At 48.8% G+C, this 232,355-nt stretch overlaps 4 protein-coding genes and 1 non-coding gene across 17 annotated transcripts; 1 reads left to right on the forward strand and 4 right to left on the reverse strand.

Annotated features, from left to right (window-relative positions):
• Positions 1–16,876: 16,876 nt before the first annotated feature.
• On the reverse strand, positions 16,877–24,238 carry LOC136395740 (E3 ubiquitin-protein ligase RNF34-like). Its single transcript, XM_066371013.1, has 3 exons — positions 24,224–24,238; positions 19,636–20,242; positions 16,877–17,943 (listed from the first exon to the last, which is right to left on the reverse strand). The coding sequence occupies exons 2-3, from the start codon at positions 19,763–19,765 to the stop codon at positions 17,753–17,755; spliced, it is 321 nt and encodes a 106-aa protein (XP_066227110.1). The 5' UTR covers positions 19,766–20,242; positions 24,224–24,238; the 3' UTR covers positions 16,877–17,752.
• Positions 24,239–26,174: 1,936 nt separating this feature from the next.
• On the reverse strand, positions 26,175–143,479 carry KDM2B (lysine demethylase 2B). Of its 12 annotated transcripts, none has more exons than XM_066371005.1 (24): positions 143,386–143,479; positions 142,011–142,155; positions 139,017–139,095; positions 137,722–137,768; positions 120,972–121,150; positions 120,683–120,789; positions 107,706–107,799; positions 106,479–106,632; positions 98,684–98,799; positions 92,431–92,557; positions 88,423–88,910; positions 75,336–75,422; positions 44,911–45,135; positions 37,042–37,185; positions 36,661–36,774; positions 35,991–36,078; positions 35,550–35,821; positions 35,230–35,340; positions 34,634–34,672; positions 33,827–34,512; positions 33,066–33,229; positions 32,818–32,979; positions 31,950–32,168; positions 26,175–28,579 (listed from the first exon to the last, which is right to left on the reverse strand). In XM_066371005.1, the coding sequence occupies exons 2-24, from the start codon at positions 142,021–142,023 to the stop codon at positions 28,398–28,400; spliced, it is 3,897 nt and encodes a 1,298-aa protein (XP_066227102.1). In that variant the 5' UTR covers positions 142,024–142,155; positions 143,386–143,479; the 3' UTR covers positions 26,175–28,397. The 12 variants fall into 12 exon arrangements, with proteins under 12 accessions (XP_066227102.1, XP_066227095.1, XP_066227096.1 ...); XM_066370998.1 differs by having other exon boundaries at positions 143,207–143,468; XM_066370999.1 differs by having other exon boundaries at positions 35,550–35,813; positions 35,992–36,078; positions 143,207–143,467.
• A 16,291-nt stretch (positions 143,480–159,770) lies between these two features.
• LOC136396524 (U6 spliceosomal RNA) lies at positions 159,771–159,877 on the reverse strand. Its single transcript, XR_010749805.1, has one exon. It is a non-coding gene; the product is annotated as a U6 spliceosomal RNA (small nuclear RNA).
• A 17,441-nt stretch (positions 159,878–177,318) lies between these two features.
• Positions 177,319–197,126, forward strand: LOC136395743 (calcium release-activated calcium channel protein 1). Its single transcript, XM_066371015.1, has 2 exons — positions 177,319–177,913; positions 192,326–197,126. Exons 1-2 carry the CDS (start codon positions 177,617–177,619, stop codon positions 192,926–192,928), a joined length of 900 nt encoding a protein of 299 aa, XP_066227112.1. The 5' UTR covers positions 177,319–177,616; the 3' UTR covers positions 192,929–197,126.
• Positions 197,127–197,398: 272 nt separating this feature from the next.
• Positions 197,399–215,369, reverse strand: MORN3 (MORN repeat containing 3). 2 transcript variants are annotated; one of them, XM_066371017.1, is made up of 7 exons: positions 215,286–215,369; positions 207,504–207,677; positions 203,179–203,336; positions 200,448–200,607; positions 199,077–199,261; positions 198,739–198,819; positions 197,399–198,321 (listed from the first exon to the last, which is right to left on the reverse strand). In XM_066371017.1, exons 2-6 carry the CDS (start codon positions 207,646–207,648, stop codon positions 198,745–198,747), a joined length of 723 nt encoding a protein of 240 aa, XP_066227114.1. In that variant the 5' UTR covers positions 207,649–207,677; positions 215,286–215,369; the 3' UTR covers positions 197,399–198,321; positions 198,739–198,744. The 2 variants fall into 2 exon arrangements, with proteins under 2 accessions (XP_066227114.1, XP_066227113.1); XM_066371016.1 differs by lacking the exon at positions 215,286–215,369 and adding an exon at positions 211,396–211,582.
• Between the last annotated feature and the right edge of the window lie 16,986 nt (positions 215,370–232,355).

The raw sequence follows: 232,355 nt of genomic DNA on the forward strand, positions 1-232,355 counted from the left end.
ACTATGGGCTATAAGAAATGAAAATAAGATCAATTAAAAACTAATATTGAAATATGTGTTAAAATATATTCAATGTGACAGAGTAAACATATACTAAAAATTAATATTTATTTAAATGTATATAACACATTTACTACACTACCACCGCAAGTCAAAAGGTATCTATATTTTTTCCACTTGACAAAATTTTCTGGAAAGTTATGCTTCTAAAATTAAAATTGTCGTGCATGCACTATTATAACCCCAATAATATTTATAAAATATTAGTGCTTTCTAGCCCCGATGCAAGAAGTACTTAATAAAGAGTTTAATATTGATAAAAATAAAATCAAATTATATCTGTACAATATATATATGTATATTTATTAAATCAACGAGCTTTTACAACAGTTTTGACTGACACTTATTTCAAATTAACACCAACTGAATGATGTGAAACACTACAGAAGTTGCGATGGGCCAATTAGGTGAGAATAACTGCGTTCGTTGTTTAGCGAGTTTTTAAAACGTCCGGGGTTCCCCGCGGCAGACGGCACGCTCTGCGGTGAACCCAGGACGAAGTTTACTTGATGACGCCAATCACCCAGTTGATATTTTGGTCTCGTCAAACGAAATTATACCTAATAATTATTTACCGCAATTATTTAAGAATTGCATTTTTTTTGCCCTGGCCGGTTGGCTCAGTGGTAGAGCATCGGCCTGGCGTGTAGAAGTCCCGGGTTCGATTCCTGGCCAGGGCACACAGGAGAAGCGCCCATTTGCTTCTCCACCCCTCCCCCTCTCCTTCCTCTCTGTCTCTCTCTTCCCCTCCCGCAGCCGAGGCTCCATTGGAGCAAAGATGGCCCGGGCTCTGGGGATGGCTCCTTGGCCTCTGCCGCAGGCGCTAGAGTGGCTCTGGTCGCAACAGAGCGACGCCCCAGAGGGGCAGAGCATCGCCCCCTGGTGGGCATGCCAGGTGGACCCCGGTCGGGCGCATGCGGGGGAGTCTGTCTGACTGTCTCTTCCCATTTCCAGCTTCAGAAAAATACAAAAAAAAAAAAAAAAAAAAGAATTGCATTTTTTGTTAAATTTGGCACCGATATCTAGCATTGCATTTAAATGGCCTGGGGCGAAAGAGTTAAAGTCCTATCGAGTCCATTTTCAAATTGCCCTCCTTAACTATCGAATTGCCCCCCTGTGGGGCGTGGGCCCCACGTTGGGAAACACCAGGCTAGAGAAATTCAGCAAATACCTGTAGTTTGTTGAACATTTCCTGTGTCGGCTTAGAGGGAGATACTCTTGAGTAGAAGTAATTCAAAAATACAATCGCCGCCTTTACAAGTTTGCCAGTCGAAGGAGAAGAGACGTTCTCAAGTAACCACTTGATGAGAATGAAAAAATGTGAAACCCCTTAGGAGCGGGGAAGGTTAGTTCTGGCTGCAGGAAGCAAGGAGGAATTTTGCAGTAGGTAACTTTCGAACTGTGCGTTCAAGTGTGAGGCTGTCTTAGGAGCTTGTTTTTAACTTCCCGGTTTAGTTATAAAAGATTTCAGCTTAGAATACCAATTAAAATTTCTAAAAACTTGCTATCTTTCCTGAAAACAACCCTCTTCCAAAAACAACGCTGGGATCTTTATATACAATGCACCAAAGAACGCCAGTATTAGTGTTTAAATTGGTGGCCCATCAAGGAACTAGAAGTAGAAGAGAATTAGGGACAGGTCCAGGGTTGAGTTTGGAATCGAGTTCTTTAAAAACATTAGTGTTTTTGACTCTAGGTCAGGGGTCCCCAAACTTTTTACACAGGGGGCCAGTTCACCGTCCCTCAGACCGTTGGAGGGCCGGACTATAAAAAAAAACAACAAATCCCTATGCACACTGCACATATCTTATTTTAAAGTAAAAAAACAAAACAGGAAGAAATACAATATTTAAAATAACAAGTAAATTTAAATCAACAAACTGACCAGTATTTCAATGGGAACTATGCTCCTCCACTGACCACCTATGAAAGAGGTGCCCCTTCCAGAAGTGTGGCGGGGGCCAGATAAATGGCCTCAGGGGGCCGCATGTGGCCCGTGGGCCATAGTTTGGGGACCCCTGATCTAGGTGGAAAATAGTGCTTTCTGAGTTGAAATTTTAGAAACCAAGTTTGGTGGCAGTTGAAAATGTAGAAAAGATATATTTTATGAAGTATAATGCAGACCCAAATAGACTTCAATCAGAGTGAGATGACAGTTACGAAGATACGGCTTTTCATTTATGTTTTTGTATGCTTATCTGTAGATTTCTGGGCTGGGTCAGTGATTCCTGATGTCATGGAATTCTAATATTTGAATGTTCATTTAAGCAAATACTTTCAGTGAAATTAAAATTACTTTAAAAGCTAAGCAATCAGATAAAGTATATCTTCACTCAAACCCAGGAGCAACTGATTTTAGTATATATTTATTATAGAATGAGTATTTCTTCCATTAATTTGTTTAGAAACATGTTTTGAAGTAGATTTTACCTCTCAAGACTTAAGTAACTGTTTAAACTTAAAGTAGCATCTAATTAACTCCCCATAAGGGATTTTTAAAATAAACCAAAATTATTATGTTAATTGGACTTAATCCTCCCTGTTTTCCTATCTTTGTATCGATATCACCCTTTCTTAAATGTACTAATCATGTTAGTTCTTCTAAGCTCAAATGAAATATCAAAGACAAAGTAATCTGTTGACTATAATTTTCTTTTTTTTTCCTCTGAAAGGTTGGGGAGTGGTCCTAAGGATCAAGTACACTGTTTTAGAAAAAGAAAACAAAACTCAAACATGAGGAAGGTATGATTTCTAGCACAGGTTATTGTAAAATTCTATCAATCAATTTGACCAAATGTCTTGCCCCAAAATATTATATATTAAAAATCAGCATCTGTTTTTGCAGCGTGCCTAATGTCCAAATGGTAAGAAGAAAGAATTTAGGGCGTAGGTAGAATTTCCTCCTTTGTGGTATATGGTATGGTACTTGGTTATTAATATAGCAGAGTCTCTTGCATATTGTGTTGCAGTTGAAGTAGCAGTTTCAATAAGAAATCCTTTCACATTTTTTTTTTTTCATTCCCACTCTTTTTTTTTTTTTTTTTTTTTTTTTTTGTATTTTTCTGAAGCTGGAAACGGGGAGAGACAGTCAGACCGACTCCCGCATGCACCTGACCGGGATCCACCCGGCATGCCCACCAGGGGCAGACGCTCTGCCCACCAGGGGGCGATGCTCTGCCCCTCCTGGGCGTCGCTCTGCCCCGACCAGAGCCACCCTAGCGCCTGGGGCAGAGGCCAAGGAGCCATCCCCAGCGCCCAGGCCATCTTTGCTCCAATGGAGCCTTGGCTGCGGGAGGGGAAGAGAGAGACAGAGAGGAAGGGGGGGGGGTGGAGAAGCAAATGGGCGCCTCTCCTATGTGCTCTGGCCGGGAATCGAACCCGGGTCCCCTGCACGCCAGGCCAACGCTCTACCGCTGAGCCAACTGGCCAGGGCCCCTTTCACATTTTAAGGTGCATATTTTTCTCCATTGGTTCTAAATAGGGTAAAGATTTTTGCCTATTACTTGAACTGTTTCTTTTGTTCTGCTTTAAATTTCTGTAGGAAAATTTAACTTAATTGAAATTCAGACTGCAAAACTTAATGTTTTATATTACTGGTTTTAACATTTGAAACATCTTTTCATATTTAACACAAGGACATTACATTTTAGCAAATTGAAGGCTGTTTGGAGTCTAAAACAAAGCCTACAGTGGTTGAATTTTTAGAGGAAGCTTTCATTGACAGAATTGAATCCCTGCCTGGTCTTCATAGCTTCTTGCAACATCCAAGAAAATTAATGTTTTTGAATTTGAAACTTCTAGGTTTATCTTTAAAATAACTAAAATATTACCACATTTAATTCAGACTGGGGCAAGCAGCTCTTAGGGGAGAGAGGCGAGGAAAAGGCACCTGGGTTTGGGGGTGGGGATAGGCTCAGGCATGTTCTATAGAGAGAGCCAGTGGTCTTCTGCCCTGAGGGTTTTTATCCCCTCTCTAAAGGCAGGGATCTCTTGCCTGACCTGTGGTGGCGCAGTGGATAAAGCGTTGACCTGGAAATGCTGAGGTCGCCGGTTCGAAACCCTGGGCTTGCCTGGTCAAGGCACATATCGGAGTTGATGCTTCCAACTCCTTCCCCCTTCTCTCTCTCTGTCTCTCTCTCTCCTCTCTAAAAATGAATAAAAAAAAAAATTAAAGGCAGGGATCTCAGGAGAAGTTCTCAATAGAATATTCATCAGCTTTCCAGGTGTGTCCTTTCAGGGTCCATGGTCTCCTCCAATTGGCCAGCTCCGTGGACGTGAGTCAGTGCACCTGGTCCTGTGGCATCAGTTGTCTGGTTTTGCTGTTTTTCTGGTCTTGGAGCTGAAACACAACCTGAGGCCTAGATTTTATCCCTAGGGGTTAATGCTTAAGGGAGTGGTTGTACAAGAGCCTGTGTGGGAGTCGCATGAGGCCACTTTTTGCCCCCTTGTTCCTTTTCTATGGGGGCCTTCTACATGCCTAGTGACATGCCAGGAGAGGGATGGTCAGGGCAGGGTACAAGCCACATGACCAGAGATATGAAAAGTCAAGGGGTCTAAAACATTAACCAATGAGCAATATGCTAGGGCAGTGGTCGGCAAACTCATTAGTCCACAGAGCCAAATATCTACAACGATTGAAATTTCTTTTGAGAGCCAAATTTTTTAAACTTAAAATATATAGGTAGGTACATTCCTTATCCAGGTAGCGCCCAAACGTGATATTTTGTGGAAGAGCCACACTCAAGGGGCCAAAGAGCCACATGTGGCTTGCGAGCCATGGTTTGCCGACCACTGTGCTAGCGAGGAAAGGTCACCCTGGGGGGGAAGGGTCCTTGTTTTCTCAGTTTTGACCATTGCTAGGAACCCTGGGCTTTCCACCCTTGTGACCTTCAGTACCTGTTCCTTCATCATTGCTCTGCTCATGTCTGTCTATCTACCACATAATTATTTAGTTTTCTGCTGTTTTTAAGCCTATTAGCTTTCTCTCTTTGTCCATAGAAACCACCATAGCTTTTCTTACTTGTCATTCTAGTTTGCCTGGTTACTATTACATTTGGCTGACTCATTAAAAGGGACCACATCAGAATGCAGTTTAGAATAGGATTCAAAATTTTGTAGTAAACTTTTTGTTAATTCTTTAAATTTTGGAAGCAGTTTCCCTCCATAGGGATTCTAAAGGCATGTTAGATCACATTCACACAATCAATGACAACTGAACCTTGAGGCCATTTGAAAACTGGCACACTCTGCCAGGAAGAAGAATGGGCTGCTGCTTTTGGGAAAAAACGGCACATTTCCTCTCACTTTGTTGACTGAAATGATGATTCAGAATGGGCTCATCTTGTGGGAATCTGCCAGGAACCTGAGAGTGCTTACGAAATCAATAGGTAGTCTGTTATTGTTGTGGAAGTAGGTGTCACTGCCCTGGGAACTGTCAGTCAAATTGCCCTTTCATGCAAATTGTTGAGGTTTGTGGGTAACACTCTCCACCCTTCCCCTCTTTTATACTCCTACCCGTGGGAGGAAATTTCTAATTCATTCTCTAAGAAGGAACAATATAGGAGGAATACTTTCAGCCTTTCTGCTACCAGAGAAAAAAAAAAGCAGCTTTTATGTTGGTGAGTTTTAGCAAATGAGCTAAACATGCTTTGGCTCGGTCCTTTCTGGGACCTGTCAGATCTGTCTTCCTATAAGGGAATGGTGGTCCAGAGTCAACTGGTAACCTGCTGTTGGTCAACTGGGCTGTCATAGTATTAAGACCAATTGGCTGCAGAGCTTGTTCTGTTCTTCAATTGGTGTTATTAGTAAACAAGCAAACATTTAAATTTCTATTTGTCTTATTTCTTATTAAGTTCCATATTAGGAGTGAAAAAAAAAACCTATTATTGTACCTCAAAGATCTTGGTGCAATGGTTTTGAAAAGAAAACCCCCAAAACTGGCATTGGATGCCAGAATAACATGAGGAGAAGTAGGTATCAGTGGCAGTCCAGACAGGAGGCTTTGGAATTTATCTTATTATGTATGGCCCATGTAAGTTTTTAATATGATACCTGGTTCTTAACTGATACAAGCTAGGCCATGGCCCCAAAGCTAATCTATTCAACAATTTTGACCTAAAGGAGTGTGGAGGAAAGGGATTATCAAGGAAAAGCCATTTATTTTCAGTAGTCATTGATGGCTAGAAAATAAACTGCAAACAGAGCTAAATTTCTTAAGTTAGAAGTTTTATGCCTATGGGTAGATAGTTGCCTTTAGTTTTTCTCTATGTTGTTTTGAACTACATTCATGGTCAAGGGAAGAAATGCTGCCATCTTTCCAGATTATTATTCTTTCTAACCTCTTGGATTTATGTAGTGCAGCCTATAGTCATGCTCTCAACCATGGTCCCAAATAGAATTTAGAATTATTAGTGACATAAGCCTACATTATAGCTTTAGTTTTCAGAGATCCCGACTTTGGCTTTATTCGTGAAAGGGTTGTAGTTTTTTGTTTGCTTTTTTTTTTTTTTTTTGTATTTTTCTGAAGCTGGAAATGGGGAGAGACAGTCAGACAGACTCCCGCATGCGCCCCACCGGGATCCACCCGGCACGCCCACCAGGGGCGATGCTCTGCCCACCAGGGGGCGATGCTCTGCCCCTCCGGGGCGTCGCTCTGCCTCGACCAGAGCCACTCTAGTGCCTGGGGCAGAGGCCAAGGAGCCATCCCCAGCGACCGGGCCATCTTTGCTCCAATGGAGCCTTGGCTGAGGGAGGGGAAGAGAGAGACAGGAAGGAAGGAGGGGAGGGTGATGGAGAAGCAAATGGGCGCTTCTCCTATGTGCCCTGGCCGGGAATCGAACCCGAGTCCCCTGCACGCCAGGCCGACGCTCTACTGCTGAGCCAACCGGCCAGGGCCTTTTTGTTTGCTTTTTATTTATTTATTTTTTCTTTTACACAGAGGGATAGACGGGGACAGACAGGAACGGAGAGATGAGAAGCATCAATCATTAGTTTTTCATTGATTGCTTTCTCATATGTGCCTTAACTGCAGCCCTTCAGCAGACCGAGTAACCCCTTGCTTGAGCTAGCGACCTTGGGCTCAAGCTGGTGAGTTTTTGTTTTGTTTTTTTGTTTTTTTTTTTTTTTTTCATTTTTCTGAAGCTGGAAACGGGGAGAGACAGTCAGACAGACTCCCGCATGCGCCCGACCGGGATCCACCCGGCACGCCCACCATGGGGCGAAGCTCTGCCCACCAGGGGGCGATGCTCTGCCCATCCTGGGCGTCGCCATATTGCGACCAGAGCCACTCTAGCGCCTGGGGCAGAGGCCACAGAGCCATCCCCAGCGCCCGGGCCATTCTTTGCTCCAATGGAGCCTTGGCTGTGGGAGGGGAAGAGAGAGACAGAGAGGAAAGTGCAGCGGAGGGGTGGAGAAGCAAATGGGCGCTTCTCCTGTGTGCCCTGGCCAGGAATCGAACCCGGGTCCTCCGCACGCTAGGCCGACGCTCTACCGCTGAGCCAACCGGCCAGGGCCAAGCTGGTGAGCTTTTGCTCAAACCAGATGAGCCCGCACTCAAACTGGCTACCTCGGGGTCTCGAACCTGGGTCTTCCGCATCCGAGTCCGACACTTTACCCACTGTGCCACCGCCTGGTCAGGCTTGTTTGCTTTTTTAATAAGCAAGTAAAAGATGGATGGTGACCGTTATGTAAGGAATACACCTCTCTGGAATTCAGGCAGCACAACAACTCAGTGAATGTACTGCAGATTCAAAAAGCTAAAGGTCTGTGTCATGTGTACTGTCTGGGAATTGGGTTTGCTCAGATAATCTAGGAGGAAATGGAGTAGTTTGGGAAAAGCTTCAAACTTACTAACAGAAGATGAGCAGAGAGTGAATAAAACACAGACAAACTAGGGAATGCAGGTGGGAGATCTTAGATAATAGGGAAAACAGAAATGGAACTTGGGTGTCTAAAAAATGAAGGGTGCAAAAGGGGAAGATTTTTGGTCATTACCCTACCATACAGTAACTGGGCTCCAAGGAAATATAATGGGCAGGGAGTCAAGAGCTCAAAGAATAAATTGGCATGCTTCTCCATCCCTCAAGAGCCCACATATAATAACTGTTGGGGAAATGCTCTCATTTTAAATAGTTCCCTAATTTCATTTATTGATTCTGTCAGTTGAAAGTAGTAACACAATTTGAACAGATTTGTAAAAGGGAAAGATCAGTAGAGGACGCTTCAAGCATTATTAGGTGAATGTCAAGGTAACTTGTTAGGTAGGATGCTTGTGCCCTGAGGGGACATGCAGAAGATATTTAGGAAATTGGAACCTAAAGGGAAAGTGCAGGAAGATGAAACATAATAAAGGGGAGGCAAGGAGATAGAACCCAGGCCTGGGAGAATTCACCCTCTGGGTGGATTCTTTAACTTGGAGGTGTTGGAAGACAAAAATAGTTTGAACACTGGCTGTTTTTGACAGACCCAGAAATCCCTGTCTTTCTCCCAATGTTGGAGATTGGGAGATTCCACACAAAATGTAGAAGAATAAGTAAGGTTTGGCCCCAAAAACAAAGAGCAAATAAAGTGAAGGCAGGCACCAAGAAGAATCAGATTGAGTTATTAACACTTGGCTGAGCCTTTCTGATAAGATTAGGGGAAACTTGAGAGCAGGGGTAGTCAACCTTTTTATGCCTACCGCCCACTTTTGTATCTGTGTTAGTAGTAAAATTTTCTAACCGCCACCGGTTCCACAGTAATAATGGTGATTTATAAAGTAGGGAAGTAACTTTACTTTATAAAATTTATAAAGCAGAGTTACAGCAAGTTAAAGCATATAATAATTACTTACCGAGTACTTTATGTAGGATTTTCGCTAAGTTTGGCAGAATAAATTTTTTTTTTGTATTTTTATGAAGTTGGAAACGGGGAGGTAGACAGACTCCTGCATGCGCCTGACTGGGATCTACCCGGCATGCCCACCAGGGGGCGATGCTATGCCCATCTGAGGCATCACTCTGTTGCAACCAGAGGCATTCTAGTGCCTGAGGCAGAGGCCATAGAGCCATCCTCATCGCCTGGGCCAACTTTGCTCCAATGGAGCCTTGGCTGCGGGAGGGGAAGAGAGAGATAGAGAGGAAGGAGAGGGGGAAGGGTGGAGAAGCAGATGGGTGCTTCTCCTGTGTGCCCTGGCCGGGAATCGAACCCGGGACTCCTGCACACCAGGCCTACGCTCTACCACTGAGCCATCTGGCCAGGGCTGGCAGAATAAATCTTTATAAAACAACTTACTGTAATTAAATCTATCTTTTTATTTCTACTTTGGTTGCTCTGCTACCGCCCACCATGAAAGATGGAACGCCCACTAGTTGGCCATAGGGACCAGGTTGACTACCACTGCTTTAGAGGGAAAGGAAACATTAGAGGTGTGTCCCACTACTTCAGGGGGAAAACAGTAGGTAGGTCATATAAGGAGCACATGGCTGAAGTGTTGGTCTCAGAACCCCAGAGGCACAGGCTTTAGAAGTAACCACCGCTCCTTTCATTCAGGAATCTGCTAAGAGATTCTTCAGCTGAAACCATGCAGGCAGGAAGGAGAAATCAGCAGTTAACCTTTTAACCTCAGCAGTACATTCAGATTATATGTGGAATATTTGAAAATATTTTAATACCCTGACTGTACCCCCAGACCAGTTAAGTCAGAATCTCTGGGGCTGGGACCCAGGCATCGGTATTTTTTAAGGCTCCCTTGGTGAGTCCAGCCACTGCCTTAGGGTGGTTTCACAGGTCTAGACATTTCCTTAACAAGAGACAGTGACAGCAGCCACTGCAGTGTAGGATTAAAAATACCTGCTCCGAAGAAGTTGGGGAGGTAGAATCACCTCATTTCAGCACTGGGGTGCCAGAAAACACAGGGCTGTCAGGGGGCTGGAAATTAAGTTTTTAAAATACGCTGGATGGGAAAGAAAAGTACTTAAAACTAATGACTGGGGCTTCCACTGTTTCAAATTTCTGACCTTTCAAGAAGGCTGGAGTGTTACAAATGGTACTGTCAGAGGATAACAGTTTACATAGGTAGAGTTACCTATAAGAGTGAGCTAAGGAGTATTATTGAGAGATGATTCTCTTATTTGGATGTCCAAATTTAAATTCACAGATTTAATGAGGCCAAAACCTAGATTTTTCAGTGTTTCCTTTTTCCCTCTGCTATGGATTTTGGTTGAGCCGTACCGAATAATATGTTATAGCAACACAGTTTTGCCTGGGACAACACTTTGGGGGTTGGCTTGGGCTCTATTTTTTTCTTTTTTTCTTCTTGATTTATTGATTTTAGCTAGAGAGAAAGGGGGAAAAAGAGAGAGAGAGAGAAACATCAATTTGTTAGTGTATGTGCCATCACTGGGAATCGAACTGGCAACCTCTGTGTTTCGGGAGGAATCTAACCAACTGAGCTATCTGGCCAGGGCTGTTTTTTAATTTTTACTTGATGATGAGTTGACTGAAAGAAAATTGGAATGTTCTTTTTATTATTTTCCCTTCTGAGGAATAAAGAAGAAATTCCCTCTCCTTTATAGAAAGATGAGGAATGGAATGAAATTGTTACCCTCCAATATTGATGTCTACACAGAGATTCCACCTATTTCCCCAAAATAAATCTTTCTATTCTCTTCACCAGTGCTGTGAATATTGTCAGCCTAGAATTTTGATGATCATACTCATTAGCATGGTTTGAAAATCCGTAACTCATTCTAAAACTGGTTTCTCAAAGAACCAAGTGTGTGGCAGTACTGCTTTTAAAAAGGAGGATCATTTGAGACTCTAGCCTGCTAGGTAAGAACCATTTTTTACCTTTATGACTCCTCAGTAAGATAATTTGAACTCTCCAGGTAGCATGAAATTTAATGTTACATTGCTTTTTAAGAGGTAATGTAAAGAAACCTTTACAGTTATTTACTTATCAGTCAGTTTGGTGGAACTTGATGTAGTGCAAACAAGTTCTGTGCACAAGGAACTTTCACTGGAGTTGGAGAGAAGGAGAAGACATCTCCCAGGAATCAGAAGGGGGATAAGAGCTAACACAGCTGATTAATTGTTTAGTTACTAGGACATCGGGAAGCTGAAACTTCTCAAAGACTTTACTTTTTTAAATTCTTGAAATGAAGAAAAGTTTGTCCCAGTGGTACGTTCTGCAGTTGAGGTATAACTCCAAAAATGTTAATGTGCAAAGTAAGTTATTTTTTTATGTTTAAACAAACCATGACTCTAGAGGCTGAAGTATATATTTAAAGGTATGAACTATTAACTATAATTTAACCTGACCTTTAAAGGCATCACTATTTCTTGAGAATTATAGGGTGTGAAGCTATATAATACTTAAGTCAGTGACCCTGATACTGAAGACTGTTTAAACTGTGTATTGTGGTTTCTGACTGCTTTACCTTTTCCTTTGCCTATATTTAATATACTATAGCATATTATTTCTGGGTAGTAGCAAGAGTAGCACTATCCTTCTGTAGCATCCCAAATAGCCAATTAAAATTGTTTTCTAAAATTTTTCTTTTTAATTTTTTTTTTTTTTAATTTTTCCAAAGCTGAAATGGGGAGGCAGTCAGACAGACTCCCGCATGCGCCCAACCGGGATCCACCCTGCATGCTCACCAGGGGGTGATGCTTTGCCCCTCTGGGGCGTTGCTCTGCTGCGTCCAGAGCCATTCTAGCGCCTGAGGCAGAGGCCACAGAGCCATCCCCAGCGCCCGGGCCATCTTTGCTCCAATGGAGCCTCGGCTGCGGGAGGGGAAGAGAGAGACAGAGAGGAAGGAGAGGTGGAGGGGTGAAGAAGCAAATGGGCGCCTCTTCTGTGTGCCCTGGCTGGGAATCGAACCCGGGACTCCCGCAAGCCAGGCCGATGCTCTACCACTGAGCCAACTGGCCAGGGCCAATGTGGTTTTTTAAAAAATTTTTATTTATTTATTCATTTTAGAGAGGAGAGGGAGAGACAGAGAGAGATAGAGAGAGGAGAGACAGAGAGAAGGGGGGAGGAGCTGGAAGCATCAACTCCCATATGTGCCTTGATCAGGCAAGCCCAGGGTTTCGAACCGGTGACCTCAGCATTTCCAGGTCGACGCTTTATCCATAAAAATGTTTTTTGTCCCCCCCCCCTTTTTTTTTTTAATTTTTCTTTTTTTATTAATTTTTAGAGAGGAGAAGAGAGAGAGAAGGGGGAGGGAGGAGCAGGAAGCATCAACTCCCATATGTGCCTTGACCAGGCAAGCCCAGGGTTTTGAACCGGCGACCTCAGCATTCCAGGTCGACGCTTTATCCACTGCGCCACCACAGGTCAGGCCATAAAAATGTTTTTAAAGAACTTGTTGGACAAACTGTAAATATTTGACAGTTAGATAATTAAATGAACTATACCGTTGTCATGTGCTACCATTTTAACTCATAAGACCTCACTGAACTGGACTTCCCTTACCTATCACATTATCTAGAGTCTACAATATACTTAAAAATTAGGACAAGGGGCAAACATTAGTTTCCAAACATAGCTTTTCTACTTTCAGCATAGGAAAATACTTTGAGCCCTCACTGAAAAAATATTTATATGTATATATACCTATAACAAGTGTGGTTATTAGGTTTCTGAATCTGCAGTATAAAAGGCTACCAGGCAGGTATAGTGACAGCGTTGGAGGTTCACAGAAAGAGAAGAGATGAAAGAAAAAGACACAAAAGGCAGTGTAATAGTTTCAGGCCGGTTAGTGGAGAGGCAGATAACCCACACACCCTGGGAGGTCATTATGATTACTGAGTCATCAAAAATTGTGTTGTTGTCTGACCTGTGGTGGCGCAGTGGATAAAGCGTCGGCCTGGAAATGCTGAGGTCGCTGGTTCGAAACCCTGGGCTTGCCTGGTCAAGGCACATATGGGAGTTGATGCTTCCAGCTCCTCCCCCCCTTCTCTCTCTCTGTCTCTCCTCTCTCTGTCTCTCCCTCTCCTTTTTAAAATAAATAAATAAATAAATAAATAAATAAAAATTGTGTTGTTTTCAGTTTGAAAAGGTAGGATAACTGCTTTGAAAAAAATATTTTCCTTAACGTCAAGTTAATATATTATTTTTTAAGGAATTTGGAAAGTGGAGAAAAACTCATTATATGAGATACATTAAAACCTTAAGAGAGCTTCAGTTGGCATTTTGGTGTTTTCCCAGTCATTTTTTCAAAAATAAAAAGTTATTTATATATGCCATAGTTTATTATGCCCAGGTACAAAGGAGAACAGAAATTTAATGAAATTAAGTAATTTGAATTTCTATTCTTTTTGCTCAGTGAAAGCTGGGACAATCTGCCTTAGCCTACAGAACTGCTTTCTAGTATGGTACTCACCAGTCTAAGGTTGTCAAGTAGAATATAGGATGCTCAAATTTGATTCTCAGATAAACAATGAACAATTTTTTTTTAGTGTAAGTACATACCAAATACTGCTTAGCATGTACTTCTATCCAGTCATCTTTTTGTTTGTGTGTGTGCACACAGAAAAAAATATTGTTTTTAACAATTTATGAGTAGCCCTTATTGGCCTAATATTCTTTGCAAATACCAGAAAGTTATCTCTGTCCAGATAGCTTAAAATTTAGATGCTTAAAAGAATCGGTTATTGCCTGACCTGTGGTGGCGCAGTGGATAAAGCGTTGACCTGGAAATGCTGAGGTCGCCGGTTCAAAACTCTGGGCTTGCCTGGTCAAGGCACATGTGGGAGTTGATGCTTCCAGCTCCTACCCCCTTCTCTCTGTCTCTCTCTCCTCTCTCTCCCTCTCTGTCTCTCTCTCCTCTCTAAAAATGAATAAATAAAATAAAATAAAATAAATTAAAAGAATCGGTTATTTAGGGCAAACATACCTCCAGAATGGCATTCCCTGAGGATCCCAGAGAGAGAGCCCAGGTTCCACTTAGCTTTAAATCGGTCCCTTGTGTTCCTTTGCAGGCAGGTGCCACTTCTATGTGGGCTTCATGCTGTGGGCTGCTGAATGAAGTCATGGGAACCGGAGCTGTTAGGGGCCAGCAGGCAGGATTTCCCGGAGGCACCGGTCCATTCAGATTTACACCAAACTCGGGTTTTTCCACTTACCCACCAGCACCTCCAGAAGGGCCTAATATAGTTTGCAAAGCCTGTGGACTTTCATTTTCAGTCTTTAAAAAGGTTAGTTAGATAAAATGTTGCATATAAAAGACATGCCAAAATTCTTGTTTGTGTATAATTTTGAATACTAAGCCGAATCTTCCTTTCTTTTTATAAAAATACCAAAAAGTTAGTCCTATTAACCATTTCCCATTTAGAAAAGTAATTAAAGGGACTGAGTTGCTGTTCAGGTTTTCTGACTAGACATTGCTTCTTGTCATGTTGCTTAGACATCCTTTCTCCTGAACTCTGACCCGTTTATATACTTTGATTCTTCCTGATGATGCTTATGTTCTGAAGCAAGAGATTAGTCTGCAGTTTTGTTTAGAGCTGATTCACTGTAAACTCTGATCTCAAGTTTCAAAAAATGTATCCCTGCCCATATTCTTAACTCAAGTGAAGAAATGAATGTAAGTATTAAGGTAACTACTGTTTAGAGCAGGGGTCGGGAACTTATGGCTTGCGAGCCAGATGTGGCTCTTTTGATGGCTGTATCTGGCTCGCAGACAAATCTTTTTTTTTTTTTTTTTTTGTACTTTTTCTGAAGCTGGAAACGGGGAGAGACAGACAGACTCCCGCATGCGCGCGACCAGGATCCACCCGGCACGCCCACCAGGGGCGATGCTCTGCCCACCAGGGGGCGATGCTCTGCCCCTCCGGGGCGTCGCTCTGCCGCAACCAGAGCCACTCTAGCGCCTGGGGCAGAGGCCAAGGAGCCATCCCCAGCGCCCAGGCCATCTTTGCTCCAATGGAGCCTTGGCTGTGGGAGGGGAAGAGAGAGACAGAGAGGAAGGAGGGGGGGGTGGAGAAGCAAATGGGCGCTTCTCCTATGTGCCCTGGCTGGGAATCGAACCCGGGTCCTCCGCACGCCAGGCCGACGCTCTACCGCTGAGCCAACCGGCCAGGGCTCGCAGACAAATCTTTAATAAAATAATGTTAAAAATATAAAACATTGCCTGACCAGGCGGTGGCGCAGTGGATAGAGCATTGGACTGGGATGCAGAGGACCCAGGTTCAAGACCCTGAGGTCACTAGCTTGAATGCAGGCTCATCTGGTTTGAGGAAAAGCCCACCAGCTTGAATCCAAGGTCGCTGGCTCCAGCAAGGGGTTACTCGGTCTGCTGAAGGCCCGCGGTCAAGGCACATATGAAAAGCAATCAATGAACAACTAAGGTGTTGTAACACGCAATGAAAAACTAATGATTGATGCTTCTCATCTCTCTCCGTTCCTGTCTGTTTGTCCCTGTCTATCCCTCTCTCTGAAAAAATAAATAAATAAATAAAGTGAATAAATTAAAAAAAAAAAACAAAAAACATTCTAGCCTGACCAGGCGGTGGCGCGGTGGATGGCGCGTTGGACTTGGATGCAGAGGACCCAGGTTCGAGACCCCAAGGTCGCCAGCTTGAGCGTGGGCTCATCTGGTTTGAGCAAGAGCCTACCAGCTTGAACCCAAGGTCGCTGGGTCCAACAAGGGGTTGCTCGGTCTGCTGAAGGCCTGTGGTCAAGGCATGTATGAGAGAGCAATCAATGAACAACTAGGGTGTTGCAACGCACAATGAAAAACTAATGATTGATGCTTCTCATCTCTCTCCGTTCCTGTCTGTCTGTCCCTGTCTATCCCTCTCTCTGACTCACTCTCTGTCTCTGTAAAAAAAAAAAAAAAATACATACATACATAAATAAATAAAAAAAATATAAAACATTCTCATGTATTACAATCCATTCATTTCCTACTGCTCATGTTCATGGTTGCGGGTGGCTGGAGCTAATCACAGCTGTCCTCTGGGACAACACTAAAGTTTTATTGGATAATGCCTAACGTATATGGGTCGTTGTATGGCTCTCATGGAATTACATTTTAAAATATGTGGCATTCATGGCTCTCTCAGCCAAAAAGGTTCCCGACCCCTGGTTTAGAGGTTCAACATAAAATATTGGGATAAAGTTGTTCTTTCTGAGAACCATCATGTTGTTAGGCCATCTTGCAGTCTTTGATCGTCAATTCAGTACTTTGAAATATGTAAGTAACAAGATGTTAGCTTGTGGGAACAATGCACTACATTTTAGTGTGTTCTTGAAGCTTTGCTAGTGGAATGACTTTGTGATTAAGAATCTAGAGTGCTGTACAGATTCCTACAGTAGTGGGGCTATTTGTTTGGATTGACCTTGAGAGATCAGTGCTTTTCTCTTTCCTTGTGTTACGCTTTTTCACCCTTTTCCTTAAATATGGGGAATTGTTCACATGGGAAAAGCGCAAGAATAGTTTGTGGTTGTGCTTTCTGCTCCATGTGGTTCAGCTCAGCCCTGTTCCGCTAATTACGTGTTTGCCCAAAGAGGTGGAAAAATTTTAATTCATTAACACAAAAGAGTGTTTGTTTTTCTTAAAGAGCTGTATTTGAATTTCTCTGACTCCAAACTGCCTTGGTGGTAACTGTTTTGATTTTCATAGCTTTTGGAACACAGTGACACCTGTGACAATAGTAGTCTGGTGCCACAGAGGAAGGTCTTCATAAGAACTAGAATTGAATTTTAATAGAAGGCGAAAAGAAGGAAAACTAGGGTTTTCACAACGGCTCTTATCTGGATATCACTAAATACTTATTTTCTGTTTCTTCAGCACATATGTTGTGACTGCAAGAAGGATTTTTGCTCCGTCTGTTCAGTCTCACAAGAAAATCTTCCTCGATGTTCCTTCCACCTGCTGCTTACTCCAAGAGACGGCCTTTCAGCGCCCCCAGCTGATGCGACTGAAAGTGAAGGACCTGCGGCAGTATCTCATTCTCAGAAACATATCCATTGACACCTGTCGAGAGAAAGAAGACCTGGTAGATCATATGGGAGTTGATGCTTCCTGCTCCTCCCCCCTTCTCTCTCTCTCTCTCCCTCTCTGTCTCCTTTCAAAAATGAATAAAAAAATAAAAAACCAAAAAAAATGTATCCCCCCCAAAACAAAAACAAAAAAAGCTGTACCTGAACAGAAAGGGACATGTTTAGTCTAAGGCCCTGGCAGCTGACTAGAATATGTCAGTTGTTCCCAATTAAGTTTAAATGCAGAAATAGCAAGAATATTTTAAATAGTAGCATTTAAAATATACATGACTAATAAAGTGAACATTCAGAGGTGCCACTGCTCAGTGTGTACCATGTTGGTCACTGTGGGCAGTGATCTCATCCAAACAGAATTTTAAACATCTGAGTAGTTTAGGTTAAAAATAAGAGAAAGGAGAAATAAGAGGATAAATGTCCTCCAGGGGAGAGTAGCTGAGGCCATAAGTGGTCTGACCTCAGCAATTAATGGTCACAGACGTTTAATGCAACTGAGCTGAACCTGGGAAACAGTATGTCCGCAAGCTGACAGGCGTATGGCATGGACCAACGTTGCTGTAACTTAGGATGAATCTTTGTTCCCAGTTAGTAGTGAAAATAATTTCTAAAAAGAACTCCAACCTTTGACCAGTAGGTTTCCAGTCCCTTCTGTGCACTGAAATGTCTGGGGTCAAGCCAGGGTCAGGTCCCGTCAGGAGAGCGTCTGCTTCAGGATTTGAACACGTGCACAGCGCGCACCACATACTGCCAGCAGATGGGACACTCACTCATGCGCTTGCCACACTTGGTGCAGGTGACCATGTGCCCGCACTCGAGCAGGACGCAGTCGATGACAGCATCCATGCAGATGCGGCACAGACTGTCATCCTCCTCATCCTGCACCTGCAGCCGCTCACCATCTGAAAGGCAACAGAGGTGAGAGAGCTGGAGCTGTCACCTGCTGGGTGACCACGATGGACACAGCACAACTCCACTGTAAGAGAAATAGTCCCAACTTCTCTGTACTTCCCCCCACTACAAATGGCAATAATATTCATGCCTATACTTAGCAGTTTTGTGGAATATAAATATAAAGGCCAGGAGTGAAGTGCCCAATAAATGTTAGCTATTTAATTCTATTTTAATCTATGTAATTCAAGGCTTTTGTGAAAAGGACAGATTGCTTCTGTAAATAAAAATGAAGAAATCCTAGGCCCTCCAAAATATGGGACATTGAGGCTTCTTTTTCTATAGGTCACCTAAAGACTCAATGAGGATCATGAATAAGGTTAGTAAGAAAACAAGAATTCAAGCTTGAAAAGCCAGGAATCCCTGGATTTAAGAGAAATAAACACTGTCATGTCAAGAGATTCTTGTAACTTGGTCCACGGCCCATGTCACTACTAGGAAATGAGGAGAAAAGATCCACAGGTAAGATGCTCTGATGGAGGAGACACTAGAAGGCTCCTGAGAGTAAGTCCATCTGGCTTTTGGTCTCCTCTAACATGGAAGGTTCCTCCAATTCATACAACTTGAGCAGAAAGCAGAGAAGCCAGTGTCTGTCAAGGCTACTGAGGTGAATCCTGGTGTAAGGGGCTGAAGCCAGTCAAGATAGGAAATGTTCCAGCTGTGCTCAAAACAAAATGTGTGTTCCATGAACTTGGAGATTGGACCAGTGATATAGGCTGAGCAGTGATTTAACGGAGCAAGGCACTTAGGCAATCATACGTGTCACAATGTTCTCTACCATAAACTCCAGCATGCACTGTACACACTTAGCATTTACAATACATTTACTAAGTAAACTGACTTCTCCTCTCACGACCAGAGTGCCATTTCCCAGCCACAGCCCAGTACCTCTGAAGGGTCTGAGGATTAAGATGCCTTATCTACCACTTGTAGCATCATCTTAGAAATAAGTGCACCAGAAATACTTTCTGCATATTCTAGGCATAACCTTATTTATCAACAACTGCTGTATTATAACCAGCTTTTCAACAAAAAAACTTAGTTAATGACAGGAGGACTGTTGAGGTCTAGATAAGAACATAGTATTTGCCAGTCTGAACCACACTGAATTATTTTTTGTCTGTAAATGCTCTGTGGCTTGGCTCTGTTAGCAGCTGAGGATTTCTGTTCCATGCTTCATCATTAAATAGTTCACTGGTTCTTAACTTCAGCTTTTTGTGACTTACACAGAAACCTAGCGCTACTTGATACTAAGAACTTAATACTTAACATCTTGGATCTACGGAATTCTGTTCCATTGTTAGGATTTAAAAGGTGCAATTGAGATAACCAAAGTACTGACCTACCCAAGGCGTTAGTGAGAAAACAAGCATTTTATAGATACAAGGAATTTCATTGGAATTCTAACAAATTACGGCAAGAAAACCCAAACTGCGCAAGCAATTACCTAACTCACTTGGCAATGGTGATCTTAGAGCCATTATCACATAATGAACTTACTTCTTCCCAGATCTATAAACAGGTTCACATAAGTAATTCACACTCAATAAAAGGATACAGAAATACATTTGACTTGTAACAGAAACAGCCCAGTTTCTAAAGCCCAAGGAAGGATGCTACAGGGAAAAAGAAAAAGAACCTACATGACTTTTGGTTTTCTTCATTCTCTTTGTATAACCGGTTCACTTTCTCTACCAGCTCCCATTTTTCACAGCAGCCAGAGTAGTTGACAAAGTTCCGAGCCAGGATCTCCTTCAGCTGGCGCACGCTCATCTCCTCCACATCCTCAAGGCTGGACAGGTCGGATAGCGAGGCTCTCAGTCTCCTCTTAGAGGCCAGGCGTCTGAAATCAGAGCGCTTCGATTACCCATTCCTGCAAACCCAGCCCTCCCACAGCGAGGAAGACCACCTGCTCTCCTCACCCTCATCGCTGGCTCTGGGTATTCTTCCCAGATTTCTTGTCAGTCCTTAACGAGTTTTCTATACTGTGCTACATTCAAACCAGAAGACACATCCTGTGCTAATCTAGCAGAAGTGCACAGAGGCACGTTGCCGCCTGCCAGGCTGACATGTCAGGGCTAAATTTTGTACATCTCACCCGTTCCTTCAAGTTCTCTTCATCATCGTCATCGTCGTCGTCATCGTCATCATCAACTCTGCATTTCCAGGTCGACGCTTTATCCACTGCGTCACCACAGGTCAGGCCCAGGTACAGCTTTTTATAGCAAGGGCTGCATCCAGCTTCTTTCACTAGAGAAATGTGTGTTAAATTCTTTATTAATGTGTAGTTGGTTTACACTGTTTTGTATAGTGAAAGTATTTTCAGTGCTACTGCTAGCTAATTTGAAGTTTAGAAATAAAGTTAGATTTTCAAAAATGCTTTGATTTATATTGTCCTAGTCAGTTCCTAATTCACTTGGGTACAGCATGAATGAGTGTCCATGCCTGGCCTAGCTCCAGTCTTCACCAGAGAGGGGAGCACCTTCAGACATGTTGCAGCAGCTCCCTTTGCAGCTGACTTACTAGTAAGGTTAACCACGGATTTGCTGTTCACCGTGACCAGCTATTGTGCTAGGAGTTTTAAGGTTACCATCAGCATTTTGCAATGGATATTGCCTCCTACTGCAGATAAGGAACCTGACCTCTGAGAAGTTAAATAACTTGTTCAAAATTTTAGTTAAAAAGTGACTGTGTCAGAATTTGAACTTAGCTCTGATGCCAATGTTTTTTCTTTTCTTTTCTTTTTTTTTTTTTGTATTTTTCTGAAGCTGGAAACGGGGAGAGACAGTCAGACAGACTCCCGCATGCGCCTGACCAGGATCCACCTGGCACGCCCAGCAGGGGCAAGGCTATGCCCACCAGGGGGCGATGCTCTGCCCATCCTGGGCGTCGCTCTGTTGCGACCAGAGCCACTCTAGCGCCTGCGGCAGAGGCCAAGGAGCCATCCCCAGCGCCCGGGCCATCTTCGCTCCAATGGAGCCTCGGCTGCGGGAGGGGAAGAGAGAGGCAGAGAGGAAGGAGAGGGGGAGGGGTGGAGAAGCAGATGGGCGCTTCTCCTGTGTGCCCTGGCCAGGAATCGAACCCGGGACTTCTGCATGCCAGGCCAACGCTCTACCACTGAGCCAACCAGCCAGGGCCACCAATGTTTTTTCTTAATTCTCCCTACATTATATCATCCAGGAAACCTGAGATGTTAACTCATGAAAAACTTCTTAGGACATTAATAATTTGAAATTGTTTCTCTTTTAGAGTCTAACTCTACTAGGGTGGGGATTTTTTTGGTTTAGATGACACCAACTGTAGATTCATTCCCACAGTAGTAGGCAAGTACATTTTTAAGATATTCTTCTTTTGTGTGTGTGTGTGTGGGGGGTAGATAAAACTGCATTGTAAACACTGATTTTCTTTTATTTATTTATTTTTTAAATTTTCTTTTAAATTGTGAAATAAGGCCCTGGCCGGTTGGCTCAGCAGTAGAGCATCGGCCCGTGTGGAAATCCCAGGTTCAATTCACGGTCAGGACACACAGGAGAAGCGCCCATCTGCTTCTCCCCCCCTCCTTCCTCTCTGTCTCTCTCTTCCCCTCCTGCAGCCAAGGCTCCATTGGAGCAAAGTTGGCCCGGGCGCTGAGGATGGCTCTATGTCCTCCGCCTCAGGCACTAGAATGGTTCAGATTGCAGATGGACAGAGTACCGCCCCTTGGTGGGCATGCTGGGTGGATCCTGGTCGAGCATGTACGAGAGAGTCTGTTTGACTGCCTCTCCACTTTTAACTTCGGAAAAATACAAAAAATAATAATAAAAAAAATTGTGGAATAGTATTCAGTTGTTACACAGATATTCTTTTTATTTTCATTCCCATCCTCTCACTCCACTCCCCTGGCAACCATCAGCTAGTTCTCTGTATTTATATGTCTGTTTCTATTGTGTTGTTAGTTTTTTACATTCCACAGAAGTGAAATACAATATTTGGCTTTCTCTGACTTACCTCACTTAGCATAATATGCTCTGGGCCCATCCATACTGGACTCTATTCCATTGAGCTATATATGTTTTTATGCCAGTATCACACTGCTTTGATTATAGCAGCTTTATAGAGTAGTTTGATATCAGAGAGCATGATACCTCAAGATTTCATTGGCTATTTTGGGGTCTTTTGTGGTTCCATATAAATTTTAGGATTAGTTCTAGTTCTGAGAAGAATGACATTGTTATTTTAATAGGGATTACATTGAATTGTTGCTTTAGGCCCTGGCCGGTTGGCTGAGTGGTAGAGCGTTGGCTTGGCGTGCGGGGGACCCGGGTTCGATTACCGGCCAGGGCACATAGGAGAAGCACCCATTTGCTTCTCCACCCCCCGCCCCCCTCCTTCCTCTCTGTCTCTCTCTTCCCCTCCCGCAGCCAAGGCTCCATTGGAGCAAAGATGGCCCGGGCGCTGGGGATGGCTCTTTGGCCTCTGCCCCAGGCGCTCGAGTGGCTCTGGTCGCGGCAGAGCATCGCCCCCTGGTGGGCAGAGCATCGCCCCTTGGTGGGCGTGCCGGGTGGATCCCGGTCGGGCGCATGTGGGAGTCTGTCTCTCCCCGTTTCCAGCTTCAGAAAAATACAAAAAAAAAAAAAGAAAAAAGAAAAAAAGAATTGTTGCTTTAGGTACTGAGGACACTTTTGTAATATTAATCTTTCCACTTATTTGTATCTTCTTCAATGTCTTACAGTTTTCAGAGTACAGATCTTTCACCTTTGGTTAAATTTTATTCCTAGATATTTTATGCTTTCTGATGCCATTGTAAATGGAATTTTCTTTATTTCTCCTTTGGATTGTTCATTATTGGTGTACAGCAACCAATTACTGTATATTTGATTCTGTAACCTGCAACCTTCCTGATTTATTAGTTTTGGTATATTTTTTAGAGTTTTTAGTGTTCTCTCTATATATACTATAATATCATGTCATCTGCAAACAATGAGTTTTCTCCCTTTCTGATCTAGACGCCTTTTATTTCTTTGTTCTCTCTGATCACCACCATGGTGTGGACTTCCAGTACTGTGCTGAGTGTAAGTGTTGATAGTGTGCCTCCTTGTCTTGTTCTGCTTCCAGCTCTTCATTGTTGAGTATGACGCGAGTTGTGGGTCTGTGACATCATGTTGATACGTTCCTTCTATACTCACTTTGTTGAGAGTTTTTATCATAAAAGGATGTCACTTGTCAAATGCTTTTTCTGCACCTATTGGTGTCTCTTTGTCAGTGTGATGCATTGCATTGGTTGACTTACTGATGTTGTACCACTCTTACATCCCTGGTATAAATCCCACTTGGTCATGGTATATATAAGCTTTTTAATGTGTTGCTGAATCTTGTTTGCTAATATTTTCTTGAAAGTTTTTGCATCTATGTTCATCAAGGATACTGGCCTAGCCTGACCAGGTGGTGGCGCAGTGGATAGAGCGTCGGACTGGGATGCGGAAGGACCCAGGTTCGAGACCCCGAGCTCACCAGCTTGAGCGCGGGCTCATCTGGCTTCAGCAAAGAGCTCACCAGCTTGGACCCAAGGTCGCTGGCTCCAGCAGGGGGTTACTCAGTCTGCTGAAGGCCCACGGTCAAGGCACATGTGAGAAAGCAATCAATGAACAACTAAGAAGTCGCAACGCGCAATGAGAAACTGATGATTGATGCTTCTCATCTCTCTCCGTTCCTGTCTGTCTGTCCCTGTCTATCTCTGCCTCTGTAAAAAAAAAAAAAAAAAAAAAAAAAAGGAAACTGGCCTATAATGTTCTCTCTTTTTTTTTTTTGGTAATATATTTGTCTGGTTTTAGTATCAGGTTAATAATACTGGCTTTGTAGAACAAGTTTGGAAAGAATGCCTAACATCTCAGCTGAGTGCTGGTGGGTTTTTATCTCTTATCTGCAGTGTATAACACACATGCCTTTGTTGCTTATCATCCAGGAGTCGATCCATACACCTGAATATTACAGCAAGGAGGCAGGTAGTTTGCTCCTGTGCTTAGAGAAGAAAGTTTAACTCGTGAAGAAAAACACACCTTTCTACCGTTTTTAGTTTTGAAGGTCAAAGCATTTTAATTCAAGGCCTGGTGGATCTTTTCAAATACCTTCTCATGTTTACCTTCAGATCCCATGGTAGTTGTTGGCCAGAGTTACCAACCAGCGTGAGCTGATCATTACTGCCCTATAGGAGCAGTAAGACTCAGCCCCTGCTGAAGCTTAAAGAGCACTTACCTTGTCTATACTTCTTGTGAGACCGTGAACTTCAGAAACTCAGCCCTCCCACACACTGGGACGTGTTCAAGTCTGGACCAGCAGCACATTTAGAAGCTGAGGAGCAGGTGCTGGTTTGTCTAAAGTTAAATTAGAAAATTGAGCTTAATTTGCACATACTCTCATCTTAAAATAGCTCATTTAATATTTTTCCTCTTGGATTTATATAAGTTTCAAGTGCTTGTTTTTAACAAAAGAATAAAAATTCTTAATGTATTTTTTTTTATCTATTCATTTTAGAGAGGAGAGGGAGAGACAGAGGGGGGGGAGAGAGAGAGGAGAGAGAGAGAAGGAGGGAGGAGCTGGAAGCATCAACTCCCATATGTGCCTTGCCAGGCAAGCCCAGGGTTTCGAAACGGCGACCTCAGCATTTCCAGGTCAACGCTTTATCCACTGCGCCACCACAGGTCAGGCCTTAATGTATTTTTTAAGTTTTTTTTTTTACAGAGACAGCAAGAGTCAGAGAGAGGGACAGATAGGGACAGACAGGAATGCAGAGAGATGAGAAGCATCAATCATCAGTTTTTCATTGTGGCTATTAGTTGTTCATTGATTGCTTTCTCATATGTGCCTTGACGTGGGGCTACAGCAGACCGAGTAACCTCTTGTACAGGCCAGCAACCTTGAGTCCAAGCTGGTGAGCTTTGCTCAAACCAGATGAGCCCTCACTCAAGCTGGCGACCTCGGGGTCTTGAACCTGGGTCCTCCGCATCCCAGTCTGATGCTCTATCCACTGTGCCACCACCTAGTCAGGCTTTAAAGTTTTATTTTTAAGATTTATTCATTTCAGAGAGAAAGGTGATGGTGGTGGGAGCAGGAAGTATCAAGTTATAGTAGTTGCTACTTGTATGTGCCCTGACCGGGCAAGCCAAGGGTTCTGGACCAAGAACTTTGGCATTCCAGGTTGATGCTTTATCCACTGTGCCACCACAGGTCAGGCTAGGTGTGTTCTGAAGTAACCTCGGTTTAAATAAGAAGCTAATACATTTTTAGTCTTAACAAAGCTTGACCCTTAAGATTATAAGGTACCAACTTGTTTGGCAGAGGGCAACCATTTCTCTCTGGAATCTGCATTTTGTATCTGGCATGCCTTGTCTCTAATTTCCCGAATACACGATATATCATGATTAAATTCTGAAGGTCCAAAATGGAACACAATTGACATCCCCTTGTCCTTGGCCTCATGATATAGAAAGAAGGATGTCATTGGATGCTTTAGAGGTGCCATCGTGTCTTCCTTTGGAAACATCAGGTTCCACAGAGGAAGGAGGGACAGAGCCTGCACTCTCTCCCGGGTTAAAAAGCTGTGATCTAGCACTGGAAGCACTACCTCTGGTTTATGGTACCCTCTACATCGGGGTCTCAAACTCAACTCAGCATGTGGGCCGCAGAGCAAGATCACAGCCATTCGGCGGGCCGCACTAGGTCTACAAAAGGCAACTGTTATGCAACACTTTTCTCACTGCAGTTGAAAAAAAAAAAAAAAATCAGTACAACAAGCACAATCGTACATGCAGTTTACTCAGTGTCAAAAAATGACCAGAAACTGTAGTTCACATCACAACTGCTGTTAACTAAGCTAATATCTAGCTAGGATGCTAGAGAAATGAAAAATACAAGTAGGCCCCTAGGCTTAATTTTATCCAAAATATTTTGAACTTCGTGGATTAGTCTGTGGGCCGCACAAAATTGTTCGGCAGGCCGCATGCGGCCCATGGGCCGCGAGTTTGAGACCCTTGCTCTACATCATCCGATACGGCGTGTGGGCTCAGAGCCGCCGTTTCCAAGCATTTAGCTTAGCCTGGCATTAACTAAAGCCCATTTTTAAATAACAGGTCTGTAGTGAGGCTGTATGCTAGGGTAAAATCTTAACTGGATTTTTCAGTATACTTGTGGGGATCCCACCTGGCACCATGGCAACCATGGCACTATGGCAGCCAGCCTCAAGCCTGGAGAGACTCTGTCTCGGCTCTGGCGTGTCCCTCCTCTCGGCAGACCTGCGTGCTCCCAGATGTGTTATAGGACAGTCAGGGGCCTCTGACGCTGAGGATTGTTCATCTGGAAACCTTGACGACGCTTAAAACAATTCTCCGGGAAGAGGATGCCTCTACTGGACATCAGGGTAACTTACTCGGAGGTTCAGAGAATGTAGGCTGTCAAGGACACCAATTTGACCTCTTGTGGGGGTATTCCATGAGGAACAATCAGATTTGCAAAGGTAAGCCACATTTTATCAATACACTGGGGCACGTTAACCCTTACCTCTGCGAAGTGCGTCTTTGGAATTAAATTCTGGAGTGTAACAGCTTCAGATGTCTCCAGTTTGTGTAAGAATCTTTGGATTTAAATGAACAAGAAGCATGAAGCTAGATGGAACCTGAAACCATTCTGCCATGGAAAATAGAAAGGTAGTGAGAGGGGCAACATGACTGCTGGCAGAAAAGGCTCTGTCCCATGAGACCCATGTCTTATGTTGCTGCTGATCACTGAGGCAGGAAGTTGGCTTATCTCCCTTTTCAGATTCATTACAACAGCTGTTTCTATATTTGAGTATGGGGTTGCAGGGCCAACATTCCAAAAAAATCTGGTGATCTGAAATGACTTCTCACTTGTGTCTGTCACCTGGGGAAATTACCTCATAACCAAGTGCGCCAGCCACCCTGGCCCAAGGCTAATGAGTGTAGGATGTGGCTTCCTGGAGCCGCCCGGAGGAAGTGGACCCCACCACACACACCTCAGGCAATGGAGGTGCCAAGTGGCCATTGGTGTAGCCTAGTTCTTTCCCATTACCTTTGTTAGCCATGAATAGTAAGATCTCTTTCTGAAGGTGCGGAGAAACATGTACCAAGGGGCCACTGCATTTCTCAGATGCATAAGAAATTACAGCTTGCTTGGCTTCAAAACAATGTATACTAGTGTTGAGATAAGTGCTCCTGGATTTTATAATCAAATATCTAGTCCACTTCTAGAACAGAAACCCTCAAAATCCAAGAGTGTTTTTTTTTTTCCGTACAGTTGTTTATACAAATTCAACAAAGGTAAAACCACATCAGGGAAGGTCTAGGAAAACAACACCTTACAACAGTGGCACTTATGAATGCATAACTTTACAACTGGGAAATAGCCATGTTATAAACCTAGACGAGAACTCAACTCACCCTTCAAAGGAGAAAGAAAAGGAAAAGAAAGGCTATGTTTGGTCGTTAATTCTACTTCTTGACTCACTGTATAAATTAGATCTATGTAGAGAACAAGAGCTCATGCTGGAGCAAAACCCTCCTGAGTGCAAAGTTTTGAAGTCTGAATTTTAAAATTTATGAGAAAAAGGTGAATTTTATACAGAGGAAACTTGGCAAAATGTCTTACTTCGACTATAATTTACATATATGCACAACATGCTTCTGTAACTTGTTGACGTACAAAGCAGGCTCTCAACTTCCAGGTAAACATGCTTTTAACTGGAAGGTTTTAGCCTGCTTTGCCAGGTCTGGGCACATGTATAAAGGGATGACTTGTGTTGATGAAGACAGGTTAAGTTCTCTCCTACCTTAAGGAAACCAAGAAAGTTGGCAATCATAAAACAATAAAAACACCGGTATGCATTCAAACTTTGCATAAATAACTTTTAAACAATTTGTACAAAAATAATTCTGCATAAATGTAAGGTGTAACAAAACCAAACAAAATATGTCAAGACGGCAGATGTGGTGTATGGTCCTCTTAAGGTTGACACTAGGGGGAGCTGTAAGGACTGAGGTGTCCGAAACAAAACACCACTACCAAAAAAAGAAAAAACAAACGAATGAATTCCTAAGCTCATGCTTCTGTAAGAGAATTTCTTCCAAGTTCATCCTCCTCCCCAACAGGAATGTCTTCTTGGTAAAGGCCGCCTTAGAAATGGTCCAGAAAGCAGGTGCAGTTACGATTCAGAAAGACCAAGGGAAGTGTCCAGCTCCCTCATCCCCAAAACAGGTGGTGGCAAGGCTTTGCCTTTGGCAGGACTTGCAGAATGGAATCAATCGTTCTGTGATCTGTTGTTCCAAGTTCCAAATTGAAAATAAAAGCCCTAGTTTCTGTAAAGAATCTTACCCTCCCCTCCCCGCACCCACCCCATATTTACACAGTTGTCCTCGGACTAACTCAGTTTTTGCAGGAGCTTTTCTTCCACTTGCCCAAACTGGACACTCACGGACATCTCAGCTATGAACTGCTCACAGCCTTCTTTTGTAACTTGCTTGCAGTACCTCAGGTCAATATGACAGATATTTCCACAGCGTTTGAAGAAGGACAGGCACTGGTCAGTAACCTTATTGCAGTCTGCGGGGAAGAGGACACGATGTGAGGTAGAGGGAGGGATGAGGAGCCGGAATGGGGGCCCCCATATCCCAGGCGCTCAGCAACAGAGAAACTGGACTGAGCTTTAGAGCATATTCCAGCCCCGATGTCCTAAGGAAGACTGTACTTGCTTAAAGAGTTCTCTTCAAATGGGGCATGGTTTCATCTACCAATTATAATTGAGACTGTTCCAAGTGAAACCACTTAGAATCTTTTTTTGGTGTGTGTGGCAGAGACAGAGAGAGGGACAGATAGGGACAGACAGACAGGAAGGGAGAGAGATGAGAAGCATCAATTCTTCGTTGCAGCACCTTAGTTGTTCATTGATTGCTTTCTCATACGTGTCTTGGCCGGGATACTACAGCAGAGTGAGTGATCCCTTGCTCAAGCCAGCGACCTGGGGCTCAAGCTGGTGACCTCAGGGTTTCGAACCTGGGTCCTTCATGTCCCAGTCTGACGCTCTATTAACTATGCCACTGCCTGGTCAGGCAAAACCACTTAGAATCTTACCACATAACTGCCACTATATATGTATTCTCTCGTAAATAGGTCTATGTTGTTTTATAAAGACCGGATCATGGACATGTTAAAGAGCTTGCTTTTTTTTTTTATAGCGTCAAATACCTCTACACACATTATTACGCAGTTATCTGCTTTTTTTCTTCAGATAAATTCTAGGGGAGAAGAGCCAGGTGGGAGTGAGAATGTCTATAAGGTCATCTTGGGATCCTTCCGCCCCTCGGGCACCAGAGCTTTAGAGCGAGGCCCTGCACGCTGGCCCGCCCCTGTCCTGAGAGTTCACCTGACACCTGTGCAGAAAGCCAACACGCAAGAAGGGGCTGGAGAGATTCTGTGTCCAAGGAGCAAAACCAGGATTCTGAATCCTTCCTCGTGCCCTTGCCTGCGGGTGCACGCACTCTTCAACTGTATTTCTACCAGTTTGTACTTTGGTTCTGTCATAGTCTTTTCTTTTACAACTGAACCGACTGGCTTCCAAAAGTCAGTTAGCATCCAGCTGAGGCTTAGAGTCCACACTCCAGGCCAGATGAATGATCCATCTCAATGACATTAAGCCTGAGACCCGTTTGTCATCACTAGTATCCGCACTTTCATTTTTCTATTAAATTGAATAGGAATAAAAACAGGGCAAACTGCAGTAATGCACATGAGGTCAGCACTACCTCTGTCTTACCAAAGGTTAGGAGGTGGCATAAGGAAGTGAAGTCATAGCACCACATAAGCCACCAAAGAACAAACAGCCTTTCAAACCATGTAGGCCCTGTCACACAATCCTCTCATATCAGCACAAAATCTGGACACAGATGCTTTCCATAGGGCTGTGGAAAGCTGTCTGCACCACAGGCATCACCGCTAACCAGTGAGGGCCGGGTGGTTAGACAGGAAAAGTAAGAAGGGGGTTAATACCTCAGCTATTCCAGGGTGCCCCTTAACCTTCTAATTCATCTCTCAAACACCTCTGGCAACATGGTGGACCTTCTTTATAACCCTACTGCAGAAGTCAAGAGACGAGGGATGCTATATAATGCTATCCTACAGTTCTTTCAGAAAAACTGTCCCCCACAACTCAACACTTGCTCCATTCATAGTGCAAACAGCAGAGATTTGGCCTACAGAATAGACCTACTGCCATATAGTAGTTTTGTTTCATTTTTCACTGTTCACTACGACACAGAAGACCCCATATTAAACAGCCCTTTTTCTGATATCCGCTGTCCTTGGGTATAGCAAGAGTTGCTTACAACAGTGGCCATGCAGTGCTGGTCACGTGGTTAAATGCCCACGGGCAGTGAGACCATCTACCAGCTGTGGAAACACCTGCCTGTGGAGGGTCTGTATAACCCAGGGCAGGGAAGTCTAAAGCACAGAAGTAGAATACTGTCTTCTAGTTTTCCAAAGGGTCCACACAGCTTGAGGGGAAGGTCCTTTCTATCAAGTGTCCTTGATGGAAGGGTTGGCGGGCTCATTTCAGGAATATTTTGGAATTTTCTTAAGTGAGAAGCAGGGAGGTAGAGAGACAGACTCCCGCATGCGCCCGACCAGAATCCACCTGGCATGCCCACCAGGGGGTGATGCTCTGCCCATCTGGGGTGTTGCTCTGCTGCAACCGGAGCCACTCTAGTGCCTGAGGCGGAGGCCATGGAGCCATCCTCAGCGCCCGGGCCAACTTTGCTCCAATGGAGCCTTGGCTGTCGGAGGGGAAGAGAGAGACAGAAAGAAAGGAGAGGGGGGAAAGTGGAGAAGCAGATGGGCGCTTCCCCTATGTGCCTTGGCTGGGAATTGAACCTGGGACATCCACACGCTGGGCCGTTGCTCTACTGCTGAGCCAACTGGCCAGGGCCTAATTTCAGGAATTTTTGAACAGGAAGAACTCGGACTGGGCACAAGTGAGCCCCCAAAGTGCAGCTGAAACTGCCTGAAGATAAGTCAGAAAAGCAGACAGCAGGGATTCGCCATACTTCACACCAAGCAATGAATGTAACAGGTGACTACCAGGACACAGTGGAGGACCCTCAGCAGTGAACCAGCCGGATTGGCAAGTTCTTCAGGGTGCAGCTGCCTGCCCTGGAGTGTGCAGGCGCTGAGTGATCCAGGCAGGCCCTCTGCAGGGACGAGGACAGTATTTTAGGGGAAGAACAGCCCTGAGCTGGTGTTGGAGGCGGGCCTGGAAGAGGGGAGCAGCAGAGATGGAGCTGAGTGGGGAGAGGATGCACAGTGAGAATGCCCTGAGACAGACTCTCTGTAAGGCAGGTGGGAGCTGGACATCGAGGAGAGGGTCAAGCTGGAAGGCTGTGGGGGCTGGAGTGACCTAAAGCAGGTCCCTGAGGGTTACAGAAATGGGCGCCACAGGGAGGGATCCAGAGTGTGGGACAAGACACAAACCATACGGGCACTAGCTGTGGAGTTCCCTCCTCTCCAACCACAAGCCCCTTGACACAAGGTCAGCTGGAAGGCGCACGTGACTGACAACAATAATGGCGAGTTGCTCACTTCCAGTTCAAGCCCACCCAGCCTAGCCTTCCCTCATGCCCACCACTCCCCATCCCACCCGGCGTCAGCCCCCGCCCACTGGGGCAAGCTTCCCTGCTTATTTTGGGTCAGGTACTGGTCTGTGTGCTCACTGCTGCCAGCACTTTTTTGGTGGTAATTATTACAAACTCAGTAATAACTTCATTAACATGTTTCCCCTCTAAACCAGGCTGTGTTTGTCTTGATGACTGGTATGTCCCAGCTCCTACCGCTGTGACCCTCCCACAGCAGGTGCACGAATGTGCAATTCCCAGCTCGACCCACGGGAGGGCTGGGCAGTCTCTGACGGGTGTCCCCGACCAACCTGACAGGTTGATTTCAGTTAAGGAGTCTCGGGTGGTGGTGCCCACAGCAGTGAGCAGGTTGATGGACTGGTCAGTTACATGGTTACAGTAACTGAGGTGGAGCTTGGAAAGCAGGGGCATGTGGCGGATGATGAGCCGCAGCGAGGCGTCCGTGATGTCCAAGCCCGCCAGACGCAGCTCAACGATGTTCCGGAGCTTGCTCCGGTTGTCCATCTGACCTGAGGGGGCAGGGCGGAGAGAGGCCACATAGCAACCTGACAGGGCCCTAAAATGTCCACCTGTCAGATGGAACACTTGGGTTTCATTTTGCCAAGTATTAAAAAAAAAAAATCATTTCCAACATTTAGTAATCTGAAGATTCCACATCAGATTTTACATGTCTAGATTCCTAAAAATTCAGCTCTAGAAACAGAGCCCACATTCCACCCAGCAGTACCAGGCCCATCGGAGCAGAGACAGCAGAGCAATTCTGGATTAGGACGGTTTCATTTAAGCTGCAAGCAGGCAGCGATGATCCCTAAGACCTGACCTAGGAGGGCTCTGTTCCATGAGCCCCTGTCCAGTCACATGGACCCCGACCCAAACTAGGAGGCTCAGTTCCGTGAACCCCTGTCCAGTCACACAGTCCCCGACGTGTAAGGGGCCCTGACCTCGATGTAGGACAAATGAACAGAGAAGCAGCCAGACATGTGCAGAGCCCCCTGGAGCGGGTATATAAAGAGCCTCTGCCATTTCAGGGAGCCTCCCGGGGCCCAAAGCTGAGCACACAGCAGCTGAAACTCATATCTATACCCTCTAGAGAAGGGCTGGGGCCATAGAAGGCTTGAGGACAAGCATACTCGATGGCCCCCAGGCCTGGCCACTCACCTGGCCTGTTATCCGTGGGTGGGGACAGGAGATCCCGCATCTGGGCATCCTTTAGCCCTTCTACCCACTGGACATCCAGGGTCCGGAGCAACGGACAGCTGGAGCTACAGAGGGCTGAGACTGCGATCCACGAGCAGCCCGACAGCACCAAGTCTCGGAGCCCTGGAGGGACAGAGAAGGGGTGGCATGTCAGCTGACTTACCCCAGTCCAGCGCCTGTGCATATTGGGTCCTCGGCCCAGTGCTCACCAGGCAACCGATTGATGAGCCAGCTCAGCTGTTTCTTGGAGATGTTGGTCCAGCTGAGGTCCAGGGAGACAGGCTGTCGCCGGATGATGCCGCTCAACATCAGGGGCGTGATGGACTTGCAGTGGTTCAGGTCGATGCGGGTCCACAACCGCTTATCACAGCACCTGGCGGCAGGCCCGGTACCGAGCAGCACTGTCAGACGGGGGGCTCCACTGCGAAGCCCTCAGCCTGGCCGCTGCCACTTCCTGCCTTCCGTGCTCAGGGAGAGCTTCCTTACTCCCTCTGGGTTCCTCTCTGTTTACGTCCTGCCTGCCTGTGCCTGGGCATCTCTGCTGTGACTGCCATAGGGCCTCCGTGGGAGGCGTCGTATCCGTTTTCCACTAAGGACTTAAGAGGGGCTTTCTACACCCTCACATGCCATGCTATAAAGCTGGGGTTAAGGTAAGTAACTGGCATCCTTGCTGTTAACAACCTGAGCTAACCCTTTAAGGACAGGGCTCAACCTAGTTAAGGATAGGGCTCAACCTAGCCCATGGTTCATCTTCCAAGGAGCTAAATCAAGAACTCAAATAGGGTCCAACTCTTGACAAGTCCAGACAGACTCTTTGAGAAGAATTAAGCTGGAGTGGGCTTAAAAGGAGGACATGACTAGCGACTCAAGTGGGGCCACACACCACCAGCAGGCCACCCTGGTCTAGCCCGTGTCTTAGCCCATGTCCCTGCTGCCGCCCCTCCCGGCCTGGCAGGCCGGTGCCCCTCACCAGCGGTTCCAGGTCCTGCAGACCCGCATGCAGACGCACAGGTCTTGGTGGCTGAGGTAGCTAAAGACGGCCATCCACACCTCTCTGTGCATGACATGGGCCGCCCCATCATCCAGGGGCAGTGAGTCCGGTGGGGGGCTGATGGGCGGCGGCCGGATCACGTGACGCTCCATCTGGATGCACTTGGGCGGGGACACTGAGGGCGGGGGCCGGGAGATGACGCGGGGTGGGCTGCGCAGGCCAGGCCCCAGCTGGTGCCGCAGCTCCCGGGGGGCGCCGTTGAGCCCCTTGCTGAAGCGCTGGGGGCGCTCGCAGAGGCCCAGGGGCCGCTTGGGCTCCTCATTCTCGCTCTCGGGCTCGGACTTGATGGGCTGGCGGTTTTCGTGGGCCAGGCTGCTCTCCGTCTTCTGGATCTCCTGGTTGAGCTCCTTGCTCAGCTCCTTGCTCAGCTCCTTGGTGGGGAGCCGCCGCTTCCTGCGCATCTTGACCTTCTTCTTCTCCTCAGGCCCGTCCGCGCCCTCAGTGCTGGGCCCAGGCGTCGGCGAGCTAGAGCGGGAGCGGGAGCGGTCGCTCTCCCGGGCCTTGGGGGGCGCCTCGGGCAGGTCGTCCTCTGGCTCTTGCTTGAAGCGCCGGAGCGGCTTGTTGGCTAGAGCAATCCGGTCCTCAGCATTCTTCCAGGAGCGCCGCTGGGGAGGGGAGTGTGGGGGCGAGCAGGTGAGTCCCCAGCTCAGGGCTGGGCCTGCCCTAGCCTCCCACCCGTCTCCCGGGACACCCTACCCCAGGCCCAAGGGGCTGGGCCGATGGTACCTTTTTCCTGAAAAGCTTATCTTCTTTGCCAGGCTTTAGCTGTCGCAGGAAAGAAAGGATGCGGAGCTTGCTCCCGGGGTGCGTGGGGCTTGTTCCTTTCACCCAACCCCACCCACCTCCACCCGTCCAGTCTCCGGAGTGGGAAGTGGAGGGGCGCCTTCCACACAAACCCACTCTGACAAATGGGTGGGCCCTGCCGGGCCGCGTTAAGAAGCTGAAAGTGGAGGAGTGGGGTCGAGTTGTTTCCGCCCAACTGACCTCGCACCCTTGGACCGACCCAGAGATAGGCAGTGGCCTGCTCAGGGCGGACTTGGCCCTGGAGCCCGTCCTAGAGGCAGGGCCTGTGGGATTCCCAGCAGAGCCTGAAGGGCTAGAGCGGGGAGAAGACCAGGCGCCACCTTGTGGTTGATGCTGGAAGGGCCTGTGGGCGGAGCAGGGCCACCAGGATCCTCCGAGGTGCCCCAGAAGCTTGGCTGAACAGGTGCCCCGGGAGCAGCGGGGCAGTGGGCTGGAGGACCAGTGGGGTGAGCGTGGGGGGGCCTGGGGGGCTTAGCAAGTCCCCAGGGCCTCGGGGGTGCGGGGCGATGTGGGAGCACCTGGTGGAAGTAAGTGAGACTGGATCTCCACCATGGGCTGAGGCTGCTGCCTAGAGGGGGCCTCGGTGAGAGGTGAGAGGAGGAACCTGGGGACGTCTGCAGTGTGGAGGCCTAGAGAGGTAAGAAGAGGAGTAACTGGTTGGTTTTCCCCTCCTTTCTGTTGGGCGGGCAGGCAGTCTCTCAGGACTTAGGTGCCCTGCTCAGAGCAGCCAGAGACTGGGGTCTGGGTTCTCCCCACTGCGCCCGCACCCAGGTCTGGGTTCTCCCCTCTGCGGCTGCACCCAGGACCAGCTAGGGCACCCCGCCCCTGCCGGTTGTACCCGTTTGCGTCCACTCGGCTCCTGCGGCTTCTCGTATTTCCGCTTCCTTCTCAGGTGCATGTCATCCGACTTTCTGCGCAGGATGCCATCCGGGGGGACCTTCTTGGGGTGCTCGTCGGACCTGCGTCGGGGCGCCTCTTCACACTCGCTCCTCCGCTTGGCAGAAGATTCCTGGCCCTCCTTGTTGTCCCGGTTCATCTTCTGCTCCTTGAGCAGGGAGCCGGGTAGGTTGGAGGCGTACTTAAAGCCGGGGCCACGCTTTTGCTTGTAGGCCAAAAAGAGACAAGGTACAAGCGAACTGTATATCTTTGGACGAGCCCCACCCACCCACCCAAAGCCCGCTGCCCCCCACCCCCCACCCCGTGGGCAGAGGCTGGGCCTGGCAAAGCCAAGGTCCATCCCTCCCGGGTTGAGCCCTGCCACTGGGGAGTCTGACACTCACTTTCCCAGTCTTGCCTGCGTGATTACACTTGGGACACTCCCAGCAGTTTGGAAGCTCATCATTGACCACGCCCTCCGACTCCTTAATCTGTGAGGAACAGGCCAGTCAGCAAACGGGGTGGGGGGAGGCGCAAAGAAAACGGTAGTAGTTAAGACAGGTGACTGCTGAATTCAGTCACTGTGTGTGGGGGTGGGGGTGAGCAAGTCAGACTGTTGTCCCTGCTGATCTGGGACAGAGAGGAGTCACCAGCCAATGAAGACACAGTGGTCTGACTTCCAAAGCCAGGGAATATCACAGCGTCCCAGTCAGAGTGTGTCTTTGGGGGGGATGTCAGGGGGGGTGACCATCAAACCAACCCCCCCACTGCCACCCAGGGACAGGGGACACTTCAGGGCTGAAGGGCCATTTTGGGCAGGCACGCCCTGAACTCTCTAGAACACAGATACACACAGCAGACATCTGGCTGACAGGGAGGTGACAGGTATGTTGCCATTCTCTTGTGAAAGAAGCTACGTGCCAGCCCCAAGCGGTCTCTTCCTTTGGAAGGAAGAACCTGCTGCCCAAGAGAGGCAGGTACCCAGGAGAAGGCAGCCCTGCCTTGGACGCACCAAGGGCAGCTTCCCCGCACCCAGAAACACGGCCCCCTGTTGTTAGGGGACCTGCCCTCACCTGGCCAGGCCCCAGTGTTCTCAGAAGCACTGAGCCAGGGTTCCAGCGAGCAGCCTGACAACCCCAGTGTCTCCCTCTGGCCCAGGTGTGAGGCTCTGGGAACTCGCTGTGGTTCTGGGGGAGGGGGGGGAGAGGGCAGGGTGGAAAGGGGAGGGGAGAGGGAAGGGAGGGGAGGGAGGGAAGAGTGTCTGTGTGTGTCTGTAAGGTCTGAGCTACTAGAGACCCTCTTGCCCTCAGCCCATCTGACACACAGAACCCCCAAACTTGAGGGTCTTCCCTGGAAGGAATCTAAGCTCCCCCTGTCCCGTGGACCTTCACTGCCACCAGAGGCCCCGGGTGGGGGTGTCAGCAGCATACCAGATCCCTTCAGGGGCCACTCACCTTAAGGCATCCAGGGTGGATGATTTCATTGCAGATGGAGCACTCCATGAGCATGAGGTTAAACTTGCCTTCCTCTTCTTCGACTGTGTCCTCCTTCCCCGCCTCGCCACACACTAGGCACACAGCAGTGTGGGGCAGCACTGGCTGGAGAGCAGGGAGAGCAGAAGTCAGCCGGGGCTGGGACCCACGTGAGCAACGGGACAAGGGCACGAGCTGCTGTCCTCTGGCCTGCCATCGCCATCCACCCGTCCATCCACTCACCCACCCACTCATTCATATACTCTACTACCTCTGTGTGCCAGGTACTACTCAAGTGCTGGGAATAAACACGACAGAAACACGCCTCTGCCATCCTGAGCTTGTGTCTTAGTGGAGGGAGGAGGCCAAAATGGAGAACATAGTACATGACATGGTACGGAGAAAAATACAGCAAGCAGGACCAGGACCAGGGCCATGGCGGGAGGCAGGCTAATCTGAAGTGAGGTCAGGGATGGCCTCACATTTGAGGAAAGACCCGAAGGAGGCGGGGTGCGAGCCTGCACCTCACCAGCAGGTATCAAATCATCAGCTGTGGACTCCGGGGTCCCCAAGACCTTCACAAGGAGGTGTGGGAGGTGAGTCAACACTACTTTCAGAACAACAGTACGACGCCAGCGGTCTTTTCCACCGTGTTAACATTTGCACTGCCGGGTGATGGGGCTCTTCCTGGCCACACACTCATTAAGGTTACCAGTTTCATTTAGGAGTGTCTTTGATGAAGCAGTAAAAACTATCAACTTCATTAAAACTTTGACCCTTGATCCTTTTCACATTATATTGTGTGACAAAATGGGAAGTCGGCACAAACGTCTGCTGTGTACCAAGCGACGGCATCTGAAGGGAAAGCACTGATGTGACCACGCCGAGGGCTCACCTGGCCACCTTCTCTACAGACCATCACTTTACTTGGAAGAATGACTGCTAAAAAATACAAGCCCATGGATGCTGGCATATTTCCCCAAAGACGAAACAAGTGACCCTGTCACGCCAGAGAAATAACTTACAACGTGCTGCAAATGATACAATTCTCATTTTCCACACAAAAATTAGAATTTTAGGAAATTCAGCCACCACAAACCTGACAGCTTCCCAGTACGGAAAGACTTTTCTGATGAGATTGGTAGTGGGTAACAAATGTGGTCGAAAAAATTGTTTTAAAAATATTGTATAGCCCTGGCCGGTTGGCTCAGCGGTAGAGCGTCGGCCTGGCGTGCAGGAGTCCCGGGTTTGATTCCCAGTCAGGGCACACAGGAGAAGCGCCCATCTGCTTCTCCACCCCTCCCCCTCTCTCCTTCCTCTCTGTCTCTCTCTTCCCCTCCAGCAGCCGAGGCTCCATTGGAGCAAAGATGGCCCGGGTGCTGGGGATGGCTCTGTGGCCTCTGCCTCAGGCGCTAGAAAGGCTCTGGAGGCAACAGAGCGACGGAGGGGCAGAACATTGCCCCCTGGTGGGCATGCTGGGTGGATCCCGGTCGGGCGCATGCGGGAGTCTGTCTGACTGCCTCCCTGTTTCCAGCTTCGGAAAAATGAAAAAAACAAACAAACAAACAAACAATAAAAATTGTATAATGCACCAACATTCAGAAAATCTGCATAACTCGGTCATCCGGTCTTTTCCAAATGGCTAATGCATGACTTTACCAGATCATGTATGAGCAAATGAGCTATTCCAAGGGCAAGGAAGACTAATAAATTTTAATGTAACAGTATGAGAAGTTCACATACAGTTTCAGATTCCACATTGCAACTAATGTTCTGGTGGAGTACCAGGAAAGAATATCCACAATGATCTGAAATGGCTATGAAAATACTCTTCTCTTTTCCAACTCTGCTTCTGAGTAAGGCCAGGGAACCTTCATACGATTCCTCTAGAACACCACCAATGGAATGAATACAGAATCAGATGTGGAAATCCAGGTCTTGTCTAATGAACCTGGTATGAAAGAGATTTATAGAAACATAAAACAATGCTATTCTCCCCACCAATCATTTTAGTCTGGAAAATGTAATTATTTCTAACAAAAAGGTTGGCCCTGGCCAGTTGGCTCAGTGGGAGAGTGTTGGTCCAGCGTGTGGAAGTCTCAGGTTCAATTCCCGGTCAGAGTACAAAGGAGAAGTGCCCATCTGTTTCTCACCCCCTCACCCCTACCCTGCTTTTCTCTCTCTCCCTGCCCACACCTACAGCCATGGGTCAATTAGAGTGAGTTGGTCCAGAGTGGCGCTGAGGGTGGCTCCATGGCCTCTGCCTCAGACACTAAAAAAATGGCTCCAGTTGCAATAGAGCAAGGGCCTCAGGTGGGCAGAGCATCGCCCCCTAGTGGGTATGCCGGGTGGATCCCCTTTGGGGCACATGCAGGAGTCTGTTTCCTTTTCTCTTACCAAATAAATTTTTTAAAAATAAAGAAAATTAAAAAATGTTTTTATGTTGTGTTTCTTGTTTTTCCTTTTTTAATTAATTCAGTGTTAATTTTAAATACGGTAATATTAATAAGTAAATGAATTTTGGGGCCCTCATGATTTATTTTTAATTTTTACGAATCTATTTGAGCCAAATTGACAACATATGCTGGGGAAGCAAGATCTCAAATGCTCCTTGGGTCCTGATGATTTTGGAGAAGACAAAGTGATTCTTTTTTTTTTTTTGGTATTTTTCTAAAGCTGGAAACGGGGAGAGACAGTCAGACAGACTCCCGCATGTGCCCGACCGGGATCCACCCGGCACGCCCACCAGGGGGCGATGCTCTGCCCACCAGGGGGCAATGCTCTGCCCCTCTGGGGCCTCGCTCTGTTGCAACCAGAGCCACTCTAGCGCCTGAGGCAGAGGCCAAGGAGCCATCCCCAGCGCCCGGGGCCATCTTTGCTCCAATGGAGCCTCGGCTGCGGGAGGGGAAGAGAGAGACAGAGAGGAAGGAGAGGGGGAGGGGTGGAGAGGCAGATGGGCACCTCTCCTGCGTGCCCTGGCCAGGAATCGAACCCGGGGCTTCTGAACACCAGGCCGACGCTCTACCACTGAGCCAACCGGCCAGGGCCAAAGTGATTCTGAAAACACCAAGTTTGAGAACTGACGCGCTAGGCTGTAAATTCCCTGCCTGCACAGACGCTCTGTCCCCAGACACCCCTGGGTCCCATCACCTGGTACAGGGATCCAGAGGAAACACACAGGCAATTTTTATTAAATTGAGTTAGAGGAGCTTCAAATAAACTGAAATAACACATTCCACTGTGTAAGCCAGTGATAAAGTCTACAAAATGGCACAGACACTGGAATTCAAACGAACATAACATTGAAGAGAAGAGGGTCATCATTTGTTTAACAAACACTTAATGGAACATCTGCTAAAGCCTGAAGGACTGGCCGAGAGGGGACAGCGATGAGGGCGACAGCTGCTCCCCGAGGTGTCTGGGAAGATGAAGACAGATCGTGGTGGAAGCCCGGGAGAAGGCGGACAGGTCACACACAAGCGTAACCAGAGGCAGCAGAGGCAGCTGCTGGAGCACGCACAGGCCGGGGGGGTTGGGCTCAGAGTGGAGAAGAGGGTAGCGTAGGGAGACTGGGGTGCTGGTCTAGGACAGGGCAGGCGGCCGGCTCTGAAAGGGTGATGAGGGGTAGAAACAGAAGTGAAGCCACCGCAGAGCCCAGGACAGGCGAGCCCAGGGCCTGCAAAGGGGTCTGGACTGTGGGAAGGGATCGAGTCTGCAGAGGGAGCCTCAGGGGGCAAGGGGAAGGCCGCTGTGGGTGGAGGGAGGCTCTGGCACATTCAGAGAGAAGGGCCTGGAAAAGGGAGAGAAGTGGATAAAACATCCCAACAAAGTGGACAGGCTGCGGGAAGGGCAAGAAGCCCCCACCCCAGTCGGGCTGAGTCTGCCTATGTGACCAGTTCCAGAAGCCGCATCAAGGTGGAGAGGAGACAAGTGAGGTTTCCTGCAACCAGCACTGACGGTGCCAGGTACCAGGCTAGCACCACAACTGCAAAGAACAGGTGACAGCAGAGACGAGTTTCCTCTATCTGAGCCTGGGACACTGGGTGGGAGGGAGGTGGTGGGAGAGAAAGCAAGGCTAAAGAGGAAGAAGAGATAGTCCTGGGTCAAGGCCAACATGTAAAGTTTTAGGTGACACTGCTTTCAATACCAAGAGTCCCTACAGACAACCTCTCAAATCCTGACAGAACATGACAAGGCACAGGGACCCCCCCGAAATGCACACAGATAAAAATCTGTATTTAATTTCAAGGAGGATCTCAAATTCCCTGAAATCCATTCAAGTGACCTGGGTACGGGTAACAAAAAACACAAGCAGCGAAACTTAAAAACTTCTGCACAGCAAAGGAAACAATCAACACTGGAAAGGAGGAAATATTTACAAAGCATGTATGTGTAAAAGGCAAATGTCCGAATTCTATAAAGAACTTCTACTACCACAACAAAAATACAAACAATCCAATTTCAAAACTGGGCAAAGAGGTTCAACAGACATTTCATTTCTCCAGAGAAGCCATGCAGATGGCCAACATCATATGCTGAGCAGATGAAAAGATGCTCAATGGCCTGACCTGTGGTGGCACAGTGGATAAAGCGTCGACCTGGAATGCTGAGGTTGCCAGTTCAAAACCCTGGGCCTGCCTGGTCAAAGCACATATGGAAGTTGATGCTTCCTGCTCCTCCCCCCCTTTCTCTCTCTCTCTCTTCTCTAAAATGAATTAAAAAAATAAATAAAATAAATAAAAAAAAAGATGCTCAATGTCACTCATCGTCAGGGAAATGCAAATCAAGACCACAGTGAGTTACCCCCTCAGACCCATTCAATGACCACTACCAGAAAACCAGAAAAAAAAACAAGAAACTGTGGAGACAAACAAGAAATGCGGGGGAAACTAGAACCCTGGTGCACAGTTGATGGAAATGTAAAATGGTGCAGTCACTATGGAAAGCAGTGTGGAGACTCCTCAGGAAATTAAAAACAGAATTCCATACGACCCAGCAATTCCACCCCTTTCAGACCATCCAAAGGAATTCAGAACAGGACACCCGTGCTCATCACAGCATCATTTGCAACAGCCAAGAGGTGGGAGCAACTTAAATGTCCATGGACACACAAAAGGATGAAGAAAACGCAGTCTATACACACAATGAAATATTAGTCAGCCTTTAAAAAAGAAGGAAATCCTGTCACATGCTTCAATGCGGGTGAACCTTAAAAGATTATGCTGGGTGAAATAGGCCATCATAGAAGGAGAAATCTTGCCTGACTCCACGTTACCTGCAGTGTCTAAAGCAGTCCCACTGAGAAACAGGAAGTAGAAGGGTGCTTGCTGGGGATGGGGGTGGATGGGGGATAGGGGCAGGGGGAGGGGAAAGAAGACTTCTGGTTTAACCATACAGAGTTTGATTTGGCAAAATGAAAATGTCCTAGAGCTCGGTTTTCACAACAATGGGCATAGAAGTAATATGACTCTACTGTACATTTAAGGATGGTTAAAATGGACCTGGCCGGGTAGCTCAGTTGGTTGGAGTGTTGTCCCAATATGCCAAGGTTGTGGGTTTGATTCTTGGTCAGGGCACATACAAGAATCAACCAATGAATGCATAAATAAGTGGAACAACAAATTGATGTTTCTTCCCCCTCTCCCACACCCATTCTCTCTAAAATTAAAAAAAAAAAAAAATTAGAATGACAGGGATGTAAAATACAGCATAGGAAATATAGTCAATATTGTCATGACTATGCCTGGGGCCAGGTGGGTATTGGAAATATCAGGGGGAACACTCTAAAGTATATGATTGGCTAACCACTGCTGTATACCTTAATCTAATACAAAATAATACTAAATGTGAACTGTAAAAAAAAACACAACCCTTTGAGCCCTGGCTGGTTGGCTCAGCGGTAGAGCGTCGGCCTGGCGTGCGGGGGACCAGGGTTCGATTCCCGGCCAGGGCACATAGGAGAAGCGCCCATTTGCTTCTCTACCCCCCCTCCTTCCTCTCTGTCTCTCTCTTCCCCTCCCGCAGCTGAGGCTCCATTGGAGCAAAGATGGCCTGGGCGCTGGGGATGGCTCCTTGGCCTCTGCCTCAGGCGCTAGAGTGGCTCGGCTCTGGTCGTGGCAGAGCGGCGCCCCGGAGGGGCAGAGCATCGCCCCCTGGTGGGCAGAGTGTCGCCCCTGGTGGGCGTGCCGGGTGGATCCCGGTCGGGCGCATGCGGGAGTCTGTCTGACTGTCTCTCCCCGTTTCCAGCTTCAGAAAGATACAAAAAAAAAAAAAACCAAAAAAAAAACAAACAACCCTTTGATAAAAACATGAGGTACAAAAATAACTGATGAGGCCCTGGCTGGTTGGCTTGGTGGTAGAGCGTCGGCCTGGTGTGCGGAAGTCCTGGGTTCGATTCCCGGCCGGGGCACACATGAGAAGTGCCCATCTGCTTCTCCACCCCTCCCCTTCTCCTTCCTCTCTGTCTCTCTCTTCCCCTCCTGAAGCCGAGGCTCCACTGGAGCAAAGGATGGCCCGGGCACTGAGGATGACTCCGTAGCCTCTGCCCCAGGCACTGGAGTGGCTCTGGTTGCGACAGAGCATTGCCCCCTGGTGGGCATGCCGGGTGGATCCCGATGGGCGCATGCGGGAGTCTATCTGACTGCCTCCCCGTTTCCAGCTTCAGAAAAATACAAAAAAAAAAAAAAATTAAAAAAAATTACTGATGAACAACAGAAACCATCTGTTCCGTTAGAAAAATTTTTTTTTAATTTAATAGTGTACTGAAACTGGGTTGTGTGAGTTGGGGAGTAGCTGTTTACTTGTTTGGTTAGGAAATAAACACAATCAACAATAAAATAAAGAAAAAGAAAGTGAAAATATATTGCAACAATTTATTGGAGCTTATCAACTTTTAGTATGAATAAGATGTTTCTTAAGCAAAAATAAAAAACTTTTATACATCTGTATCAAATAGAGCACAAAAATATATTTTGCAAAAAAAGAGGAAAAGGTTAAAATGATAAATTTTGTTATATATTTTGAACCGCAATAAAAAAGGAAAACACAGTGTGTGTGTGGAGGGAGGAGGGGAAGGTGCCCCCTGGCCTGGAGGGGCACAGCAGCCAGGGTCCTGTCCCTCCAGTGAAGGCTGCCTTGGGGCGGGGGTCAGAGATCACAGGGAGGAGCCCCAGGCCCTGAAAGCAGCGCCCCAAGGGAAGCAGGGTGTGTGGGTGTGAGCAGAGGGTACGCACAGGCAGCCCCGACAGGGCATGTTGTGAGAGAGTGTGTCCACTGCCCTGTCCTGGGGTAAGGCCGGAGGCAAAGGGCCAGCCAGGCTCTGCAGCCGCCCAGTTCCTGAGCCTGAGCACCATAAATCAGTCCTCTCTGTCCGGGCAGCCCTGCAGGATGTGCCCTGACCTTCCACCCAGGCCTCTGACTCTGAAGGTAGGACAGGAAGGAGGGGCGCGCCTACATAACTGGATCATAAATGTCTGCAACGGGGTCACAGACAGGAGAGGCTGCCCTGACATCTTTACTGGCGGAGACTTCAAAGCACCTGGTCATCAAGGGAAGGCAAGGGTTCTAAGCATCAGAGGATGAAGGAAAAGGAGCCCAAGCACAGGGCAGGAAGTCCTGCCACGTGGAATTGGGAAACAGCACTCCTCTGAGCCCATTTCTTCCTAGAGGGGGCCTCTCTCGGGAGTTTCTGCCGTGGACAGTCTCTTTAAGCAGAGTCAGGGCAGACCAGCGAGCAGAGGAACACCCGGTCTGTGGCTGAATGAGGCCGGGTCCTGGAGAAAGGCAGGGCCGGCCTGCGCTGCTGGAGAGCGGGAGGCCCCAGGCTCAGGGGGAACCCCTCTGCGCACTCACCGCGATGCACTGCCGCATGATGCAGCTCTGCTTCATCCGCCCAGGCCCTCCGAACTTCTTCATGTCCTTGCAGAAGTGGCACTCTCCGCACTCGGTCCGAAGGCAGGCCTCGCACTTGCGGCATCGCGTCCGGCGCCGGCGAGCTCCCGCTGTGGTCCGGTTGGCGGCCAACTTCACCGCGGAGGCGGGGCCCAGCTTGCCCTTGGGCCGCCCTATCGCCCGGTTCTGCAGAGAACACACAGGACTGGTAAACGGTGGGCTGCAGGGCAGGCCGGACATACAGCAGATCACATTACAGGTTGACCTGTATCCCACCCCCACCCCCCCCAAGGTATGCCAGCATGCTAACCCTAGAACCTTAGAATGGGACATTATTTGCAAACAGGGTTTTACACAGGTAAACATAACTGATGTCCCCATGAAGAGGGGGATTCTGGACACAGGCACACAGGGGTTAGAGGGCCGTGTGATGTCAGTGACACTTCTATAAGCCAAGAAAGGCCAGTTACTGCCCAGAGCCTTCAAAGTGAGCCCGGCCAGGTCCACACTCTGATTTGACTTCCGGTCTCCAGACTGGTGAGAGAATTCAGTTCCTGTTGCTCTATGTCACCCAGTTTGTGGTATTCCATTATGGTAGCCCCAGGAGCCTGACACAGAGGGCGCCTAGCTTCTGACTGGCTCAAGACCCTTCCGTGGCCCCAGGTCTCAGACTAGGCCCTGAGCTTGTGCCTCCTGGGAGACGCCACACGGTCAGCAGTGTTTCCTGGGCCAGGCACACCCTCCCCACTCCACGGGGCGAGCACCCGCTCATCCTACAGGCCCATCTGCACACCACGTTCTTCCAGCAGCCTTCCCTGACCACACTGCACAGGGCTCGGGTGCCTCGTGCAGGTGTCCTCACAGCACTTGTCACAACTGTGTCCTTCCACTGGCTCTCCCTCTGAGACCAAGAGCTCAGGAAGGCGGTTATCAATGGTGTCTTTCCACCACTTGTTGCTTGACAAGAGGATATGCTCAGTGGACCAAACAAAATCCAGGAGAAATGAAACAGTGCTAAGGAACCTTGACTTCTGGCACAGTCCCTAAATGGGCCCATGTCCTTCCTACCATGTGGCTCAGAAGGAAACAGAGGTAGGTAGGTTCAGTGCTAAACAGTGAGCTAGCCAGCCACATGTCTGCTCTGAGGTCCTTGCATCCTGGCCACCAGGGCCAGAGAGCCTTTTCCAAATGAGGATCCCTGGGGGAACTCCTGGTCAGCCCCTGGAGGACACTGTCGGCTGAGGTCCCTGTCCACCTAGGAAAGGAAGAGGGAAGGCCCAGGATGGTGGAGTGTATCTGGTCCAAAGCATCTTCCTGAAGAGCACGAGTCTGCTGGAAAATGGCTCTTCCCTCCGACACAGAGACCCACGACTCACCCCAAAACTACCTGATCTAAATGGCAGGTGTTGCTCAAAGTCCCGTTTTGGCCAACTCAACACCCTTCAGTCTGGTCCTGGCCTTTCCATTTCAATTGCTTGTTGCTACATATTAGATCCCTAAACAAAATCCCATTATCTTATTATCTCTTGGACCAAAGGCACGGTGACACTCTAAGAGGGTGCTACGGTCCTGCCTACCCTCCCTGAACTCCACAGGGGCTGCCTAGAAATGTAAAACCACATTGGGAAGAAAAACGGTCCGCCCTGCTCTGTGAATAAAGCCTTATTGCCATTTATTTTCTTCTGCTGTGTAGTGACCCCGGTGGAGAGCTGAAAATCTCACATACCCCGATCCACACACACCTTTGGTCATTACCAAGTGGATCCTTCCCTCAGATTTATTTCCCCAGCAGCCTGTAGCATCCAAGGAGACTATAAGGCCCCCAACAGCCGTGGTGCCCACCCCACAAGGCGCTGCTGGTCAACTTGCTCTGAACTCAGCAGGGGGAAGGGGGATGCTAGATCCGGTCCCACTGGCCCCTGTCCTCACCTCCCACAAAGCTGCGCCAGGCTCCAGCAATGGTTACCTCGGGGGCAGGCACTGGTCGGCCCACACACCCACCAGCTGCCTCAGGGAGAGAGGCTGCCCCAACACCAGTTACTCTGGGCTTCCCTGCACCGTCCTTACACAACACCCCAGGAAGGCCTGGGGCGCCCCGAGTCATGCATTCCGCAGCGATAACACCAAATCGACCTACACACTGCACATGTCAACTCAGGTTGGGTCTTGCTGCCAGAGTAGTTAAAAAATAAATAAATAATAAGATCAGTTTTCAGAGTCTTTGGATTTGAGAATGGCAAGTAAGCGACTGTGGACCTGAAAACTAAGCAAGGATAAGGATGGTGACAGCAGAAAAGGTGGCTATTTGCTGAGTGTGCACTATTGTGTCATATTTTATATGTTTTCCCAATTATAACCCAAAGAGACGCTGTTTTCCAGATGAGGAAACTAGAGCTGGAGGTGAAGGGACTTGCCCAGGGTCACGGAGCCAGCAGAGGATGTGCATTCCCTCCAGCCGTGCTCTAAACAGCACTGACTACAGCGGACTTGATGGTGAAGAAAGGGGAGAGCCCCCCCAAGTACACACATGATGGATGCTGACAGGAGGTGCACAGAGGCACGTGGACTCCCAGAGAAATGGGTGCCAGGAAGGTTCTTCTCTTTCTTCACAGCCTGGGAGACTTTCCAACACAGAGCACGTCTCCTGTAACAACTCACTCTTTGGGTCATCACAACACGAGCAAGTGGGCAGGCGGGCAGAGCAGCCTCTAGTCAGGTACAGAGAGGGCAGCACAGGTGCCAGCTGCCAAGGACAAAAACAGAGGCCAAGGGCTCACATCTAAGGACTAGCGTCTTTGATGAAGATCCGAGGGAAAAAAAAGGAAAAATTCTAGGAGTCCACACACGCCTCTTCCCATCCCACTCAGGAATGGCAGGTATACACAGCCACTGAGCCAGCTCTGTGGCCTCGCTGGCCACAAAGACCGTCTCTCAGAAGTAAAAGTTGAGCCAACCCACCCAGAGCCACAACGCCTGGACTGTGACTGTAAAATAAGCCCTCTTCCTGTGTTTTCCAAAGCGCATTCCTATTGGAAGAAGCACATCTCCAATCTATAAAAAAAAAACAAGCCTGTCTGGATCTTGATGGCAGCAGAGACATCCTGACAAAGCAAACAACTGACAACACCTCGAAAGAAGAGGTGTAAGGAGCCGCTGTCCTCGAAGACCTGGATTCTGGCCCCCTCTAGCCAGCTGCCTGATCAAGCAGGAAGAGCTGCTGCCACCACAGCCTCTCCAGCAGCCATTGTAGGACGCAGGCACCAGCCAGCTGGCCTGTTGGGCGTCAACCAAGTAACCCCTGAAATGCAGGATGCTAACAAAGACCACTGAGAAAACCAACACATTACACAAGACATCGGAGGTGTCTTCTATTAAGGAGGTGAACAAGCCTCTCATTTCGGCATAAAGCTTCTGACCTAATCATTTTTAGGTGACACCTAAAGGTTCACTGATACTCAATTCTACTCTCTCTTATCCTTGCCTCTGTTTGTTCAAGTAACCCAGAAATGTCTTGTTAATTTCAGTATAAAATGCTCTTCCTAGCAAAAGGCAATGATGGAATCCCCTGACTACCATTTCCAAACCATTCCCCTGACCCAAGGGCCACTTGTTGATCTTATCAACTCAGGATCCATATCATCAGCTCACCTGGTGAGACAGATCTAGAGTCCACAGGCCCCCCCCCCCCCAATTTCAGTATTCCAACATCTTTTTTTTCCATCAGCAACTCATAAGCATGTCTTTAAAATAAGTACTATTAGGGTAGATCTTCCATTCATCCATTCCACAAATATTAACTGAGTACCTCCTATCAGATCCTGTACTCTCCAGAGCAGCAGTTCTCAACCTGTGGGTTGCGACCCCCGCGGGGTTGCCTAAAGCCATCGGAAAATACATAATGCATATCAGGTATTTACACTCCGAATCATAACTGTAGCAAAATTACAATTATGAAGTAGCCACCAAAATTATTTTTTGGTTTGGGGTCACCACAACATGAGGAACTGTATTGCGGGGTCACGGCATTAGAAAGGTTGAGAGCCTGACCAGGCGGTAGCACAGGGGATAGAGCGTCAGACTGGGATGCGGAAGACCCAGGTTCGAGACCCCGAGGTTGCCAGCTTGAGCATGGGCTCATCTGGGTTGAGTAAAAAAAGCTCACCAGCTCGGACCTAAGGTCGCTGAGCAAGGGGTCACTCGGTCGGCTGAAGGCCCACGGTCAAGGCACATATGAGAAAGCAATCAATGAACAACTAAGGTGTCGCAACGAGAAACTGATGATTGATGCTTCTCATCTCTCTCTGTTCCTGTCTGTCTGTCCCTATCTATCCCTCTCTCTCTCTGTTCCTGGTAAAAAATAAATAAATAATAAATAAATAAATAAATAAATAAAAAATAGAAAGGTTGAGAACCACTGCTCCAGAGTATTCATGGGCAGAACCTCTTCAATCCCTCATCTCTAAAACACCGGAGTTAAAATTACTTGGGTCAACCCAAATTAATGAAAAGACATCCCATGTTTATAGATTGAAAAGACAATATGGTTAAGGCAGCAATATCCTCCCCTCAAAGTCACCTATACATTCAATGCAATCAAATCCCAGCTGGCTTTTTTGCAGAAGTTGTTGACAAGTTGATCCTAATATTCCCATAGAAATGCAAGGGACCTAAAATAGCCAAAACAATCTTGGAAATGAAGAACGAAGTCAGAGCACTCACACCTCCTGACTTCAAAACTTACTACAAAGTTGTAGTAAATAAAACAGTGTGATACTGGCCTTAGGATAGACCAATGGAATAGAATTAAGAGTTGAGGAATAGGCCCTAGCCAGTTGGCTCAGTGGTAGAGCGCTGGTCTGGTGTGTGGATGTCCCGAGTTTGATTCCCAGTCAGGGCACATAAGAGAAGCACTCATCTGCTTCTCGAACCCTCCCCCTTCTTGCTTCTCTCTCTCTCTCTTTCCCTCCTGCAGCCATGGCTCAAATGGAGTGAGTTGGCCTAGGCACTAAGGATGGCTCTATGGCCTCTGCCTCTGGCACTAAGAAGATCTTGTATGCTGAACAACAGACCAACACCCCAGATGGGCAGAGCATCACCCCTAGTGGACTTGCCAGATGGATCCTGGTCAGGGCACATACGGGACTCTGTCTCTGCCTACCCTCCTCTCACTGAATCAAAAAAAAAAAGAAAAAGGGGGGGCACGGTAATAAAACCTCACAATATCTTACAATAATTACGACCAACTGATTTTGACAAAAATGTCAAGACAATTCAGTGGTGGAAAGAACAGTCTTTTCAAACAATGGATATCCACAAGCAAAAGGATAGAGTAGGACCCCCTACCTCATACTATATACAAAAACTAACTAAAAAATGGAATGAAAACCTATGTGTAAGAGCTAAAACTATAAGGATAAGTCTTCATTGCCTTGGATTCCTCAAGTGTTTCTTGGATGACACCAAAATCACAGGCAACTAAAGAAAAAATAAAAAGGTAAGCTGGACTTCAAAATTAAAAGAATCTTTGTGCTTAAAAGAACACTGTCAAATAAAAAAGACCACAGAATTGGGAAAACATTTGCAAATCATATATCTGGTAAAGGCCTATATCCAGACTATATAAAGAATTCTAACAACTCAACAGTTTTTTAAGATCCCAATTTTAAAATGGGCCAAGGATTCAGATACTTCTGCAAAACATAACCAAACAGGCCAAAACCACATGAGAAGGATGTGCAACACCAGCAGTCAACAGAGCATGTGATGTGTATGTGCGACTCGTTCATTATTAACCCCTCACTCACATTCACCCACCTACTCAAGTGTTTTGACTAAGATTTTTTTTTTTTGAGAGACAGAGATGAGAAGCATCATCTCTTCCATTGTTCACTGATTGCTTCTCATATATGCCTTGACCAGGGGGCTCAGGCTGAGCCAGTGACCCTTTGCTCAAGCCAGTGACCTTGAGCTCAAGGCAGTGACATGATCCCACGTTCAAGCCAGTGAGCCTATACTCATGCCAGTGACCTTGAGGTTTCAAACCTCAGCTCCCAGGTCCATGCTCTATCCACTGCATCACCGCCTGGTCAGGCTGGCAGGGAATTCTGTATGAGATTCAGTCCCAGGTGCTGAAACTACAAAAATTAGTAAGAACTGTTTCCTATTCTCAAAGGCACTATAGTCTGAGGGGAGGGAGACTGTAACCACAGGAACACAATGCAACATGCTATGACAATGTCAAAAGCTAACATTTATTGAAGTAATTACACTTTTGCAACATTTGTATCAATTATCAATGATTTAGGAATCATTGTTTCCATTTGGAAAAGAGGAAACTGAGGAACAGCAGGGTTAAGTAATCTACCCGAGGTCAATAGTACTGATAAAACAAGAAGCCGAGACATTAACCCAGAGAGTGGCTCAAAAGCCAGGACCCTTGGTATGCTCGACTCAGGAGAAAGGCCTCATCTCACTGCAAAGGGAGGTTGGAAAAACTGTCACAGACACAGGAGGTCTTAGAGGGGCACTAGGATTCTGCAGGCCAGCAGTGGGGTGGGGTTAGAGAGTAGATGTTCTAGGCAGAAGGAAGAGTGAGACAGTAACTGAAATAACGTGACACATTCAAGGGACAGCTTGATATGGCTGCTGGAGAACAGCCCTGAGGGGGGCAGCAGCCTAACCCTGCAGGGCCTTGTGTGCCCCCGAGAGAAATGGCAGCCCTGTAAGAGTTCTCAAAGGACTTTCCACGCAACTGAAGCGTAGTCTGGCAACAATGTGGGGGGAATATTTGGGGGGCGGTGGGCACGATGGAAGGCTCCAGGGAGATGAGCTGGGGACACTACAGTCGTCCAGCCGAAGCCTATGAAGGCATGAACAGGAGCCACAGAAGGGCTGAGGGGAAGGTATGACTCAGGAGATATTTTAGAAGCTGACCCTGTGTTAGAAGACCTGGGAGGTTGAGTGAACATGGTATGCAAGCAGGAAGAGCTCTGAAAAACATGGAGGTTTCTGGCCTGAACAACAGGAGAACGAGGGTTTAGAAGTAGACAGGAGAACAATGGCTCCGCCGTGGAATGCGAGGAAGCACAGGATACTCCAAGAAGGTCGCCCGCGGGCAGGAGGGACCTGAGCTGAGATACACAACTGGAGATCAGCATCATGTAGCATTCAACTAATTCAGTCCATGAGGGACTCCAGGCAGAACCAGCAAAGTGAAAAGAGAGTCCTGGACAGTACCCACAATACTGAAAACATCCAAGGGCCAGGGGACAAAGAGCAACCTGCTGAGGAACTGTCAGAAAAGGCAGGAAAAGCAGCAGGAAGTGTGACTTACTCAGCCAGGGAAGAGTTTCAAGAAGTGAGCAGGCTAGCCTGACCTGTGGTGGTGCAGTGGATAAAGCATTTGCTTGAAATGCTGAGGTCGTCAATCAAGAACCCCCTGGCTTGCCCAGTTAAGGCTCATATGAGAAGCAGTATTACAAGATGCTTCCCCACTCCTCCCCTTCTCTCTCTCTCTCTCTCCTCTCTTTAAAATCAATAAATAAAATGAAAAAAAAAAAAGGAAAAAGAAAAGAAAGCCACTATTAAATGTCACTATTCATTAAAATGTCGGAAGGAAGGAAGGAAGGAAGGAAGGAAGGAAGGAAGGAAGGAAGGAAGGAAGGAAGGAAGGGGTGAAATGGTTCAAGTTTCAACTGTCAAGGGGAGTCAGTGAGAAAACCAGTAAAACTTGGATGGATGTTTTCACAATTAAGACAGTTTTCCCCCAAACCACCCCTAACAGCAGCACACTGACACTTAGCCCACAAGGAGTATCCACAGGTAACCATGAACAGTCACCTTTGGATAACTTAGAATTCCTTTGTCATGCTAACGTTGCATTCTACTACATAAGAGATTTATGTCAACATTATATGTGTCCCCAAATTTTCAAGCATAATGGACATCCTAGGAAAAGCTGGATTTCAATAGCACCAAGGGCTCCTTAACACACTCCTGTAGACTCCACGGAGGGCTTCAGTTTGTTCGTATGCTAAGGATGAAGAACAAGAGATATTCTCCCCCTGCTCCCCACACATGGTACCAGAACCCCGGGGACAGGTTTCTAAAGAGTCTGAGGAAAGCTAAGATTACCTTTTCTGCAGGAAAACACACATGGGTACAAAGTCTCAAAACTTTTGCCTATAATCTCAGGAAGACTCAAGGTCTTAAAATGTCACTATTAAAGAAGCCACAATGAGTTACCACAGTGATTAGGGCTGCATAAAATTACTGAAAATTTTTCTCCTTCATCATTTCCTACTTTTTATTTTAATTTATTTTTTACAGAGACAGAGAGAAAGAGCCAGAGAGGGGGACAGACAGACTGGAACGGAGAGATGAGAAGCATCATTAGTTTTTCGTTGCGTGTTGCAACACCTTAGTTGTTCATTGATTGCTTTCTCATACGTGCCTTGACCGTGGGCCTTCAGCAGACCGAGTAACCCCTTGCTTGAGCCAGCAACCTTGGGTCCAAGCTGGTAAGCTTTTGCTCAAACCAAATGAGCCCTCGCTCAAGCTGGCAACCTCGGGGTCTTGAACCTGGGTCCTTCCACATCCCAGTCCGACGCTCTATCCACTGCACCACCGCCTGGTCAGGCTCTACTTTTTATTCTTTTTAAACAAGTAGTTATTTTTACTTCTTTATTTTTTAAAAAGATTTTATTGGCCCTGGCCGGTTGGCTCAGCGGTAGAGCGTCGGCCTGGCATGCGGGGGACCTGGGTTAGATTCCCGGCCAGGGCACATAGGAGAAGCGCCCATTTGCTTCTCTACCCCCACCCCCTCCTTCCTCTCTGTCTCGTTCTTTCCCTCCCGCAGCCAAGGCTCCATTGGAGCAAAGATGGCCCGGGCACTGGGGATGGCTCCTTGGCCTCTGCCCCAGGCGCTAGAGTGGCTCTGGTCGCGGCAGAGCGACGCCCCGGAGGGGCAGAGCATCGCCCCCTGGTGGGCGTGCCGGGTGGATCCCAGTCGGGCGCATGCGGGAGTCTGTCTGACTGTCTCTCCCCATTTCCAGCTTCGGAAAAATACACACACACAAAAAAAAGATTTTATTCATTTGAGAGGGGAGAGAGAGGGAAGGAGAGAGATGGAGAGAGAGAAAGAGGTCATACAAGGGTGGGAGGAGCAGGAAGCATCAACTCCCATATGTGCCTTGACCGTGTAAGCCCAGGGTTTTTTATTTTATTTTATTTATTTTTTACAGGGACAGAGAGAGAATCAGAGAGAGGGATAGATAGGGACAGACAGACAGGAATGGAGAGAGATGAGAAGGATCACTCATCAGTTTTTCATTGTGACACCTTAGTTGTTCATTGATTGCTTTCTCATATGTGCCTTGACCGGGGGCTTTCAGCAGACCGAGTAACTCCTTGCTGGAGTCAGCGACTTTGGGTCCAAGCTGGTGAGCTTTTTACTCAAGCCAGATGAGCCCGTGTTCAACCTGGCGACCTTGGGGTCTCGAACCTGGGTCCTTCTGCATCCCAGTCCGACGCTCTACCCACTGCGCCACTGCCTGGTCAGGCAGCCCAGGGTTTTAAACCGGCAACCTCAGCTTTCCAGGTCGACACTTTATCCACTGCACCGCCATAGGTCAGGCCTACTTTTTTATTTTTTAAAGTAATAACATTATTGTCACATCAGGGGTTTAAAAAAAACACGAGATGAAGCAAGAATTCTCCTCACTAGCAAGCCCTTTTCAAGAGTCATCTCCTCAAACCGACAGGCAGAGCTGAAGAACCCTCAGACACAGTCTGCACTGGAAAAGCACAGGAAGTCAACGGGAGAAGGCCCAGCCTAAGGTGAGCACTGGTAATGGGCATGGGAGGGGTCTCCTCTCACCCACCACTACCCCTCTGCTCCCGCCCCATGGGCCTGACACTCGCAGCAGGGGAAACCCAGGTTGCGGTGGGAAGGCATGGGGCACAGGCCAGCCCAGCAGAATGGGCCTAAGGAAGCCTGAGGCCACCCAGAACTGCACACCGGCCTCGGGACATGCACAGACTTACTGTGCAGCAGGCAAAATTCTGAGGAGGGGCATGGGTGAGGGGCAAGACAAAGCTGCAAGGATGGACAGGACCCCTGGAACTCCCTAGCAGGGCCTCCACTGGGTCCTTCCACACAGCAGGTAGGCAAATACACCTGCACGCCCACACGCCAGGACTCCCACACCTCCTCAAGAAGGAGCTCTCCTGTGGTGCCAACATTTTGGCAGGGTGGGGTGGAGGCAGGGGAGTCAAGACCTCCTGAGCCCTTCGTGAAGCAGCCTTATTTACAGAGCGGGGTTTAGAGCCTGAGAACTGGACACTCTGGCTCTCGCCTGGGAACAACTGCCTTTGAGGTCCTTGGAGGAATCCACTCTTCCACTCAGGCCCCAGAGATCCCAGGACGGGGAAAAAAAATTGGTGAGGAAGAAGTAGGCAAGGCTAGGAACAGTAAGCCATAGCCTGGAGTGTTCCCAATACTGGTTACCTTAGCTGACAACCATCTTCTCAGCTGGGGCTATGGGAAAAGCCTGCTGCCCGTTGACCTGGCTTAGAGGTCACCTCCCTCAACGCATCTGAGTGGGGGGAAAAAATCATCTTAAAGTGAACATCACAACCCGGAGAACTGCTGTGGCTGACAAATCCAAATGCCACAACTGGCTGACTGAGGAGGAGCAAACAAAAGCTGGCTTCAAGGGATACAGGTCCTCTCTTGATGGACATCCCTCTCAGCAGTGGCAGGGCCTGAACATGTGGTTTTAAGCCCAGACATACTAAGTCTTGTCTCATGTAGTGTCAAAGATTATATCTACCATTTGCCATAGGGTGTGGCCAAAAAAACAAAACAAAACAAAACAGGTAACTGGAATCTCAATTCTAAAACACCAAAGTGCAGTACCCTGTATACAAGTGTCTCATGTGACCAGATGCCACAGAAATGGTAAACCATGAGCAGAGAGGGATTAGGTAGACCCAAAATGAACTGAAATTTTCAAACCAAGAGTTGAGGTGTGAACTAAGTAGCTAGAATATGAGACTCATTCATAGACTTGATAAAAGTTTCAAGCCCCAAATCACTTGGGTTGTCTCTGGGCTAATCCAATTCATAAAACCAGTGAGATTCAGAAACATCTCATAAGGTATGTGCACCTGAAAAATGTCCAGAAATAAACCGAGAAAACAATACAATTTAAGTTTGTCTCTGTTTAAATAAAACCACTTAATAACGTGTGATATGATTTAAGTTCAACACATACAATAAATACTTCCTCAGTCACACCTAATGGAAGGGGAAAACATTCTACATCTTGGCCTGAACACCCGCAAATATCTTGATCCCACCAAGGAAATGCACCCAGGACTAAATAAGTAAGCATCTTACTCAACTAGTCCCATGCTCACATGACAACTGAACCATCCAATGCTTAATTCCCTGCACTAGTCTACCTCGCCTGTGTCCTGTTTCAAATACTGTACAGATCATACTTCGTAAAACCTCCACTTTCTTCCCCAGCTTCCTAAACACTAACCTTCCCGGAGTAAATTCACGCCATAAACACACCCAGGGCTTTGTTTTATACACAGATTTCTCCCCCCTGCTCCCAAGAGAGGTTGCTTTCCCTTCTCAACCCAACCGAGGCCAAACACTGCCATCTGGGGTCACGGCTTCCTCCACCGCGGAGCGCACTAGCCGGTTCCGGATTCCCCGCGCTGACCGCGGCTCGCACCCCTTCCTGTCTGTCCCCGTCTGCCCACGGCGGTCGGCGGGCGCGCGGAGCCCAGACAAAAGCTCGGGCCGTCGGGCCCACGGGCCCCGGGCCGCCCACCCTCCGGGCCGCGGCGTATTCCAGCCCAGAGGCCGAGGGTCCCCGTGCAACTTCGCACACGGGAAGGAGAGAGGCACCGGCGCCCTCAGGTCCGGGCGCACCCGGGCGGCCGGCACGCGCGTGGGCCGCGGGCGAGGGCGCGAGGGGAGGGCGCGGCGCACCCCGGCAGCCCGCGCGCCGGCGCCCGCAACTTGCCCGCGGGCCCCGGCCGGCGCCCGGGCCGGGCCCGCCCGACGGCGAGGCCCACATTGTCCCCGCGGCACGGCCGGCCACCCGGACACCGCCGCCCGCACACGCCCCCTGCCCGGGCAGGCTGCGGGGCCCGGGGCGCCCGGCGGCCTGCCGCGCTCCTCCATGCCGCGCTCCGGCCAGGCCCTGGCCGCGCCGGCGGCGGCGGCTGCAAAACTTTCTCCTCGTCGCGGCGGGGTGGCGTCGCGGCCGCCCTAGGCGCTCTGCCGGCCGGTCGGGAGGTCGGGTGGCGGGTCCCACCCTCAGCCCCACCCCGGGCGCCCGACCTGGTCCGGCTCCGATTCATAGTCGTCGTCCTCGGCGCTCACGGACATGGCCATGGCTCATGGTGGGCCCAGGCTCGCGCGCGCTGACATGGCTGGAGCGCCGCCGCCGCCACCGCCGCCCGCCCGGAGCAGGCTCGGCTCGCCCGGGCTCGGGCTCGGGCTCGGGCTCCCGCTGCCGCGAGGAGGGAGCCGCGCTGCGCGCCTCGCACGCCCGCGCGGGAGGGGGCGGGGAGGGGCCGACGAGGCGAGGGGAGGAAAGGGGAGGGGAGGGGAGGAGGGAGGGGAGGGGAGGGGTGTTCATGCATATGCATGAGGCGAGCCAGGAAGGGGCTGGCCCCCCGGCCGGCGGGCCAATGGCACGGCCGCGGCTCTCGGGCCGCACACAAAGGGAGCCCGGCCTGTGATGACATGGGGGCGGACCCGCAGAGGGAGGCCCGTCGCGGCTGGCGGGCGCAGAGTGGGGCTGCGTGGGGGCGTGCCCCGTGCCCCGCCCGGCCCGGTCCGCGCGCCGCGGGATACACATGGGTGGCTGGCTGCACGCCGCCGCCAATCTTAACAGGAAATGCACGCCCGACCTCGGGTGAGGTCTTTTGTGTGGTCCTAAGGGGCGTCTCGTGGAGTCCCAGGGCGCACGGGCCACCGGGGGCGACCCAACATGCGACGCCCGGCACGGGTCCCTGTGCCCTCTAAGGTGGGGACCGAGGCTACCAGGTTGGCTCCAGCTCTGGTCCCGGGACCTGTTGTCCGTGAACCCGAGAATCCCATGCCCGGAGCTTGCAGGCCCGCTAGCCTGGACGCAGTCTGGGGCCCCAGTTCTCTCTGATAGGGACACTCGGCTTGGGCCGGTCCGCTGACGCTGCCCTCTCTGCCATCAGGTTTGCCTTTCCAGGTCGAGAGGGAATTAGCATTGACTATGGGGTGGTGCACATGGAAGTTCAGACTGAGCGCCAAACGTGGGGGTTTCACGCCAGACAGAAGCCCTGAATGCACTGCCCCAGATGGGGGCGGGGGGACTGGCAGCCCCCAGGACTGGCCCAGAAGGTGTGGGTTTCTAAATTCTTAAACTGTAAAGGTTCTAGTGCTTACTCCAAAAGCAGCTCACTCCTGCAGAAAAATTACTATAAATCCAGATTGAGATGCATTCATTCCTCAGAAGTAGGAACTCTGACCGTTAGCTATTGTAAGCATCAAAACCATAGCTGATGAGCAGAAACTTAGCCCGGCAGCTGGCACACTCATAACCTAACTAGGAATACCCAAGGTGACACTGAACATGCATACCTGTACCTGCTCAGATTCTTCATCTGTAAAATGGGAAGGTCTGCCTAACAGAGGAATGGGTGACTTTCTGTAAAGAGATCAGAGGTTTTTTCAAGAATAAAAGCCCATTAGCTGAGAAACCTGGTGATAAACTCTGCAATGTCATCTGTTATTCATGCTCAGGCCACTGGCTGTGAAATCCACTGTGAGAACAGAAGGGACACTCAGGCAGGTCATGGCCTGGTCTTTCAAGGAAGGCAGAATGTGTGGCACAGAACTTGTAAATAAAACTCAGGAGGCTTATAGCAGGGACTCAGCAGGAGTGAATAAACAGGGATGTCAGTTTTACAGACTGGATTTTAAGGTCTGTGTGAACCGTCTACATCCACTGACACTATGGGGAAAAATCCCAGCAGACTTAATCTTTCCTGAAACATGTCCGTTGAGTATCTTATATTTTTCATGATCCATTCAAGGTTAACAACAAAAACAAGCAAAAGAATAACCCCCCACATATCTTCTCTACCTCCAAAGGTCTTTTTTAAAACTACCTTGTCTGGGCTGAAGTCTAAATCTGATGCTGTCTTAGGGGACACTCTTCACCCCTGGTGGGAAGCCCCTTAAAGAAAGGTGGGGTCTGATAAAATGTTAATCATGCTTTCACATCATTGTAATTGGTCAAAAATACCCGAGTACAGAGATACCCAAATAACAATACATCAACCAGGACTAAGACACGATAATGTGCTTTTTCTCTAAACACTAAGAAGCTCCTGCCAGCCACTACTGTAACACCTCTAAGAATTCCTCTTCAAGAGCTTCTTACTGCTCTAGTTCCCTTGATTCCTTTAGCTAATTGGTGCACACAATTATCCAACATTTTTTTTTTGTATTTGTGGTGTCCTGGACTCTATATAAAATACATTACACTTGCCCTTGCCCAGTATAATTGTCACCTTAAAATTTATCATTTGCATTGTGCCTTAGGCTCATCAGCCCCCCCTCGACTGGATCTCACCTTTTTTTTTTAATTGATTGATTTTAGAAAGACAGAGAAAGGAAGGAAGAGAGAGAGAGAAGAGAAACATTCATTTGTTGTTCCGCTCTTTAGCCACCCCTCCCGTGTGTGCCCCGACCGCGGATCAAACTAACAATCTTGGTGTTTTGGGATGACGTTCTAACTGAGTTAACAGGCCAAGGGCTGGATCTCATCTTTAAGTGACCCTAAGAACTGAACGCTGCCCTGGCTCCACTTAGCCTAGGCTTACATTCTTAGAAAGCACTCTCCAAGACTGATGCCACCCAGGCAGTTGATGCTTGCCCCAAGCCAGGAGGATCCAGAACTTTCACCAAGTGGTGAGGAAATAAAAACAGATGATGCCAAGTCCTCCTGGTCACAGTTGTCACCCAATTCCCTGCTTTTTCTCTGAGTTTCATTTAATTTTCCGGTCTGCCCATCAGATCATGAGACACCAGGAATGGACCCCTTTCTGCTGAGAGATTTTTCCCAGACTGTCACCAAAGGGCATGGCTGTAGCCCGGAAACGTTATTTTCTAGAGGACTGGGGCTGGATCTGTGTCTAGTTCAGTAACAGGCTGACACTCTCCTGAACCAAGGGACACCATTCATCAACATGCCCTAAGGGGGGAACAGAAATGGCAAAGCAGCCATGCAAGGGGTCGCTTCCTAATGCAAGTAATAATTTATGCTTAACAAGCAGTGGAGAATGAATGCTTCAGTTATTTGACTATTATTTCACCATTTGTCTCTCTTTTCTTCAATAGGTTTCCCCCCTTAACGGCAAAATAAGGTTTCTGGAGAGTTATTTTTCTAATAAAATGTAAATAAGAAGTGGACATTTTGCATAGTGTCATATAGCAACTTAGGACTGATTCTAGGGCTGCCTGGATAAAAACATGGTTCTAAGCGTGCTGAGAGACAAAAAGACCGCAGTAATTTCTGTTAAGGAAATTACCAATGTTATTTAGTGACTTTTCATTTTCCCCCTGGAGGGTCATTCCACAAGCATTTAAAAACCAAATATATTTGTCATATGGGCCCTTACACAGACAGATCTTTCTATTAAATGGAGCCCCTCTCCTAATTAATGTCTCTTTACATTACCCAAATCAACCAATAAATATTCATATTCACTGGGAGATTTGTGACTGTGCATAAGATTTAAAAAAATTAACTAGTTTAACAGGTGAATGGCATTGATCTGAGAAATGTTATCCCATCATCCACCCATTTCCAATTCATTTGCTGACCGCAGAAAAGTTATTTCCCTTTTTCCATTTGTTTCCCCACAAATAATCCAGGTGAAGGCTGACCACTCAGGACAACTCAGGCAAGACAAATGGGTTCCCTACCCCACCCCAGATCTGGAAAATAAAATAAGCTAAAAAGGCATAAAATGCCAGCATAATTCCAGCCTACAACCAGGAATGTTGTAATTTAAAAATATTCCTCATACCAAAGCCAAATCTCCCCGCATCCTTGGTTTCCTTGTACCAGAACCCCCATCATGTTGTCTGTTCTACAATCCTCCAAAGAAAGACTTTGGAGAAAACAGGATATAAAGTTCTGTGTATGGAACTGAAGACTCAAAAGAAGAGACCAGATCCAAAGATTACACGCAACAGGATGATAAAGCAGACATGTGGAAACAACCCAAATTCCACCCAATGATAAATGGGCGTGATCTTTCCATCCAGTGGAATATTACTTGGCCATAAAAAGGAATGAAGCACTAACACCTGCTACAACGTGGATAAACCTTGAAAACATGATGCTAAATGCAAGAGGCCAGACACAAAAGGCCACATATGACATGATTCCATATATATGTGTGTATGTATGTGTATATATATATATATATATATATATACACACATACACACATACAGATGGAATATATATATATAATGTCCAGAATAGGTAAATCCACATAGAAACAGAAAGTAGGGCTGGTGATTGCCAGGGGCACGGGGTGTTGGGAGGGGCGGGGAGTGACTGCTCATGGGTACAGAGTTTCTTCTTGGAATATGAAATTAATCTTGGAATTTAGACAGACATGGTAGTTGTACAACATTATGAATGTACTAAACGGCCGCAGGATGGTTCACTTTAGAATGGTGTTTTTATGTCATGTGAATGTCACCTAAATGAAAAAGTATATATAAAATATATATAAGCCATCACAATAGATCTTAGTTCCTGTGCCTAAAAGGTAACCTGGTTGGGAATGTTGGTCCTAAACCCTGGGGGCATGTTGAAAATACTCAAACCAAGGAGAGAGTTGAATCACCTCTTCAATGAGGTGCTGCTGACAGTCACTGATGGGCTCTGACAAGACTTCAATGCCTTTCACTTGGGGCCTGACAAATACAAATGCCGGGCAGGTTGGCGTGGCTGGGAGGAGGGCTGAGGACACACACACACACACACACACACACACTCCCCTACCTCTGCCACAGTCCTCTTTCATTTACCATTCTTGCTTTTCTTTAAAAAAAAAAAAAAGGCTTATCTCCAGCAAGACAATTTACCTTTGAAACACCCCTGGATCTATGAAACCCGTGAGTTTACCACGACACTCAAAATAGAAAAAGCCTGACAAAACTCATCTGTCACCATCTGAAGCTGCCATTAAATGGACTCCTTACTTTGAAAATTGGTCTTTCCAGGGAAAGAATAAGTGTGCGTGCTGCCTCTGCAGGAGGAATGGATGAGGAAAAGCTCTGGGAAAGAGTGGGGGCAAATTCACACAGGAGGGACGATACGCTCTACGCTGCATCTCCTGGTAAGACGACTGACACAGGAAACGATGACCCCCGGTGTGGCAAGTGGCAACCATCAGTGAATGGGGGTGGAGGGAAGCAAGGGGCCAATGCATCCCCTTCCAGATTATTCTGTGGAGGAAAGGAGGACGAACATAACTGAAGAATGGGGGAAGAGCCTGACCTGTGGTGGCGCAGTGGATAAAGCGTCAACCTGGAAACGCTGAGGTTGCCGGTTCAAAAATACCCTGGGCTTGCCTGGTCAGGGCACATATGGGAGTTGATGCTTTCTGCTCCTCCCCCTTTCTTTCTCTTTCTCTCTCTCTCTCTCTCTCCCCTCTCTATAATGAATAAATAAAATCTTTAAAAAAAAAAGAAAGAAAGAATGGGGGAAGAATCAGATCACCGCTACCTTAATCACTAACTACCACATTTAACTTTAACCTAACTGAGCTTGTAGATGTAACGTCTAATTTACAGATGTTACAAGAGAGAGGGGAAAAGCTGAATGACACCCTGAGGAAGCAATCAGACACCCGCATAAAACAGGAAGTTCTACAGGACACATGGTTCCTTCCATCTTGTCTATGGATCATGCTCCTCAGAAAGGTCTAGATCAAAAAAGAGAATCAAGAATAGATGCAGTGTGTGATCCTGGACTGGATCCTCGTTTGGGCAATGCAGCTATAAAGGATAATTTGAGAAATCTGAGTATGACCAAGATGACCAGGCATTAGGTAGTAACAAGGAATTATATATTTTGTTAGGGGTAATAATACTTCAGCTATGTAAAAAAAAAAAAAAAAAAAGTTTTTTTCAGGGATGCAAATATAAATATTTAGGGATAAAACTGTCACGATATCTTAAATTTTCTAAACAATACTTCAGCATAAAAAATAAGGTGAGTTAAAAAGAAATAACGCCAGTTAGGATGGCTTATTTAAATAAACAAACAGAAAATAACAGGTGTTGGCAAGGACGTGGAGAAATAGGAACTCTCTGTACGGCTGGTGGGAATGTAAAATGTGCCGCCGCTGCTGTGGGAAGAGGGACGGCAGTTCCTCACAAAGGTAAACGTGCCATTACCACGTGATCCAGCAATTCCGTTTCTGGGTTATGCCCACAAGACCGGAAAGCAAGGGCTCACAAAGATGTTTACATACCCACATTCACAGCAGCATTATTTACAACAGCCAAAGATGGAAGCAACCCAAGTGTCTATCAACAGACAAAGGGAAACACAAAATGTAGTTCAGCCGTACAACCCAACGTATAATATGGAGTATTATACATCCATAAAAAGGAAGGAAATTGCCTGATCAGGCGGTGGTGCAGTGGATAGAGCATCGGACTGGGACGCAGAGGACCCAGGTTCAAGACCCCGAGGTCACCAGCTTGAGCGCAACTCATCTGGTTTGAGCAATGCTCACCAGCTTGGACCCAAGGTCGCTGGCTCAAGCAAGGGGTTACTCGGTCTGCTGAAGGCCCACGGTCAAGGCACATATAAGAAAGCAATCAAGCAATCAATGAACAACTAAGATGCCACAACGAAAAACTAATGATTGATGCTTCTCATCTCTCTCCATTCCTGTCTGTTTGTCCCTATCTAGTCCTCCCTCTGACTCTGAAAAAAAAAAAAAAAAAAAAGAAAAAAGAAAAGGAAGGAAACTGACACAGGCTACCATGTGGATGAACCTGGGAGACATTAGGCTAGATGAAATAAGCCAGTCACAGAAAGATAAATACTGTAGGATTTCACTTATTCAAGCTACACAGAGTTGTCAAATTGATACAGCAAGAAAGTAGAGTGGTGGTCACTAGGGACCGGGAAGAGGGGAGCAATGGGGAGTTACTGTCCAATGGGGACGGAGTTTTAGCTTGGGAAGATGAAAAAATTCCAGATGTAGGTGGTGGTGATGGTTGCACAACCACATGAATGTACTTACTGTCACTGAACTGCACACCCAACAATGGTTAAAATACTCCCACCGTGGTCCCACACCCAGCCCCTTCCTACCATCTTGTCCTGCAAACATTATTAACAAAGCAGTGAACCTAAATAGCCCTCCAAAAAAAAATCATTTTTTAAGTGATGACCTCTGACCTATTGTAAAGCCCTTTGCTGTTCAGTAATTTACATTCATTGGTGGAGTGGTTAGTGGGTTGGAGCAGGTCTCACCATAACCTTTCACTTCCTACTACCTTTTTACTAATTTTATTTTCCAGTTACAGTTTATATTCAATGTTATTTTGGATTAGACTGTCTTTGTCCCAACAAACACAGTTGCCCTTCCCACCTTTGTAACGAGAAGCAAAAATTAAACAATGTAAATATTTTGCCTATATTCTTCTAATCAGGCTTTTTTCTTTTAACACCTGAATTTGGAGAAGGATCTGGTAACATTTGATAGTAACATTGAGGGGGGTGAAAAAAGAACATGACAATTTACTCCAGGGTCAGCGGTCAAATGTCCTCCTTTAAAATGGGAAAATAGGCCCTGGCTGCTTGGCTCAGTGGTAGAGCGTCGGCCTGGCATGCAGGAGTCCCTGGTTTGATTCCCGGCCAGGGCACACAGGAGAGGCACCCATCTGCTTCTCCACCCCTCCCCCTCTCCTTCCTCTCTGTCTCTCTCTTCCCCTCCCGCAGCCGAGGCTCCATTGAAGCAAAGATGGCCCGGGCGCTGAGGATGGCTCCGTGGCCTCTGCCTCAGGTGCTAGAATGGCTCTGGTTGCAGATGAGCAACGCCCCAGATGGGCAGAGCATCACCCCTGGTGAGCATGCCGGGTGGATCCTGGTCAGGTGCATGCGGGAGTCTGTCTGACTGCCTCCCCGTTACTAACTTCAGAAAAATACAAAAAAATAAAAAAAATAAAATGGGAAATATTTTTGACCAAAAAAAAAAAAAAAAAAAGGCTGAAGGATAGGCCACTCTTCTGGAACTATAACCATGACAATGGTGGGCAGTCACAGCACCTGCCTGGAGTCCTAATTACTCCTCCGAAGGCAGGAGCAAATGACTTCCAAGAATTTGTCGTTCATTATTAACACAGACAGTGGAGCAGGTTATCAGACTAAGAAAAGAAATTTGGGGCTACAGACTTTAATTACAGGTTATTTCAGCAGAACGCAGTCTTACAAGTTCCAGTACAGTAGTTGTACAATGACCCAGGTGATGGCTGGAAAACTCCAGGGGAGACAGGATCTTTCTACGTCGGTGGGATCAAGGGGGATGCCTAAATTCGAGGAACCGAAGGGTCTAAAGGAGTACCAAGGAGACCTTAGTACTCTCCTATTTAGCGTTCTTTCAACAGTTGGCCGAGACACAAAAGGTAAAGTAAGGAGAGACCCTCTGCTCACCAAAGAGAAGAAGACTCAGAGGTCTTTGGGGAGCAGAGAGGCTGAAAGTGATTGAACACAACTTCATCTTTTGGAAGCTCTGGGAAGACCTTGCTCTCATGGTTCACTTATTCAACATTTTCCAGGCCCTGGCTATCCGGGACCATCCCGCATCATGACAGGATGCAAAAATAGGTAAGGACAAAATTAATAGACAAGCTCCAGTCTCAAGAAGCTAGTGGCGGTCCTGGCCAGTTTGCTCAGTGGTAGAGTGTTGGCCTGGTGTGTGGAAGTTCCAGATTCAATTCCCTGTTAGGGCACACAGGAGAAGCAACCATCTGCTTCTCCACCTTTCCTGCTTCTCTCTTTCTCTCTTCCTCTCCTGCAGCCATGGCTCAATTGGTTTGAGTACATCAGCCTGGGTGCTGAAGATGGCCCCCTGAAGCCTCTGCCTCAGGCAGTAAAAAGAGCATGGTTGCAAGCATGGCCCAAGATTGGCCGAGAGCATTGGCCCCAGACAGGGGTTGCCGGGTGGACTCCGGTTGGAGCACATGTGGGAGTCTGTATCTCCCCTCCTCTCATCACTTAGAAAAGAAGGAATAAAAAAAGAAGCTAGCAGAAGCTTACGACAGACACACAACAATATTCAGAGCAGAACATGGACATCCAGTGGAAAGAGAGATTGGGGAGGAAATCAGTGAGGACCTTGGCAGGAAATGGATGGCACTCCAAGCTCTCTTCCACCAGGTCCTGGAGAAGAGTTTAAAAGAGGCTCCATTTACAGAGCGTTCAGCAGGGAGAGACCCACAAGGCCTGATGATGCACCCTGAGCCTTGACACAATGACAAGCCGTTACCTCCCTTTGGCCATTGGGCTGGGGGCAGGAACAGTTACCAGAAACATGGAGAAAAGCTAGAGAAGGCCATGAAATAAGAGCTGTGGTCTTCAATGGAAAGAAACCACCCACCTGCAAGGACCCCTTGGGGAGGAAGCTCAGAGAATAAATACCCCAGCCCTCTCTCTTCCCATGTTCCCATCTCCTGCTGGTCCTTCCCAGTGGCCAAGCCCAACCAGAAGCCAGAGAGCAGGCCAGACAAGCTGGACGGTGGTCTGGGGAGTGCAACTTAGAAACACATCAGGACGCCTCCTGATCAAGAAGGAATTCGGTTGGGTGCAGAGGTGGAGAACCTGTACGTGGGGGAATTGGGGAATTCCCAGAAAGGGGTATGGTATGAGCAAAGACCCAGGGTGGCCAGTAAATGGAAAATACGGCAATAACGCCGATCCCCTGCAAGGCGGAGACGATGACAGGACCTCACCGGATTCTGAGAGAGCTCCGGTCGAAGACTTGTGCACTCAGGGCCAGGACAGGGATTTGGGAGATGGTTTTACAGAAGAAAAAGCGTCACTAAAACACTTGATAACAAGTTTCTAGGCTGAACTGTATTTCCCCCCAAATTCACATGGTGAAGTCCTACCCACCTCCAGAGTGTGACCACATTTAGACACAGAATCTTTCCAGAGGTGATTAAGTTTTAAAAAAAAGCTCATGAGAGTCCTTATCCAATATCAGGTGTCCTTATAACAAGAGGAAGCTTGGAAACAGACACATCCCACAGAAGGGAGATGACATGAAGACCCACCAGCGAGAATATGGCGGATAGAGCTGCTCCCAGTACTGTCTTGCCTGGATCTCACATGTAGTGTGACTACAAACTCTCACTTCCCTGCTTCAGGTCACTTCACTGAAGGCTGGGAGGGGCGGAGTGGGCTCTGATAAGATCCTTGTCGTGGGGGTCAGCCACTAACAAATTTTGAAATCAGAGCTCACATAAACTGGCCAGAGACCTGGGTCCCAAGGGGTAAGAATCAGCGGCATCCCTGAACCGCCAATAATTCTCTGTCAAGCAGGTTTTTCTATTGTTGATGGAAACAACTGTGCAGAGCAAGCAGACCGCCTTTCGAGGGCATTCTTTTATCAGAGGCATTTGCTGCACTCGTGGGAACCTGTCCAACTCCAAACTGCACAGAAGACTTAGCTGTCATTTACGAAAACCCTGGGGGTTCCAGACACGGGTCCCAGGTTGGTTTTTTGTTAGTTCCCTCACTGCGCCCCCTCTCCTCCTGATGCTGAACATCACCTGTGCACACGCTGGGAGGCTGCTCTGTTGTGAGGACTTTCCTGCTCCCAGGAGTGCGAAAGGACTGAACAGGCCTGACATCCTTGACCGCAGACACCCTCTCCTCCCACCCAGCCCAAGGGAACAGCTGGTGGCCTCAGCTGCCTCAACCCCCAGGGGCACAGTCTCAGCAACAGTCACCCTCCCCCACTGGAAGGGCCAGGGACTTCTCCCTTCAGAGGAGTGAGGAAGGGATCAAGAAGCACTTTTTTTTTTTTTTTTTTTTTATTAAGTGAAGGGCAGGGAGGGGGGGAGGCGAGGAGGGAGAGAGACCGATTCCTGCATATGCCTGGTCTGGGATCCACTCAGCAAGCCCCCTACAAGGCAATGCTCTGCCCATCTGGGGCTGCTGCTCTGTTGCTCAGCAACCGAGCTATTTCAGTGCTTGAGGCAAGGCCATGAAGCCATTCTCAGTGCTCAGGGCCAACTTGCTTGAACTATCTGAGCCATGGCTGTGGGAGAGGAAGAGAGAGAGAGAGAGAGAGAGAGAGAGAGAGAGAAGGGGGAGGAGGAGGAGTGGAGAAACAGATGGCCACTTCTCCTGTGTGCCCTGACCGGGAATCAAACCTGGGACTTCCACATGCCAGGCTGACACTCTACCACTGAGCAAACCGGCCAGGGCCAAGAAGTACTTTCTTAAACCAGTCCCCTCGTGGGAAACGCCAGTCATTTTGGCACAGCACATGCCCACCCTAGGGAAATCAAGCCATTTGGGCGCTTGCGGGAGATGAAGTTTTAGCACCAGCCAATAATAACTTAGGGATAGAAAGTGTCTCTAAACTACTCACCGCTTTCTCTGCTCCGAGCTCTTCCTTCTGAGCCCTCCTCTATTTCTATTGAGAAAATCACCAGCCTTCTGGGTTTGCGTGTAAACCATAATTACACAAGACGCTAGTCGCTATCACTGACTGACAGCCGACTACTGAGTGAGGTGTTTTACAGACAGCATCTTGCGGGAAAGGCATTATCAGCCCCTTTTACAGATGAGGAAACTGAGGCTCAGATGTGCCCAGGACCACCCAGCTAGTGAGCGGCAGAGCCAGGATTCAAGCGCCAAGTACACCCGACCCCAGAGCACATCCTGGTCGTGCATGAGAACTACCTGGAGGAGCGTAGTTCTCATGGGGCAGATTCCTAGGCCCTGCCCCAAACCTACTGAATCACGGTGCGCAGGGTGCAGCCCAGAAATCTATATTTTTTAAACCACATTACGTTCCCCAGGTAAAGCAGATGCCTGAGGACTGGTCCTCACTAGCCCATGCTGCCTGTCTAGGACACTCCCTGGCCCTGAGTAGCTGTCATAAACAGTCGCCATTCTTCTCGTTGTCTTCTTCCTCCCTCCTCAACTGTACACCACCCCTGTAATCCTGTAATTCCTCCGGGGGTGGCAGGAACTGGGAGCAGAGTAGGAACAGGAAGTACACAGGGGCCTCTTACATGGAAATTTGCTCCTCTCCTTCAGGGGAGGGCTGTTTGTGTCACTCCTGAGGCACCCCACACTTGTCAGGCCTCCCAGAGACCTAAGTGACCGACTACGGAGGAAGGGGAAGAGAAACAAAGCAGAACCGAGGCTGACACGCCCATCAGGTGCGTGCTGCTTCCTCCCGTGGTTCCTGTGGGCCCCATAACGTCCTCGCAAGGAAGCCAATCCAGCAGCTGCTGAAGGACTGTCTCCTTGTCCTCTGGCGCAGAGCTTGTCCACAAGCACACGCCAGTGCCTGTCTCCCTGCTCCCACACTCCAAAAAAAAAGGCCAATAATTGAAATTCAATTGGCAGCCTGCTTTGGCCACTAGAGATAATGGATTAAGAAGCAAGATGCTTCAACAGGCTCTCTCTCCAGAGACAGTCGTGGCTGCCCCCCCCATCCTTCCTCAGTTTCCTTCCCGTGAATGGACCAGCACGCTGGCCAAGGAGCAGTGTCTGGCTGGCGAGCAGAGATGGTCAACTCACTCCTGAGTTCAGAGGTCAGGCTTCAAATAAGCTCCATTCCCTTGGCTTGGTTCTAAGGTCACAGACAGCGCCCCCAACCCCCCGACCCTCCCCCCAAATCCCACCACCTGGTCGTAAAGGAAGTGGCCAGAGTGTAGACAGATCAAACAAACCCATCACCACCACTGGAAACAGCCAATCAAGTGGATGGTGATGGATGGTGGTTCAGTAGCATCTTTGATTTGAAAGATGCCACATCAGAAAGTGACCTCACAGGACCTAATCAGTTCCAGAGGAGGACCTCGGCTCTCTCTGGGGGCCCAGGTGGGGGAGATCAAAGCGTCCCTGGCTAATCATCATTTATCATTAATTACTCATTCGGGAACCTGACCCGAACCGAATGCTGCTCCCTACCTCGCATCCTGACAGCCTCAGTGAGCACCCTTGATCTGTCAACCCAAACTGCATGAAATGGAGAGGAGGCTGGCGGCAAACCTGGGAATGGAGAAACCCCGGGTGGCCCAGTCACCAAGACGGTTACTTACTTCTTCCGTTCCGTTCACTTTTTAACCTCGCGGGCCAGGAAATGCATAAATATAGCCCCGGGCCTCCCCACCCCCTTCCCTCAGCCACATTTCATTGAGTTCCTCAGAGCACATACAGGAACACATCTGGGGACAAAAGTGTTGTACTAGGCACAAAGCCCGTGTGGTTAAGCGTGCCGGTGCACCTCTCTGAGTGCCTGGTTTCCACGGCACCTTGGAGATAAGACCGTCCACCTCCTAGCCTTCTTGGAAGAATCAAACAAGGTCTAAAAACCAGTCCATATACCGAGGAGGAATATCCAGGGATTTCTGGCTGTATTGGCAATAATTTATTCCTAGAGCTAGGGGGTGGGGTGGGGCAGGGGATACGGGATTTCTTATTATATTACTTATACCATTTTGTGACTCTGTAATAATTAACAAGAAATGCTACGGGCAGAATTGGGCTTCAGCCCCCTCCCCCAATCCCTAAAGTCCTAAACCCCAGTACCTCCAAATGTGACTGTATTTGGAGATGTCTTTTAAATGTTTGTTTACTGATGTTAGAGAGAGAGAAAGAGGCAGGAACATGAATCTGCAATTCGGGACAACACTCCAACCAATGGGGCTATCCAGCCAGGGCTCAGAGGTGTTTAAAGAGGTAATGAAGTTAAGACCAGGTTGTTAGGGTGAGATCCGAATTCAGTATGACTGGTGTCATTATAGGTAGAGAGTAGCACATAGACACACACAAAGGGAAGGCCATGTGAAGACACAGAGGCAGCGAGACAGTCTTCAGAAAAAAACTATCCTGTCAGCTGACACCTTGACCTCAGACTCCTGGCCTCCAGCATGGTGAGAAAATGCATTTCTCTTGTTTGAGCCACGCGGTCTGTGATATTGCATTCTGCGGCCCTTGCAAACTCGTAAAATACACTTCAAAGAAATGGTAGAAAATGTAAACTAAGTTAAAAAGAACAAGACTCAGCTAGCAGGGCTCTGATAAAAAGGAAAGTGTTGGTGAGGGTGTGGAGAAACTGGAACCCTTGTACACAGCTGGTTGGGATGAAAAATGGTGCAGCTGCCACGGACAACCGTCTGGCAGGCCCTCAAAAAGTGCAACATGGAGTTACCATCTGGCCAGTCAATTCAACTCCTTGGTATCTAACCAAGAGAAATAAAGGAAGCACATAAAACCCTGTACACCAATGTTCATAGCAGCACTCTTCACAACTGCCATAAAGTAGGAGCAACTCACATAAGGTAGGCGGTGGTTCAGTGGATGAAGTGTCGAACTAGAATGCAGAGGACCAGGTTCGAAACCCTGAGGTCGCTGAATGAGCACAGGCTCACCAGCTTGAGTGCAGGGTCGCTGGCTTGAGCAAGGGGTCACTCGCTCTGCTGTAGCCCCCTGGTCAAGGCACATATGAAAAAGCAATTAATGAACAACTAAGGAGCCACAACAAAGAACTGATGTTTCTCATCTCTTTCCCTTCCTATCGTCCCTATCTGTCCCTCTTTCCATCTCTCTCTCTCTGTCTCTGTCACACACACAGAAAAAGTAAGCACAGCTCAAGCGCCCATCAACAGATGAATGGACATACGGAATGTGACATATATTCATACAATAGAACATGACTCGGCTACGTAAAGGAATGAAGTACTGATACCTGTTAAGCATGGATGAAATTTAAAAATATTACGCTAATGAAAAAAGCTAATCACAAAAGACCACCTACTATATGATTCCATTTCTATGAAAGGTCCAGAATAAGCAAATCCATAGAGACAGGAAGCAGATCAGAGATGGTCAGAAGGGGGAGCTTAAGGGAAGGTGAGGATGACTGCTAACAGCGGTTTCTTCTCAGGAGTCTGAAAATGTCCTCGAAGTCAACTGTGATGATGGTTGAACAATTCTTTCAATATTTTCAATGGACTAAAAACATCTAATTGCACACTTTAAGTGTGAGAACTGTATGGTATGCAAATTATATTTGTTTTATTATAAGGTGTTTAAAAAAACAAACAAACAAAAAAGACCAGCACCCAATCAATGTTGCTAAACAGTATGGGTCCTTCCTTCTCTCTCCCACCCTCTCTCACCAGGCTGAGGGCTCCAGCCCGGGCCAAACTTGGGGACAGAACAGTGCTTATAACCGGTCCTCTGACAGACTGACCACTCCCCCCACCGAAGCCAGCTTCTCGTTTCCAGGCCTCTGGAGGAAAGGGGACGCAGAGGTTTTAAAAAAAAACCATCTAGGCCTTGGCCGGTTGGCTCAGCGATAGAGCATCGGCCTGGCGTGCGGGGGACCCGGGTTCAATTCCCGGCCAGGGCACATAGGAGAAGCGCCCATTTGCTTCTCCACCCCCACCCCCTCCTTCCTCTCTGTCTCTCTCTTCCCCTCCCGCAGCCGAGGCTCCATTGGAGCAAAGATGGCCCGGGCGCTGGGGATGGCTCCTTGGCCTCTGCCCCAGGCGCTAGAGTGGCTCTGGTCGCGGCAGAGCGACGCCCCGGAGGGGCAGAGCATCGTCCCCTGGTGGGCAGAGCGTTGCCCCTGGTGGGTGTGCCGGGTGGATCCTGGTCGGGCGCATGCGGGAGTCTGTCTGACTGTCTCTCCCCGTTTCCAGCTTCAGAAAAATACAAAAAAAAACACATCTAGGCCCTGGCAGGTTGGCTCAGCGGTGGAGCGTCAGCCTGGTGTGCGGGGGACCCGGGTTCGATTCCCGGCCGGGGCACATGGGAGAGGCGCCCATTTGCTTCTCCACCCCACCCCTCCTTCCTCTCTGTCTCTCTCTTCCCCTCCCGCAGCCAAGGCTCCATTGGAGCAAGGATGGCCCGGGCGCTGGGGATGGCTCCTTGGCCTCTGCCCCAGGCGCTGGAGTGGCTCTGGTCGCGGCGGAGCGACGCCCCGGAGGGGCAGAGCGTCGCCCCTGGTGGGCGTGCCGGGTGAATCCTGGTCGGGCGCCTGCGGGAGTCTGTCTGACTGTCTCTCCCTGTTTCTAGCTTCAGAGGAATGCAAAGGAAAAAAAAAAAACCATCTAGAAGCCGCTGAAGAATGGACTGAGGGTCTGAGGCACGGATGACAGGGCACACCTGTAGTTCTGAAGTGATTTCCCCAGGGGAGGCTCATTTGGACCTATCCATGGATTTTGAGGTGATAGTGGGTAATGGTGAGTTTGTTTCTTTAAAAGCCCACATTCTGTAAACCCTGATCTCTCCCCTGGAGTCAGTGAGGCGAAGCCACCATTTCCTCTTCAGGTTCAGAGCAGCCGTGGGGCCTGCCTGGGTTGTTTCAAGGTGCTATGTCTGCAGAAACAGTTTGTGGTCTGGTAAATGGCATTTATATTTATTGCCCATGTTGGGGAAAACCAACTTTAAAACCCCATGTGCTTCCACAGGCTGGGGAACTAATGGCAGAAGATGAGGAGGCCAATCCTGTCCCATTCCCACCGCCACCTGAATTCCCACTAAGCTTCAAAGAGTATTAGGATCCGATACCCACCAGGAACGGGAACCTCTCCCCAGGCAGATCCATGTTTAGGATCTTACCATAGGAGATAAACACAAGGGAGCAGAATGTGAGCCACATACAGATTAAAAAAAAATTTTTTTTGTAGTCACATTCAAAAAGGCAAAAAGAAACAGGTGAAATGAATATTAATAATCTGTTTAACCAACAGAGCCAAAACATTATTTCAACTAGGGTTACCTGATTTATTTTATTTTTTTAGGGTTGCACAATTTAGCAAATCAAAACAGTACCCCCAATGACATTTCAGATTGACAACAAATAATCTTTTTTCAAGCATATGTATATCCCATGTAATATGTGGGACAACTTATACTAAAAACTTTGTTTCTCATCTGATATTCAAATTGAAATGGGTATCTTTAAAAACAAAACAAAACCTGACAACCCTAACTTCAACATGTAATCAAATAAAAAAATTAATTAATGAGATATTTTATATTGTTCTTTTTTGGGATACATGAATCGGGTGTGCATTTTATGCCTCCGGCACTCTCCTTGAACCATCATTAAACCATCCTTCATATCCAGCCTGATACCCCAACAAGGGGACTGCTCCTTGTAAAGCCTCACTGTCCTTATCTGTAAACTGAGTCACAAGTGTCTACTCCACAGGGTGGTGGGAGTCTAAATAAGGTAGAGGATGTGAAGCCTGGTCTGTGGTGGCGCAGTGGATAAAGTGTTGACCTAGAACGCTGAGGTCTCCGGTTTGAAATCCCGACTTGCCCGGTCAAGGCACATATGAGAAGCAACTACGAATTGATGCTTCCTGCTCCTTCCCCACTTTTCTCTCTCTCTTTCCTCTTTAAAAATCAATAAATAAAAATCTTTAAAAAATAGAAAAAAGGTAAGGGATGTAGAGGACTAACTAGGCAGAGCAACCTGGCCACCAGTATTCTTCCTCGTGACTTTGTCCTTTCCTGTTTGATTAGACCTTTTTATGGTGAGCATCAATCAATTTTACAAAGAGGGAAAAAAAAAGGTCACTTTCAAAAGAGGGTAAAACAGTCCATGAAGCAGCTGGAGGAAAAAAGAAAGGAAGGAAAGAAAATAGAGAGAGGGAGGGGGGAAGAAAATAAAAGAGGGAAGGTAGAGGAAGAAAATTCAGGGAAAGGTGGGGCCATCACTTCCCCGCAGTTTCCTGAGTGACCACCAGGGGGCACCGCCTATAGTGCCTATGCTAAGGAAAAGACTCCCTTTCAAAAACCAAAAACTTGCCATTAAAAAAAAAATCACTAAAACCGTCTTCACTGGGGGAAGAGGGGGTGTCTTCCAAGAGTCTCCCCTGAAAAGGTGCCAACATTCACCTTACAGCAGCAGTTCTCAACCTGTGGGTTGCGACCCCGGCGGGGGTCAAACGACCAAAACACAGGGGTCGCCTAAAGCCATGGGTCGCGACCCACAGGTTGAGAAGCACTGCCTTACAGGAATGTGGAAGGCAAAGGAAACAGTCTCCCAGCCATGGGCAACCTGCATCTTACCTTTGGAGTCTTCTTTGGCCAAGTGACTACGGGGACCCCAGTGATGGCCAGACTGGGGTCGTCGTCCGCGTGCTCCTTCAGGACATTCTGTGGCCAAACAAAGGAGCCATATTAGCCCAGGGTAGGGGGAAGGTCTCTGAAGGGGGCTGGAAGCCAGACCTAAGCCAGCAAGAAAAACCGTACCAGCTCTCCACAAAGTCCACCACCACCCACACACTCAGAAAGACCAAGGCAATATCACTAACTTATCTTGCTTATAAATATTGTACCTTGGTTCACAGCTATATTCCCAAAGCCTCACACAAGGACTCACCTATAATAAGCTTCCAGTAAATAACCTTACCAAAAAATGAATAAATAAAGCCACAAATCCCCAAAGAGGGACTTTCTACAAAATGCCTGACCAGTACACCTCAAATCTGTCGAAGTCAATAAAAACAGGGAAGTCTGAGAACTGTAACAGCCAAGAGGTGCCCAAGGAGACATGAAGAATAAACATGATATGGTGCCGCCCTGGCTGGGATCCAGGAACAGATAAATGACATTAGGTAAAAAATGAGGAGATGTGAATCAACTAGAGACTCCAGTTAATAATAATGTATTAATATTGGTTCATTAATTGTAACAAATGTACTATACTAATAACGGAAACTCCATGTGCGCAGGGTATATATGGAAACTGTACTATCACCTGAATTTTCCCGTAAATCTAAAACTACTCTGAAACATAAAGTCTATTAATAGAAAATAATTTTTAAATGCCATTCAGAAAGTAAATAGTTATGATAAGGTAAAACAGGGTGTAGGGGACCAATTTTTCTATCATGTACATATTTAAAAAGAAATGCAACAGGCCCTGGCCGGTTGGCTCAGCGGTAGAGCGTCGGCCTGGCGTGCGGGGGACCCGGGTTCGATTCCTAGCCAGGGCACATAGGAGAAGCGCCCATTTGCTTCTCCACCCCCCCCACCCCCTCTGTCTCTCTCTTCCCCTCCCGCAGCCAAGGCTCCATTGGAGCAAAGATGGCCCGGGCGCTGGGGATGGCTCCTTGGCCTCTGCCCCAGGTGCTAGAGTGGCTCTGGTCGCAGCAGAGCGACGCCCGGAGGGGCAGAGCATCGCCGCCTGGTGGGCAGAGCATCGCCCCTGGTGGGCAAGCCGGGTGGATCCCGGTCGGGCGCATGCGGGAGTCTGTCTGACTGTCTCTCCCCGTTTCCAGCTTCAGAAAAAAAAATGCAAAAAAAAAAAAAAAAAAAGAAATGCAACAGAAAGGAACCAAGAATATGGACATGACTCAATTCTGGTAGGTACTTTACATAGGGCACTAAGAAAGGCTACCAACAATTGGAGGGACAGTGGGAACTGTCCTTGCCTAGGGTAGGACATTGTTTAGAACTGCCAGTTCCCGGTGACAATATAAAGCCAAACAACTTTTCAGCAGTTTCAGTTTTTAGTTATTGTTTTTAAATGCACCGCAGGTGGGACTGGCTAGGTGGGGGCGCCTGTGTAAATGGCAGAAAGCGGGCACCACACATTTGTTGAATGAATGTACGACGGTAAGATGTATGGAGTCCTTTCTCTATGCTGGGCACCATAACAACTATTTCATACTCACTCTCTCATCCCATCCTCTTGGCCACCCTGTAAAATGGACTGTCACGATTTCCACAGTGCAGGTGAGGAGACCAGGACTCAGGGGGACAGGTATGTGTGAAGGGAACTGTCCCAGACCACTCAGCCAGTAAGAGGTGGAGTCCCCTTCACTCTACAACCTGTCCTCTTTAATCATGTTATCATTCAGCTTTTCTTTAATAAAAAGGGAGGGGGCCCGTGATCATAGCACCACTATTCACAATGGCTAAAAAGTGGAAGCAACTGCCTAATCAGGCGGTGGCGCAGTGGATAGAGCGTCGGACTGGGATACAGAGGATCCAGGGTTGAAACCCCGAGGTCGCCAGCTTGAGCGCGGGCTCATCTGGTTTGAGCAAGGCTCACCAGCTTGAGCCCAAGGTCGCTGGCTTGAGCAAGAGGTCACTCGGTTTGCTGTAGCCCCCCGGTCAGGGCACATAAGAGAAAGCATTCAATGAACTAAAGTGCTGCAATGAGGAATTGATGCTTCTCATCTCTCTCCCTTCCTGTCTGTCTGCCGCTATCTGTCCCTCTCTCTGTCTGGCACACACACACACAAAAAAAAAGTGGAAGCAATCCAGTGCCCCTCACTGGATAAATGGATAAGAAAACGGTGGTATCCATACGATGGAATATGATTCAGCCTTAAGAAAGAAGGGAATCCTGCCCTATCCCTTGGTTAGAGCCTTGTTCTGATACACAAAGGTTGTGGGTTAAATTCCTGGTCAGGGCACATACAAGGAGCAATGAATACATAAATAAGTGGAACAACAAATTGATATTTCTCTCTCAAATCGATTAATCAATCAATTCTTTTAAAAGCTTTCTAGGAAGATGCTCTGCGTTCAGCCGAAGCCTTTCTGTATCTATATCGACATCTCCCCATGTGGTAGGGAGGAGAGAAGGCCCATCACCCCCAGAGGACTTCCTGCTGCCTTGTCCCCCCGCCCAGGCTGGGTGGGGGGGCAACCTCAAATGCCTCCAAGAATCAAGCAGGTCAAGTGAAAGATGTAAGTGAACCAGGATGACAGAGAGGAGAGTGACGTGGCCTCTGGCAAACTAGAGGCCTCTTGCCCCTTCTGTAAAGAGGAAACACGAGTCTTGGCTGGGTAGTTCAGCTGGTTAGTGTCGTCCCAATACAGCAAGGTTCTGGGTTCGATCCCCAGTAAGGGCACAGACAAGAAGCAACCAATGAATGGATGCATGGATAAGTAGAACAATGAGTCAATGTTTCTCTCTCTCTCCCTTTTCTCTCTCTAAATTCAATATATTAAAAAAAAAATTTTAACATAAAGAAATGCTATTCAATCGAAATGTTAAACTTTTTAATGTTGACAACTGATTGAAAAAAAAAGATGTTTTTAAACTACTATGAACCAAATATATCTGTGAGCTGGTTTGGGCCATAGGCCACCCAATTTACAAAGACTGCTCAGCATTATGACTGAAAATAATGCCTACGTCCCTCAGTTTTCTTTGAGTTTCCTTCTGAACTGTCTCAAGATTTCTTGTCACTTCGATACCAGAGCTAGAGTTGGTTACTCCCAAGCACTCAAGTGAGGCTCTTCAGAGATATCTGGTGACAGAAACCTATTCCTGAAGTGTATTATTAATTAATTCTTGAATAGTGATAAAATGATAATTAAAAGTTAGTAAAGAGACCTCCCCAAGTACCTTGGGAGTCCAGAAATCTCAGACACACTTCCTACAGGAAGCAGTTCTCCTCCTTGCATGGCTCCCACTGGCCACCAGGGGGTGCCCTGGGCTCTGCCCCTTAGGAGAAGCCCATTTCCATTTGTATGTGACAGGTTGCAGGAGGAGATTATTCTAATTGGAGATTTTCTCTCTGAGAAATCAATTGTGCCAAAGGGAATAATGTCACCAGCTTCTCTAGGCTCTGCCAGGATATATACACTCCCTGGGGCTCTTGGAAGCAGAGACAGGGGAGCCTGGGTGCTCACCCCAGCCCAGCCACTGTCAGTCCCACCCCTCCAGCCTTCACTAGGATAGCCCCGAGCAGGCTTTCAAACAGACAGATCTGGGCCACCGGGCCCTTTCTCCTGAAAACTGTCCCGTTTACAACCTGACAAGATAACCACCGTCAATGCGCATCCCAGGCCTCCACCTCATGCCAACTTCCCTCTAAGAGCTTAATGTCAAAAATGGATTCAGGCCCCACTGTTTCAGGGGTGGGCTGTTAATAATTAGAATCTCCATCGACACGGTGACTAAAAATACCACCAGTGAGATAACACTGCAGAGGCAGGCAGCAAGAATCACTAAGCACAGGCCGGGAGGAGCCCAGAATGCTGCTCTGTAAAGGGCCCCTCTGCAACCAGGTGTCATCACATCTTGGGTCTCCCAGGATGCCTCCCTCACAAAGGTATATTCAAGTCTCAACTCCTGGCTCCTGTAAAGGTGACATTACTTGGTGTAGTGATGCTGTGACAAGCCAAGGAACGCCAGGCAACCACCAAAAGCTGGAAGAGCACAGAAGGACCCACCCTTAGAGCCTTCCAGGGAGCACAGCCCTGCCGGTACCTTATTGTCTGACTTCTGGCCTCTGGGACTCCTAGAGAATAAATTTCTGTTCTTGTAAGCCACGACGTTCATGGTCATTCATTACGGCAACCACCAGAAACTAACACACATACACACCCTTGCCATAGTGCCTCGTAGTTGAAAGCTTATTAGCTACGTGGTTTGGGCAAGTCATCACATCTCTCTGAGTCTGTTTCCTTGCCCAGGAAATGGGATAGGAAACAGAGACAGTCCCATCTTTCCAGGTTGTAGTGAGGATCACACGCATTGAAGATCCCATGCACATGGTAAATGCCCAACCAATGCTGGCCAATCCTCCGGCTTACACCATATTTCCTATTAGGATACGGTGCCCCTGTCCTCTGTGGAACTGATCCATTCAACAAATTCTCAGGACAGGGAAATATTAGTTTATTTAGTTGTGAAAGGGCAGTTTAAAAGCTGATTAGCGCCTGATTAGGCAGTGGTGCAGTGAATAGAGCGTCGGACTAGGATGCGGAAGACCCAGGTTTGAGACCCCGAGATCGCCAGCTTGAGCGCGGGCTCATCTGGTTTGAGCAAAGCTCACCAACTTGGACCCAAGGTCGCTGGCTCGAGCAAGGGGTTACTCGGTCTGCTGAAGGCCCACGGTCAAGGCACATATGAGAAAGCAATCAATGAACAACTAAGGTGTCACAACGAAAAACTGATGATTGATGCTTCTCATCTCTCTCCGTTCCTGTCTGTCTGTCCCTATCTATCCCTCTCTCTGACTCTCTGTCTCTGTAAAGATAAAATAAAATAAAATAAATAAAAGCTGATTAGCTGCCTAACTAGTAGGGATAATAAATGGGACTCAGGAGCCAAAGTGACTCAGGGGCCGAGAAGTTAATTTGAGGCCAAAAAATGCAGCAAGTGGCAATCAACCAAACCATTGTTCAGATCTATGGTGGCCTAGATGTCCAGACCTGAGCTCTCTGGCCCCTGGCTGCCCTCCCTCATTCTGCGGAGGTGGTACAGACAATGGATTCAGGGTACACATGCACTACTTTGTGGTCACACTGGGAGCTCCGCAGGTGAGAGGTCTATCTTCCTACACCTTCTGACCAACCCTCTATGACCGCACTGCCCTCCAAAAACACCAAACGCGGGGCTCAGTATCACATCCAGCCCCCAGCAGGCAAGCCTCAGCCATTACTGGGGGCCTGACAACCCCGCTCCCCAGCCAGGCTGAATCCAGCTGTGCCCTGCTTTCTATGTTCTGGGTCACCTCCAGGGTGTGAGCAGACCGGGCTGCGGCCCTCCCACTGTCCCCTGCTTTTGGTTCTGCTGAAGCGGGAAGGGGTGTGGTGACCCCAGAAAGCCAACAGTGCTGGAGGTCTGGGTTCTACACCTCACTGTCCTGCACACAGCAGGACTGAGGAGCAACTGCAACGAGCAGGTGTGCTCCAAGACCAGGGCCTGATGAACCCTAAGACATAAAACCTGTGCACGCCCTGCCCCGGTCACGGGTCTCCCCAAAATATCACAATGGGCCTGTTTTTATTCCATGATGGCTGGTGTCTAACATAATGATAATAATAATAATAACAAGATCAGCTTAGCTTTCTGAGCACTTCCAGGTCCCAGGCTGGTGTCACCTCCATGAGCCCGATGAGCTCCATATTCTTACCGTCCCCATCTTACCACGATCCCCGAGCACCACAGCTGACAGGGCGCACTCAGCCCAACTCCAGAACCCTTGGTCTTAAAAAGTAACATCTGTTTGGATAATGGACTCTTCGTTTAGGGTTATTTTCCATTATATTTGGGCTTCGATAAATGAGCAACACAATCTTCTTTGTGTGTTAAAAGGAGATAACTAACATCTGCCTGACTAGGCAGCGGATACAGCGTCGGACTAGGATGTAGAGGACCCAGGTTTGAAACCCCAAGGTCGCTGGCTTGAGCACAGACTCATCCAGCTTGAGCGTGGGCTCACTGGCTTGAGCATGGGATCCTAGACATGACCCCATGATCGCTGGCTTGAGCCCAAAGGTCACTGGCTTGAAGCCCAAGATCACTAGCTTGAGCAAGGGGTCACTCGTTCTGCTGTAGCCCCCTGGTCAAGGCTCATATGAGACAGCAATCAATGAACAAGCCATCAACGAACAGCTAAGATGCCGCAACGAAGAATTGATGCTTCTTATCTCTCTCCCTTCCTGTCTGTCTGTCCCTATCTGTCCCCCTCTCTGACTCTGTCTCTGTCATACAAAAAAGAAAAGAAAGAAAAAGAAAAAGGAGATAACACCTGAAAACAACAGCCCTTTATTGTCTCTTCCAGCTTCTTAATTCCATATGGTCCTACAATTCCTTGCAGCCCCATCATTTCCTGTAAGAAATCCATGCAGTCCCAAAATTCCTTGGAGTCCCATAATTCCCCATAGCTCATAATTCCCTGTGGACTTCCATGTCATCCTGTAATTCCCTGGAGTCCCATAATTCCCTGTGGCCCCATAATTCCCTGAGGTCCCATAATTCTACCCAGTAAGAAAGGCTGTTTTCTATAGTGAGCTGGCATTTCCACCCCCACCTGAAGTTCTGGCATCACTGGAAAGAGATCCTAGAATGATCAGCTGCAGAATTACCTTGCAGAGGAGTGTCTGACAAAGACCCTCCCACCTCCAACCCCAGTGGTCACTGCCCACCTAAGGCACAGCCCTTCACAACCTGACAAGGCGCTGGTTCTTTTCAAGTCATTCACAATCGACTTGGGGGCTATACCTCCCCCACAGAGCCACACACCCTCCTGAGTACTAGTTTAAAGTACAAATTTCTTCTGGGAGAGACAGCATGTAGGGTAATGGTCCATCGTGCTGTGAATTACTCTGTCCTCCAATCAATGCTTGTCAATCCAAGAGGAAAGAGGGAAAAGCTGATATATTGGGTTGGTTACTGTGCACCCAAGAACTCATGTCTATTCAAAACCTTATGGGGAAATAGGGCCTTTGCAGATGTAATCATGTTAAGAATGAAATCACATGGGCCGGGGTTGGCCCTAATCCGATGACTGATGTCCCTATAAGAAAGAGGGGGCACTCAGAGACAAAGAGAAGACAGGTGGCCGTGTGAAGATGGAGACGGAGAACGGAGCGATGTTGCAACAAGCCAAGGAACGCCAAGGACGGCGAGCAACCCCGGGAAACCAGAAGAGACAAGACGAGGAAGGAGCCTCCCCTCTTCCGATGGGCACTGATTTCGGACCTCCAGCCTCCGGTACTAAAAGAAGAAATCCCCTTTGTTTCAAGCCTGCCTGGGGTTCTTTGTTATGCAGCCCTTGGAGACCAATACAGATTTCAATGTAAACCTGAAAGAGGCTGGGGGAGGCTGGGAGGCGGGGAAAGAGCCAGGGAAGGGCGGGAGCCGCCAGAGCCAGTCTGGCTCTCCTCGGACTGTGACCTATGCATAGTTCATCTCCCTTCCTGCCAGGGCTCACCTCGGAGAGCTAGGTGTTCATCACCTCATTGTTCCTCAAAATAACTCAGTGACATAGGTCCCTGTTATTGTTCCCTTTTTACAGTGAGGACAATCAGGTTTCAACCTGTTAAGCACTTCAGAATGGCCAAGAAACCACAGATGCTGGTCCCTGGAAAAAAACAAAGCAAATCTAGTCCAACATCCTCTTTTACATACAGATAAAAAGAAAGGTGGAGTGACTCGCCCAAGGCCACACAGCAGGTAGCTAAGAACAGAAGCCAAAAGGAAACTCAAGGGTCTCTTGCATGCTGAGGTCTTGTTTTCCCATCAGGTCGAGTCTAACACACTGCCCCTTCCCTCCAGCAGATCAGATGTCTTCACAGAGTGCAGTCACTGGAGACACCTGGGCGCCAACCCCAAAGGGGTAGGACAGGCAAGAAAATGTCTTTCTTAGACTTTTTTCTTAGACCTTTACGAGACCCATGAAATCTTTCTTTTCACAGAGCTAATGAAGTAGGATAATCATTGTGGACCGAATCTAAACCCAGATGTCCCCCAAGTCAGGCTCATTTAGACTTGCTGAAACCACAAGACACAAGTCGCCGCGCGTCTCTCATCAGCATGGATGCAAGGACAAACTCAACTCGCAAAAGTTCCGCCCACAAAAGAGAATAAGACTTATAGGAACACACACACACACACACACACAGCTTTAAGGGATAAAAGCAAGTTGCAAGACAGTATGATCTAATTATTTTTTTAAATTATGCATGTGTTTGTATACATGGGGATGAGAGGAGAGCCCCCAAAATAGGTTAATCAGGTGAGAAGAAGGGGTTATGTCTGGGGTGTGAGGATGGAAGGGGGCACACGTTCTATCTTCTAGATGATAATGTTTAACTTTTTCTTTTCCATTGACCATGTAACACTATCACACTTAAAGCTGTCATACAGAATGCCTGACCAGGCAGTGGCACAGTGGATAGAGTGTCGGACTAGGACATGGAGGATCCAGGTTCGAAACCCCCAAGGTCGCCACCTTGAGCGCGGGATCACCAGCTTGAGCATGGATCACAGACATGACCCCATGGTCACTGGCTTGAGCCCAAGGTCTCTGGCTTGAGCAAGGGGTCACTCGGTCTACTGTAGTCCCCCCACCATCAAGGCACATATGAGAAAGTAATCAATGAACAACTAAGGTACCACAACGAAGAATTGATGCTTATCTCTCTCCCTTCCTGACTGTCTATCCCTGCCTGTCCCTCTCTCTGTCTCTCTGTCACCACCACAACAAAAAAGTTTTCATATAGCAAATACCCAGAATAGGTAAATACATAAAGACTGAAAGCAGATTGGAGGGAAGGGGACATGGAAAGTGACTGATAAGGGGCATAAGGTGCTGTCTGGGGTGACAAGGTTCTAAACTGGACAGAGCAGCGGTAGCTGCACAAATATTGTGAATGTGCTTGTTGCCACTGAGCTGTACACTGCAGTGGTTACAATGTTTCCTTCTTAAAGAATCTAACCTGCTGATCAAGTAAGTAAAATGAATGAATGAATGAATAAATAAATAAATAAATAAATAAATAACGGCAAGTGTTTGTGCATATTTTACCACAATTAAAAAAAAAAGTTACATTATCTGTTCCCCAAGAAGGCAGCTTACATTGGACTCTTGAATGTGTTTTTCCCTTCTGAAAGGTACGCTGCTCCCCCCCCCCCCATTCTCAGGGAGCCCAGATGGTTCCGGAACTTGGGAAGGGGGGCGCAGCCCCACGAGCCACCACTGGGTGACTATATTCAAACACGCCTGGAATGTAAAACCCAGAGGACTGGGGAGCGCTGGGTTGAAGATGAACCTAACAGTGTTTAGGAAAAAAGGGTTTTCTCTGCAGATCCTCCTTCCCAGGCCTCCCCAGGGTTTCCCTGAGCAGATGACTTTGAAATTGTCAGCCAAGCCTGTGCCTCTCAACAGCCTGTCTCCTGGGACAGGGGGCGGGGGTTCAGGAAGGATAAAGGGTTTTACTTGAGGTGGTGAACACACAACACGGTGTACAGAGATGTTTTGTGAAATTGTGCACCCAAAACCTGTATAGTTTTGTTAACCAGTGTCACCACAATAAATTCAATAAAAGGAGATGGGCGGGAGCAGGGGGGAGGGAGTCCGTCTCCTTTAGTTCCACTCTGAAAGGAACACAGTCGCAGTTCTGAGCCACGCGATTTTCTCAAGTCTATCGTGGATGGCCCATCATCAGGGAGTCCCACCTGAGCCCCCGGCCGAAACAAAATGAACTCAGGTGCATCAACCAGCACCAAATGTCTCCTCTGTGGAGAAACGCCAAAGCCACTCTTCCCTGTGACAGGTAACTAACTGGCCACACCTCAGTTCCCATCAGCCTTTGTTCAACAGTCACCGACAAGTCATCTTGCATTTAGTGTCACAGTTTATCAGATGATTTCAAACACATTTCCTCATCTGAAGTCATTGTGGGCATTTGGGCAGCGAACAATGGAAGAGGTTTCGTTTTAATTAAGCTCAGAGGAGTTCCGTGACAAGCCCACGTCACACCGCTAAAACCCGAAGGAGCAGACATCAAACCAAGGTCCGCTGTCGCTGAGCCCAGTATTCCTCCCACAACACTCTTCACCGCCAGCCACAGACGAGAGAGAAAAGCTTGAGAAGACTCACGTGGAAGGAGCCACCATGTCCCTTCTTTGTTCTCTCAACCTCCGACCCACAATGCAGAAGTCTCTGATAAAGTTTCATAAATGCCTAAATCAAAAAACTGAGCCTGCCCAGGTGGTGGCGCAATGGATAGAGTGTTGGCCTGGGAGGCTGAGGACCCAGGTTCGATAACCTGAGGTCGCCAGCTTGAACTTGGGCTCACCAGCTTGAACGTGGGCTCATCAGCTTGAGCGTGGGGTCGCTGGCTGGGATCATAGACATAACCTCATGGTCACTGGCTTGAAGCCCAAGGTCGCTGGCTTGAGCAAGGGATCACTCGCTCTGTTGGAGCTCCCCAGTCAAGGTACATATGAGAAAGCAATCAATGAACAACTAAGGTGCCGCAATGAAGAATTCATGCTTCTCATCTCTCTCTCCTGTGTGTCTTTGTCTGCCCCTCTCTGTCTCTGTCTGTCTCTCTGTCTCGCTTAAAAAAAAAAAAAATTAAGAATCAGGAAATATACTATAAATGAAAGGAACAACGATAAAAGCCAAAAGACCTAGCCATCTCCAGACTGACTCATTTTGGGGACCGTCTCCCATCCCAGGGCTCTGAGTATTGTGAGCCATCACAAGCAGTCATCTGAGGTCCCGGAAAAATGCAGAGAAGGAAAGAAGACTTCGTCTTGCAACACCAGCCAAAGATCATAACTGGTCAGTCATCAGAGAGGAAAGCCCACTGATCAAAAACAAGACTCATTGGCCTGACCTGTGGTGGCGCAGTGGATAAAGCGTCGACCTGGAAATGCTGAGGTCGCCAGTTCGAAACCCTGGGCTTGCCTGGTCAAGGCACATATGGGAGTTGAGGCTTCCAGCTCCTCCTCCCCCCTTCTCTCTCTCTCTCTCTCCCTTTCCTCTCTAAAATGAATAAATAAATAAAAATTAAAAAAAACAAAAAACAAAAACAAACAAACAAACAAAAAGACTCACTCACTGGTAGTGGCGGCAGTAGGCGGCAGCTAAGAATTCTTTCTTGGACCCACTTTCCTGAGCTGTTTTATTTCTCAGCCAGTGCAAAAAAACCCCCAACATCTGGGAAGATGGGACAGGGGCCTGAGTGTGCAGCCAGGAGGAAGCTGCTAACCCTGTGACAACACTCGCACTCTGAAGGTCAGCTTTGGCTTCAAAAATCTTTCCTGGGTCAGAGGCTGTGAAGGAGGGACAGCCTGGCCTGACGAGCAGGAACTCCCCAACGCCGGAAGACACCATTGTCCACTCTATCCAGGCCGGCTCCTGGCCACGTCGTATTCAGAGATGCTAGCAGACGCTCCAACTTTCCTGTGACTCTAGGAGGCTTGTCCCCAGGCATGTCCCCTGACCTTTCTGAGCCGACGTCCTCATTGGGGAATGGTAGATGAAAAGGTTAGCTACCACCTTCCTAGCTCTCTTACCTGGTAGTGGTAAGCTTTCAATGAGTGTCACGATTATGATGACAACAGGACAAGGCTGCCCGGTGTATTTCCGAGTTCTTTTTTTTTTTTTTTTTTTTTTTTTAATGTCTTTTATTTATTATATATATTGGTTTGTTTTTGTTTTACAGAGACAGAGAGAGAGAGTCAGAGAGAGGGATAGACAGGGACAGACAGACAGGAATGGAGAGAGATGAGAAGCATCAATCATTAGTATTTTGTTGGGACACCTTAGTTGTTCATTGATTGCTTTCTCACATGTGCCTTGACCGCGGGCCTTCAGCAGACCAAGAAACCGCTTGCTCGAGCCAGAGACCTTGGGTCCAAGCTGGTGGGCTTTGCTCAAGCCAGATGAGCCCGCGCTCAAGCTGGCGACCTCTGGGTCTCGAACCTGGGTCGTCGGCAACCCAGTCTGACGCTCTATCCACTGCGCCACTGCCTGTTCAGGCTATTTCCGAGTTCTTAAAACACCTGTTCTTCAGCACTCTGCTTCTAACGGCCTTCCCCATCTGCAGGACTCCTACGCAGCCTCCAAAATCCAGCTCAAATGCCCTCTGCATAACTACCCCAGGGCCCTGGCCTGCTTTCACACCCTGAGTACAGACAGAATGCTCACTGGCATTTAATTCCCTGTCTCCTTTCCTTACCTGCCCGTTTTCCTGCTAGACAGTGAATCACCGGAGGGCAGTGACTATGACCCCCTTCTTTCTGTTCCCCAACCGACAGCACAGCTGGTGCTCAGTGAAAATTGGTTCAATAATTGGGCTCTACTGGGAGACCTCTGAACCCCGGGGGGCCACGTAGCCCACCAGGATGCACCACTTGGTCAAATGAAATGGATACATGTTCTGCCCTGGCCAGGTAGCTGAGTTGGTTAGAGCGTCGTTCCAATATGCCGAGGTTGTGGGTTCAATCCCGGTACATACAAGAAAACAGAAAAAAAGTAAAGAGAGAGAATTCTCAAATGGATCCCTGTCCCAGAGAAAGCCAACTCAGAACACAAATCTCTCTGACCAGGAAGGTGGAGTCTGACCCCAAAACCGACAGCAGCACTCTCCGTGTACCCACAGCGCCTACTGCCGACAAATCCTCAAATTCCAACAAATATGAGAAAGAAGTCATCAACCACAGAGCCAGTTTCCACCGAGATTCCCTGCAGGTCTCAACAGCGGCCTCCACTTGGACACCCTAGATGAGCTCGCCTGGACCAGAGGCCCCTCTCCATGCATGGACATGCCCCAAGGATGGCCTGCACCAAGCCACTCTGAGCGGAGCTGTCCTTGGAAAGCTATGCTTTGAACAGAACTTGCCCAGCCCTGAGCTGCCCAGCCCCAGACATGGCTCCCTGCCCACCTTCACACCCTCCAGGAGTGCCTGGGGGTCCTCGATGCCCTCGGGGACACACTTCTTGTTTTCTGGGAGGGATTCAAGTTTCTCCACCAGAGCTTTCAGGCCCTTCAGTTCAAACTCGGTGAGGTGGGTCCATTTGGCAGAGACCTCAGTGGTAGGCGAGCCAGTGGGCGTCCTAGGGTAGTCTACGGGCACCGTCGTGGACTTGACACTGTCTTCTGACTCGTTAGACAAAGTCCTTTTGAGGAACCGCAGGGCAGGCGCTTTGGGCTTCTTCCCGGGGGGCTCCTGGTCCTCAGAGGGGGTGCTGGTGGGTGAGGCAGGGCCATCGGCAGGTGGCTTGGGCACCTTATCTGCACCCTCTTCCTCCTCCTCCTCTTCCTCCTCCTCCTCTTTTTCTTCCTCCTGGGGATGCTGTTCACAAGACTCCTCCTCCATCTCCAGCCAGGAATCAGATGAGAAGCCGTCTATACTGGGCTTTCTTGGGGCATCTACAGGGGATGTGGACAAAGGGATCACAAGAAAGACTGAGACGAATGCCCCAAACTCCCTGCCAGAAGTCCCTGGACCTTTACTCACTATGTCTCCCTGCTGCTCTGGGGATCGATCTAAAGGTCTGGATATCCTTCAGCTTCTAGAAAGGTGGGGTCAGTCAGACACAGGCTCAAATCCCAGCTCAGCTTCCTCCAGCTGTGTGTACCCAGATAAGTTGCTGCACTTCTCTGAACACACCTGCTATTTTAGTTTTCAACATATAAAAGTAAGACAAAAGAGACCTGGACGGATAGCTTGGTGGGTTAGAGCATTGTCCCGAAGTACAGAGGTTGCCCAGTTTGATCCCTGTTCAGGGCATGTACAGGAACAGATAGATGTTCCTGTCTCTCTCTCTTCCTCTCTCTCTATACCCAATAAATAAAAATTAAGAAAAAAAAATAGTGCCTGACAAGGTGGTGACGCAATGAGTAGAGCATAGGCTTGGGATGCTGAGGACCCAGGTTCAAAACCCCAAGGTCACCAGCTTGAGCATGGACTCATCCTGCTTGAGTACAGGCTCACCAGCTCAAGCACGGGGTCACTGGCTTGAATGTGGGATCATAGACATGACCCCCTGTTCGCTGGCTTGAGCCCAAAAGGCCACTGGCTTGAAGCCCAAGGTTGCTGGCTTGAGGAAGGGGTCACTCAGTCTGCTGGAGCACCCCCTCCCTGATCAAGGAACATCTGAGAAAGTAATCAATGAACAACTAAGGTGCTGCAACAAAGAATTGATGCTTCTCATCTGTCTCCCTTCCTGTCTTGTCTGTCCCTCTTTCTCTCTCACTACAAAAAAAAAAAAAGTAAGACAAAAGAGCATATAGTATGTGTGATCGCCTTCATTTAAATGTCCAGAACAACAATAAAAAATCCGTAGAGCTTGACCAGGCGGTAGCGCAGTGGATAGAGCGTCGGACTGGGATGCGGAGGACCCAGGTTCGAGACCCCAGGTCACCAGCTTGAGTGCAGTCTCATCTGGTTTGAGCAAAAGCTCACCAGCTTGAACCCAAGGTAACTGGCTTGAGCAAGGGGTCACTCGGTCTGCTGTAGCCCCACGGTCAAGGCACATATGAGAGAGCAATCAATGTACAACTAAGGCGTAGCAGCAAAGAATTGATGCTTCTCATCTCTCTCCCTTCCTGTCTGTCTGTCCCTGTCTGTCCCTCTCTCTGTCTCTGTTACAAAATAAATAAATAAGTAACAGAAAAAAAAAATCCGTAGAGACAGAAACCAAATGAGTGCTGCAGGCTGAGGGAGAGGGTATGAGGTAAGACAGTAACAGAAGGGTGCAGGTTGCACTCCGGGGCAATGAATGCTCTAAAACTTAACTGTGGTGATGGCTGCACGACTCAAAACCATTAGAGCAGTGGTCCCCAACTCCAGGGCCACGGACCGGTACCGGTCTGTGGGCCATTTGGTACCGGTCCATAGAGAAAGAATAAATAACTTACGTTATTCCCGCTTTATTTATATTTAAGTTTGAACAATGTTTTATTTTTTTTAAATGACTAGATTCCCTCTGTTACATCCGTCTAAGACTCACTCTTGACGCTTGTCTCGGTCACGTGATACATTTATCCGTCCCACCCTAAAGGCTGGTCCGTGAAAATATTTTTTGACATTAAACCGGTCCGTGGCCCAAAAAAGGTTGGGGACCACTGCATTAGAGAACCCACTCAGTGACTTGTAGGCTACGTGAACTATGTTCCCATAACGTTCTTTAAAAAACATAAGGCAAAGACTACTTCCTCTGAAGGCCCTGGTGTGAGGATTACACAAGGCATCACGGAGCATGATGCCTGTCGTACAACTAGCATTCCATTCATGAGGTGTTTCCCTGACATCCCCCCTTCTCTTTGGCAGAGGGACTAGAGAGGCGGAGAAAACAGTGGCAAGAAAGTCTGAGAAACAAGTGGGTACCAATGACCCAAACGCTGGCTCAAGCTGGCCTCCCGGAATCGGGGATATACAGCTAAATAGCCACATGAGAGAAGTGACCCTCATTTCCCAGGCTGGGAACTGCCACCAAATCAAGCCTTCAGTCCCCCCAGGAATGTATATATAACAACTGCAATCGCCATGGTTCTCACACTATTTCAGACTCATTTCTATCCCCTCCCAGGCTGGAGGCTTGCTTCAGAAGAGCAGGTTGTAGGGTTTCGGTATTTTTCACACCAGAATGTCGCATCACCTGATAGGACTTACAACAGAACTCCCAACCCCTGCTCCCCACCAGTCAAACTCAATTTCTGAGAGACGGATGAACACTTCCCAATAAAACCTCAGCAGAGCCTGACCAGGTGGTGGCGCAGTAGACAGAGCGTCAGCCTGGGATGCTCAAACCTCAAAATCGCCGGCTTGAATGTGGGATAATACAGCTTGAGCACAGGCTCATCAGATCGAGTGTGGGGTCGCTGGCTTGAGCATGGGATCATAAGACATGACCCCAAGGTCGCTGGCTTGAGCAAGGGGTCATACACTCTTCTGTAGTCCCCCCCCCAATCAAGGCACATATGAGAAAGCCATCAATGAACAGCTAAGATGCCACAACAAAGAACTGATGTTTCTCATTTCTCTCCCTTCCTGTTTATCCCTGTCTGTCCCCTTTCTCTCTCTCTCTCTCACAGAAAAAAACCCAGTAGATATATTTGATTCCCATCATATGCCCACCTGAAACCAATCCCTAAAGTCACTAAGGATAGGAGTCAAAGGAAGGAAGAAGGTTTAGTGAGGAAAATAGTTTTTCTATTCCGTGATGAGAAAGATGAAATCACGGAGGCACAGCGGACTCCGCATCCAGGAAAACCCCTCAGTAGTGATAGAGCAGAGGGGAAGAAGCGGGACTGTCACAGCTAAATGCAACTTCGAGGCGGGCATCTGTGCATCAAGATACAAGGCCTGAGCATTCTAGAGGAAGAATGTCCTTTTAAGTAACAGCAGCGGGGCAAGACACTGCAGCTGCGGCTCAAAACCACCCATCCCATCGCTCTGCCAGGCTTGTGTCTCCTGCCCATCTCCAGCCCGGGCCACACCCCTGGCTGGCTCAAAGCTGGCCTGGTATTTGGGAGGTTGGCTGCATCTCATGGGCCTGCTCTTATGTAGACAAAAAAACAACTTCCAGGGCACGAAGGGTGGTGGTGGTGGGGGAGTCCGCTGGTGTCTACTACGGAATAAAAAGAACCCACTTCAGCAGTCATGTCCAGGACTGGGCCCTCCCCACAACCACAGAGTCACCAGCAAGACCTGAAGTCCACCAACGTGACTCTCTTAGGGTCATGATTTCATTTTCTCTCTGTATTCCAAGTGAGAAGCTAACAAGAGGCTTCCCCCTACAAAGGTGTTTCTAGGAATCTGCCCAACACTTGGGCTCAGACGAATCCCCAGAACCCAGGGACTCTCAAGGGCCCCACTAAAACATAAAAAAGTATGGTTTCTGCCCCAGCCGAGTGGCCGAGGCAGTGTGGCCTGCTGCTCACTCACCAATCAGCATCGATTCTCTCTGGTATTCCTGGGTGAGGTGGGACCGCTGGGTCACACAGTACACGTATCTCTCCAAAACATACCAGCACATCTCATAGTAGAAGGGGTAACGAAATTTGGGCTGCACCTGAAAGCAAAAAGCCAGGGGCCAAGGTCAGTTTCTGGAGGGCCAAGGAGAAAATGCAGGAGAGATTCGAGGGGATGGAGGTTTGGGGGGGGCGGTTATTTTCATCATCTTCTCAAGAGCACAAATGGTGTGAAGGAAAATAATGGGGGGGGGGGGCGGGCTGCAGGGCAGGAGGAAGGCGCTGAGAGGGGAAACACCAGTAGCATGCTCAAATGAGGAGGAATAGGGGAGGAAGGGGCCTAGGTGAGAGCTTCATTTTAAGGTTCCCTGAGCCGCGCGCCGCTGGGGAAGGCAGATGAGGTCCGCTTTGTGCTTCTGTGAGGAGCAGAGAAAGAAGTTGTCCCCTGATCTGCTGACTGTGGGTGCGGGGACCCACCAATGCAAGCCACTGCCTGATTCTAGCTACAGCAGAAATGGGCTCCTGGTTGTTCTAAAAAAATGCTCTCCCCAACTTTGCCATCCCCACCCTCCCCTTTGAAAAACAGAAATCAATTCCCAAACCTTACCCACGTGCAGACAGGCTATTACTAAGTAAGCATCTCCTACAATCTGGGGGAAGAGGCCACACACCAGGCTGGACAATGAGGGTGGAGGGGTGTGGCCTCGCCTGCTCTAGGGGCGGGGCCTCAGAGGAATCGACTCCCTGTTCCTTCTCCACCACCACCGGGCACTGCCCAGTCTGTATTCCCAAGAAAGTCCTTTGGGCCCAAGGAAGTCCTCCGTGTAACCCCAACACCAAGGGATACACCCCCAGGTCTGGAGCAGAAGTCCAGACAGATCCCCTTTCGGCTGTTTCATATAGGAGAGGAAAATACAGATGCTCATAGCTTCATGCACCAGAACTGTGAAAAGCCCTGGCTGGGCCCAGGGGGATTCCAATGGGTGGCAGCACATGGGGTCTATATGGGTGAGATGAGAGCAAAAGAAGGGAAGAAGCAATACCACAGGCAGCCCTGGCCCAGATGAACCTTCCAGAAACTCCATCCCGAGCAGGCAAGGGAGGACGGACAGTGTTGGGAGGGTGGTCCCTCTCCTACCGCCAGGCCCCTCTTCTCCAAGGCTACTTACAGACCCTGTGTGTCCACACTCATGCCTGCCTGACCTGCTCACCTGCCTTCTCGCTGAGGGTATGTCTGCTTCAAGGGACCTTTGCAGGGGTCAGAGACCCCCATCCACCTCTCCTATCTCGCAGGAACTCAGGGAGTGGGGCATTAAGCAAAAGCATACTCTCCTTTCTGAGATGACAATCAACAGGCAACATTCTACATGTAGGACGCAGACAAAGACAAGCAGACCCCAGTCCACCATGTACCCTCAGATGCTATAACCTGCCTCTCTGCCAGTGCCCGCCTGGAAAAGCCCCCAACCTTGCCCCATTTAAGAGTCCCAGCTCTCAGTTCCTCATCCAGACCCCACTGCGAGGCCCTTTTCCCACGCTGGGGGGCTTCACTTCTCCCATCTGCAGATTGGGTCCATGTGACCTCTCTGCCTCTCTGGTGGGTGGTATGTTTGGGAATGAGATCCTGGCAGCTGCATGCTTGGGGGGGGGGGGGGGGCGGAGATATGCATGGTGTTCGGAACATCATTTCGTGGTTTTCTTGGCTCCAGCTACTTTCCCAAGAACCCCAGTTTTATTGCTGGGATAGTACATTTAATAATGACCTTTTTTGTTTTGTGTTTTGTTTTGTTTTGTATTCCCAGTCACCAGATCAGTGCCCTCTGGAGTTTAAAAAGGAAAAGAGGCTCTTTAGCCTGAGGCAGACCCTGACCTCCTGTGAAGAAAGGTTTGGGGGTGTCTCAGCCCCAGCCCTGCTCCGGAACAGACGGCCAAGACCTCAAGCAATCTGAGGACAGGCTGGCCCGCCTCTTCTCAGACCGTTTCTCACTTCATCTCACTTCATCTTCTGTCTTTTGACCCGACTGGTAAAACACGAAAGTTGCTTTTGACTTTTGCAATTTGGGGAGATTGTCCAAACCAACTCTGCATGGACAGGCACCTTGGTGCCCGAGAATCTTTGTAGATCATGGAGGGGGGAAAAAATTTTTTTTTTTCTGGCTATATGTCAGGAGAGGAAGACATGTCTCCCCTTCCTGTGGCTGAATCCAAGGGAAACCAGCTAGATGAAAACAAATGCTGATGAAAAACTTAAAATTCTTTTTTTTAATTTTACTTTATTTTTTTTTTCCAAGAGAGCACACGGCAGGGAAACAAAATTGGCAAAGAATTGACTTACAAATGGGTTGTCGCCTTCCACCCTTCGCCTTCAAAAGGTTTCAGCCACATGCCTGGGAACATTAAACACACGATTGCTCAACATTATTTGTTGACAAAATCGGAGCCTCATCAAACTGAGTCGTTCGCCGCCAAAAGGCAAGGCGGTCAGAAAGCATGCACTGCTCCCTGCCTCGGGGGTGGGGGGGTTCATCAGTGGGTGACTCTCAGCCTGAGTTCCCAAAGGCCCACTGGAGAGGCGCCCGGCCTTCGCTCTTCCTCGGACAGCAGAGTGACCTCAGGAGGACAGAACCGAAGGTATTATTTCAGTGCATCTAGAACTCCCAGGTCTCAGGACTTGAAAAACTAAAATAGAGGAGGGTGGGTGGAAATAGCTTAAAAATTTGTTTTTCTCCTGGAAAAAAAAAATCAATGGGGAAAAAATGTCCAATGGTAAGAGAAAGGTGAGAGAAAGGGTAAATTATTTGCAATTTCCAAATAGAGTCACTGGCTGGAACGGAATGGGGCATGCGGGCATTACCTTTTCTGAGAAGGCTGCTGTCACCAGACCCAATGGGGGGAGGGGGAGATAAATAAAAAAAGAGACAGCAGTTTAATGATCATCTGGACCATCCCTATCCCTTATCAATCTAACTGGAGTTAAAAATATGTAGTGATTATTGTTGAGGCCCTATCTTCAAATAGTAAATGTGCTCACCACATCCGTTCGTTGGCGTGGTTCTTCCACCCTCTGATGTTTTTAGAACGAGAGGGGAAAGATTTACTCTCCAACGGGGGCAGGAGAGGGAAACCCCCAGTCCCAAAGCACCCCTGTTTGTGCTCGTCATCGGGACACCAGGTCAAGTCACTGGTCATCCAGTCCAGGAAAAATTACAATTGTGAGAGCTAGACAATGGCTTCCTAAACCTAGGAGAACCTTTGGGTTCCTCGGGTCCAGATGGGTGGGGAGTGGGTTCCCATCCAGGGGTCAGTCTGAGTTCTCAAAGGGCCATTGGAGTTTGGACCACAAAAAGCAAATTCTTTTTTCTAAGACGAACTCACACCACGAGGCTTAGAGACAGACAATGTCCTCTGTTCTGCCCCCTGCATTTAGTTTCCAAGAAAAGCCGTGTTTTAGGACTCCTGAAAAATTACATGAAAAGGGCCACAACCTCCTTAAGCAGCTTGCAGGGAAGGAATGAATTAAGCCATAGTGAGCAGACCAGGAGCCCCCGCACTTTTTCGGGCTTCCGGCGCCCTCCCCCCAGCCTCTTTTGTCTGCCTGGACTCCTAAGACATGAACAATTGGGCCTTGTGGACAAGCCCTCACCAAGGACCAGAAATCAAAGCAGATTAAACAGCTTGCCGCTGGTTCCAGCCCAGCCTGTCCACCAGACCCCCGCCCAGCAACCTGTTTGGGGGAAACCAGATGGGGTGTCCACTCAGACAACAGGGACAGTGGGCCTTGGGGGAGGGGACCCTGAAAGCTCATCTGGACATGTGTGTGTGTGTGTGTGTGTGTGTGTGTGTGTGTTATTCCATAGAAGCTTGAAGTTACACTCCATTACCTCCCCCCCCCCCCCCCGTCTCCTGCTGAGGGGGGAGGGGAACTGGGCTCCTCACAGAATGGTGGGGCCCAAATTCACTGAGATGTACGGTACAGATTCCTGGGGTGGGGAGGGGTAGTTAAAGTTTTAGAAAGCCCAGCCTGACTCTGGCTTTCAGGAATTGCCTGGAAAGTCACGGGCCTGACTCCTCTTTCTAGATTTTCCCTTTTCTACCCCACCCGCCCTTCCTAGTCTGCTCCCAAACAAACTGGCCCATTCCTCAGCACCGGCCAGAGAACAGTTGGCCAGAGCCCCAGACAGCACTTGATCCAGACTCTGAGATGACCACTCGCACCCAAATGGTGCCGTTACCACGGTATGACATCCTCCAGCCCAGGGCTGGGCAGGCCTCCCCCCACATGGTGAAAGGGACATTGGGCGGGTAGCAAAGAAGAAAGGAACAAACGTCCAAGATGAGACACAGTCTTTGCAGTGCTGGGCCTCCCAGGCAGCAAACACGCCTTCTAACAATGGGCACGCTCCCTTTTCTGCGCTTGGCCACAGAATGTGGCTGAGGTGGCCCCTGGGAAACAGGGTCCGTCAAGGACAGGGCTGCTAAAAAGGTCAGACACACACAAACACACACACAGTGGCTAAGACTTTGACTCATCTATGTGATTCCATGCAGACCAAGGCCAGAAAGCAAGACCAAGAAAGGCAGGGATGCTGGGCCCAGGGCTCCTGCCCCTACAAGATGTTTCAAGGGTCCAACCACAGCAACCCGTCTTTGGGGCACAAACGTCATCTCTGTGGCAAAGACCGAGAAGACACGATATGGCCTGTCCACTCAGTGGAATGTGACTCAGGCACGAGAAGGAAGGAAGCACCGACACCTGCTCCAACACAGGTGGGGCCGAACGTCGTCCCGCTGAGAGAGAGAAGTCAGACACAAGAGGCCACGTCACAGGGTTCCATTCCATGTATATGAAAGGTCCAGAACAGGCAAGTCCACAGAGATGGGAAGCAGATCAGTGCTTTCCAGAACCTGGGGCAGAGGGAACGGGGAGTGACCACAAATAGAGAAATCCTTCTTTCAGGGGCGAGGAATGTCCTGGAACTAGACACAGGTGATGGCTGCACAACACTGCAAACGTGCTAAATGCCACTGAACTGTGCACTTTATTTTTTATTTATTTATTTTTGGATAGAGACAGAGAGAGAGTCAGAGAGAGACAGACAGGAACAGACAGACAGAAAGGGAGAGAGATGAAAAGCATCAATTCTTCATTGCAGCACCTTAGTTGTACATTGATTGCTTTCTCATATGTGCCTCGACGGGGGTGGGGGTGGGACTACAGCAGAGCGAGTGACCCCTTGCTCAACCAGTGACCTTGGGCTCAAGCCAGTGAACATCGGGTCATATCTATGGTCCCGCACACAAGCTGGTGAGCCCACGCTCAGGCCAGCGACCTCAGAATTTTGAACCTGGGTCCTCTGTGTCCCAATCCAACGCTCTATCCACAGCGCCACCTCCTGGTCAGGGAGAATTATGCACTTTAAATGGAGAGATTAATTGTATGTGACTTGACTCAATTAAAAAAAAAGAGGCTAAATATTTAAATAACTGTAAGAAAAACAAAAAAGAGGAAGAAATGGGCCCTTTCTGCCCCAGTTTCCCACCTGCCAACCTGCCTCAAATGCTTGAGGATTCTTGGTCAAGTTCTAGCACAGGAAAGAAAGTGGTAAGTTCCCAGTAGCCAGTGCTTTTCAGAGGACCCTCATGGAATGGAGCAGAGGGCACACGTCAGGTCCTGGGGTGTAGGACTGGGGGAAACTCAATGTCTGAGAAGCCGTAACCATCACCGTCAACCCGCACCCCTGCAGACATGGAGACGGAGCTCAGAGGCTACACCGGGGGAATCACAGACCCTGGCTTCCTCAGCCTCTGCATCACATCTAGGGTCCCCAGAGGACTCATGACCAAGACATGACCTTCTGTCCAAGGCCTAGCCCCCCCCCTGTGAACCACGGCACCAACCACGGCAAAATTCCCCTAACTCCCTCGTTCCCTTCTCCAGGAGAGAAGGAGGAAGAGGCCTGACATAGCAAGGTGCTTTCTCAAGAGACTTCCTCTTCGGCAAGGGGGTTTTGATTGCCACCAGCCTAGAGGTAAACAGAAAACTGCCAGGGCCCTAGGAGGGGCTCCTATGGGAACCCCTCCCCGGGAGAAGCAGGACCAAGGCCTGGCCTGAGGCAGAGGGCAGGAGGGATGGGGCCCTGAGAAGGACTTCGGTACAACCTGTCTTCAGACACACACAGAGCTCAGGAGCCGGGCATGTGCACGCAGAGGGAAGGAAGCCGTCTTACCCGCGTTCTGTCCTCGATCTCGTAGATCCGCAGCTGCATGGGCACGTTAAAGCTGTGCAGGATGTTGCCGCCGAACACCAGGGAGTCTACAGGGGTGTAGACGGCATGGATCCAGCCTAGGGTGGGGAGGGAGAGACAAAGTCAGCCACTGGCCCCACCGATGCCAGCGTGCTGGAGATACAGGAGGGCGTAGGAGGCCCAGGACCAAGGTGAGGATGCTCGGGCTGCCTGATGCAGGAAGCCGAGGCTCCAGCTAGAGCCTCGAGGACGCAGGAGGGCCGCCAGCTGGACCGCTTGCAGGCAGTGATGCTGGCTAGCTCAGGCTGAGTGCTGGGCAGCTGCAGACCAGCCCCCACCTGTTGAGGACCTTGATGACAAAGGTTTCCTTGTGTTGTTCTGGACCCGGCTGTAGCAGCCAACAGAGATGCAGGCCCTGTCCCCTCCCATACCGACCAGGGAGCTGAAAACCCCTCATCACTCAAGCTTTTCGGACGTCCTTGAGCCTTCTCCTGGATTATACCCGGGACCGCCAGTCTCAGAAAAGGTCACAAAGGATTGCTTGGGTCCATAACTAAGTGACATCTTGCCAGGGTTGTAGAACCCAGACACTTTTCTCTGCTCAATTCCTCCTCCTGCCATCAAAACCCGCGAAGGCCCGATTTCAGGCGCCTCCTCAGCCACACAATACCCGTACCCCCACATCAGCTCTGCCCGTCAGGCCATGAGCTGCTGACAAGTCTTCCTGCTGCCTGCTACTTCTTAGCAGCTTGGGGGACTTGGGGGCCCTTTCCTCTGCCTGAGCTCGGAGCCCAAAGCCTGGCACAGTAAACATGAAAATGATTCCTGAATGGTACCCTGGACCAAGCACTGGTCTAAGGGCTTAACTTATTTAATTCTCATAAAATCCTGGAAAGTCATTTCTAATTTGCAGATGAGGAGACTGAGACAGAGAAAAATAAAGTCACTTATCAGGATTGGAACCCAGGGAGTCGGCCTCTGCTTGGTCCATAAAGGCCAGGGACAGAAGCAGGCCACCTAATTCCTTCAACGACAGATCCCAAGTGCTGACCACACCTACACGTGGATCCCGGCGACCAGAAGGGACAGCACAGAGCGAGGGGACAGGTGATGTCACAATCCATCTTGTGTGGAAATACTGAAACCGAAGCTGAGAAGAGAAGTCACTTGCTGAATGAAGTCACAGCTGGTAAGTGACAGCTCCTCTGTTTTGAACTGCTATGCCGCAGTCACTGCATCAAAGGCATAGCGCAGGCATAGAGAGTCCCGGGAGGCAGGCAGGCCTGCAAACGTGGAGGGAAAGAGACGCAGCGAGAAACAAGACACGGAGGCCAAGAGGACAGACAGAGGCAGACACTCCCAGTGAAAGACACAGGATGAGCTGATGGGAGAGGAGACAGGCAGGGGCCAGCCGGGGTCCCCAGCTGGGTGCTGCAGTCCCCTCTCCTCCCGCCCGCCAGGCTGTTCTAGCCTCTTCCCTTCCAGGAGCTGACACAAGCCAGCCCGGAGTCACGGGCAGCCACGGGCAGCCACAGGCAGTCACGGCTGCTGGAGCAAAGCTGCCGCAGGGAAGAGAGAGAGCTCAAAAACCGCGAGGCTGCTGCTGGCATCTGGGTCAGCGGCCCTCTCCTGCGCAGGACACAGGTGGGACAAGGTTGGCGGCTATGGGGGGAGGGCAGGAGAAGACTGCCAGCCAAGAACACAGAATAAAGGCTTTTATGTAACCTGGTTGCGCCTTTAGCTCCTTGCATCTCTGGCCCAGGGTAGGGGATGGCAGCGAGAGCCACTCTGCATGCGGGTGTGCCCTTGCCGGTCACCTGGGCTCTGTACCCCCCCCCCCCGCCCCCTTAACCCTCTGTGCAGATGCCTTTAAAGCCTCCAGCCTCTCCGCCTCAGCTGTGTACCACCTGATTTTCTCAACATTTTATGTTTCAACCTAGAGGCGCGATGCTATTATTACTGCGGTTGTGACCACCATCGGTGTTGTTTAAGCAGCATTTCCTAATGTCGGACCAAGGACCACCAGACTTCTGCAGACGCACGTGGCGGGGTGAAGCCTGAGTGGGGACAAGGACTCCAGGGACCTGTTCCTACATACCACACAGGCCCATCTACCACCCTACAGAAAGGCTAGGTTCAGGGACCCGAGTTCGAGACTGTCCACAGAACCGACCCATCCTGTGACAGAGGGCATCTGACTGTCCCTCTCATGGCCTCACCTGCCCACATGAAGTGAGAGACACAACCACCTCCCATGTGGCCAAGCTGAGGAATACGAACCCTCTCCATATAAACATCTGCCCCGATGTCCACGGTGGCTTCGCACATGGGCGCCCACGTAAACCGCACCGACCGGCCCCCACCTCTCCCCTCTCTCCTGGCAGGTAGGAACAGATACACCCGACTTACATCTGTTACCCTGATGTGTGAGCAAAGAGGACAACAGAATAGAAGTGAGGTGCACCTAGGGAAGCAGGAAACATGGACTCCCAATTGTACTCTCAGTCAAGGGATTCTAGAAGCTTTTGCCCACTCTCCTTTCCTCCCCAAGCCAGGGGTTCCAAGGTGGGTCAGGCAGCCTCCCCTGGATTAGTCACTGCTGAGCCATCCCCCGCGCCCCTCCCCACATCTGATTCATTACTACTTAAACAGTTCCCTCCAGAACCAACGAGGGGAAATAATATGTCTATAAGCCCATCTGGACTCCACCCTCCCAAAGGCGTCTCATTGGCTGCACCCCAGGAAGCAGGAGAGAGCAGGTGTCCCGGGTTGATTACTGGGCTGGGGAGGCTGGCAGATATCTGCCTCCCGGTCCCAGGCCAGAGTCACCAACGACGATATGTAGGCAATAACACAGGCTATTCAGGCCAAGCGACAAGGGACAGATGTGGTTGTGGAAGGAAAGCGGGCGACCCACAAAACCTACCGATGGGTAGTCTCTGAGACCTGAGGGAGCCAAGGACAGCAGGGGTACATGGAGTCCTGCCCACAAGGTGGATGCTCAGAATCCAAAGGCCTTATTGGTCTATCTTTGCAGCTGCTGCAGAGGTGAAACCCAAGGCCACAGAATGCAGTGGTGCCTCGCAGAGGCCCTGACCAGCATCCTTCACCAGCATCAACCCGCTCCGCATGCCAGGCCAGGCCCGGGTTTGCCACGATGACACAAAGACAGCCTCCCTTCTCTGAGACTTGGGAGCTGTCAACAGGAGCCCACACTGGCAGGCCACGGGATGCATCAGGGCCCAGGGATGTGTTTCATTTGAGCCCCACCCACGTTACCAAAGAATAGAGAAAATTCACAGGGCAATTTGAATTGCTTCCTTTCCAAGAGAAATAAGAAGGTGAACCCACCAGGCCCCATTCCTGCCTGGCCCCTAGCTGGTTAGAGATGAGCAGCAATGGTCCGGCTTCCACAACCCCACCACCCTCGGCCTCACCTCCAGCCTGCTTCTTTGCCACCTGCCCTGTACCCATTTTACAAATGGATCATCTGAGGCCCAAGCCAACTTACACTAATAGCTACCAGTTACAGTTTCTCAGACATGCCTAAGTCTAAGAAACATCTGGAGCTACCAAGAATTTTGGGTAGTTCTTACTATAAAGCAGTAATGGGAAATCCTTTCAAGTCAGCCCAAGTCACGGACCCCGGAGTCCTTTCGAGGACTCCCTATACTGGGCTCCACCATCCTGGCTGGCTGTTGCCTGGCAAAATATGTGCTCAGGACAGAGGGAATCTGTCTCAAATCCTCCCCAGCACCTTCCAGACTGCCAAGTGGACTTTTAAGAAAGTCTGTTAAATGAGCCAATAATTCTCCCCAAGTCATACAGCTGAGAAGGGGGACCACATCTCAAATCTGCTGACTCCCAGGCTAATGGGGAACCAGGTGGGCTCTAATACGACACATACCTGGGTTCTCACCCACCCTGTCCCTTATTAACCATGCGACCTTGGGCTAGTTTGTTTACCTCTCTCGGCCTCAGGAGCTGGCTTTATTTAAAAAAAAAAAAAGTGGGGGGAATGTTTTGTTTTGTTTTTTACTTATTTACAGAGAATATAAAAATAGAAGGTATCTGTTGTTCAGTGATACCCATTATTATTACTCCTAACTATAGTTCCCCTGGGCAGGTGCAGACCGAGGGGGTGGCCAAGCTCATGAATGAAGATGGTGTGAATTTTCATAAACTCAACACTATCAAACTTGACGTGCTGTCCTTTATTCTGAAATTATGTCCTTCTGAAATTTTTAGTGTCAGTCTAGTCTTCCTTTCATGGGATAATCAACTAATGTACATAGATTCCAGGTTGGGTTTTTTGTTTGTTTGTTTGTTTTTTCAGAGGCAGAGAGAGAGTCAGAGAGAGGGATAGACAGGGACAGACAGACAGGAGCGGAGAGATGAGAAGCATCAATCATTAGTTTTTCGTTGCGTGTTGTGACACCTTAGCTGTTCATTGATTGTTTTCTCTTTTTTGTGTGTGTGGAATAACAAAAGCTTTATTTAGTACAGCACATCCCGCCCGATGAGGTTCCCTGGCCCTGAGGAAAGATGGAGACCAGGGAAGTTGCCTGCTTTCTCATATGTGTCTTGACTGTGGGCCTTCAGCAGACCGAGTAACCCCTTGCTCAAGCCAGCGACCCTGGGTCCAAGCTGGTGAGCTTTTGCTCAAACCAGATGGGCCCACGTTCAAGTTGGCTAACTCGGGGTCTCGAACCTGAGTCCTTCCACATCCCAGTCCAACGCTCTATCCACTGTGCCACCGCCTGGTCAGGCTCCAGGTTGGTTTTTTAAATTAATGTCTACCTAACCATAACTATATGTTAGTAATTTTGCATGGACTCTCAACTTTTTAATTTTCATTGGTCCACATGTGCCCCCTGCCTCTGAGAAAGTGACAAATTCCAACTGTCCTTTTTTTTACTTCCCAAAAATCCAGAATAAAAAGTCCTGTGTCTCAAGGACCCTTAGGGCCAGAAAGTTTGCCTGCTTGGGGCAGTTCAAATCCACTTCCTGACTTCAACAGTCACACCCCTGCTGTGGCTCAGATGCTGTTTCTCCAGACCTTTTCCAACTTGTTGAAGTCACATGAGCTGGGGAAAGCGATGAGCCACCTCCCAGCTCTGCATAAAGTTGGTCCTCCCAGGGACACTGGGAAGCCTGCACTCAGGAGACAGGGTTGGGAAGGATCTTGAGGGTCTCAGAGTTCAGCCCCACCCTGTCTCCATTGTAGAGATGGGAGAGTTGAGGTGCAGAGAAGGGAACAGACCAGCCCAAGGTCACAGACATTCAGCAAGGCCAAGAGCATATCCGAGTTCCTTTGACTCCACCAGAGCCAGGCCTTCAACACCAACAGAAGGGCTTGAACACGCTTTAGAAGGATACTACCTCCTTCCCAATTCTCCATGCCATGTCTACTAGGGTTCACACTATAAATGCTGCCCACCAGCTCAATCCCTTCCTGTCCCAAGCAGGGCAAGCCACCCTCCCTGAGCCAAACAGTCTGAGGATGAACCTGGGACCATGGTAAAAAAAAAAAAAATCACCCCATGAAACCCTGCTACCTCCAAATTCCAAATTTTCTTAATAGAGAAGCCTCCACCTTCCATCCAACTTTCTAGAAGAGCCCAGGTGTGCAGGCCCCATCCCGACAGCAGGAACTGCTACCACATCCACCCCCACTTCACCTGACACCATACTGGTGCTTGACGTCCAGACCCAAGGCCAGCTCCTAGCCCAATTCTCAGAAACTTAAGTGTTACCCAGCTTCTCCATCCAATGAACCTTAGAGGCCTCAAAAGATATTCCTATCGTAAGGTCCAACCATCTGCTCAGTGGCAAATGCCCTGCAGGCTCCTTATCCCAAACATATATAGCCTCTACTTGTATACCTCTAGTGACGGGGAACTCACTACCTGATAGACCAAGTCATTCAAATACCACTTGGCTATACCTCTCTATCCAGGGGACTATCCTTTGATTGGCTGACTGCGGGACCATACACCTTCACTTCCCCAGGTAAAACAACCCAATTCCTCTTTCAGATTCATCTCATCTGACACGGTATCCAGACTCCTCTCTTTCCAAGTCAACTTAGCTTCCAAAATATAATCAAGAGGAACACACTGCCTGACCAGGTGGTGGCGCAGTGGATAGAACGTGCGCCGGACTGGGATGCAGAGGACCCAGGTTCGAGACCCCGAGGTCGACAGCTTGAGCGCGGGCTCATCTGGTTTGAGTGAGGCTCACGAGCTTGAGCCCAAGTCGCTGGCTTGAGCAAGGGGTCACTCACTCTGCTGTAGCCCCCCAGTCAAGGCACATATGAGAAAGCAATCAATGAACAACTAAAATGCCGCAACAAAGAATTGATTCTTCTCATTCCTCTCCCTTCCTATCTGTCCCTATCTGTCCTTCTCTCTGTCTGTCATTCATAAATAAATAAAACCAGTCTTTAAAAAGAGAGGAACACAACCTCCTATGTGTGGCCTGATGTCCTCACTCTACACTGTACGATTGTCACCTCCCTCATCTCAGGAAAGATGCTTCTGTTAATGCAACCTAAGACTGCTCTCTCTTATTCCTAGGTCATCTGCCACATTCACCAGTGACTCAGCCTATAACGGGCCAAAAGCCCTCAGTCCATCTCAAAATAGCTCTAAACAAATAGATCTTCACTCACTCAGTCCTCACAACCACGCTGGGAAGACTTAATTCCATTTTACAGATAAGGACATTGAACCACAGAGAGGTTAAGTCACTTCTGTGAAGTCGCAGCTTGTCAATAGCAGAGTTGAAATTTGAATTAAGACCATATAGTCCAGGTTCCAGGGCTGGTGCTCTTATTATAATTACTACCCTCTGCTGTAACTGTGCAGTTAATTCTGGTTTTGGAGCCGGGCGTCCAAGTGTGAGAGCTGCCCCTGATACCAATTATATTACATCTTGTTCTGCCGGAAGGAGGCTGCCACTCTGGGTCCTTCCCTCATGACCCAGGTTTTGGGGCACCCCTATACACCCCCACCGCCAGCCCCCGTGTCTGCCCCTCCCAGGGGCCTGCCTCAAAGAGTCCTCAGGGGCCCTGGCCGGTTGGCTCAGTGGTAGAGCATCGGCCTAGCGTGCGGAGGACCCGGGTTCGATTCCCGGCCAGGGCACACAGGAGAAGCGCCCATTTGCTTCTCCACCCCTCTGCCGGGCCTTCTTCTCTGTCTCTCTCTTCCCCTCCCGCAGCCAAGGCTCCATTGGAGCAAAGATGGCCCGGGCGCTGGGGATGGCTCTGTGGCCTCTGCCTCAGGCGCTAGAGTGGCTCTGGTCGCAACATGGCGACGCCCAGGGTGGGCAGAGCATCGCCCCATGGTGGGCGTGCCGGGTGGATCCGGGTCGGGCGCATGCGGGAGTCTGTCTGACTGTCTCTCCCTGTTTCCAGCTTCAGAAAAATGCAAAAAAAAAAAAAAAAAAAGAGTCCTCAGGAACCTTCTCCCCCAGGACCATCCTGTCACCCAGAAATCTCCATGCAGGAAGTCCTGGGGAAGGCATTCAAACTTCCTCTGACGGAGCGCCCTAGACATTCTCCCGGGAGAATTCTGACCCACAGGCGGAGAGCTACAGGTTAGACGTGAGAGGAAAACAGCAGCGCTGTTTTTCCCTTCAGCCCGAAGCCTCTCCTCTCAGGGACTGCCAATGGCCAGGAGGCCCAGAGAAACCCGTTCGCTTGGACTAAAACCCTGGCTGAAGCCGCAGGGATACAGGGACACGCGAGCTCAGCACCAGCCTCGCTGGAACCTACCGGAAGGGATGAAAAACGTGTAGCCCTGTTTCAGCTCAATTCTTTGGCAGCGCTCCACGCGGTCTCCCAGGAAGATGTCGCTCTGTTTGCCTGAGAGCACCCACTCCTCATACAGTGCCAAATTGTGCAGGGTTGGAGGAATCAGCCAGAAGATCTTGGGAGGAAAAAGAGGCAGTCAGCTGACGATCCAGGCCAAGTCTCTGATTTCCTCCAGACTCCACCACAGCCAAGAAGACAGCCCCACCTGCCTGGGATGGGGGAGGGCGAGGAGGACCCACCCTACAGATGGTCTCCTCCGGACCAGGACCGGCCGAAGGGTCTCTGGGGTGCCAGGGAGGGAGGGGGGTGCTGCCTTTCTGGAATGTCCTGTACACCCCTTAAGGGGATTTCTGTCCCAGGGTGGGAAGACTTCCCGGACTCAGTGGAACATTCTTTCTCCTGAGCCGCAGGCTTGTCGGGAAGGTGGGGGAAGGAGAGGAAGGGCAATTTCCGAAGCTGTATGATAAAAACGGCCCAATAAATAAACTCAGCTTATGCTCACTCTGGAGAAGGAGGAAAAACATCTGGAACCAAGCAGGACGACTTCCCAGCCAGAATTTCATTCAACAAGTTTGGTTAAAACAAGCGCACTCACGCAGACCCAGACGAGCAGGGCGGCAAACATGTATTCTCAGGGGGCACTGACGTCCCATGGGGACGCTCCTACGTCCCCCACGTGGACATTCTCAGAAGCAAATACAGCAGGAGCATCCTGAACACACGCCCCACACGTCCTTTCTCTGCGTGACACCTGTCCCCGATGTGAAATGTTTTTGGAGGCAGGTGATGCTGGCCACTAGAGTTTTAAGTTAAAATGTCTCAGCACTGGAGCTGAACTACAGCCGAGGGAAATGCATGGGGGAGATTCTCAGGAACCCAATCTGGAGTTCCAGTCTGGCCTAGAGTGCTTAGAGCACTGGACTGGGCGAACAAGTCTGAACGGTGTGTGTGTGTATGTGTGTGTGCGTGTGTGTGATGTGAAACAAAACAAGTGACCTTGATCTTTCCCTCCAGAAAAAGACAAGAGTGAGGAGGTGGCCCCAGGGGGACCGAGACACTACCAGTACTCACAGAGCAGGGACTGGCCAGAGGTGGGGGGTGGGGGAGGAAAGAGAAAGGTGAGCGAGTCCCACGATGCACAAACAGCCAGAGATGGACACATAGTTGAAGAGATGCAGCTCAACTCACCTTCCCACCCCGGAAAACATGGTACCAAACGGAAGTGCCTCCAAAGTCGATGTGGAAGTCCGTGAAACAACCTTTCACGCTCATCAGACAGTACCTGCAGCACAGGAGCAGGGGAGCAGAAAAAAAGCAACTCAACGCCTGAATCACAGGAGAGAAAACAGCTTCGGGGACGCCTGACCTGCTGCCCTTTTATAAACGCTGACACTGGGGAATTTTCTTCTCTCTCTCTCTCTCTCTCTCTCTCTCTTTTAACCCAAATCTAATTGGAGTTCCCCACAGGGGAAGCCCCTGTGATCAGGCGACCAACCTCAAGCACTGGCCACCTGTCCCCCCAGGCTGGGTGAGGGAGGCACTTTTGTTTTCAGGTTCTCACGAGAGCTGGCAACCCACAGGCCACTAGGGTCCTTCCTCGCAGGTTTCCACCCTTGCTTCACCCACGCTCCTATCAAGGGAGTCTGTCTGCCTTTCTGCTCCTTTGAAGCTTCTCTACGCACAGCTCTGCCCGGCTGCCAGCCCCCTTTAAAGCCACTGGGCCCCCTGGAATTCAGTTGTAAACCACCTGCATAGTTTGCCAACTGCTAGTCCCCATTCATATCCACATTCATTCAACAATCATTTGCTGAGAACCAACCAGCGCTCCTGCCCAGAGCGAGGCATGCACTTAAGAGAATGCAAAATAACCCCGCCCTGAAGGATGGGACACTCCAGGAGCACTGCACGGGGCAAGTGAACTGGCAAGACCCACTGCAACTGACTACAAAGTAAGCAAAGCAGCTCAAAGTTCTGCGGGTACCAGCCACAAAAATACCCACACCATGTACGGATTCCACGTCTATGAAATGTCCAGAGTAGACAAGTCTACAGAGGTAGAGAGGATTCGTGGTGGCCAGGGCCTGGGGGTGACTACTAAAGGGTACAGAGTTCCCTGTTGGGGGTGATAAAAAAACGTTCCAAACTGATTGCAGTTGCACAACTCCGTGAATATAACTAAGAATCCCTGAATTGCACACTTTAAATGGATGAATAGTGTGTGACTTATACCTCAATAAAGCTGTTAAGAAAAGTAAAAGGGTTTAAGAGAAGACCCTGGGGGTGGGGTGGTATACAGGCAGAGGGGGAGGGAAGGAGGAGGAGTTTGGGCTTTGGATGCTTGGGGGTGGAGCAGAAGCAACTGGGAGGCTGCCCCCTTCTGAGTCCTTATTGGAACTCACCAGTCTCCTCCCTCCTCCCTGAACAAGCTGCCCTCCAGGGGGGCGGCAGTGCTTAAGGAGGTGGGAGAACAGAGCAGGCTTCCAAGTCCAGGACCCTGCCGACTGGATTGTTGGGGTCTCCTCCCTCCCACCCGCCCCTTTGCACAAGGGCCACCAGAGGCACAGATGGGGTAGCCTGCCCAGAGCTCACGCATCTTGGTAGCTCCTGCGGCTCACACACGCGCTTACCCCACTGACCTCTTTTCCCCGGAGCACTCCGCTTTTCCACGGTTTGGGAAAGAGGGGAGAAATAGGGTGGGAGGGCCGGGAGGAGCAGGCAGCTGGCAGAGCGGAGATAATAAAGGGCGGGGCTGACTGAGCTTGGGGGGGGGAGGGTGGAGGGCTCCAAGTGCCCCTCCCTCTAACTGCCTTTTGCACCTCACATTCAGGTGGACCGGGGGCTAGGCAGTATGCAGGCAGCGTGCTGCGTCCCTTCTCGGGATAGGCTGGAAGGAGCCTTAAGCATGTGTCTGCAGGAGCCTGACAAATCAGAAGGCCTTCCAGCACATCAGAGCCCCGCTGCCTAGCAACCCCATCAGAGGGGTGTAGTGGACAGCACAGGACGCAGCTCTGTCACGAAGACAGGTGGCGCGGGCTGCGCTGCGGTGAGGTGCTGGCGCTGGGGTTGTTCAAGTCCCAGCTCCGGACTCCAGCTCCACGCTCTCCCACTTCCGCCCAGCCCAAGTCCTGTCCCCATTCTCCCACTCACAAGGCTTGGGTGATCCTCTTCCCCCCAAGGAACTGGGGGCGGGGATAGAGGGTGGGGGGACGTCCCCTTCTCACATAGCGTCCCATGGGCCACACCACCGCTACTTCAAGCACCACTTCAAAATATTAGTCCTCATTTTCCTAAAACCACCTCTTCCTTTCGTTTTTTTCCTCTTTTTTTAAATCTTAACCTTGGTTTCCACCCCCTCCAAACCTCAGCAGAACAGTCGGTCTAAGGAAAACAAAATTGTTTGTAGGGCGGAGCAAGAGACACACTTCCTTCAGTCTGCAGTCGGCTACCCGCCCAGGTGCCCAATGAGCAGTGGGAAAGACTGTAGCTGAGGTTCTTGGGCTCCAGGCCCCAAGCCCCAGCCTTCCCAGCACGTGTGGAAAACAGAACCCCTGAGAGTTGCTGCTGCCGTGTGCAGGCAAAGTTCTCCAAGTTGAGCCTGCGTCTGACCTGCCCTCCCAGTCGCCCTCCAGCATCCTCTGAGGACCCTCGGAGCACAGATGAACCACTTCCACACCCGCCTGTCCTGGAGCGGCCCCTCCTCCCATGTCCCTCATTTCCTGGCTGCCAGGCCCGGGGCGCCCCTCCCGCCCGCCCGCCCCGTTGCACGCATCAGAGCGAGGGGCCAGGGAAGCTGTGTAGCTGTGACAGGGCGGCTTTGTCCCGGCGCCCGCAGCAGGCAGCCTCCACCCCCGCCTGCCCTCTCCCAAGCCCCGCGCTCATCCCAGGACTCCCCCCTCACTCCTGCTCTCGCCCGCTCTGGCGTGACGTCTTTGCACTGACCTCTACAGCTTCCTCTTCCAAAGCACACCGCAGTCACATGGGCACCCCGGCTCGGTGCCACGGCGGCTAAGCTCTCCCCGCGGCTGGCCGGCCCGGCTTCCGCCTCGGCCGCCCCCTGCCTGGAAAGCCGCGCCCCTTCACACCTCCCACCCCGCCCAGGGGCTTCGGTGCCCGAGGGCACCCTCCGATTTCGGGGCTGTCAGTCGGGAGGCCCGGAGCGAAGCCTCTGAGGGGTTCCCACCTCGCCGGGCTGGCTGGGGAGGAGCTTGGCGGAGGGGGCGCTGCACCTGCCGCGCCAACTTTGGGGTGCTGCCTGGGGTCTGGAGAGGCGGGGCGGCCGCACTCCGCCCGTTCACTCCAACTTCGCGCAACTCCCCTGGCAAGCCAGGAGGTGTTCCCTCGGGCGAAGGTCTGGCGCGAGGACCTGGGAAGCTGGCACCGGTGACGGAGCTGGAGGCGCCGACGCGCGCACACTCTACACTTACACGCAGCGCCGGGAGACACAAAGAGCTTCTCCGCGACGCCACCGCGCAGCCCGCGGGCGGGAGGCCACCCCCACCCCTCCCGGCGCGCCCCGAAGGAGCCGGACGCTGGGGCAGCCCCTGGCTGGCCAGGCACAGCGCAGACACAACCGCCCGGCCCCGCCCGGCCCCGCCCGGCGCGCCCGCGGTTACCCTCGGCGGCGGCGGTGGCGGCGCGGCTCCCGGGCGTCCCCTTTGGCGGCGAAGGGTTGACGCGCGCCGGGCCCTGGTCACCAGAACCGAGCCCCCTCTAAGGAGCTTCCAGGCACCCAGCCCAGGACCCTGGAGCCCCCGCTCGCTTCCTTCCTTCCTCGGGAAGCCGGGCGCAGGCTGCGCTCATCTCCGCGCTGAAACTGAATACCCGCGCGGCGCGGCGGCCGCCGAGGAGGCGGAGGGAGGCCGCGGCGGCGACAGGGAAACGCGCGGGCCGGCGCCAGGGGACGCCGCCGCCGCCCACAGTCGCCCCCTCGCCCTTGCAGGGTGGGGACACGAGGGTAGCTCTACCCATCCCCGTTCTAGGGCAACCACCACACCGCTGTTTTCAGGGAGCGTGGACTCCATCCTGCTGCTGGAGGTGCCAACCCAGCTAAGCCACTTTCCTTAAACGTGCTCATGGGGGCACGACTAGACAAATGACCAGTGCTAGGGGTTGGAAGGGTGTCATATCTAGAGTATGGCAGTCCAGGGACCAGGGAAGCGGCCCTGGCTTTAAGATCGACAAGTAGTGTGACCTTGAACAACTTCCCCTCTCTGAGCAATTTCCTGGTCCTAAAGGCAGGGAGGTGACATGAAGTTCAACTCTGCATTCTAAGATGCTTTTTTGCCACCCTCCCCCCTACCTTAGTAGCTCCACAACCCTACATCACAGACTTATCGTGCCAATTCTTTGAGATAAATACGTGTTAACACATACCTGGCACTATGATACGTTGATTATTTAATACAATTTTCACAACAGCCTATGAGATCTTTCGCAGGATTGTCCCCATTATACAGACGAGAAAGCAGAGGCTCAGAGGTTGGTACTCAGCCCAGTCACTACCCTCGTGTCAATGCTTACCCAAACAGCGTGTCTTAGAGCTTCTCAGTCCTTCTCCCAAAGGTCTACCTGGCAAATCCTAAGGCTCTCAAGAAGCCGTCTCTGCAGTTTTAACCAAACCTCTACCACTGACTTTCTGCTGAAGGAGCTTGTCCAGGTCCAATCAGAAGTCCCATCCTTCAGGGCATGCTCACCAGGGCCACAGCCCTCCTCCCAACCTGTCTCCACACCCTTCCCCCAAACCCTTAGTTACAAGGGGGCAGGAGATCCACAGAGTGTAACCTCTACAGGGGCCATCATCAAGCTTCTCCATTCTTTGACCAAACCCCATCCACTGGGGCTACACATCAATATTAATTGTCAAGTGCTAAATAAATAGCCCACCAACGTTCATTATCAGGTCCAATTATCAAGTGCTAATAATATTAGCTATTTACATGCATGATTATCCTTTCACCCTTAATACATCTTTATAATCCCCATTTTAGGGAAGCCAACATTGAAGGCATTTCAAGGTGGTCAGTGCCTTGGACCAGGGTATCACCTCCTGGTGTTGTTCATAGGATGGCCTACCAAGAGTTTAGAATGTGAACTCTCTGAAACTGGCTGAATTCTTCACCATATGTATGTTTTGCCTAATTAATAGAAAAAGTAATCATTACAATAACTATCCTCCCCCACCTAGGATTTGAGCAGTCATTGAGCAGGTGTCCTTCAGCCAGGGGTTTTTCACTCACAAAATAGAGGTGGAGGCCTGTGGTGGTGCAGTGGATAAAGCGACGACCTGGAAATGCTGAGGTCGCTGGTTCGAAACCCTGGGCTTGCCTGGTCAAGGCACATATGGGAGTTGATGCTTCCAGCTCCTCCCCACCTTCTCTCTCTGTCTCTCTCTCCTCTCTCTCCCTCTCTGTGTCTCTCTATCCCTTTCTCTCTCCTCTCTAAAATTAATAAATAAAATTAAAAAAAAAAAATAGAGGTGGAGTTACACGAACTATCCACATGGGAGAATTATTATCACTTTCTTAGTCACATATACACCTCAGCTCCTTGACGGCAGGAACCAGATCAGATTCGTCTGTTTAAGGGCAGCCCCCGGCAACAGACCTGGAATGAATTATTCTAATCAGCTGTGTGACACCGGACTAAATCTTTCCCCCTTCTGGAACTCGGCATCCACATTTGTTGAACTAGTCGGGGGCCTCTAACTAGTGGCTCTACTGGGTCAAATCATATCCTAGAGGTGCTTGGTTTGGCCAGCACTGTTTTAAACAACTATTTTTTGAAGGCCTCCCTGTCCAGTTAATCCACAAGCCACACCAGCCCCTTCAGTACTACACTCAGCTGCTATACCTGTTACCTGCATTAAAGCTCTATGAACTTCAGTATTTTTGTCTGTAAAATGGACGTAGTCAAACCTGCTTCCAGAACTGTTGGGATATGTGTGCTAAGTGTCTAATACAGGGGTCCCCAAACTATGGGCCCGCGAGCCGCATGCGGCCCCCTGAGGCCATTTTTCCAGCCACCGCTACATTTCCAGAAGGGCACCTCTTTCACTGGTGGTCAGTGCATCCGCATCCTGTGCTCCTAGAGTACTGTATGTGGCAGCGCCACAAAGCAAGGCGTCACTCACATACAGTACTACTTCCAGAGCACGGGACGCATGAGTCACGGCTCCGGAAGCCGTCATATCACTTGTTATGGCTAGCAGTGACAAATATGGAACCGGACATTGACCATCTCATTAGCCAAAAGCAGGCCCATAGTTCCCATTGAAATACTGGTCAGTTTGTTGATTTAAATTTACTTGTTCTTTATTTTAAATATTGTATTTGTTCTTGTTTTGTTTTTTTACTTTAAAATAAGATATGTGCAGTGTGCATAGGGATTTGTTCATAGTTTTTTTTTTATAGTCCGGCCCTCCAATGGTCTGAAGGACAGTGAACTGGCCCCCTGTGTAAAAAAGTTTGGGGACCCCTGGTCTAATAGCACCTGGTTCCTCTTAAAGGTAGTGAGTCAGCATAACCGGGTGGTGGCACAGTGGACAGAATGTGGACCTGGGATGCTGAAGACCCAGGTTTAAAACCCCAAGGTCACCGGCTTGAGCGCAGATGCACCAGCTTGAGTGCCAGGGATCGCTGGCTTTAGTGTAGGATCATAGACATGACCCCATGGTCACTGGCTTGAGCACAAAGGTAGCTTGAGCCCAAGGTTGCTGGCTTGAGCAAGGGAGTCACTGGTTCAGCTGGAGCTCCCGGTCAAGGCACATATGAGAAGCAATCAATGAACAACTAAAAGTGTTGCAACTAAGAGTTGATGCTTCTCAATGCTTCTCATCTCTGTCTGTCTGTCTGTCTGTGTCTCTCTCTTCAAAAAAAAAAAAAAGGCCTGTAGTCTGGGGCACAGCCCCTGGCTTCCTCCCAGTGTGACTCCCTAGGTCAGTCTCCCTGTCTGACCTATTACACAGGAATGATCATTTACAATGCCTAGAAACATGAGTGAGGATGATATAAGGTGGGTGTGGATTGCAGAGATAAAAGCCCTACGCAAATGTAAGCGGGTTGTGATTGATTTGTTTTTGGGGTTTTTATGTATTTATTCAGTTTACAGAGGCAGGTGGGGGGAGAGAGAGAAGTGGAAAGGTGCACAGAGCATCAGCTCCCACGTGTGCCTTGACAGGGCAAGTCTGGGGTTTCGAACCAGAGACCTCAGTATTCCAGGTCAACACTCTACCCACTGTACCACATCAGGTCAGGCAGGGGGTAGAGATGGTAAAGCAGAGGATGTAGGAAATCCAATGGTCACTGGAGCCCTGGGGGAACTACCCGAGGCCTCATGAACAAGCATCTTGTCCCATCCACATTTCACATCCACTGTAGGCTCCATCTTCCCCAAGGCATGGGGGAGGTGGGACAGAGACTAAAGGAGCCCGGAAAACTAAGAGAAGATGAAAGACTTCCTGAGGCCACCAGAGTGGCAGAGGTAGCCACTCTGCCTGAAACGGGCTCACACCATACCTATTTTTACACTGTTTAATCTTTGCATCCACAAATTTCCCCAGTTCTTCCTGCCAATTCCAGGAAGTACACAGGCAGAAAAAAGCAGTCAACTCTCAATTATCTGGGAGACAAATGTGCTTCCTGTGAGATCCTCTTTTTGGTGGACTATAGAGCTCTCAGTCCACAGCCTATCCCCATCACACCAGGAAACCCTTTTTTGCCAGCCCTGTGTGCTCTCAGGAGCAGGCGAGGAAGGAAGAGACTTGCATATTTCCTTCTGGAATGCATTTTAATACCCAACAGTCTCAAGTGAAAAAGGTACGAACACCCAGGACTGCAATTTTCAACTAGTGTGCCACAAGAATTTTTAGAATATGAAATACCTGACTATTGAGTCAGGCGCACTGACCTCTTTTCCCTTAAATTGTCAAATTAAAAAAAAAAAAAAGGCCTGACCAGGTGGTGGCACAGTGGATAGAGCGTCAGACTGGGATGCCGAGGACCCAGGTTCGAGACCCCTAAGTCGCCAGCTTGAGCGCGGGCTCATCTGGTTTGAGCAAAAGCTCACCAGCTTGGACCCAAGGTCGCTGGCTCGAGCAAGGGGTTACTCGGTCTGCTGAAAGCCCACGGTCAAGGCACATATGAGAGAGCAATCAATGAACAACTAAGATGTCGCAATGCGCAATAAAAAACTAATGATTGATGCTTCTCATCTCTCCATTCCTGTCTGTCTGTCCCTGTCTATCCTTCTCTCTGACTCTCTCTGTAAAAAAAAAAAAAAAAAAAGACAACAGCCAACACAACCATAGCCATCTGACATGGATGAATCAAAATTATACCTATTTTTTTTGTCAGGTCGCAAAAAAATGTATTGTTTGGTGTGCCGCAGAATTTTAGTAATTAGTTTATGTGTGCCATGAGATGGAAAAGGTTGAAAATTGTTGACCTAGGAGATTGTGGAGCCTTTAAAACACGTCCACAAATTCTTTTATACCCTTCCCTTCCAGAGGCAGAGCCAAATTCCCCTCCCCTTGAGTGTGGGCCAGATGCAATGACTCACTTTTTATTAATAGAATATGGCAGAAATAGCCTGACCAGGCGGTGGCACAGTGGATAAAGCGTCAGACTGGGACGCGGAGGACCCAGGTTCAAAACCCTGAGTTCGCTGGCTTGAGCAAGGGGTCACTCACTCTGCTGTAGCATCAAGGTATATATGAAAAAGCAATCAATGAACAACGAAGGTGCTGCAACGAAGAATTGATGCTTCTCATCTCTCTCCCTTCCTGTCTGTCTGTCCCTATCTGTCCCTCTCTGACTCTCTGTCTCTGTCAAAAAAAAAAAAAAAAAAAAGAATATGGCAGAGGTAAATAGTAGGCAACATCCAAAACTGGGCTTCACAAGGAACTCTGACTTCCTTATTGCTCTCTTGAACCACTTGCTCTAGGAGACTAGCTGCCATACTCAAGCATCCCTCCGTAGAAGCCCACATGCTAAGGAACTGAGGCCTCCTAGCAACAGCCATGTGAGTGCACCCTCTTGGAAGCAAGTCCTCCAGCCCCAGTCAAGCCTTCAGATGATGGCAGCCCAGGCCCATCCTGACATGAGCTCATGAGATCTGAGCCAGAACCGCATCACTAAGCCACTCCCGGATTCCTGACCTACAAAGACTGTGAGGTACTGTTTGTTGTTTGAAATGCTAAGATTTTTTTTTTTTAAGAGAGAAAGAAAGAGAGAGAGAGACAGGGATAGACAGACAGGAAGGGAGAGATGAGAAGCATTAATTCATAGTTATTAGCACCTTAGTTGTTCATTGATTGCTTTCTCGTATGTGCCATGACTGGGGTGGGGGGCTCCAGCAGAGCCAGGGACCCCTCGCTCAAGTCAGTGACCTTGGACTCAAGTCAGTGACCTTTGGGCTCAAGCCAGTGACCATGGGGTTATGTCTATGATCCCATGCTCAAGCCAGCGACCCCACGCTGAAGCTAGATGAGCCCGTACTCAAACTGGCTACCTTGGGGTTTCAAACCTGGGTCCTCAGAGTCCAAGGCCAATGCTCTATCCACTGTGCCACTGCCTGGTCAGGCAGATTTTTGTTTAAGTTGTGAATTTTGAGGGTAATCTGTTATGCAGCAATAAACAGCAAATACAAGGATACTCCCAAATAGTCATCACTATTTATATGATCATAAGGTATTTTCCTAGACAATTCTATACAGCAAACAGTACTTTTTAAAATTCTACACTGCAGGCCCTGGCCGGTTGGCTCAGTGGTAGAGCGTCGGCCTGGCGTGCGGGGGACCCAGGTTTGATTCCCGGCCAGGGCACATAGGAGAAGCGCCCATTTGCTTCTCCACCCCCACCCCCTCCTTCCTCTCTGTCTCTCTCTTCCCCTCCTGCAGCTAAGGCTCCATTGGAACAAAGATGGCCCGGGCGCTGGGGATGGCTCCTTGGCCTCTGCCCCAGGCGCTAGAGTGGCTCTGGTCGCGGCAGAGCGACGCCCCGGAGGGGCAGAGCATCGCCTCCTGGTGGGCAGAGCGTCGCCCCTGGTGGGCGTGCCGGGTAGATCCCGGTCGGGCGCATGCGGGAGTCTGTCTGACTGTCTCTCCCTGTTTCCAGCTTCAGAAAAATACAAATAAATAAATAAAAAAAATAAAATTCTACACTGCAGGATAAAGGTAGAGGGGCGGGCAATGGCAGACATGCAAGGTACAACAGATATTCATCCAGCCCACCCAGTCCTCCTCCTTCCCCTTTACATTTCTTCACAGCACTTGTCACCTAAATTATATTCTTCACTTGTATGCTTGCTTGTCTCTTCCCCTCACCAGACAATAAGCTCCATAGGAATAAAGAGTCTACCCACTACTTAGAACAGTGCCTGGTACATACTAGACACTCAATAAATGCAACCATAGATAACAAATATACTGACGTACAAATCTTTTGTCTCCTACACAGTTGTAACTACCCCCTCGACAACTGTCACCACCCTCTGCCTTAATTACTTCAACCAAAACCCATTAAAACTCCTAACCCTTCAGACTGAATCCGGAGCCAGGGAGACGGCAGTAACGGTTTGTAATACTTCCATCCCCCTCCCCGCAAACCTTCCGTTCAGGTGGCCTGTCAACTGTCTCCACTCTCCTGGCACCTCTGGCATGAAAGCTCTGTGGTTTCCAGAAACAGTGTCATTTTAATCAAATTCCACATAACCATGCTTACAGTCCCAGAGGATTTCATCGTCGTGGGATTTTTACCTCGTTTATGAACTGAAACCAGCATTCTTTTCAGCCGAACGAATGGACTAGGTCCAAGGTGACAATTTCCCCCCTAACGAGGTTCAAATCCTCTAACAAGTTTCCACAGCCACGGATGAAGTTGGTAGATCTGTGTGGCACACAATCCAACCAATGTGGTCCTAGAAAACCTGGACAGGTAGTCCTAGAAAACCGTGTGAGCCCTTATTTGGTAATTAGATGGGCTTCTCAAGGTAGTAACAGAGTTTCCTATAGAGGAATCTTTCAAGAAAGTTAAATGCTTTCCTAAATATCTCAGGGAGGCAAGGTAGGCATAAATCCCCTGAAATATGTGTCACCCACTATTTTACCTTCCTATACATCCAATTGTCCTCTGCTCTCCTCCCCCTGTCCCAGCATTCACCCCCATCTAGACGATGCAGTGCTTGGTTTCTTATATTCTTCTATCCCAACCCCCCTCCTTCAACTGCAGCCAGCGAACTTGCAGAATGCAACTCTGAACACATCCCTCTCAACTTAAAATCCTGTTTGCCCTGGTGCCGTCCCCATCACCACCCTCCTCCTGCATCCACGGCCCCTCCCCTGATCTCCACCCAGCCCCACCGGCCACCCTTCCACAGTCCTTCTCCTGGCCCTGCCCTGCCGCCTGGGCTCTCTGCATAGCCAGGGGAGCTCTTCCCAAACTTCTTCACCTCAGTAACCCCTCACCCTTCAGATGCCAGCTCGGAGATGCTGGCCCTGCCCTCTGTGACCGGGTGGTCCCCTGGTTCGTGCTCCCAAAGGGCAGTGGGTCTCTGCCTTGCGGCCTCATCCCAGCTGCAAGTTTCCATCTGTTTCTCTGGTTACTGGATTAATGTCTGTCTAGATAGACTGTAAGCTCCGTGAGGGCAGGGAACTCATCTAGTTTTCTCCCTGCTGTATTCCCAGGGCCTAGCACGAATTAGACATTCAGTCCACATGCCAAATGAATGAATGAATGAATCAATCAATCAATCAATCAGTCAATCAATCAATCAATCAATGTAAACTGGGATCTGCCTCTAACTAATCTCTGAGTCCCCCACTCTTTCCTTGAGCTCGACTCTCATGATTGCTTCCAGGCCCCTGGCATGCCTGCCCACTTCACTCCCATCTCCTCTGTCCTTTTAAAGCCCAGGTTCAGTGTCCCCTCTGAGGGGGCTTCTCTGTGCCAGCAGCCAAAAAGGCTTCCTCCTGGGAATGCTTCCCTCTGCAGAAATGAGAGCTGCACCTTATCCCTGTTTCCATGGCATGTTCCCCAGGGGAAAGTAGTTTTACTCTCGTTCATCTTTTTACTTCCCTGTCTCAGGGGCTCCTTGAGCCCACTTGTCTTTGATGGAGCCCGGATCCAAGGAGTGTATGGGGGCTTCAGCTCTAAGTGGAGGAAAAATGCCTTAGAAGTAATTAAAGAGAAAGAGAGAGAGAGAGCTTGAAAGCAAAACCTTGAAAAGCCCAGGGCCAGCATGCTGGCCTTGGCCTCCCTTACAAAGGCTGGCACGGAGTCCGCATTCAATATGCACTGAATGAAGGGCAGGATGAGTGACACGTTCACAGCCTCTCAGCTTCTGGGGGCAGCAGAGCCCGGCAGAGAGATGCTAATGGATTTGGGCCACCGAAGGTTTCGAGGAAACCCAGAGCAACAGCCCCGCCGGGGACAGCCAGCATCTCCTTCCCTTTCTGGAGACAGAAACCAAGACGGCCAGAGCTCGTGGAAGCCCCACTGTGACTTCTGCCTCCCCAGGGTATGTTACTTAAATTCTCAAACACACAAGCGCTCACAGGTAGGTGCCTCTGCCCATGTCCAGCAATCGGTCTCATGACTCGCCGGCCACGGTGCATGTAGTGATGTCCCTGAGACGGGATGTGGCCCCCTTCCCAGAACGGTGCCAACCTCCCACTTAGAGGAATATCTGAGGAGTGTGAGGAAGTGGCCCCTGGGCTTGCTTTGAAAAAGGCTCTTCTGGGTCAGAGGCACTGGGTCTCAACAGCAAGAAGCAAAAGAATGGTAGTACCCTCCCTATCTCTCAGCAAGAGCATGACAGGCAGGACTCCCTGAGAATGCACAGCCTGAGCTGACATAGGTTTAAATGTGCACAAACATATGCAGGTGCACACATGCATACACATATGCAGAAACAGTTCCCATGACTCTTCCTCCTCCTCAGATCACCACCCCCAGGGGACAGCTGGCAGGGATGCCAAAGGACTCTACCTGAAAGGAGCCAGCAACCCCAGAACAGAACGCAGGGCTCCTGAATTCCAGGGAAGCTAGATGCCGATCAGCCCACACCAAGGACCCCCACGCCTCCCATAGACCTCCGTGGGAGCTTACTTCCTGCCCCCCGGGGTGGGAGTCAGCCCCTCCCAGCTCCCTCTGCCAGCCTGGCAGTCTTACTTCTTCACTTTTGGGTACTTCATCTCCGCAATGGCATTTGTGGCTTCCATTTGCTTCTCCTTCAAGTGCTGGGGCCACATGTTGTCCACCCAGTCCACCAGGTCTACCTGAAAGCCAGACGCCCGTCAGTGCCTCCTAGCTTTGCCTGCCCTCAAACTGGGCTCCCCGTCACCTGGACCCCTTTCTCCTGTTCCCAGCATCCCTCCCAGCCTCCTGTCTGCCGGGGTGGGGGCAGGACAAGGCCAGGTAATGGAGGGTATCAGGAAGGGAACCATGGCCCAGGGCCTACCACAGTCGGACGCTTGACCAGGTGCTCCAGCTTGGTGTGGCTGAATTCCAGGCTGATGACGTTGTACAGCTTGTCTCGCTGAGCCTCTGGTGTCTCGTAGTATCGCACAAACTGGGACATGCTCATCTCTGTGCCCTTCTGAGTGTTCACATCCATCACATCCACCAGCCGCCGGCTACCTGGGGGTGGAATCCACATGCTGGTAGCTCCTGCCACCTGGAGGGTCCAGATCCCATGCGGGAACCTCCCTAACACAAACCTTCTCCTCCTCCAGGGCTCCCCCATGCATCTCACCCCTGTGCCATGTTAACTCTACCACCTCATCCTGTCCAGTTTCCTTACTCAATCTCTCCCATCCATCTGCTCCCTCCACCGCCATGGCCTCCACTCTAGTCCAGTCCACCATTACGGCTCTCCAAGATGACCTCCAGAGCTTCCCAAGGGGAAGCTACACCCCCTCCCCATCCTCCATACTGCTGCCGGCATGAGCTTTCTCAAACAGAGACCTGACCAAAGACACCCCTCCCTCTGCTTAAAACCATCCATGGCTCCCCATTGCCAACCAAAGAATCCTCTGCATGGCGCTCAGATCAGGGCCTTTCTATTGTGTGGCACTAGAATAGGACTTATCTCTATGGATAACTAGCTGTTTAGTAGTTCCCTTCCCTAGTCTGGGAGGCCAGGAAAGTTACTTGATTTCTCTGAACAGCCACATCTTCATCCGCCATCTCTTCTCAAAGGCTGGTTATGAGGACTAAGCCAGATGATGATTACCAAAGTCCTCAGCACTGTGTCTGGGACTCAAATGAAGGGGTCCCTCTGATCATCCCTTCTACACATTGCAATTCCTAAGTATCATATATTTCTTCGTCTGCTTTGTCTTTCTTCCTTACTACTGTACAACCATCATGAGGGCGGGAGTCTTATCTGTCCCGTTCACTCCTTTACCCCACGCACATAGGAAACATTGCACCACAGTAGGAACTCAGTAACATAGTAGGAAATCAAGTAACTTTCCTGGCTTCCCAGACTAGGGAGGGGAACTACTAAACAGCTAGTTATCCATAGAGATAAGTCCTATTCTAGTGCCGCACAACAGAAAGGCCCTGATCTGAGTGTAGGTATTTGTGGAACAAATAAACGGTGAATGTGGCGGTCTTGTACAGCATGTGGCACATGGCTTCTCATATGAATGACTCCACTCTTGAGTGAGTGCCCCTCCTCTGGGAAGTTCAGCCTTCCATGAGAGGAGGGGATGAGCTCTGAACTAGGAGACAGCAGCCATTGGCACTAGCCCTGGGACCACCACTGAACACAAACCATCAAGGACATCATGACCCTTTTGGGGACTCTGCTTCCCCATCTGTAAAATGGGAATCACGATGGCTCCAGAACTCCAGCCAAGGCGGAAGCAACTACTGAAGCTACGTGGCCGTGCTCTGCAGGGGAAGAACACAGACGCAGAGCAGACCACCAAAGCTATGGGGCTTTAGGACAAAAGCTGGTACCTCCCATCTGTCAGGACTGGGATGAGAAGCCATTACCTCAGTGACAAATGTACAGTCTACGGAGACTTAGAAATGTGTATAAACTAAAGGAGAAAAAGAAAGGGAGGAAAGAACAAGAGGCAAGCGAGCACCTTGTTCAAAGCTATCCCAGGAATAAAGAATAAACTAAGCAGCCCTGGCCAAGTAGCTCAGTTGGTTAGCGTGTCATCCTCATATGCCAAGTCTGTGAGTTCAACTCCCAGTCAGGGCACGTCCAAGAATCGACAAATGAATGCATAAATAAGCAAACCAACAAATTTCTGTGTTTCTCTCTCTCCCTTTAAAATCATTCAATAAAAAAATTTTCTTTTACAGAATAAACTAAGTAATAAACAGGCCTGCCACTCACTACTGTACAGGTCACAAACCAGGAGTAGATTTTACATTTTTAAGTGGTGGGGGGGGGGGAGGAAATCAAAAGAACAATAATATTTTTGCAATGTGAAAATTACATAAAATTCACATTTCTGGGTGCATATATAAAGTTTTGTGGGCACACAGCCCCCCACGCAGTGGTTCACATCTGGCTGCTGCCAAGCTACCACGGCTGAGTTGAGTATCTGACGGAAGCTGAATGGTTGGCAAAGCCTGAAATATTTCCTCTCTGGCTCTTTACCAAGAAAGTCTGCAGACCCTTGAACTAGATGTAAACCCTCAGGGAGCTTACTCACCAATGCGAGGAATATTCCCATCCTGTTCACTGCTACAAACACAACCCTGCGCACAACGTCTGCCCCACGAGAGACCCATGGTCAGTACTAACTGAATAAATACATAGTGCCTTTCACCTGATTGGAAGTGAATAATACAAGTAATGTCTTCTTTTTTTCTCTGTGACAGAGACAGAGAGAATGACAGACAGACAGGAAGGGAGAGAGATGAGAAGCATCGTTGTGGCTCCTTAGTTGCTCACTGATTGCTTTCTTATAGTATATGACTTGATGGGGGGGCTGCAGCAAAGCGAGTGACCCCTTGCTCAAGCCAGTGACCATGGGGTCATGTCTATGATCCCACGCTCAAGCCAGCGACCTTAGGGTTTTGAACCTGCATCTTCTACATCCCAGTCTGACACTCCATCCATTGTACCACTGCCTGGTCAGGCTACAAGTAATGCCTTAAGCACTTGGATGTCACTATCCTTTACAGTCAGTATCTAATTTTCACACTCACCCCAGAAGGTAAGCAGGACTGTTCCTGTCTTATTAACGAGGTAGCAAAGGTCTGCTGACAGATGTGACTGGTGCGAGTCCCCCAGAACATAGTCCTTCTACCAACTAGAATAGTTAACACTTACTTAGCACTTCGGCACAGCAAGCTCTCTACAGGGGTTATCTTGGTTCACTGTGGTCACAGTTCTGTGAGGTGGAACTTCAATTATACCCATTTGATGGGTGGAGAAACTGAGGCTTGGACAACTACCTTGCCCCAAGATGTCCAGGTCGGAAGCAGCAGAGGTGGCATTTGAAGCCAATTCTAACTAATGCCAGAGCCCAGGGTGCTTGCATACCCCCCACCCTTGCCCTGTCCTTGGCTACGGTGAATCCTGATCACATGCTAAGGTTGAAAAAAACGATCCTGCCTTCTTCCGTGGCTGGCTCCTGGCCCCCCACCCCATCCTGGGAAAGCAGGGAGAAGAGCTTCATTTCTGCATTGGGAGTGCAGATCCACCAGGGGGCGTCCCCGGACTTTGCTGGAAACACCGGTGAGCTCTTGGCCCTGCTGGCTGAACAGGTGGGCTCTGTTCAGCTTTTCTACAAAGCCCACCTGGCAGACAGCCTGCTGTTCGAGTCTGGAAGGAGGGTACAGAACAGACGCTCACACCCTCACCCTTCTGCCAGCCTCCCACCTCCCACCTTCTTTCCCTAACCTTGCTCAAGGTCATGGAAGCAAAGCCCCCTGAGGAAGGGGGTTTGCTGGTAGGTAGGCAATGGGATCACAGATCCAGAGATTCATGCAAATCAGAGACAAAAGCTTGGAGCTTGACTGCCCCTATCAACACAACGCAGTGATCAAGCAAAGACTTCATGGGTTCAAACCCCAGCTGGGCCCTGGGCCTCCTAGCTCCTTTGAGAATCGGCTGCCCCATCAGTAACGTGGAGGCAAAAGTGGAAGCCAGCCTGCCTGACCTGTGGTGGCGCAGTGGATGAGGCATTGACCTGGAACATTGAGGTCGCTGGTTCAAAGCCCCAGGGGCTTGTCCAGTCAGGACACATACAAGAAGCAACCACTACAAGCTTCTCCCCGCCCCCTCCACATACCTTTCTGTCTCTCTCTTCTCTCTAAAATCAATAAATAAAATTTTAAAAATGGTAGCCAGCCCATCTCCACCTCTATCCCTCTTGCTTCTCTCTCTCTCTCTCTCTCTCTCTCTATCCCTCCTGCAGTCATGGTTCGATTACAGCAAGTTGGCCCCAGGCCTCCTCCATGGCCTCCACCTCAAGTGCTAAGAAGAACTCAGTTGCTGAGCAACGGAGCAACACCCCAGATGGGCAGAGCATCACCCCCTAGTGGGCTTGCTAGGTGGATCCTAGTTGGGGCCGCATGCGGGAGTCTGTCTCTCTATCTCCCTTCCTGTCACTAAATAAAAAAATTTAAAAAATAACTTTTAGTTATAAAATAAGCCCTAGGATGTAATGTACATACAGCATGGTGACTACAGTTAACAATGCTAGTGTATTATATATTTGAAAGTTACTAAGTAGATATTAAAGGTTTGCATTATAAGAAAATAAATTGTGGACATATAAAATTAACCATCCTAGGAAGAAGCAAAAAAAAAAAAAAAAAAAAAGAAAGAAAATAAATTGTAACTGTGGTGAAAGATGTTAACTAGACTTATTGTGGTGATCATTTTGAAATATATAAATATATTGAATTATTATGTGTACACTTGAAACTAATATGTCAACTATATCAATTTTTAAAAAGTAAAAAAAAAAAAAGCCCTGACCAGTTGGTTCAGTGGTAGAGTGTCAGCCAGCATGTGGATGTCCCAGGTTCGATTCCTGGTCAAGCGCCCATCTACTTCTCCACCCCTCCCCCTCCTCTTTCTCTCTTTCTCTCCCTCTCTCTCTCTCCCCTCCCCCAACCATGGATAGATTGGCTCTAGCGAGTTGACCCCTCGTGCTGAGGATGGCTCCGTGGCCTCCACCTCAGGTGCTAAAAGTAGCTCAATTGTCAAGCAATGGAGCAATGCCCCAGATGGGCAAAGCATTGCCCTATAGGGAGCTTGGTGGTTGGATCCTGGTTGGGGCACATGCAGGAGTGTCTCTCTGACTTCCCTGCTCTCACTTAATTAAAAAATAAAGTAAAAAAAGGAAAAAGAAACCATGAGGCTCTGAATACCAAGTGAGGAGGCGTTCCTATCAGACGAAAGGGAAAGGGAGCTCTTTCTCCCACATGTGGACTTCTCAGGCACCCCAATTTTAACACTGAAGCCACAGCCTTGTCTCCTTTATTCTTTTATTCTCGCTCTTGAAGATCCATGTTGGAGACAGGTGCCTGACTTGTTCCTCCGTTAGTGGTGGCCAATGGGAAGTCAGGGAAGGAGTGGTGAGTGCAACAAGGGCACCTGGGACAGCGCAAAGAGTCCAGCACTGAGCTCCAGCCCCAGACACTTTGACTGACCCTGCTCCAGGCCCCAATTGCCTAGTGTGTGAAGACAGGAAGTACTTGACCTTTATACTTTTTGTTGTTGTTGTTGTTGCCACCAAACTCTTTCTTCAAATAGAAGCTTTGACAAGAGCCAAATGCATGAATAAAAACAAGAGCTCAGGCTGGAGCAGGAAGGGGGTGGGGGCGCTTAGAATTTTCACCCAGATTCTCGGGATTTCCCTCAGAAAACTGCTGGGTAAGGTCATTCGTGGGTCCTCTTCCAGGATTATATTGCACTGACTTTTAGCCTAGTTCCTAAATCTCAGATCAGAGCCCTCAAATGGGAACTAGGGGTAAGGAGGAGGCAGAAGAGACCCAGAGGGTCACCGGGGACACTTGGGGCCTGCCAGTCCCTTTTCAGTCTGAGCTGAGGGATTAAGAATTGGCGTTCAGTCTTCTCAGGTTCCTGGCCTGATCTGCCACCAGTGGCAGAGGAGAGGTGGATACAAGTGCCCCGTCTCTGAACAGGAAGCCCAGCAAATGCCCGTAGACACAGAAGGGACAGATCCGTGCTAAGATGGCATGTGGCCCTCTGAGCTTTGGGGAACAGCCACCCCTGCAGCAGGTTACATGGACAAGCTGCCCTCTGGAGCCTGTAAGGGACCCACAGCACTGGAACACTCTCAGGCCCCCAAAGGCAATGGGTTCCAGGAGAAATCTTCCACATGGGATGGGAGCGCAGTGTTCCTAAGTCAGCCAACAGCCCAGCCCTCCTTCCCCCCCCCTCTTCCTCCTCCTCCCTTCCTTCCCCCTCCTCCCCTCCCCTCCTCCCCTCCCTCCTAGTCTCATTGGCTCTCCGGGCTCACAGGCTACACACACACATCCAACAAATTCCAGCTGCAGAAATTAATCCGTGGCCCTTTGGCCCTTGCTTTGAAGGCTTCATCAGTCAGCTCCAAGAGTCACGGGCTCGGAGCCGAGGAGAGGCTGCTGAAGGTCACCTTGAACACTAATGTGAAGCACACAAGCTGCTCTGACCTCAAACTCTGCTGAGCCCGCTCTCCAGAGAGTGCATGCAACTGGCCCACATCACTGTGCTGGAACCTTCTCTATCATCCTCAAGTTTCTATACTGGTTGTTGTTTTGCTTTGTTTTTTATCCTGTTCCTTGGGAGTCCTTCCTGATCCATCTCACAGAGGCAGTGCTTATTAGCAAGAGCACTGGCCATGGGGTCCAACTCCGCTCTTCTCTTCCTGGCAGTGAGGTCTTGGGTGTATCCCTGAACATCACTGGGCCTCAGTTTCTACATCTGGAAAGCAGAACTCACAGGACCTGGCACCATTACTGAAAGCAATGGTTTGCAAACATAAAAGCAGGGGTCTCATTAAAGGCACTGTCCCAAACTAAGCTTGGGACAAATCTCTTCCCAGGTCTAGGCCTCCGTGTCCTCCTTGTGAAGGGAGAGGATGCCTGGGTTCCCCCAAATCACCAATATCTTCTGGGTTCTCACTTTTGCATCTTATGAAATGATCCCCAGGACAAGATCAGTGCCAGGCTGTCCTCTGCGCCCCAGGACCAAGACCCTGACCCGCACAGACAGATGAGCATAAGTTATAAACCCAGACTAACAAATCAAGGCAGGACTCAGTTGGGCGAGAAGATCTGAAAAGACACCCAGGGAAAGAACAGCAAACATTTCCAGACTAGGAGAGACGCCGAGAGCCAGCCACTGCGCTCTGGCCAGACAGGTGGGCCCGAACCTCAGCTCTCTCACACACTTGCTGTTTGTGGACAAGTCCCTCTGAGCCTCAGTTTTGACATCTATAAATAGGAACAGTGATAAATATAGTTTTATCTAGAGCAGATGCAATAATACAGGCAAGGTCCCCAGCTCAAATTAAAATCTCTGTGAACAGAAGCCAATATTATTTATCCTCCCAGGAGACATCCCCTAGGGGAGTGACCTCTATTATATTAGACAAACAGTGGGCAGAAGCAGAGTTCCCCCTGGCCCTTAGCACGATTAAGATTTCAAATTCTTTTTTTTTTTTTTTTTTTTTTTTTAAATTTTTTTTTTTTCTTTTTATTCATTTTAGAGAGGGGGGAGAGAGAGAGAGAGAGAGAGAGAAGGGGGGAGGAGCAGGAAGCATCAACTCCCATATGTGCCTTGACCAGGCAAGTGAAGGGTTTCGAACTGGTGACCTCAGCGTTCCAGGTGGATGCTTTATCCACTGCGCCACCGCAGGTCAGGCAAGATTTCAAATTCAAGGCCCTGGCCGGTTGGCTCAGCGGTAGAGCGTCGGCCTAGCGTGCGGAGGACCCGGGTTCGATTCCCGGCCAAGGCACACAGGAGAAGCGCCCATTTGCTTCTCCACCCCTCCGCCGCACTTTCCTCTCTGTCTCTCTCTTCCCCTCCCGCAGCCAAGGCTCCATTGGAGCAAAGATGGCCCGGGCGCTGGGGATGGCTCTGTGGCCTCTGCCCCAGGCGCTAGAGTGGCTCTGGTCGCAATATGGCGACGCCCAGGATGGGCAGAGCATCGCCCCCTGGTGGGCAGAGCGTCGCCCCATGGTGGGCATGCCGGGTGGATCCCGGTCGGGCGCATGCGGGAGTCTGTCTGATTGTCTCTCCCCGTTTCCAGCTTCAGAAAAATGAGGAAAAAAAAAAAAAAGATTTCAAATTCAGAGCACTAGTTTTCTAGGAAAAGGGAAATAAAATAATCAGTGTAAATCTTAAACAGAGAGAACATCTGAGAACATAAGCTAACCCCTCCAAAGCCCTCCTCCCTGGGGGCTCAGGCGCCTCAGCTCTCCTGATTTCATCCTCCCTGCCCTCCTTGCATTTCTGTCTGTTCTGCCAATCGGATGCCTCCCCCACCTGTCTGTCCAACCTTGACGTTTCTCCTGAGCTCAAATTCAAAGTGGCCAGAAGTGAACTCATCCATACCCCACCGCAGACACACACATCTACTTTTCTTCTGGGGTTCTGTTACCAGCATCGTCTTCTCCCACGGGCTGAAACTGAAACCTACATCTGAATCTGATATGCCATCTACTGTCTGGGCAATGGGCAACTCCCTTCTCTCCAAGCCTCAGTTTTTCTCACCTGTGAAATGGGAAAGCAGGACAAGAGAAGAGTCCTAAGAACTCTTTCAGAGTTTACACTTAAAAAATGTCTGGGGACAGCCTGACCAGGCGGTGGCGCAGTGGCTAGAGCATCAGACTGGAATGCGGAGGACCCAGGTTTGAGACCCCAAGGTCGCCAGTTTGAGCGCGGGCTCATCTGGTTTGAGCAAAACTCACCAGCTTGGACCCAAGGTCGCTGGCTCAAGCAAGGGGTTACTTGGTCTGCTGTAGCCCCACGGTCAAGGCACATATGAGAAAGCAATCAATGAACAATTGAGGTGTTGCCATGAAAAACTGATGACTGATGCTTCTCATCTCTCTCCGGACCTGTCTGTCTGTCCCTGTCTATCCCTCTCTTCGACTCTCTCTCTGTCTCTGTAAAAAAAAAAAAAAAAGTCTGGGGACAAGTCAGCTACATTTGTTTTTTTGTGTTTTTTTTTTAATTTTTCTGAAGTTAGATGCTGGGAAGCAGTCAGACAGACTCAGGCATGCCCTGACCGGATCCACCTGGCATGCCCATCACGGGGCAATACTCTACACATCTGGGGCATTGTTCCGTTGTGGCTGGAGCCATTCTAGCGCCTGAGGCAGAGGCCATGGAGCCATCCTCAGCACCCAGACCAACTTTGCTCCAATGGAGCCTTGGCTGCAGGAGGGGAAAAGAGAGACAGAGAGGAAGGAGAGGGGGAAGGGTGGAGAAGCCAATGGGCGCTTCTCCTGTGTGCCCTGGCCAGAAATCGAACCCGGGATTTCCACACGCCGGGCCAACGATCTACCACTGAGCCAACTGGCCAGGGCCAGCTACATTTGCTTTCTAAGGAGTGGGGATTTAGCTTTTTTCCTAAGCACAGCCAGTCAAAGGCAGAGCCCAGGTCTCAGAAGTCTCCTAACCAGACATGACACAGACAGCCTGTACATTTGTGAGTGAAGAATGAAAGAGGGTTAGCCCTGGTCGGATAGCTCAGTTGGTTAGAGCGTCATCCCGAAGTGCAAAGGTTGCCAGTTAGATCTCTGGTCAGGGCACATATAGGGACAGGTTGATGTTTCTGTCTGTCTGTCTGTCTCTCCCCTTTCCTTCCTCTCCTGCTAAAATCAATAAATAAAAATTAGCCTGGCCAGTGGTAGCACAGTGGGCACAGTGTTAACCTGGAATGCTGAGGACCCAGGTTCAAATCCCGAGGTCACCAACTTGAGCGCAGGCTCATCAGCTTGAGCACGGGATTGCCCGCTTGAGTGTGAGATCATTGACACGATCCCACAGTCGCTGGCTTGAGCCCAAGGTCGCCAGCTTGAGCAAGGGATCACTGGCTCGGCTGGAGCCCCCGGTCAAGACACATATGAGAAGCAATCAATGAACAACTAAAATCCTGCAACTACAAGTTGATGCTTCTCATCTCTCTCCCTGTCTCTCTCTTCTCTCTGAGAAATAAATAAATGAATGAATAAAAATATAGAAAAAAAATAAAAGAGAGCTAAATGGAAACAGGATTAGGGTTAGTTAGGGTGGTAAATTATAAAGCCAAAGCATAGGCTTTGGAAACACCTCGAGCTGGGTTCAGACCCTGGCTCCACTGCCCACCGGCGAAAAGTGAACAATAACACTTCATTTATATAGTTATTTGTGAGGACAAAATGAGGTCATACGGTAAACATCCAGTAAAAGATAGGTGATTATTACTATAATTGGAAGAATAAATGAATATTGAATGAGATCTATCATGAAGATTTTTCAAAAAAAGGAGCCAAATAAAACATAGCATCCATTGGGCATCCTCAGTAGAGAGGAATACAATAAAGCGATAATATGCAAGACCCCATAGCTGTAGGCCATCCAATCCTCAATGACATAATATGAACAATGAATCATTTTATGGACACAGTTTTTTCAGTGGTTTAAATCATCTTTAGAAGCAACTACAATGATCTCTTCCTCAGTTTCCCTACTCCCTCAATTCCCAACTCATGCCTATGAAAACAACCCAGTCTTTTTTTTTTTATAGCTCTCCTTTATTTTTTTTTTTTTAGTTGATTTTAGAAGAGAGAGGAAAGGGGGAAAGGGGGAGAAAGAGAGAAACATTGCTTGGTTGTTCCACTTATTTATGCATTCATTAGTTGATTCTTGTATGTGCCCTGACCGGGGATTGAACCTGCACCCTTGGGGTATCAGAATGACACTCAAACCAACTGAGCTACCCATCCAGGGCCAACATCCCAGTCTTCTTAAGTGAACTATACAGGATAGAGATCCTGTTGAAGAAACACAAATTAGAGTATCCAGAAACAGACCCACACCATTGCAGTCAACTGATTTACAACAAAGATGCCTTCATGCCTTCAGTGCCTTGTGGTGAGAATTTTTTTTACAAACACTACTGAATCAAGTAGATATCTATATAAGAAAATGACCTTGGCCCCTATCTCAAACCAAACACAAAAATAAATTCCTGATGAACTACAGTTGTAAATGAGATAGATTTTTAAAGAAAAACATATGAACATCTTTGTGACCTTGGAATATGCAAATGATTTCTTAGACCAGACACAAAAAGAACTAATGAACCAAGATGAGCTAAATGGTTAAAATTAAGAACTTCTGTTTATTCAAAGATATCTTTAAGAGTATGAAAAGGCTAACCACAAAGTAGGAGATGATTCTGGAATGTGTACCAATATCCAGAATATAGAAAGAAACTCTTTTTTTTTTTTTTTTTTGTATTTTTCTGAAGCTGGAAACGGGGAGAGACAGTCAGACAGACTCCTGCATGCGCCCGACCGGGATCCACCCGGCACGCCCACCAGGGGCGAGGCTCTGCTCACCAGGGGGCGATGCTCTGCCCCTCCGGGCGTCGCTCTGCTGCAACCAGAGCCACTCTAGCGCCTGGGGCAGAGGCCAAGGAGCCATCCCCAGCGCCCGGGCCATCTTTGCTCCAATGGAGCCTTGGCTGCGGGAGGGGAAGAGAGAGACAGAGAGGAAGGAGGGGGGGGTGGAGAAGCAAATGGGCGCTTCTCCTATGTGCCCTGGCCGGGAATCGAACCTGGGTCCCCCGCACGCCAGGCCGATGCTCTACCGCTGAGTCAACCGGCCAGGGCCGAAACTTTTTTTTTTAATTCGTTTTCAAAGAGAGAAGAAGGGAGAGAGAGAGAGGAAGATTGAGTTGTTCCTGTATGTGCCCTGACTGGGGATCAAACCAGCAACCTGTGTTTCAGGACAATATTCTAACCAGCCAAGCTATCTGTCCAGGGCTGGAAGTAAGGTCTTTAAAGAGGTGTTTAAATTAAAATGGGTTCTTTAAGGTAGGCCCTCATCCAATAAGACTGGTATCCTCACAAGAGAAGATCGAACACAGATAAATACAGAAGGAAGACCATGTGAAAACAGGAAGAAGACGGTGAGCTACAAGCCAAGGAGACAGACCTTTGAAGACACCAGACCAGCTGACAGAGTGATCTTCAATTTCTAGCTACAGAATTCGAGAAAATAAGTATCTATTGTTTAAGTCACCCAGCCTGTGGGGCTCTGTTATGCAGCCTTAGCAAACTAATACCTCTTAGAATGAAGAAGATGCCTGACCTGTGGTGGCACAGTGGATAAAACGTCTACCTGAAACACTTGAGGTCACTGGTTCAAAACCCTGGCTTCCCTGGTCAAGGCACAAATGGGAATTGATGCTTCCTGCTTCTCCCTCCCCTTCTCTCTCTCTCTCTCTCTCTCTCTCTCTCTCTTCCTCTCTCTTTCTCCTCCCTAAAATGAATAAATAAAAAAAAATCTTAATAAAAAAAGAAGGAATCAAGAAGAGACAACCCAGCCCTGGCCAGGGAGCTCAGTGGATAAAGTACCATCCTGGCGCACTGAGGTCACAGGTTCAATCCCAGTCAAGGCACTTACAGAAGCAATCTATGAGGGCACACTAAGTGGAATGAGTTGATGCTTCTCTCTCTCTCTTTAGTCCTTACTCTCTCTCTCATATCAATGGAAAAATTTTTTAAAGCAGGGGCATGAAACAGGAAAAAAAAAGCAAAAGAAGTAAGCAGAAAGGAAAAATATGAGGCAACTTCTTGAGATCTTCTTGGAGAACCTAGATCTATAGGTGCCCAGAGGTCACCCCTTGAACTTATTATGTAAGTCTATTTTGCTCAGGCCAGCTTGAGTTACACCTGTCACTTAAGCCACTATGACAAAGGTGTCCCGCTGCCACTCTCCAGATATCTGTGTGCACTAAGATGGGTGTCATCATACCCCACGTGCACCATAATGACAGGCATCTCTCAGCATCAGAGCTCGCTGTGTCTCCACAAGGCACTGTCATATTCATCAACCGTGTACTTATCACAGAAGTGCCAGGAGAGACTGTGCAGGTATTACTAGTCCTGCTTTCTTGGCCATCCTATACTTTCCAAGAGCTAGCAAAGACATCGGGACTATACATTTGTTTCTACAATCAGAAGAAGGATCAAAGAAGGAAGAGGCGGCCCGGACATAGGCAGAATAATGAACCACCAAGGGCTTGAACATTCCTCAAAAGGGCCAAAAGCAAAGTTGTGAAGACTCTGATGTTGCCCTGGCCAGGTAGCTCAGTTGGTTAGAGCACTATCCCAAATACACCAAGGTTGTGGGCTCGATACAAGAATCAAGAATCAACCAATGAATGCATAAAGAAGTGGAATAATAAATCAATCTTGCCTGACCTGTGGTGGTGCAGTGGATAAAGCGTCGACCTGGAGGTGCTGAGGTCGCCGGTTCAAAACCCTGGGCTTGCCCGGTCAAGGCACATATGGGAGTTGATGCTTCCTGCCCCCCCTTCTCTCTCTCCTCTCACTCTCTCTCCCCCCCCCCGTTCTAAAATGAATAAATTAAAAAAAAAATTTAAAAAATAAATAAATAAATAAATCAATCTTTCTATCTCTCTCTTTCTACCCCTTCCTCTCTCTCTCTCTCTCTCTCTGTCTCTCTCTCTCAAATTAATAAATTAAAAAAAATTTTTTTAAAAGACTATGACATTGCCTGACTCCCGGATTTGAGAATCTGGCTTTAATCTTTGCTCATAAAGAGAATCTCATCAGCTCCATGCCCTGCCATTATAATAAATAATTATGGGGACCACTGATTGAACACCCATCATCCAGCAGAATTCTAAGCATTCATTTATTCTCTTATAGGGTCCTTCTTTGAGGCAGATTCTGCAATTAGCTCCACTTTGCAGATGAGGAAATTGAGGCTTAGGGAGGTTAAATAGCTTGCCCCAAATCACCTGTCATCTAGTACAGTAGGGCTTCAAACCAAGGTTATTTAACAGCAAAGTCTGGGCCTGGGTTGAGGCACCAGGGCATGATGCCTGGGCCAAGACTTGATTGACAGGGACCCTTGTCCCATCTGCCCTCTCGTGGAAAGTTTGCCGCCTTCTGCTCTGATTTACACTTCCTTCAGCACTTCTGGTATCCCACTTGAAAAACAAATCTGCCTCCTGAGTTAGCCCTTGCCAATTAACTGAGATCCCTCTGTCATCGGTACCATCGCCTCCAGCCAATCCGTCCTCCCCTCTGAGTATCAGTTAACACACTTTTGGGCCAATTATGCACGCTGGATTATCTGACACACCCGCTGGTCTGCTGTTCACTCTCCACATAGCACTAGGGTCAGGTTTTATAAAACCTCCATCAGATCATACCACTTTACACCCACTAGGATGGCTCTCATCGAAAAGACAATGACAAGTGTTGGCAAGGATGTGGAGAAATTGGAACCCTCCTAACATTGCTGATGGGAATGTAAAAGGGGGCAGCTGCCTTTCTTTTTTAATTGACTTTAGAGATAGAGGAAGGGCCTGACCTGTGGTGGCGCAGTGGATAAAGCCTCGACCTGGAACACTGAGGTCGCCGGTTCAAAACCCTGGGCTTGCCTGGTCAAGGCACATATGGGAGTTGATGCTTCCTGCTCTTCCCCATCTTCTCTCTCCCTCTCTCTCCTCTCTCTATAATAATGAGTAAATAAAATCTAAAAAAAAAAGAGAGAGAGAGAGGAAGGGAGAGAGAGATCCCTATATGCGCCTTGACCAGGCATCGAACTGACAACCTCTGTGCTTCAGGACAGGCCTGGGGCAGCCGCTTTGAAAAACAATCTGGCAGTTCCTCACGAGGTTAAATATAGTTCCTGAATGACCCAGCAATTCCATTTCTACAGATATACCCAGGAGAAAGAAAAACATATGACCACACAAGACTTGTACATGAATATTCATGGCAGCATTATTCATAATAGCTAAGAACAAGAAACAAACAAAAATGTCCATCAGCTGAAAAATGGGTAAACAAAACACAGTCTGTCCATACAAATGGAATATTATTCAGCCACCAAAAGGAATAATGCACTGACACCTGCTACAAAATGGATGTACACCATGACAACACAATGCCACCAGAGGGAAGCCAGACATAGAGGACCACATGTTACATGATTCCACTTATGAAATGTCCAGAGCAGACAAACCCATAGAAGCAAAAAGCAAATCAGTGGTTGACAGGAGATAAAAGCAGAGGGGAAACTGGAAGGTACAGGGCTTATGCTGGAGGTAACAGAGTGTTCTGTAATAAGATTGTGGCGATGGCTGCCTGACCAGGCAGTGGCGCAGTGGATAGAGCATTAGACTGGGATGCGGAGGACCCAGGTTCAAGACCCTGAGGTCACCAGCTTGAGCACAGGCTCATCGGATTTGAGCAAGGCTCACCAGCTTGAGCCCAAGGTCGCTGGTTCGAGCAAGGGGTCACTCAGTCTGCTGTAGCCCCCCAGTCAAGGCACATATGAGAAAGTAATCAATGGACAACTAAGATGCCACAACAAAGAATTGATGCTTCTCATCTCTCTCCCTTCCTGTCAGTCTGTCCCTCTCTCTCTGACTCTCTCTGCCTCTGCCACAAAAAAAAAAAAAGATTGTGGTGATGGTTGTACAACATCGTGAATATACTAAAAACCACTGGGTTGTGCACTCCAATATGGCTAAAGTAAAGGGTGAGTTTTATCTCATTTAGAAAGATGCTTAAACCCTTCCCCCACCCCCAAGAAAATAACCAGATTGCATAGCTACCCTTTAAGTGCACTGCACTTTAAAACTCCCAATGGCACCTAGCCAGTGGTGATGCAGTGGACAGAGCATTGACCTGGAGTGCTGAGATCACGGTTTGAAACCCTAGGTTTGCCCAATCAAGGCACATACCAGAAGTTCCTCCCCCCACCTTTCTCTCTCTCTCTCTCTCTCTAAAATCAATAAATAAAATCTTAAATAAATAAACTCGCAATGGCATTCCCCTCACACTAGGAGTCAAACCCAAATCTCCTATTCCACCAGGCTCTACATGCACCTGGCCCTGTCACCTTTCCTTTCTCATGCTCCCTTTCCCCTTGCTTATTCCATTCCTCCCACATCTCAGTACCTTCTCCTTTGGTCATCCCACCATCTGGACTGTTCCTTCTGACAGCTGGCTTCTCATCACCCAGGTCTCTGTCCAAACGTCCTCACACCTCTGTCTAAATGGATCCTCCCTGAGAACCCCCACCTAGAACACCAGCACGGTCCACCTACTACCCTGCTCTATTTCTTCATAGCCATGATCACCCTTCAAAAAGATATATGTGGCCTGACCTGTGGTGGCGCAGTGGATTAAGCGTCGACCTGGAATGCTGAGGTCGCCAGTTCAAAACCCTGGGCCTGCCTGGTCAAGGCACATATGGGAGTTGATGCTTCCTGCTCCTCCCCCTGTTCTCTATCTCTCCCTCTCTCTCTAATAAAAATGAATAAATAAAATCTAAAAAAGTAAATAAATTAAAAAAAAAGATATATGTTTTTAAAAACTGTTGACTTCTCTGCTGCCCGTCACTCCAACCAAAGGGCAGAGACCTTGTCTGTCACGTTCACAGCTCTGAACTTGTCTGCCACGTAGAAGTTACCTGAGAAACAGTTCTGGGGAAAATGGCTTTATTGAAGGACTTCTTGTGAAATCTAAAATGCCACCTGCTACCTGGTCAGGGGTCCAGAGCACTGAGTGAGCAGGCACTCTGCAGGTGCTCAGGGCATTCATCGGCGCATGCTGGGTGCTCAGGAAACAGGAAAGAATGAATGAATGATCCCTCCCCCGGAAAATCTGAAAGTCTTTCAGAGGTCATAAGGCACGCAGTGTTTACCCGGCAACTCACAAACACAAAGGAGAGATCTAAGACTGCGTGGCTGGGACACCGAAATTGGAGGCTGGGGTCCAAATCAGCCTCATCAAACCGCCCAGGCAGACACCCTCTGATCCAGCTTCTCAGGACTTTGCAATCTGACCTATTCCCCACAATGACATGGTGGCAGCTCACACCTGCTGCTGCCTCCTCCCACGGGGATTTTGTTGTCAGAGGCCGTTAAAACCTAAACAGGCAGGTGGTCAGGCCTCCTTCCCTCTCTCCTTCTCCCTCCTTTGGCATCACTGAGCCACACACACAGCAAGCAACTTACCCACTAGGAGTTTGACGTCTCGCACTGTGAAGTCGGGGTCAGGCATCCTAGAGAAGGGGGAGCAGACTTTGGTGAGAAGCCAGAAACGACAGAGTTCGACTCAACTCGGGGAGTATTTTTCCAAAAGGGTTTACTTGCTCTCATTTTGGGAACCCAGAGGGTGGGTGACAGACCCGCTGGTCTTTCAAGGAAGGTCACTGCTGAACCCCTTCCTCACTCCAGTGGGCAAACCAAACCTGCACACTCTCCCCGACACCTGAACTCAGCATGGCTCCAGAGAAGAGAGAGGACGCCCACTGTCCACCCTCTTCTCCAGGGAACATTAAACTGTGTTGTCAAGAGTAAGAAGCAGAACTGGGCCTTCAAACACCTGTTCCTTTTAGGGTGGGTACCCCTCCCTGTGAGCCACCCTCTAGAAAAGACCACGTAATGAGTTTATGGAGGGTGGGAGGAACCCTTTAAGTTCAGAGGGGAGAGAGGCACACGCATCATACCAACTCCAGGGATACGGTAACACGGCTCTTAATGATTATGGTGACATTCACCACTAATTAACAATGATGCCCGCAGGCTTAATTTCTACCCACAGGCGTGAGACTCCTGAGCAAGCCTGGCAAGAAGATGTTGCAAAGGACAGCAGGCTGAGGTGACACCCTCAGCCTCCTCCCCACCCCTGCCCAAGGGGCGGAAACCTGTTCTTCCAGCCTGCCTCCCAGATGTCTTCCCACCTGGAGCTCTGACAGATCTCTGAGAACATAAACCAAACAAGACCTAGTGCGAAGGCAGGCGGGCGCTGTGCTGGGGCCAGGCTGAGAAAGGCCGGACAGGGGCCTTGCATCCTAGAAACCTCCACAGAAAAGGACCAGTTTCCACCCAGTGGGAGTCTGAGTAGAAATACGTATCCAGGTGCCCTGCCTCTGGGCCTAGAGGCTGGCCATTCCCTTCCTGGCCCAGGCCCGGCCTCAGTTTCCTGATTTGGAGGGGGAGTGGGGTGGAACACACTCTCTTTAGGAAGTCACTGCACATGAACCAAGGGAGTGGATCAGGGGAAAAAGACATCACTGTTTAAGCATCCTGCATCCTCTTTTGCCCAAATTTTCTGAAAAAGACCAATCTGGCAAGTTTTTCCTTTTGCCGCATCTTGAACAAGGAGATCCTGTATCCCCCAGATAATGAAGAAAGAGCCTTCCCAGGGATGAGAGGTGAGACAAAGGATAGAAGAAATCCATCCCAAGCTATGAACCGTGTTAGGGAGAGAGACAGGGAGGGGAAAGCGATTAGTTTCAGCAACTTACTTAATTCCCAGTCCATCCTTTTCTCGAAATATCAGGGGGACCCTGAGAGCTTCTCTCTGCACGTACTCATAGTTGAAATCTAGATATTAGAATTAAAACAAGCTGGTGAAGTCATGAAGGAGCAGTGGAACCATGATAATTGGTTAGGGGGACAAAAATGATGGAGGAAGGGGCAAGGGTTATATACTAGATGCAGGCACCAGCTTTAGAGCAAAAGCTCCCTGGAAAATGGATTAGGCGAAGCCCAAAAGAAGCCATGCCAACTCCCTCAGCTCCTCTGCCTACTCAGTCATTCCCGGCATGCCCCACGGGTCAGAACTTGTCAATGAACAGCCCAAGGCTGGCGAAGGTTGCGGAGGGAGACTCATGAAAGAGCCCTGCACAGAAGGAGCCCGGCTAGTGTTGAGAAAGCGGGACAGAGAAATGCATCCCAAGCTGAGCTCGGAAAGTCAAGAGATGGCAAAACTGAAGAATGCCACCTGGGAGGATCCGAAGGCCCAGAGAGGAGGCTGGGACGAGGGTTCTCATTGTAGCTGAGCATCAGAGAAGATCTTATTGTTATATCCTGCATAGCGAAGGGGAGGGGGGAAATGCCGGTTTCCCTGGAAACTGTGTATTTGGTGCCAAAATAACTAGGGAACTGGGCACCGCTTTGTTGTCTTAACGGTGAAATTCTGCTGCAGCCATCACAAGGCTTGCTGCTCCAACTAGATAACCAGTGGGGGAGATGCTCCCCCCGCCCCCGCGAAGGCTGTGCAATGGGGACATGGAGAGACCCAAAGAAAATTCACAGAACAGCTTTCCATCTGGGTGGGGACCCTCTAGTGCAGACCCCCAAATCCTTACCCTATTCGCGGAGTTGGGGGAAGCTGAGATTAACCCTCACCTCCCCAAATCCTCAGGTAACGGAAGCAATCCACAAGGGCACCAGGCCTCCTTGTCTGGCCAGAAGGAAAGGAAGACAGAACAGCTCTCAGGTGGCAGAAGCCCCTGCTCCAGGGAAACAGTGCGCCAGGGCACTGGGGGGTGGGGGGGAGCTCCGCTCAGAAAGGGAGAGAACAAAACCCGAGCTGAGGAAAGCCCTGACCTCAGCAGCCCAGATCCCCAGGGGCTCTGAGTGAATGGGGATTCCTAAAGATTGAAAGGCAGAGAAGTTTAAGAAGCTTCTATTTTGAATCCTGGCGAAGGGCTCCTTCTGTTTCTCAGCTCCTCCCCTAGAGTTTTGGGGCCAGATCTGAATTAACTACCAAAACCCTAGGGCTCTCTCCTTTGAAAGGAGCCTGAACAGCCAGCAGATTTAAGGAATCTCCCTCACTGGGACCCCTGGCCGCTACACACACACACACACACACACACACACACACACACACCCAAAGCCCACCCCTGGGGTCAGCGTCAGCTTCCTTAAATGAGCCTGAGAAAATTCTCTGACATCCCGGGCAGAGAATTCCTCCCAAATGACTAGGAAGAGTTTGCATATTGTATTCGCTTAGGATCCGCCAAACACTCTACCAGGACGGAAGAAAGGAGAGGAATGAAAATCCAATTTGTGCAAAGGAAATCTAAAGGAAGTGGAGAATGGCCCCCGGACTTCGCAAGGCTGCCCTTAAAGACAAGGCAGGCTGGAAGAAATTTTGTCTTCCCTCCCCCACAACGACCCCCTACCAAGGAAGCCAGAGCCCCAGGAAACAGTGGGCACAAAAGAGAAACTTCAAAAATGCAAAGCCTGGACAGTCTCTTCTAGAGGCTAACCCCACAGGCAAGCCAGCCAAGCGGAACCTGGGGGGCGGAGGCGCTTCTCAGTTATCAACTCACAACTCACGGGAGGGGGGGGATGGAAGGGTTTTCCAAGGGAGGGGATGGGAGATAAATGGAGAGGGAGTAACAAAAAGGAAACTCGAATATCTGAAGCGGGGGGGATGAACTTAGAAATCCCAGGAGAGCAAAGGGAGATGCCTACTTAGGCAAGGGTACCTCCAAAATACCAATCCCACAGGACCTCTGGGAGCCCTCAGACCCAAGCCAGAGCATCACATCACCCCAGTGTCTAGAGGACATCCCAAACATGGTCCCATTATCAGGATCAGGGAGAAATTCCAGCCCTGAAGGTCTCAGGTAGGTTGGCACCCCAAAATCCCAGAGGCTTCCCCACAATGTTTTAAAGTGGCACAGCCCGCAAAAGCGACAGAGCTCTCAAGGTCTCAGGCCCAGGAAGAAACCCTGTGTCCTAGAGGGGTGCGCCAAGTCTTCACTCTAAAATGCCAGAGGACAAGGAACCCAGCCTTAAATCTGAAGAGGTATCGCTCTCTGACCCCCAGTCCCCACTTCAAACTGTCAGAGCTGCAGGGCTAGAGGCCTCAGGCTTAAGTGGGGGACCGGCACAACAACTTGGAGGTCACCCAGACCCAACTCCAAGCGAACAGAGCCCACCAGGTGATGGGGTTCCTTAAACCCCAGGCTTGAGGAGGCTCATCACTCAGTGACCCCTGGGCGCCCCCAGCGCCAGTCCCTAAAAGGCAGGGCCCCGACATAGCACTGGGTTTGGGAGGCTTCAGGCCTGGGCGACCCTCACCCCAATCTGACTCCTGCCGGGCAACGCGCAAGAAGCTGGGCAGCGCGCAAGGAGCTGGGCAGCGCGCAAGAAACTGGGCCGGCTCCGGGAGGGGTTGAACGCGGAGCACCGGCCTTTCCTCCATCCGCCAGTCCATCCGTTCGTCCCCAGGTCCCTCTGTCGGCCAGACCGCTGGCTCTGACCACCCTGAGGTTGGTGGTGGGCAAGGGCCGGGCCTAGGCCAACGGCCGGCCCGGGTTCCAGCCTGCCCTCCTCCTTACCACCACCCCCACCCCACCCCCCAGTGCTCGGTCTCGTTTCGTCACCGGATCCCCTGGAATGGGGGACGCGGGCGCGAAATACGAACCCAGACACCGGCAGTTCCCTCCCCACGTGCGCTCGGCCCGCGGCGCGGAGGGCGACTGAAGGAGGGGGCGTCTCACCTTTGCCCTCCATGGCATGCACGAAGTCCCCCTGGTATAGCTGGCTACGCAGCTTCTCCTCCAAGCTGAAGCCGCGGACACTAACGATCTCCTCCACGTCCGACAAGTCCTCGTTCTCGTCGTATCTCTGGCGGTCAATCGGGCGCTGCGGGGACCCAAGCCAGAGAGCCCGGGACGTTATTGGGGGACTTGGGGGTCGCCTCTCACCCTGGGCCCAGCTCGAACAGGTGCGGAAGCCGCGCGCCCCCTGTACCCTACCACCGCGACACGAGCAACTTTGCGTAAATGCCAAAGATGATGAAAATCGGGATAACAAGAGGGGCCGCACCCCCAGTGTCTGGCTGCGCCCTACACAGGGCATTCCCCTCCTACATCTTTGGAGGCCGTGGCAGAGACATCTGGGGAGGGGCTCTCCCTTGCCCCCCACCCCCGAGAGGTGTTGAGTTTTGCCCACTCAGCCGGGAGCCTGGTTATGTAACCCCCGAAGGGGGCTCCTCGCACGGGCTGGCGAGGCATTTGTAGGCCCCAGGAGGAGCCGCGGCGGCGCCCGGCTCGGCGCTAACAGCAGCCGCGGCGGCCGCGGCGGCAGAGCCGGGAAGCCGGAACCCGGGGCCGGCGGCATTTCTAAGACTGGAGCCGACCCCGACCTACCCGGGAAGCTGGAAAGCAGAAATGGAAGGACTGAGACCCCAGCCGCCCCCGCCAACCGCCCTCCAGTGCAAGAAGAGGTGGGAGGGGGGGTCTGGGCTTGGGAGGGGGAGAGGCAGACCGCCGCCACAAAGCTCCCATACGAGACCCCAAAACGCACCAGCAGCTGCCTCATCTCCCCACGAGCGCGCGCGCACACTCACTTCCTAAGGAGACTCCCCCGCCACTCCCCGCATCCCCTGCCTCCTCCCTCCGCCGCCCAGCGCCCAACCCGGCAGCCCCCCAGATTCCGGGCGAACCCGGAGTCCGCTCAACCCCCTTCCAAGCCTTTCCCCGCTACCACCTCGCCACTTAAGTGTCTGAGACTCTGAGCCTCACAAGGGACTGGAGGAGTAAGCTGCTGGCTTCCTTTTGCATGCAATTTATTATATTTTTTTTCCGGTCCTCTTGCAAAATACAGAAAAGGAAAGAAAAGGAAGCAAGAAACAACAACAAAAAATAGATCTATCATATACCAGATACAGATTTGGGGGGGGGGAGCTACACACCAATCTTCTTCCAGAGTCTTTCTCTGCCTCCATTTTTTTAGGAGAGTTCACCAATTAATTGTCAACACTCCTGCCCCCTGCATTTTGGCGGAGGGGGTAAGGAGAGAAGACCAAAGAAAACAAACCAAAAAAATAAATAACGCAAGCCAGAGCCGAGATCTACAAAGTTTTGCACCAACACTTAAGCAGATCCGTTTGCAAAGTCCTAGGAAACCATTTTCAGCAGTTGTGTGGGGGGGGGAGGCGTCGACGTCATAATCCCCGGAACGTAAACATTGTTGCGGATCGCGCTCTGAGCTTGCGGCCGGGCTGGGGGGGTAGGGGGGCACTCGGCCCGAGACCGGAGGGGTGGGCGGGGGCGGCGGCTCGAGGAGGTGAAGGGCGGGGAGGGCGCCCGGGAGGCACCGGGCGCCGCTAGCGCCCTGGCATCGCTGTTTTGTTGTTGGGTCACGAGTGTGCCTCTGCACGCAGGCGCCGCCGCCGCCCGGGAGTTGTGTGCAGAGCTGACTTTTGGAGGGCTGAGTTGCAAGCGGAGGGCGCATCCCGGAGATGGCGGGGCAGGGAGGGAGGGAGGGAGGGAAAGAAGGAGGAGGGCGTGGGGAAGGAGATGCAGATTTGCACGGCTGGCCTCAGCGGGAGGCACGGAAATGCAAGCCGAGCATGCCGGCTTGAAAACCCCCTGTGCTTGGCACCCCAAAAGAAGACCCCCCAGCTCAATTCCTATCCCTATTGCCCACGAGCTAACTACCCCTCTTCCTCTTCCTTCAGCCGCCCCACCCCATTACTTACGGGGCCGACCCAAATTCAAAACATTTTTATTTGTTTGTTTATTTTATTATTTTTTTCCTGCTGCAAGTCTTTTCTTTTAGGGTAGGGCGATGGATCTACCCCACAGGCGGACCTACCATAAGAAGGAGGCATTTGGCGGCTCGGGAAGAAATTAGCGCAGCATCCATACCTGTACGAACTGCCAACTTTTAAACTCCCGGACTCAAGATCTGAACAGACATACACATACACACAGGTACAGGAAATACAGTCAGACCAGAGCCTTCTCAGCTACGAGATGACCGGAAGACGTTGCCTTTCATTCATTCATTCAACATTTTTTAAAGGTCCCTGCGTTCGCCAACAGGAGGAAATAGAGGCTCAGGAATGAACCGAGAGAATTGGATTTGGCGCCTCCTAACGCAGCTGGCAAACAGGCAGAGGGTAAGCCCTTATTGGCCGTTTATAAAGATAAAAGTCTGAAAAGATGAAAGACGCTTTGGGATGGAGCGCCGGGAATTCTGGGCTCCCCTGATTAATCCCACTGGGCTTCTTGGCAGAGATATGGGCACCCTCTCATTAGGTCTAGGTATGTTTCTCTGGCCATATATCTAGTTGGCTGTGACCACCCCCCAAAACGGAATCCTACCGTGTTTCCCCAAAAATCAGTGTCTTATATTAATTTTTGATTAATTAAAGACACGCTAGGTCTTATTTTCAGGGGATGTCTTATTTTTCCATAAACAAGAATTCACATCTATTGTTGAACAAAAACCCAACATTTATTAATATACTTAATCATGTCATCACAAACATCAGCATAACCAGCCAAACTCTGAATTCCATCAAGAATTTCTTGTGACTCTATTTCCATGTAAAACAATCTACCCTGTTTCCCTGAAAATAAACAGTGTCATATTAATTTTTGCTCCTGAAGACGCGCTAGGTCTTATTTTCAGGGGAGGCCTTATATTTTCTAAGCTTGAAAAAAATTGCACTAGGTGTTATTTTCGGGAGATGTCTTATTTGCAGGGAAACGGTAAATATGTTGCCCTGTAATTCCATCATGATCAGGAAGGTTGTCTTTGGTTGTGAGAAAAGCTGGCCCTAAACATTCCTGTAGGCCAATGAGGCCTGATCCTGGAGGTAAAGATCACGATGAGAAGACATAACACCAGGACTTAAATAAAGGAACATTATAGATGCTTATAGCAGGTGTGGTAAAAATACTTCCCATTCTTTTCATTTATTTCTGCCATTAACCTTGTGTGATAGTTGGAGCAAGTCATTTTGCAGACAGGGAAACTGAGCCACAGAAAAGTTATAAATCTGGATGATGGCTCTGCCCTTCTGTCATCCTTCTGTCAACACAACAATCAGCAGACATGTGGAGAGGAAGTGGCTTCCCCATCTGAGATCCGATGTGAACAATCAGTTCTTATTGGTCACCCTAAGAGACACCTTCCCCCCTCACTCACCTTAAAGTTTCCTGTTCTGTTTTTGTTTTCTTTTACAGAGAGAGAGAGGGAGAGAGATGAGAATCATCAACTGGTGTTTAGTTGTTCATTGATTGCTTCTCATGTGCTGGGGGGGGGGGGGGCTCCAGCTGAGCCAGTGACCCCTTGCTCAAGCCAGCGACCGTAAGATCATGATGATGATCCCACGCTCAGGCCAGTGAATCCATGCTCAAGCTGGTGAGCTTGTGCTCAAGCCAGCAACCTCAGGTGGAGGCAGGAGGGGACCTCAGCATCCCAGGTCAGTGCTCTCTGCACTGCACCACCATTGGTCAGGCTCTTTGTTTTTTTGAGAGAGGAAGTTTGAGAAAGAGAGAGAGAAACATTCATTGATTTGTTATACCACTGAACAGGGATTGAACCCACAACCTTGACATGTTGGGATGATGTTCTAACCAACTGAGCTGAGCTACCTGTCCAGGATCCTGTCCTATCTTTTTGTAGCCCCCCCCCCACTTCTGCCAAAGACTATTTAGAAGTTTGTTTTAATCCAAGTCCACTAGCTTGCAAACATCAAAAATTGTTTCACATTGGCTCAGTGGGAGTGAGAAGAGTTTTGCCTTTGGCCTCTGTCAAGAACCAGGGACCAGGGACCATTTGATTTGCTTCTTTCTCACAAGAAACCCTTTAAGGGAAATAGTCTTGTTATTCTTCATCTGCAAAAAAACTACTGCTCAGAAAGGCAAAGCCATTCACCTGAGATCACATAGCTTGTTAAGTGGAGTCACTGGGGCTCAAACCAGAGCCTCAGGCATCACATGCTTTTTCAGATACTGCCCATCTTTACTGCTCCTGTATAATGAAATAAAAACGTTCCAAGGAGAGTGTGTGGCCTGGAGGGCGGAGGAAAGTGAGTTCAGTGGAATAAAGGAAAACTGAAATAGAAGGGTTTATCTTCATTCTCCTGTCCTGCTAAAGACACTTCTCTCTCACTGCTAGTAGAGTAGCGCAGCGGAAGCGTGCTGGGCCCATAAAGACCCTTCTCTCTCCCCATGAAGCCTATGGTGTCCCCAAAATCTGGTGTCAGGAAAAGATCCAATGACAGGAACTTAGGGTAAAACAGTTAAGTCCATATATCACCCCATGTGGAGTTCCTGGCCATGGGGTGGGAAAGGGTAGAGTAAGTCACCTAATTTAATCTCCTCCCTTTACAAACTGCGAGTAAACTGGAGAGCAGAGAGAAGAATGGGCCAGCCAGGGGTTTGTTCTCCTCTGACTACCCCAGAATGCCTACCCTGCAGCCTGATGGTAAGTGGTCACTCAATAAATGTTGAGCCCTTGATGGATCACCTTCCCCAGCGATATTTGCATTTTCCCTTTATCAGTAATTGGCAGATGAAAGGCTTTGTCCTTCTGTTGAAAGAATTTCAGGCATTTGCTCAAAGTGGGGGAGGAGGTTATTTTGGGCCAAAGGGGGAAGGGCCAAGACCCTTGAGCTCCTAGTTTTAGCTAATTGTCCTCTAGAGGATCAGGCAGTAGGTATAAAAGGGAAGATTAAGGTAATTCTCCAAAAGAGGTACTTTTCCTTGAAAAAAAAAAAAAAAAAAAGGACCAGGCCAGTTGTATTTGAGACATCTTAATCATGACTTCCTGGACCCTCCTGCTCATTCTTACAAAAGCCTCAGTCAGACCCTGTGTTGGCCCCATTCATTCATTTCTTAATTCATCAAAAGTTGATTGAGCCTGACCAGGTGGTGGCGCAGTGGATAGAGTGTTGGACTGAGATGCAGAGGATCCAGGTTCGAGACCCCGAGGTCACCAGCTTGAGCACAGGCTCATCTGGTTTGAGCAAAAAGCCCACCAGCTTGAACCCAAGGTCGCTGGCTCCAGCAAGGGGTTACTCGGTCTGCTCAAGGCCCGCGGTCAAGGCGGAGAAAGCAATCAATGAACAACTAAGGTGTTGCAACGCGCAATGAAAAACTAATGATTGATGCTTCTCATCTCTCTCTGTCCCTGTCTATCCCTCTCTCTGACTCTCTGTCTCTGTAAAAAAAAAAAGTTGATTGAGCAGCTCTGTGCTTTAAGAGTATATAGAAGAACCAACCCAGCCTGACCAGGTGATGGCGCAGTGGATAGAGTGTTAGACTGGGATGCGGAGGACCCAGGTTCGAGACCCCGAGCTCGCCAGCTTGAACGCGGACTCATCTGGTTTGAGCAAAAGCTCACCAGCTTGGACCCAAGGTTGCTGGCTCGAGCAAGGGGTTACTCGGTCTGCTGAAGGCCTGCAGTCAAGGCACATATGAGAAAGCAATCAATGAACAACTAAGGTGTTGCAATGCGCAACAAAAAAATAATGACTGATGCTTCTCATCTCTCTGTCCTGTCTATCCCTCTCTCTGACTCTCTGTCTCTGTAAGGAAAAAAAAAAAAGAGTTCAGGTTACTTGCCCAAATTTTACACTGTGAAATAGCAAAAGGCAGGACTTGAACCCAGGGCTTGTTCCAGGAATCCAGAGCCCACAGGCTTTACTGCCATGCCTCCCTTTAAGGCTGTCCCTAGAGCATCAGAGAAATGTTTATTTTTGGGAGGGGGGGGGTTGGAAATGTTTTTTTGTCTGCACTAATATAGGAGCCTCTAGCCATATGTTGCTATTGAGCACTTGAAACATGGGTAGTGAGATTAGGAACTGAATGTTAAATTTTATTTAATTGTAATTCAATTTAAATAGTTATAGGTAACTAGTGTCTACCTGATTGGACAGTACAACCTGAGAGTGTTTTTCCAGAATGGTCATAATTCACCTATCAAGCTACCTCATGGTCTAATTTAGCACTGGATCCCCATGTCAACCTTCTAGAAATACTTGTGGAATGAAGAAAAGGAAGTATTGTAAGGATGAGTGGGGGAGGGGGCCTGGGATATCTGCAAGGTTCTCTAGATGGGGCCACCTGGTACAATGTGACTATTGCAGGGTTAGCCCATAACCCCCTGACTCAGAGTGCCTGCCAAGAGCAAGGCACTGGAGGCACCTGGCGATGCCTGTTGGATAAAAGATTGTCCCACCTGCCTGGATCTAAGAAACTTGTCAAGGACAGGTAAGTAGTGATGGGGCCAGGACGCCTTAGAAAGTGATAACCACTCCCTGATCTATTTTCTACTGATAGACTCAAATACAAAGATACAAGCCATCACAGCTCTATTTGCAACAGAAAAAAATTCAAATGGTCTGACAGTTGAGGAACTGATTAAGTAATGCTTAGACCATTTGTGTGCCCAGTGAAATGTTATTATTTCATTTTAAAAAATAGGCCCTGGCCGATTGGCTCAGCGGTAGAGCGTCGGTCTGGCGTGCGGGGGACCCGGGTTCAATTCCTGGCCAGGGCACATAGGAGAAGCGCCCATTTGCTTCTCCACCTCCCTCCCCTCCTTCCTCTCTGTCTCTCTCTTCCCCTCCCGCAGCCAAGGCTCCATTGGAGCAAAGATGGCCCGGGCGCTGGGGATAGCTCCTTGGCCTCTGCCCCAGGCGCTAGAGTGGCTCTGGTCGCGGCAGAGCGATGCCCCAGAGGGGCAGAGCATCACCCCCTGGTGGGCAGAGCATCGCCCCTGGTGGGCGTGCCGGGTGGATCCCGGTCGGGAACATGCGGGAGTCTGTCTGGCTGTCTCTCCCCATTTCCAGCTTCAGAAAAATACACACACACACACACAAAAAAAAAAAAACCCAAAAAATAATATGGGTGGCGCAGTGGATAGAGCGTCGACCTGGAAACGTTGAGGTCACCGGTTCGAAGCCCTGGGCTTGCCTGGTTGGGGCACATATGGTAGTTGATGCTTCCTGCTCCTCCCCCCTTCTTTCTCTCTCTCTCTCTCTCTCTCTCTCCTCTCTAAAATGAATAAATAAATAAAAATGTAGCTCAATATATACTGATGTGGAATGATTTCGTAGCCTTATAACAAAACAAGGTGCAGAATACTAATACTTAATTGTGCTGACCACTGATGTTAAGCATATGTAGATATATCTCTATATCTACATACATATATTTTATATGCGTAGGATTTTCTTTTCTTTTTTTTTTAAGGTTTTATTTATTCATTTTAGAGAAGGAGGAGAGGGGGGAGGAGCAGGAAGCATCAACTCCCATATGTGCCTTGACTGGGCAAGCCCAGGGTTTCGAACCGGTGACCTCAGCATTCCAGGTCGACGCTTTATCCACTGCGCCACCACAGGTCAGGCTGCATAGGATTTTCTTTGGAAAGAAATAATCATGCCCTGCCCAGATGCTTGTTGATTAGAGCATCATCCTAAAGTGCAGAGGTTGACAGTTTGATCTCCCACCAGGGAACATAGAGGAACAGATAGATGTTCCTGTCTCTCTCTCTCTCTCTCTCTCTCTCTCCCCCCGTTTCTCTAAAATCAATAGAATAAATAATTAAAAATTTTAAATAATAATAATCAAAATATGGGTAAAGGAACTGAGAAAAGAGAAGGAAATGTATTACTTGGTACAGTGTGAGAGTTTTACCAACTGTATGCATTAATGTTTCCTGATTTTGAAACTTACAGACTTCTTTCCTTTTATAGATTGTAGTACCTTTTGATTTTTGTACTATGTAAATGTATTACCTCTTCAAAAATGAATTTCATTTCAAGTTTCAAAATCAGGCAAATCTAAACCAAATAAATAGAGGGAAAGCACAAGTAAAAGCAAAGAGTGATTAGCACAAACCCAGGAAAACACCTGGCCTGTGGTGGCGCAGTGGATAGAGCATCCACCTGGAACTATGAGGTCGCTGGTTCAAGACCCCAGGTTTGCCCACTCAAGGCACATACAGACACAAGTAAGCAAGGAACAACTAAAGTGAAGCAATTATGAGTTGATATTTCTCGCTGTACCCCCACCCTCTCTTCTTTCTAAAATCTTCACCAAAAAAATTGCAGGAAAAGACTCAACTCTGGGGATAATATGAACAGTGAGAGGTACTGGTAATTTTCTCTTTCTGAATCTATATGGTGGGCACCCAAATATAATTGCTTAAAGTGTACTTTAAAAAAAAGTAAAATAAAAGAAAATTTTTAAATAAATAAAGTATATTTAAATATTTTACAAGTTCTGTTATAATTATAAAATAGTGTCCAGTTTAAAACTTGTTTCCTTGCCTGACAAGGCAGTGGCACAGTGGATAGAGTGTCAGACTGGGATGCAGAGGACCCAGGTTCGAGACCCTGAGGTCACCAGCTTGAGCACAGGCTCATCTGGTTTGAACAAAAGCTCACCAGCTTGAACCCAAGGTCGCTGGCTCTAGCAAGGGGTTACTCGGTCTGCTGAAGGCCCACAGTCAAGGCACATATGAGAAAGCAATCAATGAACAACTAAGGTGTTGCAACGCACAATGAAAAACTAATGATTGATGCTTCTTTTCTTTTTTTTTATTTATTTTTTTATTTCTTATTTATTCATTTTAGAGAGGAGAGGGAGAGACAGAGGGAGAGAGAGAGAGGAGAGACAGAGAGAGAGAAGGGGGGGATGAGCTGGAAGCATCAACTCCCATATGTGCCTTGACCAGGCAAGCCCAGGGTTTCGAACCGGCAAGCTCAGCATTTCCAGGTCGACGCTTTATCCACTGCGCCACCACAGGTCAGGCTGATGCTTCTCTTCTATCTATCTGTCCCTGTCTATCCCTCTCTCTAACTCTCTCTCTGTCTCTGTAAAAAAATAAAATAAAACTTGTTTTCTTTTTTATAGGTAAATTTTGCCTTTATTTATTTTTTAGTGATTGATTTTAGAGAGCGAGGGAGGGAAAGACAGAGACAGACAGAAATATCAATCTCTTTCTATCTGTGCCCTGACAGGGGATGCAACCAGCAACCTTTGCGGATTGGGACGATGCTCTAATCAACTGAGCTCTCAGGCCAGGGCTAAAAACTGTGTGAATATTGCTATAAGTCTTTCTCTTCCCTCTCTCCATCCATCCAGTTTCTCCCCTCCACACTCCCACCCCAGAAGGCTTGTTAGCAAGGCTCTTGGGTAACCTCTCAGAAATAGTTTATGCCTTTTTACAAACCTCCATATACATTTTCTTTTATCAGTGTGTAACACAAGTAGACACACTGTCCTATCCATTCCATTTTCACTAATATGATCTTGGAGATCTTTGCATATGTCCAACTGCCTCATTCTAAAATATCCTTTAAGGCTGAGGTAAATTTGAATGTAAATACATTGAAGGTAAATACAGAAAAAGTGCAGGATTGGTTAAAAAATGAAAAGTGAGTCACAGAATAACGTGTATGTCATGATCCCATTTATGTTAAACTATATAGAGGTAATATATAAGAGAAAGGAAAAGAAAAGCTCAAATGGTGCAGCAAATCATTGAACACTTCTGAGGAGAGGAGAAAAATTTTGAAGAAGTTATTTAGAGACTATACTTAAATATTATTTGCATTTTTAACAACCATTGTGTCTTTTTAAGTTTATGAAATAGTTCAAACAGAAAGAAAGGGATAGGATATAAATATAACAAAAGTATACAGCAAGGACTTTGTATCCAGAACCTGGCTTTGCCAAACTTAAAAGTTTTGCCATGCCTGACCAGGTGGTGGCGCAGTGGATAGAGCGTTGGACTGGGATGCAGAAGGACCCAGGTTCGAGACCCCAAGGTTGCCAGCTTGAGCGCGGGCTCATCTGGTTTGAGCAAAAGCTCACCAGCTTGGACCCAAGGTCGCTGGCTCGAGCAAGGGGTTAGTTGGTCTGCTGAAGGCCCGCGGTCAAGGCAGATATGAGAAAGCAATCAATGAACAACTAAGGTGTCACAACGCGCAACAAAAAACTGATGATTGATGCTTCTCATCTCTCTCCGTTCCTGTCTGTCTGTCCCTGCCTATATCTCTCTCTGATTCTCTCTCTGTCTCTGTAAAAAAAAAAAAAAGTTTTGCCATATTTTGTTTTACTGTTGCAATTTTTAAAAAATAATTTGGTCCTGACCTGAGGTGGCGCAGGGAATAAAGCGTTGACCTGGAAATGCTGAGGTCGCCGGTTTGAAACCCTGGGCTTGCCTGGTCAAGGCACATATGGGAGTTGATGCTTCCAGCTCCTCCCCCTTCTCTCTCTCTGTCTCTCTCTTCTCTCTTCCTCTCTGTCTCTCTCTCCCTCTCTCCTTTCTAAAAATGAATTTAAAAAAATAGGCATGCATTCTACAGCTATTTCATGCACTTAATAATAATAATAATAATAATAATAATAATAATAATTTGGGGCCCTGGCCAGATAGCTGAATTGTTTAGAGCATTGTCCCTAAACTAAGCACAGAGGTTGCTGGTTCGATCCCCGGTCAGGGCATATACAGTAACAGATGTTCCTGGTTCTCTCCTGCTCTCTCCCTTTTCTCTCTCTAAAATCAATAAGATTTTAAAGAATACTTTGGGAAACAATAGACCACACTATGTCAAAATGATTGAAGTTCCCAAAGGCATTTTTCATTTTTCCATTCCTCAGTTCCTTGTGGACTGAAGTATCAGAGTGAGAAAAGAGGACAATTACATGTAGCTTTGGTCATTGGGGAAGACAAGTTTATGCCTAGAGTTCTGCATTTTCTAATATCTCTCTTTCTGTGTAAGCTTTGAAAGGAAAGTTGGAAATAACAGGTCAGTTTATGAAGGGGTTAACGCCAGGAAGCGAGTTGTGAAAGTTCAAAGATACTTTCAAAACTTGCATCTTTGGGTTGATGGGCAAGTGCATTAACCAATAGAAATCAAAATCCAAGAATTACTTCATCATGCTAAATGGTCATTGGTTGTCAATCCCCAAGGGCCGGACAGCAGGGCTGGCAGTTAACCTTTTCAGGGACCATCATGCCCTTTACATTAATTTTTATTTGAAAGATGAAGTCAGGACAGAAGAAAAGCCTGGAATGGTTCCCAGATCTTTAAGGGACACCCTGAGGGCAGATTTCTGGGAGAAAAATTTTGAACTTTTAAAATAAGGAGTCAGCTGACCTTGCTTAGTAAGAAGAGAGGGGAGGAGAGAAGTTTGATTTCCTTTTTGTGCTGTCAGAACAGAGTCCAGGGTTAGGGACATTCCATTAATCTAGCAGACCCATCAGTCACTGAGAGGATTGAATTGCATTTCCTGCCCAAAGATGTGGAGACAGATGACCTTTGCTGCAGCCCTCAGACCCCCAGTTCACAGCTGGAGAGAGGATGTGTCAGCATTTACTTTCAGGTCTCACCCTGCCCTTTGTTCAAAATGCATACTCTTTGTGTTCAGGCTGCTGCAGAAGTTTTTGTCGTTGTTGGTGCTGATGTGTTGTTTTTTTTTAACCTCCCACGTCTTGTAACTTCTGAGAAACAAACTGTCTACTTGGCAGAAGATAATAATCTGGAGGTGCCCCAGAGAGGGAACCAGAATAGATGTGGGGAAATTTTAAGAGAGGCCTTTGGGCCTTTTGGCTTTCATTATTGCCCCCTCCTGGGCTCCCCAATGGCTGTAGGCTGAAAACTAATAATGCCTCATGTTTACATGGTTCTATTACCAAAGAAAGCATTTACACACAATTCCTCATGTAAAAGGAACTGCTAGAACAGAAGCATTAACATAAAACAACATATAAACTCTCAAACATCAGGAGCTATGTGCCCTTGGACCAGGCACCCAAACAGTCTCAGTTGTCCCATCTGTAAAGTGGAAGTCATTTTATCAAACATCTAAGAGTTGTATGAGGATTGAATGAGCCGATGTTCTATAACGTGGACCTCCTGGACTTCATAACCCTAACTAGTTGTGCATCGGGGAAATATAGTTTTCCCCCAAGGGGAAAACTGAAGGGAAAGCCTGCCCTAGGTGGGTGAAATAGCTCTGCTTTTCTCTCCAACATCCTACCAACCCCTAATCAGTCTCCAAAGTCTGAACATGCTGAACTACTTTGAGTTCTTTGAATCAAGCTTTCTCTCCCCCAGGGCCTTTGCATATGCTGATTCTTCGGTCCTGGTCCTGCACACTTTCTCCTACCAGCCCTCTTCCTCTCCAAAACGCTTATTCTCCTGAAATCAACTTAGGTGTCTTCTCTGCCCCCTCATAATGCATATCACATTGTCTTCCTGTTGCCTTTTGCTCTCACCAGACTGTGAGGCCTGGGAGGACAAGGACCCTGCCTGTCTTCTTTTTTTTTTTTTAATTTTTTATTTATTTATTCATTTTTAGAGAGGAGAGAGAGAGGGAGAGAGAGGAGAGAGAGACAGAGAGAAGGGGGGGAGGAGCTGGAAGCATCAACTCCCATATGTGCCTTGACCAGGCAAGCCCAGGGTTTCGAACCGGCGACCTCAGCGTTTCCAGGTCAACGCTTTATCCACTGCGCCACCACAGGTCAGGCGTCTGTCTTCTTCATCAATGTATCTCCTACCCAACACAGTGCCAGCACCTGCTCTAAAAGTATGTGTCTAATGGAAGTCCAGCGTCCCTATCATGCCTCCCCTAGTCCCCAAATTCCTCACCCTTCCAGAAATCGAGGAGTAACAGTGCTGAGATTTCCTCTTTTCCCATTGAGACAATCCCCCTTTGCAGATGGAATCAGTGGCTTTTTATCTCTCCATTTTAAAACTTAAAATTTTATTTTCTTGATTTAGAGAGAGAGGAAAGGGAGAGAGAGAGAGAGAAAAAAAAAATGGAATTCTTGTTCCATCTGTTCACAAGTTCATTGGCCAGGGATTAAACCCATGACCTTGGCATATTGGGACAACACTAACCAACTAAGCTATCTCTCCTTGAAATGACATTAATTTACCAATTATTTACTGAGTGTCTGCTAGGTTCATGCACAGAGCAGCCTTTATGGGAAGCCCTCCTTTTCACCCCGCAGCACCTATTCCTGGCAGAGAGCAGGCCTTTTGACCCGGTGAGGTGAGGGTGTTCAGAAAGAAATGAAGATTTGCCTCTTAGTCCTGGTCTGAAGGGAGAAATCTCTGAAATGGCCTTTAGAAACTGGAGAGCCCCTTTAAATTTCATTTAAAAAACTCACACTAATAAATTCCATTTCAAAAAGTAAAAAGAAAGTAAAGAGCCAGCCAGTCTGCCCAGTTTACCCAAGCACAAAACCCTTTCTCATGCAGAACATTTCTCACAATTGTAATAAAATATTCATGTGTGTCACAGTCTAATGTCCATCTCCCTCATTGAAAAGTCCCTGAGGAGACTGACCTTGCTTGGACTTCTTGTTCATTGCTTATCCTCAGCCCCTAGATATGGCTCATAAAATATACTCAACAAATGTTAGTTGATTGAATGAATTCATCAGACTCCCAAAGATGTTTATTTTCAGCTTGATCAAGGAAACCTAACAGTATACCTCTTTAAAGAACGGGCAAATGTTCTAAGAGGCCCTCATGAAGTGCCCCACGGAAGTTGGCCTGCCTGAGGGAGGTGGTGCTCGCCACCTTTGCAGCTCCAAAGCCCAGGCTCTCCTCCCCAGGGTTCCAGACTGCCTTCCCGGTTCAAGCGATCCGCTGGGCAGAAACTGAGTCCCGAGGACCACCAACTCAGGGCAGGGGACCAGCTGTCAGTCCCTATTGGAAGGCCCCCAAAGCAGTTGATTCTGAGTGGGGAGAGCGGAACCACTATTTGAATTTGCATGTGGTTTCCCCAGGGAGCGCCGGAGCTTATCACTTGGTCACTAGCCACTTTCTCCCCGCTAGATGGCCTGGAGGGCTGGAGAGCTAGGGCGGAAAGGGGCGGGGCTCGGAGCTGGTCGTGGGGGCAGGGAAGCGACGCCTGTGAATCACCAACGGCCCTAGAGTATGAGCGGCTCTAGTCTTCTGCTCCAGATCTCTGGAATCAATTTGTCCACCTGAGCCTGGACTCCAGCTTTAACAACTCCCATAGGCGGTCACACTTCATATCTGCCCTGGGCCCAGCATGGACTCTCCCATCCAGCTGTATGAGCCCTCCACGCACCTGGGTCAACTTACCTGCCTATCAAACTAAATAAACGCTTGGGAAAATGCTTGATGTCCCTTATGTCTCCACCACAATACTAGGCGCTCATTAGACACACAATAAAGAGTGATGGGCAGGATGGGATCCTCAGTCTGACCAGAGACCTGCCTTCCCAGCCTGTGAGCTGTGGGCCTGAGGAGGTAACTTCCCCTCTCTGAATCTCATCATCAATGGGGAAAATAAGACTGCTGGGAGCATGAAACGAGATCACGGAAACCCCAGTCGTCCCACTCTAGAGTTCCTTTTTCTGCTTTCATTTTCTCTGTGGCACTGATCATAATCAGGTATTTGTTCTAAGTTTTTCCTCCTCACACTAGGATATCAACTCTGCAAAGGCAGTGTTTCATTCTGTTGTATTCACTACTGTGGTCCCCCAGCCCCTCAAACACAGCTTGGCACATGGTAGGTTCTCAGTAAATACCTGTTGGATAAATGAATGGATGGGATGCAAAGTGATTTGTACTCAATGAATGCCCCATAATAACAGATATCATTGATTTACCATTGTGATTAAGAACTCGGCCCCTGCTGAAGGCGGTGTAATGAGAACAGAAGAAAACTGGCATGATAGGAAGTTAGGAGCTCTGGCTGAGAAATCCTGTCTGCACCGCCTACTAGCTTCCAGGTTCCTAAGGCTCTGTCTCCTAAGCTATAAAATGGAGGTAATAAAAGTACCTCCCTGGTAGGATGTGAGGACAGGATGAGATGGCCACTGTGAAGCACTCCGTAAAGTGCCAGGCACATAGTATGTGCCCAATAAACAACAGCCATCGCCTGACCAGGTGGTGGCGCAATGGATAGAAAGTCAGACTGGGAAACGGAGGACCCAGGTTCGAAACCCCTAGGTCGCCAGCTTGAGCACAGGCTCATCTGGTTTGAGCAAGGCTCACCAGCTTGAACTCAAGGTCACTGGCTTGAGCAAGGGATCACTGTCTGCTGTAGTCCCCCAGTCAAGGAACATATAAGAGGGCAATCAATGAACAACTGAGGTGCCGCAACAAAGAATTGATGCCTTTCATCTCTCTCCCTCCCCGTCTGTCCCTATCTGTCCCTCTCACTGTCTCTCTCTGTCCCTGTCACCAAAACAAAATAGCAGTTAACCATAATACTCAGACTACAGGTGACTTCTGCATCAATTCAATAGTTGCTAAGCACTTAAAACATGTCAAGGTCCAGCCAGCTCAATAGTGTTTATTGACCTTTATCTGTGCTTATTGACGTTATCATAATCTTGGCCCTAGAAGATACTAATGAACGCTAAACCACGCTGGAAAAATTACACACTGGACTCAAATATGAGTAAGAACACAGAATAGCCATTAGAATAATAATATGAATTGCCTACTCGATGCCAGGCATGGTGTTGGGTGCTGGACATATGGGAGTGAACTTAAACAAACCGGGAGGTGCCTGACCAGGTGGTGGCACAGTGGATAGAGCATCAGACTGGGATGCGGAGGACCCAACTTCAAAACCCCAAGGTTGCCAGCTTGAGCGCAGGCTCATCTGGTTTGAACAAAGGGGTCATTCGGTCTGCTGTAGCGCCCCCCCCCCATCAAGGCACATATGAGAAAGCAATCAATGAACAACTAAGGTGCCGCAACGAAGAATTGATGCTCTTATCTTTCTCTCTTCCTGTCTGTCTGTCCCTGTCCCTCTCTCTGTCTCTCTCTGTCTCTGTTACAGAAAGAACCACAAAAAACAAACTGGGAGGTCACTACCTTTAGGCTAGTGAAACTTAGCAGACCTTGCTCCAATAGTTGCACAGATAAATGAAACACTGTAACTGCTAAGTCTATCACAATAAAGAGGTGTATGAGGCTTGAGATCTACAAAATGGGTGGGCAGGGAAGAACGGGGCGGGGAGGGGGGATGGGGTTGACATGGTTTGTACTGAAGTGGAAGTCAGAGAGCTGTTCCAGGGAAGGGAGGGTGCTGAGCTGATCTCTGTGGAAAGAGGAGGTTTTAGCTAGGCCGAGTGTGGGGAGTGTTCTCAGCAGAAAAAACAGATGCAACAGCCTTCTGGTGGTGGTGGGGGGGGGGGGCACAATGTGCTAAAGGAACTGAAAGAAGACCCAGATGACCCAGACAAATGTAAGCCGAAGGCGGGGGTTGGGGGTAAAGTAAACTGGGAAAATAAGTAGGCACTTCGGGAATTAATTGGGCAATATCGGGTAAAGCTGAAGGAGTAAGCAGCCTATAAATGTAAGTCAACACAGCAGCCCCATTGCTCGGAACGTTCTACAGAAACAGACACAAGCACACCAGGAAGCATCAACAAGGATGTTAATCCTGGCCACATGGTATGCCATCTCAAAAAAACTTGAAACAACTCCAATGTTCATCTACAGGAGAGTGGACAGATTGCAGTCTGAAATCAGAAAGCAGAGTCTGAATCAAGAGTCAGTGCCGTGCTACTGTCTTAGTGAAACAAGAGTAAGAACGGGGGCTGAGGCAGGGAAAAAAGGTAAGTCACTATGAGAGTACTGAGGAGAGGCCGTACTTACTATGGCATCTAAGGGTAGTACTGGAGAGGGTGGGGAAAAGGAGAACAATTTTCTACTGACACCTTGTCAGAGGTTTGTCCCATGGAGTATAAACTCCCGACTACTTCCACATAACCATGTGCAAGCTCCTAGGCGGTCCCTCCTTGAGTGTTGCCAATGCTAGGCACACAGAGAAGGCCCAGATGGAGGCCAGCTGGTCAGAACCCACACAAGATCGGTCCCCATAGTAAGAGTCGGGATGGAACCAGCAGCCAAGAGATCACCTAAGAAGGGGAGGCTGAGAGAATCTAGATAGGCCTGGGATACGTACATTGCAAGGAGGAAAACTATACAGCAGTGAAAAAGCATACAGCTGAGGTATCCATGTGGATGACTCGGATCCAAAAATGTTGAACTGAAAGGCAAGTTGCAGAAGTGGCCATACAGTACAGCTTATTTACATAAAGTTCAAAAACAGGTCAAAGTAAACAGTATACTCTATAGCAAAGCAAGGGACAATAAAGGAATAAATCCAAAACTGAGAACAGAAGTTCCTTCCTGGGAGTTAGGAGGAGGAGACTGAGATGGGGCCATGGAAAACATCAAAGAAAGGGTATTTTTTGTTGTTGCTGCTGTTCTTTTTTTTTTTTTTTAATCTTTGTTTCTTTTTTATTTATTTATTTTTTAGAGAGGAGAGGGAGAGGCAGAGAGTGAGAGGAGAGACAGAGAGAGAAGGGGGGAGGAGCTGGAAGCATCAACTCCCATATGTGCCTTGACCAGGCAAGCCCAGGGTTTTGAACCGGCGACCTCAGCATTTCCAGGTTGATGCTTTATCCACTGCGCCACCACAGGTCAGGCTCTTTTTTTTTTTTTAATGGAATGCTTCACAACTTTGTATGTCATGCTTGTGCAGGGACCATTCTAATATTCTCTGTATTGTTCCAATTTTAATAATTGTACTGCTGAATTGGGCACTTTTTTAAAAAAATTGTGGCCCTGGCCGGTTGGCTTAGCGGTAGAGTGTCGGCCTGGCGTGCGGGGGACCCGGGTTCGATTCCCGGCCGGGGCACATAGGAGAAGCGCCCATTTGCTTCTCCACCCCCCCCTCCTTCCTCTCTGTCTCTCTCTTCCCCTCCCGCAGCCGAGGCTCCATTGGAGCAAAGATGGCCCGGGCGCTGGGGATGGCTCCTTGGCCTCTGCCCCAGGCGCTAGAGTGGCTCTGGTCGCAACAGAGCGACGCCCCGGAGGGGCAGAGCATCGCCCCCTGGTGGGCAGAGCGTTGCCCCTGGTGGGCGTGCCGGGTGGATCCCGGTCGGGCGCATGCGGGAGTCTATCCGACTGTCTTTCCCTGTTTCCAGCTTCAGAAAGATAAAAAAAATTGTGACAAAATTGATATAATGTCAGCTTTACCATTTTTATTTTATTTTATTTTTTTTTTACAGAGACTGAGAGAGAGTCAGAGATAGGGACAGACAGGAACGGAGAGAGATAAGCATCAATCATCAGTTTTTTGTTGTGACAACTTAGTTGTTCATTGATTGCTTTGACCGTGGGCCTTCAGCAGACCGAGTAACCCCTTGCTCGAGCCAGCAACCTTGGGTCCAAGCTTAGTGAGCTTTGCTCAAACCAGATGAGCCCACGCTCAAGCGGGCAACCTCGGAGTCCCGAACCTGGGTCCTCCGCATCCCAGTCCGACGCTCTATCCACTGTGTCACCGCCTGGTCAGGCAGCTTTACCATCTTAAGGTCTACAGTTCAGTGGCATTAAGTACATTCACATTGTTGTGCAACCATCACTGCCATTTAACTCGGTAACTTTCTCATCATCTCTGTCTTAGTTAGCTTGGGCTACCAGAACAAAATAGACAAGATGGCTCACACACAGAGTATTTATTTCTCACTGTTCTGAAGGCTGGGAAATCCAAGGTCAAGGTGCCAGCACAATCAGTTCCTGGTGAGGCCCCAGGAACTGTCTTGGTTTGTAGACAGCCACCTTGTCCCTGTGTGCTCACATGGCCTTTCCTTGGTCTGTGTATGGAGAAAGCTCCCTCTTCCTCTTCCTAGAAGCACACTAATCTCACGATGAGGGTCCCACTCTCCTGGTCTAATCTAAACCTAATCATCTCCCCAAAGCTCTAGCTCCAAATACCATCACACTGGGGGTTGGGGCTCCAATCTATCAGCTTGGGGAGGGCACAAATATTCAGCCCAGCACAATCCCAAACAAACTTTACACCTAATGGCTAAATAAATCCCCATGATTCCCCCTCCAGCCAGCCACTGACAACTACCATTCTATTTTCGGTTGCTATAAATCTACCCTCTATAGCCTGACCAGGCGGTGGCACAGTGGATAAACCGTTGGACTGGGACACAGAGGACCCAGATTCAAAACCCTGAGGTCGCCAGCTTGAGTGTGGGGTTGCTGGCTTGATCCCAAAGGTCGCTGGCTTGAAGCTCAAGGTAGCTGGCTTGAGCCAAGGGGTCATTCGCTCTGCTGTAGCCCCCAGGTCAAGGCACATATGAGAAAGAAATCAATGAACAACTAAGGTGCTGCAACAAAGAGCTAATGCTTCTCATATCTCTTCCTTCCTGTCTGTCTATCCCTATCTGTCCCCCCCCCCTCTCGCTGTCACAACAAATAAACAAATAAATCTGCCTACTATAGGTGTTTCAAATATGTGGAATCATACCATCATTTTTCCTTTTATATCTGGCTAATTTTACTTAGCATAATGTCTCCAAGGTTCATGCATATTGTAGCCTGTGTCAGGATTTCCTTCCTATTTAAGACAGAATAATAATAACCTATGGTATATGTATAGCACATTAGTTACTTCCATTCATCTGCTGATGGATATTTGGGTTGTTTCTACCATTTGGTTACAGTGAATAATATAACTATGAAGGTGGTAAACATTTGTTTCTTAAGGTAATGGTGATAATATGTTACCTCCATTTTTTTTATTGATTGATTGATTTTAGAGAGGAAAGGAGAGAGAGGGACAGAAACAAAAAAAGAAATAAGAAGGAAGGGAAGGAGGGCGGTGATGGCTGCACAATGTGAAGGTACTTACTGCCACTGAGCTGTACACTTTCAAATGGTTAGGATGGTAAATTGTTGTGGATTGTTGTGTATCTTTAGCCACAATTTAAAATAGAAGCAGGAGGAGGAAGGAGGGAGGGAAGGAAAGTGTCAGATCAGGCAAAGCCTTGTGACTGTGGTAAGGATCTGAGGTTTTAACAATTTTTTTTTTTAATTTTTAAAAAATATTTTATTTATTGATTTTTAGAGAGAGAAGAATGAGGGGAGGAGAGAGAGAGAGAGAAGGAGGATCAGGAAGCATCAACTCCCATATGTGCCTTGACCAGGCAAGCCCAAGGTTTCGAACCGGCGGCCTCAGTGTTCCAGGTTGACGCTTTATCCCACTGCGCCACCACAGGTCATGCTGAGGTTTTAACAATTTCTATGCATTGTCTGAATTTTTACAAGAAGTCTAGGCAAAGGGTTCTATCAAAGAGGGAGAATCAAGTTCCCCTTTCCCTTTTTTTTAAGCTAGAAAAGTCAAGCCAACTGGGAGTGGGCTGCTTGTTGGAGGTGCCCCAGCCTGCCGGCAGCATTAGGACCAGCTTGCCCCCTCTCATCTAGCGTATGAATGGCAGGACCACTGCCAGGAGGAGAGGCCGCGGGCATCAGACGACAGGCACGGACTGAGCATGCGCTCCAGGCAGGGTCCTTCCTGGGTGCTCAGGGAATGGACAGGCAGGTGACTACGGAACAGGTCCACCAACCTGACCTTCAAAGAGCTGCTCACAGGCGAGGAGATAAGACTCTGGGAGAGGTCCCTGACAATACAAGATGATAAGGGCCCCTCTACAGTCTGAACACACCCACATCATATAGCCTTATCTTTGTGTGTTAGAGTTATTTATTTACAGGCCATTGGAGAAGGAAGACTGGGGGTTCCTTGAGGGCATTCATTGATTCAGGCATTTATTCAACTGTGTACACAGGCACTGATTCGGGACAGCTGGCATGGAGCAGATGCTTAACAAACATTACCTAGCATTCAGTAAGCACTCAATAAATGTTCCTTGAACTGTATACATAACTTGCACCAGAACTGGCACACAGTTGGTGTTCAATAAATGTTGAACTTCCTGAAGGAAGGACTAGCCCAGGGCCTGATACACCAGAAGTACTCTACTCACTGAGGGTTACACCCTCTGCCTCTCTTTCTTTCTTTCTTTCTTTATTTATTTTTAAAGTCAGAGAGAGGGATAGACAGGGACAGACAGACAGGAACAGAGAGAGATGAGAAGCATCAATCATCAGTTTTTTGTTGCACGTTGTGCCATCTTAGTTGTTCATTGATTGCTTTCTCATATGTGCCTTGACCGTGGGCCTTCAGCAGACTGAGCAGCCGCTTGCTGGAGCTAGCGACCTTGGGTCCTAGCTGGTGAGCTTTTTGCTCAAACCAGATAAGCCCGCACTCAAGCTGGTGACCTCGGGGGTCTCAAACCTGGGTCCTTCCACATCCCAGTCCGATGCTCTATCCACTGCACCACCACCTGGTCAGGCTATTTTTTTTTTAATTTTATTATTCTTATTTATTTTTTTGGTGACAGAGACAGAGAGAGTCAGAGAGATGAAAGATAGGGACAGACAGACATGTCGGAAGGGAGAGAGATGAGAAGCATCAATTCTTTGTTGCAGCACCTTAGTTGTTCATTGATTGCTTTCTCATATGTGCCTTGACCGGGGGGCTCCAGCAGACTGAGTGACCCCTTGCTCAAGCCAGCAACCTTGGGTTCAAGCTGTGAGCCTTGCTCAAACCAGATGAGCCCGTGCTCAAGCTGGCAACCTTGGGGTCTCGAACCTGGGTCATCCGTGTCCCAGTCCGATGCTCTATCCTCTGTGCCACCGCCTGGTCAGGCTCTCCTGCCTTTCTAACCTACCTCCATCCTGAGCCTGAATCCTAGAAACTGAAGTACAGACACCACACTGGAGGTACAGACCATCACCTATCCATCCATCAATCCAACAAGTATTTAATAAGGATCTACTGTCCCCCGGTCACTGGGGATACTGCAGCAAAAAGAAAGCAAGGAAGGGTTCTTCTCTCATTTGCTCACATGCCAGTTGGGGAGAGAGACACTAAGAAAAGTAAAGAAATCTAAAAAACAAACAAGCAGGTAAGGTTAAGAACTGATGTTGCCTGACCAGGTGGTGGCGCAGTGGATAGAGCGTCAAACTGGGATGCAGAGGATCCAGGTTCGAGACCCCGAGCTCGCCAGCTTGAGCACGGGCTTATCTGGCTTGAGCAAAAGCCCACCAGCTTGAACCCAAGGTCGCTGGCTCCAGCAAGGGGTTACTCAGTCTACTGAAGGCCCGCGGTCAAGGCACGTATGAGAAAGCAATCAATGAACAACTAAGGTGTTGCAACGCGCAATGAAAAACTAATGATTGATGCTTCTCATCTCTCTCCGTTTCTGTCTGTCTGTCCCTGTCTATCCCTCTCTCTGACTCACTCTCTGTCTCTGTAAACAATAAATTAAAAAAAAAAAAAAAAAAGAACTGATGTTGATGTTAAGGAAACCCCAGTGATGTGAGAGACTGCAGGAAGTGGTGGGTGAGATGGATCAATCAGGGAAAGACCTCTTTAAGAGAAGGTGACATTGAGCTTAGGTCTAAAAGGGAAGATGCAGCCAGCCATATGAAGATCTGGCAGAAGAGCATTTAGGTAGTGTGAACAGCATGTGCATAGGCCTTGAGGACTTGGCCTGTGGAAAGAACAGTGAGAGGCTCTGGCCAGATAGCTTGGTTAGTTAGAGCGTCATCCTGACACTCAAAAGGTTGTGGGTTCGATCCTCAGTCAGGGTACACATGGGAACAGATTGATGTTTCTGTCTCTCGCTTTCCCGTTCTCTCTAAAATCAATTAATTTTTTAAAAAATCAAAGAATGCATGGATGAGCAAAACAACATCAATCTCTCTCTCTCAAATCAATAAATTTTTTTTTAATAAGAAAAAACTTGTATAGGCAGTGGTGCAGTGGATAGAGCATCAGCCTGGGACACTGAGGACCCAGGTTTGAAACTCCGAGGTCACCGGCTTTAGTGCAGGGTCACCGGATTGAGCATGAGATCATAGATATGACCTCATGATTGCTGGCTTGAGCCCAAAGGTCGCTGGCTTGAGCCCAAGGTCTCTGGCTTGGCTGGAACCCACCAGTCAAGACACATATAAGAAAGCAATCACTGGCCCTGGCCGGTTGGCTCAGTGGTAGAGCATCGGCCTGGCGTGTGGAAGTCCCGGGTTCGATTCCCGGCCAGGGCACACAGGAGAGGTGCCCATCTGCTTCTCCACCCCTCCCCCTCTCCTTCCTCTCTGTCTCTCTCTCCCCCTCCCGCAGCTGAGGCTCCATTGGAGCAAAAGATGGCCCGGGCGCTGGGGATGGCTCCTTGGCCTCTGCCCCAGGCGCTAGAGTAGCTCAGGTCGCAATAGAGCGACCCCCCAGATGGGCAGAGCATCGCCCCCTTGTGGGTGTGCCAGGTGGAGCCCGGTCCGGCGCGTACGGGAGTCTGTCTGACTGCCTCCCCGTTTCCAGCTTCAGAAAAATGCAAAAAAAAAAAAAATTAAAAAAAAAAAAGCAATCATTGAACAACTAAGGTGCTGCAACTATGAGTTGATGCTTCTCATCCCTTTCCCTTCCTGTCTGTTCCTCTTTCTCTCTTTTTTTTCTTTTTGTATTTTTCTGAAGCTGGAAACGGGGAGGCAGTCAGACAGACTCCCGCATGCGCCCAACCAGGATCCACCCGGCACGCCCACCAGGGGACGATGCTCTGCCCATCCGGGGCATCGCTCTGTCGCGACCAGAGCCACTCTAGCACCTGGGGCAGAGGCCAAGGAGCCATCCCCAGCGCCCAGGCCATCTTTTGCTCCAATGGAGCCTCGGCTGCAGGAGGGGAAGAGAGAGACAGAGAGGAAGGAGAGGGGGAGAGGTGGAGAAGCAGATGGGCGCTTCTCCTGTGTGCCCTGGCCAGGAATCGAACCTGGGACTTCCGCACGCCAGGCCGACGCTCTACCACTGAGCCAACCGGCCAGGGCCTCTTTCTCTCTTAAAAAAGGAGAGAGAGAGAACAGTGAGGAGTAAATAGCTCCTATGCAGATAAGCTGGAATGAAGGCAGGCATGAAATGGTGTTGGAGAGACAGAAAGAGCTAGATCAGATAAGGCCTTCCTATCACAGGTAAGGAGCTTGGGTTTTATTCTAACTCAATGCAAAGCTATTGGAGGTCTTTGAACAGTGAGATCACCTGAATAATGAGCTCCCCTCCCCCGAAAGATGTCCACATCTTAGAACCTGTGAATATGTTAGCTCATATGGCAGAAGGGGCTTTGCAGATGTCATCAAGTCATGTCAAGAATCTTGAGATGGGGAGATTATCCAGGATCACCCAGGTAGGCCTGGCATGGTCACAGAGGTCCTTATAAGAGGTGGACAGGAAAACCCAAGAGAGAAGATGTGACTATGGAAACTGAGATTAGACCTCTCTTTTAAGAAGGTGAAAGGGGCCCTGACTGGATAGCTCTGTTAGTTAGAGTGCTGTCCTTATACACAAAGGTTGCTGGTTCGATCCCAGATCAGGGCACAGATAGGAACAGCTCAATGTTTCTGTCTCTGCCTCTCTCTCTCCCTTCTTCTCTCACTAAAATCATTAAATTTAAAGAAAAAAAAAAAAAGGAGGAGGAAGAAGGGACCACAAGCCAAGCAACACAGGCAGCCACTAGAAGCTGAAAAATGCAATGAAATGGATTTCCCCTCAGAGCTTCCGGAAGGACCCAGCCTTAACCTTAATCGTTTCCCTTGGACTTCTGACCTCCAAACTGTAAGAGAAGAAACTTGAACTGTTTTAAGCCTCTTAATTTTTGGTAGTTTGTCACAGCAGCAATGGGAAACTCATACAACCGGCGAAGGGACAGCACCAGATTTGTCTGAGAAAGATTTTTCCGGTTGCTGTTACAGAATGGCTTTAGGAGGATCAAGGGCAGAAGCGGAGATACCAGGGAGCAGGCTGTTACTGCAGACGTCCCTGGGCCAGTGAGGATGGTGACCTGGGGAAGATGGAAAAGGATACTGGAGAGAAGGGCACAGATTTTTTTTTTAGCCTTTTTTTTTTAAATTTTATTATTATTTTTTTATTTATTCATTTTTAGAGAGGAGAGAGAGAGAGAGAGAGAGAGAGAGAGAGAGAGAGAGAGAGGAGGGAGGAGCAGTAAGCATCAACTCCCATATATGCCTTGACCAGACAAGTGCAGAGTTTTGAACCGGCGATCTCAGTGTTCCCAAGTCGACGCTTTATCCGCTGCGCCACCAGAGGTCAGGCAAGGGCACAGATTTTTGAGAAAATGTTAAGGGCTACACAGCTGGGTTTTCTGACGGACTAGGGGTCATGGGGGAAGAAAAGCAAGGACTCAGAGGTGGCTCCTAGGGTGATGAGCACCCCAATTTCCCCACCTCCCCGGGGGCCTCACAGAACCCATGGCACTTGACAAGCTGTCCCCGGGAGGCTGGCCATGTTTCTGTGATTAGGCTGGAACAGTTCTCTGGGAAATAAACGCCCTCCCTTAAAAGGCTTTTGCAAACCAGGGCAAGGGATTAAAGGCGGCCCAGGGTCAGGAGACAGCTGAGCAAGGAGACTTTTCATCTAAACCTTAAGCGCTTTTATTTTTCACTCCCTGGACCCAGGGTGTCATTTTAAATATGTGTTTGGCAACATCAGCTGTTCTATTTTTCTTTTTAATTATACAAAGAGAGAGTCTGGAGACGGCACAGCCCTGGGATGGAGGAAGCGAGGAAGTTTGGCAGCAGTTGGAAGCAGAGACACTAAATAAAAAGTTCAGTGGGTTTGAAATCCGTTTAAAGGAGCCTGGAGACCGAACTGCCATCCACCCTGAGCTCAGTGTGGTCAGCCCTGACTCAGGATTTCTAAAAGGAGACTGACAGAGTCACCAGCTTAGAACAGACAGAGGAGAGATGGGCACGTATCCGAGATAAAAATATCACTCGCCGTGGCACTGCTCCTGTACCCTGAGTTCATTCCCAGGCCTCTGTTCTCTTCCTTCCTTTCATCTTCCAAGCAGAAAACAGCGAATTAGATCTTCCATTCACATGTACAAGGTACCCCCTCTTACACACCAGGCACTGGGTTAAATCGTTTTATGCACTCAACTATTCTATGAGCAGATACTCACATCCCCATTTTCTAGATGGGGAATCTGAGGCTCAGGGAGATTAAACTTAACCCCTACACCTCAACATTGGGCCTGGGCTTGTTTGCCCTCAAAGCCATTCCTTGCCCTTCCTCTGCTCTGTATCACAGGGAGACCAATCCCTGCAGGCTGCCAATCAACTAGCTTCCTTCAAAGATCCACTAATGGGAGGCAGGGATAGGAGCCTGGTGGGCGGGAGGAAGGGAGAAGCCAGAGTATTTCTCCCTCTCTCTCTTCCTTGGGTAGCATCCTCAGCAGCAGTCACATGTCCTGTGTCCCCACCGCCCACCAGACAGGTCCACTGTGGATCCAGTTTCTATCTGGTGACTTCAGTCTTTCCCGGATAGCAGAAACACCTCCTCCTTCTGTCCCTCCAACCCCAAAGAGTGGCACCGACCCTCTTGCCATGGCTAACCTGTAGGTGCACCACCCTGCGGTGTGCCTTCTTCCATAGTTCTTCTATCACCTACGAAGCACTTCTCTCTATAAATTCCCCTAGTCTGGTAGGTTTTTCCTAGTTGGATTCTTACTGATACTCTGCCTTTTGTGAACAGCCAATTCATTAGATTTGGAATGAAATGATCCCCTTTCGTTGAGCACAGAACATGCCACGAGAGGGAAAATACAACAATAACCACAATTTATTGAGCATTGTGCTAATTGCCAGACAAATGTTCTTTCATGGAACACTCCTAACAACCCTTTCTGCCAAGTCTCATTACTATTCCCGTTTGGCTGGTGGGGCACAGAGAGGTTGGATTGCTTGCCCAAAGAGGCGCAGTTGTAAAGTGACAAAAGCTGGGAGTCGAATCAAGGTGGGCCAAGCTCTAAAGTCTGTGCCCTTTTCTAATCTGTGCTGACATCCTGAACACACTTGCAGCCCCTGTGAAACCCATTGGAACTCCGCTTCTTTGGCTGGCTGAAGATCCCACCTCAGTTCTCCGGGGGCACTCACATGAGTCCCCAGGCGACTGTAACAAAGCCCCACACACTGTGTGGCCCTCGGAGAACACTAGAAATTTATTGTCCATATGCCTCTTCTAGGCTCTGGGGCTGCAGGCTGGGGCTTTGTTCCTGGGACTCAGGATCCTCCCCTCTTTGCTAAACTCACTTCCCACCACGCAAGTCTCTCCCAGTTGCCGTTCACTCTGGGGAGCTGGGCAGCCCTCTCCGCGTTTTCGCTTTTCTTACCAGTCTTAGTGTGGCTTCTTCAGTGTTCCTTGGTTGAAGAGTCCTCTTAGTTTAGTCCAAAGTTGGTTTTTCCAGATGATGGTTCTTAAAATTAGTTTGTAATCCACTTTGGTTCTGGGAGGTGGAAGTTGGTATGTCCGCCTACTCCATCGCCATCTTGTGTTCCAACACCAGAAACTTATTGTCACAATTCTGGAGGCCAGAAGTCTGAAATCAAGGTGTCATCAGGGCCACGCTCCCTCTGAGGGCTCTTTGGAAGAACTTATTGCAGACCTCTCTCCTGGCTTCCAGGAGCCGCAGGCATTCCTTAGCTTATAGGCAGCCATCTTCTCCCTGGGTCCCTTCACATCGTTGTCTCTCTGGGCAGGTCTGTGTGCCCAAATTTCCTTTTTATTTATTTATTTATTATTATTATTATTATTTTTGGTATTTCTCCGAAGCTAGAAACGGGGAGAGACAGTCAGACTCCCGCATGCGCCCGACCAGGATCCACCCGGCACGCCCACCAGGGGGCGACACTCTGCCCCTCCGGGGCGTCGCTCTGTTGCGACCAGAGCCACTCTAGCGCCTGGGGCAGAGGCCAAGGAGCCATCCCCAGCGCCCGGGCCATCTTTGCTCCAATGGAGCCTCGGCTGCGGGAGGGGAAGAAAGAGACAGAGAGGAAGGAGAGAGGGAAGGGTGGAGAAGCAGATGGGCGCTTCTCCTGTGTGCCCTGGCCGGGAATCGGACCCGGAACTTCTGCATGCCAGGCCAACACTCTACCACTGAGCCAACTGGCCAGGGCCCAAATTTCCCTTTTATAAACACACCAGTCCTACTGAATTAAGGCTCATTGTAATGACCTCATTTTAACTTGGTGATCTCTATAAAGACCCTTTCTCCAAATAAGATCACATTCTGAGGTGCTGGGAGTTAGGACTTGAATGTATCTTTTGGGGAGTGGGGCACAATTTAACCCACAACAGTCCTCTCTGATCTCAGGTGCTCAGTCTCTACAGTGTGACCCAGTGGTCCCATTTTGCTAATGGAAGGTTAGATCACCCAGGAAGATATTCCATTCTGCTGACACCCCACCCCTTTAAGAGATACAATGATTCCTAAATCAAGTATGTATTGACAAAATTTATCCCGACATTTTACTCCAAAATCCATAGATATAAAGCACCTTATATAACAAAAGCAATTTTGAAAAAGGAGAATAAAGTTGAAAGACTTATTTGAAAGCTAGAGTAATCAAGACAATGTATATAGGCAGAAGAATAGACAAATAGAGCAATGGACTAGAATAGAGTCCAGAAACAGAGTCATTTCTTTCCTTCCTTCCTTCCTTCCTTCGAGAAAATTTACATTCCTTTTATCGGTACCAAGTTTTCCAAATCCACTGTGAATGAGTCACTTCATTTTTGACAAAAATGTCCCTACATTTCAATGAGAAAACCAGGTCACTCAAAAATCAGATGGGGGCCCTGGCTGGTTGGCTCAGTGGTAGAGCATCGGCCTGGCGTGCGGGAGTCCCAGGTTCGATTCCCGGCCAGGGCACACAGGGAGAGCGCCCATCTGCTTCTCACCCCTCCCCCTCTCCTTCCTCTCTGTCTCTCTCTTCCCCTCACGCAGCCAAGGCTCCATTGGAGCAAAGCTGGCCCGGGCGCTGAGGATGGCTCCATGGCCTCTGCCTCAGGCTCTAGAGTGGCTCTGATTGCAGCAGAGTGACGCCCCAGATGGGCAGAGCATCGCCCCCTGGTGGGCAAGCCGGGTGGATCCTGGTCGGGTGCATGCGGGAGTCTGTCTGACTGCCTCCCCACTTCCAACTTCGGAAAAATACAAAAATACAAAAAAAAAAAAAAAAAAAAAGAAACAGACTGATGTTTCTGTCTCTCTGTCTCTCTCGCTCCCCTTTCCTCTCTCTCTAAAATCAATAAGTAAATTTAAAAAAATAAACCTTAATTTGTAAAAAAAAAAATCAGATTGATCACACACACCTAAACATACAAACAAAAACCCTAGCCTGACCAGGTGGTGGCGCAGTGGATAGAGCATTGGACTGGGATGTGGAAGGACCCAGGTTCGAGACCCTGAGGTCACCAGCTTGAGCGCAGGCTCATCTGGCTTGAGCAAAAGCTCACCAGCTTGGACCCAGGGTTGCTGGCTCCAGCAAGGGGTTATTCAGTCTGCTGAAGGCCCGCGGTCTAGGCATATACGAGAAAGCAATCAATGAACAACTAAGAAGTCGCAACGCGCAAGGAAAAACTAATGATTGATGCTTCTCATCTCTCTCCGTTCCTGTCTGTATGTCCCTGTCTATCTCTGCCTCTGTAAAAAAAAACCAAAAAAACCCTACAGCTTTTTATTTATTTTTTTATTTATTCATTTTAGAGAGAGGAGAGAAAGAGACAGAGAGAGAAGGGGGGAGGAGCAGGAAGCATCAACTCTCATATGTGCCTTGACCAGGCGAGCCCAGGGTTTTGAACTGGTGACCTCAGCATTCCAGGTCAACGCTTTATCCACTGCACCACCACAGGTCAGGCCTCTACAGCTTTTTAAAAATAAGTTTAAATCCTTTAAAAAAATTAATGATTGATTTTACAGAAAGAAGAGGGAGAGAGAGAGAAAGACAGAAACATCAATATGTTCCTGTATGTGCCCCAACTGGGGTTCGAACCCACAACTTTTGCTATCAGGATGGTGGTGCTCTAACCAATCGAGACATCATGTCAGGGTTCTACAACTTTTTTATTTATTTATTTAATTTTTTTAGGGTTCTACAACTTTTTAAAAATCAATATTTTTATTTTTATTTATTTATTTATTTATTTTTTAGAGAGGAGAGAGAGACAGAGAGAGAGAAGGGGAGGAGCTGGAAGCATCAACTCCCATATGTGCCTTGACCAGGCAAGCCCAGGGTTTCAAACCGGCGACCTCAGCATTTCCAGGTCGACGCTTTATCCACTGCGCCACCACAGGTCAGGCCAAAAAATCAATGTTTTAAAGTTTTAAAACACAGGTGCAGATCTTCATGACCTTGAAGTTGGCAAAGATTTCTTAGCCAGGACACAAAAAGCGCTAACCATAAAAGGCATGGGCATGAAGCCATATCCCCGCCATGGCTTCCCATCAGAGGGAAGAGGGCGCCCAATGAGCCCAGGAACTGGGGAGCTGTGTTCTAGAGAGGCACAGCTCAGGAAATGGTGGTTCTTTTTATTATTATTAATTTAGAGATTTTAACTCAGAGCAGTCAGAGGGAGGCATGGCTAGGGGAAGGAGAAAACGGAGGCAAGCAGTTATGATGGGCTCTGACCAAATGCCCTCTTTTTTTTTTTTGTATTTTTCCGAAGCTGGAAATGGGGAGAGACAGTCAGACAGACTCCCACATGCGCCCGACCAGGATCCACCCGGCACACCCACCAGGGGGCGACGCTCTGCCCACCAGGGGGCGATGCTCTGCCCCTCCAGGGCGTCGCTCTGTTGCGACCAGAGCCACTCTAGCACCTGGGGCAGAGGCCAAGGAGCCATCCCCAGCGCCCTGGCCATCCTTGCTCCAATGGAGCCTCCGCTGCGGGAAGGGAAGAGAGAGACAGAGAGGAAGGAGAGGGGGAGGGGTGGAGAAGCAGATGGGCGCTTCTCCTGTGTGCCCTGGCTGGGAATCGAACCCAGGACCTCTGCATGCCAGGCCGACGCTCTACCACTGAGCCAACCGGCCAGGGCCTCAAATGCCCTCTTTTTGAACTGAAGTAAAAGTGGTGACTTCTTTAAGGCCTTATTTGGGCAGGAATGGGTGTGTGTGGGGGTCCCTCTTCACATGGGCATCAGGTTTACCTCTCCTAAAAACCTGCCTGGGGATGGGTGACTAGTTGTCCAAATTCAGAATCCACAAATAGGTCTTTATAATATCTCCATTTTTGCTAAAAGGATTGGGGGTTCAGAGAGGTTAAGGTCACACTGCAACTGAGTGGCCAAGGGGACTGTCAACCTTATTCCTTGTCAAAGACTAAAAGCAGCCCTAACCGGATAGCTCAGTTGGTTAGAGTGGCATCCCAATACACAAAAGTTGATGGTTTGATCCCTGGTCAGGGTACCTACAGAAACAGATCGATGTTTCTCTCTCTCTCTCTCTCTCTCTCTCTCCGTCCTCCTTCCTTTCTCTCTAAAATCAATAAATAAAATAAAATAAAAACTAATTTAAAACAAGACGAAAAAACAGTTAAAGATGCAAGCTCATCTAGTTTGGTTCTCAAACTTTACTGGAAGACTTTGCTAAAAAGAAACTACTTGGGTGGATTTTAGTAAATTGCATTTTAACAAAACTGTCCGGGGATTCTGATGCATGGGCAGAGGTGATTTGGGTGGTAGTTAAGCCCCAGACTCTGGATAACCACCAAATGGGTTTAACGTTCTGTACTACTAACTTACTGGCCCTCTGTCCGTTTTTCTCATCTATAATATAGTGACAGTAATACCGGGGCTTGTCAGAAGGAATTTCCTAATTCAATGTAACATACTCAATTAAATAACAATAAACAAGATAATTTAATATATAACATGAACATAATTAATATATACTTCTATTTAAATTATAGTTTATATTTAAAATAAATATATAAATTATTTAATATTAAAGGTTTAGCATAGTGGCTGTCATTGGTAAGTACTACATAAATGTTCACTATTTTCTTTACCCCATGTGATGGTGAGCTTGCTACCTGCCAAGGAAGGCCACACCATCTCTGACCAGCCCTGGGCTATGCGTACTGGTCGAGGTGGTGTAGCCAGTTGCAATAGCCCTTTCAGTTGGATCTTTACACCCTCCTGCACAGAGTTGACTGAATATTCTATTTGGCTTCTTCAGATATAAACACCAAAAGGCTGAGAGCACACCTCCCTGGCCCTTAAGGAGAGGTCACACAGGGTGCTTGGCGGTACTGCAGGGACAGGGGTGGGCCCCCTAGCATCCAATTCTGATTCTTCACTGGCTTGTTTGGTGTACTTTCACCAAGTGCTTTCTCTCTGGGGCCTCAGTTTCACCATCTGTTTGTGTTAAACAGGTGTTTGCAATGGGGTAGGCGTATCTCATGGTCCCAGCTGGCTCTAACAGGGTCCGGAAATCTAATCACACCAGTCTTTCAGGATCCTGGGACCCTAGGGAAACAGATTGTTCAGACACCTGCCCCTCAAGTCTGGATAACACTTTTATTATTACTACTATTACTATTATAATATCACTCTGGGCCTGACCTGTGGTGGCACAGTGGATAAAGCGTCAACCTGGAAATGCTGAGGTTGCCGTTTCGAAACCCTGGGCCTGCCTGGTCAAGGCACATATGGGAGTTGATGCTTCCTGCTCCTCCCCCCTTCTCTCTCTCTCTCTTCTTTCTAAAATGAATAATAAAAAATATATATATCACTCTGTGCACATGGTGGGATTAAAACTCCAGAGAATTCGAAGGAAGGGGGATGGGCATGATGGAGCAGGAGAAAGGAAACCTGGCCCCATCCCCCCCAATCCCCATGCTGATTTGCAACGCCCCCCCACACACACACATCCTTTTGTTCTCCTTAATCTGCAAACCTCTCTTCCCAGCTTCCAGCCTCTTCCCCTCCTAGACCTGCTGGCTAATTCAGGCCCCAGCAGCCTCCAAATGTTGTGTATACCCAATTCTGAGCTGGGGGCTTCTTTGAACCAGGGACGTTTCATTATTTTATTCATTGAACATTTTCTATAGGGAGTCTGCCATGTGCCAGACCCTGTGAGAGGCCCTAGGGTGACAGCAAAATTTAAACAGACATGGCCTGACCTGTGGTGGCGCAGTGGATAAAGCCTCGACCTGGAAATGCTGAGGTCGCCAGTTCGAAACTCTGGGCTTGCCTGGTCAAGGCACATATGGGAGTTGATGCTTCCAGCTCCTCTCCCCCTTCTCTCTCTCTCTCTCTCTCTCTCTCCCTCCCTCCCTCCCTCTCTCTCTCCTTTCTAAAATGAATAAATAAAAAATAAAAATTAAAAAAAAAATTTAAACAGACATGAACTTTGCTCTTAGGACCCTCATCACCTGTGGGAGAGTGGGGGACACGGACAAACGAGTCCATACCTCAACTAGGTGATTTCAGATACTGTAGGGGTCAGAGCTATAAAGGAAATAAAACAGGGTGAGGTGAGGTGGTAGAACGTGAAATGGAGAAGGCCTCTCTTTGGAGGTGATATTAGAGCTGAGACACAGATGGTAAGTGGAGGGAGTAACGAGTACAAAAGGCCACCCGAGAAGCAAGTCCAGTGGGGTGAGATTTCAAGTTCCAAGTTCTTTACCCGAGTGCTCATATAAAAACAGACAAAGGCCTGAACAGGCGGTGGCGCAGTGGATAGAGCTTCGGACTGGGATGCAGAAGGATCCAGGTTCGAGACCCCAAGGTCACCAGCTTGAGCATGGGCTCGTCTGGTTTGAGCAAAAAGCTCACCAGCTTGGACCCAAGGTCCCTGGCTCCAGCAAGGGGTTGCTTGGTCTGCTGAAGGCCCAAGGTCAAGGCACATATGAGAAAGCAATCAATGAACTAAGAAGTCGCAATGCACAACAAGAACTAATGCTTGATGCTTCTCATCTCTCTCTGTTCCTGTCTGTCTGTTCCTGTCTATCTCTGCCTCTGTAAAAAATAAATTAAAACAAACAAACAAACAAACAAACAAAACAGACAAAGGCCTCTGGGGGAGTCCCACAGACTTTTTTAGGAGGGAGGGGGGTTGCTACAGTTTTATCCCATGCTGAGGTGAGTGGAGGGGCGCCCTCTGGTGGCAACAACAGTTAAATTTCACACCGCTGACCTGGATGCTACATGCTTGTGATTTTTTGATCATTCCTGTCTCTCCTACACTTATTATGCATTCAACAAATATTTACTAAGCACCGTGTACGGACCGGTGATATTCCAGATGCTGGGGGTAGAATTCGATAGTAAAGGGTCCTGCCTTCCCCGGGGACAATTCTCACCAGAGTCAGTGCTCTACACCCACCTCACTTCTGACCTCCACTGTTCTGCAGCTACCTTGGCCTCCTAATGCTCCAGCCAGATAGTTCTGCTTGGGTGGGTCTTCGCACCTGCTGCCTCTCATTCCCCTGGGAAAGCAGGTTTCTGGCTCTTTACACTGCTGGTTCAGGGAGTCTCTGCTCAAATACGACCAAGTCAGAAAGGTGTGAACTTAATTTGTTTATCGCCTGTTCTCCCCACTAACATATAAGATTCCATGAAAGTTACCATTTTCCTGGAATCCTCAGCCTAGCACTTAACAGGGCTTGGTAAACATTTGCCGAATTGGCGTGTTTATGGGGTGCCCACCCGGCCTACTTGGGTGTCAGACGCTGCTGAACTGTGCGTGAATGAACTGGACAAGACGGATCCAAACATCCCTGCCGGGAGTTTTCTAAAATGACAATTGCAGCCCTATTCATCCCCTTTACCTTGTTTTATTTATTTATTTTAATCACTTTTATAAACTATTACAATTTACTACTTGGTGTGTCTTCCCAACTAGAATGAAAGCTCCACGAGGGCAGGAATCTTGTCCAGCTGGTTCATCACTCTACCCTCAGCGCCTAGAACCGTGCGGGCCCCCAGGAGATGGTCAGTCAATACAGAATGAACTCTGGATCTCTGCCTGCTTTTTCCTGCAGACCTTGAGCTAACCTTGTTCCAAGGGGGAAACTGGCCTCAGGAACCGCCCAGAGGAGACCTCAGGCGACCCGACCAAGGAGTGTCCTGAGTCCGGGACAAGGGCCGTCAGGCAGCCGAGGAGGTGGAAGGCGCCGGCTGCCCAAGCGCAGCGGGGCCGAGGGACCCGAGGTTCTTCCAGGAAGAGACCCGGGCGCCCGCGGCTTCGCGCCAGGAACTATGGGCGGTGCCGTCGGAGGAGACAGGTCACATGACTCGCACGGGTACCGCCTACCCCGTCGTGGGCGGGTGTCGAGGTGGGCGGGGCTCATGTAAAACAGCGTGGGGCGGTGGCCAATCCCGGCGCGCGCCGAGGGTCCGGACCGGGGGGTCCGGTACGCTGGCTGGCGCGCAGACTCCGGCCGCTGCTTCCCTTACTTTTGCTATCGGGGCTGCGTGCCTACAAGCTGCGGCTGCAGCGGCCTCTCCAGCCGGCCAGGCCCGGCCCGCGCGAGGGGCAGGCGGCGGCTGCCTCCGGCGAAGGCGGACGTGCAGCGGGGAGTGGGGGCCGCTGCCTCCGCTGGCGCCCGGGCCGGCCCGCGCCTTTGCAGCGTGCTCCATGTATCCGGAGCCCGCCCCGCCCCCGAGCAACAACAGTCCTGAGCTTCCCCTTGGCGGCGGCAGCACCACCAGCGGCAGCTACCGGAGCCACCACCGCAGTGGGGACGGGGAGCCCCCAGGATCGCCGCCGCCGGCCGCCGTCACCTACCCGGAGTGGGTCAGCCAGAGTTACTCCGAGGTGATGAGCCTCAACGAGCACTCGATGCAGGCGCTGTCCTGGCGCAAGCTCTACTTGAGTCGCGCCAAGCTCAAAGCCTCCAGCCGGACCTCGGCTCTGCTCTCCGGCTTCGCCATGGTGAGCACGGGCCGCCCTGCCCTGCCCCCTCTCCTGTCCTGGCGACACCCGCCCGCGGCCCCGACGGGGCCCACGGGGCAGCGGGCTGAGGGTGAGGGGAAGAGCTGGGAGAAGGCGGTCGTGGACATGAGGGGAGGTGGGCGACAAGTGACTCCCGATGTGGGCGATTGAGTGTCATACAAATGTCCATGGTTGGCGGAGGGGCGGGGGACTCAGGTACCTTAAGATGGTCAAGCTCCATGCAGCAAGGAGGGAAAAACAGCAGGATCCTCGAAGTAGTTCTGCAAGACACTGTTCCACAAGTATTCAGGGTAAAGGAAGGGACATCAAAGGTCTGATCTCCTTGGAAGCAGGTGCCAGGAGGCGGGGAGGGGGAGGTGAACCCCTGAGCGCTCTCTGCACTTACACTTGAGGCCCAAAGTATCGTCACATTCTTTTACCGCCTAGTAGAGGGGATTTCCCGAACCCTTTTCTCCTACCACATTTTCCCCCCAGAGCCTCAGGCTGGGGGTTTGACAACCACTCCCCACCCTCAGTTTCTTCTCCAGCAACCTGCCACTGAGTCACTGGGTGTGGGGGAGGAGGGTGGGAAATGTTCCCTTTGAATGGGCTCTTTCTCAACTTAGGGGGTCGGCATAGTTTCCTCTCCTTGTGCAGGGCTGAGCTGATGTGAGAGAGGGTTGGAGTAGGCCAGGCTGCTGCTGGGGCAGAGAAGTCGCTCTGGGAATGCCTTCAGGCCTGGAATCTCCGAGTTTCCCAGGGCAGGGTGCTAGTAACATTTCTTGATTATCTGCCTGCATGAATGGGGTCCCACCTCTCCAACCCCCCAGGGTCTCTAGCCCAACTCTTGCTTGTCAGTGAGTGTGCTCAGCCCTTAGTCCGCAGGGAGGGAGGAAGGGAGTGGCTACACACCCTTTATGTTTTCCTGGAAAGGGAGTTTGTCTGGTACTCTCCCTGTGATCTACAAACAAGTGGGCCAAGGCATTGGAGCTTGAACTTTTTAGAAACCCTGAGCGGGCCCAGAGTACACTGGGCCAAGTGCAAAGACCCAGAGACTGGGGTGGGAAGAGCTCTCTGAACTCTGCTACTTGCTGCCTGTGTGACCTCAGATAAATCCCTCTCTGGGCCTTGATTTCTGAGTTGGTAAAACTTGAAGGCTGCTACTCAGAATTTTTCTGACATTAAGAATTAAATTGAGGGAGACTTGAGGGGAAGGGAGTGCGTTGTACAGGAGTGGTACTCTAGTTTTTAGTTTACGCTGATACGATGAAATTCTTTTTTATCGATCTCAGATCCTAAGAGGCAAGTCTGCCTATGCCTGAGGAATCTCTAAGAGGAGCTGGCATTTGCCAAACACCCATCATGTACCAGGCATTGTGTGGGGTGCCTTAACTTCCACACTAACTCCTCACCCACCCTTTGGGGTGACTTGGTCATGGGACTGCCCAGAGCCATCCAGCTAGTCTGCTGGAGTGGGAGTTGGACCCAGGTCAGCTGGCACGGACTCTCTTGGGCACTTTTTTTTTGTTTAAGATTTTATTTATTGATTTTACAAGATAGGAGAGGGGTGGGGTGTGAGAAGTATCAACTCATAATTCCTCTACTTTAGTTGTTAATTGCTTGTTGCTGGTTCCTTGTCACTTGTCTTAATGTGCCTTGACCAGGCAAGCCCAGGGTTTCGAACCAGTGACCTCAGCATTCCAGTTTGATGCTCTATCCAGTGTGCCACTACAGGCCTGGCTCTCTTGGGTACTTTTGTCATTTCAGTGGGACATGTTAAGACTAGGCTCCCTAGGGAATGAGAAATATAGCAGAAAAAATTTTTTTTGTTGTTTTAAGTGAGAGGAGGGGAGATGGTGAGACAGACTCCCACATGCTCCCCAACCGGGATCCACCCAGCAACCCCATCTGGGGCTGATCCACACTCTAGAATCAATCAGAGAAGCAACCAACCGAGCAACCTTCCACCTCAGGCCATGCTCTAACCAGTCCAGCCCCTGGCTGCAGGCGGGGAAGAGGGAAAGAAGGGGAAGAGAAGCAGATGGTCACGTTTCATGTGGGCCCTGACTGGGGATCAGACCCGGGACATCTGCACGCCCGGCCAACACTCTACCCACTGAGCAAACTGGCTGGGGCAGTGTTGTTTTTGCCTTTTTTTTTTAAAGCAAAACAAAATTTTACAGCTTTAGGAGAAGAGAGTGACACCACTGTTTGTCAACTCTTCAGAGCAGTGCTTTGAAGATGGTGGGATACCCATTCCCCTTTTTCTTGGGGTCATAAATTTATAGCTGCCCAGTCCCCTTCCCACTCCAGGAGAAGTGAGAATGGGGGGGGGGTGACACTCTTCTGCCTTCTCTAGCCCTTTCTTCCTCACAAAGAAGTGGGCCTTCTAAACATATGTCACATCCCTTTTCCTTTTGCTAAAAACAGTGTGGGGAAGTCAGGAGGCAGGGTCCACCAGTGGCATTGGGGGGCCCTTGGCTCACCCAGACTGTCTTTTGGGGACCCTTATTTTCCCTGGTCAGGGTGGCAAAGACTTCTTGGCTCTGCTGATGGAATGAATCCCCAGAAGTTCTGCCAGCAGGAAAGGGCTGAATCTCATGACGGCCTCGGCTCTGGGGAAGCAGTTATAAGAGGGTAACTGTTTGCCACGTGTCTGGAAATCTGGGTGAGATGGGATCGGGGTGGGGAGAGGGGCTCAGTAGGGCAGGTTGGCCTGCGCCCCACCCCAACCACAGACACCTAGCTTTGTGAGGGAGCCTCTGAGAGGCAGGGGGCCACACAGCCTGGCACTATGGAAACAGAGTGAGTGAGCTTCCTGGACTACTCTCTCTTGTCCTGTGAGTCAGCACTATCAACTTCCTGCCCCCAAGGGCTTACTTCCACAGAGACCTGGAAAACCAGAGGAGCTGATGTGACCTTTGATCTTCAGGGATAGGAGAGTTAAGGTCTCTAGGTGGGGATGAGGGAGGGTCTCCCAAGAACCTGAAGGAGATTGAGAGAACCCCACCCACCACTATTGGAGGAAGGGCCTGGCCCCTCCTCAGGCATGGGGAGATAGGCTCAGACCAGTAGCTTCACTCTTTGGGGCCAGTTTTCTCATGTGTACAGAGGAACTTGTGCGCCGGTTCATTACGAAGGCCCAGTTGGGCCCTTGACAGGTTGAAGAATTTTAAGGATTTGATGTTAAACACCTTAGTGGACCCTCAAGACTGCAAACAAGATTCCCAGTCCTGACAGCATTTCTTGAAACAACAAGCCTTGTCTGGGCTCAGCATCCAGATTCCCAAGAAGGGGCCCTGGATGTGGCACAGGATCAGCATCCTGCAGGTGCTCTTGAGCCAGAGGTACCCTCAAAGGCTGTGATTCAGGCTATCTGTGCCTCAGTTTACCTCTCAGTGAGAGGCTGCCAGCCTTGGCCTGACCCTGTCCCCTGAAGGATTGTGGCGAGCACACATGGCCATCTTGGTGTGCTGGGGAAGGCAGGCTGTAACGTTAGCCTAAGCAGAAGATAATTGGGAAGGTCAGCCTCTTGCAGTAAACAAAATGCTTTTTACGACCTGGGATCAATTATTTTTGGATTATCTGCCTCTGCCAGCCAACACCCTTTTGTTTCTAGGTTCCTGGACAGGTTCAGAAGTTGCTTGGAATTTCTGTGAAAATGAGTTGGCAGGTAAGGCTCAAATCATAAGACATTATTGAGCCTCTGTAACGTGTGTTCAGAATCCAGAGGGGGATAGAGATGAGTAAGAATTACTATTCTCAGTGCTCATTACAGGTAGTGATCATGGCTATTGTTGGTTGGGCTCTTGGAAGAGGCTAGACCTTATGCTAAGTGTTATATTTGTGTCATTTCTTGTGATCTTCACACAACCTACAGAGGGTTGAATGACTTGCTTGAAGTTACCTGCCTGGTAAGCTGCACGTAAGCTTCTCTTACGTGCCTGTGTAGCCCCATTGCTATGGGAGAGGAAGCATCACAGTGGTGGGAGGCTGGAGCCAGACATCTTGGGTTCAAGTCCTGGCTTTTCCATTTACAACTGTGAGATCATGGGGAAGTCACATGATGTGTCTGGGCCTCAGTATCCTCGACTGTAAAATGGGGGCAATAGTTGTACCAACCTCGTGGGATTGGGGTTAGGATTCATTGAATTAGTACAGATAGTTCCCAACTTAAGGGGGTTCGACTTAACAAATTTTTTGTCTTTATGATGGTGTAAAAGTGATACATATAGTAAATTATATGAGATAGTCGATACTTTATTATAAAATAAGCTTTGTGTTAGATGACTTTGCCCAACCGTAGGCCAATGTAAGTGTCCTAAGCTCATGTAAGTAGGCCAGTCTAAGCTATGGTGTTTGGTAGGTTAGGTAGATTGAATGCTTTTTTAATTTTTTTAATTTTTTATTTTTTACAGAGACAGAGAATCAGAGTGAGGGATAGACAGGGACAGACAGGAATGGAGAGATGAGAAGCATCAATCATTAGTTTTTCATTGCGTATTGCGACACCTTAGTTGTTCATTGATTGCTTTCTCATATGTGCCTTGACTGCAGGCCTTCAGCAGACCGAGTAACCCCTTGCTTGAGCCAGCAACCTTGGGTCCAAGCTGGTGAATTTTTGCTCAAACCAGATGAGCCCACGCTCAAGCTGGCGACCTTGGGGTCTCGAACCTGGGTCCTCTGCGTCCCAGTCCAACGCTCTATCCACTGCGCCACCGCCTGGTCAGGCTGAATGCATTTTTGACTTTTGATTTGTGATTTGTGTATGAGAGAGAGAGAGAGAGAGAAAGAAATGAGAAGCATCGACTTATAGTTGTTTCTCTTTGGTTGTTCATTGATTGCTTCTCTTATGTGCCTTGACTGAGAGGCTCCAGCCAAGCCAGTGACCCCTTGCTCAAGCCAGCAACGATGGGACCATGTCTGTGACCCCAACACGCTCAAGCCAGCAACCCTGTGCCAAAGTTGGTGAGCCAGTGACCTTAAGGCTTTGAACCGGGGTCCTCAGTGTCCCCGGTTGATAATCTGTCCACAGCACCACCACAGGTCAGGCTGACTTTTGATATCTTCAACTTACAGTCAGTTTTCTGGGATGCAACTCCATTGTAAGTGGGGGAGCATCTGTATTTGTACTTAGAATATACCTAGCCCAGGTATCCAGGAATCTCACCCACCCTGTTCTCATGGTGTTGGGACTGCTTTTATCAAGTTAACTGATTTGGAAGAATGTGATTCCAGCAAGCCTTGAGGGCGGTCAAGTTAGGGCTTGGGGAAGAGCCCTCTGATCAGAGGAAGTGTTGGAAACAAAGTTGCAAAGATGAGACTCTAGAGCAGTGGTAGTCAACCTGGTCCCTACCGCCCACTAGTGGGTGTTCCAGCTTTCATGGTGGGCAGTAGCAGAGCAACCAAAGTATAAATAAAAAGGTAGATTTAACTATAGTAAGTTGTTTTATAAAGATTTATTCTGCCAAACTTAGCAAAAATCTGACATAAAGTACTTGGTAAGTAATTATTATTATAACTTTAACTTGCTGTAACTCTGCTTTATAAATTTTATAAAGTAAAGTTACTTCCCTACTTTATAAATCACCATTTCTGTGGAACCGGTGGGCAGTTAGAAAATTTTACTACTGCCTGACCAGGCGGTGGCGCAGTAGATAGATTGTCGGACTGGGATGCGGAGGACCCAGGTTCGAGACCCCGAGTCTCCAGCTTGAGTGCGGGCTCATCTGGTTTAAGCAAAGCTCACCAGCTTGGACCCAAAGTCGCTAGCTCGAGCAAGGGGTTACTCGGTCTGCTGTAGCCCCACGGGCAAGGCACATATGAGAAAGCAATCAATGAACAACTAAGGTGTCGCAACGAAAAACTAATGATTGATGCTTCTCATCTCTCTCTGTTCCTGTCTGTCTGTCCCTATCTATCCCTTTCTCTGACTCTCTCTCTGTCTCTGTAAAAAAAAAAAAAAAAAAAAAAAAAAAAAAAAAAACTACAAAAAGAAAATTTTACTACTAACAGAGATAAAAAAGTGGGCGGTAGGTATAAAAAGGTTGACTACTGCTCTAGAGGGTCTTAGGGAGAGGCAGAGGGACTCCTCTGGCTGGAGCTGAGGGTGTGTAGAAAGTAGTCGAGAAATAGGAATCTAGCTAGGCAAGATGGTACAGGGCCTTGACTGGCTATTTAGAGCCTTTGAATTCTTGGAAAGGCAATGGGGAGCCACGGAAGGTTTTGAATCAGAGGAGTTAACGTGATGAATTCTAGAATAATGTTAATGATGTGACTTTACTGAACACCAGGCATGTGCCTGGGCCTTTTTCTTTCAGTCTTATTTAGTCCTCAGAACCACTTTTTAAGGGTATGTACTGTCAGTGGGAAAACTAAGGCTCATATAGGTTATGATCATCCGGCTAGTAAAGTTCAAGCCCTACTCTGACTTGGAGCCTTTTCTACTCAGCTATACTCTCTCTAAGTCCCCTGTAGCTGGCTGACAGCTGGGCCCTTGAAGCCTTCCAGATGTCCAGTTCCGTGCTCTTGGAGCTGTGTACAGATGGAATTTTGCTGAATGCCCCAAGGGGACAGTACTCCCTGCCTCAGATAAGAAGCCTTTTGTAAAAATTCACAAGTGCCTGGGGCATGTTTCTGGAATTTTCATCTGTGTTGAGCTCTTCTGGTTTGTGGGTCCAGGGCTGGTGAAGGAATCCAAGGTTTTCCAAGGGGGCACAATCATTTCAAGATGTATAGGGGACTTGGAGAACGTTTAATCAAAAGCCAGCAGGTTTCTCTGATGGGACTTACAGGGGTCTTGAATATGCTCCCCAGAGCCTGGCCTGTGTTGGCGCAGTGGATAAAGTGTCGTCCTAGAATGCTGAGGTCATGTATTAGAAACCTGGGCTTGCCTGGTCAAGGCACATATGAGAAGCAGTGAACAACTAAAGTGAAGCAACTATGAGTTGATACTTCTGATTTCCCATCCCTCTCTCTCCTCTCTCCATAAAATCAATAAATAAAATCTGCCATTTTAGCTCAGCTGATAGGTAAATGAATGGGCATAACTGTGTGCCAGTAAAAATTGTAGTGTGCCTTGGCCGGGTGGCTAAGTGGATAAACCATCAACTCGGTGCACCAGAGGTCGTGGGTTCGACCCCTGGTCAGGGCATGCACAAGAAGCAATTGATGAGTGCACAACTAAATGGAAGAACTAAGTGAAACGAGTTGATTCTTCCCTCTCTGTCTCTCTCTCTCTCTCTCTCTCACTCCCTCCCTGTCTCCCTTCATCTCTTTCTCTCTCAAAACAATGAAAAAAGTAAAACTTGGAGTCTGCAGGCCACAGTTTGCCAGCCCCTGGTCTCAGTGGCGGTCTCCACACTTCTGAGTGCACACCTCTCTCAAAAATTCTTAGTACTTGCCTCAGTATTTGTATGCTTGTATACGTATGTCTGTATGTGTGATAATGTGTTCTAATAAAACATGTGAAAATACAAGACTGAAACGTAGAAAGGGTGAGCTGAATAAATCCACTCCAAGTTCTGGTATGGTCTTCCGATTTCCAGCAGATCACGTAAGATCGTCTGTCCAATACCTCAGAGGCCCTAGGTTGCAATACCTAAAAGGCAAGTCTTACCTCCGTGTATCCCTTCACCAGTCTTGCACCGAAGCACACAGGCACCCAGCCCTCATGCTGGGTGCTGGAGAAACAGAGAGAAGTAGAGTGGGGTGGAGGAAACATGGTCTGCCGTTACATCTTCCGAACACCGCAGCAAAGTGCCATGGTGGAAGCGTGTTGAAGGATGCTGACCACGGCCTGAAAGGGCGAGCCTGAACTTCAGGGCCTGTCCTCCTCCCAGGGTGGGCGGGGGGTGGGTGGGGAGTTGGCCATCTTCCTTCCTGCTTTCTCTCCTGCAGAGCCACAGGACCCTCCAGGCACATAATAGGTTCTCCATACATATTTTTCATGAATGAATGAATGAATGAGTGGCCCTGTCCTCGCCTGGGAAGCCATGGAACAGGGGTGACCTGGTGGAAAACCTAGAGAAGTCGGAATTAGCCAGATGAAGAGAGAGTCGAGGTCTCTTCTCTCCCCCATCTCCCCCAATCTGCAGGTTTGGCCTAGGTGAGTGGTTTATGGCATAAATGGAGTGAGTTTGAACCAGCATTTTTTTTAATGAAATAAGTATAGAATGAAATGGAAAGCAGCAGCATGCATCCTGTGTTGTAAGAACAGACCTCGTTGGTGCTTTTAAGGATAAGTATTGTTTGGTGGAACTTTTGTTTCTGTTATGCATGGGCGTGTATCTATTTATAGAAACATTCGAAGTACTGGAGGTCGTGGTCAAAGAGTTTATAAACTGCTGGACGAGGCCTCAGCCCTCTCTTAATAGATGGTTTGCATCTGAGGTGGGACGGGCAGGCTCAGACAGCTCTGGGTGACCCTAGGTGACTGTGGCTTGGCGGCTCTCCTGCTCCAGGCTGCAAACACCCACCCTCCTCAGAGGGAACAAGAGAAGCCTAGGCTTGGAAGAGGAGAGCCATGCTTCCTAGCTGTGGGTGCTCGGGTCGCGCCAGACACAGGAGGGCTGCCTCCAGAGGGCCTGGCCTTCCAGGCGCCTGGTGACCCGGGCCTCTATGGAGTCCAGCAGAAGTGAGGAGCGGCATTCAGGCGTTGTGGGCAGACGCTGGCAGAGCCAGCCGGGCCCTACCTTTCAGAATCACATGGCCCTCTTGACTCATCAACATCTGAGAATTGGCGTCTCGGCGTCTCATGTGCTGGCAGTCCATGGACCATTCTGAGGTGGGACTGGTGGTCTCTCACCCTTCCTAGCCCTTGAGGACCCCTGTGGTTCAAGCAGGCCTATGGCTGGATGAGAGCTATTTATTTTGGTGTAACGGGCCCAGCTATATTTACCTTGTGAAGCTGCTTGTAATCTGATCTGTCTCTCCCGGATTCAGCTGGCAAGTCCCCTGCCAGGTTTGGGAGGCCCCTGTGACTGGACTCTCCCTTTTCTTAGGGAGATTTCCCAGGTGAGAAGCATTCTGGAAAGAGCAGTGGCTTCATTCCTGTGAGCAGTTTCTAGCGGGATCCATGATTTTTGCCAGCTGCTCCTTTATGCAAGCCCCATGGCGTGGAACTTGATCCCCAGTGTGGGAACAGTACATGCATACAGCCAGCCCTCCTGGTCGCAGTTCCAGGAGCTGTAGGGTCCAGCGCAGGTGACTGGGTTTCTTCTGGAGCACGGCAAGAGGCCCCTTCCCCTTCCTCTTCCTCGGAGGACCCAGTGTTGCAGACAGAACCGCCTGCCCAGCCTCTCCCTGGCCCAAGAACTGGAGGATGGACGGCCAGTTCTGGTGTCCTCAGGCCAGGTGTGTCCCCACAGCTGCATCTGGCCCTGAAGCTTGTGGTTGTGACAGATGGTGTGGAAACGGTGGTTTCTGTCCTGCTGACATGGCCATCTGGCCAGCTGTGGTCTGGGGCATGCTTTTTCCTTGTGCCCAGAGATTATAGCTGGGTCAAACAAGGCCCAGAATGGGGGTCCAGCCCCCCCTCCCACCCCAAGGGGCAGAACATGGGCGTGAGGGGTCAGCTGTCTTCAGCCTAAGCGCAGGGCGTCCACTTCAAGCCCTGTGTTTTTCTTTCTAACTAAGATTTATTGAGCACCTCCTGTGGGCCGGCCCGGTGTTAAAACACATGTCAAGACCTCATTTAATCTCCTCGGTGACTGTCTTCATCCCACTGGGCTGTTATAACAGAGTACCGCAGACTGGGTGGATGGCTAATAAACAACGGACATTTATTTCTCACAGCTCTGGAGGCCGGAAGTCCAGTATCAAGGCACCTGCAGATTTGATAAGTGTTACAGGCCAACTTCCAGGCTGATGGACACCGTTTTTCACTGTGTCCTCCTGGGGCGGGAGGCTGGGAGGGTCTCTGCAGCACTGTTTCCATCATGGACTCTCTGCCCTCAGGACTTCCTCGCCTGCCCTAGGCCTCACCTCCTCACACCATGACATGGGGCGGGGTTAGGGCTAGGGATACAGTGTGAGAGTTGGGTTAGAGGCAGTGTACAGTGGCAGAACCAGGGAGAGAAGGGCTCCTGTGCCTCCCTTTCCACGAGGCTCCGAGCCAAGTGAACCTTTGGGACCACTGACCTCACCTCTCTGATTCTCAGTTCCCTCACTTATGAAAGAATAATGGTTGACATTTGACTAAGCTTATTGTGGGCTTGTCAGGTGTTATTCTGAGGGCTTTCTATTTGTGAACTCATGAATCCTCCTAACAGCCGGTAGAGGTAGGCCCCCGTTGCATCGATGCGGAAGCTGTGGCAGAGAGGTCGAGAGACTTGTTCAAGGTTCACAGTTTTGTGAGTGGAGGAGCCAGTTCACTCTTGACAGCCATCGACAGGGGGAGGTACCTACCAGGTAAGGGAGCATTACCTGTATATGCCCCCTCCAACATGCTCCCCGTGTCCAGCTCAGGGCCTGGCACACCTAAAGGGTCTGGACATTTCCAGTGAGTGAATAAATAGCCAGTGGGTCCAGGGCAGCCAAGCAGCGGGCTCTCCTGCTGTCCCTTCTCTGGTTTCAGGTTCCGGGGCAGCAAGCCAAAACAGGAAGAGGAAGTATTGGGGGTGGGTAGGTGGCAGAAGGCATCCCTCGCTGAAGGGGGTGTGCCCCCTTTTCCCTGTGGGCAGCCCTGGGGACAGAGACCATGGGGCCTCCGGACCTGGCCTTGAATTCACCATGCCCTGGTGGCCTGTCCTGATGCCCCACATCCCTCCCTGACATGGACTAAATTTCTGGGGTTGGCCTTAGGCCAGCAATGGTCTTAAAAACAGCCAAAATGCTAATGTCACCGCTCCATCTTTAGAAAAACTTGAAACATTTTATAAACTCCTGGGCTGAAAAGTTCATACAGTCCTCAGCTGTGGGAATTCCAGAGCAAAGGGTTGTGAAGCCCAATGAATTTATCTGAAAAATCCTATGACTATATAAACCTGGGCCTTTTAAGGCAGATGTCCATTATTGTCATCAGATTCTCAAAGGTGTCAGACCCCAAAATCAGCTCTGGATTGTGCATACCTCTCCAGCCAGAGAAGAGAGACCTCAGGATTTTACAGTGGTTCTGGGGATGACGGTTCTGAACTGAATAATAGTAATAAAATTCACTTTCCCTGAGGGTTTACTCTGTACAACAATGTCAGGGTAGGCCCTGACCAGTTGGCTCAGTGGTAGAGCATCAGCCCAGCATGTGGAAGTCCCAGGTTCGATTTCGGCCAGGGCACACAGAAGTGCCCATCTGCTTCTCCACCCTTCCCCCTCTCTTTACTCTATCTCTCTCTTCCCCTCTTGCAGCCAAGGCTCCATTGGAGCAAAGTTGGCCCAGGTGCTGAGGATGGCTCCATGACCTCTGCCTCAGGCACTAGAATGGCTCTCGTTGCAACAGAGCAATGCCCCAGATGGGCAGAGTATCAGCCCCTGGTGGGTATGCCAGGTGGATCCCGGTCGGGCTCATGCGAGAGTCTGTCTCTCTGCCTCCCTGCTTCTCACTTCAGAAAAATATAAAAACGAAACAAAAAACAATGCCAGGGTAATAAGTATCAGTTTGTTTTTTTTATGTGTGTGTATTTTTATTAAGTTGGAAACAGGGACGCAATCAGACAGACTCCCGCATGCGCCCGACCGGGATCCACCTGGCATGCCCACCAGGGGGTGATGCTCTGCCCATCTGGGGTGTCACTCTGCCACAACCAGAGCCATCCTCAGCGCCTGGGCCAACTTTGCTCCAGTGGAGCCTCGGCTGCGGGAGGGGAAGAGAGAGACAGAGAGGAAGGAGAGGGGGAGGGGCGGAGAAGCAGATGGGCGCTTCTCCTGTGTTCCCTGGCCAGGAATCGAACCTGGGACTCCTGCACGCCAGGCCGATGCTCTACCACTGAGCCAACCAGCCAGGGCATAAGTATCAGTCTTTTACATCAGATTAACTCTGCCCTCACAACCACCCGCCAAGCCATGTGCCATTATTCCCATTTTACAGATAAGGAAACCAAGGCCCAGAAAGTTGGAGAAACTTGCCAGAGTTACAGCTAAATAACAGTCAGCCAGAAATAAAAGCAAACAGGGCTAGACACGACAGGCAGAAGGAGAGCCAGTGGGGAAGGAAGGAGCCTACCACCCTGCCCAGGAGGAAGGAGGGTTCAGGGCAGGCTGGTGTGGGGCTGATGGGTACATTTCAGCATTAGACCTCCCACTCGCGGAGCCTGGCACATAAGTAGTGAACACTTCGTGAAGGGTCACTCTCCTTAATGGTATTGCTGTTGGTACTTACTGCTCCAGGCCTGGCAGTGTGCCCACCACCTGCTGCCCGGAGCACAGATCTGATGAGCTTGCACTTTCACATGGGGGTGATCTGCAAGGCCCGGGTGAAAAGCAGTGGGTGGCAATCCTGGAGTGTGCCCCAGGTGACCCCGGACCCATAGTTCTTCAGGAACTAGGGAGCAGCTCGTGCGTCAGCCATGGGGCCCTGTGCCTGGAGTAGATGGCCTGAGGCCTGTCCCACTGCCCCCAGCTGGAGCCCGTCTCTTCTGGGAAGCCTCTCGTGGTTCCTTGTTGGTTTGTGTGGTGTGTTCTCAGAAAGGACCTGGGCATGACCTTCCTCTCCATCCCTGTGCTTCTGCTTGAAAAGGTGGTATGGAGCCAACAGGGAAGGTGGTGGGTGGTTGCTTTTTCTTTTTTTTTTTTTTTTGTGGGAGAGACAGAGTCAGAGAGAGGGACAGATAGGGACAGACAGACAGGAAGGGAGAGAGATGAGAAACATCAATTCTTCGTTGCGGTTCCTCTGTTGTTCATTGATTGATTTCTCATATGTGTCTTGACCGGGGGCTACAGCAGATCAAGTGACCCCTTGCTCAAGCCAGCGACCTTAGGCTCAAGCTGGTGAGCCTCGCTCAAACCAGATGAGCCTGCGCTCAAGCTGGCGACCTCGGGGTCTTGAACCTGGGTCCTCCACATCCCAGTCTGACGCTTCATCCACTGTGCCACCACATGGTCAGGCTGCTTTTTCTTTTTAAAGAAATTTTTTTTCCTCGGAGAGAGGGAGAGAGAGAAGAGAAGCATCAACTCGTAGTTGCATCACTTTATTCATTCATTGATTGCTTCTCATACATGCCTTGTCCAAGAGGCACAAGTCAGTGACCTTGGGCTTCAAGCCAGCGACCTTGGGCTCAAGCCAACAAGCTTGGGATCAGGTTGATGATCCTGTGCTCAAAACAGCCACCTCAGGGTTTTAAACCTGGGTCCTCAGTATCCCAGATAGATGCTCTATCCACTGTGCCATCACTGGTCAAGCTGCTTTTTCTTTCTTTTTTTTTTTTAATGCAAACTTTTTGTCATAGTAAAATATTCATAGTCTGACCTGTGGTGGCGCAGTAGATAAAGCCTTACCCTGGACTGTTGAGGTCATGGGTTTGAAATCTTGGGCTTGCCCAGTCAAGACACATACAATAAGCAACCAGTGAACAATTAAAGTGAAGCAACTATGAGTTGATACTTCTCACTTCCCACCCTCTCCTCTCTCTGTAATATCAAAAATTATATATATACATATTCGTAAGACCATTTTACCCATTTGTGGCAGTTGGATTTTAATACCTGGCTGGGTGGTAAGAGCAGCGGTTGCTGTTTGGAAGATTGTCTGCCACATGCCAGGAGCTCCTCTATGTTAAAATAACGTGATGTTCCTATTTTACCAATAAAATTGAGGCTCAAAAAATTCTGTGACTTTTCTAAGGACGTTGCTATTGAGCAGCAGAACTGGGATTCAAATCCAGGCAGCCTGGGCTCCAAGCCTACTTTCTTTACCAGTACTTTCTGTAGCTTTTCATGTACTTTCTGTTTTTGGGGGTTTTTTTTTGTTATTTTTCTGAAGTTAGAATCAGGGAGGCAGTCAGACAGACTCCCGCATGCGCCCAACTGGGATCCACCTGGCATGCCCACCAGAGGGTGATGCTCTGCCCATATGGGCCATTGCTCCATTGTGGCCCGAGCCATTCTAGCGCCTGAGACTGAGGCCATAAAGCCATCCTCAGCGCCCGGGCCAACTTTGCTTCCATGCAACCTTGGCTGCGGGAGGGGAGGAGACAGAGAGGAAGGAGAGGGGGAGGGGTGGAGAAGCAGATGGGCGCTTCTCCTGTGTGCCCTGGCTGGGAATCGAACCCAGGACTTCCACACGCCGGGCCAACACTCTACTGCTGAGCCAACCAGCCAGGGCCTGGATGGGTCTTACGGTTCTTATTATACAGATGTGGCAGCTGAGGCTCAGAGAGGTCAGGTGATGTTGCCAGGGTCCCAGGTTTATGACAGGAAGAAAGCCTCTGTGGATTGAGGCTGCCCTGGTGCTCAGTCCGCCTCTCCGCCCCCTCCCCCCAGGTGGCGATGGTGGAGGTGCAGCTAGATGCTGCCCATGACTACCCACCGGGGCTGCTCATCGCCTTCAGTGCCTGCACGACAGTGCTGGTGGCTGTGCACCTGTTCGCGCTCATGATCAGCACCTGCATCCTGCCCAACATCGAGGCGGTGAGCAACGTGCACAACCTCAACTCTGTCAAGGAGTCGCCCCACGAGCGTATGCACCGCCACATCGAGCTGGCCTGGGCCTTCTCCACCGTCATCGGCACGCTGCTCTTCCTGGCCGAGGTCGTGCTGCTCTGTTGGGTTAAGTTCTTGCCCCTCAAGAAGCAGCCAGACCAGCCACAGCTCACCACAAAGCCCCCAGCACCTGGTGTGGTCGCCAATGTCAGCAATAGTGGCATCACCCCGGGCCAGGCTGCCGCCATTGCCTCCACCACCATCATGGTCCCCTTCGGCCTGATCTTCATCGTTTTTGCCGTCCACTTCTACCGCTCACTGGTCAGCCATAAGACGGACCGACAGTTCCAGGAGCTCAACGAGCTGGCTGAGTTCGCCCGCTTGCAGGACCAGCTGGACCACAGAGGGGACCACCCCCTGACACCTGGCAGCCACTATGCCTAAGCCCTCCTGGGCCTGGGCACTTCTTCCTAGCTTTGGCCTTCCGCCCTTCCCCACAGCCACGTCCTGCCCCGGCCTCAAGGACCGCTTGCTCAGGGTGCAGGCTTTCTGCCGGGGGCAGAGAGTGGAAGGAAGAGGCTCTTTTTAAAGAGAAATGACTGCACTTTGAAACTTTCCTCTGGAAGACGAAGTACTTCCTATTCTTCCAGCTCCGGGTTCACCTCCTGTTAGGAGGCCACTGATGGGAGCCAGAGCTGGGACAGATGCCCCTCTTGTCCCTACTCCTCGCCCATGACAGTGCCATCTGGATGCTTCCTGTCCTTTCCCTCTTGACCTCCCCTGCCCTATTCAGCGTTGAGTGTGTGTGTGTGTGTGCGTGTATGCGTGTGTGTGTGTGTGTATACATAAATATACTCATAATGCCTTCTCTCGTGTCTGCATTTGTTGGGTCTGGGCTGCCTGGTGTTACTTCTTCTGGTGCCCTGATCAGGTAAGCCTCTAAACAGATTGCTTTTTCCAACGTTCTGAGAAATTTCAGACCTTACAAAAGAGTGGCACGAACAGTAACTGAAATACATATGCAGTCAATTCTTTTTATTCACAGTAGTTCTGTTCTATAACATGACCGTGAACACTTCCTGTGGGAAAGACGGGGTTATGTTCCTGTGAGCCTCGGGTCACAGTACTTTTGTCAGCTGAAGGATAAGTAACCTTGTTTATATATGTTTCTATGTAAAGACACCTTATTTAATATATAGTGTCGATTCACTGGCATTGAATTCAGGGCCAGCAGAACCACCTCTCATGCCTGAAAGGAAGCGTGCCTCCCTGATAGGAAGGAGCCTTTTCTCCACCAGGTGCACGACAGCCCCTCAACGTGATGCTTGAGGGCCGTTTTAAATAGCAAAATCAACAAAAAGTGGGAAACGTGGTACTCACTAGAACGTGAGAAAGATCCTTATTTACAGGATGAGAACAGAAACAGAGCAGAGGGTTTCCATATTCAACCTCAGCAAGTAGGCAGATTTGCAAATATAGAGACTGGGAATCATGAAGATCAGTGTGTTGTGTGTCACACCCCCTCCCTGCCCCCGAGCCATATGCATTAGTTGCTGATGTCAAGACCCTTCATACTTAAATACTTCCTCCTAAAACCCAGGACTTTCTTATGTAACCACAGTTCAGTGATCACATTCAAGAAATCTGACAGCGATGCGATACTGAAGGACCGCTTGCGTTCACTTTCCTGCTTCTCTCAGTCGTGTACTTTCCAGCAGTGGTTTTTCCATCTGGAAGCATGGCATTGCCTGGAGTTGGACCAGCCTCTCTTGATCCCTGTGACATGGACATTTCTGAAGCGCCCAGACCTGTGGTTTGTAGAATGCTGCCTCAGTCTGGTTTCTCTGCTCTTTTGTCGTTGTTACAATCAGGTTGTGCGTTTTGGCAGGAATATTTGTCTCCTTTTTGCAGATGACAAAGTTGATGCCCAAAGAGGTTAAGTAATTGGCCAGAATTCAAACCTGGAAAGTCTGGCCCAGAGCCTGGACCTCCACAGGAATCTTTACATGGGCAGATTCTGGCTTTGCTTAGGAAATGGAGGGTCCTGGCAGGGTGGCTCAGGGGATAAAGTGTCCCGGTGCGCCAAGGTCACAGGTTCGATCCCTGGTCAGAGCACATGAGAAGCATCCAATGAGTACACAACTAAATGGAACAATAAGTTATGCTTCTGTCTCTCTCCCCGCCCCCCCACTCAACTCAAAATTTAAAATATATATTTTTTTAAATGGGAAGATGTGCCCTGGCCAGTTGGCTCAGTGGTAGAGCATTGGCCCAGTATGTGGATGTCTTGGGTTTGATTCCCAGTCAAGGCACACAGGAGAGGCACCCATCTGCTTCTCCACACCTCCCCCTCTTCTTTTTCTCTACCTCTCCCACCTCCTTTAGCCATGGCTTGATTGGAGCGAGTTGGCCTGGGCACTGAGGATAGATCCATGGCTACCAGGTGCTAAGAAGAGCTCAGTTGCTGAGCAACGCCCCAGATGAGCAGAGCATTGCCCCCAGGTGGGTTTGCCGGGTGGATCATGGTCAGGGCACATGCAGGAGTCTGTCTCTCTGCCTCCCCTCCTCTCACTGAATAAAGAGAGAAAAGAAAAGATTCTCTGGCCAGGTTGCTCAGTTGGTTAGAGCAGCGACCTGACATGGCAAGGTTGTAGGTTTGATCCCTGGTCAGGGCACAGGCAGGAATCAACCAATGATGGCATGAATAAATGGAACAACAAAATCAATGTTTTTCTCTTTGTCTCCCTCTCTAAAAATCAATAAATACAAAAAATAAAAAGGAAGATTGAGCAGTAGCATGGGGTGCACCTTGTAGAGCAACAGTGAGCGGGAACATATATATGCTACAGTCCCCACTGCCCCAACATACCTCATACCAGGCCAGCTTCATCTATGCTATTTGCCTGGTCCCTACGGGCCTTGGGGTTTGAGAGCTCTGTCTCTTTCAGAAAGTGGTTTTATAAATACAAAGTGCTCTGACTAAAGTGAAGGTTGGGGGAAAGTGTGGCCTTCAGTTCTTGTCCTACGCTGACTTGGAAGTTATCCCACAGCAGCTTTGTGGGCTGAGTTGGAAAGGGGCCCATCCTTTTCTCCTGTGGCAGCTTCTTGCCTCCATCCTGCATCACATGCACCAGGACCCACCCCTCCCCTGTTCCTGGACGGGCTGGACCAAGGAGGACAATTAGGACGAGGCAGGGGCACCTGAATGAAGCCTTCCACTGCTTCCCAGAGAAGACAAAGGCATCTTCCAGCACCCTCCTGAGAGATCCACCTCCGGCTCTGGAGAGGCCTGCGGTCCCCCTGGAATGATTTCTGGGCTGTGACTAGTCTTATGTTTTCTTTCCTAAACTTGCCTGAACTCAAGCATCACAAGATTGGCTTGTAAAACGCAGATATCCAAGCCCCTCCCTGGGTGTGTCTGATTCTGTTTTTAACAAACCCATTTAAACCTGGGTGACTTAGGGAAATGCTGGTTGTTAAGAACTTGGTCTCTTTAATTTGTTTTATTCCTATTTTGAGTAAATAATATATATTCACATGCTTCCAAATACACAGTGAAAAGCTGCCCTCCCCCGTTCCCAGGTTCCCAGTTGTCCCAGAGACAACTATTGTTGCCAGTTCATTTTGTTTCCCATTTAGAGTTTATACATAAACCAGCACCCCCTGCCACCTTCCTTGAAAAAATGGTAGGTAGCCTGTACACGCTGCCACCGTTCTGTACCACAAGAGTATACAGACACCTATGTTGAAGTACAAGCACTGTCTAGCTTGGTGACTTGTGAACCTCCCTGGACCTGTTTCCTTCTCTAAATTGGCACAATAATAGCAGGTTTTTGAGGGTTATGGGGGGGGGGGGTACACATGTAAAGCTGTCAGCATAGGACCTGGCACCTAAGTGAGTGCTCTATCTGGTTAATTTTTTTATTACTGATTTTAGCTAGAGAGGAAGAGAGAAACACGAGAACATCGATCTGTTCCTGTATGTGCCCTGACCACGGATCGAACCAGTAACCTTTGCACTTTGGGGATGATGATCTAACTAACCAAGCTATCCAGCCAGGGCCTATCTGGTTAATTCTGTGTCCAAGGGTAGCCAGGCTCAGCTTCTTGGTGTCAGAAGCACAGACCATGCCTTGTTTATGACTTAAGAGGTAGGAAGAATCTTAGCAGTGTCAGCATTTATTGAATCTTTACTATGTGCCAGGCGCTTGGTGAAGCCTTTATGAACATCATGATATTTCAGGGTTACGTGGTGGAGGGCAGGCTGAGTCATTCTTCTGTAGAATGTTTACACTGTAGCATGTTTAACAGAAACCCCAGCCTCTACCTACTAAGTATCAGTAGCATCCTCAATCAGCTATCACAACCAAAATGTTTTCGGACATGCCACATGTCACCAGGGAAGGAGACGGGATCCCTTATTTGATCCTCACAGTAACCACAACACCCCTGGGTAGTAAATACTATTATTGTCCCATATTAGAGGGGAGGAAACCTAGAAAATAGGTTGGAGCCCTGTCCGGCTGGCTCAGTGATAGAGCATCGGCCCAGCATGTGGATATCCCAGGTTTGATTCCCAGTCAGGGCACACAGGAGAAGTGCCCATCTACTTCTTCACCCCTCCCCCTCTCACTTCTCTCTCTCTCTCTCTCTCTCCCTCCTGCAGCAATGGCTCAATTGGAGCATGTTGGCCTCAAGTGCTGAGGATGGCTCCATAACCTGGCCTCAGGCACTAAGAAGAGCTCAGTTGCTGAGCAATGGAGCAACACCCCAGGTGGGCAGAGCCTCACCCTCTAGTGGGCTTGCCAGGTGGATCCCAGTTGGGGCACATGCAGGAGTCTGTCTCTGCCTCCTCTCCTCTCACTGAATAAAAAAAGAAAAAAAGAAAGAAAAATTGGGTGATGTACCCAAGAACATACAGCTAAGCACACTGAATTCACACCCGGCAATCTGACTGCAGAGCTCATGTTCCTACTCATTATGTAAGAGTTTCTCTTATCTTACAGGAATGTTGCCTAGATTAGAATTATGCAAAGCCCTGCCCAGATATCTGCTTCACAATTAACCTCAATACATGTTGTTTGTTATGATTACAACTGTTAGCAAGTCCTCGAAATACTCCTGTGAGACCTCTTAATTCCCATTTTACAGATGAGGCACAGAGGTCAATTACTAAGGGTCACAAATCCAGTAAATTGGGGGTTCTTGGCCTCAGCTATCCACTGGAATGATCTGGGGAAGCTTTTGAAGGCCTAGTCCTCACCCTTGACAGATGAGAAACTCTGGGCGGGGAACCTGGGCGTCTGTAGCTTTAAAAGCTCCCACAGGATTCCAAGGTTGAGAGGCCCTGTGTTAAACCAAGAAGTCAGGTCAGGTTTAACCCCAAGTCTCAGTGACCAATGTGATCAGATGTAGGCTTTCTCCTCCCTGGAGTATCTCAGAGCTAGAGGCCTGAAGACGCCTTCTCTCTCTTTCCTCCAGGGTCAATCCATGCGGGCCATGGAGACATCTTCACTCGCCTCTATCTAAAATCACTCCCATGGCTCTCCTACCCCCAAAACTTACACCACAGACCTCAGGCTAATGCCATCAGCTTCTCCTTTATTCAAATGCACTCAGGGATAGGGTCGTAGAATGAAGGCTGTAAGGGAGAGAAGCCAGCTAGGGAGAGAAGCACGGGCCCCCTCTTGGAATGATCCAGTGCTGGGAGGAATGTGGTGCCCTCTGAAGGTGCCAAGGGAGTGCCGGAGTCACCTCTCACTCCTCCAGCAGGAGCTGCACCGGTCTGAGCAGTTGGGTGACGTGGGCTTGACTCTCTCCTGAAGCTCTGGTAGTCTCTGCAGCAGTGGGAGCTGGTGTTTCAGAGACTGTACCAACGCCCTTCCTGTAAAGCCCACTTGTACCCAGAGCAGGAGAGGCTAGGACTGGACAGATCCACTGGACAGATGGACAAGTGGAGGCCTGGGGCAAACCACCTTACTGATGGCCTTCAGGGGCAAGCCAGCCACCTGACTCCAAGCGGTGTTCCTCCCAGTAAGCCCAGGGTATATAAATGGGAGGAGTTAGGCAGGATTGGAATGAACTGGTCTTCAGTGAAATGAGTTTTGAAGGGGACAAATAAATAAGGACCAGCAGGGCGGCAGGAGGCAGGAAACCCGCCCTCTCTCGTCCCACCCCTGAACCCTACTGCCAAAGGAAGACCTCAGGGGTGGCCTCACCCGCATAGAGGGTGACAGGTATGTCTGCCCCCTCACCTGGCATCAGTCTTCTTGTTCTCTTGTCTTCTGGAACATGGGCAAAGCTTCTAGCACACCATCAAGGTCTAGAATTTTGACCTGGAGGCGGGGAGGAACAACAGGGGTGGGCTTGAGGAACACAGAACTCCCAAGATGCCAGTTTTATTAGGTGTTACTTGCTTCTGAGGATGCTGTCAGCCTCGTGGGGTGCTGCTGGCCTCCCTGACTGAAAACAAAACCTCATCTGTTCTCTGGTTGGATTGGGTTGGGTCAGGCCAGGCTGGGTGTGGTTTGGGGGTTGCTGTTCTCTGTCTCTTTCTGGGCGTGGCCACAGGGCCCTGGTGAGAGCTGCCCACCTCAGGAATGGGGAACTGGGTGGGCTCAGTGGCCTCATCGCGGCCGAAGTCAATTATCGTGCCACACTTGGCTACGTCATCCACCCAAAAGCCTTCAAACAGCTGACCGTGGTCCAGGTGGAAGAAACGCCCCAAGCCGTTCTTCAGGCCTCGCTGCCAGTAGCCCTCGTAGCGGTTCCCATTCTCTAGAAGAAAGGACAGGGAGATGTGGGTGCTGGGCACAGCAAACCAGGCCAGACTGCCGGGCCAGCCCCGCCACCATGCCTCGCTGGCTCTCTGCCTCTTCCAGGCTAGGTGCCAGGCCCATCCGGAAGCCCAACGGAACTGTGTTGACGAGAGTGTGGTGGGCTGGTAGGTGGAGTGGAGTCCGAGACAACTGACCTATAAACATCAGAGCCCTGGGGTGTTGGTGACTTCCAGAAGCAGACCTGATTCACATCGTGCCTCCACCAGTCACTTGAACTTGGTGGAGCCACATGGTTTCCTATTTATAAAGAAATGTAGCTAATAAGATGAATTGGCAGTGTTTTTTCAGTACTTACTCTGAGCCTGGCTCCATGCATTAAAAAAAAAAACTTGTTGATTTGAGAGAGAGAAAGAGAGAAACATTGAATTGTTGTTCCACTTATTTAGGTTATGCAGTCATTAGTTGATTTTTTTTTAAAGATTTTATTTATTCATTATAGAGAGGAGAGAGAGAGAGAGAGAGAAGAGGGGAGGAGCAGGAAGCATCAACCCCCACATGCGCCCTGACCAGGCAAGCCCAGGGTTCTGAACCGGCAACCTCAGTGTTTCCAGGTTGACGCTTTATCCACTGCACCACCACAGGTCAGGCCCATTAGTTGATTCTTATATGTGCCCTAGCCAGGGATCAAATCTGCAAACTTTGTTGTATCAGGACAACACTCTAACCAACTGAGCTATCCAGCCAGGGTCACATCTCCCTATTTCTAAGGGAAATTCTTTAGCACATTTTGACCTCATGAGTAACACTGTGTGACCTCGAACAAGTGACTTAAACTCTCTGTGCCTCTGCTCATTTGTAGACTGAGGATAAGAGTACGTATGCTATAGGATTATAGTGAGGATTAAATGAGTTCAGTACTATATAGCTATAATTATTATGACTATAAGAAAACGTCTTAATTGTTCATGTTTATTGTTAGGCTCTCCTTTTAGAGTATAAACTCCCTGAGGGTAGGGATCTGGTCCAGTCACGCACCTTAACCCACTCTGGACCTGGGATTCGCCTGGATGTGGTCTGTTGGGGGTGCAAACATTTAGGGCCCACAGGTGTGCGGCCCTGAGGGAGTCGGAACCAGCAGTAAAGGGGTGTGACCAACAGGCCTTTGGGGTGGCCTGGGCACTTACTCAGGCGTAACATGCCCTCCCCTTCTGGCTTGTCATTCCACCATTGGCCCTCGAAGATGTCACCATTGCTGTAGTACATGCGGCCCCATCCGCTACGCTGGTTGCAACACCATTCACCTTCGTAATATTCTTTGGGTCCAAAAAACTGGATCCCATAGCCCTGAAAGCACAAAAGTATCCCTGTTCCTGGCGCCCCCCGCCCCTAGGGAAGCCCCACAAACCTCCTTGCACCTAAGACACACACCTGGGCTTCTTCCTTGCTTCCTCTCTGTTGGTCAAATAAGTTTGTAAGTATGATGTATATGTTTGCTCGCTTATAGTTTGCATTGGGTGTGGGGGACAGGCTGTAAGCAGGCAGGGTGTTATAGCCTAAGGCTTAGTTTTAAGACTAAGCCTTTCCCACCCTGAGTGACTTTGTATCAGAGACTTCCTTGTTTGTATATTGGATTAAAGTTTTGATTTCTATACTATAAAATGGGGCAGAGGAGCCCATGCTGGAGGAGAGCAGAGAAAGGCCACGTGGAGGAGAGGAGAAGCAGCCAAGATGGCAGAATGCTGAAGAAGAAGCCAGTTTGTGCAGAGAGAAGGAGATGGGGAACAGAGGTGAATAAGGCTGGTGAGCTAGAAAGCTTTGATTCTAGAAAACTTGGAAAAGTCAGTGGCTTTGGGAGCCCTGAGTGTAAAGGGAAGTGTTTTCCCACTGTGTGTATTTCTTGCCTGCCAGGTGCAAGCTAGAATTAAAGCTAATGGCCCACCAATTCTTGGCTCCGTTGTTTCATTACCGTCTGTCCAAATCAAATGTGAACCTGCATGGGCCAGGCGGCTGTGATGGTGGCGGTGGCTACTGGCTTTACACTCTCTCAGTCCTACATCCCATATTGAAAAATCACTCCAGGTTATCCATTTCCCTCTATCTCTCTGCTACTGCCTTCATGCAGCCCACCGTCATTTCTCACCTCCTCACTGGTCCCTTCCTCCTCTCTCTCATTCTCCCACCCTCATGCATCTTCCATACAGCAGCTGGAAGGATCTTTACATTGCCCATCCAATTATGTTTGCCCCAACTCTGATTTGACCCTATTAAAAGTCACAGATGGCCTGACCAGGCGGTGGCGCAGTGGATAGAGCATCTGACTGGGATATAGAGGACCCAGGTTCGAGACCCCGAGGTCGCTAGCTTGAGTGCGGGCTCATCTGGTTTGAGTAAAAGCTCACCAGCTTGGACCCAAGGTCGCTGGCTCGAGCGAGGGGTTACTCGGTCTGCTGAAGGCTCGTGGTCGAGGCACATATGAGAAAGCAATCAATGAACAACGAAGGTCTCACAATGAAAAACTGATGATTGATGCTTCTCATCTCTCTCCATTCCTGTCTGTCTGTCCCTGTCTATCCCTTTCTCTGACTCTCTCTCTGTTCCTGTAAAAAAAAAAAAAAAAAAAAAAAAGTCACAGATGCCTCTGAGAATCAGATCAAAGCTATAGACTTTCTCCCCAGAAAAATGAACATCAACACCATATTTAACATCCAATCACAGAAAATCATGGGCTCCCTGCAGATCACACCTAAGGATGTTGGGTTAAGCAGCTGAAGTCTGCCCTCAAAGTCCTGATTCTTCACCAACACATCAAAGCCCACACCTACAGCTCGCCTCACACCCACGCCTGTGGGCACACACACCTTGCTGACATATCCTTCCTTTTGTTACTTCTGCCTCCTTTGCTACTTCCCCTTCTCCTTTTTTTCCCTCCCTGTTTAACTCTTTGCATTTTTTTTTGTGTCACCTCCTACAGGAAGTCTGCCATGAACACCCAATGATCTTCCTTTGGGCTTCCTGTGCAAACCTCTATCTTCACTTGATCTTAGCCAAAAGGCTGAGAAGCGATGCAAACCTCTATCTTAACACCGTTATATATATAAATTGTTTATTTGGGGCTCTCTCTCCCCACTGGCCAATAAACAGTTTGAAAGCATAGATTATGACATCCTGGGCTCTACCATTTGTCAGCAGTGCAACCCCAAGCAAGGCCCTTCACCTCTCGGAGCTTGTTTCCTCAGAAGTAAAATGGGGATGATGATACTGATGGTAATGATATGAGACTTAGCTGATGATGATGATGAATTAGCTGAAGGACCACGTCCTATTTCAGGACTGCAATGGCAGTTGTTAGTAGCAGTACTGTATTTTTGTTTCCATTGCCTATGGCGAGGATTTGGGTGTTTATGGGTGAGGACATTCCTATGGCTGCCTTCTACCCCTCGGACCTGGGACCTTACTCTCTTGTCCAGTGGATAAGGGCGTGCCCTCAGCTTTCTTGCTCTCACTCTTCCTAGCCTTCCCTTATCCTGGTCCAACAGAAGGGGGATTCTCAGAAAGGGCCGCCCAGAGAAAAGAAAGCCAGGAAATGAGTAGGAGAGAAGGGGGAGTAAGGGGAGGATACTCCCCTCCCCACCACCACCAAGGCCGCAGCCTGGCTGGCTTCTTATAGCCAGCCACAGGGCTTCACAGGCTCCTCCCTGGGCTCTCTCTTCTGCCTTCCTGTTTCCTGGGTTTTGTTCTGAAAAGCCTTGACATCCCTCCCACCCTTTCCTTCTCCTACCCACACAGTACCCCTCAAATCCACCCCCCTTTTCTCCCAGGCCTCTCTGACTCCTCCCCCTACACACACACACACGCGCACACACACACACACACACAGCCTGGCCCGCGCCCCAGGGTATGATGGGAACCACTCACCGATTTCTTATCGCCTTTCCACCAGCCGGAGTATACTCTCCTGTACTTTCCCGTCTCTTGGTCAGGAAGGCTGAGGGTGCCATAGCCATCACGCTTCCCAAACTTCCAGTCCCCCTCATACACGGCCCCTTTCTTCTTCCAGACCTGTATTCCTTTTCCTGAGGACATACAGATGAGCCAACACTTCAGACATGGCCACCATGGGGCTGGGGGGGCCATTGCTGAGTCTGCCTGAGCCTCGGGATGCCCTAGACTTAGTGATTCTTGAGGACTTGTGTTTGTCTCTAAATCCCCAGCACCCAGGAAGACCCCAAGAAAGTTCCATTCTCCAAATGGTGTTCTCCAGCCCTTTGTCTTGAAGCCAGACTGACATAGCAAACCCAAGTGGAGACTCACCCCACCCCCTCAGCATTTCAGCTTCATCTCTTAATAATACGGAATGGATATGCAGCTGGCTGGGGTTTTGTCAACAAAAAAGGGGCTGCCTTGGCAAGTCTGACAAACTCAATAACGACAAGTAATCTCAAGGGATGTTTTGATCATTAAAAAAATCATCACAAGCTCTGGCCGGTTGGCTCAGTGGTAGAGCGTTGGCCTGGCATGCAGGAGTCCCAGGTTCAATTCCTGGCCAGGGCACACAGGAGAAGTGCCCACCTGCTTCTCCACCCTTCCCCCTCTCCTTCCTCTCTGTCTCTCTCTTCCCCTCCTGCAGCCAAGGCTCCATTGGAGCAAAGTTTGCCAGGGCGCTGAGGATGGCTCTCTGGCCTCTGCCTCAGGTGCTAGAATGGCTCTGATTGTGGCAGAGCGACGCCCCAAGATGGGCAGAGCATCACCCCCTGGTGGGCATGCTGGGTGGATCCTGGTCAGGCACATGCAGGAGTCTGTCTGACTGCCTCCTGGTTTCCAACTTCGGAAAAAATACAAAAAAAGAAAAAAGAAAAAAAAAATCATCACAGCGCAAGTTATGGTAGGAGACCACATCTTAAGCCCTGTATGATTAGATGAATCCCTACCTCGAACAAGCCCTGTCCATTGTTTTTGTGCATCTAGAAAACCACACTCAGGCCCTGGCCGGTTGGCTCAGCGGTAGAGCGTCGGCCTGGCGTGCGGGGGACCCGGGTTCGATTCCCGGCCAGGGCACATAGGAGAGGCACCCATTTGCTTCTCCACCCCCCCCCCCTTCCTCTCTGTCTCTCTCTTCCCCTCCCGCAGCCAGGGTTTCATTGGAGCAAGGATGGCCCGGGCGCTGGGGATGGCTCCTTGGCCTCTGCCCCAGGCGCTAGAGTGGCTCTGGTCGCGGCAGAGCGACACCCTGGAGGGGCAGAGCATCGCCCCCTGGTGGGCAGAGCATCGCCCCTGGTGGGCGTGCCGGGTGGATCCCGGTCGGGCGCATGCGGGAGTCTGTCTGACTGTCTCTCCCCGTTTCCAGCTTAAAAAAAAAAAAAAAAAAAAAAAAATAGAAAACCACACTTAAAATGTAAAATGATCTCTTCTCCAGCCCCTGGCACGGGGCAAGACAAGTCCAACATTCCTCATTATAATCTGTTACCTGCATACCTCTGTAAACTATGTATGTGAAATGTTAACAATCCTGCACTCACCAAATGTAAAAAAAAAAAAAAAGTATCTATCATTCTGTTTTACTTTTTGTCCCATCCTGGAGATTTCCCTGCTTTACTTTCTCCTGCCTCCTCCTTCTGCCACCTGTGGATTTCATGCACCTGCCTTATGTCTCCTCCTTGGATTCTAATGTATAAAATAAACTGCAAAACTGCCATTTTCGGGAGCATTATCTCAATCCCTTGACATTTGCTTTTGGGACAAGCCTCAAAACTCTTGGCTCATAATAAACGCTAAACCTTTCCTTAGGTTTGGAATTTTTTCATGGACAGTTCCTAGAAAATGTTCTGCATATTTCATTAGTTCTGAACACACATGGAGACCCATCTCTTGCTATTTCAACCCCTTTTGTGTCCTCCACTCCTACCTTTCTGACTGTCCTCCAACCACTATGGCCTCCATGGTGTTCCTGGATCCGACAAGGCATACTTCTACCTCAGGGCCTTTGCATCTGCTGTTCCTTGGCCTGGAACACTCTTCCTCAAATATTCACTCATTCCCTACCTCCTGCAAGACTTTGCTCAAATTTCGTTTTCTCAATGAGGCCTACACTGACTATTCCATTTAAGATTACAAGCCTCGGCCTGACCTGTGGTGGCACGGTGGATAAAGTGTCGACCTGGAAACACTGAGATTGCCAGTTCGAAACCCTGGAGCTGCCTGGTTAAGGCACATATGGGAGTTGATGCTTCCTGCTCCTCCCCCTGTCTCTCTCTCTCTCCTCTCTAAAATAAATAAACAAAAATATTTTTTAAAAAAGACTACAAGCCTCAAAAAATTAAATTAAATTAACCTTTACCTTGCTGTTTCTTTCCATATCACTTGTCAACCTCTAACTTAATAAATAATTCACTTATTTATTGTTTATTCTGTAGTGTCTGTGTCTTCCAGGAGAATATGCATTCCATCAAGGCACACACTTTGGTCTCTTGGGTTCATTGCTCTATTTCCAGCAATGAGAAATAGTGCTTGGCATGTTGTAGATGACCAATATTTGTTGAACAAAGACGTTTCTTTTTTTTTCTTTTTTTTTTTTTGTATTTTTCCGAAGCTGAAAACAGGGAGGCAGTCAGACTCCCGCATGTGCCCGACCGGGATCTAGAGCCATTCTAGAGCCTGAGGCAAAGGCCACAGAGCCATCCTCAGCGCCGGGGCAAACTTTGCTCCAATAGAGCCTCAGCTGCGGGATGGGAAGAGAGAGACAGAGAGGAAGGAGAGGGGGAGAGGTGGAGAAGCAGATGGGCGCTTCTCCTGTGTGCCCTGGCCAGGAATCGAACCTGGGACTCCTGCACGCCAGGCCAACGCTCTACCACTGAGCCAACCGGCCAGGGCCCATTTCTTTTTTTTTTTTTACAGAGACAGAGAAAGAGTCAGAGAGAGGGATAGACAGGGACAGACAGACAGGAACGGAGAGATGAGAAGCATCAGTCATTAGTTTTTCCTTGCACATTGCAACACCTTAACTGTTCATTGATTGCCTTCTCATACGTGTCTTGACCACGGGCTTTCAGCAGACCGAGTGACCCCTGGCTTGAGCCAGCGACCTTGGGCTCAAGCTGGTGAGCTTTTGCTCAAACCAGATGAGCCTTCGCTCAAGCTGGTGACCTCAGGGTCTCGAACCTGGGTCTTCCGCATCCCAGTCCAACGCTCTATCCACTGCGCCACTACCTGGTCAGGCTCAATGTTCCACTTTCGTGTGCATTCATTGGTTGATTCTTCTATGTGCCCTGACTGGGAACCAAACCCACAACCTTGGCATATCAGGACAATACTCTAACCAACTCAGAGCTACCTGGCCAGGATGAATAGGGTCAGCTTCAGAGGACTTCTTGGACAAGGAACCTTCTGAGTGGCACCCCTGCCAAGATCAGCCCTCAGAGAACATTCCATAAGTTCTCCTGCTGCATAGATCCTAGGCTACACACACTTGATAGATGTTATCCCTTATCTTTACAGATAGGTTTTATTCCCATTTTACAGATGGGGGAACTGAGGCTCAGAATGCTGTAGTGATCACTCAAGGTCATATATAGTTGGTGGAACTAAGATTCTCACCCTGGATTATAAACGCCAAAACACTCAATGCAGGAAAGCAGGAGAGAAGAGTGGTAAAGAGCATAGAATCTGGAATTGTAAGGAACTGGAGTGAAAAGTCACGCCACCTTTTTAAAATATTGTAAACACTTTTATTTTCCTTCAGTCTTAATTTGTATCCAAGGACCCCTGTGCCCCCTGCTGGTTAGACCAAGAACCCAATTCAGCTAAAGTCTGAGCCCCAGCTACTTGAGGAGACTCCTCCTTCACCACCCTGTTAGACTCCAGCCACATCAGGGCCAGGTGTGAGGAACAGAATCCCAGTTGCAAGCTCCTTTCTGAGGTCTGCCTTTTCCTCCTGCAAGCCAGCCCCATGCTCAGCCCCAGTCTCAGAGTGTAGGGACAGAGATGAAGTATCCTGAACTCCAACTGTGCTTGAGGCTGGTGTCTCAAGACGACTTTGTGGCCCGCGGGCCGCTGAGATTTTCTCTCAGCTGAAGTCAGGGCTAGGTTCCCGTCCAGAACCCCAGCACATAGAGGCTGGTCCAGGTCAGCATTCACCCCTTGGAGGAGCCTCAGGGACACATCTTATATCCTCAGTGAGCTCTGTACAGTTTCCTTGACGCCAACCCCACACTTGACACCCAATCCCCGAAGGGTCCCCCACTGACCGTGTTTCATGTTGTCCTTCCACTCGCCCACATAGCGGTCACCATTGACAGCATACACCTGGTGTCTCAGTCCATTCTTCTGAGCCTTTCGGTCCCAGTCTTTCCACAGTGGCTCTGACTTTTGTGAGCACTTGGAGATAGGCATGTTGGCTGCTTCTGCTGGGCCAGAGGGTGCTGACAAAAGGTTAGGGACATCAGGGGTTCAGTCTGCCTTGTGTTATGCCAGGGTTCTGGAGCTTCCTGGGAAAGCAACTGTCTGAGCTCGAGTGTGGTGAGTCATGTGTGTTCTGAGTCCCTGGGGAAGGTGAGTTGCCCTTGGAGGGGTCCTCTTATGCTGAACTGACCCTCAGCTGTCTCCTCCCTTGCTACTCCAGGGGTCCCCTCAGGGGGTGGGGGTGGGGGGTCTGATGCCACAATTACTTGGGAACCCAGGGAAACCAGTAGAGCAGCTGGGTTTATGATGGCATTAGGAAGAAACTGCCCTCAGCCAGGGGGTGATGGGCACATGTTTGATAACCAGTACGACCAATCGGAGTTGATGCTGGCCCTAAGGCTAGGACTTGGCCTGGAGCTCCCCGTGGTGAGAAATGGGACCCATTCCAGGGAGTGGGAGGTTGGGGTAGTCATGCTGCTCTGGGCTGGCGGACAGCCCACATGTGTGTCACCCCCTGACACACACACCGGCCAGGCACCCAGTGCTTTAACTCCCTTGGACTTGCATCATCTGTCTGGTGGATAGGATGGCAGAAAAGTCCAGGGCTGGCTTTGCAGAGTTTGCAAGCTCGCAAGAGAGCTCACAAACTAAAGACACTGCCTGTAGGTTGACCAACTATCCCCATATGCCCAGAACGGAGGGGTTTCCTAGGACCTTAGACTTTTAGTACTAAAACTGGGACAGTCCCCGGCACATTAGGATGGTTGGTCACTCTTCTACATCTGACCTTTGACCCCTGCCTTGGTCCTCTACCTGTCTGCCTCATCACCTAGTTAAGTTGTTCTATCAGACCCAGATTTTCTCCCTGCCCTGCCTAGTGGTGTTGCAGAGAGACTCTCCCTAGTCTGGGAGCCACCTGTGTTCTTCATGTACTCAAGAGCCCCAGTGCAGACATCCATGTCCACCTGTCTGTCTCCATGGGGTTTGCACAAGGTGATAAAGATGGTTCCTTCCAAAGCTGGGGATCTTTGTTCCCCCTCAGAAAATACACACACACTCCATACACACATCAGCAGTGCTAGCAGCAGGGGCTAGAGTAAAATATTTGGCCATCAGCACCCAGAGCTACTGACCAATCAGACAATCAGAATGACCTCAGGGCTGAGCAGGTCCAGGAGATCATGGTGGCCCAAGCATCTTCCACTCGCGGCCAGTGCCACGGGTATGCAACCTGAGCAGTTGCACAGGTCGCTGCCCTTAGAAGGGCCTGTGCTTGGTTTACTTCTCTACTGTCACAGTTTTGGAATTCTTATGCTTTCTGAGCAAGGGCCCTGCATCTTCCTTTTCCACTGAGCCCCATTCACCAAGGAGTTCCTTCTGCTGGGCTGTAGCAGGGACCACAGGGGTCTGACTAGACTGACCAACCGCAGTCTGGTACTGATCTGGACAATCATGCCTAGAAATAGGGAAAGTCATTCCAAGCAATGAAAACAGCAAGGGCTAAAGCTGGGAGGGGCGAAATAGTCTTAGGTCCTAAATTTAGTGCGTTTTTTTTCTCCCATCTCAAAGTACCACCTATATTGTACACTATCTTGATATTTAAATGAATCCCCTCCTTTTGTTTTGGGGGGGGAGATGAGAGGGACAGACAAGAACAGACAGACAGGAAGGGAGAGAGATGAGAAGCATCAATTCATAGTTGCGGCACTTTAGTTGTTCATAGATTACTTTCTTTCTTTCTTTCTTTCTTTCTTTTTTTTTTTGTATTTTTTCTGAAGTTGGAAACGGGGAGGCAGTCAGACAGACTCCCGCATGTGCCCAACCGGGATCCACCCGGCATGCCCACCAGGGGGCGATGCTCTGCCCATCTGGGGCGTTGCTCTGTTGTAACCAGAGCCATTCTAGCGCCTGAGGCAGAGGCCACAGAGCCATCCTCAGCGCCTGGGCCAACTTTGCTCCAATGGAGCCCCAGCTGCAGGAGGGGAAGAAAGAGACAGAGAGGACGGAGAGGGGGAGGGGTGGATAAGCAGATGGGTGCTTCTCCTGTGTGCCCTGGCTGGGAATCGAACCTGGGACTCCTGCACGCCAGGCCGATGCTCTACCACTGAGTCAACCGGCCAGGGCCCATAGATTACTTTCTCATAGGTGCCTTGATAGGGGTGGGGAGGTCAGGGCGGGGGGTGGCTCCAGCTGAGCCAATAACACCTTGCTCAAGCTAGTGACATTGGGCTTCAAGCCAACAACTTTAGGACTCAAGCCAGTGACCATGGGGTCATGTCTATGATCCCATGCTCAAGCTGGTGACCCCGCACTCAAGCCGGCGATCATCTTGGTTTCGAACCTAGTTTCTCAGTATCCTAGGTTGACACTCAATCCACTGCACCACCACCTGGTCAGGCTAAATGAATTCTCTTTTTAAAATCAATACATTTATCCAAGAAACAGACTTTATATAGCATTAGTATAAACGCGAAACCAGTTAGGTACCCAAAGCATAAGGTAACTGTAAAAATAAAAATTCTGAAAAGAAACCAATTTAAGTCTTAGCTAGATTAAGATTAATTAGCAAATGTTCAGAAAGGTGTTAATGCCAAACTGGCATTTTCTCCTTGGTTTACTCAGAATTGTAAGAGAACCTAGGATTTAATAACTAATAACTTTCTTTTTTTTTTAAAGATTTTAAAAATTTATTTATTCATTTTTATTAGAAAGGGGGGGGAGAAAAAGATAGAGAGAACAGGGGGAGGAGCGGGAAGCATCAAATCCCATATGTGCCTTGACCAGGCAAGCCCAGGGTTTCGAACTGGCGACCTCAGTGTTCCAGGTCGATGCTTTATCCACTGCACCACCATAGGTCAGGCTGCAGGGATTTTAATACTAACTTTCTTATGATGTCACTGGGGGTTACTTAAGACCTCATCAATTTCACATAAACTCGTCCTCTGTCCCGCACTTTCGGGGTCATAGGCTCTACTAAAGAGAAGGTTGAGGCCTGACCAGGCGGTGGCGTAATAGATAGAGTGAGTGGATAGAGCGAGTGGATAGAGCGTTGGACTGGGACCTGGAGAACCCAGGTTTGAAACCCCGAGGTCACCGGCTTGAGCGCGGGCTCATCTGTTGTGAGCAAGGCTCACCAGCTTGAGCCCAAGGTTGCTGGCTTGAGCAAGGTGTCACTCAGTCTGCTGTAGCCCCTACCCCCCAGTCAAGGCACATATGAGAAAGCAATCAATGAACAACTAAGGTGCCGCAAGGAAGAACTGATGCTTCTTTTTTTTTTTTAATTTATTTTTAAGACTTTATTTATTCATTATAGAGAGGGGAGAGAGAGAGAGAGAAGAAAGAGAGAGAGGGAAGGGGGGAGGAGCAGGAAGCATCAACTCCCATATGTGCCTTGACCAGGTAAGCCCAGGGTTTTGAACCGGCAACTTCAGCGTTTCCAGGTTGACGCTTTATCCACTGCGCCACCACAGGCCAGGCAATGCTTCTTATCTCTCTCCTTTCCTGCCTGTCCCTCTCTATCTCTCTCTGTCACACACACAAAAAGAGAGGTTGAGGACTGAATGTACATGAGCTACTGATGGGGGCTGGGGGGAAGTCTTGAAACGCGGTGCACAGACTTGGCTGGGTTGTTTTGATACTGAATAACAATAATTACCACAATGGAAGACGGAGGGGCTGGGCCCGGAGGGATAGGAGACCTTCCCGAACCCCAGCTCCGTCTCCCCTGCGCCCTCTCACCTGCTCTCACTTGCCCCGGGCGGGAGCGGAGGGATTGCAACCTCCAGCCTCAGTCGCAGCCCGCAGCGCGCGCTCCGGTGTCCCAGGCCCCACCAGGGTCGCTTTGGAAACGTGTTGCTACCACACCGCCAGCTGGCAGTGCCCGCCCCTTTCTGTGGAGACCATGCGCTCGCTGCGCGGCGCCTGGGGAACGGTTCAGGGCCTCGCGCGGCCGGGGAAGGAAGTCTTCGGGCCTGTGGAGGGCGGGTGCTGGCTGGTGCACCCGCCTGGGGGGCCAAAGAAGTGCGGAGCGAGTGTCGCGGTGTGCCCTGGAGGTTACAGTCCTTTCCATTCCCACCCCTCTGGCGGTGTGGGGTTCCCCAGAGCAAATAACGACGCCGGAAACAGACCGAAGAGAATTAAAGGGAGTTCTGCCTAGATGCAAAGTTGAAGCGGCGAAATTTGAAGGGAAAACCAACATCACACGGGGTCTAGGCTTGTGGGGATTTGATACCCAAAGATGCATACATTTTAAACGTACACAAGTATATCCAAGTCATTCCTCAGTTCACATCTTCCTAGGGGTTCCGCTTGGCACTCAGATGAAAAGTCACAGTCCTGGTGGCCTTCAAAGCCCTGCTTCAGCTGTCCACCTCCCCACTTTTTCCTCTCTGGCTGTACCCTACTCAGTGCACACCGTCTGACTCGGCTCCAGCCCCTCACACTTGCTTCCTGGTTTCCTGGCAAATGCTGGGCACGATCCTGCCTCAGGACCTCGGCCTCTTCTGTGCCCTCTGCCAGGATTTTTTTTCCCCCTCCAAATAGTAGCCTGACCAGAGGCAAGGGCTTATTCTTCCACCTGTAGTTCTGAGGACTGTCCCTGAGCTCCTGGAGCCAATACTGGGTAAAGAATGAATTGTACGCTGTGTGTATTTTCTCAACACACCCTTGAAGTCTCTGGTGCAGGATGAGCGCCCTCTACGGTCTCTCAGATGTCCAGAGTGAGTCACAGTCCACCTCTATATTTTTGAGACTTCAACTAAATTAAAAATCAGAAAAATGTCTAGAGTGTAACACAAAGTGTGCCAAATGTAGTTGATGTTTTTATTGAAGTGTAAAATGCAATTGAAAAGTGTATATAGCATCAGTGTATAGCACGATAGATTTTTGCAAACCGAACACACCCTTGTCTGGGACTGTCTTGGGAACAATGCCAAAAGTCTAAATTTGAGTCTCTTCATATTTATGAGGCCACTTTGGAGAGACTCTGTAGGACCCTTCACCCCCCTCATCCTGCTCCCTTCTCTTTTATAATTTCTAGAGCTATGCCATCAGTGAGGTGGATATATAATATTTAAATTTAAGTTAAATTCAAACAAAAATTCAATTCCTGGGTCACAGTAGCCACATTCCAAGTATTCAGTAGGCACATATGGCAACTGGCTACCATACAGAACAGTAGAGAAACAGAACATTTTCTTTATTGTAGAAAATTCTACTGGACGTACTGTTTCTTAGATCTTTGTCTTATGAAAGTTTTATTTTAATTCTCTCCATCCACCCCAGTCCTCTTTCTTTCTTTTTTTCATTTTTTAAAAATATTTTATTTGTTGATTTTTAGAGAGAGGGGGGGGGAGAGAGAGAGAGAGAGAGAGAGAGAGAGAGAGAAGGGGGAGGAGCAGGAAGCATCAACTCCCATATGTGTCTTGACCAGGCAAGCCCAAGGTTTCGAACCGGCAACCTCAGTGTTCCAGGTCAACGCTTTATCCACTGCGCCACCACAGGTCAGGCTAATTTTTTATTAACTAATTTTAGAGAAGGGAAGAGAGAGAGAAAAACATTGATTTGTTTTTCCACTTAGTTATGCATTCATTGGTTGGTTATTGTCTGGGCCTGACCTGGGATACAACCAACAACCTTGGCATATCAGGATGATGCTTTAACCAACTGACCTACCCAGCCAGGGCTTTAATTGGTCAGAAAAATGCTTTGTCAGAACCTAACATAATGTCTGCAGGGATAAGCCAATGGAAATTACAGTGTTTGAAAATAGTTGTTAGGCAAAGAAATACAGATAACAAATCATCTAAAGGAAAAAATGCACAGCCTCACTAGCAATTAAAGAAATGAAAGTTGCCTGACCTGTGGTGGCGCAGTGGATAAAGCATCGACTTGGAAATTCTGAGGTCGCCGGTTCAGGGCCCTGGGCTTGCCTGGTCAAGGCACATATGGGAGTTGATGCTTCCAGCTCCTCCCCCCTTCTCTCTCTCTATCTCTCCCTCTCTTCTCTAAAATGAATAAATTAAAAAAAAAAAAAAAAGAAATGAAAGTTGAAACAACCCTGCATACAATTACATCCTGTCTAGACTAGGAAAAATGTGTAAAAATGATGGGCTGTGATATTGGCAACATTGTTGGGAAATAGGCACTGTTACATTCTGCTAGCCATCCGGCAATTAAGTATTTCCTCCTAAAGAACCATCTGGAACTATGTTACAGAAGCCAGAAAACCAGGATAATTAAGTGTATAATTTCACTTAATGACCACTGTTTACTTATTTAATAGATAGCTGGTGTGAGGCATAGTGTTGGTACCCTACACATATATTTTTTAAAATATACAATCTTATGAGGTAGGTAGGAATCTTATCAGCATAAAAAAATTATTTATTTTATTTATTTTAGAGAAAGTGGTAGGGAAAGAGAAAAACATCAATTTGTTGTTCCACTTATTTGTGCAGTTATTGATTGCTTTCTGTATGTGCCCTGACCAAAGATGGAATCTGTAACCTTGGCATTTTGGGATGATGCTCTAACCTGTCTGAGCCAACCGTTCAGGGATCTTATCAGCATTTTTAAAATCAGCAAACTCTAGCGTGCGGAGGACCCGGGTTCGATTCCCGGCCAGGGCACACAGGAGAAGCGCCCATTTGCTTCTCCACCCCTCCGCCGCGCTTTCCTCTCTGTCTCTCTCTTCCCCTCCCGCAGCCAAGGCTCCATTGGAGCAAAGACGGCCCGGGCGCTGGGGATGGCTCTGTGGCCTCTGCCCCAGGCGCTAGAGTGGCTCTGGTCGCAATATGGCGACGCCCAGGATGGGCAGAGCATCGCCCCCTGGTGGGCAGAGCGTCGCCCCTGGTGGGCGTGCCGGGTGGATCCCGGTCGGGCGCATGCGGGAGTCTGTCTGACTGTCTCTCCCTGTTTCCAGCTTCAGAAAAAATGAAGGAAAAAAAAAAAAAAAAAAAAAAAAAAATCAGCAAACTCATAAAACAGCCACAAGGATGTAAAGTGCAACATAGGGAATACAGTCAATAATATTGTAATAACTATGTGTGGTGCCAGGTGAGTACTAGACTTATCCAGAAGATCACTTCATAAATTATATAAATGTCTAACCATCTAACCACTATGCTGTACAGCTGAAACTAATATAAAATAATATTGAATGTCAATTGTAATTGAAAAGTAAAAAAAGAAAATTTAAATTAAAAAAAAATCAGCAAACTCTTAGGTTCACAGAAGTTAGGTACCATATCTAGAGTAAAAGAATATGGCAGTGGCGGAGCCAGGATTCAGTTTTAGACTTCTTGACCTAAAAAGAGCTGTCCGGAACACCATTTTCCCTCCCATTTCAAATTATTGTCCCTAGGGGGAATGGCACAATTGGGGCGAGGGAAGAAATTTATGAAAAAAATATACATATGAACGTAATTATTACAATGATTACAAAAGTAATAATTGGGAAAGGCACACAGTAGACAATGAAAGTTGGGCCTAGCACGTAGTAGGCTCTCAATAATTTTAAAAAAGCAATTCGTTGAAAGAAGGCTCTGGCCCTTTAAAAGTCAGAGGAGGGTGAGGAAAGAAAGGAGGCGGGTCCTGACGCTAGCGTATAAATTCCTGGCCTTATTTACCTGCGCATGCGTAAGGACTCCCCTTGCGCCAACGCCACGTTCCTGTACTCAGTGCGCGTGCGCCGCCTGAACCTTGGAGGAGACTCTTGGCTCCGCCCGCCTATTTAGGTAGGTATAGTCGCGTGAGTTCGGCGAGCCTACATTCTCCCGCGCAATTGCCCAGCCACGCCCCCTTTCGCACACGCGCATACTTCAGCACTAGATGAGCTTGGTGAATGGCTCCTGCTTGCTGTCTGTCCCCTACCGGAAGTGGGCGGAATCGTGCTCCAAAGCGGAAGGGGCGGAGGGAGGAAGCTCGGATAAGCTGAGTATACCTGAGCCGGAAGCTGAGTTTACGATTTGATCTCGACTCCCTGCTATAAAATTACTAAACATTGAAATGTAACGACCAGAATATAACCACTGAGAACTTCTATATTTTAAAAAACTTTTACAAGATTATTCTTGTTTACACATGTGTTTAAGGTTTTAAGGAGAGGGAAGATTTTCCCTAAATTTTGTTTTTCCCCACGAATACTTACATATCTAGAAGACTTCAAGACTCAGTAAAGCCTGACCAGGTGGTGGCGCAGTGGATAGAGCGTCGGACTGGGATGCGGAAGGACCCAGGTTCGAGACCCCGAGGTCGCCAGCTTGAGCGCGGGCTCATCTGGCTTGAGCAAAGAGCTCACCAGCTTGGACCCAAGGTCGCTGGCTCCAGCAGGGGGTTACTCGGTCTGCTGAAGGCCCACGGTCAAGGCACATATGAGAAAGCAATCAATGAACAACTAAGAAGTCGCAACGCGCAACGAGAAACTGATGATTGACGCTTCTCATCTCTCTCCGTTCCTGTCTGTCCCTGTCTATCTCTGCCTCTGTAAAAAAAAAAGAAAGAAAGAAAAAAAAAAAAAAAGACTCAGTAAAGGTGCGTTTGAGGTCCTGAAGGGTTCGATCCTTGTCAAGGTACACACAGGAAGCAACCAGTGAATGCACAACTAAGGGGAACAACAAATGAATGCTTCTCTCCCTTGCTCCCTCCATCCCTTTCTCTCTAAATATTGGTCAATAAGTAAAAATTTAAAAAATTATATATAAGGCCCTGCCCAGTTAGCTCGGTCGGGTAAAGTGTGGGTAAAGTGTCCTCCGGTTCCGTTCAGGGTTAGGACACACAGGGGAAGCAACCAATGAATGCAGGACTGAGTGGAACAACAAGAATGAATGTCTCCCCCCCTTCCTCAATAAAAACAATTTTTTAAAAAGTTTTTAAATTATCAACCATATGAAATATACCTTTCAAAGGTAATTTGAAAATGCAGAAGAATTGAACCCTTAGGGAATGTGAACCACTTTGAAAGGCAGTTGGGGAGAATCCAGTAAAGCTGTTGATACAGTAACCTTGCATCTGGGGGATTTAATGTACCAGGATACATGTGCCTGAATGCCCATCACCACAATGCTCTTTAAATCCCAAACAAGAAATGCCCTGCATTTTCATTAGTGATAGCATGAGACTACCATTCATGTACTCTTCCTACAATAGAATGTCACAGCCGTGAAAGCAAATGTATTACTGTCATCTTCAACGTGGATGAGTCTTAAAGACATAATATTGAATGCAAAGAAGATAAGCATCGAAACCAACTAACAGCCTGACCTGTGGTGGCGCAGTGGATAAAGCGTCGACCTGGAAATGCTGAGGTAGCCGGTTCGAAACCCTGGGCTTGCCTGGTCAAGGCACATATGGGAGTTGATGCTTCCAGCTCCTCCCCCCTTCTCTCTCTCTGTCTCTCCTCTCTCTCTCTCTCTCTCTCTGTCTCTCCCTCTCCTCTCTAAAAAATGAATAAATAAATTAAAAAAACAAACAAACAAAAAAACAAAACAAAACAAAAAAAAAAACTAAGCTTAAAAAAAAAAAAACCAACTAACAAACCACCATAAATCAATAAGATATAATTTCCTTTCTAAAGGTCCCAGACTAGGAAAAACAAATTCATCTTAGGTAGAGATCCAAATGTAAGTGGTAGAAAGGCAAGGAAAAGTGAATAAGTTACCATAAAAATTAGGATTGCCTGACCTGTGGTGGCGCAGTGGATAAAGCGTCAACCTGGAACTCTGAGGTCGCCAGTTCGAAACCTTGGGCTTGACTGGTCAAGGCACATATGGGAGTTGATGCTTCCTGCTCCTCCCCACTTCTCTCTCTCTGTCTCTCTCTCTCTCACTCTTTCCTATCTAAAATGAATAAATTAAAAAAAAACTTTAAAAAATTAGGATTGTGGTCACCTCTTGGAGAGAGGTAGGCATTACACTTGAGAACCAGCATGTGCAAGGCTTCCGAGGGCAACATGGGTGTAGTCACATAGGTGTTCACCTCATAATTGTTTGTTAAGCTGTATGTAACATTTTTGCACTTTTCTGTATGCATATTTCTTTCTTTTCTTTAGCGAGAGACAGACAGGGACAGACAGACAGGAAGGGAGAGAGATGAGAAGCATCAACTTATAGTTGTGGCACCTTAGTTGTTAATTGATTGCTTTTTCAAATGTGCCTTGACCAGGGGGTCCAGCTGAACCAGTGACCCTTGCTCAAGCTAGCGACCATGGGGTCAAGTCATGATCCTACACTCAAATCAGCAGCTCCAGGCTCAAGCCAGCTGCCTGTGCTCAAGCCAGTGAGTTCGTGCTCAAGTTGGATGAGCCCATGCTCAAGCCAGTGACCTCAAGGTTTGGACCTGGGTCCTCAGCGTTTGGACCTGGGTCCTCAGCATCTCAGCAGATGCTTTATCCATTGTGCCACCACCTGGTCAGGCTCTGTATGCATATTTCACAAAAATTTCCTTCCTTCTTCCTTTTTCCCCCTCTCTTTTCTTTCCTTTAGAAATTTCCGAAATTGGCCCTGGCCAGTTGGCTCAGTGGTAGAGCGTCGGCCTGGTGTGCAGGAGTCCCGGGTTCGATTCCCAGCTAGGGCACACAGGAGAAGCGCCCATCTGCTTCTCCATCCCTCCCCCTCTCCTTCCTCTCTGTCTCTCTCTTCCCCTCCCACAGCCGGGGCTCCATTGGAGCAAAGTTGGCCCCGGCGCTGAGGATGGCTCTGTGGCCTCTGCCTTAGGCACTAGAATGGCTCTGGTTGCAACAGAGCAACGCCCCAGATGGGCAGAGCATCGCCCCCTGGTGGGCGTGCGGGTGGATCCCAGTCAGGCGCATGCGGGAGTCTGTCTGACTGCCTCCCGGTTTCCAACTTCAGAAAAATACAACAACAACAACAAAAAAGAAATTTCCGAAATTTTAAACCAAAAGAAATAAGCATGTATGTAACATTGTGCTTTCATCTTTCCCATTCTATGTTTAAGATCTCTGCTCACTTGTTAGTTATCCTCATGCTGGGGTACAGGGGGGTCAGGCATTAGCCTCCAATTCCTTAAACTGAGAAAAGAGATTTGGAACTATGTTTCAACAAAACAGAATTCTACTAGGCAGAAATAATTGAGAAGTCTCGTATTATTAATTGGACATTGCCTTCCCTTGGAAGATCCTTTAATATTTTTTGTGTGATCAATATTTGACACTATACATACTACATATGAACAGGAGCCCTATCTAGCTTAGCACATTACTGTAACCCCAGTGCCTGGCATTAGTAGCCACTTAAATAAATTTTACTTATAACAGGTTTATTAAGATATGTAACCTACTTGTCCTGGCCAGTTTGCTCAGTGGATAGAACATTGGCCCGGCATATGGACGTCCCAAATTTGATCCTGGGTCAGGGCACATGAGAGAAGTAACCATCTGCTTCTTTCCCCCTTCTTCTCTCGCTGTTCTCCCACCTTGCAGCCAGTGGATCAGTTGGTTTGAGTGTGGGCCCAGGACACTGAGGATAGCTCCATTGAGCCTGTCAGCCTCAGGTGCTAAAAATAGCTCGGTTAATGTGAACATTGACCCCAGACAGGAGTTGCTGGGTTGATCCCACTAGGGGCACATGCGAAAGACTGTCTTACTATCTCCTGATCTCTCACTTAAAAAAAAACCCAACCCCCCCCCAAAAAAACCCAAGCCTGGCCGGTTGGTTCAGTGGTAGAGCGTCGGCCTGGCGTGCAGGAGTCCTGGGTTCGATTCTTGGCCAGGGCACACAGGAGAAGTGCCCATCTGCTTCTCCACCCCCTCCTCTCCTTCCTCTCTGTCTCTCTCTTCCCCTCCCGCAGCCAAGGCTCCATTGGAGCAAAGTTTGCTGGGGCGCTGAGGATGGCTCTGTGGCCTCTGCCTCAGGCGCTAGAATGGCTGTGGTTGCAACAGAGCGACGCCCCAGATGGGCAGAGCATTGTCCCCTGGTGGGTGTGCTGGGTGGATCCTGGTCGGGTGCATGCGGGAGTCTGACTGCCTCCCTGTTTCCAACTTCAGAAAAATACAACCCCCCCCAAAAAAAACCCCAAAACCCATAACCTACCATAAAATTCAGTATTTTTTTTTTAATTTAGTCTTTAAAGTGTAAAATGTTGTGTGGACCTTAGTATATTCACGAGTTGTACAACTATCACTACTAATCCACGAACGTTTTTATCTCCCCCAAAACAAACCTTGGACCCATTAACAGTCTCTCTCATCCCCAGCCCCTGGCAACTACCAATCTGCTTTCTGTTTCTATGGATTTACCTATCTGGACATTTCATATAAATGGAATCATATAGTATGCGGCCCTTTGTGACTCACTCAGCATCATGTATTCAAGATTGTTCCATACAGTAGCAGGTGTTAGAACGTCATTCTGTTTTATGGCTGAATAATAGTCCATTGTATGGCCTGACCAGGCGGTGGCGCAGTGGATAGAGTGTCGAACTGGGATGCCGAGGACCCAGGTTCGAGACCCCAAGGTGCCAACTTGAACGTGGGCTCATCTGGTTTGAGCAAAAGCTCACCAACTTGGACCCAAGGTTGCTGGCTCAAGCAAGGGGTTACTGGGTCTGCTGAAGACTTACGGTCAAGGCACGTATGAGAAAGCAATCAATGAACAACTATGTGTCGCAATGCGTAACGAAAAACTAATGATTGATACTTCTCATCTCTCCATTCCTGTCTGTCTGTCTCTGTCTATCCCTCTCTCTGACTCTCTTTCTGTCTCTGTTAAAAAAAAAACCCACAAAAGACAAAAACAAAAACATAATAGTCCATTGTATGGTATATCATATTTTGTTTCTCCATTCCTCAGTTTATTTATTATCCATGCAGGTTGTTTCCACTTTTTGGCTATAATGAATACTGCCACTATGAACACGTGTGTACAACTTTTTGTGTGGATGGATGTTTTCTCCTGGCACTACACCTAGGAGTGGAATTGCTGGGTCAGATGGTGCCTCTATGTTTAACTTTTTGAGAACCTGCCAAACTGCTTTCCTAAGTGGCTGCACCATTTATTTGCCATTGCCATCAGTAATGTGTGGAGGTTTTAATTTCTCTATATCTTTGCTAACATCTGCTGTTGTTTTTTTTGTTTGTTTGTTTTGTTTTTTTGGAGTATTTTTCCAAAGTGAGAAGGGGGGATTGGGAGGTAGAGGCAGGAGGCAGACAGACAGAATCCCACATGGGCCCCCTGCTCAGCCCCTCTGGGGTGTTGCTCTGCTGCAATAGAAGACATTCTAGTGCCTGAGGCAGAGGCCATGGAGCCATCCTCAATGCCTGGGCCAACTTTGCTCCTGTGGAGCCTTGGCTGCGGGAGGGGAAGACAGAGACAGAGAGAAAGGAGAGGGGGAGGGGTGGAGAAGCAGGTGAGCACTTCTCCTGTGTGCCCTGGCCGGGAATCAAACCTGGGACTTCCACACACCCGTCTGACGCTCTACTGCTGAGCCAACCGGCCAGGGCTGCTGTTGTCTTTTATTTATTTATTTTTTATAATCTTGTTTTGTATATGTGTGTGTGTGTGTGTGTGTGTGTGTATGTGTGTGTGTGTGTTTACAGAGACAGAGAGAGAGTCAGAGAGATGGATAGATAGGGACAGACAGACAGGAATGGAGAGAGATGAGAAGCATCAATCATCAGTTTTTCATTGCGACACCTTAGTTGCTCATTGATTGCTTTCTCGTATGTGTCTTGACCGTGGGGCTACAGCTGACCGAGTAACCACTTGCTCGAGCCAGCGACCTAGGGCTCAAGCTGATAAGCTTTTTTGCTCAAACCAGATAAGCCTGTGCTGAAGCTGGTGACCTAGGGGTCTCGAACCTGGGTCCTTCGCATCCCAGTCCAACGCTCAATCCACTGCACCACCATCTGGTTAGGCAGGGCTGCTGTTGTCTTTTTTTTTTTTTTTTTTTTTTAAAGAAAGGCAGACTGCCACATGCAGCGCCTCACTTGGATGTGTCTGGAGTCTTGGAAGCTTGACTACCCTATGTTCTCCTACAAATGGAGCTTGAGACTTGTTTGGAGGTTCTAGCAGGGGAGCGCAGCTACTCGTATACCCTTGACCGAAGAACGGTCCTCTCCTCTAGCGGGGAAGGTTGTCCTCTTCGACCGAGCGCGCAGCTTCGGGAGGGACGCACATGGAGCGGTGAGGGAGAAAGGGGACACCCGCCTAGCCAGCCAGATCAGCCGAATCAACCCTGGCGATCAATGGGGTGACAGATGTCGCAGCCAGATCGCCCTCACATCCTGCTGTTGTCTTTTAACTTTAGCCATCCTAGTGGGTGTGAAGGGGTATCCCATCATGATTTCATTTGTATTTCCCTAATGACAAATGGTGTTGAACTCCATATATATTTGCTAAGTGCAGGAATAACTATGTAAGTGTTCATATTATATAGCTACAGCAATTTTTAAAAAGTGTATTGATTGATTTTAGAGAGCGAGAAGCATTCATTTGTTGTTCCACTTAATTGTCCATGTATTTCTCACTTCCTGTATGTGCCATGACCAGGGATCGAACGCACAACCTTGGCGTTTTGAGATGATGCTCTAGTAATGGAGCTAACCAGCCAGGGCCAGATACACCAATATTTATTTATTTATTTATTTATTTATGACAGAGATAGAGAGAGGGACAGATAGGTAGAGACAGACAGGAGAGAGATGAGAAGCGTCAGTTTTTCATTGCAGCACCTTGTTTATTGATTGCTTTCTCATATGTACATTGAACAGGGGGCTACAGCAAAGTGAGTTACCCATTACTCAAGCCAGTGACCTTGAGCTTCAAGCCAGCAACCTTTGGGGTCATGTCTATGATCCCATGCTCAAGCCAGTGACCCTGCACTCAAGCCAGAGAGCCCACGCTCAAGCTGGCGACCTCAAAGTTTGGAACCTGGGTCCTCTGCATCCCAGTCCAATGTTCTATCCACCGTGCTACCACCTGGTCAGGCAGATTTGCTTTATAATTATTATTGAAACTATATGTTATCTCACAATAGAAAGGTAAGATATTCTCATTGTTGAAAACTTGGTTAAATCCTTGAGCTGGAATGCTGAGGTCACCGTTTTGATAACTTGGTAAGAAAATGTTTTATTTTGCCTGACCAGGACCAGGTGGTAGTGCAGTGGATAGAGCGTTGGACTGAGACCTGGAGGACCCAGGTTTGAAATGCTGAGGTCGCTGGCTTGAGCAGGGGATCATAGACATGACCCCATGATCGCTGACTTGAGCCAAAGGTCACTGGCTTGAAACCCAAGGTCACTGGCTTGATCAAGGGGTCACTCGGTCTGCTATTGTTCCCTTGTCAAGGCACATATGAAAAAGCAATCAATGAACAACTAAGGAGCTGCAACAAAGAATTGATGCTTCTCATCTCTCTCCCTTCCTTTCTGTCTGTCCCTCTCTCTGAATCTCTCCCTGTCTCTGTCAATAAAAAAATGTTTGTTTGCCTGACCAGGCAGTGGTGCAGTGGATAGAGCTTTGGACTGGGATGCCGAGGACCCAGGTTCGAGACCCTGAGGTCACCAGTTTCAGTGCGGGTGGGCTCATCTGGTTTGAGCAAAGCTCACCAGCTTGGACCCAAGGTCGCTGGCTTGAGCAAGGGGCTACTCAGTCTGCTGAAGGCCCATGATCAAGGCACATATGAGAAAGCAATCAATGAACAACTAAGGTGTCTCAATGACAAACTGATGATTGATGCTTCTCATCTCTCTCTGTTCCTGTCTGTCTGTCCCTATCTATCTCTCTCTCTGACTCTCTCTCTGTCTCTGTAGAAAAAAAAATTTGTTTTACTAAAGTGAAGAACACTGAAATATTTCTACTACCTAAACTCTGTGAGTGGTAGTTTTTCAGATGGGGGAAAAATAATATATATATATATATATAATTTTGTTTATATATATATATATATATAATTTGTTAAGAAATCTTTGTTCATGGCCTGACATGTGGTGGCGCAGTGGATAAAGGGTCAACCTGGAAATGCTGAGGTCGCCGGTTCGAAACCCTGGGCTTGCCTGGTCAAGACACATATGGGAGTTGATGCTTCCAGCTCCTCCCCCCTTCTCTCTCTCTCTCTCTCCTCTCTCTCTCTCTCTCTCTCTCTCTCTCTCTGTCTCTCCCTCTCCTTTCTAAAATGAATAAATTAAAAAAAATAAATTAAAAAAAATCTTTGTTCAACAAGCCTTTTTACCTTTTGTTGGAAGAAACAGAAATTCTGAGAATCTGCCAGCAGGTGGCGCAATAAAATAAGATTTAATCTCTCAGGCTTAAAAAAAAAAAAAAAAAAGGCAAAAACAAAAACATCAAAAGCCTGACCATGCGGTGGCACAGTGGATAGAGCCTCAGACTGGGATGCAGAGGACCCAGTTTCGAGACCCCGAGGTCTCCAGCTTGAGCAAAGGCTCATCTGGTTTGAGCAAAAGCCCACCAGCTTGAACCCAAGGTTACTGGCTCCAGCAAGGGGTTGCTCCGTCCGCTGAAGGCCCGCAGTCAAGGCACATATGAGGAAGCAATCAATGAACAACTAAGGTGTTGCAACGCGCAATGAAAAACTAATGATTGATGCTTCTCATCTCTCTCCGTTCCTGTCTGTCTTCCCTGTCTATCCCTCTCTCTGACTCATTGTCTCTGTAAAAAAAAACAAACAAACACAAACCTCCCCCAGAAAAACACATCAAAAGCGGCCAACATTGTATCTAGTCACTGGAAAACATTTTGGTGCAGTTCCCACTACCTACAATCTTCTTCCAATATCTGCCACCATACAGATGAACCTGGTCAATATGGATTCACTGGGGGAACTGTCAGCTCTAATTCTTCAAATGCATCAAAGTGAAAGACATAAAAAGATGCTCAATGTTTTCTCCCTGTTACTTGACAAACGAAAATAATAGGATGGCTGGAACCCAGGATAGAGGGCTTTTTGTGTGTGTGTCTACAACAAATGAGAACAGCAAAGGTGTCCAGTAATGGATCCATTCCTCAAATATTATTAGATGGCTTTTGAGATGAATTAGGAAGTATTCAATTTCTAAATCTTTCTCAAGCACTGTCATTCACATCTCACTGATTATGGCCATGAGAGATTGGGGCAATTTGCATTATTTATTTTTTTTAGAAAGTCATTTCCATCTGGACAAAACACCAAGAAAGGGCTGCTCATCATTTCTTTTATTCAGATGCATTTATCTGGGACAAGGTTGGCATCAGGACTAGGGAGAAGATGGGGGTGGCTAGAGGAGGTTGGTTCTATGCGGGGAGGAATGATCAGATGAGGAAGTACAGGGATGAAGGTAGCCCGGTTTCCCGCAGCTGGAGAAGTGAGTCGTGAAGATGGGAAAGGGAGGAAACGAGAATGAGATCTGGGGACTGAAATTGTGTATGGGTGTGACATCATGGTTTTGAATATTTATGGGCAGTCATAAATAAAGGTGTAAATGTCCACAAATATATATGTACATATATACATAAACATAGTCCTTAGATCTGTCCCCGGAGAAAGCCAAGAGTGGTGACATCCCATGGTGGTAAAAACACACCCTAATACCCAGAACTTAGTTTCCAAATACCATTCTTTGCTAAAAGGAACCAGGAATGGTGAAGAAAGGGCTAATTCCAGAGTTGGAGCAGTGAAGGTGTTAAGATTTGGTGTCAAAAATGTAAAAAAATTATCTTTAAAAGATGACAGGGAGCTGTGAAAAAGACAAAGAAGCCAGCTTGAAGTGGGTCTCAGTGACTAAGTCTGTGACAACTTTAGCATCAAAATAAATAATTGTAATAACGGATTATGATTCATTGACTAAAATAGAAAGCTATGAGTTCATGATGATATGAATAAAGGGATACTTTGATGAAGAGCGAAATATTTGCGCTTGACCAGGCGGTGGCGCAGTGGATAGAGCATTGGACTGGGACGCAGAAGACCCAGGTTAGAGACCCCGAGGTCGCCAGCTTGACTGCAGCCTCATTTGGTTTGAGCAAGGCTCACCAGCTTAAGCCCAGGCCCGCTGGCTTGAGCAAGGGGTCACTCAGTCTGCTGTAGCTCCCTGGTCAAGGCACATATGAGAAAGCTATCAATGAACAACTAAGGAGACTAAGGTCTCTCTCTGTCTCTGTCATACACACACACACAAAGGAGCAAATATTTGCATCAAGTGCCTCCCATAGAATACTTACAAATCACAAAGGGAATAATAGTAACTTTACATGGAGCAGCTTGGAAAATACTACCTTAATCAAGTGATGTGAACATGGGCAGCAGTAGGAGGACTGAAATCCTGTCCCACCTGCTGAGATGCAATGAGCACACAGGGTCACTTCCATGGCAGTCCTGACAAAGATACCTAATGTCGATCTAATCAGGAGGATGCATTAGGCAAGCCCGAATTAAGGAGAACTCTACAAAGTAACCATCCTGTCCTTTTTATAAATATCAGGACAAGGAAGACAAAGAAAGATTGAGGAACCGTTCTGTGTGACCAGAGACTAGAGACATAGCAACCAAACACAATGGATGACCCTGGATTGGATCCTTTTGCTATAAAGGATGCTATTGGCACAATTGGAAAACTTGAATGGGGGCTGAGGATTAGAGAGTAGTAATGTTTCAGTATTAATTTCTTGTACTTTGGCTTGATTGTGGGAAATGCCCACTAAAGTGGCATTTAGCAGTGATGGGACAGAGGGTTCAGCAATCTATGCTCAAATGGGTCCGAAAAAAAAGTTCTTTGTAATGTATTTATAACTTTTCTTTAAGTTTCAGATTGTTGAGTAAGTTATAGAAATTATATATTTACATTAGCATATATAAAATGTATACATTTTTAAAAAGCTTTTATTCATTAGAAAGAGAGAGAGAGTAGGTGGGGAGGAACAGGAAGCATCAACTCCCATATGTGCCTTGACCAGGCAAGCCCAGGGTTTCGAACCGGCAACCTCAGTGTTCCAGGTCAACGCTTTATCCACTGTGCCACCACAGGTCAGGCAAATATATACATTTTATATATATTATATATATAGTCTACTCACAGAATGGGAGAAAAATAAATGCAAATCATATATATGATGAGACTTGTATCCAGAATATATAAAGAATCTTTGCAACTCAACAATAAAAGGGGAACTAACCCATTTTTATTTATATATTTTTAAAATTTATTGGGTTGACATTGGTTTGTCAAAAGGTTTCTACTGTACAACTCAATAGAACACCATCTACATACCACTTCATGCACCCTCTGCCCCAAGCAAAGTCCCTTCCAACCCCATTTCTCCCCTTCCTTGCCCTCCTCCACCTACCTCCACCCCCCTTCCCTCTGGCTATTGCCACCCTGTTCTCCGTATCTCTGTGTTAGGAAATAACACAATTTTAAAATGAGGAAAGGATTAGAATATGCATTTCTCCAAAAGAAGTTGGCCAATGAGCACATGAAAAGACAGTCAACATTCTTAGCCATTAGGCAAACAAAAAATCTAAACCTCAGATATAATTCACATAAAATTACAGGACAGCTAAATGCCAAAACAGACAATAAGAAGTGTTGGCCAGAATGTGGAGAAATTGGAGTCTTCATACATTGCTGGTGCGGTTATATGGTGCAGCCATTTTGGAAAAATAGTCAGGCAGTTCCTCAAAATATTAAATCCAGCCTGACCAGGCAATGGTGCAGTGGATAGAGCGTCAGCCTGGGACACTGAGGACCCAGGTTCAAAACCCTGAGTTCACCAGCTTGAGCGTGGGCTTGTCCAGCTTGAGCACAGGGTTGCCAGAGGTTGCCGGTGTGAGTATGGGATCATAGACATAACCCCATAGTTGCTGGCTTGAAGCCCAAGGTTGCTGGCTTGAGTCCAAGGTCACTGGCTCGAGCAAGGGATCACTGGCTCAGCTGGAGTCCCCCCCCCCCCCCCCGTCAAGGCCCATATGTGAAAGCAATCAATGAACAACTAAGGAGCCACAACAAAGAATTGATGCTTCTCAGCTCTCTCCCTTCCTGTCTGCCTGTTCCTGACTATCTGTCTCTCTCCTGTGCATGCATGCTAAAAAAAAAAAAAAAAAAAAAAGTTAAACCCAGTTACCCTCTGACTCAGCAATTCCATTCCACTCCTGAGTGTAAGAGAAAAGAAAACATACAACCACTCTAGAACTTGTGCATGAATGTCCAGAGCAGCACTATTCATAATAGCCCCAAAGTGGAAACAACTCAGATATCCATCAACTGGTGAATGGATTAACAAAATGTGTAGTTTCAGCCTGAGTTTCAAGGCCAGAGAACCAGAAATGCTGATGGTGGAAGTTCCATTCTGAGGAGAGGAGAAAACCTGTGTCCCAAGGTCAGCACAGAAAGAGAGAATTCTCTACCTGTTGATGCTATTTAGACCCTCCACTGATGAGATGAGCTCCCCCCACACACACACATTGAGGGAGATAATCTACTTTACTCAGTCTACCATTCGAATAATCTCTTCTGTAAACAGCCTCAAAGACACACCCAGAATAACGAACCAGATATCTGGGCATGGCATGGCCCAGTTAAGTTGACACATAAAATTAATCGTCACAATATTTCAATAAAGCTATTATTTAAAAAAGAAATTTCTATTGATTTGAGAGAGAAAGAGAAAGAAAGGGGGAAGGGGCGAAGGGAGAGAGAGAGAGAAGCATCAACTTGTTCCACTTAATTGTTTCATTTAGTGGTACACTCATTGGTTGCTTCTGGTATGTGCCCTGACCGGGGATTGAACTGTGACCTCGGTGCACAGGGACAATGCTCTATTCACTGAGCCACCCAGCCAGGGCCTCAGTAAATATATTACTCTTCAGAACTGTCAAGGTCAGGACTGAGATACTATCACAGGCCAGAGGAGACTCTGGAAACATGATACCTGAATGCAATGGCAGAATGAATCCTGGAACAGAAAGAGGACATCAGTGGAAAAACTGGCAAAATCTGAATAAAGTCTGGAGTTTAGTTGCTAGTGATACACCTGTGTTAACTTCCGCATTTTTGACAAAGGTATCATGGTTATGATCTTTCTTTTTTTTTAATTTTTAAAAAATTATTATTATTACAGAGACAAGAGAGAGAGTCAGAGAGAGGGATAGATAGGGACAGACAAGAATGGAGAGAGATGAGAAGCATCAATCATCAGTTTTTAGTTGTTCATGATTGCTTTCTCATATGTGCCTTGACCGTGGGCCTTCAGCCGACCAAGTAACCCCTTGCTCAAGCCAGCGACCTTGGGTCCAAGCTGGTGAGCTTTTTGCTCAAGCCAGATGAGCCCACGCTCAAGCTGGCAACCTCGGAGTCTCGAACCTGGGTCCTCTGCATCCCAGTTTGACGCTCTATCCCAGGGGTCCCCAAACTACGGCCCGCGGGCCGCATGTGGCCCCATGAGGCTATTTATCTGCCCCCCCCCCGTCACACTTCCGGAAGGGGCACTTCTTTCATTGGTGGTCAGTGAGAGGTCGCAAAGTGCAGGGTCACTCACGTACAGTACTACTTCTGGTGACGTGGGACGCACGTGTCATGGCTCCGGAAGCACGTCATATCACTTGTTACGGCTAGCAGTGACAAATATGGAACTGGACATTGACCATCTCATTAGCCAAAAGCAGGCCCATAGTTCCCATTGAAATATTGGTCAGTTTGTTGATTTAAATTTACTTGTTCTTTATTTTAAATATTGTATTTGTTCCCGTTTTGTTTTTTTACTTTAAAATAAGATATGTGCAGTGTGCATAGGGATTTGTTCATAGTTTTTTTTATAGTCCGGCCCTCCAACGGTCTGAGGGTCAGTGAACTGGCCCCCTGTGTAAAAAGTTTGGGGACCCCTGCTCTATCCACTGCGCCACCGCCTGGTCAGGCATTTTTTTTTTTTTTTTTTTTACAGAGGCAGAGATAGACAGGGACAGACAGACAGGAATGGAGAGAGATGAGAAGCATCAATCATCAGTTTCTTGTTGCGCGCGTTGCGACTTCTTAGTTGCTCATTGATTGCTTTCTCACATGTGCCTTGACCGTGGGCCTTCAGCAGACCGAGTAACCCCCTGCTGGAGCCAGCGACCTTGGGTCCAAGCTGGTGAGCTCTTTGCTCAAGCCAGATGAGCCCACGCTCAAGCTGGCGACCTCGGGGTCTCGAACCTGGGTCTTTCCGCATCCCAGTCCGACGCTCTATCCACTGCGCCACCACCTGGTCAGGCTCAGGCATTTTTTTTTTAAATGCTTTTTTTTTTTTTTAAATTTTATTTATTTATATATTTTTTACAGAGAGAGTGAGAGAGAGGGATAGACAGGGACAGACAGACAGGAACAGAGAGAGATGAGAAGCATCAATCATTAGTTTTTCATTGCGCGTTGCAACACCTTAGTTGTTCATTGATTGCTTTCTCATATGTGCCTTGACTGTGGGCCTTCAGCAAACCGAGCAACCCCTTGCTGGAGCCAGCGACCTTGGGCTCTAGCTGGTGGGCCTTGCTCAAACCAGATGAGCCCGCACTGAAGCTGGCGACCTTGGGGTCTCGAACCTGGGTCCTTCCACATCCCAGTCCGACGCTCTATCCACTGCGCCACCACCAGGTCAGGCTAAAATGCTTTTTAATGTCAGAATAAATTTTTTTTTTTTTTTACAGAGACAGAGAGAGAGTCAGAGAGAGGGATAGACAGGGACAGACAGACAGGAAACGGAGAGATGAGAAGCATAAATCATTAGTTTTTCTTTGCGCGTTGCAACACCTTAATTGTTCATTGATTACTTTCTCATACGTACCTTGACCGCGGGCCTTCAGCAGACCGAGTAACCCCTTGCTCGAGCCAGTGACCTTGGGCTCTAGCTGGTGAGCCTTTACCCAAACCAGATGAGCCTTTGCTCAAGCTGGCGACTTTGGGGTCTCGAACCTGGGTCTTTCTCATCCCAGTCCGACACTCTATCCACTGCGCCACTGTCCGGTCAGGCGGTTATGAACTTTCTATACTATCTTTGCAGTTTTATAAATCTAAAAATATCACCCCCAAATAAAACATTTTTAGAAAAACTCAAACATAAATTCAGTGCTTTCTTGCTTACATATTACCTAGCTTTTTACATTATTCATTGCACTGAATCCTCACAACAATCTTACCAGAGCGACTTCCCAGTACAGAGAGAAGGTGAATTGGGTTCTCAGGATCCCACACTCAGCAAGTAGTAGAACTGACATTTGAACTCAGGTCTCTCTGACTGGACCAAATAAATCACACAGCCCCATCTAGCCCCAGGTAGGCCCAGTAGTGCAAATAACTGGATAAAAACATAAAGGACATCTTGATACCTGAAGACTAAACATTAAACACATGAAATTTAATAGCTAATGCTTGCTGTTTCCGTTACTAAACCCATCAGGAGCAAGACTGGGGTTTGAAAATTTCTTTCAAACACCTGCACAACATTTCAGGAAATAAAAATTCCATCAACTGGCCCTGGCCGGTTGGCTCAGTGGTAGAGCGTCGGCCTGGCGTGCAGGAGTCCCGGGTTCGATTCCCGGCCAGGGCACACAGGAGAAGTGCCCATCTGCTTCTCCACCCCTCCCCCTCTCCTTCCTCTCTGTCTCTCTCTTCTCCTCCTGCAGCCAAGGCTCCATTGGAGCAAAGATGGCCCGGGCGCTGCGGATGGCTCTGTGGCCTCTGTCTCAGGCGCTGGAGTGGCTCTGGTCGCAACATAGCGACCTCCCCCCATGGGCAGAGCGTCGCCCCTGGTCGGGCGCATGCGGGAGTCTGTCTGACTGTCTCTCCCCGTTTCCAGCTTCAGAAAAATACAAAAAAAAAAAAAAAATTTCATCAACTGACATGATTGACTATTTCTGTTATGCTAAATTCACCCAATCTTTCTCAGGATACACAAATGATTGCATAACTTTAATCAGTTTACACACATTATTTTGGATTCCACTTTTCTACTTCCCATAATTTTCTTTATTAAGATTTTTTTTTTTTTACAGGGACAGAGAGAGAGTCAGAGAGAGGGATAGAGAGACAGGAATGGAGAGAGATGAGAAGCATCAATCATCAGTTTTTTGTTGTGACACCTTAGTTATTCATTGATTGCTTTCTCATATGTGCCTTGACTGTGGGCCTTCAGCAGACCGAGTAACCCCTTGCTCGAGCCAGCGACCTTGGGTCCAAGCTGGTGAGCTTTTTTTGCTCAAGCCAGATGAGCCCGCGCTCAAGCTAGCGACCTCGGTGTCTCGAACCTGGGTCCTTCTGCATCCCAGTCCGACGCTCTATCCACTGCGCCACCGCCTGATCATCCCATGATTTTCTTTCTCTTTTTTTTTGCATTTTTCTGAAGTTGGAAACGGGGAGGCAGTCAGACAGACTCCTGCATGCGCCCGACCGGGATCCACCTGGCATGCCCACCAGGAGGCGATGCTCTGCCCATCTGGGGCGTCGCTCTGCCGCAATCAGAGCCACTCTAGCGCCTGAGGCAGAGGCCACAGAGCCATCCTCAGCACCCGGGCCATCTTTGCTCCAATGGAGCCTTGGCTGTGGGAGGGGAAGAGAGAGACAGAGAGGAAGGAGAGGAGGAGGGGTGGAGAAGCAGATGGGCGCCTCTCCTGTGTGCCCTGGTCGGGAATCAAACCCGGGACTCCTGCACGCCAGGCCGACGCTCTGCCACTGAGCTAACTGGCCAGGACCTCCATGATTTTCTATACCTGTTTACAGGCATGCA

The sequence above is a fragment of the Saccopteryx leptura genome, chromosome 2 (genome assembly GCF_036850995.1).
Source record: "Saccopteryx leptura isolate mSacLep1 chromosome 2, mSacLep1_pri_phased_curated, whole genome shotgun sequence".
In the NCBI taxonomy this organism is placed as follows: Eukaryota; Metazoa; Chordata; class Mammalia; order Chiroptera; family Emballonuridae; genus Saccopteryx; species Saccopteryx leptura.

Bases quoted from the DNA above. Each gene is read 5' to 3' on its own strand.
- MORN3 (XM_066371017.1), bottom strand. From the start codon at position 207,648: ATGCCTATCTCCAAGTGCTCACAAAAGTCAGAGCCACTGTGGAAAGAC. The intron at 203,337-207,503 runs GTCAGTGGGGGA...GTATGTCCTCAG, and splicing joins GAAGGACAACATGAAACACG to GAAAAGGAATACAGGTCTGG. The intron at 200,608-203,178 runs GTGAGTGGTTCC...TTGTGCTTTCAG, and splicing joins GGAAAGGCGATAAGAAATCG to GGCTATGGGATCCAGTTTTT.
- KDM2B (XM_066370998.1), bottom strand. From the start codon at position 143,239: ATGGAGGCAGAGAAAGACTCTGGAAGAAGATTG. The intron at 36,775-37,041 runs GTGAGTGGCCCC...CCCCTCCCCCAG, and splicing joins TCCACCCTGGATGCCTTAAG to AACCACAGCGAGTTCCCAGA. The intron at 34,673-35,229 runs GTGCTCCCACAT...TTCCTGCGACAG, and splicing joins GTCTCACTTACTTCCACCAG to CTAAAGCCTGGCAAAGAAGA.
- LOC136395740 (XM_066371013.1), bottom strand. From the start codon at position 19,765: ATGAGCGTGCGCCAGCTGAAGGAGATCCTGGCTCGGAACTTTGTCAAC. The intron at 17,944-19,635 runs GTAGGTTCTTTT...GTTGCCTTTCAG, and splicing joins TGAAGAAAACCAAAAGTCAT to ATGGTGAGCGGCTGCAGGTG.
- LOC136395743 (XM_066371015.1), top strand. From the start codon at position 177,617: ATGTATCCGGAGCCCGCCCCGCCCCCGAGCAACAACAGTCCTGAGCTT. The intron at 177,914-192,325 runs GTGAGCACGGGC...CCCTCCCCCCAG, and splicing joins TGCTCTCCGGCTTCGCCATG to GTGGCGATGGTGGAGGTGCA.